This window comes from Oncorhynchus mykiss, chromosome 5 (assembly GCF_057628025.1).
Source record: "Oncorhynchus mykiss isolate SJ-2025 chromosome 5, ASM5762802v1, whole genome shotgun sequence".
Classification (NCBI taxonomy): domain Eukaryota; kingdom Metazoa; phylum Chordata; class Actinopteri; order Salmoniformes; family Salmonidae; genus Oncorhynchus; species Oncorhynchus mykiss.
This window is the reverse complement of record NC_143026.1, coordinates 52,987,329-53,275,686: the sequence shown is the minus strand read 5'-3', so window position 1 is coordinate 53,275,686 and position 288,358 is coordinate 52,987,329. Positions and strand designations below refer to the sequence as shown.

General features: G+C 24.9%; 1 long non-coding RNA gene across 1 annotated transcript; it reads left to right on the top strand.

The window, feature by feature from the left end:
• Positions 1–279,611: 279,611 nt before the first annotated feature.
• LOC149983510 (uncharacterized) lies at positions 279,612–285,482 on the top strand. The gene is made up of 3 exons (XR_016496436.1): positions 279,612–279,816; positions 280,186–280,247; positions 285,120–285,482. It is a non-coding gene; the product is annotated as an uncharacterized LOC149983510 (long non-coding RNA).
• Positions 285,483–288,358: the final 2,876 nt, after the last annotated feature.

Sequence of the window (288,358 nt, the reverse complement as noted above, 5' to 3'; positions counted from 1 at the left end):
ATCCATAAAAACTAGTGGAAGAGTCCAGTGCTACTCGTTAATTTTTTGTAGCTGTCAATTCCCATTAATGAAATGGATTGTCAGTAATATTACCAGTATGTTTTTGGCCCAGATATTGAGTCATGGATGTCTTCATAATAGCCTTTTATTGAGAGTGAGAGTTCCTCATTCCTAAATCTTTACTCATGTGAATCCGGTCTCTATTCTTTTTGAGGTACAGTTGCTATCATCATTCACCATCTTGGAATACACAACTAATGAGATTGTAGATGCCTCCCTTAAATAATGGACTATCGAAAGCCTGTTCTGATTATAGACTGAGCTAGTTACATGGGCCAAATTGTGGGTTTGAGGGGTATACCTAACCTCAAACAACACAGGACTCTATAACACCCTGTACTCCCCAACTGTCAGGAGGAACTGTTTAGTCACACTATGAGCCTGCCTTCTCTCCACCCGGTTTCCCAAAGATGAGCGGACTGCCAACGTTTCACTTCCCGTATGTCTGTGCTATGCGGGTGGGATATTGTAGATTTATGGGAAAAAAAGTGGAAAATCATCTCAATTCCTGAAAGAAACTCATACAGTTTAAATAGTTAACATTGACTTTGATGTTTATTTCAGCTTTGCTTCTTGTTTTCTTCTGCCACAACATCCTGTACTTGGCGCTCACTTGTCTGACCAAGTAATTGAACAGAGTAATGACGTGCGCACAAAAACCCTCTCCATCATCACTTAAGTAATCAACCTTTTTATGACCCCAGTATTGCCACATGGAATAATTCTATAGGTTCTATAATTCTATATCAACTCTAACCATGACCTTGTTCTGTGACTTCATGAACTCTTCCTGTAATCTTAACAAGTTCTAAACAAGTTCTAAACTTGTCTTTATGAATCAATATCCAGAGCAACAATCGGCCTTTTCTAAAATTGGTTGGTTATGGGGCCAAAATCACAACCATCACAATCACAACCATCACACCATAACAAGGCGAAAAAAAATAATTCTGAGGTTGTGTCCAGCCAGGCCAAGCTGTGAACCCTGGGGAGAAGTTATGGGCAGGCAGTAGACCGGTGCATCCAGTGCCTGTCAGCAAACTGACAAACAAATGAGGGCAGGGGAGGAGAAATCGAAGGAAGAGTAGCAATGTGCATACCTTCGCCCATGTAGTCACCGTCTGCTGGAACATTGGTGAGTAGTAAGTGTCGATGAAAGGATGGCGGCTCAACAGCATACTCATGTTGTTTAGGCAAACGAGCAGACCCACCAGATCAGTATGGGCCAGTAGTCTTCGGAGAGGAGGGTTGTGAAATTGAGTGTGTGGCTATTCACTTGACTTATGGGCCAGCAAGTGACGTGTAGGTGGTTCATGGGACTCTGGACAGGGCAGACTGTTTTGACTCCTCTTGACGATGTGACCTGGTTGATGACTTGAGATGGGGTGGGATGTTGTGGATCTTGGCTGATGTGGCCTGGTATCTCTGATAACTAGAGGGCAGAGTACATCGGACATCATCAAGAAAAACATGAGAAGATGACACATCATGAAGTGATGATAGCACGAAACGGCATGTTCATCATGCTGAGGTTTGTTTGCATGCCTGCATCATCATTTCTTCTGAAGGACTTGGCTTGTGTTCTTCACATGAAAACAAAATCGAGCCACTTTATCCCCAGTTACAATAAAGTGCAACTGAGTTCAGTGCTCTTCTTTAACCTGCAGCTTTTTCACTGGAGGTTACGGCCTAGTCACAAGAGTGGCTGTGCTCACGCGAGCTAGCTTTCCCTTGTTTATGAAGGTCATTTTCTGGTGTTTTGTGGTGGAAAACTGAGTGTGTCGAGCCAGTCTCTGCCCAGATAGCTGTAATCCCTGGCAGGCTCAGTGTACCGAGGAGACCCTTGGATGTTGTGACTGGGTGAGTGACATTAATGGAGCTTGGCCTCTTTGCGTTTGTGCACATTTCTCTTTTATGGAGAGGAAACGTCTCCAGCAGCGGCCCTCTGCCTCTCTGCAGGGGAGTCGAGCGCAGACTTCTCCAAAAAAAGCCTAGGATCTAGGACCAGTGGCTGGGTACAGACTGGAAAGATGGCCTTTACCACCACAAACTTTGTCTAGAGCTCGACAGGTACATCTATACAGGCTGAGTCTGCATTATGGTATCATGCTCTTAAATAACAGTTCCCCCAGGCTCATAAATTCAGGTTTTGTTTTTTCAAAATGTGATTTATTCTTTATTTGAAACTTTTTTTTTTTTTTTTTACATACAGTACCAAAGAATGAACTATGAGTAACAGGCCTACACAGCAGATGTAATTCCATTGCCAATAGCACATACATGTGACCAGGATAGCAGTACATATTGTGATGTGTTCCAGGACAATGGTTTTGGAACAGACTAAACACACTCATCAGAGGAATAGAGGACTGGATGACTTACATTTTTGCACAAGGTGAAATAAACAAAGTAATTATTTAAGTGGTTAAGCCATCAGGGATGTACTGCCAAAGTAAAGGAAATCTCAACCGGAAGTGTCTTTAAAATGGCATTGGGCCACCACGAGCCACCCGAACAGCTTCAATGAGCCTTGGCGTAGATCAACAGGTGTCAAACTCATTCCACTGAGGACCGAGTGTGTGTGAGTTTTTGCTCCTCCCTTTTACTTGATTGATGAATTAAGGTCACTAATTAGTAAAGAGCTCCCCACACCTGGTTGTCTAGGGCTTAATTGAAAGTAAACACCTGCAGACACGAGACCCTCCATGGAATGAGTTTGACACCCCAGGCATAGGTTCTACAAGTGTCTGGAACTCTATTGAAGGGATGCGACACCATTCTTCCACGAGAAATTCCATTATTTGGTGTTTTGTTGACGGTGGTGGAAAAGGCTATCTCAGGTGCCGCTCCCATTACATGCTGACCACATAAAATAAATGTGCACGTTATTCAATAATTTCATCCAAATTGCTTGTGTGTCCTCTAAGCCTGGCGCTAAAATAGAACTTGGTTCTATTTTTGACGAGTGACACGCTGCAAGTCCCACCTTTTTAGGAGAATATACCCACGTGGGTAGATGAATTGAGACCCACACTCCAGTCCAATTGGTAGTGATAATACAACTTAAAGTTGGTTGCCAACCGCCATATAAAGTCCACAGAAGAAGACTGAAGGAGGAGAGATTACTAGAAACGAACTACGTTTCCTGTTTTATCTTTGCATTAATTGTCAGAGTAGAGAAAACTAAATGGTTAAAAAATCTACAAATGACCTTGTGGATTTCAGGTAAAATAACAACCCAATGTTTATATCCCAGGACAAATTGGCTAGCTAATTGGCCATGAATGTTTCATGTGTTTCGACCTGTCCCCAAATTAATATAGGTGGTTCAAAGTTTGTTTTGATATTTCAACCTGCGTGTCCTAGTTGCGTCTGGTGTTAATAGACAAAATCAACAAGCGCGGGATGGCAAACGTGTGCCCGGTCTAGTCAGGCATGACTCCAAACACCCAGAAAAGGCTACTCTTCTTGATGTTATCCTCACAAATAATCCTGATAAGGTATCAGTCTGGTGTTTTCTGTAATTGTTACGCCCCTGAAAACAGGGGATAAATAATCACGAGTGTGATACGGTGTTGTATTCTCAATTCAACGTTTAGTGTAATGAGAAAAGACCACGATTTTCCCCAGGAATATGGGTCTCTGGCTCATAGATTAAGAGCATTTCGTAGATCACAGATGAACATTTTTAGGCACCACAAAATAAAGTAATCAATATAACGTTTACACATTACTCTCACAATTCGTACCCTTTGACAGATTTTAACTTTAACACAATTATATGAATGTTATCAATCTCTATCAACTAATACTGAATGCATATTTTTAACCTTAGATGTTTTAAGATCCTCACATACTATAAACTTACTAATACTTTTTAATGTATAACAGGCTATGAATATTCCCTTTAACCTGTCACATAATGACCTTAGTGATCAGTTTTACAGCCTGTGTTCGTAATGGCTGCTCAGTGAAACGACCTGTCCTGATTTGTCATAGATGCTTGCTAAGAAACTTTAATGAGCAAGCCTTCCTTCATGAACTGGCCTCTGTCGAAGACGCTTGGACCTTCTTTTTTGATATTTTCAGTGTTATTGTCAAACACACCCCCAAAAAGAAAATGAGAATTAAAAACAGGTTCAGCCTCTGGTTCGCCCGTGATCTTGCAGAGTTACTCCACCTCAAGAATTGCATTTGGTGAAAGGCTCGGCACACGCATATTCAGGCTGACTGGCTTTCGTTCAGGCAAATGACAAATAAGTGCACTCGGGCTATCTGGAAGGCCAAAGTTAGTTACTTTAAGAAGCAGATCTCTCCACAAAGGTAATGTGGTTCAGTAGAATGCCCCTCTCCCCATGGTCTGATTACTATCTCTGAGGGTTTAAAGCTTGAGGTAGTCAACTCATACAAGTTGGGAGTATGGCTAGATTGTACACTGTCCTTCTCAGCACATATCAAAGCTGCAGGCTAAAGCTAAATCTAGACTTGGTTTCCTCTATTGTAATCACCCCTCTTTCACTGCCAAACAAACCCCGATTCTGTAACGATTCTCTTCTTGTGAAGTAGAGGCGGACCAAAGCGCAGCGTGGTGGTTGTTCATTGTATTTATTGACGACACTATACATGAACAAACTAACGGAAAAAAACAAGAAACGTGAGAACTCAAAACAGCCCTGTCTGGTGCAAACACAAAAACAGGAACAATCACCCACAAACACACAGTGAAACCCAGGCTACCTAAATATGGTTCCCAATCAGAGACAATGACGAACACCTGCCTCTGATTGAGAACCATATCAGGCCGAACATAGAACTAGACCAAAACATAGAAAAACAAACATAGACTGCCCACCCAACTCACGCCCTGACCATACTAAATAAATACAAAAACAAAGGAAATAGAGGTCAGAACGTGACAGTACCCCCCCCCCAAAGGTGCGGACTCCGGCCGCAAAACCTTGACCTATAGGGGAGGGTCTGGGTGGGCGTCTGTCCGCGGTGGCGGCTCTGGCGCGGGACGCGGACCCCACTTCGCCATTGTCTCAGTCCGCCTTATTGTCCGCCTCCGTGGCTTACTCACCATGCCCACCCCTCTCAATGACCCCACTGGACAGAGGGGCTGCTTGGGACAGAGGGGCAGCTTCTCGGGACAGAGGGACAGCTGCTCGGGACAGAGGGACAGCTGCTCGGGACAGAGGGACAGCTGCTCGGGACAGAGGGACAGCTGCTCGGGACAGAGGGACAGCTGCTCGGGACAGAGGGACAGCTGCTCCGGGCGGAGGGGCTCTAGCGGCCCCTGGCTGACTGGCGGCCCCTGGCTGACTGGCGGCACTGGCGGCCCCTGGTTGACTGGCGGCGCTGGCGCTGGGCTGACTGGCGGCACTGGTGGCCCCTGGTTGACTGGCGGCACTGGCGGCCCCTGGCTGACTGGCGGCACTGGCGGCCCCTGGCTGACTGGCGGCACTGGCGGCCCCTGGCTGACGGGCGGCATTGGCGGCTCCTGGCAGACGGGCGGCACTGGCGGTGCTGGGCAGACGGGCGGCACTGGCGGCGCTGGGCAGACGGGCGGCACTGGCGGCGCTGGGCAGACGGGCGGCACTGGCGGCGCTGGGCAGACGGGCGGCGCTGGGCAGACGGGAAGCTCCGATGGCGCCGGGCAGACGCGAAGCTCTGGCAGAGGCGCCGGGCAGACGGGAAGCTCCGGCAGAGGCGCCGGACAGGCGGGAGGCTCCGGCAGAGGCGCCGGACAGGCGGGAGGCTCCGGCAGCGGCGCCGGACAGGCGGGAGGCTCCGGCAGCGGCGCCGGACAGGCGGGAGGCTCCGGCAGAGGCGCCGGACAGGCGGGAGGCTCCGGCAGAGGCGCCGGACAGACGGGAGGCTCCGGCAGAGGCGCCGGACAGGCGGGAGGCTCCGGCAGCGCTGGAGAGGAGGAAGGCTCTGGACGGATGGGCCGGAGAGACAGCCTGGTACGGGGAGCTGCCACCGGAGGGCTGGGGTGTGGAGGTGGTGACGGATAGACCGGGCCGTGCAGGCGCACTGGAGCTCTTGAGCACCGAGCCTGCCCAACCTTACCCGGTTGAATGGTCCCGGTCGCCCTGCCAGTGCGGCGAGGTGGAATAGCCCGCACTGGGCTATGCAGGCGAACCGGGGACACCGTGCGCAAGGCTGGTGCCATGTAAGCCGGCCCAAGGAGACGCACTGGAGACCAGATGCGTAGAGCCGGCTTCATGGCACTTGGCTCGATGCCCACTCTAGCCCGGCCGATACGCGGAGCTGGAATGTACCGCACCGGGCTGTGCACCCGCACTGGGGACACCGTGCGCTCCACAGCATAACACGGTGCCTGCCCGGTCTCTCTAGCCCACCGGTAACCACAGGAAGTTGGCTCAGGTCTCCTACCTGGCGTAGCCATACTCCCTGTTAGCCCCCCCCCAATAAATTTTTGGGGCTGACTCCCGGGCTTCCATCCACGACGCCGCGCTGCCTCCTCATACCAGCGCCTCTCCGCTTTCGCCGCCTCCCGTTCTTCCTTGGGGCGGCGATACTCTCCTGGCTGAGCCCAAGGTCCTTTACCGTCTAATTCGTCCTCCCATGTCCATACCTCCTCGCGCTGCTCCTGCTGCTGCTTTCTCCTTTGCCCATTACCACACCGCTTGGTCCTGTTGTTTCCATGGGTGGTGCGGGATTCTGTCACGATTCTCTTCTTGTGAAGTAGAGGCGGACCAAAGCGCAGCGTGGTGGTTGTTCATTGTATTTATTGACGACACTATACATGAACAAACTAACGGAAAAAAACAAGAACCGTGAGAACTCAAAACAGCCCTGTCTGGTGCAAACACAAAAACAGGAACAATCACCCACAAACACACAGTGAAACCCAGGCTACCTAAATATGGTTCCCAATCAGAGACAATGACGAACACCTGCCGCTGATTGAGAACCATATCAGGCCGAACATAGAACTAGACCAAAACATAGAAAAACAAACATAGACTGCCCACCCAACTCACGCCCTGACCATACTAAATAAATACAAAAACAAAGGAAATAGAGGTCAGAACGTGACAGATTCAGATGACCATGCTAGATGACGGAAACGTAATTTATAGATCGGCTAGATGTTCTTTACCATTCGGGCATCAGAATTGCCACCAAGGCTCCTTATAGGACACATCACTGCACTCTATACTCCTCTGTAAACTGGTCATCTCTGTATCCCCGTCGCAAGACCCACTGGTTGATGCTTCCGTATTACACCCTTAGCCCTCACTCCCCCGAGATATCTATTGCAGCCATCATCCTCCACATACAACACCCGTTCTGCCAGTCACATTTTGTTAAAGGTCCCCAAAGCGCACACATCCCTGGGTCGCTCCTCTTTTCAGTTCGCTGCAGCTAGTGACTGGAAACGGATGCGACACTCAAACTGGTCAGTTTTATGCAATCTCTTTAATCATGGACACTCTGACAGTTGTGGCTGCTTTGCGCGATTTATTGTCGCTACCTTCTTGCCCTTTGTGTTGTCTGTGCCCAATGTTTGTACCATGTCGTTGTCTTTAGGTCTCTCTTTATGGTTTTGTCCTATTTATAATCCCTGATCCCGTCCCCGCAGGAGGCCTTTTGGTAGGCATCATTTTAAATAAGAATGTGTTCTTGACTGACTTGCCTAGTTAGTTTAATAACAAATTAATTAATTGTAGGTTTTCAATTAGGTTGAGAGCTGGATACTGACACACCCCCTATATGCTCCTCTTTCAAAGTCAGCTCTTTTTATAGCCATTCTCAGCAAAAAATAATGGGCAACTGGGCATTTTTATACATGACAAAGCATGATGGGATGTTAATTGATTAATTAACTCAGGAAACACTTGTGTGGGAGCACCTGCTTTCAATATACTTTGTATCCCTAATTTACTCTATTATTTCCTTTATTTTGGCAGTTACCAAAATGTGTTCACTATGTTGCTGACTGTAAGGACGGCTGGTGAGGATGCGACGCATGCAATTGTTTGTATTCGCCCGCCTTCCATGGAGGAACATAAATCCTTCATGAGGTAAGGACTCTGCTTGGAAGAGAGTGGGTGACATTTCTCAGAAGGATCCGATAACATCAATGTATCAGAGATAAAATGAGGACAGGACATTTAATATGGAAGCCAAACTCAATTTTGTGTATAATAAAGTCCTTAATTATTGCTGTAATTGATGTTGAAATTCATTAAGACAAAATCGCAACGGAAAATGCATTTATAAAATCAAACAAACAATCCAACATTCAGCAATACGTTTTCAGTCCACTATTTGCAGTTAATATAATATAGTCCTTAATTACATGGATAGTATACATATGAGTTGTATAGGGAGAGAAAATATAAAAAGACAATTTCAGAAAATGAACAGCTATATGTTGTATTTAAGTATAGTCCCGTTTATACCTGCACATAACATGTCAAGACCTTATCTTGTCCACATTCTGATTGTGCTCACATTTTTAGACAGGTATAGACAATTTAAAGAACAGATCTTCCTGACCACCTCCAGACAGTCAGGGATGAATTGATTGGTTGGATGAAAGCTCAGTGGGCGCGTTTTTACAGGTGAGAGTCAAAGCAATGTTACATCCAGAGGTAAAAAAATTTGATCACACTCCGTTATTTTAATCGTTTTGGCAGGTATAATTAGGTATAAGGTATAATTAGAATGAGGATCTGTGTCCGATCTGATACAGACACAGAAAGCATGTTAGCACCAGGTATAATGGGCTGAAGAGCTCTTCGTATTGTAAATGCAATTCCGAAAAGATTGACAGAATATTGAGTTGCCCTCAGAAAAGACTCAATTTTTCGGGGCATGGACTCTACAAGTTGTCGAAAGCATTCTACAGGGATACTGGCCCATGTTGACTCCACTGCTTCCCACAGTGGTTGGTTGGTGGACGATTCCTGATACACACTGGACATTTGTGTGTGAAAAACCCATCAGCATTGCAGGTCTTGACACACTCAATCCGGTGCGCCTGGCACCTACAGTACTACCATACCCCATTCAAAGGCACTTAAATCTTTTGTCTTGTCCATTCACCCTCAATGGCTCCTTGTCTCAAGGCATAGAAATCCTTCTGTGGCACTTTCCTGCAGTCTATGACCAAAATAACCTTTGGCCTCATGGGTGGAATGTTAATTATTTTCATAATTCGAAACAAAAATCTGGTGTATCTCAAACAGTTATATTCAAAGTCTTCTGTGATGTGTATATAAAGTTAAATATTGGGATACAAACACAATTTAATACTTTTAAACTCTGACATGGTACAGGTGTATTTTTTTAAAGTCCATAACCATGAGGTGTATACTCTTGTTTAAGGTGACCATGATTTTGCCCAGTACAGTAAAAGGTTACCGGTCTCCTCCTCTTCATCTACCTACACTGATTGTTTGTAGGTGTTGTTTTTTGCTATCCAATGAGCAGGAGTCAAAAATACTTGAGCTTGAAATATAATAGTGAGCATTTCAGAAACAGCGGGTACTTTAACTCAAACATGAACATACAGAAACGGACAAACACAGGGCCTCCCAAGTGGCGCAGCGGTCTAAGGCAGTGCTAGATGCGTCACTACAGACCTGGGTGGCAGCCGGTTGCGACTGAGATGCGGCGCACAATTGGCCCAGCATCGTCCGGGTTAGTGGAGGGTTTGGCCGGCCGGGATGTCCATGTCCCATCGCACTCTAGCAACTCGTGTGGCGGACCGGGCGCATGCACGCTGACTTGTTTCCTCCGACACATTGGTGCGGCTGGCTTCCAGGTTCAATCCCAACATGAGATTGAATATGAAATGATACTCTTAAACAACATACGGCTTGTTTTCCCCTACAAAACAAAAACACTACTGACTACCCCCCAATCCCCTCACAAACAGATAACTAGTCTGGTGTCAAACATGGAGAATCTGACAATACATTTTTACCCCTAAATATAGAAAGTTGTCCATACCTGTTAGTGTCACTGTGGCTCAGTAGAGAGAAAGCAGTGACAGAATGAAAGAAAGAAGCAGCACCACAATGTTTGAGCAGTGTGAAGGCCTGAAGCAATACCAAGATAAGGAGCCCTCTCTTTGCAGTGAATTGTGATGCGGGAAAAAATTATCACAAGATTAGTTTTTGTTAGCAACTGTATTGTATTTAAAGTGCAGGGTTTATGTACAAAAATACAGCTGTGTTGGCCTCAGCACACAAAAGAAACAAGAGAACAGAAGAAAGGCACAAACTCCGGGGAGGAGAGAGGAAAAAACAGAACAGTACAGAACAAAGAAAAGTGAAGTTAAAGAAAGACTAAGTAACAAGACAGCCTCGTTCCACACTTCAATTGGATCCCTTCCCTACAACACTTCAGGTTCCTTCACTAACAAAGTGTAAAGCATTGTCTTTGTAATCAACACTACTGTATTTGCTCTTGACCTTAAGTTAAGGATATGGCAGACATATGCCCCCTTTGGAGAGATTGGGTACCCCTAGTAAACTGAAAAAAAAATCTGTCAAAAATTGCTAATATATGCAAATAAAAATTATTATTGGATAGAAAACACTCTAAAGATTCTAAAACCGTTGGAATTATGTCTGTAAGTATAGCAGAACTCACAGGGCAGGCATTCTTCCAAACTAGTTTTTGTGGCCATGAAAGTTGGAGCAACTTTGACGTCATGGCCCCCACCCTTCCCAACCAGTTCTATCTCTTCCGCTAGATGTCCTCTTTCAGTAGAGCTTTGAATCGTTCAAATCCCGCGAGAATTGACCCTATGGGAGTGAAATTAGTGCGTGCCACGAGAAAATAGGCTGTGCGTAGGGGCGCGAATTGGTCCCAGCCATTCCTTTGTTCCAGCACTCAAGAGAAGGGCAGACGATGGCCGATTGAATTGAAGTTTGTTTTGCGTGTCTAAAACATCATAAAGCTTGCTTCTGCACGTAGTTTGACCTGTTTAGTCGACATATAATATGTAATTTTGAAGTTTTGATGCGCAACTTTTCCGGACCAGAGGATGTGCATTTCAGCTGATGTTATTAGCAGTAGCTAATACAAAGACGCAAGACTTGAAACCAAACGATGTATTGGGTAAGTATGAAGCCTTCCAGAACATTCTGAACGAAGACCATCGAAGGTAAGGGAATATTTATGCTTAAATCTGTGTTTCTGTTGACTCCAACATTACGGAGAAATGTAGCTTGGAACTGAGCGCCGTCTCAGCATATTGAATAGTGTGCGATTTCTGTAACGTTAAAAATAAATCTAACAAAGCGGTTGCATAAAGAAGCAGTGTATCTTTCTAACTATATGTAGAACATGTATATTTAGTCAAAGTTTATGATGTCTATTTACGTTATCTTGCCGCGCTACCTAGATTTCCTGCGGGCATTTTTGAGTAATTTCTGAACGTGAACTCACTGTAAATGGACATTTATGGATATAAATGGCATATTATTGAAAAAAAAAAATGTACTGTGTAACATGTCATATTACTGTCATCTGATGAAGATTTTCAAAAGGTTAGTGAGCGATTTATTTTTTAATCCTGCGTTTGTTGATTGCATGTTTTGGCTATTCAAATGAGCTGTGTCTGGTGGTGGTTTTACATATATATGTGCTATGTTTTCGCCGTAAAACATTTTAGAAATCTGACTTGCTGTCTAGATGAACAAGGTGTTTATCTTTCATTTGAGCTATTGGACTTGTTAATGTGTGGAGGTTAAATATTTTTAAGAATATTTTTGCGTTCCATGCGCCGCCGTTTCAGCTGAACGTGGGAGGGTAGGTTCCCAGCTGGGAACCAATATCGTAGACAGGTTAAATTAAGGCAATAATAATCACTCACATCGCATTTTTAAAGCATGACAGAAGTTATATTGAAGAAAACGGTACGTGGACAGTCGTATTCAATCAAGTATCCTTGTTACAGGTCCAATCTATGGTCATTGACTGAATCTACATAGTGAGAAATTGCCAAACACATTTGAAATGGAGGAACAATATCCAGTAGCCTACATTACATCAAGTCCAAAGAGCAACATGCTGTCACCTAGGCTGCTTTTCAAACGCAACTGTTAGCCCTCAGTATATTCCACTCATTCAGAGAATAATTTCTAAATGCAGCACTCTTGAGGCCACCAGAGTTATTTGCACAAGTTGTTTCCTTACCCTGTCAGACTCACACTGCAAACTCTGCACAAACACTGCACACTTTAAGGCCTTTCCAGACAGTACGATTTTACTCATCTTATGTCATGATTTTGTCGGGAAAAGGGGAGATTTTAACAAAAGTTAAGAGATTGATATGGGGAAAGAACAGTCACTGAATTCTTTCATCTTTTGCCAACCTGTGTACAATACAATTTTAATGATGCAAACACTTTTATTTAAAGGTTACAGGTATCCATTATACCATTTAAAAAGAAATGCACTATCTACTGTATATATTCTATTAAAAAAGGCCAACAGGCACAACACTCACAATGTGACAATGTCTGCATTGGCAGCGTCCACTGCCATGGATAGTGGCGTTTTCTCTTCAATGTCTGCCGCTTTCTGATTGGCTCCTCGTTTCAGGAATAAACATTGGAGAAAGAAATTCAAAAGGAACCAGTCAATTTTACCCTAACATTAACTAAGACTGTCAACTTGGGTCACCACAATTAACCTCAAATACTACCCTGGTCTATTATGGTCAAATATTTTACAAACCGCCTTAGCGGAGGCTCGACACAATGGCTAAACCAAAACACAAAAAAAAGGTCAGATGATTGAGATGGAGTCAAAGAAGCAGTATAATTGTATTAAGCCAAGTGAAATCGTCTAGGAATAACAGACTTTTAATGCTAGAGCTGTTGTTTTTGTACAGGCCTGTATAAGAGCAGTCATTGTATGGGTCTTTAACGGGCCTAGTAAAAAAGATTTCAGATTTTTTCACGATTTTTTTCAGATTTTTTTTCCGAATTTTTTCAGATTGTTTTTTTTCAGATTGTTTTTTTTCAGATTTTTTTTTCAGATTTTTTTTCAGATTTTTATTCCGATTTTTTTCCCCTATTTTTCTTCCCTATTTTTTTTTCCGACTTTTTTTCGATTTTTTTTCCGATTTTTTCCCGATTTTTTCCGATTTTTTTTCCGATTTTTTTCCGATTTTTTTTCCCGATTTTTTTCAGATTGTTTTTTTTCAGATTTTTTTTTCAGATTTTTTTTCCAGATTTTTTTTCAGATTTTTATTCCGATTTTTTTTCCCTATTTTTCTTCCCTATTTTTTTTTCCGATTTTTTTTCCGATTTTTTTTCCCGATTTTTCTCCGATTTTTTTTTTTCAGATTTTGTTCTAGATTTTTTTTCTAGATTTTTTTTCTAGATTTTTTTTCTAGATTTTTTTCTAGATTTTTTTTCTAGATTTTTTTCTAGATTTTTTTTCTAGATTTTTTTTCTAGATTTTTTTCTAGATTTTTTATCTAGATTTTTTTTCTAGATTTTTTTTCTAGATTTTTTTTCTAGATTTTTTTCTAGATTTTTTTTCTAGATTTTTTTCTAGATTTTTTTTCTAGATGTTTTTTCTAGATTTTTTTCTAGATTTTTTTTCTAGATTTTTTTTCTAGATTTTTTTCTAGATTTTTTTTCTAGATTTTTTTTCTAGATTTTTTTTCTAGATTTTTTTCTAGATTTTTTTTCTAGATTTTTTTCTAGATTTTTTTCTAGATTTTTTTTCTAGATTTTTTTTCTAGATTTTTTTCTAGATTTTTTTTCTAGATTTTTTTTTCTAGATTTTTTTCTAGATTTTTTTTCTAGATTTTTTTTCTAGATTTTTTTTCTAGATTTTTTTCTAGATTTTTTTTCTAGATTTTTTTCTAGATTTTTTTTCTAGATTTTTTTCTAGATTTCTTTCTAGATTTTTTTTCTAGATTTTTTTCTAGATTTTTTTTCTAGATTTTTTTTCTAGATTTTTTTTCTAGATTTTTTTTCTAGATTTTTTTTCTAGATTTTTTTTCTAGATTTTTTTCTAGATTTTTTTTCTAGATTTTTTTTCTAGATTTTTATTCCGATTTTTTTTCCCTATTTTTCTTCCCTATTTTTTTTTCCGATTTTTTTTCCGATTTTTTTTCCCGATTTTTCTCCGATTTTTTTTTTCAGATTTTGTTCTAGATTTTTTTTGTAGATTTTTTTTCTAGATTTTTTTTCTAGATTTTTTTTCTAGATTTTTTTTCTAGATTTTTTTCTAGATTTTTTTTCTAGATTTTTTTTCTAGATTTTTTTCTAGATTTTTTTTCTAGATTTTTTTTCTAGATTTTTTTCTAGATTTTTTTTCTAGATTTTTTTCTAGATTTTTTTCTAGATTTTTTTTCTAGATTTTTTTTCTAGATTTTTTTTCTAGATTTTTTTTCTAGATTTTTTTTTCTAGATTTTTTTCTAGATTTTTTTTCTAGATTTTTTTTCTAGATTTTTTTCTAGATTTTTTTTCTAGATTTTTTTTCTAGATTTTTTTTCTAGATTTTTTTCTAGATTTTTTTTCTAGATTTTTTTCTAGATTTCTTTCTAGATTTTTTTTCTAGATTTTTTTCTAGATTTTTTTCTAGATTTTTTTTCTAGATTTTTTTTCTAGATTTTTTTTCTAGATTTTTTTTCTAGATTTTTTTTCTAGATTTTTTTTCTAGATTTTTTTCTAGATTTTTTTTCTAGATTTTTTTTCTAGATTTTTATTCCGATTTTTTTTCCCTATTTTTCTTCCCTATTTTTTTTTCCGATTTTTTTTCCGATTTTTTTTCCCGATTTTTCTCCGATTTTTTTTTTTCAGATTTTGTTCTAGATTTTTTTTCTAGATTTTTTTTCTAGATTTTTTTTCTAGATTTTTTTTCTAGATTTTTTTCTAGATTTTTTTTCTAGATTTTTTTTCTAGATTTTTTTTCTAGATTTTTTTTCTAGATTTTTTTCTAGATTTTTTTTCTAGATTTTTTTTCTAGATTTTTTTCTAGATTTTTTTTCTCGATTTTTTTTCTAGATTTCTTTCTCGATTTTTTTCTAGATTTTTTTTCTAGATTTTTTTTCTAGATTTTTTTCTAGATTTTTTTTCTAGATTTTTTTCTAGATTTTTTTTCTAGATTTTTTTTCTAGATTTTTTTCTAGATTTTTTTTCTAGATTTTTTTTCTAGATTTTTTTCTAGATTTTTTTTCTCGATTTTTTTTCTCGATTTCTTTCTAGATTTTTTTCTAGATTTTTTTTCTAGATTTTTTTTCTAGATTTTTTTCTAGATTTTTTTTCTAGATTTTTTTTTCTAGATTTTTTTCTAGATTTTTTTTCTAGATTTTTTTTCTAGATTTTTTTCTAGATTTTTTTTCTAGATTTTTTTTCTAGATTTTTTTTCTAGATTTTTTTCTAGATTTTTTTTCTAGATTTTTTTCTAGATTTTTTTTCTAGATTTTTTTCTAGATTTCTTTCTAGATTTTTTTTCTAGATTTTTTTCTAGATTTTTTTCTAGATTTTTTTTCTAGATTTTTTTTCTAGATTTTTTTCTAGATTTTTTTTCTAGATTTTTTTTCTAGATTTTTTTCTAGATTTTTTTTCTAGATTTTTATTCCGATTTTTTTTCCCTATTTTTCTTCCCTATTTTTTTTTCCGATTTTTTTTCCGATTTTTTTTCCCGATTTTTCTCCGATTTTTTTTTTTCAGATTTTGTTCTAGATTTTTTTTCTAGATTTTTTTTCTAGATTTTTTTTCTAGATTTTTTTCTAGATTTTTTTTCTAGATTTTTTTTCTAGATTTTTTTTCTAGATTTTTTTCTAGATTTTTTTTCTAGATTTTTTTCTAGATTTTTTTCTAGATTTTTTTTCTAGATTTTTTTTCTCGATTTCTTTCTAGATTTTTTTCTAGATTTTTTTCTAGATTTCTTTCTAGATTTTTTTTCTAGATTTTTTTCTAGATTTTTTTCTAGATTTTTTTTCTAGATTTTTTTTCTAGATTTTTTTCTAGATTTTTTTTCTAGATTTTTTTTCTAGATTTTTTTCTAGATTTTTTTTCTAGATTTTTTTTCTAGATTTTTATTCCGATTTTTTTTCCCTATTTTTCTTCCCTATTTTTTTTTCCGATTTTTTTTCTAGATTTTTTTTCCCGATTTTTCTCCGATTTTTTTTCTAGATTTTTTTTTCTAGATTTTTTTCTAGATTTTTTTTCTAGATTTTTTTTCTAGATTTTTTTCTAGATTTTTTTTCTAGATTTTTTTTCTAGATTTTTTTTCTAGATTTTTTTCTAGATTTTTTTTCTAGATTTTTTTCTAGATTTTTTTTCTAGATTTTTTTCTAGATTTCTTTCTAGATTTTTTTTCTAGATTTTTTTCTAGATTTTTTTTCTAGATTTTTTTTCTAGATTTTTTTTCTAGATTTTTTAACTAGATTTTTTTCTAGATTTTTTTTCTAGATTTTTTTTCTAGATTTTTTTCTAGATTTTTTTTCTAGATTTTTTTTCTAGATTTTTTTTCTAGATTTTTTTCTAGATTTTTTTTCTAGATTTTTTTCTAGATTTTTTTTCTAGATTTTTTTTCTAGATTTTTTTCTAGATTTTTTTTCTAGATTTTTTTTCTAGATTTTTTTCTAGATTTTTTTTCTAGATTTTTTTCTAGATTTTTTTTCTAGATTTTTTTTCTAGATTTTTTTTCTAGATTTTTTTCTAGATTTTTTTTCTAGATTTTTTTTCTAGATTTCTTTCTAGATTTTTTTTCTAGATTTTTTTCTAGATTTTTTTTCTAGATTTTTTTTCAAGATTTTTTTTCTAGATTTTTTTTCTAGATTTTTTTTCTAGATTTTTTTTCTAGATTTTTTTTCTAGATTTTTTTCTAGATTTTTTTTCTAGATTTTTTTCTAGATTTTTTTTCTAGATTTTTTTTCTAGATTTTTTTTCTAGATTTTTTTTCTAGATTTTTTTCTAGATTTTTTTTCTAGATTTTTTTCTAGATTTTTTTCTAGATTTTTTTTCTCGATTTTTTTTCTCGATTTCTTTCTAGATTTTTTTCTAGATTTTTTTCTAGATTTCTTTCTAGATTTTTTTTCTAGATTTTTTTCTAGATTTTTTTCTAGATTTTTTTTCTAGATTTTTTTTCTAGATTTTTTTCTAGATTTTTTTTCTAGATTTTTTTTCTAGATTTTTTTCTAGATTTTTTTTCTAGATTTTTTTTCTAGATTTTTATTCCGATTTTTTTTCCCTATTTTTCTTCCCTATTTTTTTTTCCGATTTTTTTTCTAGATTTTTTTTCCCGATTTTTCTCCGATTTTTTTTCTAGATTTTTTTTTCTAGATTTTTTTCTAGATTTTTTTTCTAGATTTTTTTTCTAGATTTTTTTCTAGATTTTTTTTCTAGATTTTTTTCTAGATTTTTTTTCTAGATTTTTTTCTAGATTTTTTTCTAGATTTTTTTTCTAGATTTTTTTTCTAGATTTTTTTTCTAGATTTTTTAACTAGATTTTTTTCTAGATTTTTTTTCTAGATTTTTTTTCTAGATTTTTTTCTAGATTTTTTTTCTAGATTTTTTTTCTAGATTTTTTTTCTAGATTTTTTTCTAGATTTTTTTTCTAGATTTTTTTCTAGATTTTTTTTCTAGATTTTTTTTCTAGATTTTTTTTCTAGATTTTTTTTCTAGATTTTTTTTCTAGATTTTTTTCTAGATTTTTTTTCTAGATTTTTTTTCTAGATTTTTTTTCTAGATTTTTTTCTAGATTTTTTTTCTAGATTTTTTTTTAGATTTTTTTTCTAGATTTTTTTTCTAGATTTTTTTTCTAGATTTTTTTCTAGATTTTTTTTCTAGATTTTTTTTCTAGATTTCTTTCTAGATTTTTTTTCTAGATTTTTATCTACATTTTTTTTCTACATTTTTTTTCTAGATTTTTTTTCTACATTTTTTTTCTAGATTTATTTTCTAGATTTTTTTCTAGATTTTTTTTTCTAGATTTTTTTTCTAGATTTCTTTCTAGATTTTTTTTCTAGATTTTTTTCTAGATTTTTTTCTAGATTTTTTTTCTAGATTTTTTTTCTAGATTTATTTTCTAGATTTTTTTTCTAGATTTTTTTTCTAGATTTTTTTCTAGATGTTTTTTCTAGATTTCTTTCTAGATTTTTTTCTAGATTTTTTTCTAGATTTTGTTCTAGATTTTTTTTCTAGATTTTTTTTCTAGATTTATTTTCTAGATTTCTTTTCTAGATTTCTTTCTAGATTTTTTTTCTAGATTTTTTTTCTAGATTTTTTTTCTAGATTTTTTTCTAGATTTTTTTTCTAGATTTTTTTTCTAGATTTTTTTCTAGATTTTCTTTCTAGATTTTTTTCTAGATTTTTTTTCTAGATTTTTTTTCTAGATTTTCTTTCTAGATTTTTTTCTAGATTTTTTTTCTAGATTTTTTTCTAGATTTTTTTTCTAGATTTTTTTCTAGATTTTTTTTTCTAGATTTTTTTTCTAGATTTTTTTTCTAGATTTTTTTTCTAGATTTTTTTCTAGATTTTTTTTCTAGATTTCTTTCTAGATTTTTTTTCTAGATTTTTTTTCTAGATTTCTTTCTAGATTTTTTTTTTTTGATTTTTTTCTAGATTTTTTTTCTAGATTTTTTTTCTAGATTTTTTTCTAGATTTTTTTCTAGATTTTTTTTCTAGATTTTTTTTCTAACTTTATTTCTAGATTTTTTTTCTACATTTTTTTTCTACATTTTTTCCTATATATTTTTTTTAATTTTTTTCTAGATTTTTATTCTAGATTTTTTTTCTAGATGTTTTTCTAGATGTTTTTCTAGATTTTTTTTCTACATGTTTTTCTAGATGTTTTTCTAGATTTTCTTCTAGATTTTTTTTCTAGATTTTTTTTCTAACTTTATTTCTAGATTTTTTTTCTACATTTTTTTTCTACATTTTTTCCTATATATTTTTTTTAGATTTTTTTCTAGATTTTTTTCTAGATTTTTTTTCTAGATTTTTTTTCTAGATTTTTTTTCTAGATTTTTTTCTAGATTTCTTTCTAGATTTTTTTCTAGATTTTTTTCTACATTTTTTTCTAGATTTTTTTCTAGATTTTTTTTCTAGATTTTTTTTCTAGATTTTTTTTTTTTGATTTTTTTCTAGATTTTTTTTCTAGATTTTTTTTCTAGATGTTTTTCTAGATGTTTTTCTAGATTTTTTTTCTACATGTTTTTCTAGATGTTTTTCTAGATTTTCTTCTAGATTTTTTTTCTAGATTTTTTTTCTAACTTTTTTTCTAGATTTTTTTTCTACATTTTTTTTCTACATTTTTTCCTATATATTTTTTTTAGATTTTTTTCTAGATTTTTTTCTAGATTTTTTTTCTAGATTTTTTTTCTAGATTTTTTTTCTAGATTTTTTTCTAGATTTCTTTCTAGATTTTTTTTCTAGATTTTTTTTTTAGATTTTTTTCTAGATTTTTTTTCTAGATTTTTTTTCTAGATGTTTTTCTAGATGTTTTTCTAGATTTTTTTCTAGATTTTTTTTCTAGATTTTTTTTCTAACTTTTTTTCTAGATTTTTTTTCTACATTTTTTTTCTACATTTTTTTCTAGATTTTTTTTTTAGATTTTTGTCTAGATTTTTTTTTTAGATTTTTTTCTAGATTTTTTTTTTAGATTTTTTTCTAGATTTTTATTCTAGATTTTTTTTCTAGATGTTTTTCTAGATTTTTTTCTAGATTTTTTTTCTAGATTTTTTTTCTAGATGTTTTTCTAGATGTTTTTCTAGATTTTTTTCTAGATTTTTTTTCTAGATTTTTTTTCTAACTTTTTTTCTACATTTTTTTTCTACATTTTTTTTCTACATTTTTTTCTATATTTTTTTTTTAGATTTTTTTCTAGATTTTTTTTTTAGATTTTTTTCTAGATTTTTATTCTAGATTTTTTTTCTAGATTTTTTTTTTAGATTTTTTTCTAGATTTTTTTTCTAGATTATTTTCTAGATTTTTTTCTAGATTTTTTTTCTAGATTTTTTTTCTAGATTTTTTTCTAGATTTTTTTTCTAGATTTTTTTTTAGATTTTTTTTCTAGATTTTTTTTCTAGATTTTTTTTCTAGATTTTTTTCTAGATTTTTTTTCTAGATTTTTTTTCTAGATTTCTTTCTAGATTTTTTTTCTAGATTTTTATCTACATTTTTTTTCTACATTTTTTTTCTAGATTTTTTTTCTACATTTTTTTTCTACATTTTTTTTCTAGATTTATTTTCTAGATTTTTTTTCTAGATTTTTTTTCTAGATTTTTTTCTAGATTCTTTTTCTAGATTTTTTTTCTAGATTTTTTTCTAGATTTTTTTTCTAGATTTTTTTCTAGATTTTTTTTTCTAGATTTTTTTTCTAGATTTTTTTTCTAGATTTTTTTTCTATATTTTTTTCTAGATTTTTTTTCTAGATTTCTTTCTAGATTTTTTTTCTAGATTTTTTTCTAGATTTTTTTCTAGATTTTTTTTCTAGATTTTTTTTCTAGATTTATTTTCTAGATTTTTTTTCTAGATTTTTTTTCTAGATTTTTTTCTAGATGTTTTTTCTAGATTTCTTTCTAGATTTTTTTCTAGATTTTTTTCTAGATTTTTTTCTAGATTTTTTTTCTAGATTTTTTTTCTAGATTTATTTTCTAGATTTCTTTTCTAGATTTCTTTCTAGATTTTTTTTCTAGATTTTTTTTCTAGATTTTTTTTCTAGATTTTTTTCTAGATTTTTTTTCTAGATTTTTTTTCTAGATTTTTTTCTAGATTTTCTTTCTAGATTTTTTTCTAGATTTTTTTTCTAGATTTTTTTTCTAGATTTTCTTTCTAGATTTTTTTCTAGATTTTTTTTCTAGATTTTTTTCTAGATTTTTTTTCTAGATTTTTTTCTAGATTTTTTTTTCTAGATTTTTTTTCTAGATTTTTTTTCTAGATTTTTTTTCTAGATTTTTTTCTAGATTTTTTTTCTAGATTTCTTTCTAGATTTTTTTTCTAGATTTTTTTTCTAGATTTCTTTCTAGATTTTTTTTTTTTTATTTTTTTCTAGATTTTTTTTCTAGATTTTTTTTCTAGATTTTTTTCTAGATTTTTTTCTAGATTTTTTTTCTAGATTTTTTTTCTAACTTTATTTCTAGATTTTTTTTCTACATTTTTTTTCTACATTTTTTCCTATATATTTTTTTTAATTTTTTTCTAGATTTTTATTCTAGATTTTTTTTCTAGATGTTTTTCTAGATGTTTTTCTAGATTTTTTTTCTACATGTTTTTCTAGATGTTTTTCTAGATTTTCTTCTAGATTTTTTTTCTAGATTTTTTTTCTAACTTTATTTCTAGATTTTTTTTCTACATTTTTTTTCTACATTTTTTCCTATATATTTTTTTTAGATTTTTTTCTAGATTTTTTTCTAGATTTTTTTTCTAGATTTTTTTTCTAGATTTTTTTTCTAGATTTTTTTCTAGATTTCTTTCTAGATTTTTTTCTAGATTTTTTTCTACATTTTTTTCTAGATTTTTTTCTAGATTTTTTTTCTAGATTTTTTTTCTAGATTTTTTTCTAGATGTTTTTTTCTAGATTTTTTTCTAGATTTTTTTCTAGATTTTTTTCTAGATTTTTTTTCTAGATTTTTTTTCTAGATTTATTTTCTAGATTTCTTTTCTAGATTTCTTTCTAGATTTTTTTTCTAGATTTTTTTTCTAGATTTTTTTTCTAGATTTTTTTCTAGATTTTTTTTCTAGATTTTTTTTCTAGATTTTTTTCTAGATTTTCTTTCTAGATTTTTTTCTAGATTTTTTTTCTAGATTTTTTTTCTAGATTTTCTTTCTAGATTTTTTTCTAGATTTTTTTTCTAGATTTTTTTCTAGATTTTTTTTCTAGATTTTTTTCTAGATTTTTTTTTCTAGATTTTTTTTCTAGATTTTTTTTCTAGATTTTTTTTCTAGATTTTTTTCTAGATTTTTTTTCTAGATTTCTTTCTAGATTTTTTTTCTAGATTTTTTTTCTAGATTTCTTTCTAGATTTTTTTTTTTTGATTTTTTTCTAGATTTTTTTTCTAGATTTTTTTTCTAGATTTTTTTCTAGATTTTTTTCTAGATTTTTTTTCTAGATTTTTTTTCTAACTTTATTTCTAGATTTTTTTTCTACATTTTTTTTCTACATTTTTTCCTATATATTTTTTTTAATTTTTTTCTAGATTTTTATTCTAGATTTTTTTTCTAGATGTTTTTCTAGATGTTTTTCTAGATTTTTTTTCTACATGTTTTTCTAGATGTTTTTCTAGATTTTCTTCTAGATTTTTTTTCTAGATTTTTTTTCTAACTTTATTTCTAGATTTTTTTTCTACATTTTTTTTCTACATTTTTTCCTATATATTTTTTTTAGATTTTTTTCTAGATTTTTTTCTAGATTTTTTTTCTAGATTTTTTTTCTAGATTTTTTTTCTAGATTTTTTTCTAGATTTCTTTCTAGATTTTTTTCTAGATTTTTTTCTACATTTTTTTCTAGATTTTTTTCTAGATTTTTTTTCTAGATTTTTTTTCTAGATTTTTTTTTTTTGATTTTTTTCTAGATTTTTATTCTAGATTTTTTTTCTAGATGTTTTTCTAGATGTTTTTCTAGATTTTTTTTCTACATGTTTTTCTAGATGTTTTTCTAGATTTTCTTCTAGATTTTTTTTCTAGATTTTTTTTCTAACTTTTTTTCTAGATTTTTTTTCTACATTTTTTTTCTACATTTTTTCCTATATATTTGTTTTAGATTTTTTTCTAGATTTTTTTCTAGATTTTTTTTCTAGATTTTTTTTCTAGATTTTTTTTCTAGATTTTTTTCTAGATTTCTTTCTAGATTTTTTTTCTAGATTTTTTTTTTAGATTTTTTTCTAGATTTTTTTTCTAGATTTTTTTTCTAGATTTTTTTTTTTTGATTTTTTTCTAGATTTTTATTCTAGATTTTTTTTCTAGATGTTTTTCTAGATGTTTTTCTAGATTTTTTTTCTACATGTTTTTCTAGATGTTTTTCTAGATTTTCTTCTAGATTTTTTTTCTAGATTTTTTTTCTAACTTTTTTTCTAGATTTTTTTTCTACATTTTTTTTCTACATTTTTTCCTATATATTTTTTTTAGATTTTTTTCTAGATTTTTTTCTAGATTTTTTTTCTAGATTTTTTTTCTAGATTTTTTTTCTAGATTTTTTTCTAGATTTCTTTCTAGATTTTTTTTCTAGATTTTTTTTTTAGATTTTTTTCTAGATTTTTTTTCTAGATTTTTTTTCTAGATGTTTTTCTAGATGTTTTTCTAGATTTTTTTCTAGATTTTTTTTCTAGATTTTTTTTCTAACTTTTTTTCTAGATTTTTTTTCTACATTTTTTTTCTACATTTTTTTCTAGATTTTTTTTTTAGATTTTTGTCTAGATTTTTTTTTTAGATTTTTTTCTAGATTTTTTTTTTAGATTTTTTTCTAGATTTTTATTCTAGATTTTTTTTCTAGATGTTCTTCTAGATTTTTTTCTAGATTTTTTTTCTAGATTTTTTTTCTAGATGTTTTTCTAGATGTTTTTCTAGATTTTTTTCTAGATTTTTTTTCTAGATTTTTTTTCTAACTTTTTTTCTACATTTTTTTTCTACATTTTTTTTCTACATTTTTTTCTATATTTTTTTTTTAGATTTTTTTCTAGATTTTTTTTTTAGATTTTTTTCTAGATTTTTATTCTAGATTTTTTTTCTAGATTTTTTTTTTAGATTTTTTTCTAGATTTTTTTTCTAGATTATTTTCTAGATTTTTTTCTAGATTTTTTTTCTAGATTTTTTTTCTAGATGTTTTTCTAGATTTTTTTCTAGATTTTTTTTTTAGATTTTTTTCTAGATTTTTTTTCTAGATTTTTTTCTAGATTTTTTTTCTAGATTTTTTTTCTAGCTTTTTTTTTTAGATTTTTTTCTAGATTTTTTTTCTAGATTTTTTTCTAGATTTTTTTCTAGATTTTTTTTCTAGATTTTTTTTCTAGATTTTTTTTCTAGATTTTTTTCTAGATTTTTTTCTAGATTTTTTTTCTAGATTTTTTTTTTTGATTTTTTTCTAGATTTTTTTTCTAGATTTTTTTTCTAGATGTTTTTCTAGATGTTTTTCTAGATTTTTTTCTAGATTTTTTTTCTAGATTTTTTTTCTAACTTTTTTTCTAGATTTTTTTCTACATTTTTTTCTAGATTTTTTTCTACATTTTTTTCTAGATTTTTTTCTAGATTTTTTTCTAGATTTTTTTCTAGATTTTTTTTCTAGATTTTTTTTTGTGATTTTTTTCTAGATTTTTTTTCTAGATTTTTTTTCTAGATGTTTTTCTAGATGTTTTTCTAGATTTTTTTCTAGATTTTTTTTCTAGATTTTTTTTCTAACTTTTTTTCTAGATTTTTTTCTACATTTTTTTCTAGATTTTTTTCTAGATTTTTTTTCTAGATTTTTTTTTTTTGATTTTTTTCTAGATTTTTATTCTAGATTTTTTTTCTAGATGTTTTTCTAGATGTTTTTCTAGATTTTTTTTCTACATGTTTTTCTAGATGTTTTTCTAGATTTTCTTCTAGATTTTTTTTCTAGATTTTTTTTCTAACTTTTTTTCTAGATTTTTTTTCTACATTTTTTTTCTACATTTTTTCCTATATATTTTTTTTAGATTTTTTTCTAGATTTTTTTCTAGATTTTTTTTCTAGATTTTTTTTCTAGATTTTTTTTCTAGATTTTTTTTCTAACTTTTTTTCTAGATTTTTTTTCTACATTTTTTTTCTACATTTTTTTCTATATTTTTTTTTTAGATTTTTTTCTAGATTTTTTTTTTAGATTTTTTTCTAGATTTTTATTCTAGATTTTTTTTCTAGATGTTTTTCTAGATTTTTTTCTAGATTTTTTTTCTAGATTTTTTTTCTAGATTTTTTTTTTAGATTTTTTTCTAGATTTTTTTTCTAGATTATTTTCTAGATTTTTTTCTAGATTTTTTTTCTAGATTTTTTTTCTAGATGTTTTTCTAGATTTTTTTCTAGATTTTTTTTTTAGATTTTTTTCTAGATTTTTTTTCTAGATTTTTTTCTAGATTTTTTTTCTAGATTTTTTTTCTAGATTTTTTTTTTAGATTTTTTTCTAGATTTTTTTTCTAGATTTTTTTCTACATTTTTTTCTAGATTTTTTTCTACATTTTTTTCTAGATTTTTTTCTAGATTTTTTTCTAGATTTTTTTCTAGATTTTTTTTCTAGATTTTTTTTTTTTATTTTTTTCTAGATTTTTTTTCTAGATTTTTTTTCTAGATGTTTTTCTAGATGTTTTTCTAGATTTTTTTCTAGATTTTTTTTCTAGATTTTTTTTCTAACTTTTTTTCTAGATTTTTTTCTACATTTTTTTCTAGATTTTTTTATAGATTTTTTTATAGATTTTTTTTCTAGATTTTTTTTCTAGATTTTCTTTCTAGATTTTTTTCTAGATTTTTTTCTAGATTTTTTTTCTAGATTTTTTTTCTAGAATTTTTTTTTAGATTTTTTTCTAGATTTTTTTTCTAGATTTTTTTCTAGATTTTTTTCTAGATTTTTTTTCTAGATTTTTTTTCTAGATTTTTTTTCTAGATTTTTTCCTAGATTTTTTTCTAGATTTTTTTTCTAGATTTTTTTTTTTGATTTTTTTCTAGATTTTTTTTCTAGATTTTTTTTCTAGATGTTTTTCTAGATGTTTTTCTAGATTTTTTTCTAGATTTTTTTTCTAGATTTTTTTCTAGATTTTTTTTCTAGATTTTTTTTCTAGATTTTTTTCTAGATTTTTTTTCTAGATTTTTTTTTTTGATTTTTTTCTAGATTTTTTTTCTAGATTTTTTTTCTAGATGTTTTTCTAGATGTTTTTCTAGATTTTTTTCTAGATTTTTTTTCTAGATTTTTTTCTAGATTTTTTTTCTAGATTTTTTTTCTAGATTTTTTTTCTAGATTTTTTTCTAGATTTTTTTCTAGATTTTTTTTTTTGATTTTTTTCTAGATTTTTTTTCTAGATTTTTTTTCTAGATGTTTTTCTAGATGTTTTTCTAGATGTTTTTCTAGATTTTTTTTCTAGATGTTTTTCTAGATGTTTTTCTAGATTTTTTTCTAGATTTTTTTTCTAGATTTTTTTTCTAACTTTTTTTCTAGATTTTTTTCTACATTTTTTTCTAGATTTTTTTCTAGATTTTTTTCTAGATTTTTTTCTAGATTTTTTTCTAGATTTTTTTTCTAGATTTTTTTTCTAGATTTTTTTTCTAGATGTTTTTCTAAGATGTTTTTCTAGATTTTTTTCTAGATTTTTTTTCTAGAATTTTTTTCTAACTTTTTTTCTAGATTTTTTTCTACATTTTTTTCTAGATTCTTTTATAGATTTTTTTCTAGATTTTTTTTCTAGATTTTTTTTCTAGATTTTTTTTCTAGATTTTTTTCTAGATTTTTTTCTAGATTTTTTTTCTAGATTTTTTTTCTAGATTTTTTTTCTAGATTTTTTTCTAGATTTTTTTCTAGATTTTTTTTCTAGATTTTTTTTCTAGATTTTTTTTCTAGATTTTTTTCTAGATTTTTTTCTAGATTTTTTTTCTAGATTTTGTTTCTAGATTTTTTTTTATTTTTTTTTTCTAGATTTTTATTCTAGATTTTTTTCTACATGTTTTTCTAGATGTTTTTCTAGATTTTCTTCTAGATTTTTTTTCTAGATTTTTTTTCTAACTTTTTTTCTAGATTTTTTTTCTACATTTTTTTTCTACATTTTTTCCTATATTTTTTTTTTAGATTTTTTTCTAGATTTTTTTCTAGATTTTTTTTCTAGATTTTTTTTCTAGATTTTTTTTCTAGATTTTTTTTCTACATTTTTTTCTAGATTTTTTTCTAGATTTTTTTCTAGATTTTTTTCTAGATTTTTTTTCTAGATTTTTTTTTTTGATTTTTTTCTAGATTTTTTTTCTAGATTTTTTTTCTAGATGTTTTTCTAGATGTTTTTCTAGATTTTTTTCTAGATTTTTTTTCTAGATTTTTTTTCTAACTTTTTTTCTAGATTTTTTTCTACATTTTTTTCTACATTTTTTTATAGATTTTTTTATAGATTTTTTTTCTAGATTTTTTTTCTAGATTTTTTTTCTAGAATTTTTTTTTAGATTTTTTTCTAGATTTTTTTTCTAGATTTTTTTCTAGATTTTTTTCTAGATTTTTTTTCTAGATTTTTTTTCTAGATTTTTTTCTAGATTTTTTTTCTAGATTTTTTTTTTTGATTTTTTTCTAGATTTTTTTTCTAGATTTTTTTTCTAGATGTTTTTCTAGATGTTTTTCTAGATGTTTTTCTAGATGTTTTTCTAGATTTTTTTTCTAGATGTTTTTCTAGATGTTTTTCTAGATTTTTTTCTAGATTTTTTTTCTAGATTTTTTTCTAGATTTTTTTTCTAGATTTTTTTTTTTGATTTTTTTCTAGATTTTTTTTCTAGATTTTTTTTCTAGATGTTTTTCTAGATGTTTTTCTAGATGTTTTTCTAGATGTTTTTCTAGATTTTTTTTCTAGATGTTTTTCTAGATGTTTTTCTAGATTTTTTTCTAGATTTTTTTTCTAGATTTTTTTTCTAACTTTTTTTCTAGATTTTTTTCTACATTTTTTTCTAGATTTTTTTCTAGATTTTTTTCTAGATTTTTTTCTAGATTTTTTTCTAGATTTTTTTCTAGATTTTTTTTCTAGATTTTTTTTTTTGATTTTTTTCTAGATTTTTTTTCTAGATTTTTTTTCTAGATGTTTTTCTAAGATGTTTTTCTAGATTTTTTTCTAGATTTTTTTTCTAGATTTTTTTTCTAACTTTTTTTCTAGATTTTTTTCTACATTTTTTTCTAGATTCTTTTATAGATTTTTTTCTAGATTTTTTTTCTAGATTTTTTTTCTAGATTTTTTTTCTAGATTTTTTTCTAGATTTTTTTCTAGATTTTTTTTCTAGATTTTTTTTCTAGATTTTTTTTCTAGATTTTTTTCTAGATTTTTTTCTAGATTTTTTTTCTAGATTTTTTTTCTAGATTTTTTTTCTAGATTTTTTTCTAGATTTTTTTCTAGATTTTTTTTCTAGATTTTGTTTCTAGATTTTTTTTTATTTTTTTTTTCTAGATTTTTATTCTAGATTTTTTTCTACATGTTTTTCTAGATGTTTTTCTAGATTTTCTTCTAGATTTTTTTTCTAGATTTTTTTTCTAACTTTTTTTCTAGATTTTTTTTCTACATTTTTTTTCTACATTTTTTCCTATATTTTTTTTTTAGATTTTTTTCTAGATTTTTTTCTAGATTTTTTTTCTAGATTTTTTTTCTAGATTTTTTTTCTACATTTTTTTCTAGATTTTTTTCTAGATTTTTTTCTAGATTTTTTTCTAGATTTTTTTTCTAGATTTTTTTTTTTGATTTTTTTCTAGATTGTTTTTCTAGATTTTTTTTCTAGATGTTTTTCTAGATGTTTTTCTAGATTTTTTTCTAGATTTTTTTTCTAGATTTTTTTTCTAACTTTTTTTCTAGATTTTTTTCTACATTTTTTTATAGATTTTTTTCTAGATTTTTTTATAGATTTTTTTTCTAGATTTTTTTTCTAGATTTTCTTTCTAGATTTTTTTCTAGATTTTTTTCTAGATTTTTTTTCTAGATTTTTTTTCTAGATTTTTTTTTTAGATTTTTTTCTAGATTTTTTTTCTAGATTTTTTTTTTTGATTTTTTTCTAGATTTTTTTTTTTGATTTTTTTCTAGATTTTTTTTCTAGATTTTTTTTCTAGATGTTTTTCTAGATGTTTTTCTAGATGTTTTTCTAGATTTTTTTTCTAGATGTTTTTCTAGATGTTTTTCTAGATTTTTTTCTAGATTTTTTTTCTAGATTTTTTTTCTAACTTTTTTTCTAGATTTTTTTCTACATTTTTTTCTAGATTTTTTTCTAGATTTTTTTCTAGATTTTTTTCTAGATTTTTTTCTAGATTTTTTTCTAGATTTTTTTTCTAGATTTTTTTTTTTGATTTTTTTCTAGATTTTTTTTCTAGATTTTTTTTCTAGATGTTTTTCTAAGATGTTTTTCTAGATTTTTTTCTAGATTTTTTTTCTAGATTTTTTTTCTAACTTTTTTTCTAGATTTTTTTCTACATTTTTTTCTAGATTCTTTTATAGATTTTTTTCTAGATTTTTTTTCTAGATTTTTTTTCTAGATTTTTTTTCTAGATTTTTTTCTAGATTTTTTTCTAGATTTTTTTTCTAGATTTTTTTTCTTGATTTTTTTTCTAGATTTTTTTTCTAGATTTTTTTCTAGATTTTTTTCTAGATTTTTTTTCTAGATTTTGTTTCTAGATTTTTTTTTATTTTTTTTTTCTAGATTTTTATTCTAGATTTTTTTCTACATGTTTTTCTAGATGTTTTTCTAGATTTTTTTCTAGATTTTTTTTCTAGATTTTTTTCTAGATTTTTTTCTAGATTTTTTTTCTAGATTTTTTTTCTAGATTTTTTTTCTAGATTTTTTCCTAGATTTTTTTCTAGATTTTTTTTCTAGATTTTTTTTTTTGATTTTTTTCTAGATTTTTTTTCTAGATTTTTTTTCTAGATGTTTTTCTAGATGTTTTTCTAGATGTTTTTCTAGATGTTTTTCTAGATTTTTTTTCTAGATGTTTTTCTAGATGTTTTTCTAGATTTTTTTCTAGATTTTTTTTCTAGATTTTTTTTCTAACTTTTTTTCTAGATTTTTTTCTACATTTTTTTCTAGATTTTTTTCTAGATTTTTTTCTAGATTTTTTTCTAGATTTTTTTCTAGATTTTTTTCTAGATTTTTTTTCTAGATTTTTTTTTTTGATTTTTTTCTAGATTTTTTTTCTAGATTTTTTTTCTAGATGTTTTTCTAAGATGTTTTTCTAGATTTTTTTCTAGATTTTTTTTCTAGATTTTTTTTCTAACTTTTTTTCTAGATTTTTTTCTACATTTTTTTCTAGATTCTTTTATAGATTTTTTTCTAGATTTTTTTTCTAGATTTTTTTTCTAGATTTTTTTTCTAGATTTTTTTCTAGATTTTTTTCTAGATTTTTTTTCTAGATTTTTTTTCTAGATTTTTTTTCTAGATTTTTTTCTAGATTTTTTTCTAGATTTTTTTTCTAGATTTTTTTTCTAGATTTTTTTTCTAGATTTTTTTCTAGATTTTTTTCTAGATTTTTTTTCTAGATTTTGTTTCTAGATTTTTTTTTATTTTTTTTTTCTAGATTTTTATTCTAGATTTTTTTCTACATGTTTTTCTAGATGTTTTTCTAGATTTTCTTCTAGATTTTTTTTCTAGATTTTTTTTCTAACTTTTTTTCTAGATTTTTTTTCTACATTTTTTTTCTACATTTTTTCCTATATTTTTTTTTTAGATTTTTTTCTAGATTTTTTTCTAGATTTTTTTTCTAGATTTTTTTTCTAGATTTTTTTTCTACATTTTTTTCTAGATTTTTTTCTAGATTTTTTTCTAGATTTTTTTCTAGATTTTTTTTCTAGATTTTTTTTTTTGATTTTTTTCTAGATTGTTTTTCTAGATTTTTTTTCTAGATGTTTTTCTAGATGTTTTTCTAGATTTTTTTCTAGATTTTTTTTCTAGATTTTTTTTCTAACTTTTTTTCTAGATTTTTTTCTACATTTTTTTATAGATTTTTTTCTAGATTTTTTTATAGATTTTTTTTCTAGATTTTTTTTCTAGATTTTCTTTCTAGATTTTTTTCTAGATTTTTTTCTAGATTTTTTTTCTAGATTTTTTTTCTAGATTTTTTTTTTAGATTTTTTTCTAGATTTTTTTTCTAGATTTTTTTTTTTGATTTTTTTCTAGTTTTTTTTTCTAGATTTTTTTTCTAGATGTTTTTCTAGATGTTTTTCTAGATTTTTTTCTAGATTTTTTTTCTACATTTTTTTCTAGATTTTTTTTCTAGATTTTTTTCTAGATTTTTTTTCTAGATTTTTTTCTAGATTTTTTTCTAGATTTTTTTTTTTGATTTTTTTCTAGATTTTTTTTCTAGATTTTTTTTCTAGATGTTTTTCTAGATGTTTTTCTAGATGTTTTTCTAGATTTTTTTTCTAGATGTTTTTCTAGATGTTTTTCTAGATTTTTTTCTAGATTTTTTTTCTAGATTTTTTTTCTAACTTTTTTTCTAGATTTTTTTCTACATTTTTTTCTAGATTTTTTTCTAGATTTTTTTCTAGATTTTTTTCTAGATTTTTTTCTAGATTTTTTTCTAGATTTTTTTTCTAGATTTTTTTTTTTGATTTTTTTCTAGATTTTTTTTCTAGATTTTTTTTCTAGATGTTTTTCTAAGATGTTTTTCTAGATTTTTTTCTAGATTTTTTTTCTAGATTTTTTTTCTAACTTTTTTTCTAGATTTTTTTCTACATTTTTTTCTAGATTCTTTTATAGATTTTTTTCTAGATTTTTTTTCTAGATTTTTTTTCTAGATTTTTTTTCTAGATTTTTTTCTAGATTTTTTTCTAGATTTTTTTTCTAGATTTTTTTTCTAGATTTTTTTTCTAGATTTTTTTTCTAGATTTTTTTCTAGATTTTTTTCTAGATTTTTTTTCTAGATTTTGTTTCTAGATTTTTTTTTATTTTTTTTTTCTAGATTTTTATTCTAGATTTTTTTCTACATGTTTTTCTAGATGTTTTTCTAGATTTTCTTCTAGATTTTTTTTCTAGATTTTTTTTCTAACTTTTTTTCTAGATTTTTTTTCTACATTTTTTTTCTACATTTTTTCCTATATTTTTTTTTTAGATTTTTTTCTAGATTTTTTTCTAGATTTTTTTTCTAGATTTTTTTTCTAGATTTTTTTTCTACATTTTTTTCTAGATTTTTTTCTAGATTTTTTTCTAGATTTTTTTCTAGATTTTTTTTCTAGATTTTTTTTTTTGATTTTTTTCTAGATTTTTTTTCTAGATTTTTTTTCTAGATGTTTTTCTAGATGTTTTTCTAGATTTTTTTCTAGATTTTTTTTCTAGATTTTTTTTCTAACTTTTTTTCTAGATTTTTTTCTACATTTTTTTATAGATTTTTTTATAGATTTTTTTATAGATTTTTTTTCTAGATTTTTTTTCTAGATTTTTTTCTAGATTTTTTTTCTAGATTTTTTTTCTAACTTTTTTTCTACATTTTTTTCTACATTTTTTTCTAGATTTTTTTCTACATTTTTTTCTAGATTTTTTTCTAGATTTTTTTCTAGATTTTTTTTCTAGATTTTTTTTTTTGATTTTTTTCTAGATTTTTTTTCTAGATTTTTTTTCTAGATGTTTTTCTAGATGTTTTTCTAGATTTTTTTCTAGATTTTTTTTCTAGATTTTTTTTCTAACTTTTTTTCTAGATTTTTTTCTACATTTTTTTCTAGATTTTTTTATAGATTTTTTTATAGATTTTTTTTCTAGATTTTTTTTCTAGATTTTCTTTCTAGATTTTTTTCTAGATTTTTTTCTAGATTTTTTTTCTAGATTTTTTTTCTAGATTTTTTTTTTAGATTTTTTTCTAGATTTTTTTTCTAGATTTTTTTCTAGATTTTTTTCTAGATTTTTTTTCTAGATTTTTTTCTAGATTTTTTTTCTAGATTTTTTTTTTTGATTTTTTTCTAGATTTTTTTTCTAGATTTTTTTTCTAGATGTTTTTCTAGATGTTTTTCTAGATTTTTTTCTAGATTTTTTTTCTAGATTTTTTTCTAGATTTTTTTTCTAGATTTTTTTCTAGATTTTTTTTCTAGATTTTTTTCTAGATTTTTTTCTAGATTTTTTTTTTGGATTTTTTTCTAGATTTTTTTTCTAGATTTTTTTTCTAGATGTTTTTCTAGATGTTTTTCTAGATGTTTTTCTAGATTTTTTTTCTAGATGTTTTTCTAGATGTTTTTCTAGATTTTTTTCTAGATTTTTTTTCTAGATTTTTTTTCTAACTTTTTTTCTAGATTTTTTTCTACATTTTTTTCTAGATTTTTTTCTAGATTTTTTTCTAGATTTTTTTCTAGATTTTTTTCTAGATTTTTTTCTAGATTTTTTTTCTAGATTTTTTTTTTTGATTTTTTTCTAGATTTTTTTTCTAGATTTTTTTTCTAGATGTTTTTCTAAGATGTTTTTCTAGATTTTTTTCTAGATTTTTTTTCTAGATTTTTTTTCTAACTTTTTTTCTAGATTTTTTTCTACATTTTTTTCTAGATTCTTTTATAGATTTTTTTCTAGATTTTTTTTCTAGATTTTTTTTCTAGATTTTTTTTCTAGATTTTTTTTCTAGATTTTTTTCTAGATTTTTTTCTAGATTTTTTTTCTAGATTTTGTTTCTAGATTTTTTTTAATTTTTTTTTTCTAGATTTTTTTTCTAGATTTTTTTTCTAGATTTTTTTCTAGATTTTTTTCTAGATTTTTTTTCTAGATTTTTTTTCTAGATTTTTTTTCTAGATTTTTTTCTAGATTTTTTTCTAGATTTTTTTTCTAGATTTTGTTTCTAGATTTTTTTTAATTTTTTTTTTCTAGATTTTTATTCTAGATTTTTTTCTACATGTTTTTCTAGATGTTTTTCTAGATTTTCTTCTAGATTTTTTTTCTAGATTTTTTTTCTAACTTTTTTTCTAGATTTTTTTTCTACATTTTTTTTCTACATTTTTTCCTATATTTTTTTTTTAGATTTTTTTCTAGATTTTTTTCTAGATTTTTTTTCTAGATTTTTTTTCTAGATTTTTTTTCTACATTTTTTTCTAGATTTTTTTCTAGATTTTTTTCTAGATTTTTTTCTAGATTTTTTTTCTAGATTTTTTTTTTTGATTTTTTTCTAGATTGTTTTTCTAGATTTTTTTTCTAGATGTTTTTCTAGATGTTTTTCTAGATTTTTTTCTAGATTTTTTTTCTAGATTTTTTTTCTAACTTTTTTTCTAGATTTTTTTCTACATTTTTTTATAGATTTTTTTATAGATTTTTTTATAGATTTTTTTTCTAGATTTTTTTTCTAGATTTTCTTTCTAGATTTTTTTCTAGATTTTTTTCTAGATTTTTTTTCTAGATTTTTTTTCTAGATTTTTTTTTTAGATTTTTTTCTAGATTTTTTTTCTAGATTTTTTTTTTTGATTTTTTTCTAGTTTTTTTTTCTAGATTTTTTTTCTAGATGTTTTTCTAGATGTTTTTCTAGATTTTTTTCTAGATTTTTTTTCTACATTTTTTTCTAGATTTTTTTTCTAGATTTTTTTCTAGATTTTTTTTCTAGATTTTTTTCTAGATTTTTTTCTAGATTTTTTTTTTTGATTTTTTTCTAGATTTTTTTTCTAGATTTTTTTTCTAGATGTTTTTCTAGATGTTTTTCTAGATGTTTTTCTAGATTTTTTTTCTAGATGTTTTTCTAGATGTTTTTCTAGATTTTTTTCTAGATTTTTTTTCTAGATTTTTTTTCTAACTTTTTTTCTAGATTTTTTTCTACATTTTTTTCTAGATTTTTTTCTAGATTTTTTTCTAGATTTTTTTCTAGATTTTTTTCTAGATTTTTTTCTAGATTTTTTTTCTAGATTTTTTTTTTTGATTTTTTTCTAGATTTTTTTTCTAGATTTTTTTTCTAGATGTTTTTCTAAGATGTTTTTCTAGATTTTTTTCTAGATTTTTTTTCTAGATTTTTTTTCTAACTTTTTTTCTAGATTTTTTTCTACATTTTTTTCTAGATTCTTTTATAGATTTTTTTCTAGATTTTTTTTCTAGATTTTTTTTCTAGATTTTTTTTCTAGATTTTTTTCTAGATTTTTTTCTAGATTTTTTTTCTAGATTTTTTTTCTAGATTTTTTTTCTAGATTTTTTTTCTAGATTTTTTTCTAGATTTTTTTCTAGATTTTTTTTCTAGATTTTGTTTCTAGATTTTTTTTTATTTTTTTTTTCTAGATTTTTATTCTAGATTTTTTTCTACATGTTTTTCTAGATGTTTTTCTAGATTTTCTTCTAGATTTTTTTTCTAGATTTTTTTTCTAACTTTTTTTCTAGATTTTTTTTCTACATTTTTTTTCTACATTTTTTCCTATATTTTTTTTTTAGATTTTTTTCTAGATTTTTTTCTAGATTTTTTTTCTAGATTTTTTTTCTAGATTTTTTTTCTACATTTTTTTCTAGATTTTTTTCTAGATTTTTTTCTAGATTTTTTTCTAGATTTTTTTTCTAGATTTTTTTTTTTGATTTTTTTCTAGATTTTTTTTCTAGATTTTTTTTCTAGATGTTTTTCTAGATGTTTTTCTAGATTTTTTTCTAGATTTTTTTTCTAGATTTTTTTTCTAACTTTTTTTCTAGATTTTTTTCTACATTTTTTTATAGATTTTTTTATAGATTTTTTTATAGATTTTTTTTCTAGATTTTTTTTCTAGATTTTTTTCTAGATTTTTTTTCTAGATTTTTTTTCTAACTTTTTTTCTACATTTTTTTCTACATTTTTTTCTAGATTTTTTTCTACATTTTTTTCTAGATTTTTTTCTAGATTTTTTTCTAGATTTTTTTTCTAGATTTTTTTTTTTGATTTTTTTCTAGATTTTTTTTCTAGATTTTTTTTCTAGATGTTTTTCTAGATGTTTTTCTAGATTTTTTTCTAGATTTTTTTTCTAGATTTTTTTTCTAACTTTTTTTCTAGATTTTTTTCTACATTTTTTTCTAGATTTTTTTATAGATTTTTTTATAGATTTTTTTTCTAGATTTTTTTTCTAGATTTTCTTTCTAGATTTTTTTCTAGATTTTTTTCTAGATTTTTTTTCTAGATTTTTTTTCTAGATTTTTTTTTTAGATTTTTTTCTAGATTTTTTTTCTAGATTTTTTTCTAGATTTTTTTCTAGATTTTTTTTCTAGATTTTTTTCTAGATTTTTTTTCTAGATTTTTTTTTTTGATTTTTTTCTAGATTTTTTTTCTAGATTTTTTTTCTAGATGTTTTTCTAGATGTTTTTCTAGATTTTTTTCTAGATTTTTTTTCTAGATTTTTTTCTAGATTTTTTTTCTAGATTTTTTTCTAGATTTTTTTTCTAGATTTTTTTCTAGATTTTTTTCTAGATTTTTTTTTTGGATTTTTTTCTAGATTTTTTTTCTAGATTTTTTTTCTAGATGTTTTTCTAGATGTTTTTCTAGATGTTTTTCTAGATTTTTTTTCTAGATGTTTTTCTAGATGTTTTTCTAGATTTTTTTCTAGATTTTTTTTCTAGATTTTTTTTCTAACTTTTTTTCTAGATTTTTTTCTACATTTTTTTCTAGATTTTTTTCTAGATTTTTTTCTAGATTTTTTTCTAGATTTTTTTCTAGATTTTTTTCTAGATTTTTTTTCTAGATTTTTTTTTTTGATTTTTTTCTAGATTTTTTTTCTAGATTTTTTTTCTAGATGTTTTTCTAAGATGTTTTTCTAGATTTTTTTCTAGATTTTTTTTCTAGATTTTTTTTCTAACTTTTTTTCTAGATTTTTTTCTACATTTTTTTCTAGATTCTTTTATAGATTTTTTTCTAGATTTTTTTTCTAGATTTTTTTTCTAGATTTTTTTTCTAGATTTTTTTTCTAGATTTTTTTCTAGATTTTTTTCTAGATTTTTTTTCTAGATTTTGTTTCTAGATTTTTTTTAATTTTTTTTTTCTAGATTTTTTTTCTAGATTTTTTTTCTAGATTTTTTTCTAGATTTTTTTCTAGATTTTTTTTCTAGATTTTTTTTCTAGATTTTTTTTCTAGATTTTTTTCTAGATTTTTTTCTAGATTTTTTTTCTAGATTTTGTTTCTAGATTTTTTTTAATTTTTTTTTTCTAGATTTTTATTCTAGATTTTTTTCTACATGTTTTTCTAGATGTTTTTCTAGATTTTCTTCTAGATTTTTTTTCTAGATTTTTTTTCTAACTTTTTTTCTAGATTTTTTTTCTACATTTTTTTTCTACATTTTTTCCTATATTTTTTTTTTAGATTTTTTTCTAGATTTTTTTCTAGATTTTTTTTCTAGATTTTTTTTCTAGATTTTTTTTCTACATTTTTTTCTAGATTTTTTTCTAGATTTTTTTCTAGATTTTTTTCTAGATTTTTTTTCTAGATTTTTTTTTTTGATTTTTTTCTAGATTTTTTTTCTAGATTTTTTTTCTAGATGTTTTTCTAGATGTTTTTCTAGATTTTTTTCTAGATTTTTTTTCTAGATTTTTTTTCTAACTTTTTTTCTAGATTTTTTTCTACATTTTTTTATAGATTTTTTTATAGATTTTTTTATAGATTTTTTTTCTAGATTTTTTTTCTAGATTTTTTTCTAGATTTTTTTTCTAGATTTTTTTTCTAACTTTTTTTCTAGATTTTTTTCTACATTTTTTTCTAGATTTTTTTCTACATTTTTTTCTAGATTTTTTTCTAGATTTTTTTCTAGATTTTTTTTCTAGATTTTTTTTTTTGATTTTTTTCTAGATTTTTTTTCTAGATTTTTTTTCTAGATGTTTTTCTAGATGTTTTTCTAGATTTTTTTCTAGATTTTTTTTCTAGATTTTTTTTCTAACTTTTTTTCTAGATTTTTTTCTACATTTTTTTCTAGATTTTTTTCTAGATTTTTTTATAGATTTTTTTTCTAGATTTTTTTTCTAGATTTTCTTTCTAGATTTTTTTCTAGATTTTTTTCTAGATTTTTTTTCTAGATTTTTTTTCTAGATTTTTTTTTTAGATTTTTTTCTAGATTTTTTTTCTAGATTTTTTTCTAGATTTTTTTCTAGATTTTTTTTCTAGATTTTTTTCTAGATTTTTTTTCTAGATTTTTTTTTTTGATTTTTTTCTAGATTTTTTTTCTAGATTTTTTTTCTAGATGTTTTTCTAGATGTTTTTCTAGATTTTTTTCTAGATTTTTTTTCTAGATTTATTTCTAGATTTTTTTTCTAGATTTTTTTTCTAGATTTTTTTTCTAGATTTTTTTCTAGATTTTTTTCTAGATTTTTTTTTTTGATTTTTTTCTAGATTTTTTTTCTAGATTTTTTTTCTAGATGTTTTTCTAGATGTTTTTCTAGATGTTTTTCTAGATTTTTTTTCTAGATGTTTTTCTAGATGTTTTTCTAGATGTTTTTCTAGATTTTTTTCTAGATTTTTTTTCTACATTTTTTTCTAGATTTTTTTTCTAGATTTTTTTCTAGATTTTTTTTCTAGATTTTTTTCTAGATTTTTTTCTAGATTTTTTTTTTTGATTTTTTTCTAGATTTTTTTTCTAGATTTTTTTTCTAGATGTTTTTCTAGATGTTTTTCTAGATGTTTTTCTAGATTTTTTTTCTAGATGTTTTTCTAGATGTTTTTCTAGATTTTTTTCTAGATTTTTTTTCTAGATTTTTTTTCTAACTTTTTTTCTAGATTTTTTTCTACATTTTTTTCTAGATTTTTTTCTAGATTTTTTTCTAGATTTTTTTCTAGATTTTTTTCTAGATTTTTTTCTAGATTTTTTTTCTAGATTTTTTTTTTTGATTTTTTTCTAGATTTTTTTTCTAGATTTTTTTTCTAGATGTTTTTCTAAGATGTTTTTCTAGATTTTTTTCTAGATTTTTTTTCTAGATTTTTTTTCTAACTTTTTTTCTAGATTTTTTTCTACATTTTTTTCTAGATTCTTTTATAGATTTTTTTCTAGATTTTTTTTCTAGATTTTTTTTCTAGATTTTTTTTCTAGATTTTTTTCTAGATTTTTTTCTAGATTTTTTTTCTAGATTTTTTTTCTAGATTTTTTTTCTAGATTTTTTTTCTAGATTTTTTTCTAGATTTTTTTCTAGATTTTTTTTCTAGATTTTGTTTCTAGATTTTTTTTTATTTTTTTTTTCTAGATTTTTATTCTAGATTTTTTTCTACATGTTTTTCTAGATGTTTTTCTAGATTTTCTTCTAGATTTTTTTTCTAGATTTTTTTTCTAACTTTTTTTCTAGATTTTTTTTCTACATTTTTTTTCTACATTTTTTCCTATATTTTTTTTTTAGATTTTTTTCTAGATTTTTTTCTAGATTTTTTTTCTAGATTTTTTTTCTAGATTTTTTTTCTACATTTTTTTCTAGATTTTTTTCTAGATTTTTTTCTAGATTTTTTTCTAGATTTTTTTTCTAGATTTTTTTTTTTGATTTTTTTCTAGATTTTTTTTCTAGATTTTTTTTCTAGATGTTTTTCTAGATGTTTTTCTAGATTTTTTTCTAGATTTTTTTTCTAGATTTTTTTTCTAACTTTTTTTCTAGATTTTTTTCTACATTTTTTTATAGATTTTTTTATAGATTTTTTTATAGATTTTTTTTCTAGATTTTTTTTCTAGATTTTTTTCTAGATTTTTTTTCTAGATTTTTTTTCTAACTTTTTTTCTACATTTTTTTCTACATTTTTTTCTAGATTTTTTTCTACATTTTTTTCTAGATTTTTTTCTAGATTTTTTTCTAGATTTTTTTTCTAGATTTTTTTTTTTGATTTTTTTCTAGATTTTTTTTCTAGATTTTTTTTCTAGATGTTTTTCTAGATGTTTTTCTAGATTTTTTTCTAGATTTTTTTTCTAGATTTTTTTTCTAACTTTTTTTCTAGATTTTTTTCTACATTTTTTTCTAGATTTTTTTATAGATTTTTTTATAGATTTTTTTTCTAGATTTTTTTTCTAGATTTTCTTTCTAGATTTTTTTCTAGATTTTTTTCTAGATTTTTTTTCTAGATTTTTTTTCTAGATTTTTTTTTTAGATTTTTTTCTAGATTTTTTTTCTAGATTTTTTTCTAGATTTTTTTCTAGATTTTTTTTCTAGATTTTTTTCTAGATTTTTTTTCTAGATTTTTTTTTTTGATTTTTTTCTAGATTTTTTTTCTAGATTTTTTTTCTAGATGTTTTTCTAGATGTTTTTCTAGATTTTTTTCTAGATTTTTTTTCTAGATTTTTTTCTAGATTTTTTTTCTAGATTTTTTTCTAGATTTTTTTTCTAGATTTTTTTCTAGATTTTTTTCTAGATTTTTTTTTTGGATTTTTTTCTAGATTTTTTTTCTAGATTTTTTTTCTAGATGTTTTTCTAGATGTTTTTCTAGATGTTTTTCTAGATTTTTTTTCTAGATGTTTTTCTAGATGTTTTTCTAGATTTTTTTCTAGATTTTTTTTCTAGATTTTTTTTCTAACTTTTTTTCTAGATTTTTTTCTACATTTTTTTCTAGATTTTTTTCTAGATTTTTTTCTAGATTTTTTTCTAGATTTTTTTCTAGATTTTTTTCTAGATTTTTTTTCTAGATTTTTTTTTTTGATTTTTTTCTAGATTTTTTTTCTAGATTTTTTTTCTAGATGTTTTTCTAAGATGTTTTTCTAGATTTTTTTCTAGATTTTTTTTCTAGATTTTTTTTCTAACTTTTTTTCTAGATTTTTTTCTACATTTTTTTCTAGATTCTTTTATAGATTTTTTTCTAGATTTTTTTTCTAGATTTTTTTTCTAGATTTTTTTTCTAGATTTTTTTTCTAGATTTTTTTCTAGATTTTTTTCTAGATTTTTTTTCTAGATTTTGTTTCTAGATTTTTTTTAATTTTTTTTTTCTAGATTTTTTTTCTAGATTTTTTTTCTAGATTTTTTTCTAGATTTTTTTCTAGATTTTTTTTCTAGATTTTTTTTCTAGATTTTTTTTCTAGATTTTTTTCTAGATTTTTTTCTAGATTTTTTTTCTAGATTTTGTTTCTAGATTTTTTTTAATTTTTTTTTTCTAGATTTTTATTCTAGATTTTTTTCTACATGTTTTTCTAGATGTTTTTCTAGATTTTCTTCTAGATTTTTTTTCTAGATTTTTTTTCTAACTTTTTTTCTAGATTTTTTTTCTACATTTTTTTTCTACATTTTTTCCTATATTTTTTTTTTAGATTTTTTTCTAGATTTTTTTCTAGATTTTTTTTCTAGATTTTTTTTCTAGATTTTTTTTCTACATTTTTTTCTAGATTTTTTTCTAGATTTTTTTCTAGATTTTTTTCTAGATTTTTTTTCTAGATTTTTTTTTTTGATTTTTTTCTAGATTTTTTTTCTAGATTTTTTTTCTAGATGTTTTTCTAGATGTTTTTCTAGATTTTTTTCTAGATTTTTTTTCTAGATTTTTTTTCTAACTTTTTTTCTAGATTTTTTTCTACATTTTTTTATAGATTTTTTTATAGATTTTTTTATAGATTTTTTTTCTAGATTTTTTTTCTAGATTTTTTTCTAGATTTTTTTTCTAGATTTTTTTTCTAACTTTTTTTCTAGATTTTTTTCTACATTTTTTTCTAGATTTTTTTCTACATTTTTTTCTAGATTTTTTTCTAGATTTTTTTCTAGATTTTTTTTCTAGATTTTTTTTTTTGATTTTTTTCTAGATTTTTTTTCTAGATTTTTTTTCTAGATGTTTTTCTAGATGTTTTTCTAGATTTTTTTCTAGATTTTTTTTCTAGATTTTTTTTCTAACTTTTTTTCTAGATTTTTTTCTACATTTTTTTCTAGATTTTTTTCTAGATTTTTTTATAGATTTTTTTTCTAGATTTTTTTTCTAGATTTTCTTTCTAGATTTTTTTCTAGATTTTTTTCTAGATTTTTTTTCTAGATTTTTTTTCTAGATTTTTTTTTTAGATTTTTTTCTAGATTTTTTTTCTAGATTTTTTTCTAGATTTTTTTCTAGATTTTTTTTCTAGATTTTTTTCTAGATTTTTTTTCTAGATTTTTTTTTTTGATTTTTTTCTAGATTTTTTTTCTAGATTTTTTTTCTAGATGTTTTTCTAGATGTTTTTCTAGATTTTTTTCTAGATTTTTTTTCTAGATTTATTTCTAGATTTTTTTTCTAGATTTTTTTTCTAGATTTTTTTTCTAGATTTTTTTCTAGATTTTTTTCTAGATTTTTTTTTTGGATTTTTTTCTAGATTTTTTTTCTAGATTTTTTTTCTAGATGTTTTTCTAGATGTTTTTCTAGATGTTTTTCTAGATTTTTTTTCTAGATGTTTTTCTAGATGTTTTTCTAGATTTTTTTCTAGATTTTTTTTCTAGATTTTTTTTCTAACTTTTTTTCTAGATTTTTTTCTACATTTTTTTCTAGATTTTTTTCTAGATTTTTTTCTAGATTTTTTTCTAGATGTTTTTCTAGATTTTTTTCTAGATTTTTTTTCTAGATTTTTTTTCTAACTTTTTTTCTAGATTTTTTTCTACATTTTTTTCTAGATTCTTTTATAGATTTTTTTCTAGATTTTTTTTCTAGATTTTTTTTCTAGATTTTTTTTCTAGATTTTTTTCTAGATTTTTTTCTAGATTTTTTTTCTAGATTTTTTTTCTAGATTTTTTTTCTAGATTTTTTTCTAGATTTTTTTTCTAGATTTTTTTTCTAGATTTTTTTTCTAGATTTTTTTCTAGATTTTTTCTAGATTTTTTTTCTAGATTTTGTTTCTAGATTTTTTTTTATTTTTTTTTTCTAGATTTTTATTCTAGATTTTTTTCTACATGTTTTTCTAGATGTTTTTCTAGATTTTCTTCTAGATTTTTTTTCTAGATTTTTTTTCTAACTTTTTTTCTAGATTTTTTTTCTACATTTTTTTTCTACATTTTTTCCTATATTTTTTTTTTAGATTTTTTTCTAGATTTTTTTCTACATTTTTTTTCTAGATTTTTTTTCTAGATTTTTTTTCTAGATTTTTTTCTAGATTTTTTTCTAGATTTTTTTTCTAGATTTTTTTTCTAGATTTTTTTTCTAGATTTTTTTCTAGATTTTTTTCTAGATTTTTTTTCTAGATTTTTTTTTTAGATTTTTTTCTAGATTTTTTTTCTAGATTTTTTTCTAGATTTTTTTCTAGATTTTTTTTCTAGATTTTTTTCTAGATTTTTTTTCTAGATTTTTTTTTTTGATTTTTTTCTAGATTTTTTTTCTAGATTTTTTTTCTAGATGTTTTTCTAGATGTTTTTCTAGATTTTTTTCTAGATTTTTTTTCTAGATTTTTTTCTAGATTTTTTTTCTAGATTTTTTTCTAGATTTTTTTTCTAGATTTTTTTCTAGATTTTTTTCTAGATTTTTTTTTTGGATTTTTTTCTAGATTTTTTTTCTAGATTTTTTTTCTAGATGTTTTTCTAGATGTTTTTCTAGATGTTTTTCTAGATTTTTTTTCTAGATGTTTTTCTAGATGTTTTTCTAGATTTTTTTCTAGATTTTTTTTCTAGATTTTTTTTCTAACTTTTTTTCTAGATTTTTTTCTACATTTTTTTCTAGATTTTTTTCTAGATTTTTTTCTAGATTTTTTTCTAGATTTTTTTCTAGATTTTTTTCTAGATTTTTTTTCTAGATTTTTTTTTTTGATTTTTTTCTAGATTTTTTTTCTAGATTTTTTTTCTAGATGTTTTTCTAAGATGTTTTTCTAGATTTTTTTCTAGATTTTTTTTCTAGATTTTTTTTCTAACTTTTTTTCTAGATTTTTTTCTACATTTTTTTCTAGATTCTTTTATAGATTTTTTTCTAGATTTTTTTTCTAGATTTTTTTTCTAGATTTTTTTTCTAGATTTTTTTTCTAGATTTTTTTCTAGATTTTTTTCTAGATTTTTTTTCTAGATTTTGTTTCTAGATTTTTTTTAATTTTTTTTTTCTAGATTTTTTTTCTAGATTTTTTTTCTAGATTTTTTTCTAGATTTTTTTCTAGATTTTTTTTCTAGATTTTTTTTCTAGATTTTTTTTCTAGATTTTTTTCTAGATTTTTTTCTAGATTTTTTTTCTAGATTTTGTTTCTAGATTTTTTTTAATTTTTTTTTTCTAGATTTTTATTCTAGATTTTTTTCTACATGTTTTTCTAGATGTTTTTCTAGATTTTCTTCTAGATTTTTTTTCTAGATTTTTTTTCTAACTTTTTTTCTAGATTTTTTTTCTACATTTTTTTTCTACATTTTTTCCTATATTTTTTTTTTAGATTTTTTTCTAGATTTTTTTCTAGATTTTTTTTCTAGATTTTTTTTCTAGATTTTTTTTCTACATTTTTTTCTAGATTTTTTTCTAGATTTTTTTCTAGATTTTTTTCTAGATTTTTTTTCTAGATTTTTTTTTTTGATTTTTTTCTAGATTTTTTTTCTAGATTTTTTTTCTAGATGTTTTTCTAGATGTTTTTCTAGATTTTTTTCTAGATTTTTTTTCTAGATTTTTTTTCTAACTTTTTTTCTAGATTTTTTTCTACATTTTTTTATAGATTTTTTTATAGATTTTTTTATAGATTTTTTTTCTAGATTTTTTTTCTAGATTTTTTTCTAGATTTTTTTTCTAGATTTTTTTTCTAACTTTTTTTCTAGATTTTTTTCTACATTTTTTTCTAGATTTTTTTCTACATTTTTTTCTAGATTTTTTTCTAGATTTTTTTCTAGATTTTTTTTCTAGATTTTTTTTTTTGATTTTTTTCTAGATTTTTTTTCTAGATTTTTTTTCTAGATGTTTTTCTAGATGTTTTTCTAGATTTTTTTCTAGATTTTTTTTCTAGATTTTTTTTCTAACTTTTTTTCTAGATTTTTTTCTACATTTTTTTCTAGATTTTTTTCTAGATTTTTTTATAGATTTTTTTTCTAGATTTTTTTTCTAGATTTTCTTTCTAGATTTTTTTCTAGATTTTTTTCTAGATTTTTTTTCTAGATTTTTTTTCTAGATTTTTTTTTTAGATTTTTTTCTAGATTTTTTTTCTAGATTTTTTTCTAGATTTTTTTCTAGATTTTTTTTCTAGATTTTTTTCTAGATTTTTTTTCTAGATTTTTTTTTTTGATTTTTTTCTAGATTTTTTTTCTAGATTTTTTTTCTAGATGTTTTTCTAGATGTTTTTCTAGATTTTTTTCTAGATTTTTTTTCTAGATTTATTTCTAGATTTTTTTTCTAGATTTTTTTTCTAGATTTTTTTTCTAGATTTTTTTCTAGATTTTTTTCTAGATTTTTTTTTTTGATTTTTTTCTAGATTTTTTTTCTAGATTTTTTTTCTAGATGTTTTTCTAGATGTTTTTCTAGATGTTTTTCTAGATTTTTTTTCTAGATGTTTTTCTAGATGTTTTTCTAGATTTTTTTCTAGATTTTTTTTCTAGATTTTTTTTCTAACTTTTTTTCTAGATTTTTTTCTACATTTTTTTCTAGATTTTTTTCTAGATTTTTTTCTAGATTTTTTTCTAGATGTTTTTCTAGATTTTTTTCTAGATTTTTTTTCTAGATTTTTTTTCTAACTTTTTTTCTAGATTTTTTTCTACATTTTTTTCTAGATTCTTTTATAGATTTTTTTCTAGATTTTTTTTCTAGATTTTTTTTCTAGATTTTTTTTCTAGATTTTTTTCTAGATTTTTTTCTAGATTTTTTTTCTAGATTTTTTTTCTAGATTTTTTTTCTAGATTTTTTTCTAGATTTTTTTTCTAGATTTTTTTTCTAGATTTTTTTTCTAGATTTTTTTCTAGATTTTTTCTAGATTTTTTTTCTAGATTTTGTTTCTAGATTTTTTTTTATTTTTTTTTTCTAGATTTTTATTCTAGATTTTTTTCTACATGTTTTTCTAGATGTTTTTCTAGATTTTCTTCTAGATTTTTTTTCTAGATTTTTTTTCTAACTTTTTTTCTAGATTTTTTTTCTACATTTTTTTTCTACATTTTTTCCTATATTTTTTTTTTAGATTTTTTTCTAGATTTTTTTCTACATTTTTTTTCTAGATTTTTTTTCTAGATTTTTTTTCTAGATTTTTTTCTAGATTTTTTTCTAGATTTTTTTTCTAGATTTTTTTTCTAGATTTTTTTTCTAGATTTTTTTCTAGATTTTTTTCTAGATTTTTTTTCTAGATTTTGTTTCTAGATTTTTTTTTATTTTTTTTTTCTAGATTTTTATTCTAGATTTTTTTTCTACATGTTTTTCTAGATGTTTTTCTAGATTTTCTTCTAGATTTTTTTTCTAGATTTTTTTTCTAACTTTTTTTCTAGATTTTTTTTCTACATTTTTTTTCTACATTTTTTCCTATATTTTTTTTTTAGATTTTTTTCTAGATTTTTTTCTAGATTTTTTTTCTAGATTTTTTTTCTAGATTTTTTTTCTAGATTTTTTTCTAGATTTTTTTCTAGATTTTTTTTCTAGATTTTTTTTCTAGATTTTTTTTCTAGATTTTTTTCTAGATTTTTTTCTAGATTTTTTTTCTAGATTTTGTTTCTAGATTTTTTTTTATTTTTTTTTTCTAGATTTTTATTCTAGATTTTTTTTCTACATGTTTTTCTAGATGTTTTTCTAGATTTTCTTCTAGATTTTTTTTCTAGATTTTTTTTCTAACTTTTTTTCTAGATTTTTTTTCTACATTTTTTTTCTACATTTTTTCCTATATTTTTTTTTACATTTTTTTCTAGATTTTTTTCTAGATTTTTTTTCTAGATTTTTTTTCTAGATTTTTTTTCTAGATTTTTTTCTAGATTTTTTTCTAGATTTTTTTTCTAGATTTTTTTTTTTGATTTTTTTCTAGATTTTTTTCTAGATTTTTTTCTAGATTTTTTTTCTAGATTTTGTTTCTAGATTTTTTTTAATTTTTTTTTTCTAGATTTTTATTCTAGATTTTTTTCTACATGTTTTTCTAGATGTTTTTCTAGATTTTCTTCTAGATTTTTTTTCTAGATTTTTTTTCTAACTTTTTTTCTAGATTTTTTTTCTACATTTTTTTTCTACATTTTTTCCTATATTTTTTTTTACATTTTTTTCTAGATTTTTTTCTAGATTTTTTTTCTAGATTTTTTTTCTAGATTTTTTTTCTAGATTTTTTTCTAGATTTTTTTCTAGATTTTTTTTCTAGATTTTTTTTTTTGATTTTTTTCTAGATTTTTTTCTAGATTTTTTTCTAGATTTTTTTTCTAGATTTTGTTTCTAGATTTTTTTTAATTTTTTTTTTCTAGATTTTTATTCTAGATTTTTTTCTACATGTTTTTCTAGATGTTTTTCTAGATTTTCTTCTAGATTTTTTTTCTAGATTTTTTTTCTAACTTTTTTTCTAGATTTTTTTTCTACATTTTTTTTCTACATTTTTTCCTATATTTTTTTTTTAGATTTTTTTCTAGATTTTTTTCTAGATTTTTTTTCTAGATTTTTTTTCTAGATTTTTTTTCTACATTTTTTTCTAGATTTTTTTCTAGATTTTTTTCTAGATTTTTTTCTAGATTTTTTTTCTAGATTTTTTTTTTTGATTTTTTTCTAGATTTTTTTTCTAGATTTTTTTTCTAGATGTTTTTCTAGATGTTTTTCTAGATTTTTTTCTAGATTTTTTTTCTAGATTTTTTTTCTAACTTTTTTTCTAGATTTTTTTCTACATTTTTTTATAGATTTTTTTATAGATTTTTTTATAGATTTTTTTTCTAGATTTTTTTTCTAGATTTTTTTCTAGATTTTTTTTCTAGATTTTTTTTCTAACTTTTTTTCTAGATTTTTTTCTACATTTTTTTCTAGATTTTTTTCTACATTTTTTTCTAGATTTTTTTCTAGATTGTTTTCTAGATTTTTTTTCTAGATTTTTTTTTTTGATTTTTTTCTAGATTTTTTTTCTAGATTTTTTTTCTAGATGTTTTTCTAGATGTTTTTCTAGATTTTTTTCTAGATTTTTTTTCTAGATTTTTTTTCTAACTTTTTTTCTAGATTTTTTTCTACATTTTTTTCTAGATTTTTTTCTAGATTTTTTTATAGATTTTTTTTCTAGATTTTTTTTCTAGATTTTCTTTCTAGATTTTTTTCTAGATTTTTTTCTAGATTTTTTTTCTAGATTTTTTTTCTAGATTTTTTTTTTAGATTTTTTTCTAGATTTTTTTTCTAGATTTTTTTCTAGATTTTTTTCTAGATTTTTTTTCTAGATTTTTTTTCTAGATTTTTTTCTAGATTTTTTTTCTAGATTTTTTTTTTTGATTTTTTTCTAGATTTTTTTTCTAGATTTTTTTTCTAGATGTTTTTCTAGATGTTTTTCTAGATTTTTTTCTAGATTTTTTTTCTAGATTTATTTCTAGATTTTTTTTCTAGATTTTTTTTCTAGATTTTTTTTCTAGATTTTTTTCTAGATTTTTTTCTAGATTTTTTTTTTTGATTTTTTTCTAGATTTTTTTTCTAGATTTTTTTTCTAGATGTTTTTCTAGATGTTTTTCTAGATGTTTTTCTAGATTTTTTTTCTAGATGTTTTTCTAGATGTTTTTCTAGATTTTTTTCTAGATTTTTTTTCTAGATTTTTTTTCTAACTTTTTTTCTAGATTTTTTTCTACATTTTTTTCTAGATTTTTTTCTAGATTTTTTTCTAGATTTTTTTCTAGATTTTTTTCTAGATTTTTTTCTAGATTTTTTTTCTAGATTTTTTTTTTTGATTTTTTTCTAGATTTTTTTTCTAGATTTTTTTTCTAGATGTTTTTCTAAGATGTTTTTCTAGATTTTTTTCTAGATTTTTTTTCTAGATTTTTTTTCTAACTTTTTTTCTAGATTTTTTTCTACATTTTTTTCTAGATTCTTTTATATATTTTTTTCTAGATTTTTTTTCTAGATTTTTTTTCTAGATTTTTTTTCTAGATTTTTTTCTAGATTTTTTTCTAGATTTTTTTTCTAGATTTTTTTTCTAGATTTTTTTTCTAGATTTTTTTCTAGATTTTTTTCTAGATTTTTTTTCTAGATTTTTTTTCTAGATTTTTTTTCTAGATTTTTTTCTAGATTTTTTTCTAGATTTTTTTTCTAGATTTTGTTTCTAGATTTTTTTTTATTTTTTTTTTTCTAGATTTTTATTCTAGATTTTTTTCTACATGTTTTTCTAGATGTTTTTCTAGATTTTCTTCTAGATTTTTTTTCTAGATTTTTTTTCTAACTTTTTTTCTAGATTTTTTTTCTACATTTTTTTTCTACATTTTTTCCTATATTTTTTTTTTAGATTTTTTTCTAGATTTTTTTCTAGATTTTTTTTCTAGATTTTTTTTCTAGATTTTTTTTCTAGATTTTTTTCTAGATTTTTTTCTAGATTTTTTTTCTAGATTTTTTTTCTAGATTTTTTTTCTAGATTTTTTTCTAGATTTTTTTCTAGATTTTTTTTCTAGATTTTGTTTCTAGATTTTTTTTTATTTTTTTTTTCTAGATTTTTATTCTAGATTTTTTTTCTACATGTTTTTCTAGATGTTTTTCTAGATTTTCTTCTAGATTTTTTTTCTAACTTTTTTTCTAGATTTTTTTTCTACATTTTTTTTCTACATTTTTTCCTATATTTTTTTTTTAGATTTTTTTCTAGATTTTTTTCTAGATTTTTTTTCTAGATTTTTTTTCTAGATTTTTTTTCTAGATTTTTTTCTAGATTTTTTTCTAGATTTTTTTTCTAGATTTTTTTTCTAGATTTTTTTTCTAGATTTTTTTCTAGATTTTTTTCTAGATTTTTTTTCTAGATTTTGTTTCTAGATTTTTTTTTATTTTTTTTTTCTAGATTTTTATTCTAGATTTTTTTTCTACATGTTTTTCTAGATGTTTTTCTAGATTTTCTTCTAGATTTTTTTTCTAGATTTTTTTTCTAACTTTTTTTCTAGATTTTTTTTCTACATTTTTTTTCTACATTTTTTCCTATATTTTTTTTTACATTTTTTTCTAGATTTTTTTCTAGATTTTTTTTCTAGATTTTTTTTCTAGATTTTTTTTCTAGATTTTTTTCTAGATTTTTTTCTAGATTTTTTTTCTAGATTTTTTTTTTTGATTTTTTTCTAGATTTTTTTCTAGATTTTTTTTCTAGATGTTTTTCTAGATGTTTTTCTAGATGTTTTTCTAGATTTTTTTTCTAGATGTTTTTCTAGATGTTTTTCTAGATTTTTTTCTAGATTTTTTTTCTAGATTTTTTTTCTAGATGTTTTTCTAGATGTTTTTCTAGATTTTTTTCTAGATTTTTTTTCTAGATTTTTTTCTAGATTTTTTTCTAGATTTTTTTTCTAGATTTTTTTTCTAGATGTTTTTCTAGATTTTTTTCTAGATTTTTTTTCTAGATTTTTTTTCTAGATTTTCTTTCTAGATTTTTTTTGTAGATTTTTTTTGTAGATTTTTTTTTTAGATTTTTTTCTAGATTTTTTTTCTAGATTTTTTTCTAGATTTTTTTCTAGATTTTTTTTCTAGATTTTTTTTCTAGATTTTTTTTCTAGATTTTTTTCTAGATTTTTTTCTAGATTTTTTTTCTAGAATTTTTTTTTTGATTTTTTTCTAGATTTTTTTTCTAGATTTTTTTTCTAGATGTTTTTCTAGATGTTTTTCTAGATTTTTTTCTAGATTTTTTTCTAGATTTTTTTTCTAGATTTTTTTTCTAGATTTCTTTTCTAGATTTTTTTCTAGATTTTTTTCCAGATTTTTTTTCTAGATTTTTTTTTTTGATTTTTTTCTAGATTTTTTTTCTAGATTTTTTTTCTAGATGTTTTTCTATATGTTTTTCTAGATTTTTTTCTAGATTTTTTTTCTAGATTTTTTTTCTAACTTTTTTTCTAGATTTTTTTCTACATTTTTTTCTAGATTTTTTTCTAGATTTTTTTCTAGATTTTTTTTCTAGATTTTTTTTTTTTGATTTTTTTCTAGATTTTTATTCTAGATTTTTTTCTAGATTTTTTTCTAGATTTTTTTTCTAGATTTTTTTTCTAGATGTTTTTCTAGATTTTTTTCTAGATTTTTTTTCTAGATTTTTTTTTTTGATTTTTTTCTAGATTTTTTTTCTAGATGTTTTTCTACATGTTTTTCTAGATGTTTTTCTAGATTTTCTTCTAGATTTTTTTTCTAGATTTTTTTTCTAACTTTTTTTCTAGATTTTTTTTCTACATTTTTTTTCTACATTTTTTCCTATATTTTTTTTTTAGATTTTTTTCTAGATTTTTTTCTAGATTTTTTTTCTAGATTTTTTTTCTAGATTTTTTTCTAGATTTTTTTCTAGATTTTTTTTCTAGATTTTTTTTCTAGATTTTTTTTCTAGATTTTTTTCTAGATTTTTTTCTAGATTTTTTTCTAGATTTTGTTTCTAGATTTTTTTTTATTTTTTTTTTCTAGATTTTTATTCTAGATTTTTTTTCTACATGTTTTTCTAGATGTTTTTCTAGATTTTCTTCTAGATTTTTTTTCTAGATTTTTTTTCTAGATTTTTTTTTTAGATTTTTTTCTAGATTTTTTTTCTAGATTTTTTTCTAGATTTTTTTCTAGATTTTTTTTCTAGATTTTTTTTCTAGATGTTTTTCTAGATTTTTTTCTAGATTTTTTTTCTAGATTTTTTTTCTAGATTTTCTTTCTAGATTTTTTTTGTAGATTTTTTTTCTAGATTTTTTTTCTAGATTTTTTTTCTAGATTTTTTTTCTAGATTTTTTTCTAGATTTTTTTCTAGATTTTTTTTCTAGATTTTTTTTTTTGATTTTTTTCTAGATTTTTTTTCTAGATGTTTTTCTAGATGTTTTTCTAGATTTTTTTCTAGATTTTTTTTCTAGATTTTTTTTCTAGATTTTTTTTCTAACTTTTTTTCTAGATTTTTTTCTACATTTTTTTCTAGATTTTTTTCTAGATTTTTTTCTAGATTTTTTTTCTAGATTTTTTTTTGTTGATTTTTTTCTAGATTTTTATTCTAGATTTTTTTCTAGATTTTTTTCTAGATTTTTTTTCTAGATTTTTTTTCTAGATGTTTTTCTAGATTTTTTTCTAGATGTTTTTCTACATGTTTTTCTAGATGTTTTTCTAGATTTTCTTCTAGATTTTTTTTCTAGATTTTTTTTCTAACTTTTTTTCTAGATTTTTTTTCTACATTTTTTTTCTACATTTTTTCCTATATTTTTTTTTTAGATTTTTTTCTAGATTTTTTTCTAGATTTTTTTTCTAGATTTTTTTTCTAGATTTTTTTTCTAGATTTTTTTCTAGATTTTTTTCTAGATTTTTTTTCTAGATTTTTTTTTTATATTTTTTTCTTGATTTTTTTTCTAGATTTTTTTTCTGGATGTTTTTCTAGATGTTTTTCTAGATGTTTTTCTAGATTTTTTTTCTAGATGTTTTTCTAGATGTTTTTCTAGATGTTTTTCTAGATTTTTTTCTAGATTTTTTTTCTAGATTTTTTTTCTAGATGTTTTTCTAGATGTTTTTCTAGATTTTTTTCTAGATTTTTTTTCTAGATTTTTTTTCTAGATGTTTTTCTAGATTTTTTTCTAGATTTTTTTTCTAGATTTTTTTTCTAGATTTTTTTTTTAGATTTTTTTCTAGATTTTTTTCTAGATTTTTTTCTAGATTTTTTTTCTAGATTTTTTTTCTAGATGTTTTTCTAGATTTTTTTCTAGATTTTTTTTCTAGATTTTTTTTCTAGATTTTTTTTCTAGATTTTTTTTCTAGATTTTTTTTATTTATTTTTTTCTAGATGTTTTTCTAGATGTTTTTCTAGATTTTTTTTCTAGATGTTTTTCTAGATGTTTTTCTAGATGTTTTTCTAGATGTTTTTCTAGATGTTTTTCTAGATGTTTTTCTAGATGTTTTTCTAGATTTTTTTCTAGATTTTTTTTCTAGATGTTTTTCTAGATGTTTTTCTACATGTTTTTCTAGATTTTTTTTCTAGATGTTTTTCTAGATGTTTTTCTAGATTTTTTTCTAGATTTTTTTTCTAGATTTTTTTTCTAGATGTTTTTCTAGATGTTTTTCTAGATTTTTTTCTAGATTTTTTTTCTAGATTTTTTTTCTAGATGTTTTTCTAGATGTTTTTCTAGATTTTTTTCTAGATTTTTTTTCTAGATGTTTTTCTAGATGTTTTTCTAGATGTTTTTCTAGATTTTTTTTCTAGATGTTTTTCTAGATGTTTTTCTAGATTTTTTTCTAGATTTTTTTTCTAGATTTTTTTTCTAGATGTTTTTCTAGATGTTTTTCTAGATGTTTTTCTAGATTTTTTTTCTAGATGTTTTTCTAGATGTTTTTCTAGATTTTTTTCTAGATTTTTTTTCTAGATTTTTTTTCTAGATGTTTTTCTAGATGTTTTTCTAGATTTTTTTCTAGATTTTTTTCTAGATTTTTTTTCTAGATTTTTTTTCTAGATGTTTTTCTAGATGTTTTTCTAGATTTTTTTCTAGATTTTTTTTCTAGATGTTTTTCTAGATGTTTTTCTAGATGTTTTTCTAGATTTTTTTTCTAGATGTTTTTCTAGATGTTTTTCTAGATTTTTTTCTAGATTTTTTTTTGATTTTTTTCTAGATTTTTATTCTAGATTTTTTTCTAGATTTTTTTCTAGATTTTTTTTCTAGATTTTTTTTCTAGATGTTTTTCTAGATTTTTTTCTAGATGTTTTTCTACATGTTTTTCTAGATGTTTTTCTAGATTTTCTTCTAGATTTTTTTTCTAGATTTTTTTTCTAACTTTTTTTCTAGATTTTTTTTCTACATTTTTTTTCTACATTTTTTCCTATATTTTTTTTTTAGATTTTTTTCTAGATTTTTTTTTTATATTTTTTTCTTGATTTTTTTTCTAGATTTTTTTTCTGGATGTTTTTCTAGATGTTTTTCTAGATGTTTTTCTAGATTTTTTTTCTAGATGTTTTTCTAGATGTTTTTCTAGATTTTTTTCTAGATTTTTTTTCTAGATTTTTTTTCTAGATGTTTTTCTAGATGTTTTTCTAGATTTTTTTCTAGATTTTTTTCTAGATTTTTTTTCTAGATTTTTTTTCTAGATGTTTTTCTAGATGTTTTTCTAGATTTTTTTCTAGATTTTTTTTCTAGATGTTTTTCTAGATGTTTTTCTAGATGTTTTTCTAGATTTTTTTTCTAGATGTTTTTCTAGATGTTTTTCTAGATTTTTTTCTAGATTTTTTTTTGATTTTTTTCTAGATTTTTATTCTAGATTTTTTTCTAGATTTTTTTCTAGATTTTTTTTCTAGATTTTTTTTCTAGATGTTTTTCTAGATTTTTTTCTAGATGTTTTTCTACATGTTTTTCTAGATGTTTTTCTAGATTTTCTTCTAGATTTTTTTTCTAGATTTTTTTTCTAACTTTTTTTCTAGATTTTTTTTCTACATTTTTTTTCTACATTTTTTCCTATATTTTTTTTTTAGATTTTTTTCTAGATTTTTTTCTAGATTTTTTTTCTAGATTTTTTTTCTAGATTTTTTTTCTAGATTTTTTTCTAGATTTTTTTCTAGATTTTTTTTCTAGATTTTTTTTTTATATTTTTTTCTTGATTTTTTTTCTAGATTTTTTTTCTGGATGTTTTTCTAGATGTTTTTCTAGATGTTTTTCTAGATTTTTTTTCTAGATGTTTTTCTAGATGTTTTTCTAGATTTTTTTCTAGATTTTTTTTCTAGATTTTTTTTCTAGATGTTTTTCTAGATGTTTTTCTAGATTTTTTTCTAGATTTTTTTTCTAGATTTTTTTTCTAGATGTTTTTCTAGATTTTTTTCTAGATTTTTTTTCTAGATTTTTTTTCTAGATTTTTTTTTTAGATTTTTTTCTAGATTTTTTTCTAGATTTTTTTCTAGATTTTTTTTCTAGATTTTTTTTCTAGATTTTTTTTATTTATTTTTTTCTAGATTTTTTTTCTAGATTTTTTTTATTTATTTTTTTCTAGATTTTTTTTCTAGATTTTTTTTCTAGATGTTTTTCTAGATGTTTTTCTAGATGTTTTTCTAGATTTTTTTTCTAGATGTTTTTCTAGATGTTTTTCTAGATGTTTTTCTAGATGTTTTTCTAGATTTTTTTTCTAGATGTTTTTCTAGATGTTTTTCTAGATGTTTTTCTAGATTTTTTTCTAGATGTTTTTCTAGATGTTTTTCTAGATTTTTTTCTAGATTTTTTTTCTAGATTTTTTTTCTAGATGTTTTTCTAGATGTTTTTCTAGATTTTTTTCTAGATTTTTTTTCTAGATTTTTTTTCTAGATGTTTTTCTAGATGTTTTTCTAGATTTTTTTCTAGATTTTTTTTCTAGATGTTTTTCTAGATGTTTTTCTAGATGTTTTTCTAGATTTTTTTTCTAGATGTTTTTCTAGATGTTTTTCTAGATTTTTTTCTAGATTTTTTTTCTAGATTTTTTTTCTAGATGTTTTTCTAGATGTTTTTCTAGATTTTTTTCTAGATTTTTTTTCTAGATTTTTTTTCTAGATGTTTTTCTAGATGTTTTTCTAGATTTTTTTCTAGATTTTTTCCTATATTTTTTTTTTAGATTTTTTTCTAGATTTTTTTCTAGATTTTTTTTCTAGATTTTTTTTCTAGATTTTTTTCTAGATTTTTTTCTAGATTTTTTTCTAGATTGTTTTCTAGATTTTTTTTCTAGATTTTTTTCTAGATTTTTTTCTAGATTTTTTTTCTAGATTTTTTTCTAGATTTTTTTCTAGATTTTTTTTCTAGATTTTTTTCTAGATTTTTATTTTAGATTTTTTTTCTAGATGTTTTTCTAGATTTTTTTTCTAGATTTTTATTCTAGATTTTTTTTCTAGATTTTTTCTAGATTTTTTTTCTAGATTTTTTTTCTAGATTTTTTTCTAGATTTTTTTCTAACTTTTTTTTCTAGATTTTTTTTCTAGATTTTTTTTTTGATTTTTTTCTAGATTTTTATTCTAGATTTTTTTTCTACATTTTTTTCTACATTTTTTTCTACATTTTTTTTCTAGATTTTTTTTCTACATTTTTTTTTCTAGATTTTTTTCTAGATTGTTTTCTAGATTTTTTTTCTAGATTTTTTTCTAGATTGTTTTCTAGATTTTTTTTTCTAGATTTTTTTCTAGATTTTTTCTAGATTTTTTTTCTAGATTTTTTTTCTAACTTTTTTTCTAGATTTTTTTTCTAGATTTTTTTTCTACATTTTTTTCTATATATTTTTTTTAGATTTTTGTCTAGATTTTTTTTTTAGATTTTTTTCTAGATTTTTTTTCTAGATTTTTTTCTAGATTTTTTTTTCTAGATTTTTTTCTAGATTTTTTTTCTAGATTTTTTTTCTAGATTTTTTTCTAGATTTTTTTTCTAGATTTGTTTCTAGATTTTTTTCTAGATTTTTTTTTCTAGATTTTTTTCTAGATTGTTTTCTAGATTTTTTTCTAGATTGTTTTCTAGATTTTTTTTCTAGATTTTTTTCTAGATTTTTTTCTAGAATTTTTTTCTAGATTTTTTTCTAGATTTTTTTCTAGATTTTTTTTCTAGATTTTTTTTTTTGATTTTTTTCTAGATTTTTATTCTAGATTTTTTTTCTAGATGTTTTTCTAGATGTTTTTCTAGATTTTTTTCTAGATTTTTTTTCTAGATTTTTTTTCTAGATTTTTTTTCTAGATTTTTTTTTTAGATTTTTTTCTAGATTTTTTTTCTAGATTTTTTTCTAGATTTTTTTCTAGATTTTTTCCTATATTTTTTTTTTAGATTTTTTTCTAGATTTTTTTCTAGATTTTTTTTCTAGATTTTTTTTCTAGATTTTTTTCTAGATTTTTTTCTAGATGTTTTTCTAGATGTTTTTCTAGATTTTTTTCTAGATTTTTTTTCTAGATTTTTTTTCTAGATGTTTTTCTAGATGTTTTTCTAGATTTTTTTCTAGATTTTTTTTCTAGATTTTTTTTCTAGATGTTTTTCTAGATGTTTTTCTAGATTTTTTTCTAGATTTTTTTTCTAGATGTTTTTCTAGATGTTTTTCTAGATGTTTTTCTAGATTTTTTTTCTAGATGTTTTTCTAGATGTTTTTCTAGATTTTTTTCTAGATTTTTTTTCTAGATTTTTTTTCTAGATGTTTTTCTAGATGTTTTTCTAGATTTTTTTCTAGATTTTTTTTCTAGATTTTTTTTCTAGATGTTTTTCTAGATGTTTTTCTAGATTTTTTTCTAGATTTTTTCCTATATTTTTTTTTTAGATTTTTTTCTAGATTTTTTTCTAGATTTTTTTTCTAGATTTTTTTTCTAGATTTTTTTCTAGATTTTTTTCTAGATTTTTTTCTAGATTGTTTTCTAGATTTTTTTTCTAGATTTTTTTCTAGATTTTTTTCTAGATTTTTTTTCTAGATTTTTTTCTAGATTTTTTTCTAGATTTTTTTTCTAGATTTTTTTCTAGATTTTTATTTTAGATTTTTTTTCTAGATGTTTTTCTAGATTTTTTTTCTAGATTTTTATTCTAGATTTTTTTTCTAGATTTTTTCTAGATTTTTTTTCTAGATTTTTTTTCTAGATTTTTTTCTAGATTTTTTTCTAACTTTTTTTTCTAGATTTTTTTTCTAGATTTTTTTTTTGATTTTTTTCTAGATTTTTATTCTAGATTTTTTTTCTACATTTTTTTCTACATTTTTTTCTACATTTTTTTTCTAGATTTTTTTTCTACATTTTTTTTTCTAGATTTTTTTCTAGATTGTTTTCTAGATTTTTTTTCTAGATTTTTTTCTAGATTGTTTTCTAGATTTTTTTTTCTAGATTTTTTTCTAGATTTTTTCTAGATTTTTTTTCTAGATTTTTTTTCTAACTTTTTTTCTAGATTTTTTTTCTAGATTTTTTTTCTACATTTTTTTCTATATATTTTTTTTAGATTTTTGTCTAGATTTTTTTTTTAGATTTTTTTCTAGATTTTTTTTCTAGATTTTTTTCTAGATTTTTTTTTCTAGATTTTTTTCTAGATTTTTTTTCTAGATTTTTTTTCTAGATTTTTTTCTAGATTTTTTTTCTAGATTTGTTTCTAGATTTTTTTCTAGATTTTTTTTTCTAGATTTTTTTCTAGATTGTTTTCTAGATTTTTTTCTAGATTGTTTTCTAGATTTTTTTTCTAGATTTTTTTCTAGATTTTTTTCTAGAATTTTTTTCTAGATTTTTTTCTAGATTTTTTTCTAGATTTTTTTTCTAGATTTTTTTTTTTGATTTTTTTCTAGATTTTTATTCTAGATTTTTTTTCTAGATGTTTTTCTAGATGTTTTTCTAGATTTTTTTCTAGATTTTTTTTCTAGATTTTTTTTCTAGATTTTTTTTCTAGATTTTTTTTTTAGATTTTTTTCTAGATTTTTTTTCTAGATTTTTTTCTAGATTTTTTTCTAGATTTTTTCCTATATTTTTTTTTTAGATTTTTTTCTAGATTTTTTTCTAGATTTTTTTTCTAGATTTTTTTTCTAGATTTTTTTCTAGATTTTTTTCTAGATTTTTTTCTAGATTGTTTTCTAGATTTTTTTTCTAGATTTTTTTCTAGATTTTTTTCTAGATTTTTCTTCTAGATTTTTTTCTAGATTTTTTTCTAGATTTTTTTTCTAGATTTTTTTCTAGATTTTTATTTTAGATTTTTTTTCTAGATGTTTTTCTAGATTTTTTTTCTAGATTTTTATTCTAGATTTTTTTTCTAGATTTTTTCTAGATTTTTTTTCTAGATTTTTTTTCTAGATTTTTTTCTAGATTTTTTTCTAACTTTTTTTTCTAGATTTTTTTTCTAGATTTTTTTTTTGATTTTTTTCTAGATTTTTATTCTAGATTTTTTTTCTACATTTTTTTCTACATTTTTTTCTACATTTTTTTTCTAGATTTTTTTTCTAGATTTTTTTTTCTAGATTTTTTTCTAGATTGTTTTCTAGATTTTTTTTTCTAGATTTTTTTCTAGATTGTTTTCTAGATTTTTTTTTCTAGATTTTTTTCTAGATTTTTTCTAGATTTTTTTTCTAGATTTTTTTTCTAACTTTTTTTCTAGATTTTTTTTCTAGATTTTTTTTCTACATTTTTTTCTATATATTTTTTTTAGATTTTTGTCTAGATTTTTTTTTTAGATTTTTTTCTAGATTTTTTTTCTAGATTTTTTTCTAGATTTTTTTTTCTAGATTTTTTTCTAGATTTTTTTTCTAGATTTTTTTTCTAGATTTTTTTCTAGATTTTTTTTCTAGATTTGTTTCTAGATTTTTTTCTAGATTTTTTTTTCTAGATTTTTTTCTAGATTGTTTTCTAGATTTTTTTTCTAGATTTTTTTCTAGATTTTTTTCTAGATTGTTTTCTAGATTTTTTTTCTAGATTTTTTTCTAGATTTTTTTCTAGAATTTTTTTCTAGATTTTTTTCTAGATTTTTTTCTAGATTTTTTTTCTAGATTTTTTTTTTTGATTTTTTTCTAGATTTTTATTCTAGATTTTTTTTCTAGATGTTTTTCTAGATGTTTTTCTAGATTTTTTTCTAGATTTTTTTTCTAGATTTTTTTTCTAGATTTTTTTTCTAGATTTTTTTTTTAGATTTTTTTCTAGATTTTTTTTCTAGATTTTTTTCTAGATTTTTTTCTAGATTGTTTTCTAGATTGTTTTCTAGATTTTTTTTCTAGATTTTTTTCTAGATTTTTTTCTAGATTTTTTTTCTAGATTTTTTTCTAGATTTTTTTCTAGATTTTTTTTCTAGATTTTTTTTTTTTGATTTTTTTCTAGATTTTTATTCTAGATTTTTTTTCTACATTTTTTTCTAGATTTTTTTCTAGATTTTTTTCTAGATTTTTTTTCTAGATTTTTTTTTTTTGATTTTTTTCTAGATGTTTTTCTAGATTTTTTTCTAGATTTTTTTTCTAGATTTTTTTTCTAGATTTTTTTTTTAGATTTTTTTCTAGATTTTTTTTCTAGATTTTTTTCTAGATTTTTTTCTAGATTTTTTTTCTAGATTTTTTTTCTAGATTTTTTTTTTGATTTTTTTCTAGATTTTTATTCTAGATTTTTTTTCTACATTTTTTTCTACATTTTTTTCTACATTTTTTTTCTAGATTTTTTTTCTAGATTTTTTTTTCTAGATTTTTTTCTAGATTGTTTTCTAGATTTTTTTTTCTAGATTTTTTTCTAGATTGTTTTCTAGATTTTTTTTTCTAGATTTTTTTCTAGATTTTTTCTAGATGTTTTTTCTAGATTTTTTTTCTAACTTTTTTTCTAGATTTTTTTTCTAGATTTTTTTTCTACATTTTTTTCTATATATTTTTTTTAGATTTTTGTCTAGATTTTTTTTTTAGATTTTTTTCTAGATTGTTTTCTAGATTTTTTTTCTAGATTTTTTTCTAGATTTTTTTCTAGATTGTTTTCTAGATTTTTTTTCTAGATTTTTTCTAGATTTTTTTCTAGATTTTTTTTCTAGATTTTTTTCTAGATTTTTTTCTAGATTTTTTTTCTAGATTTTTTTTTTTGATTTTTTTCTAGATTTTTATTCTAGATTTTTTTTTCTAGATGTTTTTCTAGATGTTTTTCTAGATTTTTTTCTAGATTTTTTTTCTAGATTTTTTTTCTAGATTTTTTTTCTAGATTTTTTTTTTAGATTTTTTTCTAGATTTTTTTTCTAGATTTTTTTCTAGATTTTTTTCTAGATTGTTTTCTAGATTGTTTTCTAGATTTTTTTTCTAGATTTTTTTCTAGATTTTTTTCTAGATTTTTTTTCTAGATTTTTTTCTAGATTTTTTTCTAGATTTTTTTTCTAGATTTTTTTTTTTGATTTTTTTCTAGATTTTTATTCTAGATTTTTTTTATAGATGTTTTTCTAGATGTTTTTCTAGATTTTTTTCTAGATTTTTTTTCTAGATTTTTTTTCTAGATGTTTTTCTAGATTTTTTTCTAGATTTTTTTTCTAGATTTTTTTTCTAGATTTTTTTTTTAGATTTTTTTCTAGATTTTTTTTCTAGATTTTTTTCTAGATTTTTTTCTAGATTTTTTTTCTAGATTTTTTTTCTAGATGTTTTTCTAGATTTTTTTCTAGATTTTTTTTCTAGATTTTTTTTCTAGATTTTTTTTTAAGATTTTTTTTCTAGATTTTTTTTCTAGATTTTTTTTTTAGATTTTTTTCTAGATTTTTTTTCTAGATTTTTTTCTAGATTTTTTTTTTAGATTTTTTTCTAGATTTTTTTTCTAGATTTTGTTTCTAGATTTTTTTCTAGATTTTTTTTCTAGATTTGTTTCTAGATTTTTTTCTAGATTTTTTTTTCTAGATTTTTTTCTAGATTGTTTTCTAGATTTTTTTTCTAGATTTTTTTCTAGATTTTTTTCTAGATTGTTTTCTAGATTTTTTTTCTAGATTTTTTCTAGATTTTTTTCTAGATTTTTTTTCTAGATTTTTTTCTAGATTTTTTTCTAGATTTTTTTTCTAGATTTTTTTTTTTGATTTTTTTCTAGATTTTTATTCTAGATTTTTTTTTCTAGATGTTTTTCTAGATGTTTTTCTAGATTTTTTTCTAGATTTTTTTTCTAGATTTTTTTTCTAGATTTTTTTCTAGATTTTTTTCTAGATTTTTTTTCTAGATTTTTTTTTTTGATTTTTTTCTAGATTTTTATTCTAGATTTTTTTTTCTAGATGTTTTTCTAGATGTTTTTCTAGATTTTTTTCTAGATTTTTTTTCTAGATTTTTTTTCTAGATTTTTTTTCTAGATTTTTTTTTTAGATTTTTTTCTAGATTTTTTTTCTAGATTTTTTTCTAGATTTTTTTCTAGATTGTTTTCTAGATTGTTTTCTAGATTTTTTTTCTAGATTTTTTTCTAGATTGTTTTCTAGATTGTTTTCTAGATTTTTTTTCTAGATTTTTTTCTAGATTTTTTTCTAGATTTTTTTTCTAGATTTTTTTCTAGATTTTTTTCTAGATGTTTTTCTAGATTTTTTTCTAGATTTTTTTTCTAGATTTTTTTTCTAGATGTTTTTCTAGATTTTTTTCTAGATTTTTTTTCTAGATTTTTTTTCTAGATTTTTTTTTTAGATTTTTTTCTAGATTTTTTTTCTAGATTTTTTTCTAGATTTTTTTCTAGATTTTTTTTCTAGATTTTTTTTCTAGATGTTTTTCTAGATTTTTTTCTAGATTTTTTTTCTAGATTTTTTTTCTAGATTTTTTTTTAAGATTTTTTTTCTAGATTTTTTTTCTAGATTTTTTTTTTAGATTTTTTTCTAGATTTTTTTTCTAGATTTTTTTCTAGATTTTTTTTTTAGATTTTTTTCTAGATTTTTTTTCTAGATTTTTTTTCTAGATTTTTTTCTAGATTTTTTTTCTAGATTTGTTTCTAGATTTTTTTCTAGATTTTTTTTTCTAGATTTTTTTCTAGATTTTTTTTCTAGATTTTTTTCTAGATTTTTTTCTAGATTGTTTTCTAGATTTTTTTTCTAGATTTTTTCTAGATTTTTTTCTAGATTTTTTTTCTAGATTTTTTTCTAGATTTTTTTCTAGATTTTTTTTCTAGATTTTTTTTTTTGATTTTTTTCTAGATTTTTATTCTAGATTTTTTTTTCTAGATGTTTTTCTAGATGTTTTTCTAGATTTTTTTCTAGATTTTTTTTCTAGATTTTTTTTCTAGATTTTTTTTCTAGATTTTTTTTCTAGATTTTTTTCTAGATTGTTTTCTAGATTTTTTTTCTAGATTTTTTTCTAGATTTTTTTCTAGATTGTTTTCTAGATTTTTTTTCTAGATTTTTTTCTAGATTTTTTTCTAGAATTTTTTTCTAGATTTTTTTCTAGATTTTTTTCTAGATTTTTTTTCTAGATTTTTTTTTTTGATTTTTTTCTAGATTTTTATTCTAGATTTTTTTTCTAGATGTTTTTCTAGATGTTTTTCTAGATTTTTTTCTAGATTTTTTTTCTAGATTTTTTTTCTAGATTTTTTTTCTAGATTTTTTTTTTAGATTTTTTTCTAGATTTTTTTTCTAGATTTTTTTCTAGATTTTTTTCTAGATTGTTTTCTAGATTGTTTTCTAGATTTTTTTTCTAGATTTTTTTCTAGATTTTTTTCTAGATTTTTTTTCTAGATTTTTTTCTAGATTTTTTTCTAGATTTTTTTTCTAGATTTTTTTTTGTTGATTTTTTTCTAGATTTTTATTCTAGATTTTTTTTATAGATGTTTTTCTAGATGTTTTTCTAGATTTTTTTCTAGATTTTTTTTCTAGATTTTTTTTCTAGATGTTTTTCTAGATTTTTTTCTAGATTTTTTTTCTAGATTTTTTTTCTAGATTTTTTTTTTAGATTTTTTTCTAGATTTTTTTTCTAGATTTTTTTCTAGATTTTTTTCTAGATTTTTTTTCTAGATTTTTTTTCTAGATTTTTTTTTTGATTTTTTTCTAGATTTTTATTCTAGATATTTTTTCTACATTTTTTTCTACATTTTTTTCTACATTTTTTTTCTAGATTTTTTTTCTAGATTTTTTTTTCTAGATTTTTTTCTAGATTGTTTTCTAGATTTTTTTTTCTAGATTTTTTTCTAGATTGTTTTCTAGATTTTTTTTTCTAGATTTTTTTCTAGATTTTTTCTAGATGTATTTTCTAGATTTTTTTTCTAACTTTTTTTCTAGATTTTTTTTCTAGATTTTTTTTCTACATTTTTTTCTATATATTTTTTTTAGATTTTTGTCTAGATTTTTTTTTTAGATTTTTTTCTAGATTTTTTTTCTAGATTTTTTTTCTAGATTTTTTTTCTAGATTTTTTCTAGATTTTTTTCTAGATTTTTTCTAGATTTTTTTTCTAGATTTTTTTTCTAGATTTTTTTTCTAGATTTTTTTTTTAGATTTTTTTCTAGATTTTTTTTCTAGATTTTTTTCTAGATTTTTTTCTAGATTGTTTTCTAGATTGTTTTCTAGATTTTTTTTCTAGATTTTTTTCTAGATTTTTTTCTAGATTTTTTTTCTAGATTTTTTTTTTTGATTTTTTTCTAGATTTTTATTCTAGATTTTTTTTATAGATGTTTTTCTAGATGTTTTTCTAGATTTTTTTCTAGATTTTTTTTCTAGATTTTTTTTCTAGATGTTTTTCTAGATTTTTTTCTAGATTTTTTTTCTAGATTTTTTTTCTAGATTTTTTTTTTAGATTTTTTTCTAGATTTTTTTTCTAGATTTTTTTCTAGATTTTTTTCTAGATTTTTTTTCTAGATTTTTTTCTAGATTTTTTTTCTAGATTTTTTTTCTAGATTTTTTTTTTAGATTTTTTTCTAGATTTTTTTTCTAGATTTTTTTCTAGATTTTTTTCTAGATTGTTTTCTAGATTGTTTTCTAGATTTTTTTTCTAGATTTTTTTCTAGATTTTTTTCTAGATTTTTTTTCTAGATTTTTTTTTTTGATTTTTTTCTAGATTTTTATTCTAGATTTTTTTTATAGATGTTTTTCTAGATGTTTTTCTAGATTTTTTTCTAGATTTTTTTTCTAGATTTTTTTTCTAGATGTTTTTCTAGATTTTTTTCTAGATTTTTTTTCTAGATTTTTTTTCTAGATTTTTTTTTTAGATTTTTTTCTAGATTTTTTTTCTAGATGTTTTTCTAGATTTTTTTCTAGATTTTTTTTCTAGATTTTTTTTCTAGATTTTTTTTTTAGATTTTTTTTCTAGATTTTTTTTCTAGATTTTTTTTTTAGATTTTTTTCTAGATTTTTTTTCTAGATTTTTTTCTAGATTTTTTTCTAGATTTTTTTTCTAGATTTTTTTTCTAGATTTTTTTTCTAGATTTTTTTCTAGATTTTTTTCTAGATTTTTATTCTAGATGTTTTTCTAGATGTTTTTCTAGATTTTTTTATAGATTTTTTTTCTAGATTTTTTTTTCTAGATGTTTTTCTAGATGTTTTTCTAGATTTTTTTCTAGATTTTATTTCTAGATTTTTTTTCTAGATGTTTTTCTAGATTTTTTTCTAGATTTTTTTCTAGATTTTTTTTCTAGATTTTTTTTCTAGATGTTTTTCTAGATTTTTTTCTAGATTTTTTTCTAGATTTTTTTTCTAGATTTTTTTTTTTAGATTTTTTTCTAGATTTTTATTCTAGATATTTTTTCTACATTTTTTTCTACATTTTTTTCTACATTTTTTTTCTAGATTTTTTTTCTAGATTTTTTTTTCTAGATTTTTTTCTAGATTGTTTTCTAGATTTTTTTTTCTAGATTTTTTTCTAGATTGTTTTCTAGATTTTTTTTTCTAGATTTTTTTCTAGATTTTTTCTAGATGTATTTTCTAGATTTTTTTTCTAACTTTTTTTCTAGATTTTTTTTCTAGATTTTTTTTCTACATTTTTTTCTATATATTTTTTTTAGATTTTTGTCTAGATTTTTTTTTTAGATTTTTTTCTAGATTTTTTTTCTAGATTTTTTTTCTAGATTTTTTTTCTAGATTTTTTCTAGATTTTTTTCTAGATTTTTTTCTAGATTTTTTTTCTAGATTTTTTTTCTAGATTTTTTTTCTAGATTTTTTTTTTAGATTTTTTTCTAGATTTTTTTTCTAGATTTTTTTCTAGATTTTTTTCTAGATTGTTTTCTAGATTGTTTTCTAGATTTTTTTTCTAGATTTTTTTCTAGATTTTTTTCTAGATTTTTTTTCTAGATTTTTTTTTTTGATTTTTTTCTAGATTTTTATTCTAGATTTTTTTTATAGATGTTTTTCTAGATGTTTTTCTAGATTTTTTTCTAGATTTTTTTTCTAGATTTTTTTTCTAGATGTTTTTCTAGATTTTTTTCTAGATTTTTTTTCTAGATTTTTTTTCTAGATTTTTTTTTTAGATTTTTTTCTAGATTTTTTTTCTAGATTTTTTTCTAGATTTTTTTCTAGATTTTTTTTCTAGATTTTTTTCTAGATTTTTTTCTAGATTTTTTTTCTAGATTTTTTTTCTAGATTTTTTTTCTAGATTTTTTTTTTAGATTTTTTTCTAGATTTTTTTTCTAGATTTTTTTCTAGATTTTTTTCTAGATTGTTTTCTAGATTGTTTTCTAGATTTTTTTTCTAGATTTTTTTCTAGATTTTTTTCTAGATTTTTTTTCTAGATTTTTTTTTTTGATTTTTTTCTAGATTTTTATTCTAGATTTTTTTTATAGATGTTTTTCTAGATGTTTTTCTAGATTTTTTTCTAGATTTTTTTTCTAGATTTTTTTTCTAGATGTTTTTCTAGATTTTTTTCTAGATTTTTTTTCTAGATTTTTTTTCTAGATTTTTTTTTTAGATTTTTTTCTAGATTTTTTTTCTAGATGTTTTTCTAGATTTTTTTCTAGATTTTTTTTCTAGATTTTTTTTCTAGATTTTTTTTTTAGATTTTTTTTCTAGATTTTTTTTCTAGATTTTTTTTTTAGATTTTTTTCTAGATTTTTTTTCTAGATTTTTTTCTAGATTTTTTTCTAGATTTTTTTTCTAGATTTTTTTTCTAGATTTTTTTTCTAGATTTTTTTCTAGATTTTTTTCTAGATTTTTATTCTAGATGTTTTTCTAGATGTTTTTCTAGATTTTTTTATAGATTTTTTTTCTAGATTTTTTTTTCTAGATGTTTTTCTAGATGTTTTTCTAGATTTTTTTCTAGATTTTATTTCTAGATTTTTTTTCTAGATGTTTTTCTAGATTTTTTTCTAGATTTTTTTCTAGATTTTTTTTCTAGATTTTTTTTTTTAGATTTTTTTCTAGATTTTTATTCTAGATTTTTTTCTAGATGTTTTTCTAGATGTTTTTCTAGATTTTTTTCTAGATTTTTTTTCTAGATTTTTTTTCTAGATGTTTTTCTAGATTTTTTTCTAGATTTTTTTTCTAGATTTTTTTTCTAGATTTTATTTTTAGATTTTTTTCTAGATTTTTTTTCTAGATTATTTTCTAGATTTTTTTCTAGATTTTTTTTCTAGATTTTTTTTCTAGATGTTTTTCTAGATTTTTTTCTAGATTTTTTTTCTAGATTTTTTTTCTAGATTTTTTTTCTAGATTTTTTTTTTAGATTTTTTTCTAGATTTTTTTTCTAGATTTTTTTCTAGATTTTTTTCTAGATTTTTTTTCTAGATTTTTTTTCTAGATTTTCTTTCTAGATTTTTTTTCTAGATTTTTTTTTTAGATTTTTTTCTAGATTTTTTTTCTAGATTTTTTTCTAGATTTTTTTCTAGATTTTTTTTCTAGATTTTTTTTTTTGATTTTTTTCTAGATTTTTTTTCTAGATTTTTTTCTAGATTTTTTTCTAGATTTTTTTTCTAGATTTTTTTTCTAGATTTTTTTTCTAGATTTTTTTTTAAGATTTTTTTCTAGATTTTTTTTCTAGATTTTTTTCTAGATTTTTTTTCTAGATTTTTTTTCTAGATGTTTTTCTAGATGTTTTTCTAGATTTTTTTATAGATTTTTTTTCTAGATTTTTTTTTTAGATTTTTTTCTAGATTTTTTTTCTAGATTTTTTTCTAGATTTTTTTCTAGATTTCTTTTCTAGATTTTTTTTCTAGATTTTTTTTCTAGATTTTTTTCTAGATTTTTTTCTAGATTTTTTTTCTAGATTTTTTTTTTTGATTTTTTTCTAGATTTTTTTTCTAGATTTTTTTTCTAGATGTTTTTCTAGATGTTTTTCTCGATTTTTTTCTAGATTTTTTTTCTAGATTTTTTTTCTAACTTTTTTTCTAGATTTTTTTCTACATTTTTTTCTAGATTTTTTTCTAGATTTTTTTTCTAGATTTTTTTTTTTTGATTTTTTTCTAGATTTTTATTCTAGATTTTTTTTCTAGATGTTTTTCTAGATGTTTTTCTAGATTTTTTTTCTACATGTTTTTCTAGATGTTTTTCTAGATTTTCTTCTAGATTTTTTTTCTAGATTTTTTTTCTAACTTTTTTTCTAGATTTTTTTTCTACATTTTTTTTCTACATTTTTTCCTATATATTTTTTTTAGATTTTTTTCTAGATTTTTTTCTAGATTTTTTTTCTAGATTTTTTTTCTAGATTTTTTTTCTAGATTTTTTTCTAGATTTCTTTCTAGATTTTTTTTCTAGATTTTTTTTTTAGATTTTTTTCTAGATTTTTTTCTAGATTTTTTTTCTAGATGTTTTTCTAGATGTTTTTCTAGAGTTTTTTCTAGATTTTTTTCTAGATTTTTATTCTAGATTTTTTTTCTAGATGTTTTTCTAGATGTTTTTCTAGATGTTTTTCTAGATTTTTTTTCTAGATGTTTTTCTAGATGTTTTTCTAGATTTTTTTCTAGATTTTTTTTCTAGATTTTTTTTCTAGATTTTTATTCTAGATTTTTTTCTAGATGTTTTTCTAGATGTTTTTCTAGATTTTTTTCTAGATTTTTTTTCTAGATTTTTTTTCTAGATGTTTTTCTAGATTTTTTTCTAGATTTTTTTTCTAGATTTTTTTTCTAGATTTTATTTTTAGATTTTTTTCTAGATTTTTTTTCTAGATTATTTTCTAGATTTTTTTCTAGATTTTTTTTCTAGATTTTTTTTCTAGATGTTTTTCTAGATTTTTTTCTAGATTTTTTTTCTAGATTTTTTTTCTAGATTTTTTTTCTAGATTTTTTTTTTAGATTTTTTTCTAGATTTTTTTTCTAGATTTTTTTCTAGATTTTTTTCTAGATTTTTTTTCTAGATGTTTTTCTAGATTTTTTTCTAGATTTTTTTTCTAGATTTTTTTTCTAGATTTTTTTTCTAGATTTTTTTTTTAGATTTTTTTCTAGATTTTTTTTCTAGATTTTTTTCTAGATTTTTTTCTAGATTTTTTTTCTAGATTTTTTTTCTAGATTTTCTTTCTAGATTTTTTTTTTAGATTTTTTTCTAGATTTTTTTTCTAGATTTTTTTCTAGATTTTTTTCTAGATTTTTTTTCTAGATTTTTTTCTAGATTTTTTTCTAGATTTTTTTTCTAGATTTTTTTTCTAGATTTTTTTTTTAGATTTTTTTCTAGATTTTTTTTCTAGATTTTTTTCTAGATTTTTTTCTAGATTTTTTTTCTAGATGTTTTTTTCTAGATTTTTTTCTAGATTTTTTCTAGATTTTTTTTCTAGATTTTTTTCTAGATTTTTTTTCTAGATTTTTTTTCTAGATGTTTTTCTAGATGTTTTTCTAGATTTTTTTCTAGATTTTTTTCTAGATTTTTTTCTAGATTTTTTTCTAGATTTTTTTCTAGATTTTTTTCTAGATTTTTTTTCTAGATTTTTTTTTTTGATTTTTTTCTAGATTTTTTTTCTAGATTTTTTTTCTAGATGTTTTTCTAAGATGTTTTTCTAGATTTTTTTCTAGATTTTTTTTCTAGATTTTTTTTCTAACTTTTTTTCTACATTTTTTTCTACATTTTTTTCTAGATTTTTTTATAGATTTTTTTCTAGATTTTTTTTCTAGATTTTTTTTCTAGATTTTTTTTCTAGATTTTTTTTCTAGATTTTTTTCTAGATTTTTTTCTAGATTTTTTTTCTAGATTTTTTTTTTTTATTTTTTTCTAGATTTTTTTTCTAGATTTTTTTTCTAGATGTTTTTCTAGATGTTTTTCTAGATTTTTTTCTAGATTTTTTTTCTAGATTTTTTTCTAGATTTTTTTTCTAGATTTTTTTTCTAGATTTTTTTTCTAGATTTTTTTCTAGATTTTTTTCTAGATTTTTTTTCTAGATGTTTTTCTAGATGTTTTTCTAGATTTTTTTCTAGATTTTTTTTCTAGATTTTTTTCTAGATTTTTTTTCTAGATTTTTTTTCTAGATTTTTTTTCTAGATTTTTTTCTAGATTTTTTTCTAGATTTTTTTTCTAGATTTTTTTTCTAGATTTTTTTTTTAGATTTTTTTCTAGATTTTTTTTCTAGATTTTTTTCTAGATTTTTTTCTAGATTTCTTTTCTAGATTTTTTTTCTAGATTTTTTTTCTAGATTTTTTTCTAGATTTTTTTCTAGATTTTTTTTCTAGATTTTTTTTTTTGATTTTTTTCTAGATTTTTTTTCTAGATTTTTTTTCTAGATGTTTTTCTAGATGTTTTTCTCGATTTTTTTCTAGATTTTTTTTCTAGATTTTTTTTCTAACTTTTTTTCTAGATTTTTTTCTACATTTTTTTCTAGATTTTTTTCTAGATTTTTTTTCTAGATTTTTTTTTTTTGATTTTTTTCTAGATTTTTATTCTAGATTTTTTTTCTAGATGTTTTTCTAGATGTTTTTCTAGATTTTTTTTCTACATGTTTTTCTAGATGTTTTTCTAGATTTTCTTCTAGATTTTTTTTCTAGATTTTTTTTCTAACTTTTTTTCTACGTTTTTTTTCTACATTTTTTTTCTACATTTTTTCCTATATATTTTTTTTAGATTTTTTTCTAGATTATTTTCTAGATTTTTTTTCTAGATTTTTTTTCTAGATTTTTTTTCTAGATTTTTTTCTAGATTTCTTTCTAGATTTTTTTTCTAGATTTTTTTTTTAGATTTTTTTCTAGATTTTTTTCTAGATTTTTTTTCTAGATGTTTTTCTAGATGTTTTTCTAGAGTTTTTTCTAGATTTTTTTCTAGATTTTTATTCTAGATTTTTTTTCTAGATGTTTTTCTAGATGTTTTTCTAGATGTTTTTCTAGATTTTTTTTCTAGATGTTTTTCTAGATGTTTTTCTAGATTTTTTTCTAGATTTTTTTTCTAGATTTTTTTTCTAGATTTTTTTTCTAGATTTTTTTTCTAGATGTTTTTCTAGATGTTTTTCTAGATTTTTTTCTAGATTTTTTTCTAGATTTTTTTTCTAGATGTTTTTCTAGATTTTTTTCTAGATTTTTTTTCTAGATTTTTTTTCTAGATTTTTTTTTTAGATTTTTTTCTAGATTTTTTTTCTAGATTTTTTTCTAGATTTTTTTTTTAGATTTTTTTCTAGATTTTTTTTCTAGATTTTTTTCTAGATTTTTTTCTAGATTTCTTTTCTAGATTTTTTTTCTAGATTTTTTTTCTAGATTTTTTTCTAGATTTTTTTCTAGATTTTTTTTCTAGATTTTTTTTTTTGATTTTTTTCTAGATTTTTTTTCTAGATTTTTTTTCTAGATGTTTTTCTAGATGTTTTTCTCGATTTTTTTCTAGATTTTTTTTCTAGATTTTTTTTCTAACTTTTTTTCTAGATTTTTTTCTACATTTTTTTCTAGATTTTTTTCTAGATTTTTTTTCTAGATTTTTTTTTTTTGATTTTTTTCTAGATTTTTATTCTAGATTTTTTTTCTAGATGTTTTTCTAGATGTTTTTCTAGATTTTTTTTCTACATGTTTTTCTAGATGTTTTTCTAGATTTTCTTCTAGATTTTTTTTCTAGATTTTTTTTCTAACTTTTTTTCTAGATTTTTTTTCTACATTTTTTTTCTACATTTTTTCCAATATATTTTTTTTAGATTTTTTTCTAGATTTTTTTCTAGATTTTTTTTCTAGATTTTTTTTCTAGATTTTTTTTCTAGATTTTTTTCTAGATTTCTTTCTAGATTATTTTTCTAGATTTTTTTTTTAGATTTTTTTCTAGATTTTTTTCTAGATTTTTTTTCTAGATGTTTTTCTAGATGTTTTTCTAGAGTTTTTTCTAGATTTTTTTCTAGATTTTTATTCTAGATTTTTTTTCTAGATGTTTTTCTAGATGTTTTTCTAGATGTTTTTCTAGATTTTTTTTCTAGATGTTTTTCTAGATGTTTTTCTAGATTTTTTTCTAGATTTTTTTTCTAGATTTTTTTTCTAGATTTTTTTTCTAGATTTTTTTTCTAGATGTTTTTCTAGATGTTTTTCTAGATTTTTTTCTAGATTTTTTTCTAGATTTTTTTTCTAGATTTTTTTTCTAGATTTTTTTTCTAGATTTTTTTTTTAGATTTGTTTCTAGATTTTTTTTCTAGATTTTTTTCTAGATTTTTTTTCTAGATTTTTTTTCTAGATGTTTTTCTAGATTTTTTTTCTAGATTTTTTTCTAGATTGTTTTCTAGATTTTTTTTTCTAGATTTTTTTCTAGATTGTTTTCTAGATTTTTTTTCTAGATTTTTTTCTAGATTTTTTCTAGATTTTTTTTCTAGATTTTTTTTCTAACTTTTTTTCTAGATTTTTTTCTACATTTTTTTCTAGATTTTTTTATAGATTTTTTTCTAGATTTTTTTTCTAGATTTTTTTTTCTAGATTTTTTTCTAGATTTTTTCTAGATTTTTTTTCTAGATTTTTTTTCTAACTTTTTTTCTAGATTTTTTTCTACATTTTTTTCTAGATGTTTTTCTAGATGTTTTTCTAGATTTTTTTCTAGATTTTTTTTCTAGATTTTTTTTTTAGATTTTTTTCTAGATTTTTTTTCTAGATTTTTTTTCTAGATTTTTTTTCTAGATTTTTTTTTTAGATTTTTTTCTAGATTTTTTTTCTAGATTTTTTTCTAGATTTTTTTCTAGATTTTTTTTCTAGATTTTTTTTCTAGATGTTTTTCTAGATTTTTTTCTAGATTTTTTTTCTAGATTTTTTTTCTAGATTTTCTTTCTAGATTTTTTTTGTAGATTTTTTTTCTAGATTTTTTTTTTAGATTTTTTTCTAGATTTTTTTTCTAGATTTTTTTCTAGATTTTTTTCTAGATTTTTTTTCTAGATTTTTTTTCTAGATTTTTTTTCTAGATTTTTTTCTAGATTTTTTTCTAGATTTTTTTTCTAGATTTTTTTTTGTTGATTTTTTTCTAGATTTTTTTTCTAGATTTTTTTTCTAGATTTTTTTTTTAGATTTTTTTCTAGATTTTTTTTCTAGATTTTTTTTCTAGATTTTCTTTCTAGATTTTTTTTCTAGATTTTTTTTTTAGATTTTTTTCTAGATTTTTTTTCTAGATTTTTTTCTAGATTTTTTTCTAGATTTTTTTTCTAGATTTTTTTCTAGATTTTTTTCTAGATTTTTTTTCTAGATTTTTTTTCTAGATTTTATTTTTTGATTTTTTTCTAGATTTTTTTTCTAGATTTTTTTCTAGATTTTTTTTCTAGATTTTTTTTCTAGATGTTTTTCTAGATGTTTTTCTAGATTTTTTTCTAGATTTTTTTTCTAGATTTTTTTTCTAACTTTTTTTCTAGATTTTTTTCTAGATTTTTTTCTAGATTTTTTTCTAGATTTTTTTCTAGATTTTTTTCTAGATTTTTTTCTAGATTTTTTTCTAGATTTTTTTTCTAGATTTTTTTTTTTGATTTTTTTCTAGATTTTTTTTCTAGATTTTTTTTCTAGATGTTTTTCTAAGATGTTTTTCTAGATTTTTTTCTAGATTTTTTTTCTAGATTTTTTTTCTAACTTTTTTTCTACATTTTTTTCTACATTTTTTTCTACATTTTTTTCTAGATTTTTTTATAGATTTTTTTTCTAGATTTTTTTTCTAGATTTTTTTTCTAGATTTTTTTCTAGATTTTTTTCTAGATTTTTTTTATAGATTTTTTTCTAGATTTTTTTTCTAGATTTTTTTTTCTAGATTTTTTTCTAGATTTTTTCTAGATTTTTTTTCTAGATTTTTTTTCTAACTTTTTTTCTAGATTTTTTTCTACATTTTTTTCTAGATGTTTTTCTAGATGTTTTTCTAGATTTTTTTCTAGATTTTTTTCTAGATTTTTTTTCTAGATGTTTTTCTAGATTTTTTTCTAGATTTTTTTTCTAGATTTTTTTTCTAGATTTTTTTTTTAGATTTTTTTCTAGATTTTTTTTCTAGATTTTTTTCTAGATTTTTTTCTAGATTTTTTTTCTAGATTTTTTTTCTAGATGTTTTTCTAGATTTTTTTCTAGATTTTTTTTCTAGATTTTTTTTCTAGATTTTCTTTCTAGATTTTTTTTTTAGATTTTTTTTCTAGATTTTTTTTTTAGATTTTTTTCTAGATTTTTTTTCTAGATTTTTTTCTAGATTTTTTTCTAGATTTTTTTTCTAGATTTTTTTTCTAGATTTTTTTTCTAGATTTTTTTCTAGATTTTTTTCTAGATTTTTTTTCTAGATTTTTTTTTTTGATTTTTTTCTAGATGTTTTTCTAGATGTTTTTCTAGATTTTTTTCTAGATTTTTTTCTAGATTTTTTTTCTAGATGTTTTTCTAGATTTTTTTCTAGATTTTTTTTCTAGATTTTTTTTCTAGATTTTTTTTTTAGATTTTTTTCTAGATTTTTTTTCTAGATTTTTTTCTAGATTTTTTTCTAGATTTTTTTTCTAGATTTTTTTTCTAGATGTTTTTCAAGATTTTTTTCTAGATTTTTTTTCTAGATTTTTTTTCTAGATTTTCTTTCTAGATTTTTTTTTTAGATTTTTTTTCTAGATTTTTTTTTTAGATTTTTTTCTAGATTTTTTTTCTAGATTTTTTTCTAGATTTTTTTCTAGATTTTTTTTCTAGATTTTTTTTCTAGATTTTTTTTCTAGATTTTTTTCTAGATTTTTTTCTAGATTTTTTTTCTAGATTTTTTTTTTTGATTTTTTTCTAGATTTTTTTTCTAGATTTTTTTTCTAGATTTTCTTTTTAGATTTTTTTTTAGATTTTTTTTCTAGATTTTTTTCTAGATTTTTTTCTAGATTTTTTTTCTAGATTTTTTTTCTAGATTTTCTTTCTAGATTTTTTTTCTAGATTTTTTTTTTAGATTTTTTTCTAGATTTTTTTTCTAGATTTTTTTCTAGATTTTTTTCTAGATTTTTTTTCTAGATTTTTTTCTAGATTTTTTTCTAGATTTTTTTTCTAGATTTTTTTTCTAGATTTTTTTTTTAGATTTTTTTCTAGATTTTTTTTCTAGATTTTTTTCTAGATTTTTTTCTAGATTTTTTTTCTAGATTTTTTTCTAGATTTTTTTCTAGATTTTTTTATAGATTTTTTTTCTAGATTTTTTTTCTAGATTTTTTTTCTAGATTTTTTTCTAGATTTTTTTCTAGATTTTTTTTATAGATTTTTTTCTAGATTTTTTTTCTAGATTTTTTTTTCTAGATTTTTTTCTAGATTTTTTCTAGATTTTTTTTCTAGATTTTTTTTCTAACTTTTTTTCTAGATTTTTTTCTACATTTTTTTCTAGATGTTTTTCTAGATGTTTTTCTAGATTTTTTTCTAGATTTTTTTCTAGATTTTTTTTCTAGATGTTTTTCTAGATTTTTTTCTAGATTTTTTTTCTAGATTTTTTTTCTAGATTTTTTTTTAAGATTTTTTTCTAGATTTTTTTTCTAGATTTTTTTCTAGATTTTTTTCTAGATTTTTTTTCTAGATTTTTTTTCTAGATGTTTTTCTAGATTTTTTTCTAGATTTTTTTTCTAGATTTTTTTTCTAGATTTTCTTTCTAGATTTTTTTTTTAGATTTTTTTTCTAGATTTTTTTTTTAGATTTTTTTCTAGATTTTTTTTCTAGATTTTTTTCTAGATTTTTTTCTAGATTTTTTTTCTAGATTTTTTTTCTAGATTTTTTTTCTAGATTTTTTTCTAGATTTTTTTCTAGATTTTTTTTCTAGATTTTTTTTTTTGATTTTTTTCTAGATGTTTTTCTAGATGTTTTTCTAGATTTTTTTCTAGATTTTTTTCTAGATTTTTTTTCTAGATGTTTTTCTAGATTTTTTTCTAGATTTTTTTTCTAGATTTTTTTTCTAGATTTTTTTTTTAGATTTTTTTCTAGATTTTTTTTCTAGATTTTTTTCTAGATTTTTTTCTAGATTTTTTTTCTAGATTTTTTTTCTAGATGTTTTTCTAGATTTTTTTCTAGATTTTTTTTCTAGATTTTTTTTCTAGATTTTCTTTCTAGATTTTTTTTTTAGATTTTTTTTCTAGATTTTTTTTTTAGATTTTTTTCTAGATTTTTTTTCTAGATTTTTTTCTAGATTTTTTTCTAGATTTTTTTTCTAGATTTTTTTTCTAGATTTTTTTTCTAGATTTTTTTCTAGATTTTTTTCTAGATTTTTTTTCTAGATTTTTTTTTTTGATTTTTTTCTAGATTTTTTTTCTAGATTTTTTTTCTAGATTTTTTTTTTAGATTTTTTTTTAGATTTTTTTTCTAGATTTTTTTCTAGATTTTTTTCTAGATTTTTTTTCTAGATTTTTTTTCTAGATTTTCTTTCTAGATTTTTTTTCTAGATTTTTTTTTTAGATTTTTTTCTAGATTTTTTTTCTAGATTTTTTTCTAGATTTTTTTCTAGATTTTTTTTCTAGATTTTTTTCTAGATTTTTTTCTAGATTTTTTTTCTAGATTTTTTTTCTAGATTTTTTTTTTAGATTTTTTTCTAGATTTTTTTTCTAGATTTTTTTCTAGATTTTTTTCTAGATTTTTTTCTAGATTTTTTTTCTAGATTTTTTTTCTAGATTTTTTTTTTAGATTTTTTTCTAGATTTTTTTTCTAGATTTTTTTCTAGATTTTTTTTCTAGATTTTTTTTCTAGATGTTTTTCTAGATGTTTTTCTAGATTTTTTTCTAGATTTTTTTTCTAGATTTTTTTTCTAACTTTTTTTCTAGATTTTTTTCTAGATTTTTTTCTAGATTTTTTTCTAGATTTTTTTCTAGATTTTTTTCTAGATTTTTTTCTAGATTTTTTTTCTAGATTTTTTTTTTTGATTTTTTTCTAGATTTTTTTTCTAGATTTTTTTTCTAGATGTTTTTCTAAGATGTTTTTCTAGATTTTTTTCTAGATTTTTTTTCTAGATTTTTTTTCTAACTTTTTTTCTACATTTTTTTCTACATTTTTTTCTACATTTTTTTCTAGATTTTTTTATAGATTTTTTTTCTAGATTTTTTTTCTAGATTTTTTTTCTAGATTTTTTTTCTAGATTTTTTTTTTAGATTTTTTTCTAGATTTTTTTTCTAGATTTTTTTCTAGATTTTTTTCTAGATTTTTTTTCTAGATTTTTTTTCTAGATTTTTTTTCTAGATTTTTTTCTAGATTTTTTTCTAGATTTTTTTTCTAGATTTTTTTTTTTGATTTTTTTCTAGATTTTTTTTCTAGATTTTTTTTCTAGATGTTTTTCTAGATGTTTTTCTAGATTTTTTTCTAGATTTTTTTTCTAGATTTTTTTCTAGATTTTTTTTCTAGATTTTTTTTCTAGATTTTTTTTCTAGATTTTTTTCTAGATTTTTTTCTAGATTTTTTTTCTAGATTTTTTTTAAAGATTTTTTTCTAGATTTTTTTTCTAGATTTTTTTCTAGATTTTTTTCTAGATTTCTTTTCTAGATTTTTTTTCTAGATTTTTTTTCTAGATTTTTTTCTAGATTTTTTTCTAGATGTTTTTTCTAGATTTTTTTTTTTGATTTTTTTCTAGATTTTTTTTCTAGATTTTTTTTCTAGATGTTTTTCTAGATGTTTTTCTCGATTTTTTTCTAGATTTTTTTTCTAGATTTTTTTTCTAACTTTTTTTCTAGATTTTTTTCTACATTTTTTTCTAGATTTTTTTCTAGATTTTTTTTCTAGATTTTTTTTATTTTATTTTTTTCTAGATTTTTATTCTAGATTTTTTTTCTAGATGTTTTTCTAGATGTTTTTCTAGATTTTTTTCTACATGTTTTTCTAGATGTTTTTCTAGATTTTCTTCTAGATTTTTTTTCTAGATTTTTTTTCTAACTTTTTTTCTAGATTTTTTTTCTACATTTTTTTTCTACATTTTTTCCTATATATTTTTTTTAGATTTTTTTCTAGATTTTTTTCTAGATTTTTTTTCTAGATTTTTTTTCTAGATTTTTTTTCTAGATTTTTTTCTAGATTTCTTTCTAGATTTTTTTTCTAGATTTTTTTTTTAGATTTTTTTCTAGATTTTTTTCTAGATTTTTTTTCTAGATGTTTTTCTAGATGTTTTTCTAGAGTTTTTTCTAGATTTTTTTCTAGATTTTTTTTCTAACTTTTTTTCTAGATTTTTTTTCTACATTTTTTTTCTACATTTTTTTCTATATTTTTTTTTTAGATTTTTGTCTAGATTTTTTTTTTAGATTTTTTTCTAGATTTTTTTTTTAGATTTTTTTCTAGATTTTTATTCTAGATTTTTTTTCTAGATGTTTTTCTAGATGTTTTTCTAGATGTTTTTCTAGATTTTTTTTCTAGATGTTTTTCTAGATGTTTTTCTAGATTTTTTTCTAGATTTTTTTTCTAGATTTTTTTTCTAGATGTTTTTCTAGATGTTTTTCTAGATTTTTTTCTAGATTTTTTTCTAGATTTTTTTTCTAGATGTTTTTCTAGATTTTTTTCTAGATTTTTTTTCTAGATTTTTTTTCTAGATTTTTTTTTTAGATTTTTTTCTAGATTTTTTTTCTAGATTTTTTTCTAGATTTTTTTCTAGATTTTTTTTCTAGATTTTTTTTCTAGATGTTTTTCTAGATTTTTTTCTAGATTTTTTTTCTAGATTTTTTTTCTAGATTTTCTTTCTAGATTTTTTTTGTAGATTTTTTTTCTAGATTTTTTTTTTAGATTTTTTTCTAGATTTTTTTTCTAGATTTTTTTCTAGATTTTTTTCTAGATTTTTTTTCTAGATTTTTTTTCTAGATTTTTTTTCTAGATTTTTTTCTAGATTTTTTTCTAGATTTTTTTTCTAGATTTTTTTTTGTGATTTTTTTCTAGATTTTTTTTCTAGATTTTTTTTCTAGATGTTTTTCTAGATGTTTTTCTAGATTTTTTTCTAGATTTTTTTTCTAGATTTTTTTTCTAGATTTTTTTTCTAACTTTTTTTCTAGATTTTTTTCTACATTTTTTTCTAGATTTTTTTCTAGATTTTTTTCTAGATTTTTTTTCTAGATTTTTTTTCTAGATTTTTTTTTTTTGATTTTTTTCTAGATTTTTATTCTAGATTTTTTTCTAGATTTTTTTTTTAGATTTTTTTTCTAGATTTTTTTTCTAGATTTTTTTTTTAGATTTTTTTCTAGATTTTTTTTCTAGATATTTTTTCTAGATTTTTTTCTAGATTTTTTTTCTAGATTTGTTTCTAGATTTTTTTCTAGATTTTTATTCTAGATTTTTTTTCTAGATGTTTTTCTAGATGTTTTTCTAGATTTTTTTCTAGATTTTTTTTCTAGATTTTTTTTCTAGATTTTTTTTCTAGATTTTTTTTTTAGATTTTTTTCTAGATTTTTTTTCTAGATTTTTTTCTAGATTTTTTTCTAGATTGTTTTCTAGATTGTTTTCTAGATTTTTTTTCTAGATTTTTTTCTAGATTTTTTTCTAGATTTTTTTTCTAGATTTTTTTCTAGATTTTTTTCTAGATTTTTTTTCTAGATTTTTTTTTTTTGATTTTTTTCTAGATTTTTATTCTAGATTTTTTTTATAGATGTTTTTCTAGATGTTTTTCTAGATTTTTTTCTAGATTTTTTTTCTAGATTTTTTTTCTAGATGTTTTTCTAGATTTTTTTCTAGATTTTTTTTCTAGATTTTTTTTCTAGATTTTTTTTTTAGATTTTTTTCTAGATTTTTTTTCTAGATTTTTTTCTAGATTTTTTTCTAGATTTTTTTTCTAGATTTTTTTTCTAGATGTTTTTCTAGATTTTTTTCTAGATTTTTTTTCTAGATTTTTTTTTTAGATTTTTTTCTAGATTTTTTTCTAGATTTTTTTCTAGATTTTTTTCTAGATTTTTTTTCTAGATTTTTTTTCTAGATTTTTTTTCTAGATTTTTTTCTAGATTTTTTTCTAGATTTTTTTTCTAGATTTTTTTTTTTGATTTTTTTCTAGATTTTTTTTCTAGATTTTTTTTCTAGATGTTTTTCTAGATGTTTTTCTAGATTTTTTTCTAGATTTTTTTTCTAGATTTTTTTCCAACTTTTTTTCTAGATTTTTTTCTACATTTTTTTCTAGATTTTTTTCTACATTTTTTTCTAGATTTTTTTTCTAGATTTTTTTTTTTTGATTTTTTTCTAGATTTTTATTCTAGATTTTTTTCTAGATTTTTTTCTAGATTTTTTTTCTAGATTTTTTTAATTAATTTTTTTCTAGATTTTTATTCTAGATTTTTTTTCTAGATGTTTTTCTAGATGTTTTTCTAGATTTTTTTCTAGATTTTTTTTCTAGATTTTTTTTCTAGATGTTTTTCTAGATGTTTTTCTAGATTTTTTTCTAGATTTTATTTCTAGATTTTTTTTCTAGATTTTTTTTTTTTGATTTTTTTCTAGATTTTTATTCTAGATTTTTTTCTAGATTTTTTTCTAGATTTTTTTTCTAGATTTTTTTAATTAATTTTTTTCTAGATTTTTATTCTAGATTTTTTTTCTAGATGTTTTTCTAGATGTTTTTCTAGATTTTTTTCTAGATTTTTTTTCTAGATTTTTTTTCTAGATGTTTTTCTAGATGTTTTTCTAGATTTTTTTCTAGATTTTTTTCTAGATTTTTTTTCTAGATTTTTTTCTAGATTTTTTTCTAGATTTTTTTTCTAGATTTTTTTTTTTTGATTTTTTTCTAGATTTTTATTCTAGATTTTTTTCTAGATTTTTTTTTTAGATTTTTTTTCTAGATTTTTTTTCTAGATTTTTTTTTTAGATTTTTTTCTAGATTTTTTTTCTAGATATTTTTTCTAGATTTTTTTCTAGATTTTTTTTCTAGATTTGTTTCTAGATTTTTTTCTAGATTTTTATTCTAGATTTTTTTTCTAGATGTTTTTCTAGATGTTTTTCTAGATTTTTTTCTAGATTTTTTTTCTAGATTTTTTTTCTAGATTTTTTTTCTAGATTTTTTTTTTAGATTTTTTTCTAGATTTTTTTTCTAGATTTTTTTCTAGATTTTTTTCTAGATTGTTTTCTAGATTGTTTTCTAGATTTTTTTTCTAGATTTTTTTCTAGATTTTTTTCTAGATTTTTTTTCTAGATTTTTTTCTAGATTTTTTTCTAGATTTTTTTTCTAGATTTTTTTTTTTTGATTTTTTTCTAGATTTTTATTCTAGATTTTTTTTATAGATGTTTTTCTAGATGTTTTTCTAGATTTTTTTCTAGATTTTTTTTCTAGATTTTTTTTCTAGATGTTTTTCTAGATTTTTTTCTAGATTTTTTTTCTAGATTTTTTTTCTAGATTTTTTTTTTAGATTTTTTTCTAGATTTTTTTTCTAGATTTTTTTCTAGATTTTTTTCTAGATTTTTTTTCTAGATTTTTTTTCTAGATGTTTTTCTAGATTTTTTTCTAGATTTTTTTTCTAGATTTTTTTTTTAGATTTTTTTCTAGATTTTTTTCTAGATTTTTTTCTAGATTTTTTTCTAGATTTTTTTTCTAGATTTTTTTTCTAGATTTTTTTTCTAGATTTTTTTCTAGATTTTTTTCTAGATTTTTTTTCTAGATTTTTTTTTTTGATTTTTTTCTAGATTTTTTTTCTAGATTTTTTTTCTAGATGTTTTTCTAGATGTTTTTCTAGATTTTTTTCTAGATTTTTTTTCTAGATTTTTTTCCAACTTTTTTTCTAGATTTTTTTCTACATTTTTTTCTAGATTTTTTTCTACATTTTTTTCTAGATTTTTTTTCTAGATTTTTTTTTTTTGATTTTTTTCTAGATTTTTATTCTAGATTTTTTTCTAGATTTTTTTCTAGATTTTTTTTCTAGATTTTTTTAATTAATTTTTTTCTAGATTTTTATTCTAGATTTTTTTTCTAGATGTTTTTCTAGATGTTTTTCTAGATTTTTTTCTAGATTTTTTTTCTAGATTTTTTTTCTAGATGTTTTTCTAGATGTTTTTCTAGATTTTTTTCTAGATTTTATTTCTAGATTTTTTTTCTAGATGTTTTTCTAGATTTTTTTCTAGATTTTTTTCTAGATTTTTTTTCTAGATTTTTTTTCTAGATGTTTTTCTAGATTTTTTTCTAGATTTTTTTCTAGATTTTTTTTCTAGATTTTTTTTTTTAGATTTTTTTCTAGATTTTTATTCTAGATTTTTTTTCTAGATGTTTTTCTAGATGTTTTTCTAGATTTTTTTCTAGATTTTTTTTCTAGATTTTTTTTCTAGATGTTTTTCTAGATTTTTTTCTAGATTTTTTTTCTAGATTTTTTTTCTAGATTTTTTTTTTAGATTTTTTTCTAGATTTTTTTTCTAGATTATTTTCTAGATTTTTTTCTAGATTTTTTTTCTAGATTTTTTTTCTAGATGTTTTTCTAGATTTTTTTCTAGATTTTTTTCTAGATTTTTTTCTAGATTTTTTTCTAGATTTTTTTCTAGATTTTTTTCTAGATTTTTTTTCTAGATTTTTTTTCTAGATTTTTTTTTTAGATTTTTTTCTAGATTTTTTTTCTAGATTTTTTTCTAGATTTTTTTCTAGATTTTTTTTCTAGATTTTTTTTCTAGATTTTTTTTCTAGATTTTTTTTTTAGATTTTTTTCTAGATTTTTTTTCTAGATTTTTTTCTAGATTTTTTTTCTAGATTTTTTTTCTAGATGTTTTTCTAGATGTTTTTCTAGATTTTTTTCTAGATTTTTTTTCTAGATTTTTTTTCTAACTTTTTTTCTAGATTTTTTTCTACATTTTTTTCTAGATTTTTTTCTAGATTTTTTTCTAGATTTTTTTCTAGATTTTTTTCTAGATTTTTTTCTAGATTTTTTTTCTAGATTTTTTTTTTTTATTTTTTTCTAGATTTTTTTTCTAGATTTTTTTTCTAGATGTTTTTCTAAGATGTTTTTCTAGATTTTTTTCTAGATTTTTTTTCTAGATTTTTTTTCTAACTTTTTTTCTAGATTTTTTTCTACATTTTTTTCTAGATTTTTTTCTAGATTTTTTTATAGATTTTTTTTCTAGATTTTTTTTCTAGATTTTTTTTCTAGATTTTTTTCTAGATTTTTTTCTAGATTTTTTTTCTAGATTTTTTTTCTAGATTTTTTTTTTAGATTTTTTTCTAGATTTTTTTTCTAGATTTTTTTCTAGATTTTTTTCTAGATTTCTTTTCTAGATTTTTTTTCTAGATTTTTTTTCTAGATTTTTTTCTAGATTTTTTTCTAGATTTTTTTTCTAGATTTTTTTTTTTGATTTTTTTCTAGATTTTTTTTCTAGATTTTTTTTCTAGATGTTTTTCTAGATGTTTTTCTAGATTTTTTTTCTAGATTTTTTTTCTAGATGTTTTTCTAGATGTTTTTCTCGATTTTTTTCTAGATTTTTTTTCTAGATTTTTTTTCTAACTTTTTTTCTAGATTTTTTTCTACATTTTTTTCTAGATTTTTTTCTAGATTTTTTTTCTAGATTTTTTTTTTTTGATTTTTTTCTAGATTTTTTTTCTAACTTTTTTTCTAGATTTTTTTCTACATTTTTTTCTACATTTTTTTCTAGATTTTTTTCTAGATTTTTTTTCTAGATTTTTTTTTTTTGATTTTTTTCTAGATTTTTATTCTAGATTTTTTTCTAGATTTTTTTCTAGATTTTTTTTCTAGATTTTTTTTCTAGATGTTTTTCTATATTTTTTTCTAGATTTTTTTTCTAGATTTTTTTTTTTGATTTTTTTCTAGATTTTTTTTCTAGATGTTTTTCTACATGTTTTTCTAGATGTTTTTCTAGATTTTTTTTCTAGATTTTTTTTCTAGATGTTTTTCTAGATGTTTTTCTAGATTTTTTTCTAGATTTTTTTCTAGATTTTTTTTCTAGATTTTTTTTCTAGATTTTTTTTCTAGATTTTTTTCTAGATTTCTTTCTAGATTTTTTTTCTAGATTTTTTTTTTAGATTTTTTTCTAGATTTTTTTCTAGATTTTTTTTCTAGATGTTTTTCTAGATGTTTTTCTAGAGTTTTTTCTAGATTTTTTTCTAGATTTTTTTTCTAACTTTTTTTCTAGATTTTTTTTCTACATTTTTTTTCTACATTTTTTTCTATATTTTTTTTTTAGATTTTTGTCTAGATTTTTTTTTTAGATTTTTTTCTAGATTTTTTTTTTAGATTTTTTTCTAGATTTTTATTCTAGATTTTTTTTCTAGATGTTTTTCTAGATGTTTTTCTAGATGTTTTTCTAGATTTTTTTTCTAGATGTTTTTCTAGATGTTTTTCTAGATTTTTTTCTAGATTTTTTTTCTAGATTTTTTTTCTAGATGTTTTTCTAGATGTTTTTCTAGATTTTTTTCTAGATTTTTTTCTAGATTTTTTTTCTAGATGTTTTTCTAGATTTTTTTCTAGATTTTTTTTGTAGATTTTTTTTCTAGATTTTTTTTTTAGATTTTTTTCTAGATTTTTTTTCTAGATTTTTTTCTAGATTTTTTTCTAGATTTTTTTTCTAGATTTTTTTTCTAGATTTTTTTTCTAGATTTTTTTTTTTGATTTTTTTCTAGATTTTTTTTCTAGATTTTTTTTCTAGATGTTTTTCTAGATGTTTTTCTAGATTTTTTTCTAGATTTTTTTTCTAGATTTTTTTTCTAGATTTTTTTTCTAGATGTTTTTCTAGATTTTTTTCTAGATTTTTTTTCTAGATTTTTTTTCTAGATTTTTTTCTAGATTTTTTTCCTAGATGTTTTTTCTAGATTTTTTTCTAGATTTTTTTTCTAGATTTTTTTCTAGATTTTTTTTCTAGATTTTTTTTCTAGATTTTTTTCTAGATTTTTTTCTAGATTTTTTTTCTAGATGTTTTTCTAGATGTTTTTCTAGATGTTTTTCTAGATTTTTTTTCTAGATGTTTTTCTAGATGTTTTTCTAGATTTTTTTCTAGATTTTTTTTCTAGATTTTTTTCTAGATTTTTTTTCTAGATTTTTTTTCTAGATTTTTTTCTAGATTTTTTTCTAGATTTTTTTCTAGATTGTTTTCTAGATTTTTTTTCTAGATTTTTTTCTAGATTTTTTTCTAGATTTTTTTTCTAGATTTTTTTCTAGATTTTTTTCTAGATTTTTTTCTAGATTTTTTTCTAGATTTTATTTCTAGATTTTTTTTTTTTGATTTTTTTCTAGATTTTTATTCTAGATTTTTTTCTAGATTTTTTTCTAGATTTTTTTTCTAGATGTTTTTCTAGATGTTTTTCTAGATGTTTTTCTAGATTTTTTTTCTAGATGTTTTTCTAGATGTTTTTTCTAGATTTTTTTCTAGATTTTTTTTCTAGATTTTTTTCTAGATTTTTTTTCTAGATTTTTTTTCTAGATTTTTTTCTAGATTTTTTTCTAGATTTTTTTTCTAGATGTTTTTCTAGATGTTTTTCTAGATGTTTTTCTAGATTTTTTTTCTAGATGTTTTTCTAGATGTTTTTCTAGATTTTTTTCTAGATTTTTTTTCTAGATTTTTTTCTAGATTTTTTTTCTAGATTTTTTTTCTAGATTTTTTTCTAGATTTTTTTCTAGATTTTTTTTCTAGATTTTTTTCTAGATTTTTATTTTAGATTTTTTTTCTAGATGTTTTTCTAGATTTTTTTTCTAGATTTTTATTCTAGATTTTTTTTCTAGATTTTTTCTAGATTTTTTTTCTAGATTTTTTTTCTAGATTTTTTTCTAGATTTTTTTCTAACTTTTTTTTCTAGATTTTTTTTCTAGATTTTTTTTTTGATTTTTTTCTAGATTTTTATTCTAGATTTTTTTTCTACATTTTTTTCTACATTTTTTTCTACATTTTTTTTCTAGATTTTTTTTCTAGATTTTTTTTTCTAGATTTTTTTCTAGATTGTTTTCTAGATTTTTTTTTCTAGATTTTTTTCTAGATTGTTTTCTAGATTTTTTTTTCTAGATTTTTTTCTAGATTTTTTCTAGATTTTTTTTCTAGATTTTTTTTCTAACTTTTTTTCTAGATTTTTTTTCTAGATTTTTTTTCTAGATTTTTTTTCTAACTTTTTTTCTAGATTTTTTTTCTAGATTTTTTTTCTACATTTTTTTCTAGATTTTTTTCTAGATTTTTTTCTGGATTGTTTTCTAGATTTTTTTTCTAGATTTTTTTCTAGATTTTTTTCTACATTTTTTTCTATATATTTTTTTTCTAGATTTTTTTTCTAACTTTTTTTCTAGATTTTTTTCTACATTTTTTTCTAGATTTTTTTCTAGATTTTTTTTCTAGATTTTTTTTTTTTGATTTTTTTCTAGATTTTTATTCTAGATTTTTTTTCTAGATGTTTTTCTAGATGTTTTTCTAGATTTTTTTTCTACATGTTTTTCTAGATGTTTTTCTAGATTTTCTTCTAGATTTTTTTTCTAGATTTTTTTTCTAACTTTTTTTCTACATTTTTTTTCTACATTTTTTCCTATATATTTTTTTTAGATTTTTTTCTAGATTTTTTTCTAGATTTTTTTTCTACATGTTTTTCTAGATGTTTTTCTAGATTTTCTTCTAGATTTTTTTTCTAGATTTTTTTTCTAACTTTTTTTCTACATTTTTTTTCTACATTTTTTCCTATATATTTTTTTTAGATTTTTTTCTAGATTTTTTTCTAGATTTTTTTTCTAGATTTTTTTTCTAGATTTTTTTTCTAGATTTTTTTCTAGATTTCTTTCTAGATTTTTTTTCTAGATTTTTTTTTTAGATTTTTTTCTAGATTTTTTTCTAGATTTTTTTTCTAGATGTTTTTCTAGATGTTTTTCTAGATGTTTTTCTAGATTTTTTTTCTAGATGTTTTTCTAGATGTTTTTCTAGATTTTTTTCTAGATTTTTTTTCTAGATTTTTTTTCTAGATGTTTTTCTAGATTTTTTTCTAGATTTTTTTTCTAGATTTTTTTCTAGATTTTTTTCTAGATTTTTTTTCTAGATTTTTTTTCTAGATTTTTTTTCTAGATTTTTTTTTTTGATTTTTTTCTAGATTTTTTTTCTAGATTTTTTTTCTAGATGTTTTTCTAGATGTTTTTCTAGATTTTTTTCTAGATTTTTTTTCTAGATTTTTTTTCTAGATTTTTTTTCTAGATGTTTTTCTAGATGTTTTTCTAGATTTTTTTCTAGATTTTTTTTCTAGATTTTTTTTCTAGATTTTTTTCTAGATTTTTTTCCTAGATGTTTTTTCTAGATTTTTTTCTAGATTTTTTTTCTAGATTTTTTTCTAGATTTTTTTTCTAGATTTTTTTCTAGATTTTTTTTCTAGATGTTTTTCTAGATGTTTTTCTAGATGTTTTTCTAGATTTTTTTTCTAGATGTTTTTCTAGATGTTTTTCTAGATTTTTTTCTAGATTTTTTTTCTAGATTTTTTTCTAGATTTTTTTTCTAGATTTTTTTTCTAGATTTTTTTCTAGATTTTTTTCTAGATTTTTTTCTAGATTGTTTTCTAGATTTTTTTTCTAGATTTTTTTCTAGATTTTTTTCTAGATTTTTTTTCTAGATTTTTTTCTAGATTTTTTTCTAGATTTTTTTCTAGATTTTTTTCTAGATTTTTTTTCTAGATTTTTTTTTTTTGATTTTTTTCTAGATTTTTATTCTAGATTTTTTTCTAGATTTTTTTCTAGATTTTTTTCTAGATTTTTTTTCTAGATGTTTTTCTAGATGTTTTTCTAGATGTTTTTCTAGATTTTTTTTCTAGATGTTTTTCTAGATGTTTTTTCTAGATTTTTTTCTAGATTTTTTTTCTAGATTTTTTTCTAGATTTTTTTTCTAGATTTTTTTTCTAGATTTTTTTCTAGATTTTTTTCTAGATTTTTTTTCTAGATGTTTTTCTAGATGTTTTTCTAGATGTTTTTCTAGATTTTTTTTCTAGATGTTTTTCTAGATGTTTTTCTAGATTTTTTTCTAGATTTTTTTTCTAGATTTTTTTCTAGATTTTTTTTCTAGATTTTTTTTCTAGATTTTTTTCTAGATTTTTTTCTAGATTTTTTTTCTAGATTTTTTTCTAGATTTTTATTTTAGATTTTTTTTCTAGATGTTTTTCTAGATTATTTTTCTAGATTTTTATTCTAGATTTTTTTTCTAGATTTTTTCTAGATTTTTTTTCTAGATTTTTTTTCTAGATTTTTTTCTAGATTTTTTTCTAACTTTTTTTTCTAGATTTTTTTTCTAGATTTTTTTTTTGATTTTTTTCTAGATTTTTATTCTAGATTTTTTTTCTACATTTTTTTCTACATTTTTTTCTACATTTTTTTTCTAGATTTTTTTTCTAGATTTTTTTTTCTAGATTTTTTTCTAGATTGTTTTCTAGATTTTTTTTTCTAGATTTTTTTCTAGATTGTTTTCTAGATTTTTTTTTCTAGATTTTTTTCTAGATTTTTTCTAGATTTTTTTTCTAGATTTTTTTTCTAACTTTTTTTCTAGATTTTTTTTCTAGATTTTTTTTCTAGATTTTTTTTCTAACTTTTTTTCTAGATTTTTTTTCTAGATTTTTTTTCTACATTTTTTTCTAGATTTTTTTCTAGATTTTTTTCTGGATTGTTTTCTAGATTTTTTTTCTAGATTTTTTTCTAGATTTTTTTCTACATTTTTTTCTATATATTTTTTTTAGATTTTTGTCTAGATTTTTTTTCTAGATGTTTTTCTAGATGTTTTTCTAGATTTTTTTTCTAGATTTTTTTTTTTGATTTTTTTCTAGATTTTTTTTCTAGATTTTTTTTCTAGATGTTTTTCTAGATGTTTTTCTCGATTTTTTTCTAGATTTTTTTTCTAGATTTTTTTTCTAACTTTTTTTCTAGATTTTTTTCTACATTTTTTTCTAGATTTTTTTCTAGATTTTTTTTCTAGATTTTTTTTTTTTGATTTTTTTCTAGATTTTTATTCTAGATTTTTTTTCTAGATGTTTTTCTAGATGTTTTTCTAGATTTTTTTTCTACATGTTTTTCTAGATGTTTTTCTAGATTTTCTTCTAGATTTTTTTTCTAGATTTTTTTTCTAACTTTTTTTCTACATTTTTTTTCTACATTTTTTCCTATATATTTTTTTTAGATTTTTTTCTAGATTTTTTTCTAGATTTTTTTTCTAGATTTTTTTTCTAGATTTTTTTTCTAGATTTTTTTCTAGATTTCTTTCTAGATTTTTTTTCTAGATTTTTTTTTTAGATTTTTTTCTAGATTTTTTTCTAGATTTTTTTTCTAGATGTTTTTCTAGATGTTTTTCTAGATGTTTTTCTAGATTTTTTTTCTAGATGTTTTTCTAGATGTTTTTCTAGATTTTTTTCTAGATTTTTTTTCTAGATTTTTTTTCTAGATGTTTTTCTAGATGTTTTTCTAGATTTTTTTCTAGATTTTTTTCTAGATTTTTTTTCTAGATGTTTTTCTAGATTTTTTTCTAGATTTTTTTTCTAGATTTTTTTTCTAGATTTTTTTTAAAGATTTTTTTCTAGATTTTTTTTCTAGATTTTTTTCTAGATTTTTTTCTAGATTTTTTTTCTAGATTTTTTTTCTAGATGTTTTTCTAGATTTTTTTCTAGATTTTTTTTCTAGATTTTTTTTCTAGATTTTTTTCTAGATTTTTTTTCTAGATTTTTTTTTTAGATTTTTTTCTAGATTTTTTTTCTAGATTTTTTTCTAGATTTTTTTCTAGATTTTTTTTCTAGATTTTTTTTCTAGATTTTTTTCTAGATTTCTTTCTAGATTTTTTTTCTAGATTTTTTTTTTAGATTTTTTTCTAGATTTTTTTCTAGATTTTTTTTCTAGATGTTTTTCTAGATGTTTTTCTAGATGTTTTTCTAGATTTTTTTTCTAGATGTTTTTCTAGATGTTTTTCTAGATTTTTTTCTAGATTTTTTTTCTAGATTTTTTTTCTAGATGTTTTTCTAGATGTTTTTCTAGATTTTTTTCTAGATTTTTTTCTAGATTTTTTTTCTAGATGTTTTTCTAGATTTTTTTCTAGATTTTTTTTCTAGATTTTTTTCTAGATTTTTTTCTAGATTTTTTTCTAGATTTTTTTCTAGATTTTATTTCTAGATTTTTTTTTTTTGATTTTTTTCTAGATTTTTATTCTAGATTTTTTTCTAGATTTTTTTCTAGATTTTTTTCTAGATTTTTTTTCTAGATGTTTTTCTAGATGTTTTTCTAGATGTTTTTCTAGATTTTTTTTCTAGATGTTTTTCTAGATGTTTTTTCTAGATTTTTTTCTAGATTTTTTTTCTAGATTTTTTTCTAGATTTTTTTTCTAGATTTTTTTTCTAGATTTTTTTCTAGATTTTTTTCTAGATTTTTTTTCTAGATGTTTTTCTAGATGTTTTTCTAGATGTTTTTCTAGATTTTTTTTCTAGATGTTTTTCTAGATGTTTTTCTAGATTTTTTTCTAGATTTTTTTTCTAGATTTTTTTCTAGATTTTTTTTCTAGATTTTTTTTCTAGATTTTTTTCTAGATTTTTTTCTAGATTTTTTTTCTAGATTTTTTTCTAGATTTTTATTTTAGATTTTTTTTCTAGATGTTTTTCTAGATTTTTTTTCTAGATTTTTTTTCTAGATTTTTTCTAGATTTTTTTTCTAGATTTTTTTTCTAGATTTTTTTCTAGATTTTTTTCTAACTTTTTTTTCTAGATTTTTTTTCTAGATTTTTTTTTTGATTTTTTTCTAGATTTTTATTCTAGATTTTTTTTCTACATTTTTTTCTACATTTTTTTCTACATTTTTTTTCTAGATTTTTTTTCTAGATTTTTTTTTCTAGATTTTTTTCTAGATTGTTTTCTAGATTTTTTTTTCTAGATTTTTTTCTAGATTGTTTTCTAGATTTTTTTTTCTAGATTTTTTTCTAGATTTTTTCTAGATTTTTTTTCTAGATTTTTTTTCTAACTTTTTTTCTAGATTTTTTTTCTAGATTTTTTTTCTAGATTTTTTTTCTAACTTTTTTTCTAGATTTTTTTTCTAGATTTTTTTTCTACATTTTTTTCTAGATTTTTTTCTAGATTTTTTTCTGGATTGTTTTCTAGATTTTTTTTCTAGATTTTTTTCTAGATTTTTTTCTACATTTTTTTCTATATATTTTTTTTCTAGATTTTTTTTCTAACTTTTTTTCTAGATTTTTTTCTACATTTTTTTCTAGATTTTTTTCTAGATTTTTTTTCTAGATTTTTTTTTTTTGATTTTTTTCTAGATTTTTATTCTAGATTTTTTTTCTAGATGTTTTTCTAGATGTTTTTCTAGATTTTTTTTCTACATGTTTTTCTAGATGTTTTTCTAGATTTTCTTCTAGATTTTTTTTCTAGATTTTTTTTCTAACTTTTTTTCTACATTTTTTTTCTACATTTTTTCCTATATATTTTTTTTAGATTTTTTTCTAGATTTTTTTCTAGATTTTTTTTCTACATGTTTTTCTAGATGTTTTTCTAGATTTTCTTCTAGATTTTTTTTCTAGATTTTTTTTCTAACTTTTTTTCTACATTTTTTTTCTACATTTTTTCCTATATATTTTTTTTAGATTTTTTTCTAGATTTTTTTCTAGATTTTTTTTCTAGATTTTTTTTCTAGATTTTTTTTCTAGATTTTTTTCTAGATTTCTTTCTAGATTTTTTTTCTAGATTTTTTTTTTAGATTTTTTTCTAGATTTTTTTCTAGATTTTTTTTCTAGATGTTTTTCTAGATGTTTTTCTAGATGTTTTTCTAGATTTTTTTTCTAGATGTTTTTCTAGATGTTTTTCTAGATTTTTTTCTAGATTTTTTTTCTAGATTTTTTTTCTAGATGTTTTTCTAGATTTTTTTCTAGATTTTTTTTCTAGATTTTTTTCTAGATTTTTTTCTAGATTTTTTTTCTAGATTTTTTTTCTAGATTTTTTTTCTAGATTTTTTTTTTTGATTTTTTTCTAGATTTTTTTTCTAGATTTTTTTTCTAGATGTTTTTCTAGATGTTTTTCTAGATTTTTTTCTAGATTTTTTTTCTAGATTTTTTTTCTAGATTTTTTTTCTAGATGTTTTTCTAGATGTTTTTCTAGATTTTTTTCTAGATTTTTTTTCTAGATTTTTTTTCTAGATTTTTTTCTAGATTTTTTTCCTAGATGTTTTTTCTAGATTTTTTTCTAGATTTTTTTTCTAGATTTTTTTCTAGATTTTTTTTCTAGATTTTTTTTCTAGATTTTTTTCTAGATTTTTTTCTAGATTTTTTTTCTAGATGTTTTTCTAGATGTTTTTCTAGATGTTTTTCTAGATTTTTTTTCTAGATGTTTTTCTAGATGTTTTTCTAGATTTTTTTCTAGATTTTTTTTCTAGATTTTTTTCTAGATTTTTTTTCTAGATTTTTTTTCTAGATTTTTTTCTAGATTTTTTTCTAGATTTTTTTCTAGATTGTTTTCTAGATTTTTTTTCTAGATTTTTTTCTAGATTGTTTTCTAGATTTTTTTTCTAGATTTTTTTCTAGATTTTTTTCTAGATTTTTTTTCTAGATTTTTTTCTAGATTTTTTTCTAGATTTTTTTCTAGATTTTTTTCTAGATTTTTTTTCTAGATTTTTTTTTTTTGATTTTTTTCTAGATTTTTATTCTAGATTTTTTTCTAGATTTTTTTCTAGATTTTTTTCTAGATTTTTTTTCTAGATGTTTTTCTAGATGTTTTTCTAGATGTTTTTCTAGATTTTTTTTCTAGATGTTTTTCTAGATGTTTTTTCTAGATTTTTTTCTAGATTTTTTTTCTAGATTTTTTTCTAGATTTTTTTTCTAGATTTTTTTTCTAGATTTTTTTCTAGATTTTTTTCTAGATTTTTTTTCTAGATGTTTTTCTAGATGTTTTTCTAGATGTTTTTCTAGATTTTTTTTCTAGATGTTTTTCTAGATGTTTTTCTAGATTTTTTTCTAGATTTTTTTTCTAGATTTTTTTCTAGATTTTTTTTCTAGATTTTTTTTCTAGATTTTTTTCTAGATTTTTTTCTAGATTTTTTTTCTAGATTTTTTTCTAGATTTTTATTTTAGATTTTTTTTCTAGATGTTTTTCTAGATTATTTTTCTAGATTTTTATTCTAGATTTTTTTTCTAGATTTTTTCTAGATTTTTTTTCTAGATTTTTTTTCTAGATTTTTTTCTAGATTTTTTTCTAACTTTTTTTTCTAGATTTTTTTTCTAGATTTTTTTTTTGATTTTTTTCTAGATTTTTATTCTAGATTTTTTTTCTACATTTTTTTCTACATTTTTTTCTACATTTTTTTTCTAGATTTTTTTTCTAGATTTTTTTTTCTAGATTTTTTTCTAGATTGTTTTCTAGATTTTTTTTTCTAGATTTTTTTCTAGATTGTTTTCTAGATTTTTTTTTCTAGATTTTTTTCTAGATTTTTTTCTAGATTTTTTTCTAGATTTTTTTCTAGATTTTTTTTCTAGATTTTTTTTTTTTGATTTTTTTCTAGATTTTTATTCTAGATTTTTTTCTAGATTTTTTTCTAGATTTTTTTCTAGATTTTTTTTCTAGATGTTTTTCTAGATGTTTTTCTAGATGTTTTTCTAGATTTTTTTTCTAGATGTTTTTCTAGATGTTTTTTCTAGATTTTTTTCTAGATTTTTTTTCTAGATTTTTTTCTAGATTTTTTTTCTAGATTTTTTTTCTAGATTTTTTTCTAGATTTTTTTCTAGATTTTTTTTCTAGATGTTTTTCTAGATGTTTTTCTAGATGTTTTTCTAGATTTTTTTTCTAGATGTTTTTCTAGATGTTTTTCTAGATTTTTTTCTAGATTTTTTTTCTAGATTTTTTTCTAGATTTTTTTTCTAGATTTTTTTTCTAGATTTTTTTCTAGATTTTTTTCTAGATTTTTTTTCTAGATTTTTTTCTAGATTTTTATTTTAGATTTTTTTTCTAGATGTTTTTCTAGATTATTTTTCTAGATTTTTATTCTAGATTTTTTTTCTAGATTTTTTCTAGATTTTTTTTCTAGATTTTTTTTCTAGATTTTTTTCTAGATTTTTTTCTAACTTTTTTTTCTAGATTTTTTTTCTAGATTTTTTTTTTGATTTTTTTCTAGATTTTTATTCTAGATTTTTTTTCTACATTTTTTTCTACATTTTTTTCTACATTTTTTTTCTAGATTTTTTTTCTAGATTTTTTTTTCTAGATTTTTTTCTAGATTGTTTTCTAGATTTTTTTTTCTAGATTTTTTTCTAGATTGTTTTCTAGATTTTTTTTTCTAGATTTTTTTCTAGATTTTTTCTAGATTTTTTTTCTAGATTTTTTTTCTAACTTTTTTTCTAGATTTTTTTTCTAGATTTTTTTTCTAGATTTTTTTTCTAACTTTTTTTCTAGATTTTTTTTCTAGATTTTTTTTCTACATTTTTTTCTAGATTTTTTTCTAGATTTTTTTCTGGATTGTTTTCTAGATTTTTTTTCTAGATTTTTTTCTAGATTTTTTTCTACATTTTTTTCTATATATTTTTTTTAGATTTTTGTCTAGATTTTTTTTCTAGATGTTTTTCTAGATGTTTTTCTAGATTTTTTTTCTAGATTTTTTTTTTTGATTTTTTTCTAGATTTTTTTTCTAGATTTTTTTTCTAGATGTTTTTCTAGATGTTTTTCTCGATTTTTTTCTAGATTTTTTTTCTAGATTTTTTTTCTAACTTTTTTTCTAGATTTTTTTCTACATTTTTTTCTAGATTTTTTTCTAGATTTTTTTTCTAGATTTTTTTTTTTTGATTTTTTTCTAGATTTTTATTCTAGATTTTTTTTCTAGATGTTTTTCTAGATGTTTTTCTAGATTTTTTTTCTACATGTTTTTCTAGATGTTTTTCTAGATTTTCTTCTAGATTTTTTTTCTAGATTTTTTTTCTAACTTTTTTTCTACATTTTTTTTCTACATTTTTTCCTATATATTTTTTTTAGATTTTTTTCTAGATTTTTTTCTAGATTTTTTTTCTAGATTTTTTTTCTAGATTTTTTTTCTAGATTTTTTTCTAGATTTCTTTCTAGATTTTTTTTCTAGATTTTTTTTTTAGATTTTTTTCTAGATTTTTTTCTAGATTTTTTTTCTAGATGTTTTTCTAGATGTTTTTCTAGATGTTTTTCTAGATTTTTTTTCTAGATGTTTTTCTAGATGTTTTTCTAGATTTTTTTCTAGATTTTTTTTCTAGATTTTTTTTCTAGATGTTTTTCTAGATGTTTTTCTAGATTTTTTTCTAGATTTTTTTCTAGATTTTTTTTCTAGATGTTTTTCTAGATTTTTTTCTAGATTTTTTTTCTAGATTTTTTTTCTAGATTTTTTTTAAAGATTTTTTTCTAGATTTTTTTTCTAGATTTTTTTCTAGATTTTTTTCTAGATTTTTTTTCTAGATTTTTTTTCTAGATGTTTTTCTAGATTTTTTTCTAGATTTTTTTTCTAGATTTTTTTTCTAGATTTTTTTCTAGATTTTTTTTCTAGATTTTTTTTTTAGATTTTTTTCTAGATTTTTTTTCTAGATTTTTTTCTAGATTTTTTTCTAGATTTTTTTTCTAGATTTTTTTTCTAGATTTTTTTCTAGATTTCTTTCTAGATTTTTTTTCTAGATTTTTTTTTTAGATTTTTTTCTAGATTTTTTTCTAGATTTTTTTTCTAGATGTTTTTCTAGATGTTTTTCTAGATGTTTTTCTAGATTTTTTTTCTAGATGTTTTTCTAGATGTTTTTCTAGATTTTTTTCTAGATTTTTTTTCTAGATTTTTTTTCTAGATGTTTTTCTAGATGTTTTTCTAGATTTTTTTCTAGATTTTTTTCTAGATTTTTTTTCTAGATGTTTTTCTAGATTTTTTTCTAGATTTTTTTTCTAGATTTTTTTCTAGATTTTTTTCTAGATTTTTTTCTAGATTTTTTTCTAGATTTTATTTCTAGATTTTTTTTTTTTGATTTTTTTCTAGATTTTTATTCTAGATTTTTTTCTAGATTTTTTTCTAGATTTTTTTCTAGATTTTTTTTCTAGATGTTTTTCTAGATGTTTTTCTAGATGTTTTTCTAGATTTTTTTTCTAGATGTTTTTCTAGATGTTTTTTCTAGATTTTTTTCTAGATTTTTTTTCTAGATTTTTTTCTAGATTTTTTTTCTAGATTTTTTTTCTAGATTTTTTTCTAGATTTTTTTCTAGATTTTTTTTCTAGATGTTTTTCTAGATGTTTTTCTAGATTTTTTCTAGATTTTTTTTCTAGATGTTTTTCTAGATGTTTTTCTAGATTTTTTTCTAGATTTTTTTTCTAGATTTTTTTCTAGATTTTTTTTCTAGATTTTTTTTCTAGATTTTTTTCTAGATTTTTTTCTAGATTTTTTTTCTAGATTTTTTTCTAGATTTTTATTTTAGATTTTTTTTCTAGATGTTTTTCTAGATTTTTTTTCTAGATTTTTTTTCTAGATTTTTTCTAGATTTTTTTTCTAGATTTTTTTTCTAGATTTTTTTCTAGATTTTTTTCTAACTTTTTTTTCTAGATTTTTTTTCTAGATTTTTTTTTTGATTTTTTTCTAGATTTTTATTCTAGATTTTTTTTCTACATTTTTTTCTACATTTTTTTCTACATTTTTTTTCTAGATTTTTTTTCTAGATTTTTTTTTCTAGATTTTTTTCTAGATTGTTTTCTAGATTTTTTTTTCTAGATTTTTTTCTAGATTGTTTTCTAGATTTTTTTTTCTAGATTTTTTTCTAGATTTTTTCTAGATTTTTTTTCTAGATTTTTTTTCTAACTTTTTTTCTAGATTTTTTTTCTAGATTTTTTTTCTAGATTTTTTTTCTAACTTTTTTTCTAGATTTTTTTTCTAGATTTTTTTTCTACATTTTTTTCTAGATTTTTTTCTAGATTTTTTTCTGGATTGTTTTCTAGATTTTTTTTCTAGATTTTTTTCTAGATTTTTTTCTACATTTTTTTCTATATATTTTTTTTCTAGATTTTTTTTCTAACTTTTTTTCTAGATTTTTTTCTACATTTTTTTCTAGATTTTTTTCTAGATTTTTTTTCTAGATTTTTTTTTTTTGATTTTTTTCTAGATTTTTATTCTAGATTTTTTTTCTAGATGTTTTTCTAGATGTTTTTCTAGATTTTTTTTCTACATGTTTTTCTAGATGTTTTTCTAGATTTTCTTCTAGATTTTTTTTCTAGATTTTTTTTCTAACTTTTTTTCTACATTTTTTTTCTACATTTTTTCCTATATATTTTTTTTAGATTTTTTTCTAGATTTTTTTCTAGATTTTTTTTCTACATGTTTTTCTAGATGTTTTTCTAGATTTTCTTCTAGATTTTTTTTCTAGATTTTTTTTCTAACTTTTTTTCTACATTTTTTTTCTACATTTTTTCCTATATATTTTTTTTAGATTTTTTTCTAGATTTTTTTCTAGATTTTTTTTCTAGATTTTTTTTCTAGATTTTTTTTCTAGATTTTTTTCTAGATTTCTTTCTAGATTTTTTTTCTAGATTTTTTTTTTAGATTTTTTTCTAGATTTTTTTCTAGATTTTTTTTCTAGATGTTTTTCTAGATGTTTTTCTAGATGTTTTTCTAGATTTTTTTTCTAGATGTTTTTCTAGATGTTTTTCTAGATTTTTTTCTAGATTTTTTTTCTAGATTTTTTTTCTAGATGTTTTTCTAGATTTTTTTCTAGATTTTTTTTCTAGATTTTTTTCTAGATTTTTTTCTAGATTTTTTTTCTAGATTTTTTTTCTAGATTTTTTTTCTAGATTTTTTTTTTTGATTTTTTTCTAGATTTTTTTTCTAGATTTTTTTTCTAGATGTTTTTCTAGATGTTTTTCTAGATTTTTTTCTAGATTTTTTTTCTAGATTTTTTTTCTAGATTTTTTTTCTAGATGTTTTTCTAGATGTTTTTCTAGATTTTTTTCTAGATTTTTTTTCTAGATTTTTTTTCTAGATTTTTTTCTAGATTTTTTTCCTAGATGTTTTTTCTAGATTTTTTTCTAGATTTTTTTTCTAGATTTTTTTCTAGATTTTTTTTCTAGATTTTTTTTCTAGATTTTTTTCTAGATTTTTTTCTAGATTTTTTTTCTAGATGTTTTTCTAGATGTTTTTCTAGATGTTTTTCTAGATTTTTTTTCTAGATGTTTTTCTAGATGTTTTTCTAGATTTTTTTCTAGATTTTTTTTCTAGATTTTTTTCTAGATTTTTTTTCTAGATTTTTTTTCTAGATTTTTTTCTAGATTTTTTTCTAGATTTTTTTCTAGATTGTTTTCTAGATTTTTTTTCTAGATTTTTTTCTAGATTTTTTTCTAGATTTTTTTTCTAGATTTTTTTCTAGATTTTTTTCTAGATTTTTTTCTAGATTTTTTTCTAGATTTTTTTTCTAGATTTTTTTTTTTTGATTTTTTTCTAGATTTTTATTCTAGATTTTTTTCTAGATTTTTTTCTAGATTTTTTTCTAGATTTTTTTTCTAGATGTTTTTCTAGATGTTTTTCTAGATGTTTTTCTAGATTTTTTTTCTAGATGTTTTTCTAGATGTTTTTTCTAGATTTTTTTCTAGATTTTTTTTCTAGATTTTTTTCTAGATTTTTTTTCTAGATTTTTTTTCTAGATTTTTTTCTAGATTTTTTTCTAGATTTTTTTTCTAGATGTTTTTCTAGATGTTTTTCTAGATGTTTTTCTAGATTTTTTTTCTAGATGTTTTTCTAGATGTTTTTCTAGATTTTTTTCTAGATTTTTTTTCTAGATTTTTTTCTAGATTTTTTTTCTAGATTTTTTTTCTAGATTTTTTTCTAGATTTTTTTCTAGATTTTTTTTCTAGATTTTTTTCTAGATTTTTATTTTAGATTTTTTTTCTAGATGTTTTTCTAGATTATTTTTCTAGATTTTTATTCTAGATTTTTTTTCTAGATTTTTTCTAGATTTTTTTTCTAGATTTTTTTTCTAGATTTTTTTCTAGATTTTTTTCTAACTTTTTTTTCTAGATTTTTTTTCTAGATTTTTTTTTTGATTTTTTTCTAGATTTTTATTCTAGATTTTTTTTCTACATTTTTTTCTACATTTTTTTCTACATTTTTTTTCTAGATTTTTTTTCTAGATTTTTTTTTCTAGATTTTTTTCTAGATTGTTTTCTAGATTTTTTTTTCTAGATTTTTTTCTAGATTGTTTTCTAGATTTTTTTTTCTAGATTTTTTTCTAGATTTTTTCTAGATTTTTTTTCTAGATTTTTTTTCTAACTTTTTTTCTAGATTTTTTTTCTAGATTTTTTTTCTAGATTTTTTTTCTAACTTTTTTTCTAGATTTTTTTTCTAGATTTTTTTTCTACATTTTTTTCTAGATTTTTTTCTAGATTTTTTTCTGGATTGTTTTCTAGATTTTTTTTCTAGATTTTTTTCTAGATTTTTTTCTACATTTTTTTCTATATATTTTTTTTAGATTTTTGTCTAGATTTTTTTTCTAGATGTTTTTCTAGATGTTTTTCTAGATTTTTTTTCTAGATTTTTTTTTTTGATTTTTTTCTAGATTTTTTTTCTAGATTTTTTTTCTAGATGTTTTTCTAGATGTTTTTCTCGATTTTTTTCTAGATTTTTTTTCTAGATTTTTTTTCTAACTTTTTTTCTAGATTTTTTTCTACATTTTTTTCTAGATTTTTTTCTAGATTTTTTTTCTAGATTTTTTTTTTTTGATTTTTTTCTAGATTTTTATTCTAGATTTTTTTTCTAGATGTTTTTCTAGATGTTTTTCTAGATTTTTTTTCTACATGTTTTTCTAGATGTTTTTCTAGATTTTCTTCTAGATTTTTTTTCTAGATTTTTTTTCTAACTTTTTTTCTACATTTTTTTTCTACATTTTTTCCTATATATTTTTTTTAGATTTTTTTCTAGATTTTTTTCTAGATTTTTTTTCTAGATTTTTTTTCTAGATTTTTTTTCTAGATTTTTTTCTAGATTTCTTTCTAGATTTTTTTTCTAGATTTTTTTTTTAGATTTTTTTCTAGATTTTTTTCTAGATTTTTTTTCTAGATGTTTTTCTAGATGTTTTTCTAGATGTTTTTCTAGATTTTTTTTCTAGATGTTTTTCTAGATGTTTTTCTAGATTTTTTTCTAGATTTTTTTTCTAGATTTTTTTTCTAGATGTTTTTCTAGATGTTTTTCTAGATTTTTTTCTAGATTTTTTTCTAGATTTTTTTTCTAGATGTTTTTCTAGATTTTTTTCTAGATTTTTTTTCTAGATTTTTTTTCTAGATTTTTTTTTAAGATTTTTTTCTAGATTTTTTTTCTAGATTTTTTTCTAGATTTTTTTCTAGATTTTTTTTCTAGATTTTTTTTCTAGATGTTTTTCTAGATTTTTTTCTAGATTTTTTTTCTAGATTTTTTTTCTAGATTTTTTTCTAGATTTTTTTTCTAGATTTTTTTTTTAGATTTTTTTCTAGATTTTTTTTCTAGATTTTTTTCTAGATTTTTTTCTAGATTTTTTTTCTAGATTTTTTTTCTAGATTTTTTTCTAGATTTCTTTCTAGATTTTTTTTCTAGATTTTTTTTTTAGATTTTTTTCTAGATTTTTTTCTAGATTTTTTTTCTAGATGTTTTTCTAGATGTTTTTCTAGATGTTTTTCTAGATTTTTTTTCTAGATGTTTTTCTAGATGTTTTTCTAGATTTTTTTCTAGATTTTTTTTCTAGATTTTTTTTCTAGATGTTTTTCTAGATGTTTTTCTAGATTTTTTTCTAGATTTTTTTCTAGATTTTTTTTCTAGATGTTTTTCTAGATTTTTTTCTAGATTTTTTTTCTAGATTTTTTTTCTAGATTTTTTTTTAAGATTTTTTTCTAGATTTTTTTTCTAGATTTTTTTCTAGATTTTTTTCTAGATTTTTTTTCTAGATTTTTTTTCTAGATGTTTTTCTAGATTTTTTTCTAGATTTTTTTTCTAGATTTTTTTTCTAGATTTTTTTCTAGATTTTTTTTCTAGATTTTTTTTTTAGATTTTTTTCTAGATTTTTTTTCTAGATTTTTTTCTAGATTTTTTTCTAGATTTTTTTTCTAGATTTTTTTCTAGATTTTTTTTCTAGATTTTTTTTCTAGATGTTTTTCTAGATGTTTTTCTAGATTTTTTTCTAGATTTTTTTTCTAGATTTTTTTTCTAGATTTTTTTTCTAGATGTTTTTCTAGATGTTTTTCTAGATTTTTTTCTAGATTTTTTTTCTAGATTTTTTTTCTAGATTTTTTTTCTAGATTTTTTTCTAGATTTTTTTCTAGATTTTTTTTCTAGATTTTTTTTTTTTGATTTTTTTCTAGATTTTTATTCTAGATTTTTTTCTAGATTTTTTTCTAGATTTTTTTCTAGATTTTTTTTCTAGATGTTTTTCTAGATGTTTTTCTAGATGTTTTTCTAGATTTTTTTTCTAGATGTTTTTCTAGATGTTTTTCTAGATTTTTTTCTAGATTTTTTTTCTAGATTTTTTTCTACATTTTTTTCTACATTTTTTTCTATATATTTTTTTTAGATTTTTGTCTAGATTTTTTTTCTAGATGTTTTTCTAGATGTTTTTCTAGATTTTTTTTCTAGATTTTTTTTTTTGATTTTTTTCTAGATTTTTTTTCTAGATTTTTTTTCTAGATGTTTTTCTAGATGTTTTTCTAGATTTTTTTCTAGATTTTTTTCTAGATTTTTTTTCTAGATGTTTTTCTAGATTTTTTTCTAGATTTCTTTTCTAGATTTTTTTTCTAGATTTTTTTTTTAGATTTTTTTCTAGATTTTTTTCTAGATTGTTTTCTAGATTTTTTTTCTAGATTTTTTTCTAGATTTTTTTCTAGATTTTTATTCTAGATTTTTTTCTAGATTTTTTTCTAGATTTTTTTTCTAGATTTTTTTCTAGATTTTTATTTTAGATTTTTTTTCTAGATGTTTTTCTAGATTTTTTTTCTAGATTTTTATTCTAGATTTTTTTTCTAGATTTTTTCTAGATTTTTTTTCTAGATTTTTTTTCTAGATTTTTTTCTAGATTTTTTTCTAACTTTTTTTTCTAGATTTTTTTTCTAGATTTTTTTTTTGATTTTTTTCTAGATTTTTATTCTAGATTTTTTTTCTACATTTTTTTCTACATTTTTTTCTACATTTTTTTTCTACATTTTTTTTCTAGATTTTTTTTTCTAGATTTTTTTCTAGATTGTTTTCTAGATTTTTTTTTCTAGATTTTTTTCTAGATTGTTTTCTAGATTTTTTTTTCTAGATTTTTTTCTAGATTTTTTCTAGATTTTTTTTCTAGATTTTTTTTCTAACTTTTTTTCTAGATTTTTTTCTAGATTTTTTTCTAGATTGTTTTCTAGATTTTTTTTCTAGATTTTTTTCTACATTTTTTTCTACATTTTTTTCTATATATTTTTTTTAGATTTTTGTCTAGATTTTTTTTCTAGATGTTTTTCTAGATGTTTTTCTAGATTTTTTTTCTAGATTTTTTTTTTTGATTTTTTTCTAGATTTTTTTTCTAGATTTTTTTTCTAGATGTTTTTCTAGATGTTTTTCTCGATTTTTTTCTAGATTTTTTTTCTAGATTTTTTTTCTAACTTTTTTTCTAGATTTTTTTCTACATTTTTTTCTAGATTTTTTTCTAGATTTTTTTTCTAGATTTTTTTTTTTTGATTTTTTTCTAGATTTTTATTCTAGATTTTTTTTCTAGATGTTTTTCTAGATGTTTTTCTAGATTTTTTTTCTACATGTTTTTCTAGATGTTTTTCTAGATTTTCTTCTAGATTTTTTTTCTAGATTTTTTTTCTACATGTTTTTCTAGATTTTTTTCTAGATTTTTTTCTAGATTTTTTTCTAGATTGTTTTCTAGATTTTTTTTCTAGATTTTTTTCTAGATTTTTTTCTAGATTTTTATTCTAGATTTTTTTCTAGATTTTTTTCTAGATTGTTTTTCTAGATTTTTTTCTAGATTTTTATTTTAGATTTTTTTTCTAGATGTTTTTCTAGATTTTTTTTCTAGATTTTTATTCTAGATTTTTTTTCTAGATTTTTTCTAGATTTTTTTTCTAGATTTTTTTTCTAGATTTTTTTCTAGATTTTTTTCTAACTTTTTTTTCTAGATTTTTTTTCTAGATTTTTTTTTTGATTTTTTTCTAGATTTTTATTCTAGATTTTTTTTCTACATTTTTTTCTACATTTTTTTCTACATTTTTTTTCTACATTTTTTTTCTAGATTTTTTTTTCTAGATTTTTTTCTAGATTGTTTTCTAGATTTTTTTTTCTAGATTTTTTTCTAGATTGTTTTCTAGATTTTTTTTTCTAGATTTTTTTCTAGATTTTTTCTAGATTTTTTTTCTAGATTTTTTTTCTAACTTTTTTTCTAGATTTTTTTTCTAGATTTTTTTTCTACATTTTTTTCTAGATTTTTTTCTAGATTTTTTTCTAGATTGTTTTCTAGATTTTTTTTCTAGATTTTTTTCTACATTTTTTTCTACATTTTTTTCTATATATTTTTTTTAGATTTTTGTCTAGATTTTTTTTCTAGATGTTTTTCTAGATGTTTTTCTAGATTTTTTTTCTAGATTTTTTTTTTTGATTTTTTTCTAGATTTTTTTTCTAGATTTTTTTTCTAGATGTTTTTCTAGATGTTTTTCTCGATTTTTTTCTAGATTTTTTTTCTAGATTTTTTTTCTAACTTTTTTTCTAGATTTTTTTCTACATTTTTTTCTAGATTTTTTTCTAGATTTTTTTTCTAGATTTTTTTTTTTTGATTTTTTTCTAGATTTTTATTCTAGATTTTTTTTCTAGATGTTTTTCTAGATGTTTTTCTAGATTTTTTTTCTACATGTTTTTCTAGATGTTTTTCTAGATTTTCTTCTAGATTTTTTTTCTAGATTTTTTTTCTAACTTTTTTTCTACATTTTTTTTCTACATTTTTTCCTATATATATTTTTTAGATTTCTTTCTAGATTTTTTTCTAGATTTTTTTTCTAGATTTTTTTTCTAGATTTTTTTCTAGATTTCTTTCTAGATTTTTTTTCTAGATTTTTTTTTTAGATTTTTTTCTAGATTTTTTTCTAGATTTTTTTTCTAGATGTTTTTCTAGATGTTTTTCTAGAGTTTTTTCTAGATTTTTTTTCTAGATTTTTTTTCTAACTTTTTTTCTAGATTTTTTTTCTACATTTTTTTTCTACATTTTTTTCTATATTTTTTTTTTAGATTTTTGTCTAGATTTTTTTTTTAGATTTTTTTCTAGATTTTTTTTTTAGATTTTTTTCTAGATTTTTATTCTAGATTTTTTTTCTAGATGTTTTTCTAGATGTTTTTCTAGATGTTTTTCTAGATTTTTTTTCTAGATGTTTTTCTAGATGTTTTTCTAGATTTTTTTCTAGATTTTTTTTCTAGATTTTTTTTCTAGATGTTTTTCTAGATGTTTTTCTAGATTTTTTTCTAGATTTTTTTCTAGATTTTTTTTCTAGATGTTTTTCTAGATTTTTTTCTAGATTTTTTTTCTAGATTTTTTTTCTAGATTTTTTTTTTAGATTTTTTTCTAGATTTTTTTTCTAGATTTTTTTCTAGATTTTTTTCTAGATTTTTTTTCTAGATTTTTTTTCTAGATGTTTTTCTAGATTTTTTTCTAGATTTTTTTTCTAGATTTTTTTTCTAGATTTTCTTTCTAGATTTTTTTTTTAGATTTTTTTTCTAGATTTTTTTTTTAGATTTTTTTCTAGATTTTTTTTCTAGATTTTTTTCTAGATTTTTTTCTAGATTTTTTTTCTAGATTTTTTTTCTAGATTTTTTTTCTAGATTTTTTTTTTTGATTTTTTTCTAGATTTTTTTTCTATATTTTTTTTTTTGATTTTTTTCTAGATTTTTATTCTAGATTTTTTTTCTAGATGTTTTTCTAGATTTTTTTCTAGATTTTTTTTCTAGATTTTTTTTCTAGATTTTCTTTCTAGATTTTTTTTGTAGATTTTTTTTCTAGATTTTTTTTTTAGATTTTTTTCTAGATTTTTTTTCTAGATGTTTTTCTAGATGTTTTTCTCGATTTTTTTCTAGATTTTTTTTCTAGATTTTTTTTCTAACTTTTTTTCTAGATTTTTTTCTACATTTTTTTCTAGATTTTTTTCTAGATTTTTTTTCTAGATTTTTTTTTTTTGATTTTTTTCTAGATTTTTATTCTAGATTTTTTTTCTAGATGTTTTTCTAGATTTTTTTTCTACATGTTTTTCTAGATGTTTTTCTAGATTTTCTTCTAGATTTTTTTTCTAGATTTTTTTTCTAACTTTTTTTCTACATTTTTTTTCTACATTTTTTCCTATATATTTTTTTTAGATTTTTTTCTAGATTTTTTTCTAGATTTTTTTTCTAGATTTTTTTTCTAGATTTTTTTTCTAGATTTTTTTCTAGATTTCTTTCTAGATTTTTTTTCTAGATTTTTTTTTTAGATTTTTTTCTAGATTTTTTTCTAGATTTTTTTTCTAGATGTTTTTCTAGATGTTTTTCTAGAGTTTTTTCTAAAAAAAATTTCTAGATTTTTTTTCTAACTTTTTTTCTAGATTTTTTTTCTACATTTTTTTTCTACATTTTTTTCTATATTTTTTTTTTAGATTTTTGTCTAGATTTTTTTTTTAGATTTTTTTCTAGATTTTTTTTTTAGATTTTTTTCTAGATTTTTATTCTAGATTTTTTTTCTAGATGTTTTTCTAGATGTTTTTCTAGATGTTTTTCTAGATTTTTTTTCTAGATGTTTTTCTAGATGTTTTTCTAGATTTTTTTCTAGATTTTTTTTCTAGATTTTTTTTCTAGATGTTTTTCTAGATGTTTTTCTAGATTTTTTTCTAGATTTCTTTCTAGATTTTTTTTCTAGATGTTTTTCTAGATTTTTTTCTAGATTTTTTTTCTAGATTTTTTTTCTAGATTTTTTTTTTAGATTTTTTTCTAGATTTTTTTTCTAGATTTTTTTCTAGATTTTTTTCTAGATTTTTTTTCTAGATTTTTTTTCTAGATGTTTTTCTAGATTTTTTTCTAGATTTTTTTTCTAGATTTTTTTTCTAGATTTTCTTTCTAGATTTTTTTTCTAGATTTTTTTTCTAGATTTTTTTTTTAGATTTTTTTCTAGATTTTTTTTCTAGATTTTTTTCTAGATTTTTTTCTAGATTTTTTTTCTAGATTTTTTTTCTAGATTTTTTTTCTAGATTTTTTTTTTTGATTTTTTTCTAGATTTTTTTTCTAGATTTTTTTTCTAGATGTTTTTCTAGATGTTTTTCTAGATTTTTTTCTAGATGTTTTTCTAGATGTTTTTTCTAGATGTTTTTCTAGATGTTTTTTCTAGATTTTTTTCTAGATTTTTTTTCTAGATTTTTTTCTAGATTTTTTTTCTAGATTTTTTTTCTAGATTTTTTTCTAGATTTTTTTCTAGATTTTTTTTCTAGATGTTTTTCTAGATGTTTTTCTAGATGTTTTTCTAGATTTTTTTTCTAGATGTTTTTCTAGATGTTTTTCTAGATTTTTTTCTAGATTTTTTTTCTAGATTTTTTTCTAGATTTTTTTTCTAGATTTTTTTTCTAGATTTTTTTCTAGATTTTTTTCTAGATTTTTTTCTAGATTGTTTTCTAGATTTTTTTTCTAGATTTTTTTCTAGATTTTTTTCTAGATTTTTTTTCTAGATTTTTTTCTAGATTTTTTTCTAGATTTTTTTTCTAGATTTTTTTCTAGATTTTTATTTTAGATTTTTTTTCTAGATGTTTTTCTAGATTTTTTTTCTAGATTTTTATTCTAGATTTTTTTTCTAGATTTTTTCTAGATTTTTTTTCTAGATTTTTTTTCTAGATTTTTTTCTAGATTTTTTTCTAACTTTTTTTTCTAGATTTTTTTTCTAGATTTTTTTTTTGATTTTTTTCTAGATTTTTATTCTAGATTTTTTTTCTACATTTTTTTCTACATTTTTTTCTAGATTGTTTTTCTAGATTTTTTTTCTACATTTTTTTCTATATATTTTTTTTAGATTTTTGTCTAGATTTTTTTTCTAGATGTTTTTCTAGATGTTTTTCTAGATTTTTTTCTAGATTTTTTCCTATATTTTTTTTTTAGATTTTTTTCTAGATTTTTTTCTAGATTTTTTTTCTAGATTTTTTTTCTAGATTTTTTTCTAGATTTTTTTCTAGATTTTTTTCTAGATTGTTTTCTAGATTTTTTTTCTAGATTTTTTTCTAGATTTTTTTCTACATTTTTTTCTATATATTTTTTTTAGATTTTTGTCTAGATTTTTTTTCTAGATGTTTTTCTAGATGTTTTTCTAGATTTTTTTCTAGATTTTTTCCTATATTTTTTTTTTAGATTTTTTTCTAGATTTTTTTCTAGATTTTTTTTCTAGATTTTTTTTCTAGATTTTTTTCTAGATTTTTTTCTAGATTGTTTTCTAGATTTTTTTTCTAGATTTTTTTCTAGATTTTTTTCTAGATTTTTTTTCTAGATTTTTTTCTAGATTTTTTTCTAGATTTTTTTTCTAGATTTTTTTCTAGATTTTTATTTTAGATTTTTTTTCTAGATGTTTTTCTAGATTTTTTTTCTAGATTTTTATTCTAGATTTTTTTTCTAGATTTTTTCTAGATTTTTTTTCTAGATTTTTTTTCTAGATTTTTTTCTAGATTTTTTTCTAACTTTTTTTTCTAGATTTTTTTTCTAGATTTTTTTTTTGATTTTTTTCTAGATTTTTATTCTAGATTTTTTTTCTACATTTTTTTCTACATTTTTTTCTACATTTTTTTTCTAGATTTTTTTTCTAGATTTTTTTTTCTAGATTTTTTTCTAGATTGTTTTCTAGATTTTTTTTCTAGATTTTTTTCTAGATTGTTTTCTAGATTTTTTTTTCTAGATTTTTTTCTAGATTTTTTTTAGATTTTTTTTCTAGATTTTTTTTCTAACTTTTTTTCTAGATTTTTTTTCTAGATTTTTTTTCTACATTTTTTTCTATATATTTTTTTTAGATTTTTGTCTAGATTTTTTTTTTAGATTTTTTTCTAGATTTTTTTTCTAGATTTTTTTCTAGATTTTTTTTTTAGATTTTTTTCTAGATTTTTTTTCTAGATTTTTTTTCTAGATTTTTTTCTAGATTTTTTTTCTAGATTTGTTTCTAGATTTTTTTCTAGATTTTTTTCTAGATTTTTTTTCTAGATTTTTTTTTTAGATTTTTTTCTAGATTTTTTTTCTAGATTTTTTTCTAGATTTTTTTCTAGATTGTTTTCTAGATTGTTTTCTAGATTTTTTTTCTAGATTTTTTTCTAGATTTTTTTCTAGATTTTTTTTCTAGATTTTTTTCTAGATTTTTTTCTAGATTTTTTTTCTAGATTTTTTTTTGTTGATTTTTTTCTAGATTTTTATTCTAGATTTTTTTTATAGATGTTTTTCTAGATGTTTTTCTAGATTTTTTTCTAGATTTTTTTTCTAGATTTTTTTTCTAGATGTTTTTCTAGATTTTTTTCTAGATTTTTTTTCTAGATTTTTTTTCTAGATTTTTTTTTTAGATTTATTTCTAGATTTTTTTTCTAGATTTTTTCTAGATTTTTTTCTAGATTTTTTTTCTAGATTTTTTTTCTAGATTTTTTTTTTGATTTTTTTCTAGATTTTTATTCTAGATTTTTTTTCTACATTTTTTTCTACATTTTTTTCTACATTTTTTTTCTAGATTTTTTTTCTAGATTTTTTTTTCTAGATTTTTTTCTAGATTGTTTTCTAGATTTTTTTTTCTAGATTTTTTTCTAGATTGTTTTCTAGATTTTTTTTTCTAGATTTTTTTCTAGATTTTTTCTAGATTTTTTTTCTAGATTTTTTTTCTAACTTTTTTTCTAGATTTTTTTTCTAGATTTTTTTTCTACATTTTTTTCTATATATTTTTTTTAGATTTTTGTCTAGATTTTTTTTTTAGATTTTTTTCTAGATTTTTTTTCTAGATTTTTTTCTAGATTTTTTTTTTAGATTTTTTTCTAGATTTTTTTTCTAGATTTTTTTTCTAGATTTTTTTCTAGATTTTTTTTCTAGATTTGTTTCTAGATTTTTTTCTAGATTTTTTTTTCTAGATTTTTTTCTAGATTGTTTTCTAGATTTTTTTTCTAGATTTTTTTCTAGATTTTTTTTCTAGATTTTTTTTTGTTGATTTTTTTCTAGATTTTTATTCTAGATTTTTTTTCTAGATGTTTTTCTAGAGGTTTTTCTAGATTTTTTTCTAGATTTTTTTTCTAGATTTTTTTTCTAGATTTTTTTTCTAGATTTTTTTTTTAGATTTTTTTCTAGATTTTTTTTCTAGATTTTTTTCTAGATTTTTTTCTAGATTGTTTTCTAGATTGTTTTCTAGATTTTTTTTCTAGATTTTTTTCTAGATTTTTTTCTAGATTTTTTTTCTAGATTTTTTTCTAGATTTTTTTTCTAGATTTTTTTTTTAGATTTTTTTCTAGATTTTTTTTCTAGATTTTTTTCTAGATTTTTTTCTAGATTGTTTTTTTAGATTTTTTTCTAGATTTTTTTTCTAGATTTTTTTCTAGATTTTTTTTTTAGATTTTTTTCTAGATTTTTTTTCTAGATTTTTTTTCTAGATTTTTTTCTAGATTTTTTTTCTAGATTTGTTTCTAGATTTTTTTCTAGATTTTTTTTTCTAGATTTTTTTCTAGATTGTTTTCTAGATTTTTTTTCTAGATTTTTTTCTAGATTTTTTTTCTAGATTTTTTTTTTTGATTTTTTTCTAGATTTTTATTCTAGATTTTTTTTCTAGATGTTTTTCTAGATGTTTTTCTAGATTTTTTTCTAGATTTTTTTTCTAGATTTTTTTTCTAGATTTTTTTTCTAGATTTTTTTTTTAGATTTTTTTCTAGATTTTTTTTCTAGATTTTTTTCTAGATTTTTTTCTAGATTGTTTTCTAGATTGTTTTCTAGATTTTTTTTCTAGATTTTTTTCTAGATTTTTTTCTAGATTTTTTTTCTAGATTTTTTTCTAGATTTTTTTTCTAGATTTTTTTTTTTTGATTTTTTTCTAGATTTTTATTCTAGATTTTTTTTATAGATGTTTTTCTAGATGTTTTTCTAGATTTTTTTCTAGATTTTTTTTCTAGATTTTTTTTCTAGATGTTTTTCTAGATTTTTTTCTAGATTTTTTTTCTAGATTTTTTTTCTAGATTTTTTTTTTAGATTTTTTTCTAGATTTTTTTTCTAGATTTTTTTCTAGATTTTTTTCTAGATTTTTTTTCTAGATTTTTTTTCTAGATTTTTTTTCTAGATTTTTTTTTTAGATTTTTTTTCTAGATTTTTTTTCTAGATTTTTTTTTTAGATTTTTTTCTAGATTTTTTTTCTAGATTTTTTTCTAGATTTCTTTCTAGATTTTTTTTCTAGATTTTTTTTCTAGATTTTTTTTCTAGATTTTTTTCTAGATTTTTTTCTAGATTTTTTTTCTAGATTTTTTTTTGTGATTTTTTTCTAGATTTTTTTTCTAGATTTTTTTTCTAGATGTTTTTCTAGATGTTTTTCTAGATTTTTTTCTAGATTTTTTTTCTAGATTTTTTTTTTTTGATTTTTTTCTAGATTTTTATTCTAGATTTTTTTTATAGATGTTTTTCTAGATGTTTTTCTAGATTTTTTTCTAGATTTTTTTTCTAGATTTTTTTCTAGATGTTTTTCTAGATTTTTTTCTAGATTTTTTTTCTAGATTTTTTTTCTAGATTTTTTTTTTAGATTTTTTTCTAGATTTTTTTTCTAGATTTTTTTCTAGATTTCTTTCTAGATTTTTTTTCTAGATTTTTTTTCTAGATTTTTTTTTTGATTTTTTTCTAGATTTTTATTCTAGATTTTTTTTCTACATTTTTTTCTACATTTTTTTCTACATTTTTTTTCTAGATTTTTTTTCTAGATTTTTTTTTCTAGATTTTTTTCTAGATTGTTTTCTAGATTTTTTTTTCTAGATTTTTTTCTAGATTGTTTTCTAGATTTTTTTTTCTAGATTTTTTTCTAGATTTTTTCTAGATTTTTTTTCTAGATTTTTTTTCTAACTTTTTTTCTAGATTTTTTTTCTAGATTTTTTTTCTACATTTTTTTCTATATATTTTTTTTAGATTTTTGTCTAGATTTTTTTTTTAGATTTTTTTCTAGATTTTTTTTCTAGATTTTTTTCTAGATTTTTTTTTTAGATTTTTTTCTAGATTTTTTTTCTAGATTTTTTTTCTAGATTTTTTTCTAGATTTTTTTTCTAGATTTGTTTCTAGATTTTTTTCTAGATTTTTTTTTCTAGATTTTTTTCTAGATTGTTTTCTAGATTTTTTTTCTAGATTTTTTTCTAGATTTTTTTTCTAGATTTTTTTTTTTGATTTTTTTCTAGATTTTTATTCTAGATTTTTTTTCTAGATGTTTTTCTAGATGTTTTTCTAGATTTTTTTCTAGATTTTTTTTCTAGATTTTTTTTCTAGATTTTTTTTCTAGATTTTTTTTTTAGATTTTTTTCTAGATTTTTTTTCTAGATTTTTTTCTAGATTTTTTTCTAGATTGTTTTCTAGATTGTTTTCTAGATTTTTTTTCTAGATTTTTTTCTAGATTTTTTTCTAGATTTTTTTTCTAGATTTTTTTCTAGATTTTTTTCTAGATTTTTTTTCTAGATTTTTTTTTTTTGATTTTTTTCTAGATTTTTATTCTAGATTTTTTTTATAGATGTTTTTCTAGATGTTTTTCTAGATTTTTTTCTAGATTTTTTTTCTAGATTTTTTTTCTAGATGTTTTTCTAGATTTTTTTCTAGATTTTTTTTCTAGATTTTTTTTCTAGATTTTTTTTTTAGATTTTTTTCTAGATTTTTTTTCTAGATTTTTTTCTAGATTTTTTTCTAGATTTTTTTTCTAGATTTTTTTTCTAGATGTTTTTCTAGATTTTTTTCTAGATTTTTTTTCTAGATTTTTTTTCTAGATTTTTTTTTTAGATTTTTTTTCTAGATTTTTTTTCTAGATTTTTTTTTTAGATTTTTTTCTAGATTTTTTTTCTAGATTTTTTTCTAGATTTCTTTCTAGATTTTTTTTCTAGATTTTTTTTCTAGATTTTTTTTCTAGATTTTTTTCTAGATTTTTTTCTAGATTTTTTTTCTAGATTTTTTTTTGTGATTTTTTTCTAGATTTTTTTTCTAGATTTTTTTTCTAGATGTTTTTCTAGATGTTTTTCTAGATTTTTTTCTAGATTTTTTTTTTGATTTTTTTCTATATTTTTTTTCTAGATGTTTTTTTTTGATTTTTTTCTAGATTTTTATTCTAGATTTTTTTTCTACATTTTTTTCTACATTTTTTTCTACATTTTTTTTCTAGATTTTTTTTCTAGATTTTTTTTCTAGATTTTTTTCTAGATTGTTTTCTAGATTTTTTTTTCTAGATTTTTTTCTAGATTGTTTTCTAGATTTTTTTTTCTAGATTTTTTTCTAGATTTTTTCTAGATTTTTTTTCTAGATTTTTTTTCTAACTCTTTTTCTAGATTTTTTTTCTAGATTTTTTTTCTACATTTTTTTCTATATATTTTTTTTAGATTTTTGTCTAGATTTTTTTTTTAGATTTTTTTCTAGATTTTTTTTCTAGATTTTTTTCTAGATTTTTTTTTAAGATTTTTTTCTAGATTTTTTTTCTAGATTTTTTTTCTAGATTTTTTTCTAGATTTTTTTTCTAGATTTGTTTCTAGATTTTTTTCTAAATTTTTTTTTCTAGATTTTTTTCTAGATTGTTTTCTAGATTTTTTTCTAGATTTTTTTTCTAGATTTTTTTTCTACATTTTTTTCTACATTTTTTTCTACATTTTTTTTCTAGATTTTTTTTCTAGATTTTTTTTTCTAGATTTTTTTCTAGATTGTTTTCTAGATTTTTTTTTCTAGATTTTTTTCTAGATTGTTTTCTAGATTTTTTTTTCTAGATTTTTTTCTAGATTTTTTCTAGATTTTTTTTCTAGATTTTTTTTCTAGATTTTTTTTCTAGATTTTTTTTCTACATTTTTTTCTATATATTTTTTTTAGATTTTTGTCTAGATTTTTTTTTTAGATTTTTTTCTAGATTTTTTTTCTAGATTTTTTTCTAGATTTTTTTTTTAGATTTTTTTCTAGATTTTTTTTCTAGATTTTTTTTCTAGATTTTTTTCTAGATTTTTTTTCTAGATTTGTTTCTAGATTTTTTTCTAGATTTTTTTTTCTAGATTTTTTTCTAGATTGTTTTCTAGATTTTTTTTCTAGATTTTTTTCTAGATTTTTTTTCTAGATTTTTTTTGTGATTTTTTTCTAGATTTTTTTTCTAGATTTTTTTTCTAGATGTTTTTCTAGATGTTTTTCTAGATTTTTTTCTAGATTTTTTTTTTTGATTTTTTTCTAGATTTTTTTTCTAGATGTTTTTTTTTGATTTTTTTCTAGATTTTTATTCTAGATTTTTTTTCTACATTTTTTTCTACATTTTTTTCTACATTTTTTTTCTAGATTTTTTTTCTAGATTTTTTTTTCTAGATTTTTTTCTAGATTGTTTTCTAGATTTTTTTTTCTAGATTTTTTTCTAGATTGTTTTCTAGATTTTTTTTTCTAGATTTTTTTCTAGATTTTTTCTAGATTTTTTTTCTAGATTTTTTTTCTAACTCTTTTTCTAGATTTTTTTTCTAGATTTTTTTTCTACATTTTTTTCTATATATTTTTTTTAGATTTTTGTCTAGATTTTTTTTTTTTATTTTTTTCTAGATTTTTTTTCTAGATTTTTTTCTAGATTTTTTTTTTAGATTTTTTTCTAGATTTTTTTTCTAGATTTTTTTTCTAGATTTTTTTTCTACATTTTTTTTCTACATTTTTTTCTACATTTTTTTCTACATTTTTTTTCTAGATTTTTTTTCTAGATTTTTTTTTCTAGATTTTTTTCTAGATTGTTTTCTAGATTTTTTTTTCTAGATTTTTTTCTAGATTGTTTTCTAGATTTTTTTTTCTAGATTTTTTTCTAGATTTTTTCTAGATTTTTTTTCTAGATTTTTTTTCTAACTTTTTTTCTAGATTTTTTTTCTAGATTTTTTTTCTACATTTTTTTCTATATATTTTTTTTAGATTTTTGTCTAGATTTTTTTTTTAGATTTTTTTCTAGATTTTTTTTCTAGATTTTTTTCTAGATTTTTTTTTTAGATTTTTTTCTAGATTTTTTTTCTAGATTTTTTTTCTAGATTTTTTTCTAGATTTTTTTTCTAGATTTGTTTCTAGATTTTTTTCTAGATTTTTTTTTCTAGATTTTTTTCTAGATTGTTTTCTAGATTTTTTTTCTAGATTTTTTTCTAGATTTTTTTTCTAGATTTTTTTTTGTGATTTTTTTCTAGATTTTTTTTCTAGATTTTTTTTCTAGATTTTTTTCTAGATTTTTTTTCTAGATTTGTTTCTAGATTTTTTTCTAAATTTTTTTTTCTAGATTTTTTTCTAGATTGTTTTCTAGATTTTTTTCTAGATTTTTTTTCTAGATTTTTTTTCTACATTTTTTTCTACATTTTTTTCTACATTTTTTTTCTAGATTTTTTTTCTAGATTTTTTTTTCTAGATTTTTTTCTAGATTGTTTTCTAGATTTTTTTTTCTAGATTTTTTTCTAGATTGTTTTCTAGATTTTTTTTTCTAGATTTTTTTCTAGATTTTTTCTAGATTTTTTTTCTAGATTTTTTTTCTAGATTTTTTTTCTAGATTTTTTTTCTACATTTTTTTCTATATATTTTTTTTAGATTTTTGTCTAGATTTTTTTTTTAGATTTTTTTCTAGATTTTTTTTCTAGATTTTTTTCTAGATTTTTTTTTTAGATTTTTTTCTAGATTTTTTTTCTAGATTTTTTTTCTAGATTTTTTTCTAGATTTTTTTTCTAGATTTGTTTCTAGATTTTTTTCTAGATTTTTTTTTCTAGATTTTTTTCTAGATTGTTTTCTAGATTTTTTTTCTAGATTTTTTTCTAGATTTTTTTTCTAGATTTTTTTTGTGATTTTTTTCTAGATTTTTTTTCTAGATTTTTTTTCTAGATGTTTTTCTAGATGTTTTTCTAGATTTTTTTCTAGATTTTTTTTTTTGATTTTTTTCTAGATTTTTTTTCTAGATGTTTTTTTTTGATTTTTTTCTAGATTTTTATTCTAGATTTTTTTTCTACATTTTTTTCTACATTTTTTTCTACATTTTTTTTCTAGATTTTTTTTCTAGATTTTTTTTTCTAGATTTTTTTCTAGATTGTTTTCTAGATTTTTTTTTCTAGATTTTTTTCTAGATTGTTTTCTAGATTTTTTTTTCTAGATTTTTTTCTAGATTTTTTCTAGATTTTTTTTCTAGATTTTTTTTCTAACTCTTTTTCTAGATTTTTTTTCTAGATTTTTTTTCTACATTTTTTTCTATATATTTTTTTTAGATTTTTGTCTAGATTTTTTTTTTTTATTTTTTTCTAGATTTTTTTTCTAGATTTTTTTCTAGATTTTTTTTTTAGATTTTTTTCTAGATTTTTTTTCTAGATTTTTTTTCTAGATTTTTTTTCTACATTTTTTTTCTACATTTTTTTCTACATTTTTTTCTACATTTTTTTTCTAGATTTTTTTTCTAGATTTTTTTTTCTAGATTTTTTTCTAGATTGTTTTCTAGATTTTTTTTTCTAGATTTTTTTCTAGATTGTTTTCTAGATTTTTTTTTCTAGATTTTTTTCTAGATTTTTTCTAGATTTTTTTTCTAGATTTTTTTTCTAACTTTTTTTCTAGATTTTTTTTCTAGATTTTTTTTCTACATTTTTTTCTATATATTTTTTTTAGATTTTTGTCTAGATTTTTTTTTTAGATTTTTTTCTAGATTTTTTTTCTAGATTTTTTTCTAGATTTTTTTTTTAGATTTTTTTCTAGATTTTTTTTCTAGATTTTTTTTCTAGATTTTTTTCTAGATTTTTTTTCTAGATTTGTTTCTAGATTTTTTTCTAGATTTTTTTTTCTAGATTTTTTTCTAGATTGTTTTCTAGATTTTTTTTCTAGATTTTTTTCTAGATTTTTTTTCTAGATTTTTTTTTGTGATTTTTTTCTAGATTTTTTTTCTAGATTTTTTTTCTAGATGTTTTTCTAGATGTTTTTCTAGATTTTTTTCTAGATTTTTTTTTTTGATTTTTTTCTATATTTTTTTTCTAGATGTTTTTTTTTGATTTTTTTCTAGATTTTTATTCTAGATTTTTTTTCTACATTTTTTTCTACATTTTTTTCTACATTTTTTTTCTAGATTTTTTTTCTAGATTTTTTTTTCTAGATTTTTTTTCTACATTTTTTTCTACATTTTTTTCTACATTTTTTTTCTAGATTTTTTTTCTAGATTTTTTTTTCTAGATTTTTTTCTAGATTGTTTTCTAGATTTTTTTTTCTAGATTTTTTTCTAGATTGTTTTCTAGATTTTTTTTTCTAGATTTTTTTCTAGATTTTTTCTAGATTTTTTTTCTAGATTTTTTTTCTAACTTTTTTTCTAGATTTTTTTTCTAGATTTTTTTTCTACATTTTTTTCTATATATTTTTTTTAGATTTTTGTCTAGATTTTTTTTTTAGATTTTTTTCTAGATTTTTTTTCTAGATTTTTTTCTAGATTTTTTTTTTAGATTTTTTTCTAGATTTTTTTTCTAGATTTTTTTTCTAGATTTTTTTCTAGATTTTTTTTCTAGATTTGTTTCTAGATTTTTTTCTAGATTTTTTTTTCTAGATTTTTTTCTAGATTGTTTTCTAGATTTTTTTTCTAGATTTTTTTCTAGATTTTTTTTCTAGATTTTTTTTGTGATTTTTTTCTAGATTTTTTTTCTAGATTTTTTTTCTAGATGTTTTTCTAGATGTTTTTCTAGATTTTTTTCTAGATTTTTTTTTTTGATTTTTTTCTAGATTTTTTTTCTAGATGTTTTTTTTTGATTTTTTTCTAGATTTTTATTCTAGATTTTTTTTCTACATTTTTTTCTACATTTTTTTCTACATTTTTTTTCTAGATTTTTTTTCTAGATTTTTTTTTCTAGATTTTTTTCTAGATTGTTTTCTAGATTTTTTTTTCTAGATTTTTTTCTAGATTGTTTTCTAGATTTTTTTTTCTAGATTTTTTTCTAGATTTTTTCTAGATTTTTTTTCTAGATTTTTTTTCTAACTCTTTTTCTAGATTTTTTTTCTAGATTTTTTTTCTACATTTTTTTCTATATATTTTTTTTAGATTTTTGTCTAGATTTTTTTTTTTGATTTTTTTCTAGATTTTTTTTCTAGATTTTTTTCTAGATTTTTTTTTTAGATTTTTTTCTAGATTTTTTTTCTAGATTTTTTTTCTAGATTTTTTTCTAGATTTTTTTCTAGATTTTTTTTCTAGATTTTTTTTCTACATTTTTTTCTACATTTTTTTCTACATTTTTTTTCTAGATTTTTTTTCTAGATTTTTTTTTCTAGATTTTTTTCTAGATTGTTTTCTAGATTTTTTTTTCTAGATTTTTTTCTAGATTGTTTTCTCGATTTTTTTTTCTAGATTTTTTTCTAGATTTTTTCTAGATTTTTTTTCTAGATTTTTTTTCTAACTTTTTTTCTAGATTTTTTTTCTAGATTTTTTTTCTACATTTTTTTCTATATATTTTTTTTAGATTTTTGTCTAGATTTTTTTTTTAGATTTTTTTCTAGATTTTTTTTCTAGATTTTTTTCTAGATTTTTTTTTTAGATTTTTTTCTAGATTTTTTTTCTAGATTTTTTTTCTAGATTTTTTTCTAGATTTTTTTTCTAGATTTGTTTCTAGATTTTTTTCTAGATTTTTTTTTCTAGATTTTTTTCTAGATTGTTTTCTAGATTTTTTTTCTAGATTTTTTTCTAGATTTTTTTTCTAGATTTTTTTTGTGATTTTTTTCTAGATTTTTTTTCTAGATTTTTTTTCTAGATGTTTTTCTAGATGTTTTTCTAGATTTTTTTCTAGATTTTTTTTTTTGATTTTTTTCTATATTTTTTTTCTAGATGTTTTTTTTTGATTTTTTTCTAGATTTTTATTCTAGATTTTTTTTCTACATTTTTTTCTACATTTTTTTCTACATTTTTTTTCTAGATTTTTTTTCTAGATTTTTTTTTCTAGATTTTTTTTCTACATTTTTTTCTACATTTTTTTCTACATTTTTTTTCTAGATTTTTTTTCTAGATTTTTTTTTCTAGATTTTTTTCTAGATTGTTTTCTAGATTTTTTTTTCTAGATTTTTTTCTAGATTGTTTTCTAGATTTTTTTTTCTAGATTTTTTTCTAGATTTTTTCTAGATTTTTTTTCTAGATTTTTTTTCTAACTTTTTTTCTAGATTTTTTTTCTAGATTTTTTTTCTACATTTTTTTCTATATATTTTTTTTAGATTTTTGTCTAGATTTTTTTTTTAGATTTTTTTCTAGATTTTTTTTCTAGATTTTTTTCTAGATTTTTTTTTTAGATTTTTTTCTAGATTTTTTTTCTAGATTTTTTTTCTAGATTTTTTTCTAGATTTTTTTTCTAGATTTGTTTCTAGATTTTTTTCTAGATTTTTTTTTCTAGATTTTTTTCTAGATTGTTTTCTAGATTTTTTTTCTAGATTTTTTTCTAGATTTTTTTTCTAGATTTTTTTTGTGATTTTTTTCTAGATTTTTTTTCTAGATTTTTTTTCTAGATGTTTTTCTAGATGTTTTTCTAGATTTTTTTCTAGATTTTTTTTTTTGATTTTTTTCTAGATTTTTTTTCTAGATGTTTTTTTTTGATTTTTTTCTAGATTTTTATTCTAGATTTTTTTTCTACATTTTTTTCTACATTTTTTTCTACATTTTTTTTCTAGATTTTTTTTCTAGATTTTTTTTTCTAGATTTTTTTCTAGATTGTTTTCTAGATTTTTTTTTCTAGATTTTTTTCTAGATTGTTTTCTAGATTTTTTTTTCTAGATTTTTTTCTAGATTTTTTCTAGATTTTTTTTCTAGATTTTTTTTCTAACTCTTTTTCTAGATTTTTTTTCTAGATTTTTTTTCTACATTTTTTTCTATATATTTTTTTTAGATTTTTGTCTAGATTTTTTTTTTTGATTTTTTTCTAGATTTTTTTTCTAGATTTTTTTCTAGATTTTTTTTTTAGATTTTTTTCTAGATTTTTTTTCTAGATTTTTTTTCTAGATTTTTTTCTAGATTTTTTTCTAGATTTTTTTTCTAGATTTTTTTTCTACATTTTTTTCTACATTTTTTTCTACATTTTTTTTCTAGATTTTTTTTCTAGATTTTTTTTTCTAGATTTTTTTCTAGATTGTTTTCTAGATTTTTTTTTCTAGATTTTTTTCTAGATTGTTTTCTCGATTTTTTTTTCTAGATTTTTTTCTAGATTTTTTCTAGATTTTTTTTCTAGATTTTTTTTCTAACTTTTTTTCTAGATTTTTTTTCTAGATTTTTTTTCTACATTTTTTTCTATATATTTTTTTTAGATTTTTGTCTAGATTTTTTTTTTAGATTTTTTTCTAGATTTTTTTTCTAGATTTTTTTCTAGATTTTTTTTTTAGATTTTTTTCTAGATTTTTTTTCTAGATTTTTTTTCTAGATTTTTTTCTAGATTTTTTTTCTAGATTTGTTTCTAGATTTTTTTCTAGATTTTTTTTTCTAGATTTTTTTCTAGATTGTTTTCTAGATTTTTTTTCTAGATTTTTTTCTAGATTTTTTTTCTAGATTTTTTTTTGTGATTTTTTTCTAGATTTTTTTTCTAGATTTTTTTTCTAGATGTTTTTCTAGATGTTTTTCTAGATTTTTTTCTAGATTTTTTTTTTTGATTTTTTTCTATATTTTTTTTCTAGATGTTTTTTTTTGATTTTTTTCTAGATTTTTATTCTAGATTTTTTTTCTACATTTTTTTCTACATTTTTTTCTACATTTTTTTTCTAGATTTTTTTTCTAGATTTTTTTTTCTAGATTTTTTTCTAGATTGTTTTCTAGATTTTTTTTTCTAGATTTTTTTCTAGATTGTTTTCTAGATTTTTTTTTCTAGATTTTTTTCTAGATTTTTTCTAGATTTTTTTTCTAGAATTTTTTTCTAACTCTTTTTCTAGATTTTTTTTCTAGATTTTTTTTCTACATTTTTTTCTATATATTTTTTTTAGATTTTTGTCTAGATTTTTTTTTTAGATTTTTTTCTAGATTTTTTTTCTAGATTTTTTTCTAGATTTTTTTTTTAGATTTTTTTCTAGATTTTTTTTCTAGATTTTTTTCTAGATTTTTTTTCTAGATTTTTTTTCTACATTTTTTTCTACATTTTTTTCTACATTTTTTTTCTAGAATTTTTTTCTAGATTTTTTTTTCTAGATTTTTTTCTAGATTGTTTTCTAGATTTTTTTTTCTAGATTTTTTTCTAGATTGTTTTCTAGATTTTTTTTTCTAGATTTTTTTCTAGATTTTTTCTAGATTTTTTTTCTAGATTTTTTTTCTAACTTTTTTTCTAGATTTTTTTTCTACATTTTTTTCTATATATTTTTTTTAGATTTTTGTCTAGATTTTTTTTTTAGATTTTTTTCTAGATTTTTTTTCTAGATTTTTTTCTAGATTTTTTTTTTAGATTTTTTTCTAGATTTTTTTTCTAGATTTTTTTCTAGATTTTTATTTTAGATTTTTTTTCTAGATGTTTTTCTAGATTTTTTTTCTAGATTTTTATTCTAGATTTTTTTTCTAGATTTTTTCTAGATTTTTTTTCTAGATTTTTTTTCTAGATTTTTTTCTAGATTTTTTTCTAACTTTTTTTTCTAGATTTTTTTTCTAGATTTTTTTTTTGATTTTTTTCTAGATTTTTATTCTAGATTTTTTTTCTACATTTTTTTCTACATTTTTTTCTACATTTTTTTTCTAGATTTTTTTTCTACATTTTTTTTTCTAGATTTTTTTCTAGATTGTTTTCTAGATTTTTTTTTCTAGATTTTTTTCTAGATTGTTTTCTAGATTTTTTTTTCTAGATTTTTTTCTAACTTTTTTTCTAGATTTTTTTTCTAGAATTTTTTTCTACATTTTTTTCTATATATTTTTTTTAGATTTTTGTCTAGATTTTTTTTTTAGATTTTTTTCTAGATTTTTTTTCTAGATTTTTTTCTAGATGTTTTTTTTAGATTTTTTTCTAGATTTTTTTTCTAGATTTTTTTTCTAGATTTTTTTCTAGATTTTTTTTCTAGATTTGTTTCTAGATTTTTTTCTAGATTTTTTTTTCTAGATTTTTTTCTAGATTGTTTTCTAGATTTTTTTTCTAGATTTTTTTCTAGATTTTTTTTCTAGATTTTTTTTTGTGATTTTTTTCTAGATTTTTTTTCTAGATTTTTTTTCTAGATGTTTTTCTAGATGTTTTTCTAGATTTTTTTCTAGATTTTTTTTTTTGATTTTTTTCTAGATTTTTTTTCTAGATGTTTTTTTTTTATTTTTTTCTAGATTTTTATTCTAGATTTTTTTTCTACATTTTTTTCTACATTTTTTTCTACATTTTTTTTCTAGATTTTTTTTCTAGATTTTTTTTTCTAGATTTTTTTCTAGATTGTTTTCTAGATTTTTTTTTCTAGATTTTTTTCTAGATTGTTTTCTAGATTTTTTTTTCTAGATTTTTTTCTAGATTTTTTCTAGATTTTTTTTCTAGATTTTTTTTCTAACTCTTTTTCTAGATTTTTTTTCTAGATTTTTTTTCTACATTTTTTTCTATATATTTTTTTTAGATTTTTGTCTAGATTTTTTTTTTAGATTTTTTTCTAGATTTTTTTTCTAGATTTTTTTCTAGATTTTTTTTTTAGATTTTTTTCTAGATTTTTTTTCTAGATTTTTTTTCTAGATTTTTTTCTAGATTTTTTTTCTAGATTTGTTTCTAGATTTTTTTCTAGATTTTTTTTTCTAGATTTTTTTCTAGATTGTTTTCTAGATTTTTTTCTAGATTTTTTTTCTAGATTTTTTTTCTACATTTTTTTCTACATTTTTTTCTACATTTTTTTTCTAGATTTTTTTTCTAGATTTTTTTTTCTAGATTTTTTTCTAGATTGTTTTCTAGATTTTTTTTTCTAGATTTTTTTCTAGATTGTTTTCTAGATTTTTTTTTCTAGATTTTTTTCTAGATTTTTTCTAGATTTTTTTTCTAGATTTTTTTTCTAACTTTTTTTCTAGATTTTTTTTCTAGATTTTTTTTCTACATTTTTTTCTATATATTTTTTTTAGATTTTTGTCTAGATTTTTTTTTTAGATTTTTTTCTAGATTTTTTTTCTAGATTTTTTTCTAGATTTTTTTTTTAGATTTTTTTCTAGATTTTTTTTCTAGATTTTTTTTCTAGATTTTTTTCTAGATTTTTTTTCTAGATTTGTTTCTAGATTTTTTTCTAGATTTTTTTTTCTAGATTTTTTTCTAGATTGTTTTCTAGATTTTTTTTCTAGATTTTTTTCTAGATTTTTTTTCTAGATTTTTTTTTTTGATTTTTTTCTAGATTTTTATTCTAGATTTTTTTTCTAGATGTTTTTCTAGATGTTTTTCTAGATTTTTTTCTAGATTTTTTTTCTAGATTTTTTTTCTAGATTTTTTTTCTAGATTTTTTTTTTAGATTTTTTTCTAGATTTTTTTTCTAGATTTTTTTCTAGATTTTTTTCTAGATTGTTTTCTAGATTGTTTTCTAGATTTTTTTTCTAGATTTTTTTCTAGATTTTTTTCTAGATTTTTTTTCTAGATTTTTTTCTAGATTTTTTTCTAGATTTTTTTTCTAGATTTTTTTTTTTTGATTTTTTTCTAGATTTTTATTCTAGATTTTTTTTATAGATGTTTTTCTAGATGTTTTTCTAGATTTTTTTCTAGATTTTTTTTCTAGATTTTTTTTCTAGATGTTTTTCTAGATTTTTTTCTAGATTTTTTTTCTAGATTTTTTTTCTAGATTTTTTTTTTAGATTTTTTTCTAGATTTTTTTTCTAGATTTTTTTCTAGATTTTTTTCTAGATTTTTTTTCTAGATTTTTTTTCTAGATGTTTTTCTAGATTTTTTTCTAGATTTTTTTTCTAGATTTTTTTTCTAGATTTTTTTTTTAGATTTTTTTTCTAGATTTTTTTTCTAGATTTTTTTTTTAGATTTTTTTCTAGATTTTTTTTCTAGATTTTTTTCTAGATTTTTTTCTAGATTTTTTTTCTAGATTTTTTTTCTAGATTTTTTTTCTAGATTTTTTTCTAGATTTTTTTCTAGATTTTTTTTCTAGATTTTTTTTTCTAGATTTTTTTCTAGATTGTTTTCTAGATTTTTTTTTCTAGATTTTTTTCTAGATTGTTTTCTAGATTTTTTTTTCTAGATTTTTTTCTAGATTTTTTCTAGATTTTTTTTCTAGATTTTTTTTCTAACTCTTTTTCTAGATTTTTTTTCTAGATTTTTTTTCTAGATTTTTTTCTATATATTTTTTTTAGATTTTTGTCTAGATTTTTTTTTTAGATTTTTTTCTAGATTTTTTTTCTAGATTTTTTTCTAGATTTTTTTTTTAGATTTTTTTCTAGATTTTTTTTCTAGATTTTTTTTCTAGATTTTTTTCTAGATTTTTTTTCTAGATTTGTTTCTAGATTTTTTTCTAGATTTTTTTTTCTAGATTTTTTTCTAGATTGTTTTCTAGATTTTTTTCTAGATTTTTTTTCTAGATTTTTTTCTAGATTTTTTTTCTAGATTTGTTTCTAGATTTTTTTCTAGATTTTTTTTTCTAGATTTTTTTCTAGATTGTTTTCTAGATTTTTTTCTAGATTTTTTTTCTAGATTTTTTTTCTAGATTTTTTTTCTAGATTTTTTTTTTAGATTTTTTTCTAGATTTTTTTTCTAGATTTTTTTCTAGATTTTTTTCTAGATTTTTTTTCTAGATTTTTTTTTTTTGATTTTTTTCTAGATTTTTATTCTAGATTTTTTTTATAGATGTTTTTCTAGATGTTTTTCTAGATTTTTTTCTAGATTTTTTTTCTAGATTTTTTTTCTAGATGTTTTTCTAGATTTTTTTCTAGATTTTTTTTCTAGATTTTTTTTCTAGATTTTTTTTTTAGATTTTTTTCTAGATTTTTTTTCTAGATTTTTTTCTAGATTTTTTTCTAGATTTTTTTTCTAGATTTTTTTTCTAGATTTTTTTTTTGATTTTTTTCTAGATTTTTATTCTAGATTTTTTTTCTACATTTTTTTCTACATTTTTTTCTACATTTTTTTTCTAGATTTTTTTTCTAGATTTTTTTTTCTAGATTTTTTTTCTAGATTTTTTTTCTAGATTTTTTTTCTAGATTTTTTTCTAGATTTTTTTCTAGATTTTTTTTCTAGATTTTTTTTTCTAGATTTTTTTCTAGATTGTTTTCTAGATTTTTTTTTCTAGATTTTTTTCTAGATTGTTTTCTAGATTTTTTTTTCTAGATTTTTTTCTAGATTTTTTCTAGATTTTTTTTCTAGATTTTTTTTCTAACTCTTTTTCTAGATTTTTTTTCTAGATTTTTTTTCTACATTTTTTTCTATATATTTTTTTTAGATTTTTGTCTAGATTTTTTTTTTAGATTTTTTTCTAGATTTTTTTTCTAGATTTTTTTCTAGATTTTTTTTTTAGATTTTTTTCTAGATTTTTTTTCTAGATTTTTTTTCTAGATTTTTTTCTAGATTTTTTTTCTAGATTTGTTTCTAGATTTTTTTCTAGATTTTTTTTTCTAGATTTTTTTCTAGATTGTTTTCTAGATTTTTTTCTAGATTTTTTTTCTAGATTTTTTTTCTAGATTTTTTTTCTAGATTTTTTTTTTAGATTTTTTTCTAGATTTTTTTTCTAGATTTTTTTCTAGATTTTTTTCTAGATTTTTTTTCTAGATTTTTTTTTTTTTTATTTTTTTCTAGATTTTTATTCTAGATTTTTTTTATAGATGTTTTTCTAGATGTTTTTCTAGATTTTTTTCTAGATTTTTTTTCTAGATTTTTTTTCTAGATGTTTTTCTAGATTTTTTTCTAGATTTTTTTTCTAGATTTTTTTTCTAGATTTTTTTTTTAGATTTTTTTCTAGATTTTTTTTCTAGATTTTTTTCTAGATTTTTTTCTAGATTTTTTTTCTAGATTTTTTTTCTAGATTTTTTTTCTAGATTTTTTTTTTGATTTTTTTCTAGATTTTTATTCTAGATTTTTTTTCTACATTTTTTTCTACATTTTTTTCTACATTTTTTTTCTAGATTTTTTTTCTAGATTTTTTTTTCTAGATTTTTTTCTAGATTGTTTTCTAGATTTTTTTTTCTAGATTTTTTTCTAGATTGTTTTCTAGATTTTTTTTTCTAGATTTTTTTCTAGATTTTTTCTAGATTTTTTTTCTAGATTTTTTTTCTAACTTTTTTTCTAGATTTTTTTTCTAGATTTTTTTTCTACATTTTTTTCTATATATTTTTTTTAGATTTTTGTCTAGATTTTTTTTTTAGATTTTTTTCTAGATTTTTTTTCTAGATTTTTTTCTAGATTTTTTTTTTAGATTTTTTTCTAGATTTTTTTTCTAGATTTTTTTTCTAGATTTTTTTCTAGATTTTTTTTCTAGATTTGTTTCTAGATTTTTTTCTAGATTTTCTTTTCTAGATTTTTTTCTAGATTGTTTTCTAGATTTTTTTTCTAGATTTTTTTCTAGATTTTTTTTCTAGATTTTTTTTTTTGATTTTTTTCTAGATTTTTATTCTAGATTTTTTTTCTAGATGTTTTTCTAGATGTTTTTCTAGATTTTTTTCTAGATTTTTTTTCTAGATTTTTTTTCTAGATTTTTTTTCTAGATTTTTTTTTTAGATTTTTTTCTAGATTTTTTTTCTAGATTTTTTTCTAGATTTTTTTCTAGATTGTTTTCTAGATTGTTTTCTAGATTTTTTTTCTAGATTTTTTTCTAGATTTTTTTCTAGATTTTTTTTCTAGATTTTTTTCTAGATTTTTTTCTAGATTTTTTTTCTAGATTTTTTTTTTTTGATTTTTTTCTAGATTTTTATTCTAGATTTTTTTTATAGATGTTTTTCTAGATGTTTTTCTAGATTTTTTTCTAGATTTTTTTTCTAGATTTTTTTTCTAGATGTTTTTCTAGATTTTTTTCTAGATTTTTTTTCTAGATTTTTTTTCTAGATTTTTTTTTTAGATTTTTTTCTAGATTTTTTTTCTAGATTTTTTTTTTAGATTTTTTTCTAGATTTTTTTTCTAGATTTTTTTCTAGATTTTTTTCTAGATTTTTTTTCTAGATTTTTTTTCTAGATTTTTTTTTTGATTTTTTTCTAGATTTTTATTCTAGATTTTTTTTCTACATTTTTTTCTACATTTTTTTCTACATTTTTTTTCTAGATTTTTTTTCTAGATTTTTTTTTCTAGATTTTTTTCTAGATTGTTTTCTAGATTTTTTTTTCTAGATTTTTTTCTAGATTGTTTTCTAGATTTTTTTTTCTAGATTTTTTTCTAGATTTTTTCTAGATTTTTTTTCTAGATTTTTTTTCTAACTTTTTTTCTAGATTTTTTTTCTAGATTTTTTTTCTACATTTTTTTCTATGTATTTTTTTTAGATTTTTGTCTAGATTTTTTTTTTAGATTTTTTTCTAGATTTTTTTTCTAGATTTTTTTCTAGATTTTTTTTTTAGATTTTTTTCTAGATTTTTTTTCTAGATTTTTTTTCTAGATTTTTTTCTAGATTTTTTTTCTAGATTTGTTTCTAGATTTTTTTCTAGATTTTTTTTTCTAGATTTTTTTCTAGATTGTTTTCTAGATTTTTTTTCTAGATTTTTTTCTAGATTTTTTTTCTAGATTTTTTTTTTTGATTTTTTTCTAGATTTTTATTCTAGATTTTTTTTCTAGATGTTTTTCTAGATGTTTTTCTAGATTTTTTTCTAGATTTTTTTTCTAGATTTTTTTTCTAGATTTTTTTTCTAGATTTTTTTTTTAGATTTTTTTCTAGATTTTTTTTCTAGATTTTTTTCTAGATTTTTTTCTAGATTGTTTTCTAGATTGTTTTCTAGATTTTTTTTCTAGATTTTTTTCTAGATTTTTTTCTAGATTTTTTTCTAGATTTTTTTTCTAGATTTTTTTTTTTTGATTTTTTTCTAGATTTTTATTCTAGATTTTTTTTATAGATGTTTTTCTAGATGTTTTTCTAGATTTTTTTCTAGATTTTTTTTCTAGATTTTTTTTCTAGATGTTTTTCTAGATTTTTTTCTAGATTTTTTTTCTAGATTTTTTTTCTAGATTTTTTTTTTAGATTTTTTTCTAGATTTTTTTTCTAGATTTTTTTCTAGATTTTTTTCTAGATTTTTTTTCTAGATTTTTTTTCTAGATTTTTTTTTTGATTTTTTTCTAGATTTTTATTCTACATTTTTTTTCTACATTTTTTTCTACATTTTTTTCTACATTTTTTTTCTAGATTTTTTTTCTAGATTTTTTTTTCTAGATTTTTTTCTAGATTGTTTTCTAGATTTTTTTTTCTAGATTTTTTTCTAGATTGTTTTCTAGATTTTTTTTCTAGATTTTTTTTCTAACTTTTTTTCTAGATTTTTTTTCTAGATTTTTTTTCTACATTTTTTTCTATATATTTTTTTTAGATTTTTGTCTAGATTTTTTTTTTAGATTTTTTTCTAGATTTTTTTTCTAGATTTTTTTCTAGATTTTTTTTTTAGATTTTTTTCTAGATTTTTTTTCTAGATTTTTTTTCTAGATTTTTTTCTAGATTTTTTTTTCTAGATTTTTTTCTAGATTGTTTTCTAGATTTTTTTTCTAGATTTTTTTCTAGATTTTTTTTCTAGATTTTTTTTTTTGATTTTTTTCTAGATTTTTATTCTAGATTTTTTTTCTAGATGTTTTTCTAGATGTTTTTCTAGATTTTTTTCTAGATTTTTTTTCTAGATTTTTTTTCTAGATTTTTTTTCTAGATTTTTTTTTTAGATTTTTTTCTAGATTTTTTTTCTAGATTTTTTTCTAGATTTTTTTCTAGATTGTTTTCTAGATTGTTTTCTAGATTTTTTTTCTAGATTTTTTTCTAGATTTTTTTCTAGATTTTTTTTCTAGATTTTTTTCTAGATTTTTTTCTAGATTTTTTTTCTAGATTTTTTTTTTTTGATTTTTTTCTAGATTTTTATTCTAGATTTTTTTTATAGATGTTTTTCTAGATGTTTTTCTAGATTTTTTTCTAGAATTTTTTTCTAGATTTTTTTTCTAGATGTTTTTCTAGATTTTTTTCTAGATTTTTTTTCTAGATTTTTTTTCTAGATTTTTTTTTTAGATTTTTTTCTAGATTTTTTTTCTAGATTTTTTTCTAGATTTTTTTCTAGATTTTTTTTCTAGATTTTTTTTCTAGATGTTTTTCTAGATTTTTTTCTAGATTTTTTTTCTAGATTTTTTTTCTAGATTTTTTTTTTAGATTTTTTTTCTAGATTTCTTTTCTAGATTTTTTTTTTAGATTTTTTTCTAGATTTTTTTTCTAGATTTTTTTCTAGATTTTTTTCTAGATTTTTTTTCTAGATTTTTTTTCTAGATTTTTTTTCTAGATTTTTTTCTAGATTTTTTTCTAGATTTTTTTTCTAGATTTTTTTCTAGATTTTTTTCTAGATTTTTTTTCTAGATTTTTTTTCTAGATGTTTTTCTAGATGTTTTTCTAGATTTTTTTCTAGATTTTTTTTCTAGATTTTTTTCCAACTTTTTTTCTAGATTTTTTTCTACATTTTTTTCTAGATTTTTTTTCTAGATTTTTTTTTTTTGATTTTTTTCTAGATTTTTATTCTAGATTTTTTTCTAGATTTTTTTCTAGATTTTTTTTCTAGATTTTTTTTCTAGATGTTTTTTCTAGATTTTTTTCTAGATTTTTTTTCTAGATTTTTTTTTTTGATTTTTTTCTAGATTTTTATTCTAGATTTTTTTTCTAGATGTTTTTCTAGATGTTTTTCTAGATTTTTTTCTAGATTTTTTTTCTAGATTTTTTTTCTAGATGTTTTTCTAGATGTTTTTCTAGATTTTTTTCAAGATTTTATTTCTAGATTTTTTTTCTAGATGTTTTTCTAGATTTTTTTCTAGATTTTTTTCTAGATTTTTTTTCTAGATTTTTTTTCTAGATGTTTTTCTAGATTTTTTTCTAGATTTTTTTCTAGATTTTTTTTCTAGATTTTTTTTTTTAGATTTTTTTCTAGATTTTTATTCTAGATTTTTTTTCTAGATGTTTTTCTAGATGTTTTTCTAGATTTTTTTCTAGATTTTTTTTCTAGATTTTTTTTCTAGATGTTTTTCTAGATTTTTTTCTAGATTTTTTTTCTACATTTTTTTTCTAGATTTTTTTTTTAGATTTTTTTCTAGATTTTTTTTCTAGATTATTTTCTAGATTTTTTTCTAGATTTTTTTTCTAGATTTTTTTTCTAGATGTTTTTCTAGATTTTTTTCTAGATTTTTTTTCTAGATTTTTTTTCTAGATTTTTTTTCTAGATTTTTTTTTTAGATTTTTTTCTAGATTTTTTTTCTAGATTTTTTTCTAGATTTTTTTCTAGATTTTTTTTCTAGATTTTTTTTCTAGATTTTCTTTCTAGATTTTTTTTCTAGATTTTTTTTTTAGATTTTTTTCTAGATTTTTTTTCTAGATTTTTTTCTAGATTTTTTTTCTAGATTTTTTTTTTTGATTTTTTTCTAGATTTTTTTTCTAGATTTTTTTTCTAGATGTTTTTCTAAGATGTTTTTCTAGATTTTTTTCTAGATTTTTTTTCTAGATTTTTTTTCTAACTTTTTTTCTAGATTTTTTTCTACATTTTTTTCTAGATTTTTTTATAGATTTTTTTCTAGATTTTTTTTCTAGATTTTTTTCTAGATTTTTTTCTAGATTTTTTTTCTAGATTTTTTTTCTAGATTTTTTTTTTAGATTTTTTTCTAGATTTTTTTTCTAGATTTTTTTCTAGATTTTTTTCTAGATTTTTTTTCTAGATTTTTTTTCTAGATTTTTTTTCTAGATTTTTTTCTAGATTTTTTTCTAGATTTTTTTTCTAGATTTTTTTTTTTGATTTTTTTCTAGATTTTTTTTCTAGATTTTTTTTCTAGATGTTTTTCTAGATGTTTTTCTAGATTTTTTTCTAGATTTTTTTTCTAGATTTTTTTCTAGATTTTTTTTCTAGATTTTTTTTCTAGATTTTTTTTCTAGATTTTTTTCTAGATTTTTTTCTAGATTTTTTTTCTAGATTTTTTTCCTAGATTTTTTTTCTAGATTTTTTTTTTAGATTTTTTTCTAGATTTTTTTTCTAGATTTTTTTCTAGATTTTTTTCTAGATTTTTTTTCTAGATTTTTTTTCTAGATGTTTTTCTAGATTTTTTTCTAGATTTTTTTTCTAGATTTTTTTTCTAGATTTTTTTTTTCGATTTTTTTTCTAGAGATCTTTTCTAGATTTTTTTTTTAGATTTTTTTCTAGATTTTTTTTCTAGATTTTTTTCTAGATTTTTTTCTAGATTTTTTTTCTAGATTTTTTTTCTAGATTTTTTTTCTAGATTTTTTTCTAGATTTTTTTCTAGATTTTTTTTCTAGATTTTTTTCTAGATTTTTTTCTAGATTTTTTTTCTAGATTTTTTTTCTAGATGTTTTTCTAGATGTTTTTCTAGATTTTTTTCTAGATTTTTTTTCTAGATTTTTTTCCAACTTTTTTTCTAGATTTTTTTCTACATTTTTTTCTAGATTTTTTTTCTAGATTTTTTTTTTTTGATTTTTTTCTAGATTTTTATTCTAGATTTTTTTCTAGATTTTTTTCTAGATTTTTTTTCTAGATTTTTTTTCTAGATGTTTTTCTAGATTTTTTTCTAGATTTTTTTTCTAGATTTTTTTTTTTGATTTTTTTCTAGATTTTTATTCTAGATTTTTTTTCTAGATGTTTTTCTAGATGTTTTTCTAGATTTTTTTCTAGATTTTTTTTCTAGATTTTTTTTCTAGATGTTTTTCTAGATGTTTTTCTAGATTTTTTTCAAGATTTTATTTCTAGATTTTTTTTCTAGATGTTTTTCTAGATTTTTTTCTAGATTTTTTTCTAGATTTTTTTTCTAGATTTTTTTTCTAGATGTTTTTCTAGATTTTTTTCTAGATTTTTTTCTAGATTTTTTTTCTAGATTTTTTTTTTTAGATTTTTTTCTAGATTTTTATTCTAGATTTTTTTTCTAGATGTTTTTCTAGATGTTTTTCTAGATTTTTTTCTAGATTTTTTTTCTAGATTTTTTTTCTAGATGTTTTTCTAGATTTTTTTCTAGATTTTTTTTCTACATTTTTTTTCTAGATTTTTTTTTTAGATTTTTTTCTAGATTTTTTTTCTAGATTATTTTCTAGATTTTTTTCTAGATTTTTTTTCTAGATTTTTTTTCTAGATGTTTTTCTAGATTTTTTTCTAGATTTTTTTTCTAGATTTTTTTTCTAGATTTTTTTTCTAGATTTTTTTTTTAGATTTTTTTCTAGATTTTTTTTCTAGATTTTTTTCTAGATTTTTTTCTAGATTTTTTTTCTAGATTTTTTTTCTAGATTTTTTTCTAGATTTTTTTTCTAGATTTTTTTTTTTGATTTTTTTCTAGATTTTTTTTCTAGATTTTTTTTCTAGATGTTTTTCTAAGATGTTTTTCTAGATTTTTTTCTAGATTTTTTTTCTAGATTTTTTTTCTAACTTTTTTTCTAGATTTTTTTCTACATTTTTTTCTAGATTTTTTTATAGATTTTTTTCTAGATTTTTTTTCTAGATTTTTTTCTAGATTTTTTTCTAGATTTTTTTTCTAGATTTTTTTTCAAGATTTTTTTTTTAGATTTTTTTCTAGATTTTTTTTCTAGATTTTTTTCTAGATTTTTTTCTAGATTTTTTTTCTAGATTTTTTTTCTAGATTTTTTTTCTAGATTTTTTTCTAGATTTTTTTCTAGATTTTTTTTCTAGATTTTTTTTTTTGATTTTTTTCTAGATTTTTTTTCTAGATTTTTTTTCTAGATGTTTTTCTAGATGTTTTTCTAGATTTTTTTCTAGATTTTTTTTCTAGATTTTTTTCTAGATTTTTTTTCTAGATTTTTTTTCTAGATTTTTTTTCTAGATTTTTTTCTAGATTTTTTTCTAGATTTTTTTTCTAGATTTTTTTCTAGATTTCTTTTCTAGATTTTTTTTCTAGATTTTTTTTCTAGATTTTTTTCTAGATTTTTTTCTAGATTTTTTTTCTAACTTTTTTTCTAGATTTTTTTCTACATTTTTTTCTAGATTTTTTTCTAGATTTTTTTTCTAGATTTTTTTTTTTTGATTTTTTTCTAGATTTTTATTCTAGATTTTTTTTCTAGATGTTTTTCTAGATGTTTTTCTAGATTTTTTTTCTACATGTTTTTCTACATGTTTTTCTAGATTTTCTTCTAGATTTTTTTTCTAGATTTTTTTTCTAACTTTTTTTCTAGATTTTTTTTCTACATTTTTTTTCTACATTTTTTCCTATATATTTTTTTTAGATTTTTTTCTAGATTTTTTTCTAGATTTTTTTTCTAGATTTTTTTTTTTTGATTTTTTTCTAGATTTTTATTCTAGATTTTTATTCTAGATTTTTTTTCTAGATGTTTTTCTAGATGTTTTTCTAGATTTTTTTTCTAGATGTTTTTCTAGATGTTTTTCTAGAGTTTTTTCTAGATTTTTTTTCTAGATTTTTTTTTCTAACTTTCTTTCTAGATTTTTTTTCTACATTTTTTTTCTACATTTTTTTCTATATTTTTTTTTTAGATTTTTGCCTAGATTTTTTTTTTAGATTTTTTTCTAGATTTTTTTTTTAGATTTTTTTCTAGATTTTTATTCTAGATTTTTTTTCTATATGTTTTTCTAGATTTTTTTCTAGATTTTTTTTCTAGATTTTTTTTCTAGATGTTTTTCTAGATTTTTTTCTAGATTTTTTTTCTAGATTTTTTTTCTAGATTTTTTTTCTAGATTTTTTTCTAGATTTTTTTCTAGATTTTTTTTCTAGATTTTTTTTCTAGATTTTTTTTAATTTTTTTTTTCTAGATTTTTATTCTAGATTTTTTTTCTACATGTTTTTCTAGATGTTTTTCTAGATTTTCTTCTAGATTTTTTTTCTAGATTTTTTTTCTAACTTTTTTTCTAGATTTTTTTTCTACATTTTTTTTCTACATTTTTTCCTATATTTTTTTTTTAGATTTTTTTCTAGATTTTTTTCTAGATTTTTTTTCTAGATTTTTTTTCTAGATTTTTTTTCTAGATTTTTTTCTAGATTTTTTTCTAGATTTTTTTTCTAGATTTTTTTTGTTGATTTTTTTCTAGATTTTTTTTCTAGATTTTTTTTCTAGATGTTTTTCTAGATGTTTTTCTAGATGTTTTTCTAGATTTTTTTTCTAGATGTTTTTCTAGATTTTTTTCTAGATTTTTTTTCTAGATTTTTTTTCTAGATTTTTTTTTTAGATCTTTTTCTAGATTTTTTTCTAGATTTTTTTCTAGATTTTTTTTCTAGATTTTTTTTAAAGATTTTTTTCTAGATTTTTTTTCTAGATTTTTTTTCTAGATTTTTTTTCTAGATGTTTTTCTAGATTTTTTTCTAGATTTTTTTTCTAGATTTTTCCGATTTTTTTTCCCGATTTTTTTTCCGATTTTTTTCGATTTTTTCCGAATTTTTTTTCCGATTTTTCCCGATTTTTTTCCGATTTTTTTTCCGATTTTTTCCGATTTTTTTTCCGATTTTTCCCGATTTTTTTCCGATTTTTTTCCGATTTTTTATCCGTTTTTTTTTCCGATTTTTCCTATTTTTTTCCGATTTTTTTGCCGATTTTTTCCAATTTTTCCGATTTTTTTCCGATTTTTTCCGATTTTTTTTCGATTTTTTCCGATTTTTTTTCCGATTTTTTCCGAATTTATTTTCCGATTTTTCCCGATTTTTTTCCGATTTTTTTTCTCCAATTTTTCCCGATTTTCTTCCGATTTTTTTTTCGATTTTTCCCGATTTTTTCCGATTTCTTCCGATTTTTTTTCTGATTTTTTCCGATTTTTTTTCCGATTTTTCCCGAATTTTCCCGAATTTTTTCCGATTTTTCCCGATTTTTCCCGATTTTTTTCCGATTTTTTTCGATTTTTTCCGATTTTTTTTTTCCGATTTTTCCAGATTTTTTTCCGATTTTTTTCCGATTTTTTATCCGATTTTTTTCCCGATTTTTTCCGATTTTTTTTCCGATTTTTCTCGATTTTTTTTCCGATTTTTCCAGATTTTTTTCCGATTTTTTTCCGATTTTTTATCCGATTTTTTTTCCGATTTTTTCCGATTTTTTTCCGATTATTTTCCCGATTTTTCCCGATTTTTTTTCCCGATTTTTCCAGATTTTTTTCCGATTTTTTTCCGATTTTTTATCCGATTTTTTTTCCGATTTTTTCCGATTTTTTTCCGATTATTTTCCCGATTTTTCCCGATTTTTTCCGATTTTTTTCTCCAATTTTTCCCGATTTTCTTCCGATTTTTTTTTCGATTTTTCCCGATTTTTTCCAATTTTTTCCGATTTTTTTTTCTGATTTTTTCCGATTTTTTTTCCCGATTTTTCCCGAATTTTCCCGAATTTTTTCCGATTTTTCCCGATTTTTCCCGATTTTTTTCCGATTTTTTTCGATTTTTTATCCGATTTTTTTTCCGATTTTTTCCGATTTTTTTCCGATTATTTTCCCGATTTTTCCCGATTTTTTTTCCCGATTTTTCCAGATTTTCTTCCGATTTTTTTCCGATTTTTTATCCGATTTTTTTTCCGATTTTTTCCGATTTTTTTCCGATTATTTTCCCGATTTTTCCCGATTTTTTTTCCCGATTTTTCCAGATTTTTTTCCGATTTTTTTCCGATTTTTTATCCGATTTTTTTCCGATTTTTTCCGATTTTTTTCCGATTATTTTCCCGATTTTTCCCGATTTTTTTTCCCGATTTTTCCAGATTTTTTTCCGATCTTTTTCCGATTTTTTATCCGATTTTTTTTACTATTTTTTCCGATTTTTTTCCGATTTTTTATCCGATTTTTTTCCCGATTTTTTCCGATTTTTTTTTCCGATTTTTCTCGATTTTTTTTTCCGATTTTTCCAGATTTTTTTCCGATTTTTTTCCGATTTTTTATCCGATTTTTTTTCCGATTTTTTCCGATTTTTTTCCGATTATTTTCCCGATTTTTCCCGATTTTTTCCGATTTTTTTCTCCAATTTTTCCCGATTTTCTTCCGATTTTTTTTTCGATTTTTCCCGATTTTTTCCAATTTTTTCCGATTTTTTTTTCTGATTTTTTCCGATTTTTTTCCCCGATATTTCCCGAATTTTCCCGAATTTTTTCCGATTTTTCCCGATTTTTCCCGATTTTTTTCCGATTTTTTTCGATTTTTTCCGAATTTTTTTTCCGATTTTTCCTGATTTTTTTCCGATTTTTTTCCGATTATTTTCCCGATTTTTCCCGATTTTTTCCGATTTTTTTTTTCCAATTTTTCCCGATTTTTTTCCGATTTTTTTCCCGATTTTTCCCGATTTTTTCCGATTTTTTTTTCTCCAATTTTTCCCGATTTTTTTCCAATTTTTCCCGATTTTCTTCCGATTTTTTTTCGATTTTTTCCGATTTTTTCCCGATTGTTTCCGATTTTTTCCGATTTTTTCCGATTTTTCCCGATTTTTCCCGATTTTTTTCCGATTTTTTATCCGATTTTTCCCGATTTTTTTTCCGATTTTTTTCGATTTTTTCCGAATTTTTTTTCCGATTTTTCCCGATTTTTTTCCGATTTTTTTTCCGATTTTTTCCGATTTTTTTTCCGATTTTTCCCGATTTTTTTCCGATTTTTTTCCAATTTTTTATCCGATTTTTTTTCCGATTTTTTTTCCGATTTTTTCCAATTTTTTCCGATTTTTTTCCGATTTTTTCCGATTTTTTTTCGATTTTTTCCGATTTTTTTTCCGATTTTTTCCGAATTTATTTTCCGATTTTTCCCGATTTTTTTCCGATTTTTTTTCTCCAATTTTTCCCGATTTTCTTCCGATTTTTTTTTCGATTTTTCCCGATTTTTTCCGATTTTTTCCGATTTTTTTTCTGATTTTTTCCGATTTTTTTTCCGATTTTTCCCGAATTTTCCCGAATTTTTTCCGATTTTTCCCGATTTTTTCCGATTTTTTTTTCCGATTTTTCCAGATTTTTTTCCGATTTTTTTCCGATTTTTTATCCGATTTTTTTCCCGATTTTTTCCGATTTTTTTTTCCGATTTTTCTCGAATTTTTTTTCCGATTTTTCCAGATTTTTTTCCGATTTTTTTCCGATTTTTTATCCGATTTTTTTCCGATTTTTTCCGATTTTTTTCCGATTATTTTCCCGATTTTTCCCGATTTTTTTTTACCGATTTTTCCAGATTTTTTTCCGATTTTTTTCTGATTTTTTATCCGATTTTTTTTCAGATTTTTTCCGATTTTTTTCCGATTATTTTCCCGATTTTTCCCGATTTTTTCCGATTTTTTTCTCCAATTTTTCCCGATTTTCTTCCGATTTTTTTTTCGATTTTTCCCGATTTTTTCCAATTTTTTCCGATTTTTTTTTCTGATTTTTTCCGATTTTTTTTCCCGATTTTTCCCGAATTTTCCCGAATTTTTTCCGATTTTTCCCGATTTTTCCCGATTTTTTTCCGATTTTTTTCGATTTTTTCCGAATTTTTTTTCCGATTTTTCCAGATTTTTTTCCGATTTTTTTCCGATTATTTTCCCGATTTTTCCCGATTTTTTCCGATTTTTTTTTTCCAATTTTTCCCGATTTTTTTCCAATTTTTCCCGATTTTCTTCCGATTTTTTTTCGATTTTTTCCGATTTTTTCCCGATTTTTTCCAATTTTTTCCGATTTTTCCCGATTTTTTCCGATTTTTTATCCGATTTTTCCCGATTTTTTTTCCGATTTTTTTCGATTTTTTCCGAATTTTTTTTCCGATTTTTCCCGAATTTTTTCCGATTTTTTTTCCGATTTTTTCCGTTTTTTTTCCGATTTTTCCCGATTTTTTTCCGATTTTTTTCCAATTTTTTATCCGATTTTTTTTCCGATTTTTCCTATTTTTTTCCGATTTTTTTTCCGATTTTTTCCAATTTTTTCCGATTTTTTTCCGATTTTTTTCGATTTTTTCCGATTTTTTTTTCCGATTTTTTCCGATTTTTTTCCATTTTTTTTCCGATTTTTTATCCGATTTTTTTCCCGATTTTTTCCGATTTTTTTTCTCCAATTTTTCCCGATTTTTCCGATTTTTTTTCGATTTTTCCCGATTTTTTTTCCGATTTTTTTTCCGATTTTTTTTCCGATTTTTTCCGATTTTTTTCCGATTTTTTTCGATTTTTTCCTAATTTTTTTTCCGATTTTTCCCGAATTTCTTCCGATTTTTTTTCCGATTTTTTCTGATTTTTTTTCCCAATTTTTCCCGATTTTCTTCCGATTTTTTTTCGATTTTTTCCGATTTTTTTTTTCCAATTTTTCCCGATTTTTTTCCAATTTTTCCCGATTTTCTGCCGATTTTTTTTCGATTTTTTCCGATTTTTTCCCGATTTTTTCCGATTTTTTCCTATTTTTCCCTATTTTTCCCGATTTTTTCCGATTTTTTTTCTCCAATTTTTCACGATTTTTTCCGATTTTTTTTCGATTTTTCCCGATTTTTTTTCCGATTTTTTTTCCGAATTTTTTTCCGATTTTTTCCGATTTTTTTCCGATTTTTTTCGATTTTTTCCTAATTTTTTTTCCGATTTTTCCCGAATTTCTTCCGATTTTTTTTCCGATTTTTTCTGATTTTTTTCCCAATTTTTCCCGATTTTTTTCCGATTTTTTTTCGATTTTTCCCGATTTTTTTTCCGATTTTTTTTCCGATTTTTTTTCCGATTTTTTCCGATTTTTTTCCGATTTTTTTTCCGATTTTTCCTATTTTTTTCCGATTTTTTTTCCGATTTTTTCCAATTTTTTCCGATTTTTTCCGATTTTTTATCCGATTTTTCCCGATTTTTTTTCCGATTTTTTTCGATTTTTTCCTAATTTTTTTTCCGATTTTTCCCGAATTTCTTCCGATTTTTTTTCCGATTTTTTCTGATTTTTTTTCCCAATTTTTCCCGATTTTCTTCCGATTTTTTTTCGATTTTTTCCGATTTTTTTTCCCGATTTTTTTCTTCCGATTTTTCCAGATTTTTTTCCGATTTTTTTCCGATTTTTTATCCGATTTTATTTCCGATTTTTCCGATTTTTTCCGATTTTTTTTTCCGATTTTTCCAGATTTTTTTCCGATTATTTTCCCGATTTTTCCCGATTTTTTCCGATTTTTTTTTCTCCAATTTTTCCCGATTTTTTTCCAATTTTTCCCGATTTTCTGCCGATTTTTTTTCGATTTTTTCCGATTTTTTCCCGATTTTTTCCGATTTTTTCCTATTTTTCCCGATTTTTCCCGATTTTTTCCGATTTTTTTTCTCCAATTTTTCCCGATTTTTTCCGATTTTTTTTCGATTTTTCCCGATTTTTTTTCCGATTTTTTTTCCGATTTTTTTTCCGATTTTTTCCGATTTTTTTCCGATTTTTTTCGATTTTTTCCTAATTTTTTTTCCGATTTTTCCCGATTTTTTTTTCCGATTTTTCCCGATTTTTTTTTCCGATTTTTCCAGATTTTTTTCCGATTTTTTTCCGATTTTTCCCGATTTTTTCCGATTTTTTTTTTCCAATTTTTCCCGATTTTTTTCCAATTTTTCCCGATTTTTTCCGATTTTTTTTTTCCAATTTTTTCCGATTTTTTCCCGATTTTTTCCGATTTTTTTTCGATTTTTTCCGATTTTTTTTCCGATTTTTTCCGAATTTATTTTCCGATTTTTCCCGATTTTTTTCCGATTTTTTTTCCGATTTTTCCTATTTTTTTCCGATTTTTTTGCCGATTTTTTCCAATTTTTCCGATTTTTTTCCGATTTTTTCCGATTTTTTTTCGATTTTTTCCGATTTTTTTTCCGATTTTTTCCGAATTTATTTTCCGATTTTTCCCGATTTTTTTCCGATTTTTTTTCTCCAATTTTTCCCGATTTTCTTCCGATTTTTTTTTCGATTTTTCCCGATTTTTTCCGATTTCTTCCGATTTTTTTTCTGATTTTTTCCGATTTTTTTTCCGATTTTTCCCGAATTTTCCCGAATTTTTTCCGATTTTTCCCGATTTTTCCCGATTTTTTTCCGATTTTTTTCGATTTTTTCCGATTTTTTTTTTCCGATTTTTCCAGATTTTTTTCCGATTTTTTTCCGATTTTTTATCCGATTTTTTTCCCGATTTTTTCCGATTTTTTTTCCGATTTTTCTCGATTTTTTTTCCGATTTTTCCAGATTTTTTTCCGATTTTTTTCCGATTTTTTATCCGATTTTTTTTCCGATTTTTTCCGATTTTTTTCCGATTATTTTCCCGATTTTTCCCGATTTTTTTTCCCGATTTTTCCAGATTTTTTTCCGATTTTTTTCCGATTTTTTATCCGATTTTTTTTCCGATTTTTTCCGATTTTTTTCCGATTATTTTCCCGATTTTTCCCGATTTTTTCCGATTTTTTTCTCCAATTTTTCCCGATTTTCTTCCGATTTTTTTTTCGATTTTTCCCGATTTTTTCCAATTTTTTCCGATTTTTTTTTCTGATTTTTTCCGATTTTTTTTCCCGATTTTTCCCGAATTTTCCCGAATTTTTTCCGATTTTTCCCGATTTTTCCCGATTTTTTTCCGATTTTTTTCGATTTTTTATCCGATTTTTTTTCCGATTTTTTCCGATTTTTTTCCGATTATTTTCCCGATTTTTCCCGATTTTTTTTCCCGATTTTTCCAGATTTTCTTCCGATTTTTTTCCGATTTTTTATCCGATTTTTTTTCCGATTTTTTCCGATTTTTTTCCGATTATTTTCCCGATTTTTCCCGATTTTTTTTCCCGATTTTTCCAGATTTTTTTCCGATTTTTTTCCGATTTTTTATCCGATTTTTTTCCGATTTTTTCCGATTTTTTTCCGATTATTTTCCCGATTTTTCCCGATTTTTTTTCCCGATTTTTCCAGATTTTTTTCCGATCTTTTTCCGATTTTTTATCCGATTTTTTTTACTATTTTTTCCGATTTTTTTCCGATTTTTTATCCGATTTTTTTCCCGATTTTTTCCGATTTTTTTTTCCGATTTTTCTCGATTTTTTTTTCCGATTTTTCCAGATTTTTTTCCGATTTTTTTCCGATTTTTTATCCGATTTTTTTTCCGATTTTTTCCGATTTTTTTCCGATTATTTTCCCGATTTTTCCCGATTTTTTCCGATTTTTTTCTCCAATTTTTCCCGATTTTCTTCCGATTTTTTTTTCGATTTTTCCCGATTTTTTCCAATTTTTTCCGATTTTTTTTTCTGATTTTTTCCGATTTTTTTCCCCGATATTTCCCGAATTTTCCCGAATTTTTTCCGATTTTTCCCGATTTTTCCCGATTTTTTTCCGATTTTTTTCGATTTTTTCCGAATTTTTTTTCCGATTTTTCCTGATTTTTTTCCGATTTTTTTCCGATTATTTTCCCGATTTTTCCCGATTTTTTCCGATTTTTTTTTTCCAATTTTTCCCGATTTTTTTCCGATTTTTTTCCCGATTTTTCCCGATTTTTTCCGATTTTTTTTTCTCCAATTTTTCCCGATTTTTTTCCAATTTTTCCCGATTTTCTTCCGATTTTTTTTCGATTTTTTCCGATTTTTTCCCGATTGTTTCCGATTTTTTCCGATTTTTTCCGATTTTTCCCGATTTTTCCCGATTTTTTCCGATTTTTTATCCGATTTTTCCCGATTTTTTTTCCGATTTTTTTCGATTTTTTCCGAATTTTTTTTCCGATTTTTCCCGATTTTTTTCCGATGTTTTTTCCGATTTTTTCCGATTTTTTTTCCGATTTTTCCCGATTTTTTTCCGATTTTTTTCCAATTTTTTATCCGATTTTTTTTCCGATTTTTTTTCCGATTTTTTCCAATTTTTTCCGATTTTTTTCCGATTTTTTCCGATTTTTTTTCGATTTTTTCCGATTTTTTTTCCGATTTTTTCCGAATTTATTTTCCGATTTTTCCCGATTTTTTTCCGATTTTTTTTCTCCAATTTTTCCCGATTTTCTTCCGATTTTTTTTTCGATTTTTCCCGATTTTTTCCGATTTTTTCCGATTTTTTTTCTGATTTTTTCCGATTTTTTTTCCGATTTTTCCCGAATTTTCCCGAATTTTTTCCGATTTTTCCCGATTTTTTCCGATTTTTTTTTCCGATTTTTCCAGATTTTTTTCCGATTTTTTTCCGATTTTTTATCCGATTTTTTTCCCGATTTTTTCCGATTTTTTTTTCCGATTTTTCTCGAATTTTTTTTCCGATTTTTCCAGATTTTTTTCCGATTTTTTTCCGATTTTTTATCCGATTTTTTTCCGATTTTTTCCGATTTTTTTCCGATTATTTTCCCGATTTTTCCCGATTTTTTTTTACCGATTTTTCCAGATTTTTTTCCGATTTTTTTCTGATTTTTTATCCGATTTTTTTTCAGATTTTTTCCGATTTTTTTCCGATTATTTTCCCGATTTTTCCCGATTTTTTCCGATTTTTTTCTCCAATTTTTCCCGATTTTCTTCCGATTTTTTTTTCGATTTTTCCCGATTTTTTCCAATTTTTTCCGATTTTTTTTTCTGATTTTTTCCGATTTTTTTTCCCGATTTTTCCCGAATTTTCCCGAATTTTTTCCGATTTTTCCCGATTTTTCCCGATTTTTTTCCGATTTTTTTCGATTTTTTCCGAATTTTTTTTCCGATTTTTCCAGATTTTTTTCCGATTTTTTTCCGATTATTTTCCCGATTTTTCCCGATTTTTTCCGATTTTTTTTTTCCAATTTTTCCCGATTTTTTTCCAATTTTTCCCGATTTTCTTCCGATTTTTTTTCGATTTTTTCCGATTTTTTCCCGATTTTTTCCAATTTTTTCCGATTTTTCCCGATTTTTTCCGATTTTTTATCCGATTTTTCCCGATTTTTTTTCCGATTTTTTTCGATTTTTTCCGAATTTTTTTTCCGATTTTTCCCGAATTTTTTCCGATTTTTTTTCCGATTTTTTCCGTTTTTTTTCCGATTTTTCCCGATTTTTTTCCGATTTTTTTCCAATTTTTTATCCGATTTTTTTTCCGATTTTTCCTATTTTTTTCCGATTTTTTTTCCGATTTTTTCCAATTTTTTCCGATTTTTTTCCGATTTTTTTCGATTTTTTCCGATTTTTTTTTCCGATTTTTTCCGATTTTTTTCCATTTTTTTTCCGATTTTTTATCCGATTTTTTTCCCGATTTTTTCCGATTTTTTTTCTCCAATTTTTCCCGATTTTTTCCGATTTTTTTTCGATTTTTCCCGATTTTTTTTCCGATTTTTTTTCCGATTTTTTTTCCGATTTTTTCCGATTTTTTTCCGATTTTTTTCGATTTTTTCCTAATTTTTTTTCCGATTTTTCCCGAATTTCTTCCGATTTTTTTTCCGATTTTTTCTGATTTTTTTTCCCAATTTTTCCCGATTTTCTTCCGATTTTTTTTCGATTTTTTCCGATTTTTTTTTTCCAATTTTTCCCGATTTTTTTCCAATTTTTCCCGATTTTCTGCCGATTTTTTTTCGATTTTTTCCGATTTTTTCCCGATTTTTTCCGATTTTTTCCTATTTTTCCCTATTTTTCCCGATTTTTTCCGATTTTTTTTCTCCAATTTTTCACGATTTTTTCCGATTTTTTTTCGATTTTTCCCGATTTTTTTTCCGATTTTTTTTCCGAATTTTTTTCCGATTTTTTCCGATTTTTTTCCGATTTTTTTCGATTTTTTCCTAATTTTTTTTCCGATTTTTCCCGAATTTCTTCCGATTTTTTTTCCGATTTTTTCTGATTTTTTTCCCAATTTTTCCCGATTTTTTTCCGATTTTTTTTCGATTTTTCCCGATTTTTTTTCCGATTTTTTTTCCGATTTTTTTTCCGATTTTTTCCGATTTTTTTCCGATTTTTTTTCCGATTTTTCCTATTTTTTTCCGATTTTTTTTCCGATTTTTTCCAATTTTTTCCGATTTTTTCCGATTTTTTATCCGATTTTTCCCGATTTTTTTTCCGATTTTTTTCGATTTTTTCCTAATTTTTTTTCCGATTTTTCCCGAATTTCTTCCGATTTTTTTTCCGATTTTTTCTGATTTTTTTTCCCAATTTTTCCCGATTTTCTTCCGATTTTTTTTCGATTTTTTCCGATTTTTTTTCCCGATTTTTTTCTTCCGATTTTTCCAGATTTTTTTCCGATTTTTTTCCGATTTTTTATCCGATTTTATTTCCGATTTTTCCGATTTTTTCCGATTTTTTTTTCCGATTTTTCCAGATTTTTTTCCGATTATTTTCCCGATTTTTCCCGATTTTTTCCGATTTTTTTTTCTCCAATTTTTCCCGATTTTTTTCCAATTTTTCCCGATTTTCTGCCGATTTTTTTTCGATTTTTTCCGATTTTTTCCCGATTTTTTCCGATTTTTTCCTATTTTTCCCGATTTTTCCCGATTTTTTCCGATTTTTTTTCTCCAATTTTTCCCGATTTTTTCCGATTTTTTTTCGATTTTTCCCGATTTTTTTTCCGATTTTTTTTCCGATTTTTTTTCCGATTTTTTCCGATTTTTTTCCGATTTTTTTCGATTTTTTCCTAATTTTTTTTCCGATTTTTCCCGATTTTTTTTTCCGATTTTTCCCGATTTTTTTTTCCGATTTTTCCAGATTTTTTTCCGATTTTTTTCCGATTTTTCCCGATTTTTTCCGATTTTTTTTTTCCAATTTTTCCCGATTTTTTTCCAATTTTTCCCGATTTTTTCCGATTTTTTTTTTCCAATTTTTTCCGATTTTTTCCCGATTTTTTCCGATTTTTTCCTATTTTTCCCGATTTTTCCCGATTTTTTCCGATTTTTTTTCTCCAATTTTTCCCGATTTTTTCCGATTTTTTTTCGATTTTTCCCGATTTTTTTTCCGATTTTTTTTCCGATTTTTTTTCCGATTTTTTCCGATTTTTTTCCGATTTTTTTCGATTTTTTCCTAATTTTTTTTCTGATTTTTCCCGATTTTTTTTTCCGATTTTTCCCGATTTTTTTTCCCGATTTTTCCAGATTTTTTTCCGATTTTTTTCCGATTTTTTATCCGATTTTTTTTCCGATTTTTTCCGATTTTTTTCCGATTTTTTTGCCGATTTTTCCCGATTTTTCCCGATTTTTTTCCGATTTTTTCCAATTTTTTCCGATTCTTTTCCGATTTTTCCCGATTTTTTTTCCGATTTTTTTCCGATTTTTTATCCGATTTTTCCCGATTTTTTTCCGATTATTTTCCCGATTTTTCCCGATTTTTTTTCCCGATTTTTCCAGATTTTTTTCCGATTTTTTTCTGATTTTTTATCCGATTTTTTTTCCGATTTTTTCCGATTTTTTTCCGATTATTTTCCCGATTTTTCCCGATTTTTTCCGATTTTTTTCTCCAATTTTTCCCGATTTTCTTCCGATTTTTTTTTCGATTTTTCCCGATTTTTTCCAATTTTTTCCGATTTTTTTTTCTGATTTTTTCCGATTTTTTTTCCCGATTTTTCCCGAATTTTCCCGAATTTTTTCCGATTTTTCCCGATTTTTCCCGATTTTTTTCCGATTTTTTTCGATTTTTTCCGAATTTTTTTTCCGATTTTTCCAGATTTTTTTCCGATTTTTTTCCGATTATTTTCCCGATTTTTCCCGATTTTTTCCGATTTTTTTTTTCCAATTTTTCCCGATTTTTTTCAAATTTTTCCCGATTTTCTTCCGATTTTTTTTCGATTTTTTCCGATTTTTTCCCGATTTTTTCCAATTTTTTCCGATTTTTCCCGATTTTTTCCGATTTTTTATCCGATTTTTCCCGATTTTTTTTCCGATTTTTTTCGATTTTTTCCGATTTTTTTTTCCGATTTTTCCCGAATTTTTTCCGATTTTTTTTCCGATTTTTTCCGTTTTTTTTCCGATTTTTCCCGATTTTTTTCCAATTTTTCCCGATTTTCTTCCGATTTTTTTTCGATTTTTTCCGATTTTTTCCCGATTTTTTCCAATTTTTTCCGATTTTTCCCGATTTTTTCCGATTTTTTATCCGATTTTTCCCGATTTTTTTTCCGATTTTTTCCGAATTTTTTTTCCGATTTTTCCCGAATTTTTTCCGATTTTTTTTCCGATTTTTTCCGTTTTTTTTCCGATTTTTCCCGATTTTTTTCCGATTTTTTTCCAATTTTTTATCCGATTTTTTTTCCGATTTTTCCTATTTTTTTCCGATTTTTTTTCCGATTTTTTCCAATTTTTTCCGATTTTTTTCCGATTTTTTTCGATTTTTTCCGATTTTTTTTTCCGATTTTTCCAGATTTTTTTCCATTTTTTTTCCGATTTTTTATCCGATTTTTTTCCCGATTTTTTCCGATTTTTTTTCTCCAATTTTTCCCGATTTTTTCCGATTTTTTTTCGATTTTTCCCGATTTTTTTTCCGATTTTTTTTCCGATTTTTTCCGATTTTTTTCCGATTTTTTTCGATTTTTTCCTAATTTTTTTTCCGATTTTTCCCGAATTTCTTCCGATTTTTTTTCCGATTTTTTCTGATTTTTTTTCCCAATTTTTCCCGATTTTCTTCCGATTTTTTCCGATTTTTTTTCCCGATTTTTTCCGATTTTTTTTTCCGATTTTTCCCGATTTTTTTTTTCGATTTTTCCAGATTTTTTTCCGATTTTTTTCCGATTTTTTATCCGAATTTTTTTCCGATTTTTTCCGATTTTTTCCGAATTTTTTTTCCGATTTTTCCAGATTTTTTTCCGATTTTTTTCCGATTATTTTCCCGATTTTTCCCGATTTTTTCCGATTTTTTTTTTCCAATTTTTCCCGATTTTTTCCAATTTTTCCCGATTTTCTGCCGATTTTTTTTCGATTTTTTTCGATTTTTTCCCGATTTTTTCCGATTTTTTCCTATTTTTCCCTATTTTTCCCGATTTTTTCCGATTTTTTTTCTCCAATTTTTCCCGATTTTTTCCGATTTTTTTTCCGATTTTTTCCGATTTTTTTCCGATTTTTTTCGATTTTTTCCTAATTTTTTTTCTGATTTTTCCCGATTTTTTTTTCCGATTTTTCCCGATTTTTTTTCCCGATTTTTCCGATTTTTCCCGATTTTTTTTCCCGATTTTTCCAGATTTTTTTCCGATTTTTTTCCGATTTTTTTCCGATTTTTTTGCCGATTTTTCCCGATTTTTCCCGATTTTTTTCCGATTTTTTCCAATTTTTTCCGATTCTTTTCCGATTTTTCCCGATTTTTTTTCCGATTTTTTTCCGATTTTTTATCCGATTTTTCCCGATTTTTTTCCGATTATTTTCCCGATTTTTCCCGATTTTTTTTCCCGATTTTTCCAGATTTTTTTCCGATTTTTTTCTGATTTTTTATCCGATTTTTTTTCCGATTTTTTCCGATTTTTTTCCGATTATTTTCCCGATTTTTCCCGATTTTTTCCGATTTTTTTCTCCAATTTTTCCCGATTTTCTTCCGATTTTTTTCGATTTTTTCCGAATTTTTTTTCCGATTTTTCCAGATTTTTTTCCGATTTTTTTCCGATTATTTTCCCGATTTTTCCCGATTTTTTCCGATTTTTTTTTTCCAATTTTTCCCGATTTTTTTCCAATTTTTCCCGATTTTCTTCCGATTTTTTTTTCGATTTTTTCCGATTTTTTCCCGATTTTTTCCAATTTTTTCCGATTTTTCCCGATTTTTTCCGATTTTTTATCCGATTTTTTTCCCGATTTTTTTTCCGATTTTTTTCGATTTTTTCCGAATTTTTTTTCCGATTTTTCCCGAATTTTTTCCGATTTTTTTTCCGATTTTTTCCGTTTTTTTTCCGATTTTTCCCGATTTTTTTCCAATTTTTCCCGATTTTCTTCCGATTTTTTTTCGATTTTTTCCGATTTTTTCCCGATTTTTTCCAATTTTTTCCGATTTTTCCCGATTTTTTCCGATTTTTTATCCGATTTTTCCCGATTTTTTTTCCGATTTTTTTCGATTTTTTCCGAATTTTTTTTCCGATTTTTCCCGAATTTTTTCCGATTTTTTTTCCGATTTTTTCCGTTTTTTTTCCGATTTTTCCCGATTTTTTTCCGATTTTTTTCCAATTTTTTATCCGATTTTTTTTCCGATTTTTCCTATTTTTTTCCGATTTTTTTTCCGATTTTTTCCAATTTTTTCCGATTTTTTTCCGATTTTTTTCGATTTTTTCCGATTTTTTTTTCCGATTTTTCCAGATTTTTTTCCATTTTTTTTCCGATTTTTTATCCGATTTTTTTCCCGATTTTTTCCGATTTTTTTTCTCCAATTTTTCCCGATTTTTTCCGATTTTTTTTCGATTTTTCCCGATTTTTTTTCCGATTTTTTTTCCGATTTTTTCCGATTTTTTTCCGATTTTTTTCGATTTTTTCCTAATTTTTTTTCCGATTTTTCCCGAATTTCTTCCGATTTTTTTTCCGATTTTTTCTGATTTTTTTTCCCAATTTTTCCCGATTTTCTTCCGATTTTTTCCGATTTTTTTTCCCGATTTTTTCCGATTTTTTTTTCCGATTTTTCCCGATTTTTTTTTTCGATTTTTCCAGATTTTTTTCCGATTTTTTTCCGATTTTTTATCCGAATTTTTTTCCGATTTTTTCCGATTTTTTCCGAATTTTTTTTCCGATTTTTCCAGATTTTTTTCCGATTTTTTTCCGATTATTTTCCCGATTTTTCCCGATTTTTTCCGATTTTTTTTTTCCAATTTTTCCCGATTTTTTCCAATTTTTCCCGATTTTCTGCCGATTTTTTTTCGATTTTTTTCGATTTTTTCCCGATTTTTTCCGATTTTTTCCTATTTTTCCCTATTTTTCCCGATTTTTTCCGATTTTTTTTCTCCAATTTTTCCCGATTTTTTCCGATTTTTTTTCGATTTTTCCCGATTTTTTTTCCGATTTTTTTTCCGATTTTTTTTCCGATTTTTTCCGATTTTTTTCGATTTTTTCCTAATTTTTTTTCCGATTTTTCCCGAATTTCTTCCGATTTTTTTTCCGATTTTTTCTGATTTTTTTCCCAATTTTTCCCGATTTTCTTCCGATTTTTTTTCGATTTTTTCCGATTTTTTTTCCCGATTTTTTCCGATTTTTTTTTCCGATTTTTCCCGATTTTTTTCTTCCGATTTTTCCAGATTTTTTTCCGATTTTTTTTCCGATTTTTTCCGATTTTTTTCCGATTTTTTTCGATTTTTTCCTAATTTTTTTTCCGATTTTTCCCGAATTTCTTCCGATTTTTTTTCCGATTTTTTCTGATTTTTTTCCCAATTTTTCCCGATTTTCTTCCGATTTTTTTTCGATTTTTTCCGATTTTTTTTCCCGATTTTTTCCGATTTTTTTTTCGATTTTTCCCGATTTTTTTTCCCGATTTTTTCCGATTTTTTTTTCCGATTTTTTCTGATTTTTTTCCCAATTTTTCCCGATTTTCTTCCGATTTTTTTTCGATTTTTTCCGATTTTTTTTCCCGATTTTTTCCGATTTTTTTTTCGATTTTTTCCGATTTTTTTTCCCGATTTTTTCCGATTTTTTTTTCCGATTTTTCCCGATTTTTTTCTTCCGATTTTTCCAGATTTTTTTCCGATTTTTTTCCGATTTTTTATCCGATTTTTTTTCCGATTTTTCCGATTTTTTCCGATTTTTTTTTCCGATTTTTCCAGATTTTTTTCCGATTATTTTCCCGATTTTTCCCGATTTTTTCCGATTTTTTTTTCTCCAATTTTTCCCGATTTTTTTCCAATTTTTCCCGATTTTCTGCCGATTTTTTTTCGATTTTTTCCGATTTTTTCCCGATTTTTTCCGATTTTTTCCTATTTTTCCCGATTTTTCCCGATTTTTTCCGATTTTTTTTCTCCAATTTTTCCCGATTTTTTCCGATTTTTTTTCGATTTTTCCCGATTTTTTTTCCGATTTTTTTTCCGATTTTTTCCGATTTTTTTCCGATTTTTTTCGATTTTTTCCTAATTTTTTTTCCGATTTTTCCCGATTTTTTTTTCCGATTTTTCCCGATTTTTTTTTCCGATTTTTCCAGATTTTTTTCCGATTTTTTTCCGATTTTTTTCCGATTTTTCCCGATTTTTTCCGATTTTTTTTTCTCCAATTTTTCCCGATTTTTTTCCAATTTTTCCCGATTTTCTTCAGATTTTTTTTCGATTTTTTCCGATTTTTTCCCGATTTTTTCCAATTTTTTCCGATTTTTCCCGATTTTTTCCGATTTTTTATCCGATTTTTCCCGATTTTTTTTCCGATTTTTTTCGATTTTTTCCGAATTTTTTTTCCGATTTTTCCCGAATTTTTTCCGATTTTTTTTCCGATTTTTTCCGTTTTTTTTCCGATTTTTCCCGATTTTTTTCCGATTTTTTTCCAATTTTTTATCCGATTTTTTTTCCGATTTTTCCTATTTTTTTCCGATTTTTTTTCCGATTTTTTCCAATTTTTTCCGATTTTTTTCCGATTTTTTTCGATTTTTTCCGATTTTTTTTTCCGATTTTTCCAGATTTTTTTCCATTTTTTTTCCGATTTTTTATCCGATTTTTTTCCCGATTTTTTCCGATTTTTTTTCTCCAATTTTTCCCGATTTTTTCCGATTTTTTTTCGATTTTTCCCGATTTTTTTCCGATTTTTTTTCCGATTTTTTTTCCGATTTTTTCCGATTTTTTTCCGATTTTTTTCGATTTTTTCCTAATTTTTTTTCCGATTTTTCCCGAATTTCTTCCGATTTTTTTTCCGATTTTTTCTGATTTTTTTTCCCAATTTTTCCCGATTTTCTTCCGATTTTTTCCGATTTTTTTTCCCGATTTTTTCCGATTTTTTTTTCCGATTTTTCCCGATTTTTTTTTTCGATTTTTCCAGATTTTTTTCCGATTTTTTTCCGATTTTTTATCCGATTTTTTTTCCGATTTTTTCCGATTTTTTCCGAATTTTTTTTCCGATTTTTCCAGATTTTTTTCCGATTTTTTTCCGATTATTTTCCCGATTTTTCCCGATTTTTTCCGATTTTTTTTTTCCAATTTTTCCCGATTTTTTCCAATTTTTCCCGATTTTCTGCCGATTTTTTTTCGATTTTTTTCGATTTTTTCCCGATTTTTTCCGATTTTTTCCTATTTTTCCCTATTTTTCCCGATTTTTTCCGATTTTTTTTCTCCAATTTTTCCCGATTTTTTCCGATTTTTTTTCGATTTTTCCCGATTTTTTTTCCGATTTTTTTTCCGATTTTTTTTCCGATTTTTTCCGATTTTTTTCCGATTTTTTTCGATTTTTTCCTAATTTTTTTTCCGATTTTTCCCGAATTTCTTCCGATTTTTTTTCCGATTTTTTCTGATTTTTTTCCCAATTTTTCCCGATTTTCTTCCGATTTTTTTTCGATTTTTTCCGATTTTTTTTCCCGATTTTTTCCGATTTTTTTTTCCGATTTTTCCCGATTTTTTTCTTCCGATTTTTCCAGATTTTTTTCCGATTTTTTTTCCGATTTTTTCCGATTTTTTTCCGATTTTTTTCGATTTTTTCCTAATTTTTTTTCCGATTTTTCCCGATTTTTTTTCCCGATTTTTCCCGATTTTTTTTCCCGATTTTTCCAGATTTTTTTCCGATTTTTTTCCGATTTTTTATCCGATTTTTTTCCGATTTTTTCCGATTTTTTTCCGATTTTTTTGCCGATTTTTCCCGATTTTTCCCGATTTTTTTCCGATTTTTTCCAATTTTTTCCGATTCTTTTCCGATTTTTCCCGATTTTTTTTCCGATTTTTTTCCGATTTTTTATCCGATTTTTCCCGATTTTTTTCCGATTATTTTCCCGATTTTTCCCGATTTTTTTTCCCGATTTTTCCAGATTTTTTTCCGATTTTTTTCTGATTTTTTATCCGATTTTTTTTCCGATTTTTTCCGATTTTTTTCCGATTATTTTCCCGATTTTTCCCGATTTTTTCCGATTTTTTTCTCCAATTTTTCCCGATTTTCTTCCGATTTTTTTTTCGATTTTTCCCGATTTTTTCCAATTTTTTCCGATTTTTTTTTCTGATTTTTTCCGATTTTTTTTCCCGATTTTTCCCGAATTTTCCCGAATTTTTTCCGATTTTTCCCGATTTTTCCCGATTTTTTTCCGATTTTTTTCGATTTTTTCCGAATTTTTTTTCCGATTTTTCCAGATTTTTTTCGGATTTTTTTCCGATTATTTTCCCGATTTTTCCCGATTTTTTCCGATTTTTTTTTTCCAATTTTTCCCGATTTTTTTCCAATTTTTCCCGATTTTCTTCCGATTTTTTTTCGATTTTTTCCGATTTTTTCCCGATTTTTTCCAATTTTTTCCGATTTTTCCCGATTTTTTCCGATTTTTTATCCGATTTTTCCCGATTTTTTTTCCGATTTTTTTCGATTTTTTCCGAATTTTTTTTCCGATTTTTCCCGAATTTTTTCCGATTTTTTTTCCGATTTTTTCCGTTTTTTTTCCGATTTTTCCCGATTTTTTTCCGATTTTTTTCCAATTTTTTATCCGATTTTTTTTCCGATTTTTCCTATTTTTTTCCGATTTTTTTTCCGATTTTTTCCAATTTTTTCCGATTTTTTTCCGATTTTTTTCGATTTTTTCCGATTTTTTTTTCCGATTTTTCCAGATTTTTTTCCATTTTTTTCCGATTTTTTATCCGATTTTTTTCCCGATTTTTTCCGATTTTTTTCTCCAATTTTTCCCGATTTTTTCCGATTTTTTTTCGATTTTTCCCGATTTTTTTTCCGATTTTTTTTCCGATTTTTTTTCCGATTTTTTCCGATTTTTTTCCGATTTTTTTCGATTTTTTCCTAATTTTTTTTCCGATTTTTCCCGAATTTCTTCCGATTTTTTTTCCGATTTTTTCTGATTTTTTTTCCCAATTTTTCCCGATTTTCTTCCGATTTTTTTTCGATTTTTTCCGATTTTTTTTCCCGATTTTTTCCGATTTTTTTTTCCGATTTTTCCCGATTTTTTCCGAATTTTTTTTCCGATTTTTCCAGATTTTTTTCCGATTTTTTTCCGATTATTTTCCCGATTTTTCCCGATTTTTTCCGATTTTTTTTTTCCAATTTTTCCCGATTTTTTCCATTTTTTCCCGATTTTTTCCGATTTTTTTTCGATTTTTCCCGATTTTTTTTCCGATTTTTTTTCGATTTTTCCCGATTTTTTTTCCGATTTTTTTTCCGATTTTTTTTCCGATTTTTTCCGATTTTTTTCAGATTTTTTTCGATTTTTTCCTAATTTTTTTTCCGATTTTTCCCGAATTTCTTCCGATTTTTTTTCCGATTTTTTCTGATTTTTTTCCCAATTTTTCCCGATTTTCTTCCGATTTTTTTTCGATTTTTTCCGATTTTTTTCCCGATTTTTTCCGATTTTTTTTTCCGATTTTTCCCGATTTTTTTCTTCCGATTTTTCCAGATTTTTTCCCGATTTTTTTCCGATTTTTTATCCGATTTTTTTTCCAATTTTTCCGATTTTTTCCGATTTTTTTTTCCGATTTTTCCAGATTTTTTTCCGATTATTTTCCCGATTTTTCCCGATTTTTTCCGATTTTTTTTTTCCAATTTTTCCCGATTTTTTTCCAATTTTTCCCGATTTTCTGCCGATTTTTTTTCGATTTTTTCCGATTTTTTCCCGATTTTTTCCGATGTTTTCCTATTTTTCCCGATTTTTCCCGATTTTTTCCGATTTTTTTTCTCCAATTTTTCCCGATTTTTTCCGATTTTTTTTCGATTTTTCCCGATTTTTTTTCAGATTTTTTTTCCGATTTTTTTTCCGATTTTTTCCGATTTTTTTCCGATTTTTTTCGATTTTTTCCTAATTTTTTTTCCGATTTTTCCCGATTTTTTTTTCCGATTTTTCCCGATTTTTTTTCCCGATTTTTCCAGATTTTTTCCGATTTTTTTCCGATTTTTTTCCGATTTTTCCCGATTTTTTCCGATTTTTTTTTTCCAATTTTTCCCGATTTTCTGCCGATTTTTTTTCGATTTTTTCCGATTTTTTCCCGATTTTTTCCGATTTTTTCCTATTTTTCCCGATTTTTCCCGATTTTTTCCGATTTTTTTTCTCCAATTTTTCCCGATTTTTTCCGATTTTTTTTCGATTTTTCCCGATTTTTTTTCCGATTTTTTTTCCGATTTTTTTTCCGATTTTTTCCGATTTTTTTCCGATTTTTTTCGATTTTTTCCTAATTTTTTTTCCGATTTTTCCCGATTTTTTTTTCCGATTTTTCCCGATTTTTTTTTCCGATTTTTCCAGATTTTTTTCCGATTTTTTTCCGATTTTTTATCCGATTTTTTTCCGATTTTTTCCGATTTTTTTCCGATTTTTTTGCCGATTTTTCCCGATTTTTCCCGATTTTTTTCCGATTTTTTCCAATTTTTTCCGATTCTTTTCCGATTTTTCCCGATTTTTTTTCCGATTTTTTTCCGATTTTTTATCCGATTTTTCCCGATTTTTTTTCCGATTATTTTCCCGATTTTTCCCGATTTTTTCCGATTTTCTTTTTCCAATTTTTCCCGATTTTTTTCCGATTATTTTCCCGATTTTTCCCGATTTTTTTTCCCGATTTTTCCAGATTTTTTCCCGATTTTTTTCCGATTTTTCCCGATTTTTTTCCGATTTTTTAGCCGATTTTTCCCGATTTTTTCCGATTTTTTTGCCGATTTTTCCCGATTTTTCCCGTTTTTTTTCCGATTTTTTTCGATTTTTTCCGAATTTTTTTTCCGATTTTTTCCAATTTTTTCCGATTTTTTTCCGATTTTTTCCGATTTTTTTTCGATTTTTTCCGATTTTTTTTCCGATTTTTCCCGATTTTTTTCCGATTTTTTTTCCGATTTTCTCCGAATTTATTTTCCGATTTTTCCCGATTTTTTTCCGATTTTTTTTCCGATTTTTTCCGAATTTATTTTCCGATTTTTCCCGATTTTTTTCCGATTTTTTTTCCGATTTTTTCCAATTTTTTCCGATTTTTTTCCGATTATTTTCCCGATTTTTCCCGATTTTTTATCCAATTTTTTCCGATTTTTTTCCGATTTTTTCCGATTTTTTTTCCGATTTTTTCCGATTTTTTTTCCGATTTTTCCCGAATTTTTTATCCGATTTTTTTCCCGATTTTTTTTCCGATTTTTTCCAATTTTTTCCGATTCTTTTCCGATTTTTTCCGATTTTTTTTCCGATTTTTTTCCGATTTTTTATCCGATTTTTCCCGATTTTTTTTCCGATTATTTTCCCGATTTTTCCCGATTTTTTCCGATTTTTTTCTCCAATTTTTCCCGATTTTCTTCCGATTTTTTTTTCGATTTTTCCCGATTTTTTCCGATTTTTTCCGATTTTTTTTCCTGATTTTTTCCGATTTTTTTTCCCGAATTTTCCCGATTTTTTTCCGATTTTTCCCGATTTTTCCCGATTTTTTTCCGATTTTTTTCGATTTTTTCCGAATTTTTTTTCCGATTTTTCCAGATTTTTTTCCGATTTTTTTCCGATTTTTTTCTCCAATTTTTCCCGATTTTCTTCCGATTTTTTTTTCGATTTTTCCCGATTTTTTCCAATTTTTTCCGATTTTTTTTTCCGATTTTTTCCGATTTTTTTTCCCGATTTTTCCCGAATTTTCCCGAATTTTTTCCGATTTTTCCCGATTTTTCCCGATTTTTTTCCGATTTTTTTCGATTTTTTCCGAATTTTTTTTCCGATTTTTCCAGATTTTTTTCCGATTTTTTTCCGATTATTTTCCCGATTTTTCCCGATTTTTTCCGATTTTTTTTTTCCAATTTTTCCCGATTTTTTTCCAATTTTTCCCGATTTTCTGCCGATTTTTTTTCGATTTTTTCCGATTTTTTCCCAATTTTTTCCGACTTTTTCCTATTTTTCCCGATTTTTCCCGATTTTTTCCGATTTTTTTCTCCAATTTTTCCCGATTTTTCCCGATTTTTCCCGATTTTTTTTCCGATTTTTTTCGATTTTTTCCGAATTTTTTTTCCGATTTTTTCCAATTTTTTCCGATTTTTTTCCGATTTTTTCCGATTTTTTTCGATTTTTTCCTAATTTTTTTTCCGATTTTTCCCGAATTTCTTCCGATTTTTTTTCGATTTTTTCCGATTTTTTTTCCCGATTTTTTCCGATTTTTTTTTCCAATTTTTCCCGATTTTTTTTCCGATTTTTCCCGAATTTCTTCCGATTTTTTTTCGATTTTTTCCGATTTTTTTTCCCGATTTTTTCCGATTTTTTTTTCAAATTTTTCCCGATTTTCTTCCGATTTTTTTTCGATTTTTTCCGATTTTTTTTCCGATTTTTCCCGATTTTTTTTCCGATTTTTTCCAATTTTTTCCGATTCTTTTCCGATTTTTTCCGATTTTTTTTCCGATTTTTTTCCGATTTTTTATCCGATTTTTCCCGATTTTTTTTCCGATTATTTTCCCGATTTTTCCCGATTTTTTCCGATTTTTTTCCGATTTTTTATCCGATTTTTCCCGATTTTTTTTCCGATTATTTTCCCGATTTTTCCCGATTTTTTCCGATTTTTTTCTCCAATTTTTCCCGATTTTCTTCCGATTTTTTTTCCGATTTTTTCCGATTTTTTTCGATTTTTTCCGAATTTTTTTTCCGATTTTTTCCAATTTTTTCCGATTTTTTTCCGATTTTTTCCGATTTTTTTCGATTTTTTCCTAATTTTTTTTCCGATTTTTCCCGAATTTCTTCCGATTTTTTTTCCGATTTTTTCTGATTTTTTTTTCCAATTTTTCCCGATTTTCTTCCGATTTTTTTTCGATTTTTTCCGATTTTTTTTCCCGATTTTTTCCGATTTTTTTTTCCAATTTTTCCCGATTTTCTTCCGATTTTTTTTCGATTTTTCCCGATTTTTTTTCCGATTTTTTCCGATTTTTCCCGATTTTTTTTCCGATTTTTTCCAATTTTTTCCGATTCTTTTCCGATTTTTTCCGATTTTTTTTCCGATTTTTTTCCGATTTTTTATCCGATTTTTCCCGATTTTTTTTCCGATTATTTTCCCGATTTTTCCCGATTTTTTCCGATTTTTTTCTCCAATTTTTCCCGATTTTCTTCCGATTTTTTTTTCGATTTTTCCCGATTTTTTCCAATTTTTTCCGATTTTTTTTTCTGATTTTTTCCGATTTTTTTTCCCGATTTTTCCCGAATTTTCCCGAATTTTTTCCGATTTTTCCCGATTTTTCCCGATTTTTTTCCGATTTTTTCCGATTTTTTCCGAATTTTTTTTCCGATTTTTCCAGATTTTTTTCCGATTTTTTTCCGATTTTTTTCGATTTTTTTTTCTAATTTTTTTTCCGATTTTTCCCGAATTTCTTCCGATTTTTTTTCCGATTTTTTCTGATTTTTTTTCCCAATTTTTCCCGATTTTCTTCCGATTTTTTTTCGATTTTTTCCGATTTTTTTTCCCGATTTTTTCCGATTTTTTTTTCCGATTTTTCCCGATTTTTTTTTCCGATTTTTCCAGATTTTTTTCCGATTTTTTTCCGATTTTTTATCCGATTTTTTTTCCGATTTTTTCCGATTTTTTTCCGATTTTTTTGCCGATTTTTCCCGATTTTTCCCGATTTTTTATCCGATTTTTCCCGATTTTTTTTCCGATTATTTTCCCGATTTTTCCCGATTTTTTCCGATTATCTTTTTCCAATTTTTCCCGATTTTCTTCCGATTTTTTTTTTCGATTTTTCCCGATTTTTTTCCGATTTTTCCCGATTTTTTTCCGATTTTTTAGCCGATTTTTCCCCTATTTTTCCGATTTTTTTGCCGATTTTTCCCGATTTTTCCCGTTTTTTTTCCGATTTTTTTCGATTTTTTCCGAATTTTTTTTCCGATTTTTTCCAATTTTTTCCGATTTTTTTCCGATTTTTTCCGATTTTTTTTCGATTTTTTCCGATTTTTTTTCCGATTTTTCCCGATTTTTTTCCGATTTTTTTTCCGATTTTTTCCGAATTTATTTTCCGATTTTTCCCGATTTTTTTCCGATTTTTTTTCCGATTTTTTCCAATTTTTTCCGATTTTTTTCCGATTATTTTCCCGATTTTTCCCGATTTTTTATCCAATTTTTTCCGATTTTTTTCCGATTTTTTCCGATTTTTTTTCCGATTTTTTCCGATTTTTTTTTCCGATTTTTCCCGAATTTTTTCCGATTTTTTTTCCCATTTTTCCCGATTTTTTTTCCGATTTTTTTCGATTTTTTTTCCGATTTTTTTTCCGATTTTTTCCGATTTTTTTCCGATTTTTTTGCCGATTTTTCCCGATTTTTCCCGATTTTTTTTCCGATTTTTTTCGATTTTTTCCGAATTTTTTTTCCGATTTTTTCCGATTTTTTCCGATTTTTTTCCGATTTTTTTGCCGATTTTTCCCGATTTTTCCCGATTTTTTTCCGATTTTTTCCAATTTTTTCCGATTCTTTTCCGATTTTTCCCGATTTTTTTTCCGATTTTTTTCCGATTTTTTATCCGATTTTTCCCGATTTTTTTCCGATTATTTTCCCGATTTTTCCCGATTTTTTTTCCCGATTTTTCCAGATTTTTTTCCGATTTTTTTCTGATTTTTTATCCGATTTTTTTTCCGATTTTTTCCGATTTTTTTCCGATTATTTTCCCGATTTTTCCCGATTTTTTCCGATTTTTTTCTCCAATTTTTCCCGATTTTCTTCCGATTTTTTTTTCGATTTTTCCCGATTTTTTCCAATTTTTTCCGATTTTTTTTTCTGATTTTTTCCGATTTTTTTTCCCGATTTTTCCCGAATTTTCCCGAATTTTTTCCGATTTTTCCCGATTTTTCCCGATTTTTTTCCGATTTTTTTCGATTTTTTCCGAATTTTTTTTCCGATTTTTCCAGATTTTTTTCCGATTTTTTTCCGATTATTTTCCCGATTTTTCCCGATTTTTTCCGATTTTTTTTTCTCCAATTTTTCCCGATTTTTTTCCAATTTTTCCAGATTTTCTTCCGATTTTTTTTCGATTTTTTCCGATTTTTTCCCGATTTTTTCCAATTTTTTCCGATTTTTCCCGATTTTTTTTCCGATTTTTTTCGATTTTTTCCGAATTTTTTTTCCGATTTTTCCCGAATTTTTTCCGATTTTTTTCCGATTTTTTCCGTTTTTTTTCCGATTTTTCCCGATTTTTTTCCGATTTTTTTCCAATTTTTTATCCGATTTTTTTTCCGATTTTTCCTATTTTTTTCCGATTTTTTTTCCGATTTTTTCCAATTTTTTCCGATTTTTTTCCGATTTTTTTCGATTTTTTCCGATTTTTTTTTCCGATTTTTCCAGATTTTTTTCCATTTTTTTTCCGATTTTTTATCCGATTTTTTTCCCGATTTTTTCCGATTTTTTTTCTCCAATTTTTCCCGATTTTTTCCGATTTTTTTTCGATTTTTCCCGATTTTTTTTCCGATTTTTTTTCCGATTTTTTTTCCGATTTTTTCCGATTTTTTTCCGATTTTTTTCGATTTTTTCCTAATTTTTTTTCCGATTTTTCCCGAATTTCTTCCGATTTTTTTTCCGATTTTTTCTGATTTTTTTTCCCAATTTTTCCCGATTTTCTTCCGATTTTTTTTCGATTTTTTCCGATTTTTTTTCCCGATTTTTTCCGATTTTTTTTTCCGATTTTTCCCGATTTTTTCCGAATTTTTTTTCCGATTTTTCCAGATTTTTTTCCGATTTTTTTCCGATTATTTTCCCGATTTTTCCCGATTTTTTCCGATTTTTTTTTTCCAATTTTTCCCGATTTTTTCCAATTTTTCCCGATTTTCTGCCGATTTTTTTTCGATTTTTTCCGATTTTTTCCCGATTTTTTCCGATTTTTTCCTATTTTTCCCTATTTTTCCCGATTTTTTCCGATTTTTTTTCTCCAATTTTTCCCGATTTTTTCCGATTTTTTTTCGATTTTTCCCGATTTTTTTTCCGATTTTTTTTCCGATTTTTTCCGATTTTTTTCCGATTTTTTTCGATTTTTTCCTAATTTTTTTTCCGATTTTTCCCGAATTTCTTCCGATTTTTTTTCCGATTTTTTCTGATTTTTTTCCCAATTTTTCCCGATTTTCTTCCGATTTTTTTTCGATTTTTTCCGATTTTTTTTCCCGATTTTTTCCGATTTTTTTTTCCGATTTTTCCCGATTTTTTTCTTCCGATTTTTCCAGATTTTTTTCCGATTTTTTTCCGATTTTTTATCCGATTTTTTTTCCGATTTTTCCGATTTTTTCCGATTTTTTTTTCCGATTTTTCCAGATTTTTTTCCGATTATTTTCCCGATTTTTCCCGATTTTTTCCGAATTTTTTTTTCCAATTTTTCCCGATTTTTTTCCAATTTTTCCCGATTTTCTGCCGATTTTTTTTCGATTTTTTCCGATTTTTTCCCGATTTTTTCCTATTTTTTCCTATTTTTCCCGATTTTTCCCGATTTTTTCCGATTTTTTTTCTCCAATTTTTCCCGATTTTTTCCGATTTTTTTTCGATTTTTCCCGATTTTTTTTCAGATTTTTTTTCCGATTTTTTTTCCGATTTTTTCCGATTTTTTTCCGATTTTTTTCGATTTTTTCCTAATTTTTTTTCCGATTTTTCCCGATTTTTTTTTCCGATTTTTCCCGATTTTTTTTCCCGATTTTTCCAGATTTTTTTCCGATTTTTTTCCGATTTTTTTCCGATTTTTCCCGATTTTTTCCGATTTTTTTTTCTCCAATTTTTCCCGATTTTTTTCCAATTTTTCCCGATTTTCTGCCGATTTTTTTTCGATTTTTTCCGATTTTTTCCCGATTTTTTCCGATTTTTTCCTATTTTTCCCGATTTTTCCCGATTTTTTCCGATTTTTTTTCTCCAATTTTTCCCGATTTTTCCAGATTTTTTTCCGATTTTTTTCCGATTTTTTATCCGATTTTTTTTCCGATTTTTCCGATTTTTTCCGATTTTTTTTTCCGATTTTTCCAGATTTTTTTCCGATTATTTTCCCGATTTTTCCCGATTTTTTCCGATTTTTTTTTTCCAATTTTTCCCGATTTTTTTCCAATTTTTCCCGATTTTCTGCCGATTTTTTTTCGATTTTTTCCGATTTTTTCCCGATTTTTTCCGATTTTTTCCTATTTTTCCCGATTTTTCCCGATTTTTTCCGATTTTTTTTCTCCAATTTTTCCCGATTTTTTCCGATTTTTTTTCGATTTTTCCCGATTTTTTTTCAGATTTTTTTTCCGATTTTTTTTCCGATTTTTTCCGATTTTTTTCCGATTTTTTTCGATTTTTTCCTAATTTTTTTTCCGATTTTTCCCGATTTTTTTTTCCGATTTTTCCCGATTTTTTTTCCCGATTTTTCCAGATTTTTTTCCGATTTTTTTCCGATTTTTTTCCGATTTTTCCCGATTTTTTCCGATTTTTTTTTCTCCAATTTTTCCCGATTTTTTTCCAATTTTTCCCGATTTTCTGCCGATTTTTTTTCGATTTTTTCCGATTTTTTCCCGATTTTTTCCGATTTTTTCCTATTTTTCCCGATTTTTCCCGATTTTTTCCGATTTTTTTTCTCCAATTTTTCCCGATTTTTCCAGATTTTTTTCCGATTTTTTTCCGATTTTTTATCCGATTTTTTTTCCGATTTTTCCGATTTTTTCCGATTTTTTTTTCCGATTTTTCCAGATTTTTTTCCGATTATTTTCCCGATTTTTCCCGATTTTTTCCAATTTTTTTTTTCCAATTTTTCCCGATTTTTTTCCAATTTTTCCCGATTTTCTGCCGATTTTTTTTCGATTTTTTCCGATTTTTTCCCGATTTTTTCCGATTTTTTCCTATTTTTCCCGATTTTTCCCGATTTTTTCCGATTTTTTTTCTCCAATTTTTCCCGATTTTTTCCGATTTTTTTTCGATTTTTCCCGATTTTTTTTCAGATTTTTTTTCCGATTTTTTTTCCGATTTTTTCCGATTTTTTTCCGATTTTTTTCGATTTTTTCCTAATTTTTTTTCCGATTTTTCCCGATTTTTTTTTCCGATTTTTCCCGATTTTTTTTCCCGATTTTTCCAGATTTTTTTCCGATTTTTTTCCGATTTTTTCCGATTTTTCCCGATTTTTTCCGATTTTTTTTTCTCCAATTTTTCCCGAATTTTTTCCAATTTTTCCCGATTTTCTGCCGATTTTTTTTCGATTTTTTCCGATTTTTTCCCGATTTTTTCCGATTTTTTCCTATTTTTCCCGATTTTTCCCGATTTTTTCCGATTTTTTTTCTCCAATTTTTCCCGATTTTTTCCGATTTTTTTTCGATTTTTCCCGATTTTTTTTCCGATTTTTTTTCCGATTTTTTTTCCGATTTTTTCCGATTTTTTTCCGATTTTTTTCGATTTTTTCCTAATTTTTTTTCCGATTTTTCCCGATTTTTTTTTCCGATTTTTCCCGAATTTTTTTTCCGATTTTTCCAGATTTTTTTCCGATTTTTTTCCGATTTTTTATCCGATTTTTTTTCCGATTTTTTCCGATTTTTTTCCGATTTTTTTGCCGATTTTTCCCGATTTTTTTCGATTTTTTAGCCGATTTTTCCCGATTTTTTCCGATTTTTTTGCCGATTTTTCCCGATTTTTCCCGATTTTTCCCGATTTTTTTTCCGATTTTTTTCGTTTTTTTCCGAATTTTTTTTCCGATTTTTTCCAATTTTTTCCGATTTTTTTCCGATTTTTTCCGATTTTTTTCGATTTTTTCCTAATTTTTTTTCCGATTTTTCCCGAATTTCTTCCGATTTTTTTTCGATTTTTTCCGATTTTTTTTCCCGATTTTTTCCGATTTTTTTTTCCAATTTTTCCCGATTTTTTTTCCGATTTTTCCCGAATTTCTTCCGATTTTTTTTCGATTTTTTCCGATTTTTTTTCCCGATTTTTTCCGATTTTTTTTTCAAATTTTTCCCGATTTTCTTCCGATTTTTTTTCGATTTTTTCCGATTTTTTTTCCGATTTTTCCCGATTTTTTTTCCGATTTTTTCCAATTTTTTCCGATTCTTTTCCGATTTTTTCCGATTTTTTTTCCGATTTTTTTCCGATTTTTTATCCGATTTTTCCCGATTTTTTTTCCGATTATTTTCCCGATTTTTCCCGATTTTTTCCGATTTTTTTCTCCAATTTTTCCCGATTTTCTTCCGATTTTTTTTCCGATTTTTTCCGATTTTTTTCCGATTTTTTTGCCGATTTTTCCCGATTTTTCCCGATTTTTTTTCCGATTTTTTTCGATTTTTTCCGAATTTTTTTTCCGATTTTTTCCAATTTTTTCCGATTTTTTTCCGATTTTTTCCGATTTTTTTCGATTTTTTCCTAATTTTTTTTCCGATTTTTCCCGAATTTCTTCCGATTTTTTTTCCGATTTTTTCTGATTTTTTTTTCCAATTTTTCCCGATTTTCTTCCGATTTTTTTTCGATTTTTTCCGATTTTTTTTCCCGATTTTTTCCGATTTTTTTTTCCAATTTTTCCCGATTTTCTTCCGATTTTTTTTCGATTTTTTCCGATTTTTTTTCCGATTTTTTCCGATTTTTCCCGATTTTTTTTCCGATTTTTTCCAATTTTTTCCGATTCTTTTCCGATTTTTTCCGATTTTTTTTCCGATTTTTTTCCGATTTTTTATCCGATTTTTCCCGATTTTTTTTCCGATTATTTTCCCGATTTTTCCCGATTTTTTCCGATTTTTTTCTCCAATTTTTCCCGATTTTCTTCCGATTTTTTTTCGATTTTTCCCGATTTTTTCCAATTTTTTCCGATTTTTTTTTCCGATTTTTCCAGATTTTTTTCCGATTATTTTCCCGATTTTTCCCGATTTTTTCCGAATTTTTTTTTCCAATTTTTCCCGATTTTTTTCCAATTTTTCCCGATTTTCTGCCGATTTTTTTTCGATTTTTTCCGATTTTTTCCCGATTTTTTCCTATTTTTTCCTATTTTTCCCGATTTTTCCCGATTTTTTCCGATTTTTTTTCTCCAATTTTTCCCGATTTTTTCCGATTTTTTTTCGATTTTTCCCGATTTTTTTTCAGATTTTTTTTCCGATTTTTTTTCCGATTTTTTCCGATTTTTTTCCGATTTTTTTCGATTTTTTCCTAATTTTTTTTCCGATTTTTCCCGATTTTTTTTTCCGATTTTTCCCGATTTTTTTTCCCGATTTTTCCAGATTTTTTTCCGATTTTTTTCCGATTTTTTTCCGATTTTTCCCGATTTTTTCCGATTTTTTTTTCTCCAATTTTTCCCGATTTTTTTCCAATTTTTCCCGATTTTCTGCCGATTTTTTTTCGATTTTTTCCGATTTTTTCCCGATTTTTTCCGATTTTTTCCTATTTTTCCCGATTTTTCCCGATTTTTTCCGATTTTTTTTCTCCAATTTTTCCCGATTTTTCCAGATTTTTTTCCGATTTTTTTCCGATTTTTTATCCGATTTTTTTTCCGATTTTTCCGATTTTTTCCGATTTTTTTTTCCGATTTTTCCAGATTTTTTTCCGATTATTTTCCCGATTTTTCCCGATTTTTTCCGATTTTTTTTTTCCAATTTTTCCCGATTTTTTTCCAATTTTTCCCGATTTTCTGCCGATTTTTTTTCGATTTTTTCCGATTTTTTCCCGATTTTTTCCGATTTTTTCCTATTTTTCCCGATTTTTCCCGATTTTTTCCGATTTTTTTTCTCCAATTTTTCCCGATTTTTTCCGATTTTTTTTCGATTTTTCCCGATTTTTTTTCAGATTTTTTTTCCGATTTTTTTTCCGATTTTTTCCGATTTTTTTCCGATTTTTTTCGATTTTTTCCTAATTTTTTTTCCGATTTTTCCCGATTTTTTTTTCCGATTTTTCCCGATTTTTTTTCCCGATTTTTCCAGATTTTTTTCCGATTTTTTTCCGATTTTTTTCCGATTTTTCCCGATTTTTTCCGATTTTTTTTTCTCCAATTTTTCCCGATTTTTTTCCAATTTTTCCCGATTTTCTGCCGATTTTTTTTCGATTTTTTCCGATTTTTTCCCGATTTTTTCCGATTTTTTCCTATTTTTCCCGATTTTTCCCGATTTTTTCCGATTTTTTTTCTCCAATTTTTCCCGATTTTTCCAGATTTTTTTCCGATTTTTTTCCGATTTTTTATCCGATTTTTTTTCCGATTTTTCCGATTTTTTCCGATTTTTTTTTCCGATTTTTCCAGATTTTTTTCCGATTATTTTCCCGATTTTTCCCGATTTTTTCCAATTTTTTTTTTCCAATTTTTCCCGATTTTTTTCCAATTTTTCCCGATTTTCTGCCGATTTTTTTTCGATTTTTTCCGATTTTTTCCCGATTTTTTCCGATTTTTTCCTATTTTTCCCGATTTTTCCCGATTTTTTCCGATTTTTTTTCTCCAATTTTTCCCGATTTTTTCCGATTTTTTTTCGATTTTTCCCGATTTTTTTTCAGATTTTTTTTCCGATTTTTTTTCCGATTTTTTCCGATTTTTTTCCGATTTTTTTCGATTTTTTCCTAATTTTTTTTCCGATTTTTCCCGATTTTTTTTTCCGATTTTTCCCGATTTTTTTTCCCGATTTTTCCAGATTTTTTTCCGATTTTTTTCCGATTTTTTCCGATTTTTCCCGATTTTTTCCGATTTTTTTTTCTCCAATTTTTCCCGAATTTTTTCCAATTTTTCCCGATTTTCTGCCGATTTTTTTTCGATTTTTTCCGATTTTTTCCCGATTTTTTCCGATTTTTTCCTATTTTTCCCGATTTTTCCCGATTTTTTCCGATTTTTTTTCTCCAATTTTTCCCGATTTTTTCCGATTTTTTTTCGATTTTTCCCGATTTTTTTTCCGATTTTTTTTCCGATTTTTTTTCCGATTTTTTCCGATTTTTTTCCGATTTTTTTCGATTTTTTCCTAATTTTTTTTCCGATTTTTCCCGATTTTTTTTTCCGATTTTTCCCGAATTTTTTTTCCGATTTTTCCAGATTTTTTTCCGATTTTTTTCCGATTTTTTATCCGATTTTTTTTCCGATTTTTTCCGATTTTTTTCCGATTTTTTTGCCGATTTTTCCCGATTTTTTTCGATTTTTTAGCCGATTTTTCCCGATTTTTTCCGATTTTTTTGCCGATTTTTCCCGATTTTTCCCGATTTTTCCCGATTTTTTTTCCGATTTTTTTCGTTTTTTTCCGAATTTTTTTTCCGATTTTTTCCAATTTTTTCCGATTTTTTTCCGATTTTTTCCGATTTTTTTCGATTTTTTCCTAATTTTTTTTCCGATTTTTCCCGAATTTCTTCCGATTTTTTTTCGATTTTTTCCGATTTTTTTTCCCGATTTTTTCCGATTTTTTTTTCCAATTTTTCCCGATTTTTTTTCCGATTTTTCCCGAATTTCTTCCGATTTTTTTTCGATTTTTTCCGATTTTTTTTCCCGATTTTTTCCGATTTTTTTTTCAAATTTTTCCCGATTTTCTTCCGATTTTTTTTCGATTTTTTCCGATTTTTTTTCCGATTTTTCCCGATTTTTTTTCCGATTTTTTCCAATTTTTTCCGATTCTTTTCCGATTTTTTCCGATTTTTTTTCCGATTTTTTTCCGATTTTTTATCCGATTTTTCCCGATTTTTTTTCCGATTATTTTCCCGATTTTTCCCGATTTTTTCCGATTTTTTTCTCCAATTTTTCCCGATTTTCTTCCGATTTTTTTTCCGATTTTTTCCGATTTTTTTCCGATTTTTTTGCCGATTTTTCCCGATTTTTCCCGATTTTTTTTCCGATTTTTTTCGATTTTTTCCGAATTTTTTTTCCGATTTTTTCCAATTTTTTCCGATTTTTTTCCGATTTTTTCCGATTTTTTTCGATTTTTTCCTAATTTTTTTTCCGATTTTTCCCGAATTTCTTCCGATTTTTTTTCCGATTTTTTCTGATTTTTTTTTCCAATTTTTCCCGATTTTCTTCCGATTTTTTTTCGATTTTTTCCGATTTTTTTTCCCGATTTTTTCCGATTTTTTTTTCCAATTTTTCCCGATTTTCTTCCGATTTTTTTTCGATTTTTTCCGATTTTTTTTCCGATTTTTTCCGATTTTTCCCGATTTTTTTTCCGATTTTTTCCAATTTTTTCCGATTCTTTTCCGATTTTTTCCGATTTTTTTTCCGATTTTTTTCCGATTTTTTATCCGATTTTTCCCGATTTTTTTTCCGATTATTTTCCCGATTTTTCCCGATTTTTTCCGATTTTTTTCTCCAATTTTTCCCGATTTTCTTCCGATTTTTTTTCGATTTTTCCCGATTTTTTCCAATTTTTTCCGATTTTTTTTTCTGATTTTTTCCGATTTTTTTTCCCGATTTTTCCCGAATTTTCCCGAATTTTTTCCGATTTTTCCCGATTTTTCCCGATTTTTTTCAGATTTTTTCCGATTTTTTCCGAATTTTTTTTCCGATTTTTCCAGATTTTTTTCCGATTTTTTTCCGATTTTTTTCGATTTTTTTTTCTAATTTTTTTTCCGATTTTTCCCGAATTTCTTCCGATTTTTTTTCCGATTTTTTCTGATTTTTTTTCCCAATTTTTCCCGATTTTCTTCCGATTTTTTTTCGATTTTTTCCGATTTTTTTTCCCGATTTTTCCCGATTTTTTTTTCCGATTTTTCCCGATTTTTTTTCCGATTTTTCCAGATTTTTTTCCGATTTTTTTCCGATTTTTTATCCGATTTTTTTTCCGATTTTTTCCGATTTTTTTCCGATTTTTTTGCCGATTTTTCCCGATTTTTCCCGATTTTTTATCCGATTTTTCCCGATTTTTTTTCCGATTATTTTCCCGATTTTTCCCGATTTTTTCCGATTATCTTTTTCCAATTTTTCCCGATTTTTTTCCGATTTTTTATCCGATTTTTCCCCTATTTTTCCGATTTTTTTGCCGATTTTTCCCGATTTTTCCCGTTTTTTTTCCGATTTTTTTCGATTTTTTCCGAATTTTTTTTCCGATTTTTTCCAATTTTTTCCGATTTTTTTCCGATTTTTTCCGATTTTTTTTCGATTTTTTCCGATTTTTTTTCCGATTTTTCCCGATTTTTTTCCGATTTTTTTTCGATTTTTTTCGATTTTTTCCTAATTTTTTTTCCGATTTTTCCCGAATTTCTTCCGATTTTTTTTCCGATTTTTTCTGATTTTTTTTCCCAATTTTTCCCGATTTTCTTCCGATTTTTTTTCGATTTTTTCCGATTTTTTTTCCCGATTTTTTCCGATTTTTTTTTCCGATTTTTCCCGATTTTTTCCGAATTTTTTTTCCGATTTTTCCAGATTTTTTTCCGATTTTTTTCCGATTATTTTCCCGATTTTTCCCGATTTTTTCCGATTTTTTTTTTCCAATTTTTCCCGATTTTTTCCAATTTTTCCCGATTTTCTGCCGATTTTTTTTCGATTTTTTCCGATTTTTTCCCGATTTTTTCCGATTTTTTCCTATTTTTCCCTATTTTTCCCGATTTTTTCCGATTTTTTTTCTCCAATTTTTCCCGATTTTTTCCGATTTTTTTTCGATTTTTCCCGATTTTTTTTCCGATTTTTTTTCCGATTTTTTCCGATTTTTTTCCGATTTTTTTCGATTTTTTCCTAATTTTTTTTCCGATTTTTCCCGAATTTCTTCCGATTTTTTTTCCGATTTTTTCTGATTTTTTTCCCAATTTTTCCCGATTTTCTTCCGATTTTTTTTCGATTTTTTCCGATTTTTTTTCCCGATTTTTTCCGATTTTTTTTTCCGATTTTTCCCGATTTTTTTCTTCCGATTTTTCCAGATTTTTTTCCGATTTTTTTCCGATTTTTTATCCGATTTTTTTTCCGATTTTTCCGATTTTTTCCGATTTTTTTTTCCGATTTTTCCAGATTTTTTTCCGATTATTTTCCCGATTTTTCCCGATTTTTTCCGATTTTTTTTTTCCAATTTTTCCCGATTTTTTTCCAATTTTTCCCGATTTTCTGCCGATTTTTTTTCGATTTTTTCCGATTTTTTCCCGATTTTTTCCGATTTTTTCCTATTTTTCCCGATTTTTCCCGATTTTTTCCGATTTTTTTTCTCCAATTTTTCCCGATTTTTTCCGATTTTTTTTCGATTTTTCCCGATTTTTTTTCAGATTTTTTTTCCGATTTTTTTTCCGATTTTTTCCGATTTTTTTCCGATTTTTTTCGATTTTTTCCTAATTTTTTTTCCGATTTTTCCCGATTTTTTTTTCCGATTTTTCCCGATTTTTTTTCCCGATTTTTCCAGATTTTTTTCCGATTTTTTTCCGATTTTTTTCCGATTTTTCCCGATTTTTTCCGATTTTTTTTTCTCCAATTTTTCCCGATTTTTTTCCAATTTTTCCCGATTTTCTGCCGATTTTTTTTCGATTTTTTCCGATTTTTTCCCGATTTTTTCCGATTTTTTCCTATTTTTCCCGATTTTTCCCGATTTTTTCCGATTTTTTTTCTCCAATTTTTCCCGATTTTTCCAGATTTTTTTCCGATTTTTTTCCGATTTTTTATCCGATTTTTTTTCCGATTTTTCCGATTTTTTCCGATTTTTTTTTCCGATTTTTCCAGATTTTTTTCCGATTATTTTCCCGATTTTTCCCGATTTTTTCCGATTTTTTTTTTCCAATTTTTCCCGATTTTTTTCCAATTTTTCCCGATTTTCTGCCGATTTTTTTTCGATTTTTTCCGATTTTTTCCCGATTTTTTCCGATTTTTTCCTATTTTTCCCGATTTTTCCCGATTTTTTCCGATTTTTTTTCTCCAATTTTTCCCGATTTTTTCCGATTTTTTTTCGATTTTTCCCGATTTTTTTTCAGATTTTTTTTCCGATTTTTTTTCCGATTTTTTCCGATTTTTTTCCGATTTTTTTCGATTTTTTCCTAATTTTTTTTCCGATTTTTCCCGATTTTTTTTTCCGATTTTTCCCGATTTTTTTTCCCGATTTTTCCAGATTTTTTTCCGATTTTTTTCCGATTTTTTTCCGATTTTTCCCGATTTTTTCCGATTTTTTTTTCTCCAATTTTTCCCGATTTTTTTCCAATTTTTCCCGATTTTCTGCCGATTTTTTTTCGATTTTTTCCGATTTTTTCCCGATTTTTTCCGATTTTTTCCTATTTTTCCCGATTTTTCCCGATTTTTTCCGATTTTTTTTCTCCAATTTTTCCCGATTTTTTCCGATTTTTTTTCGATTTTTCCCGATTTTTTTTCCGATTTTTTTTCCGATTTTTTTTCCGATTTTTTCCGATTTTTTTCCGATTTTTTTCGATTTTTTCCTAATTTTTTTTCCGATTTTTCCCGATTTTTTTTTCCGATTTTTCCCGAATTTTTTTTCCGATTTTTCCAGATTTTTTTCCGATTTTTTTCCGATTTTTTATCCGATTTTTTTTCCGATTTTTTCCGATTTTTTTCCGATTTTTTTGCCGATTTTTCCCGATTTTTCCCGATTTTTTTCCGATTTTTTCCAATTTTTTCCGATTCTTTTCCGATTTTTCCCGATTTTTTTTCCGATTTTTTTCCGATTTTTTATCCGATTTTTCCCGATTTTTTTTCCGATTATTTTCCCGATTTTTCCCGATTTTTTCCGATTTTCTTTTTCCAATTTTTCCCGATTTTTTTCCGATTATTTTCCCGATTTTTCCCGATTTTTTTTCCCGATTTTTCCAGATTTTTTCCCGATTTTTTTCCGATTTTTCCCGATTTTTTTCCGATTTTTTAGCCGATTTTTCCCGATTTTTTCCGATTTTTTTGCCGATTTTTCCCGATTTTTCCCGATTTTTCCCGATTTTTTTTCCGATTTTTTTCGATTTTTTCCGAATTTTTTTTCCGATTTTTTCCAATTTTTTCCGATTTTTTTCCGATTTTTTCCGATTTTTTTCGATTTTTTCCTAATTTTTTTTCAGATTTTTCCCGAATTTCTTCCGATTTTTTTTCGATTTTTTCCGATTTTTTTTCCCGATTTTTTCCGATTTTTTTTTCCAATTTTTCCCGATTTTTTTTCCGATTTTTCCCGAATTTCTTCCGATTTTTTTTCGATTTTTTCCGATTTTTTTTCCCGATTTTTTCCGATTTTTTTTTCAAATTTTTCCCGATTTTCTTCCGATTTTTTTTCGATTTTTTCCGATTTTTTTTCCGATTTTTCCCGATTTTTTTTCCGATTTTTTCCAATTTTTTCCGATTCTTTTCCGATTTTTTCCGATTTTTTTTCCGATTTTTTTCCGATTTTTTATCCGATTTTTCCCGATTTTTTTTCCGATTATTTTCCCGATTTTTCCCGATTTTTTCCGATTTTTTTCTCCAATTTTTCCCGATTTTCTTCCGATTTTTTTTCCGATTTTTTCCGATTTTTTTCCGATTTTTTTGCCGATTTTTCCCGATTTTTCCCGATTTTTTTTCCGATTTTTTTCGATTTTTTCCGAATTTTTTTTCCGATTTTTTCCAATTTTTTCCGATTTTTTTCCGATTTTTTCCGATTTTTTTCGATTTTTTCCTAATTTTTTTTCCGATTTTTCCCGAATTTCTTCCGATTTTTTTTCCGATTTTTTCTGATTTTTTTTTCCAATTTTTCCCGATTTTCTTCCGATTTTTTTTCGATTTTTTCCGATTTTTTTTCCCGATTTTTTCCGATTTTTTTTTCCAATTTTTCCCGATTTTCTTCCGATTTTTTTTCGATTTTTTCCGATTTTTTTTCCGATTTTTTCCGATTTTTCCCGATTTTTTTTCCGATTTTTTCCAATTTTTTCCGATTCTTTTCCGATTTTTTCCGATTTTTTTTCCGATTTTTTTCCGATTTTTTATCCGATTTTTCCCGATTTTTTTTCCGATTATTTTCCCGATTTTTCCCGATTTTTTCCGATTTTTTTCTCCAATTTTTCCCGATTTTCTTCCGATTTTTTTTTCGATTTTTCCCGATTTTTTCCAATTTTTTCCGATTTTTTTTTCTGATTTTTTCCGATTTTTTTTCCCGATTTTTCCCGAATTTTCCCGAATTTTTTCCGATTTTTCCCGATTTTTCCCGATTTTTTTCAGATTTTTTCCGATTTTTTCCGAATTTTTTTTCCGATTTTTCCAGATTTTTTTCCGATTTTTTTCCGATTTTTTTCGATTTTTTTTTCTAATTTTTTTTCCGATTTTTCCCGAATTTCTTCCGATTTTTTTTCCGATTTTTTCTGATTTTTTTTCCCAATTTTTCCCGATTTTCTTCCGATTTTTTTTCGATTTTTTCCGATTTTTTTTCCCGATTTTTCCCGATTTTTTTTTCCGATTTTTCCCGATTTTTTTTCCGATTTTTCCAGATTTTTTTCCGATTTTTTTCCGATTTTTTATCCGATTTTTTTTCCGATTTTTTCCGATTTTTTTCCGATTTTTTTGCCGATTTTTCCCGATTATTTTCCCGATTTTTCCCGATTTTTTCCGATTATCTTTTTCCAATTTTTCCCGATTTTTTTCCGATTTTTTATCCGATTTTTCCCCTATTTTTCCGATTTTTTTGCCGATTTTTCCCGATTTTTCCCGTTTTTTTTCCGATTTTTTTCGATTTTTTCCGAATTTTTTTTCCGATTTTTTCCAATTTTTTCCGATTTTTTTCCGATTTTTTCCGATTTTTTTTCGATTTTTTCCGATTTTTTTTCCGATTTTTTCCGATTTTTTTTTCCGATTTTTCCCGAATTTTTTCCGATTTTTTTTCCCATTTTTCCCGATTTTTTTTCCGATTTTTTTCGATTTTTTTTCCGATTTTTTTTCCGATTTTTTCCGATTTTTTTCCGATTTTTTTGCCGATTTTTCCCGATTTTTCCCGATTTTTTTTCCGATTTTTTTCGATTATTTCCGAATTTTTTTTCCGATTTTTTCCAATTTTTTCCGATTTTTTTACGATTTTTTCCGATTTTTTTCGATTTTTTCCTAATTTTTTTTCCGATTTTTCCCGAATTTCTTCCGATTTTTTTTCCGATTTTTTCCGATTTTTTTTTCCAATTTTTCCCGATTTTCTTCCGATTTTTTTTCGATTTTTTCCGATTTTTTTTCCCGATTTTTTCCGATTTTTTTTTCCAATTTTTCCCGATTTTCTTCCGATTTTTTTTCGATTTTTTCCGATTTTTTTTCCGATTTTTTCCGATTTTTCCCGATTTTTTTTCCGATTTTTTCCAATTTTTTCCGATTCTTTTCCGATTTTTTCCGATTTTTTTTCCGATTTTTTTCCGATTTTTTATCCGATTTTTCCCGATTTTTTTTCCGATTATTTTCCCGATTTTTCCCGATTTTTTCCGATTTTTTTCTCCAATTTTTCCCGATTTTCTTCCGATTTTTTTTTCGATTTTTCCCGATTTTTTCCGATTTTTTCCGATTTTTTTTTCTGATTTTTTCCGATTTTTTTTCCCGATTTTTCCCGAATTTTCCCGAATTTTTTCCGATTTTTCCCGATTTTTCCCGATTTTTTTCCGAATTTTTTCGATTTTTTCCGAATTTTTTTTCCGATTTTTCCAGATTTTTTTCCGATTTTTTTCCGATTTTTTTCTCCAATTTTTCCCGATTTTCTTCCGATTTTTTTTTCGATTTTTCCCGATTTTTTCCAATTTTTTCCGATTTTTTTTTCTGATTTTTTCCGATTTTTTTTCCCGATTTTTCCCGAATTTTCCCGAATTTTTTCCAATTTTTCCCGATTTTTCCCGATTTTTTTCCGATTTTTTTCGATTTTTTCCGAATTTTTTTTCCGATTTTTCCAGATTTTTTTCCGATTTTTTTCCGATTATTTTCCCGATTTTTCCCGATTTTTTCCGATTTTTTTTTTCCAATTTTTCCCGATTTTTTTCCAATTTTTCCCGATTTTCTGCCGATTTTTTTTCGATTTTTTCCGATTTTTTCCCGATTTTTTCCGACTTTTTCCTATTTTTCCCGATTTTTCCCGATTTTTTCCGATTTTTTTCTCCAATTTTTCCCGATTTTTCCCGATTTTTCCCGATTTTTTTTCCGATTTTTTTCGATTTTTTCCGAATTTTTTTTCCGATTTTTTCCATTTTTTTCCGATTTTTTTCCGATTTTTTCCGATTTTTTTCGATTTTTTCCTAATTTTTTTTCCGATTTTTCCCGAATTTCTTCCGATTTTTTTTCGATTTTTTCCGATTTTTTTTCCCGATTTTTTCCGATTTTTTTTTCCAATTTTTCCCGATTTTTTTTCCGATTTTTCCCGAATTTCTTCCGATTTTTTTTCGATTTTTTCCGATTTTTTTTCCCGATTTTTTCCGATTTTTTTTTCCAATTTTTCCCGATTTTCTTCCGATTTTCTTTCGATTTTTTCCGATTTTTTTTTCCGATTTTTTCCGATTTTTCCCGATTTTTTTTCCGATTTTTTCCAATTTTTTCCGATTCTTTTCCGATTTTTTCCGATTTTTTTTCCGATTTTTTTCCGATTTTTTATCCGATTTTTCCCGATTTTTTTTCCGATTATTTTCCCGATTTTTCCCGATTTTTTCCGATTTTTTTCTCCAATTTTTCCCGATTTTCTTCCGATTTTTTTTTCGATTTTTCCCGATTTTTTCCAATTTTTTCCGATTTTTTTTTCTGATTTTTTCCGATTTTTTTCCCGATTTTTCCCGAATTTTCCCGAATTTTTTCCGATTTTCCCGATTTTTCCCGATTTTTTTCCGATTTTTTTCGATTTTTTCCGAATTTTTTTTCCGATTTTTCCAGATTTTTTTCCGATTTTTTTCCGATTATTTTCCCGATTTTTCCCGATTTTTTCCGATTTTTTTTTTCCAATTTTTCCCGATTTTTTTCCAATTTTTCCCGATTTTCTGCCGATTTTTTTTCGATTTTTTCCGATTTTTTCCCGATTTTTTCCGACTTTTTCCTATTTTTCCCGATTTTTCCCGATTTTTTCCGATTTTTTTCTCCAATTTTTCCCGATTTTTCCCGATTTTTCCCGATTTTTTTTCCGATTTTTTTCGATTTTTTCCGAATTTTTTTTCCGATTTTTTCCAATTTTTTCCGATTTTTTTCCGATTTTTTCCGATTTTTTTCGATTTTTTCCTAATTTTTTTTCCGATTTTTCCCGAATTTCTTCCGATTTTTTTTCCGATTTTTTCTGATTTTTTTTTCCAATTTTTCCCGATTTTCTTCCGATTTTTTTTCGATTTTTTCCGATTTTTTTTCCCGATTTTTTCCGATTTTTTTTTCCAATTTTTCCCGATTTTCTTCCGATTTTTTTCGATTTTTTCCGATTTTTTTTCCGATTTTTTCCGATTTTTCCCGATTTTTTTTCCGATTTTTTCCAATTTTTTCCGATTCTTTTCCGATTTTTTCCGATTTTTTTCCGATTTTTTTCAGATTTTTTATCCGATTTTTCCCGATTTTTTTTCCGATTATTTTCCCGATTTTTCCCGATTTTTTCCGATTTTTTTCTCCAATTTTTCCCGATTTTCTTCCGATTTTTTTTTCGATTTTTCCCGATTTTTCCCAATTTTTTCCGATTTTTTTTTCTGATTTTTTCCGATTTTTTTTCCCGATTTTTCCCGAATTTTCCCGAATTTTTTCCGATTTTTCCCGATTTTTCCCGATTTTTTTCCGATTTTTTTCGATTTTTTCCGAATTTTTTTTCCGATTTTTCCAGATTTTTTTCCGATTTTTTTCCGATTATTTTCCCGATTTTTCCCGATTTTTTCCGATTTTTTTTCTCCAATTTTTCCCGATTTTTTTCCAATTTTTCCCGATTTTCTCCCGATTTTTTTTCCGAATTTTTTTCCGATTTTTTTTCCGATTTTTTCCGATTTTTTTCCGATTTTTTTCGATTTTTCCTAATTTTTTTTCCGATTTTTCCCGAATTTCTTCCGATTTTTTTTCCGATTTTTTCTGATTTTTTTTCCCAATTTTTCCCGATTTTCTTCCGATTTTTTTTCGATTTTTTCCGATTTTTTTTCCCGATTTTTTCCGATTTTTTTTTCCGATTTTTCCAGATTTTTTTCCGATTTTTTTCCGATTTTTTATCCGATTTTTTTCCCGATTTTTTCCGATTTTTTTTTCCGATTTTTCTCGATTTTTTTTTCCGATTTTTCCAGATTTTTTTCCGATTTTTTTCCGATTTTTTATCCGATTTTTTTTCCGATTTTTTCCGATTTTTTTCCGATTATTTTCCCGATTTTTCCCGATTTTTTTTCCCGATTTTTCCAGATTTTTTTCCGATTTTTTTCCGATTTTTTATCCGATTTTTTTTCCGATTTTTTTCCGATTTTTTATCCGATTTTTTCCCCGATTTTTTCCGATTTTTTTTTCCGATTTTTCCCGATTTTTCCCGATTTTTTCCGATTTTTTTTCTCCAATTTTTCCCGATCTTTTCCGATTTTTTTTCGATTTTTCCCGATTTTTTTTCCGAATTTTTTTCCGAATTTTTTTCCGATTTTTTCAGATTTTTTTCCGATTTTTTTCGATTTTTTCCTAATTTTTTTTCCGATTTTTCCCGAATTTCTTCCGATTTTTTTTCCGATTTTTTCCGATTTTTTTCCGATTTTTTTGCCGATTTTTCCCGATTTTTCCCGATTTTTTTTCGATTTTTTCCAATTTTTTCCGATTCTTTTCCGATTTTTCCCGATTTTTTTTCCGATTTTTTTCCGATTTTTTATCCGATTTTTCCCGATTTTTTTTCCGATTATTTTCCCGATTTTTCCCGATTTTTTCCGATTTTCTTTTTCCAATTTTTCCCGATTTTTTTCCGATTTTTTCCGATTTTTTTCCGATTATTTTCCCGATTTTTCCCGATTTTTTTTCCCGATTTTTCCAGATTTTTTTCCGATTTTTTTCCGATTTTTTATCCGATTTTTTTTCCGATTTTTTCCGATTTTTTTCCGATTATTTTCCCGATTTTTCCCGATTTTTTCCGATTTTTTTCCGATTTTTTTCGATTTTTTCCTAATTTTTTTTCCGATTTTTCCCGAATTTCTTCCGATTTTTTTTCCGATTTTTTCTGATTTTTTTTCCCAATTTTTCCCGATTTTCTTCCGATTTTTTTCCGATTTTTTTCCGATTTTTTATCCGATTTTTTTTCCGATTTTTTCCGATTTTTTTCCGATTTTTTTGCCGATTTTTCCCGATTTTTCCCGATTTTTTATCCGATTTTTCCCGATTTTTTTTCCGATTATTTTCCCGATTTTTCCCGATTTTTTCCGATTATCTTTTTCCAATTTTTCCCGATTTTCTTCCGATTTTTTTTTTCGATTTTTCCCGATTTTTTTCCGATTTTTCCCGATTTTTTTCCGATTTTTTTGCCGATTTTTCCCGATTTTTTCCGATTATTTTCCCGATTTTTCCCGATTTTTTCCGATTTTCTTTTTCCAATTTTTCCCGATTTCCTTCCGATTTTTTTTTCGATTTTTCCCGATTTTTTTTCCGATTTTTTCCGATTTTTTTCCGATTTTTTTGCCGATTTTTCCCGATTTTTCCCGTTTTTTTCCGATTTTTTTCGATTTTTTCCGAATTTTTTTTCCGATTTTTTCCAATTTTTTCAGATTTTTTTCCGATTTTTTCCGATTTTTTTTTCCGATTTTTCCCGATTTTTTTTTCCGATTTTTCCAGATTTTTTTCCGATTTTTTTCCGATTTTTTATCCGATTTTTTTTCCGATTTTTTCCGATTTTTTTCCGATTTTTTTGCCGATTTTTCCCGATTTTTCCCGATTTTTTATCCGATTTTTCCCGATTTTTTTTCCGATTATTTTCCCGATTTTTCCCGATTTTTTCCGATTATCTTTTTCCAATTTTTCCCGATTTTCTTCCGATTTTTTTTTTCGATTTTTCCCGATTTTTTTCCGATTTTTCCCGATTTTTTTCCGATTTTTTAGCCGATTTTTCCCCTATTTTTCCGATTTTTTTGCCGATTTTTCCCGATTTTTCCCGTTTTTTTTCCGATTTTTTTCGATTTTTTCCGAATTTTTTTTCCGATTTTTTCCAATTTTTTCCGATTTTTTTCCGATTTTTTCCGATTTTTTTTCGATTTTTTCCGATTTTTTTTCCGATTTTTCCCGATTTTTTTCCGATTTTTTTTCCGATTTTTTCCGAATTTATTTTCCGATTTTTCCCGATTTTTTTCCGATTTTTTTTCCGATTTTTTCCAATTTTTTCCGATTTTTTTCCGATTATTTTCCCGATTTTTCCCGATTTTTTATCCAATTTTTTCCGATTTTTTTCCGATTTTTTCCGATTTTTTTTCCGATTTTTTCCGATTTTTTTTTCCGATTTTTCCCGAATTTTTTCCGATTTTTTTTCCCATTTTTCCCGATTTTTTTTCCGATTTTTTTCGATTTTTTTTCCGATTTTTTTTCCGATTTTTTCCGATTTTTTTCCGATTTTTTTGCCGATTTTTCCCGATTTTTCCCGATTTTTTTTCCGATTTTTTTCGATTTTTTCCGAATTTTTTTCCCGATTTTTTCCAATTTTTTCCGATTTTTTTCCGATTTTTTCCGATTTTTTTCGATTTTTTCCTAATTTTTTTTCCGATTTTTCCCGAATTTCTTCCGATTTTTTTTCCGATTTTTTCTGATTTTTTTTTCCAATTTTTCCCGATTTTCTTCCGATTTTTTTTCGATTTTTTCCGATTTTTTTTCCCGATTTTTTCCGATTTTTTTTTCCAATTTTTCCCGATTTTCTTCCGATTTTTTTTCGATTTTTTCCGATTTTTTTTCCGATTTTTTCCGATTTTTCCCGATTTTTTTTCCGATTTTTTCCAATTTTTTCCGATTCTTTTCCGATTTTTTCCGATTTTTTTTCCGATTTTTTTCCGATTTTTTATCCGATTTTTCCCGATTTTTTTTCCGATTATTTTCCCGATTTTTCCCGATTTTTTCCGATTTTTTTCTCCAATTTTTCCCGATTTTCTTCCGATTTTTTTTTCGATTTTTCCCGATTTTTTCCGATTTTTTCCGATTTTTTTTTCTGATTTTTTCCGATTTTTTTTCCCGATTTTTCCCGAATTTTCCCGAATTTTTTCCGATTTTTCCCGATTTTTCCCGATTTTTTTCCGAATTTTTTCGATTTTTTCCGAATTTTTTTTCCGATTTTTCCAGATTTTTTTCAGATTTTTTTCCGATTTTTTTCTCCAATTTTTCCCGATTTTCTTCCGATTTTTTTTTCGATTTTTCCCGATTTTTTCCAATTTTTTCCGATTTTTTTTTCTGATTTTTTCCGATTTTTTTTCCCGATTTTTCCCGAATTTTCCCGAATTTTTTCCAATTTTTCCCGATTTTTCCCGATTTTTTTCCGATTTTTTTCGATTTTTTCCGAATTTTTTTTCCGATTTTTCCAGATTTTTTTTCCGATTTTTTTCCGATTATTTTCCCGATTTTTCCCGATTTTTTCCGATTTTTTTTTTCCAATTTTTCCCGATTTTTTTCCAATTTTTCCCGATTTTCTGCCGATTTTTTTTCGATTTTTTCCGATTTTTTCCCGATTTTTTCCGACTTTTTCCTATTTTTCCCGATTTTTCCCGATTTTTTCCGATTTTTTTCTCCAATTTTTCCCGATTTTTCCCGATTTTTCCCGATTTTTTTTCCGATTTTTTTCGATTGTTTCCGAATTTTTTTTCCGATTTTTTCCAATTTTTTCCGATTTTTTTCCGATTTTTTCCGATTTTTTTCGATTTTTTCCTAATTTTTTTTCCGATTTTTCCCGAATTTCTTCCGATTTTTTTTCGATTTTTTCCGATTTTTTTTCCCGATTTTTTCCGATTTTTTTTTCCAATTTTTCCCGATTTTTTTTCCGATTTTTCCCGAATTTCTTCCGATTTTTTTTCGATTTTTTCCGATTTTTTTTCCCGATTTTTTCCGATTTTTTTTTCCAATTTTTCCCGATTTTCTTCCGATTTTCTTTCGATTTTTTCCGATTTTTTTTCCGATTTTTTCCGATTTTTCCCGATTTTTTTTCCGATTTTTTCCAATTTTTTCCGATTCTTTTCCGATTTTTTCCGATTTTTTTTCCGATTTTTTTCCGATTTTTTTTCCGATTTTTCCCGATTTTTTTTCCGATTATTTTCCCGATTTTTCCCGATTTTTTCCGATTTTTTTCTCCAATTTTTCCCGATTTTCTTCCGATTTTTTTTTCGATTTTTCCCGATTTTTTCCAATTTTTTCCGATTTTTTTTTCTGATTTTTTCCGATTTTTTTTCCCGATTTTTCCCGAATTTTCCCGATTTTTTTCCGATTATTTTCCCGATTTTTCCCGATTTTTTTCCCCGATTTTTCCAGATTTTTTTCCGATTTTTTTCAGATTTTTTATCCGATTTTTTTTCCGATTTTTTCCGATTTTTTTTTCCGATTTTTCTCGATTTTTTTTTCCGATTTTTCCAGATTTTTTTCCGATTTTTTTCCGATTTTTTATCCGATTTTTTTTCCGATTTTTTCCGATTTTTTTCCGATTATTTTCCCGATTTTTCCCGATTTTTTTTCCCGATTTTTCCAGATTTTTTTCCGATTTTTTTCCGATTTTTTATCCGATTTTTTTCCGATTTTTTCCGATTTTTTTCCGATTTTTTTCGATTTTTTCGAATTTTTTTTCCGATTTTTCCAGATTTTTTTCCGATTTTTTTCCGATTATTTTCCCGATTTTTCCCGATTTTTTCCGATTTTTTTTCTTCCAATTTTTCCCGATTTTTTTCCAATTTTTCCCGATTTTCTGCCGACTTTTTTTCGTTTTTTTCCGATTTTTTCCCGATTTTTTCCGATTTTTTCCTATTTTTCCCGATTTTTCCCGATTTTTTCCGATTTTTTTTCTCCAATTTTTCCCGATTTTTTCCGATTTTTTTTCGATTTTTCCCGATTTTTTTTCCGATTTTTTTTCCGATTTTTTTTCCGATTTTTTCCGATTTTTTTCCGATTTTTTTCGATTTTTTCCTATTTTTTTTTCCGATTTTTCCCGAATTTCTTCCGATTTTTTTTTCCGATTTTTTCTGATTTTTTTTCCCAATTTTTCCCGATTTTCTGCCGATTTTTTTTCGATTTTTTTTCGATTTTTTCCCGATTTTTTCCGATTTTTTCCTATTTTTCCCGATTTTTCCCGATTTTTTCCGATTTTTTTTCTCCAATTTTTCCCGATTTTTTCCGATTTTTTTTCGATTTTTCCCGATTTTTTTTCGATTTTTTTTCCGATTTTTTTTCCGATTTTTTCCGATTTTTTTCCGATTTTTTTTGGTTTTTTCCTAATTTTTTTTCCGATTTTCCCGAATTTCTTCCGATTTTTTTTCCGATTTTTTCTGATTTTTTTTCCCAATTTTTCCCGATTTTCTTCCGATTTTTTTTCGATTTTTTCCGATTTTTTTTCCCGATTTTTTCCGATTTTTTTACCGATTTTTCCCGATTTTTTTTTCCGATTTTTCCAGATTTTTTTCCGATTTTTTTCCGATTTTTTATCCGATTTTTTTTCCGATTTTTTCCGATTTTTTTCCGATTTTTTTGCCGATTTTTCCCGATTTTTCCCGATTTTTTTTCCGATTTTTTCCAATTTTTTCCGATTCTTTTCCGATTTTTCCCGATTTTTTTTCCGATTTTTTTCCCGATTTTTCCCGATTTTTTCCGATTTTCTTTTTCCAATTTTTCCCGATTTTTTTCCGATTTTTTCCGATTTTTTTCCGATTATTTTCCCGATTTTTCCCGATTTTTTTTCCCGATTTTTCCCGATTTTTTTCCGATTTTTTTCCGATTTTTTATCCGATTTTTTTTCCGATTTTTTCCGATTATTTTCCCGATTTTTCCCGATTTTTTCCGATTTTTTTCTCCAATTTTTCCCGATTTTCTTCCGATTTTTTTTTCGATTTTTCCCGATTTTTTCCAATTTTTTCCGATTTTTTTTTCTGATTTTTTCCGATTTTTTTTCCCGATTTTTCCCGAATTTTCCCGATTTTTTTCCGATTTTTCCCGATTTTTCCCGATTTTTTTCCGATTTTTTTCGATTTTTTCCGAATTTTTTTTCCGATTTTTCCAGATTTTTTTCCGATTTTTTTCCGATTATTTTCCCGATTTTTCCCGATTTTTTCCGATTTTTTTTTTCCGATTTTTCCAGATTTTTTTCCGATTTTTTTCCGATTATTTTCCCGATTTTCCCCGATTTTTTCCGATTTTTTTTTTCCAATTTTTCCCGATTTTTTTCCAATTTTTCCCGATTTTCTGCCGATTTTTTTTCGATTTTTTCCGATTTTTTTCTCTCCAATTTTTCCCGATTTTTTCCGATTTTTTTTCGATTTTTCCCGATTTTTTTTCCGATTTTTTTCCGATTTTTTTCGATTTTTTCCTAATTTTTTTTCCGATTTTTCCCGAATTTCTTCCGATTTTTTTTCCGATTTTTTCTGATTTTTTTTCCCAATTTTTCCCGATTTTCTTCCGATTTTTTTTCGATTTTTTCCGATTTTTTTTCCCGATTTTTTCCGATTTTTTTTTCCGATTTTTCCCGATTTTTTTTTCCGATTTTTCCAGATTTTTTTCCGATTTTTTTCCGATTTTTTTTCCGATTTTTTCCGATTTTTTTCCGATTTTTTTGCCGATTTTTCCCGATTTTTCCCGATTTTTTATCCGATTTTTCCCGATTTTTTTTCCGATTATTTTCCCGATTTTTCCCGATTTTTTCCGATTATCTTTTTCCAATTTTTCCCGATTTTCTTCCGATTTTTTTTTTCGATTTTTCCCGATTTTTTTCCGATTTTTCCCGATTTTTTTCCGATTTTTTTGCCGATTTTTCCCGATTTTTTCCGATTATTTTCCCGATTTTTCCCGATTTTTTCCGATTTTCTTTTTCCAATTTTTCCCGATTTCCTTCCGATTTTTTTTTCGATTTTTCCCGATTTTTTTCCGATTTTTTCTAATTTTTTTTCGATTTTTTCCGATTTTTTTTCCGATTTTTCCCGATTTTTTTCGATTTTTTTTCGATTTTTCCCGATTTTTTTTCCGATTTTTTTTCCGATTTTTTTTCCGATTTTTTCCGATTTTTTTCCGATTTTTTTCGATTTTTTCCTAATTTTTTTTCCGATTTTTCCCGAATTTCTTCCGATTTTTTTCCGATTTTTTCTGAATTTTTTTCCCAATTTTTCCCGATTTTCTTCCGATTTTTTTTCGATTTTTTCCGATTTTTTTTCCCGATTTTTTCCGATTTTTTTTCCGATTTTTCCCGATTTTTTTTTCCGATTTTTCCAGATTTTTTTCCGATTTTTTCCGATTTTTTCCGAATTTTTTTTCCGATTTTTCCAGATTTTTTTCCGATTTTTTTCCGATTATTTTCCCGATTTTTCCCGATTTTTTCCGATTTTTTTCTTCCAATTTTTCCCGATTTTTTTTCCAATTTTTCCCGATTTTTCCCGATTTTTTCCGATTTTTTTTCTCCAATTTTTCCCGATTTTTTCCGATTTTTTTTCGATTTTTCCCGATTTTTTTTCCGATTTTTTTTCCGATTTTTTCCGATTTTTTTCCGATTTTTTTCGATTTTTTCCTAATTTTTTTTCCGATTTTTCCCGAATTTCTTCCGATTTTTTTTCCGATTTTTTCTGATTTTTTTTCCCAATTTTTCCCGATTTTCTTCCGATTTTTTTTCGATTTTTTCCGATTTTTTTTCCCGATTTTTCCGATTTTTTTTTCCGATTTTTCCCGATTTTTTTTTCCGATTTTTCCAGATTTTTTTCCGATTTTTTTCCGATTTTTTATCCGATTTTTTTTCCGATTTTTTCCGATTTTTTTGCCGATTTTTCCCGATTTTTCCCGATTTTTTCCGATTTTTTTTCCGATTTTTTCAAAAAAAAATTCCGATTCTTTTCCGATTTTTCCCGATTTTTTTTCCGATTTTTTTCCCGATTTTTCCCGATTTTTTCCGATTTTCTTTTTCCAATTTTTCCCGATTTTTTTCCGATTTTTTCCGATTTTTTTCCGATTATTTTCCCGATTTTTCCCGATTTTTTTTCCCGATTTTTCCCGATTTTTTTCCGATTTTTTTCCGATTTTTTATCCGATTTTTTTTCCGATTTTTTCCGATTATTTTCCCGATTTTTCCCGATTTTCTTCCGATCTTTTTTCGATTTTTTCCGATTTTTTTTCCCGATTTTTTCCGATTTTTTTTTCCGATTTTTCCCGATTTTTTTTTCCGATTTTTCCAGATTTTTTTCCGATTTTTTTCCGATTTTTTATCCGATTTTTTTTCCGATTTTTTCCGATTTTTTTCCGATTTTTTTGCCGATTTTTCCCGATTTTTCCCGATTTTTTATCCGATTTTTCCCGATTTTTTCCGATTATTTTCCCGATTTTTCCCGATTTTTTCCGATTTTCTTTTTCCAATTTTTCCCGATTTCCTTCCGATTTTTTTTTCGATTTTTCCCGATTTTTTTTCCGATTTTTTCCGATTTTTTTCCGATTTTTTTGCCGATTTTTCCCGATTTTTCCCGTTTTTTTCCCGATTTTTTTTCCGATTTTTCCCGATTTTTTTTCCGATTTTTTCCGATTTTTTTCCGATTTTTTTGCCGATTTTTTTCCGATTTTTTATCCGATTTTTCCCGATTTTTTTTCCGATTATTTTCCCGATTTTTCCCGATTTTTTTCCGATTTTTCCCGATTTTTTTCCGATTTTTTTGCCGATTTTTCCCGATTTTTTCCGATTATTTTCCCGATTTTTCCCGATTTTTTCCGATTTTCTTTTTCCAATTTTTCCCGATTTCCTTCCGATTTTTTTCCGATTTTTTATCCGATTTTTTTTCCGATTTTTTCCGATTTTTTTCAGATTTTTTTGCCGATTTTTTTCCGATTTTTTATCCGATTTTTCCCGATTTTTTTTCCGATTATTTTCCCGATTTTTCCCGATTTTTTTCCGATTTTTCCCGATTTTTTTCCGATTTTTTTGCCGATTTTTCCCGATTTTTTCCGATTTTCTTTTTCCAATTTTTCCCGATTTCCTTCCGATTTTTTTTTCGATTTTTCCCGATTTTTTTTCCGATTTTTTCCGATTTTTTTCCGATTTTTTTCCCGATTTTTCCCGATTTTTTCCGATTTTCTTTTTCCAATTTTTCCCGATTTTCTTCCGATTTTTTTTTTCGATTTTTCCCGATTTTTTTCCGATTTTTCCCGATTTTTTTCCGATTTTTTTTTTCGATTTTTCCCGATTTTTTTCCGATTTTTCCCGATTTTTTTCCGATTTTTTTGCCGATTTTTTCCGAATTTATTTTCCGATTTTTCCCGATTTTTTTCCGATTTTTTTTCCGATTTTTTCCAATTTTTTCCGATTTTTTTCCGATTATTTTCCCGATTTTTCCCGATTTTTTATCCGATTTTTTCCAATTTTTTCAGATTTTTTCAGATTTTTTCAGATTTTTTTCCGATTTTTTCCGATTTTTTTTCCGATTTTTCCCGATTTTTTTCCGATTTTTTTTCCGATTTTTTCCGAATTTATTTTCCGATTTTTCCCGATTTTTTTCCGATTTTTTTTCCGATTTTTTCCAATTTTTTCCGATTTTTTTCCGATTATTTTCCCGATTTTTCCCGATTTTTTATCCGATTTTTTTTTCCGATTTTTCCCGATTTTTCCCGATTTTTTTCCCGATTTTTTTCGATTTTTTTGCCGATTTTTCCCGATTTTTTTTCCAATTTTTTCCGATTTTTTTCCGATTTTTTCCGATTTTTTTCCGATTTTTTTTCCGATTTTTCCCGATTTTTCCCGATTTTTTTTCCGATTTTTTTCGATTTTTTCCGAATTTTTTTTCCGATTTTTCCAATTTTTTCCGATTTTTTTCCGATTTTTCCCGATTTTTTTCCGATTTTTTTGCCGATTTTTCCCGATTTTTTCCGATTATTTTCCCGATTTTTCCCGATTTTTTCCGATTTTCTTTTTCCAATTTTTCCCGATTTCCTTCCGATTTTTTTTTCGATTTTTCCCGATTTTTTTTCCGATTTTTTCCGATTTTTTTCCGATTTTTTTCCGATTTTTCCCGATTTTTTTTCCCGATTTTTTTCGATTTTTTCCGAATTTTTTTTCCGATTTTTTCCAATTTTTTCAGATTTTTTTTCAGATTTTTTCAGATTTTTTTCCGATTTTTTCCGATTTTTTTTCCGATTTTTCCCGATTTTTTTCCGATTTTTTTTCCGATTTTTTCCGAATTTATTTTCCGATTTTTCCCGATTTTTTTCCGATTTTTTTTCCGATTTTTTCCGATTTTTCCCGATTTTTTTCCCGATTTTTTTCGATTTTTTTGCCGATTTTTCCCGATTTTTTTTTCAATTTTTTCCGATTTTTTTCCGATTTTTTCCGATTTTTTTCCGATTTTTTTTCCGATTTTTCCCGATTTTTCCCGATTTTTTTTCCGATTTTTCCAATTTTTTCCGATTTTTTTCCGATTTTTTCCGATTTTTTTTCGATTTTTTCCGATTTTTTTTCCGATTTTTTCCGAATTTATTTTCCGATTTTTCCCGATTTTTTCCGATTTTTTTTCTGATTTTTTCCGATTTTTTTTTTCGATTTTTCCCGATTTTTTTCCGATTTTTCCCGATTTTTTTCCGATTTTTTTTCCGATTTTTTCCAATTTTTTCCGATTTTTTTCCGATTATTTTCCCGATTTTTCCCGATTTTTTATCCGATTTTTTTTCCGATTTTTCCCGATTTTTCCCGATTTTTTTCCCGATTTTTTTCGATTTTTTTGCCGATTTTTCCCGATTTTTTTTCCAATTTTTTCCGATTTTTTTCCGATTTTTTCCGATTTTTTTCCGATTTTTTTTCCGATTTTTCCCGATTTTTCCCGATTTTTTTTCCGATTTTTTTCGATTTTTTCCGAATTTTTTTTCCGATTTTTCCAATTTTTTCCGATTTTTTTCCGATTTTTCCGATTTTTTTTCGATTTTTTCCGATTTTTTTTCCGATTTTTTCCGAATTTATTTTCCGATTTTTCCCGATTTTTTCCGATTTTTTTTCTGATTTTTTCCGATTTTTTTTTTCGATTTTTCCCGATTTTTTTCCGATTTTTTCCGATTTTTCCCGATTTTTTTCCGATTTTTCCCGATTTTTTCCGATTATTTTCCCGATTTTTCCCGATTTTTTCCGATTTTTCCAATTTTTTCCGATTTTTTTCAGATTTTTTCCGATTTTTTTTCGATTTTTTCCGATTTTTTTTCCGATTTTTTCCGAATTTATTTTCCGATTTTTCCCGATTTTTTCCGATTTTTTTTCTGATTTTTTCCGATTTTTTTTTTCGATTTTTCCCGATTTTTTTCCGATTTTTCCCGATTTTTTTCCGATTTTTTTTCCGATTTTTTCCAATTTTTTCCGATTTTTTCCGATTATTTTCCCGATTTTTCCCGATTTTTTATCCGATTTTTTTTCCGATTTTTCCCGATTTTTCCCGATTTTTTTCCCGATTTTTTTCGATTTTTTTTCCGATTTTTCCCGATTTTTTTTCCAATTTTTTCCGATTTTTTTCCGATTTTTTCCGATTTTTTTCCGATTTTTTTTCCGATTTTTCCCGATTTTTCCCGATTTTTTTTCCGATTTTTTCGATTTTTTCCGAATTTTTTTTCCGATTTTTCCAATTTTTTCCGATTTTTTTCCGATTTTTTCCGATTTTTTTTCGATTTTTTCCGATTTTTTTTCCGATTTTTTCCGAATTTATTTTCCGATTTTTCCCGATTTTTCCGATTTTTTTTCTGATTTTTTTCCGATTTTTTTTTTCGATTTTTCCCGATTTTTTTCCGATTTTTCCCGATTTTTTTCCGATTTTTTTGCCGATTTTTCCCGATTTTTTCCGATTATTTTCCCGATTTTTCCCGATTTTTTCCGATTTTCTTTTTCCAATTTTTCCCGATTTCCTTCCGATTTTTTTTTCGATTTTCCGATTTTTTCCGATTTTTTTCCGATTTTTTAGCCGATTTTTCCCGATTTTTCCCGTTTTTTTTCCGATTTTTTTCGATTTTTCCGATTTTTTTTCCGATTTTTTCCGAATTTATTTTCCGATTTTTTCCGATTTTTTCCGATTTTTTTTCCGATTTTTACCGATTTTTCCCGATTTTTTTTCCGATTTTTTTCGATTTTTTCCGAATTTTTTTCCGATTTTTCCAATTTTTTCAGATTTTTTTCAGATTTTTTCCGAATTTTTTCCGATTTTTTTCTCCGATTTTTCCCGAATTTTCCCGAATTTTTTCCGATTTTTCCCGATTTTTCACGATTTTTTTCCGATTTTTTTCGATTTTTTCCGAATTTTTTTTCCGATTTTTCCCGAATTTTTTCCGATTTTTTTCCCGATTTTTCCGATTTTTTTTCCCGATTTTTTTTCGATTTTTTTTTCCGATTTTTCCCGATTTTTTTCCGATTTTTTTTCCGATTTTTTCCAATTTTTTCCGATTTTTTTCCGATTATTTTCCCGATTTTTCCCGATTTTTTATCCGATTTTTTTTTCCGATTTTTCCCGATTTTTCCCGATTTTTTTCCCGATTTTTTTCGATTTTTTTGCCGATTTTTCCCGATTTTTTTTCCAATTTTTTCCGATTTTTTTCCGATTTTTTCCGATTTTTTTCCGATTTTTTTTCCGATTTTTCCCGATTTTTCCCGATTTTTTTTTCCGATTTTTTTCGATTTTTTCCGAATTTTTTTTCCGATTTTTCCAATTTTTTCCGATTTTTTTCCGATTTTTCCCGATTTTTTTCCGATTTTTTTGCCGATTTTCCCGATTTTTTCCGATTATTTCCCGATTTTTCCGATTTTTTCCGATTTTCTTTTTCCAATTTTTCCCGATTTCCTTCCGATTTTTTTTTCGATTTTTCCCGATTTTTTTTCCGATTTTTTCCGATTTTTTTCCGATTTTTTTCCGATTTTTCCCGATTTTTTTTCCCGATTTTTTTCGATTTTTTCCGAATTTTTTTTCCGATTTTTTCCAATTTTTTCAGATTTTTTTCAGATTTTTTCAGATTTTTTTCCGATTTTTTCCGATTTTTTTCCGATTTTTTCCGAATTTATTTTCCGATTTTTCCCGATTTTTTTCCGATTTTTTTTCCGATTTTTTCCGAATTTATTTTCCGATTTTTCCCGATTTTTTTCCGATTTTTTTTCCGATTTTTTCCGATTTTTCCCGATTTTTTTCCCGATTTTTTTTCGATTTTTTTGCCGATTTTTCCCGATTTTTTTTCCAATTTTTTCCGATTTTTTTCCGATTTTTTCCGATTTTTTTCCGATTTTTTTTCCGATTTTTCCCGATTTTTCCCGATTTTTTTTCCGATTTTTTTCGATTTTTTCCGAATTTTTTTTCCGATTTTTCCAATTTTTTCCGATTTTTTTCCGATTTTTTTTCCGATTTTTCCCGATTTTTCCCGATTTTTTTCCGATTTTTTTCGATTTTTTCCGAATTTTTTTTCCGATTTTTCCAATTTTTTCCGATTTTTTTCCGATTTTTTCCGATTTTTTTTCGATTTTTTCCGATTTTTTTTCCGATTTTTTCCGAATTTATTTTCCGATTTTTCCCGATTTTTTCCGATTTTTTTTCTGATTTTTTCCGATTTTTTTTTTCGATTTTTCCCGATTTTTTTCCGATTTTTCCCGATTTTTTTCCGATTTTTTTTCCGATTTTTTCCAATTTTTTCCGATTTTTTTCCGATTATTTTCCCGATTTTTCCCGATTTTTTATCCGATTTTTTTTCCGATTTTTCCCGATTTTTCCCGATTTTTTTCCCGATTTTTTTCGATTTTTTTGCCGATTTTTCCCGATTTTTTTTCCAATTTTTTCCGATTTTTTTCCGATTTTTTCCGATTTTTTTCCGATTTTTTTTCCGATTTTTCCCGATTTTTCCCGATTTTTTTTCCGATTTTTTTCGATTTTTTCCGAATTTTTTTTCCGATTTTTCCAATTTTTTCCGATTTTTTTCCGATTTTTTCCGATTTTTTTTCGATTTTTTCCGATTTTTTTTCCGATTTTTTCCGAATTTATTTTCCGATTTTTCCCGATTTTTTCCGATTTTTTTTCTGATTTTTTCCGATTTTTTTTTTCGATTTTTCCCGATTTTTTTCCGATTTTTCCCGATTTTTTTCCGATTTTTTTGCCGATTTTTCCCGATTTTTTCCGATTATTTTCCCGATTTTTCCCGATTTTTTCCGATTTTTCCAATTTTTTCCGATTTTTTTCCGATTTTTTCCGATTTTTTTTCGATTTTTTCCGATTTTTTTTCCGATTTTTTCCGAATTTATTTTCCGATTTTTCCCGATTTTTTCCGATTTTTTTTCTGATTTTTTCCGATTTTTTTTTTCGATTTTTCCCGATTTTTTTCCGATTTTTCCCGATTTTTTTCCGATTTTTTTTCCGATTTTTTCCAATTTTTTCCGATTTTTTTCCGATTATTTTCCCGATTTTTCCCGATTTTTTATCCGATTTTTTTTCCGATTTTTCCCGATTTTTCCCGATTTTTTTCCCGATTTTTTTCGATTTTTTTTCCGATTTTTCCCGATTTTTTTTCCAATTTTTTCCGATTTTTTTCCGATTTTTTCCGATTTTTTTCCGATTTTTTTTCCGATTTTTCCCGATTTTTCCCGATTTTTTTTCCGATTTTTTTCGATTTTTTCCGAATTTTTTTTCCGATTTTTCCAATTTTTTCCGATTTTTTTCCGATTTTTTCCGATTTTTTTTCGATTTTTTCCGATTTTTTTTCCGATTTTTTCCGAATTTATTTTCCGATTTTTCCCGATTTTTTCCGATTTTTTTTCTGATTTTTTCCGATTTTTTTTTTCGATTTTTCCCGATTTTTTTCCGATTTTTCCCGATTTTTTTTCCGATTTTTTTGCCGATTTTTCCCGATTTTTTCCGATTATTTTCCCGATTTTTCCCGATTTTTTCCGATTTTCTTTTTCCAATTTTTCCCGATTTCCTTCCGATTTTTTTTTCGATTTTTCCCGATTTTTTCCGATTTTTTTCCGATTTTTTAGCCGATTTTTCCCGATTTTTCCCGTTTTTTTTCCGATTTTTTTCGATTTTTTCCGATTTTTTTTCCGATTTTTTCCGAATTTATTTTCCGATTTTTTCCGATTTTTTTCCGATTTTTTTTCCGATTTTTCCCGATTTTTCCCGATTTTTTTTCCGATTTTTTTCGATTTTTTCCGAATTTTTTTTCCGATTTTTCCAATTTTTTCAGATTTTTTTCAGATTTTTTCCGAATTTTTTCCGATTTTTTTTCTCCGATTTTTTCCAATTTTTTCCGATTTTTTTCCGATTATTTTCCCGATTTTTCCCGATTTTTTATCCGATTTTTTTTTCCGATTTTTCCCGATTTTTCCCGATTTTTTTCCCGATTTTTTTCGATTTTTTTGCCGATTTTTCCCGATTTTTTTTCCAATTTTTTCCGATTTTTTTCCGATTTTTTCCGATTTTTTTCCGATTTTTTTTCCGATTTTTCCCGATTTTTCCCGATTTTTTTCCGATTTTTTTCGATTTTTTCCGAATTTTTTTTCCGATTTTTCCAATTTTTTCCGATTTTTTTCCGATTTTTCCCGATTTTTTTCCGATTTTTTTGCCGATTTTTCCCGATTTTTTCCGATTATTTTCCCGATTTTTCCCGATTTTTTCCGATTTTCTTTTTCCAATTTTTCCCGATTTCCTTCCGATTTTTTTTTCGATTTTTCCCGATTTTTTTTCCGATTTTTTCCGATTTTTTTCCGATTTTTTTCCGATTTTTCCCGATTTTTTTTCCCGATTTTTTTCGATTTTTTCCGAATTTTTTTTCCGATTTTTTCCAATTTTTTCAGATTTTTTTCAGATTTTTTCCGATTTTTTTCCGATTTTTTCCGATTTTTTTTCCGATTTTTCCCGATTTTTTTCCGATTTTTTTTCCGATTTTTTCCGAATTTATTTTCCGATTTTTCCCGATTTTTTTCCGATTTTTTTTCCGATTTTTTCCGATTTTTCCCGATTTTTTTCCCGATTTTTTTCGATTTTTTTGCCGATTTTTCCCGATTTTTTTTCCAATTTTTTCCGATTTTTTTCCGATTTTTTCCGATTTTTTTCCGATTTTTTTTCCGATTTTTCCCGATTTTTCCCGATTTTTTTTCCGATTTTTTTCGATTTTTTCCGAATTTTTTTTCCGATTTTTCCAATTTTTTCCGATTTTTTTCCGATTTTTTTTCCGATTTTTCCCGATTTTTCCCGATTTTTTTTCCGATTTTTTTCGATTTTTTCCGAATTTTTTTTCCGATTTTTCCAATTTTTTCCGATTTTTTTCCGATTTTTTCCGATTTTTTTTCGATTTTTTCCGATTTTTTTTCCGATTTTTTCCGAATTTATTTTCCGATTTTTCCCGATTTTTTCCGATTTTTTTTCTGATTTTTTCCGATTTTTTTTTTCGATTTTTCCCGATTTTTTTCCGATTTTTCCCGATTTTTTTCCGATTTTTTTTCCGATTTTTTCCAATTTTTTCCGATTTTTTTCCGATTATTTTCCCGATTTTTCCCGATTTTTTATCCGATTTTTTTTCCGATTTTTCCCGATTTTTCCCGATTTTTTTCCCGATTTTTTTCGATTTTTTTGCCGATTTTTCCCGATTTTTTTTCCAATTTTTTCCGATTTTTTTCCGATTTTTTCCGATTTTTTTCCGATTTTTTTTCCGATTTTTCCCGATTTTTCCCGATTTTTTTTCCGATTTTTTTCGATTTTTTCCGAATTTTTTTTCCGATTTTTCCAATTTTTTCCGATTTTTTTCCGATTTTTTCCGATTTTTTTTCGATTTTTTCCGATTTTTTTTCCGATTTTTTCCGAATTTATTTTCCGATTTTTCCCGATTTTTTCCGATTTTTTTTCTGATTTTTTCCGATTTTTTTTTTCGATTTTTCCCGATTTTTTTCCGATTTTTCCCGATTTTTTTCCGATTTTTTTGCCGATTTTTCCCGATTTTTTCCGATTATTTTCCCGATTTTTCCCGATTTTTTCCGATTTTCTTTTTCCAATTTTTCCCGATTTCCTTCTGATTTTTTTTTCGATTTTTCCCGATTTTTTCCGATTTTTTTCCGATTTTTTAGCCGATTTTTCCCGATTTTTCCCGTTTTTTTTCCGATTTTTTTCGATTTTTTCCGATTTTTTTTCCGATTTTTTCCGAATTTATTTTCCGATTTTTTCCGATTTTTTTCCGATTTTTTTTCCGATTTTTCCCGATTTTTCCCGATTTTTTTTCCGATTTTTTTCGATTTTTTCCGAATTTTTTTTCCGATTTTTCCAATTTTTTCCAATTTTTTTCAGATTTTTTCCGAATTTTTTCCGATTTTTTTTCTCCGATTTTTCCCGAATTTTCCCGAATTTTTTCCGATTTTTCCCGATTTTTCACGATTTTTTTCCGATTTTTTTCGATTTTTTCCGAATTTTTTTTCCGATTTTTCCCGAATTTTTTCCGATTTTTTTCCCGATTTTTTCCGATTTTTTTTCCCGATTTTTTTCGATTTTTTTTTCCGATTTTTCCCGATTTTTTTCCGATTTTTTTTCCGATTTTTTCCAATTTTTTCCGATTTTTTTCCGATTTTTTTCCGATTTTTCCCGATTTTTCCCGATTTTTTTTCCGATTTTTTTCGATTTTTTCCGAATTTTTTTTCCGATTTTTCCAATTTTTTCCGATTTTTTTCCGATTTTTCCCGATTTTTTTCCGATTTTTTTGCCGATTTTTCCCGATTTTTTCCGATTATTTTCCCGATTTTTCCCGATTTTTTCCGATTTTCTTTTTCCAATTTTTCCCGATTTCCTTCCGATTTTTTTTTCGATTTTTCCCGATTTTTTTTCCGATTTTTTCCGATTTTTTTCCGATTTTTTTCCGATTTTTCCCGATTTTTTTTCCCGATTTTTTTCGATTTTTTCCGAATTTTTTTTCCGATTTTTTCCAATTTTTTCAGATTTTTTTCAGATTTTTTCAGATTTTTTTCCGATTTTTTCCGATTTTTTTTCCGATTTTTCCCGATTTTTTTCCGATTTTTTTTCCGATTTTTTCCGAATTTATTTTCCGATTTTTCCCGATTTTTTTCCGATTTTTTTTCCGATTTTTTCCGATTTTTCCCGATTTTTTTCCCGATTTTTTTCGATTTTTTTGCCGATTTTTCCCGATTTTTTTTCCAATTTTTTCCGATTTTTTTCCGATTTTTTCCGATTTTTTTCCGATTTTTTTTCCGATTTTTCCCGATTTTTCCCGATTTTTTTTCCGATTTTTTTCGATTTTTTCCGAATTTTTTTTCCGATTTTTCCAATTTTTTCCGATTTTTTTCCGATTTTTTTTCCGATTTTTCCCGATTTTTCCCGATTTTTTTTCCGATTTTTTTCGATTTTTTCCGAATTTTTTTTCCGATTTTTCCAATTTTTTCCGATTTTTTTTCGATTTTTTCCGATTTTTTTTCCGATTTTTTCCGAATTTATTTTCCGATTTTTCCCGATTTTTTCCGATTTTTTTTCTGATTTTTTCCGATTTTTTTTTTCGATTTTTCCCGATTTTTTTCCGATTTTTCCCGATTTTTTTCCGATTTTTTTTCCGATTTTTTCCAATTTTTTCCGATTTTTTTCCGATTATTTTCCCGATTTTTCCCGATTTTTTATCCGATTTTTTTTCCGATTTTTCCCGATTTTTCCCGATTTTTTTCCCGATTTTTTTCGATTTTTTTGCCGATTTTTCCCGATTTTTTTTCCAATTTTTTCCGATTTTTTTCCGATTTTTTCCGATTTTTTTCCGATTTTTTTTCCGATTTTTCCCGATTTTTCCCGATTTTTTTTCCGATTTTTTTCGATTTTTTCCGAATTTTTTTTCCGATTTTTCCAATTTTTTCCGATTTTTTTCCGATTTTTTCCGATTTTTTTTCGATTTTTTCCGATTTTTTTTCCGATTTTTTCCGAATTTATTTTCCGATTTTTCCCGATTTTTTCCGATTTTTTTTCTGATTTTTTCCGATTTTTTTTTTCGATTTTTCCCGATTTTTTTCCGATTTTTCCCGATTTTTTTCCGATTTTTTTGCCGATTTTTCCCGATTTTTTCCGATTATTTTCCCGATTTTTCCCGATTTTTTCCGATTTTCTTTTTCCAATTTTTCCCGATTTCCTTCCGATTTTTTTTTCGATTTTTCCCGATTTTTTCCGATTTTTTTCCGATTTTTTAGCCGATTTTTCCCGATTTTTCCCGTTTTTTTTCCGATTTTTTTCGATTTTTTCCGATTTTTTTTCCGATTTTTTCCGAATTTATTTTCCGATTTTTTCCGATTTTTTTCCGATTTTTTTTCCGATTTTTCCCGATTTTTCCCGATTTTTTTTCCGATTTTTTTCGATTTTTTCCGAATTTTTTTTCCGATTTTTCCAATTTTTTCCGATTTTTTTCAGATTTTTTCCGAATTTTTTCCGATTTTTTTTCTCCGATTTTTCCCGAATTTTCCCGAATTTTTTCCGATTTTTCCCGATTTTTCACGATTTTTTTCCGATTTTTTTCGATTTTTTCCGAATTTTTTTCCGATTTTTCCCGAATTTTTTCCGATTTTTTTCCCGATTTTTTCCGATTTTTTTTCCCGATTTTTTCCGATTTTTTTCCGATTTTTGATCCGATTTTTTTTCCAATTTTTTCAGATTTTTTTCCGATTTTTTCCGATTTTTTTTCGATTTTTTCCGATTTTTTTTTCTCCAATTTTTCCCGATTTTCTTCCGATTTTTTCCGATTTTTTTTTCCGATTTTTTTCGATTTTTTTTTCCGATTTTTTCCGATTTTTTTTTCGATTTTTCCCGATTTTTTTTTCGATTTTTCCCGATTTTTCCCGATTTTCTTCCGATTTTTTTTCGATTTCTTCCGATTTTTTCCGATTTTTTCCGATTTTTTTTTCTGATTTTTTCCGATTTTTTTTTCCGATTTTTCCCGAATTTTTTCCGATTTTTTTTCCGATTTTTTCCGATTTTTTCCGATTTTTTTCCGATTTTTTTTCCGATTTTCCCGATTTTTCCCGATTTTTTTCGATTTTTTCCGAATTTTTTTTCCGATTTTTTCCAATTTTTTCCGATTTTTTTCCGATTTTTTCCGATTTTTTTTCGATTTTTTCCGATTTTTTTTCCGATTTTTTCCGAATTTATTTTCCGATTTTTCCCGATTTTTTTCCGATTTTTTTCTCCAATTTTTCCCGATTTTCTTCCGATTTTTTTTTCGATTTCTCCCGATTTTTTCCAATTTTTTCCGATTTTTTCCGATTTTTTTTCCGATTTTTCCCGATTTTTTTCCGATTTTTTTTCCGATTTTTTCCGAATTTATTTTCCGATTTTTCCCGATTTTTTTCCGATTTTTTTTCCGATTTTTTCCGATTTTTCCCGATTTTTTTCCCGATTTTTTTCGATTTTTTTGCCGATTTTTCCCGATTTTTTTTCCAATTTTTTCCGATTTTTTTCCGATTTTTTCCGATTTTTTTCCGATTTTTTTTCCGATTTTTCCCGATTTTTCCCGATTTTTTTTCCGATTTTTTTCGATTTTTTCCGAATTTTTTTTCCGATTTTTCCAATTTTTTCCGATTTTTTTCCGATTTTTTTTCCGATTTTTCCCGATTTTTCCCGATTTTTTTTCCGATTTTTTTCGATTTTTTCCGAATTTTTTTTCCGATTTTTCCAATTTTTTCCGATTTTTTTCCGATTTTTTCCGATTTTTTTTCGATTTTTTCCGATTTTTTTTCCGATTTTTTCCGAATTTATTTTCCGATTTTTCCCGATTTTTTCCGATTTTTTTTCTGATTTTTTCCGATTTTTTTTTTCGATTTTTCCCGATTTTTTCCGATTTTTCCCGATTTTTTTCCGATTTTTTTTCCGATTTTTTCCAATTTTTTCCGATTTTTTTCCGATTATTTTCCCGATTTTTCCCGATTTTTTATCCGATTTTTTTTCCGATTTTTCCCGATTTTTCCCGATTTTTTTCCCGATTTTTTTCGATTTTTTTGCCGATTTTTCCCGATTTTTTTTCCAATTTTTTCCGATTTTTTTCCGATTTTTTCCGATTTTTTTCCGATTTTTTTTCCGATTTTTCCCGATTTTTCCCGATTTTTTTTCCGATTTTTTTCGATTTTTTCCGAATTTTTTTTCCGATTTTTCCAATTTTTTCCGATTTTTTTCCGATTTTTTCCGATTTTTTTTCGATTTTTTCCGATTTTTTTTCCGATTTTTTCCGAATTTATTTTCCGATTTTTCCCGATTTTTTCCGATTTTTTTTCTGATTTTTTCCGATTTTTTTTTTCGATTTTTCCCGATTTTTTTCCGATTTTTCCCGATTTTTTTCCGATTTTTTTGCCGATTTTTCCCGATTTTTTCCGATTATTTTCCCGATTTTTCCCGATTTTTTCCGATTTTCTTTTTCCAATTTTTCCCGATTTCCTTCCGATTTTTTTTTCGATTTTTCCCGATTTTTTCCGATTTTTTTCCGATTTTTTAGCCGATTTTTCCCGATTTTTCCCGTTTTTTTTCCGATTTTTTTCGATTTTTTCCGATTTTTTTTCCGATTTTTTCCGAATTTATTTTCCGATTTTTTCCGATTTTTTTCCGATTTTTTTTCCGATTTTTCCCGATTTTTCCCGATTTTTTTTCCGATTTTTTTCGATTTTTTCCGAATTTTTTTTCCGATTTTTCCAATTTTTTCCGATTTTTTTCAGATTTTTTCCGAATTTTTTCCGATTTTTTTTCTCCGATTTTTCCCGAATTTTCCCGAATTTTTTCCGATTTTTCCCGATTTTTCACGATTTTTTTCCGATTTTTTTCGATTTTTTCCGAATTTTTTTTCCGATTTTTCCCGAATTTTTTCCGATTTTTTTCCCGATTTTTTCCGATTTTTTTTCCCGATTTTTTTCGATTTTTTTTTCCGATTTTTTCCGATTTTTTTTTCCAATTTTTCCCGATTTTCTTCCGATTTTTTTTCGATTTTTTCCGATTTTTTTTCCCGATCTTTTCCGATTTTTTTTCTCCGATTTTTCCAGATTTTTTTCCGATTTTTTTTCCGATTTTTGATCCGATTTTTTTTCCGATTTTTTCCGATTTTTTTCCGATTTTTTTCCGATTTTTGATCCGATTTTTTTTCCAATTTTTTCAGATTTTTTTCCGATTTTTTCCGATTTTTTTTCGATTTTTTCCGATTTTTTTTTCTCCAATTTTTCCCGATTTTCTTCCGATTTTTTCCGATTTTTTTTTCCGATTTTTTTCGATTTTTTTTTCCGATTTTTTCCGATTTTTTTTTCGATTTTTCCCGATTTTTTTTTCGATTTTTCCCGATTTTTCCCGATTTTTTTCCGATTTTTTTGCCGATTTTTCCCGATTTTTTCCGATTATTTTCCCGATTTTTCCCGATTTTTTCCGATTTTCTTTTTCCAATTTTTCCCGATTTCCTTCCGATTTTTTTTTCGATTTTTCCCGATTTTTTCCGATTTTTTTCCGATTTTTTAGCCGATTTTTCCCGATTTTTCCCGTTTTTTTTCCGATTTTTTTCGATTTTTTCCGATTTTTTTTCCGATTTTTTCCGAATTTATTTTCCGATTTTTTCCGATTTTTTTCCGATTTTTTTTCCGATTTTTCCCGATTTTTCCCGATTTTTTTTCCGATTTTTTTCGATTTTTTCCGAATTTTTTTTCCGATTTTTCCAATTTTTTCCGATTTTTTTCAGATTTTTTCCGAATTTTTTCCGATTTTTTTTCTCCGATTTTTCCCGAATTTTCCCGAATTTTTTCCGATTTTTCCCGATTTTTCACGATTTTTTTCCGATTTTTTTCGATTTTTTCCGAATTTTTTTTCCGATTTTTCCCGAATTTTTTCCGATTTTTTTCCCGATTTTTTCCGATTTTTTTTCCCGATTTTTTTCGATTTTTTTTTCCGATTTTTTCCGATTTTTTTTTCCAATTTTTCCCGATTTTCTTCCGATTTTTTTTCGATTTTTTCCGATTTTTTTTCCCGATCTTTTCCGATTTTTTTTCTCCGATTTTTCCCGATTTTTTTCCGATTTTTTTTCCGATTTTTGATCCGATTTTTTTTCCGATTTTTTCCGATTTTTTTCCGATTTTTTTCCGATTTTTGATCCGATTTTTTTTCCAATTTTTTCAGATTTTTTTCCGATTTTTTCCGATTTTTTTTCGATTTTTTCCGATTTTTTTTTCTCCAATTTTTCCCGATTTTCTTCCGATTTTTTCCGATTTTTTTTTCCGATTTTTTTCGATTTTTTTTTCCGATTTTTTCCGATTTTTTTTTCGATTTTTCCCGATTTTTTTTTCGATTTTTCCCGATTTTTCCCGATTTTCTTCCGATTTTTTTTTCGATTTTCTTCCGATTTTTCCGATTTTTTCCGATTTTTTTTTCTGATTTTTTCCGATTTTTTTTTCCGATTTTTCCCGAATTTTTTCCGATTTTTTTTCCGATTTTTTCCGATTTTTTCCGATTTTTTTCCGATTTTTTTTCCGATTTTCCCGATTTTTCCCGATTTTTTTCCGATTTTTTTCGATTTTTTCCGAATTTTTTTTCCGATTTTTTCCAATTTTTTCCGATTTTTTCCGATTTTTTTTCGATTTTTTCCGATTTTTTTTCCGATTTTTTCCGAATTTATTTTCCGATTTTTCCCGATTTTTTTCCGATTTTTTTCTCCAATTTTTCCCGATTTTCTTCCGATTTTTTTTTCGATTTCTCCCGATTTTTTCCAATTTTTTCCGATTTTTTTTTCTGATTTTTTCCGATTTTTTTTCCCGATTTTTCCCGAATTTTCCCGAATTTTTTCCGATTTTTCCCGATTTTTCCCGATTTTTTTCCGATTTTTTTCGATTTTTTCCGAATTTTTTTTCAGATTTTTCCCGAATTTTTTCCGATTTTTCCCGATTTTTCCCGATTTTTTCCCGATTTTTTTCGATTTTTTCCGAATTTTTTTTCCGATTTTTCCCGAATTTTTTCCGATTTTTTTTCCGATTTTTTCCGATTTTTTTTTCCGATTTTTTTCGATTTTTTTTTCCGATTTTTTCCGATTTTTTTTTCGATTTTTCCCGATTTTTTTTTCGATTTTTCCCGATTTTTTCCGATTTTTTCCGATTTTTTTTTCTGATTTTTTCCGATTTTTTTTCTCCGATTTTTCCCGAATTTTCCCGAATTTTTTCCGATTTTTCCCGATTTTCTTCCGATTTTTTTTTCGATTTTTCCCGATTTTTTCCAATTTTTTCCGATTTTTTTTTCTGATTTTTTCCGATTTTTTTTCCCGATTTTTCCCGAATTTTCCCGAATTTTTTCCGATTTTTCCAGATTTTTTTCCGATTTTTTTCCGATTATTTTCCCGATTTTTCCCGATTTTTTCCGATTTTTTTTCCCCAATTTTTCCCGATTTTTTTCCATTTTTTCCCGATTTTCTGCCGATTTTTTTTCGATTTTTTCCGATTTTTTCCCGATTTTTTCCGATTTTTCCTATTTTTCCCGATTTTTCCCGATTTTTTCCGATTTTTTTTCTCCAATTTTTCCCGATTTTTTCCGATTTTTTTTCGATTTTTCCCGATTTTTTTTCCGATTTTTTTTCGGATTTTTTTTCCGATTTTTTCCGATTCTTTTCCGATTTTTTTCGATTTTTTTTCCGATTTTTTTCCGATTTTTTATCCGATTTTTCCCGATTTTTTTTCCGATTATTTTCCCGATTTTTCCCGATTTTTTCCGATTTCCTTTTTCCAATTTTTCCCGATTTTCTTCCGATTTTTTTTTTCGATTTTTCCCGATTTTTTTCCGATTTTTCCCGATTTTTTTCCGATTTTTTTGCCGATTTTTCCAGATTTTTCCCGTTTTTTTTCCGATTTTTTTCGATTTTTTCCGAATTTTTTTTCCGATTTTTTCCGATTTTTTCAGATTTTTTTCCGATTTTTCCCGATTTTTTTTCCGATTTTTTTCGATTTTTTCCGAATTTTTTTTCCGATTTTTTCCAATTTTTTCAGATTTTTTTCAGATTTTTTCCGATTTTTTTTCGATTTTTTCCGATTTTTTTTCCGATTTTTCCCGATTTTTTTCCGATTTTTTTTCCGATTTTTTCCGAATTTATTTTCCGATTTTTCCCGATTTTTTTCCGATTTTTTTTCCGATTTTTCCCGATTTTTTATCCGATTTTTTTTCCGATTTTTCCCGATTTTTTTTCCGATTTTTTTCGATTTTTTTGCCGATTTTTCCCGATTTTTCCCGATTTTTTTTCCAATTTTTTCCGATTTTTTTCCGATTTTTTCCGATTTTTTTCCGATTTTTTTTTCGAGTTTTCCCGATTTTTCCCGATTTTTTTTCCGATTTTTTTCGATTTTTTCCGAATTTTTTTTCCGATTTTTCCAATTTTTCCCGATTTTTTTTCCGATTTTTTTCGATTTTTTTGCCGATTTTTCCCGATTTTTCCCGATTTTTTTTCCAATTTTTTCCGATTTTTTTCCGATTTTTTCCGATTTTTTTCCGATTTTTTTTTCGATTTTTCCCGAATTTCTTTTCCGATTTTTGCAATTTTTTCCGATTTTTATCCGATTTTTTCCGATTTTTTTCGATTTTTTCCTAATTTTTTTTCCGATTTTTCCCGAATTTCTTCCGATTTTTTTTCCGATTTTTTCTGATTTTTTTTTCCAATTTTTCCCGATTTTCTTCCGATTTTTTTTCGATTTTTTCCGATTTTTTTTCCCGAATTTTTCCGATTTTTTTTTCCGATTTTTCCCGATTTTTTTTTCCGATTTTTCCAGATTTTTTTCCGATTTTTTTCCGATTTTTTATCCGATTTTTTTCCGATTTTTTCCGATTTTTTTACGATTTTTTTTCCGATTTTTCCCGATTTTTCCCTATTTTTTTTCCGATTTTTTCCAATTTTTTCCGATTCTTTTCCGATTTTTTCCGATTTTTTTTCCGATTTTTTTCCGATTTTTTATCCGATTTTTCCCGATTTTTTTTCGGATTATTTTCCCGATTTTTCCCGATTTTTTCCGATTTTCTTTTTCCAATTTTTCCCGATTTTCTTCCGATTTTTTTTTTCGATTTTTCCCGATTTTTTTCCGATTTTTCCCGATTTTTTTCCGATTTTTTTGCCGATTTTTCCCGATTTTTTCCGATTATTTTCCCGATTTTTCCCGATTTTTTCCGATTTTCTTTTTCCAATTTTTCCCGATTTCCTTCCGATTTTTTTTTCGATTTTTCCCGATTTTTTTTCCGATTTTTTCCGATTTTTTTCCGATTTTTTTGCCGATTTTTCCCGATTTTTTTTCCGATTTTTTTCGATTTTTTCCGAATTTTTTTTCCGATTTTTTCCAATTTTTTCAGATTTTTTTCCGATTTTTTCCGATTTTTTTTCGATTTTTCCCGATTTTTTTTCCGATTTTTTTCGATTTTTTCCGAATTTTTTTTCCGATTTTTCCAATTTTTCCCGATTTTTTTTCCGATTTTTTTCGATTTTTTTGCCGATTTTTCCCGATTTTTCCCGATTTTTTTTCCAATTTTTTCCGATTTTTTTCCGATTTTTTCCGATTTTTTTCCGATTTTTTTTTCGATTTTTCCCGAATTTCTTTTCCGATTTTTGCAATTTTTTCCGATTTTTATCCGATTTTTTCCGATTTTTTTCGATTTTTTCCTAATTTTTTTTCCGATTTTTCCCGAATTTCTTCCGATTTTTTTTCCGATTTTTTCTGATTTTTTTTCTCCAATTTTTCCCGATTTTCTTCCGATTTTTTTTCGATTTTTTCCGATTTTTTTTCCCGAATTTTTCCGATTTTTTTTTCCGATTTTTCCCGATTTTTTTTTCCGATTTTTCCAGATTTTTTTCCGATTTTTTTCCGATTTTTTATCCGATTTTTTTCCGATTTTTTCCGATTTTTTTACGATTTTTTTGCCGATTTTTCCCGATTTTTCCCTATTTTTTTTCCGATTTTTTCCAATTTTTTCCGATTCTTTTCCGATTTTTTCCGATTTTTTTTCCGATTTTTTTCCGATTTTTTATCCGATTTTTCCCGATTTTTTTTCGGATTATTTTCCCGATTTTTCCCGATTTTTTCCGATTTTCTTTTTCCAATTTTTCCCGATTTTCTTCCGATTTTTTTTTTCGATTTTTCCCGATTTTTTTCCGATTTTTCCCGATTTTTTTCCGATTTTTTTGCCGATTTTTCCCGATTTTTTCCGATTATTTTCCCGATTTTTCCCGATTTTTTCCGATTTTCTTTTTCCAATTTTTCCCGATTTCCTTCCGATTTTTTTTTCGATTTTTCCCGATTTTTTTTCCGATTTTTTCCGATTTTTTTCCGATTTTTTTGCCGATTTTTCCCGATTTTTTTTCCGATTTTTTTCGATTTTTTCCGAATTTTTTTTCCGATTTTTTCCAATTTTTTCAGATTTTTTTCCGATTTTTTCCGATTTTTTTTCGATTTTTTCCGATTTTTTTTCCGATTTTTCCCGATTTTTTTCCGATTTTTTTTCCGATTTTTTCCGAATTTATTTTCCGATTTTTCCCGATTTTTTTCCGATTTTTTTTCCGATTTTTTCCAATTTTTTCCGATTTTTTTCCGATTATTTTCCCGATTTTTCCCGATTTTTTATCCGATTTTTTTTCCGATTTTTCCCGATTTTTTTTCCGATTTTTTTCGATTTTTTTGCCGATTTTTCCCGATTTTTCCCGATTTTTTTTCCAATTTTTTCCGATTTTTTTTTCCGATTTTTCCAATTTTTTCCGATTTTTATCCGATTTTTTCCGATTTTTTTCGATTTTTTCCTAATTTTTTTTCCGATTTTTCCCGAATTTCTTCCGATTTTTTTTCCGATTTTTTCTGATTTTTTTTTCCAATTTTTCCCGATTTTCTTCCGATTTTTTTTCGATTTTTTCCGATTTTTTTTCCCGAATTTTTCCGATTTTTTTCCGATTTTTTATCCGATTTTTTTCCGATTTTTTCCGATTTTTTTCCGATTTTTTTGCCGATTTTTCCCGATTTTTCCCTATTTTTTTTCCGATTTTTTCCAATTTTTTCCGATTCTTTTCCGATTTTTTCCGATTTTTTTTTCCGATTTTTTTCCGATTTTTTATCCGATTTTTCCCGATTTTTTTTCGGATTATTTTCCCGATTTTTCCCGATTTTTTCCGATTTTCTTTTTCCAATTTTTCCCGATTTTCTTCCGATTTTTTTTTTCGATTTTTCCCGATTTTTTTCCGATTTTTCCCGATTTTTTTCCGATTTTTTTGCCGATTTTTCCCGATTTTTTCCGATTATTTTCCCGATTTTTCCCGATTTTTTCCGATTTTCTTTTTCCAATTTTTCCCGATTTCCTTCCGATTTTTTTTTCGATTTTTCCCGATTTTTTTTCCGATTTTTTCCGATTTTTTTCCGATTTTTTTGCCGATTTTTCCCGATTTTTTTTCCGATTTTTTTCGATTTTTTCCGAATTTTTTTTCCGATTTTTTCCAATTTTTTCAGATTTTTTTCAGATTTTTTCCGATTTTTTTTCGATTTTTTCCGATTTTTTTTCCGATTTTTCCCGATTTTTTTCCGATTTTTTTTCCGATTTTTTCCGAATTTATTTTCCGATTTTCCCCGATTTTTTTCCGATTTTTTTTCCGATTTTTTCCAATTTTTTCCGATTTTTTTCCGATTATTTTCCCGATTTTTCCCGATTTTTTATCCGATTTTTTTTCCGATTTTTCCCGATTTTTTTTCCGATTTTTTTCGATTTTTTTGCCGATTTTTCCCGATTTTTCCCGATTTTTTTTCCAATTTTTTCCGAATTTTTTTTCCGATTTTTCCAATTTTTTCCGATTTTTATCCGATTTTTTCCGATTTTTTTCGATTTTTTCCTAATTTTTTTTCCGATTTTTCCCGAATTTCTTCCGATTTTTTTTCCGATTTTTTCTGATTTTTTTTTCCAATTTTTCCCGATTTTCTTCCGATTTTTTTTCGATTTTTTCCGATTTTTTTTCCCGAATTTTTCCGATTTTTTTTTCCGATTTTTCCCGATTTTTTTTTCCGATTTTTCCAGATTTTTTTCCGATTTTTTTCCGATTTTTTATCCGATTTTTTTCCGATTTTTTCCGATTTTTTTACGATTTTTTTGCCGATTTTTCCCGATTTTTCCCTATTTTTTTCCGATTTTTTCCAATTTTTTCCGATTCTTTTCCGATTTTTTCCGATTTTTTTTCCGATTTTTTTCCGATTTTTTATCCGATTTTTCCCGATTTTTTTTCGGATTATTTTCCCGATTTTTCCCGATTTTTTCCGATTTTCTTTTTCCAATTTTTCCCGATTTTCTTCCGATTTTTTTTTTCGATTTTTCCCGATTTTTTTCCGATTTTTCCCGATTTTTTTCCGATTTTTTTGCCGATTTTTCCCGATTTTTTCCGATTATTTTCCCGATTTTTCCCGATTTTTTCCGATTTTCTTTTTCCAATTTTTCCCGATTTCCTTCCGATTTTTTTTTCGATTTTTCCCGATTTTTTTTCCGATTTTTTCCGATTTTTTTCCGATTTTTTTGCCGATTTTTCCCGATTTTTTTTCCGATTTTTTTCGATTTTTTCCGATTTTTTTTTCCGATTTTTTCCAATTTTTTCAGATTTTTTTCCGATTTTTTCCGATTTTTTTTCGATTTTTTCCGATTTTTTTTCCGATTTTTCCCGATTTTTTCCGATTTTTTTTCAGATTTTTTCCGAATTTATTTTCCGATTTTTCCCGATTTTTTTCCCGATTTTTTTCCGATTTTTTTTCCGATTTTTTCCGAATTTATTTTCCGATTTTTCCCGATTTTTTTCCGATTTTTTTTCCGATTTTTTCCAATTTTTTCCGATTTTTTTCCGATTATTTTCCCGATTTTTCCCGATTTTTTTTCCGATTTTTTTCGATTTTTTTGCCGATTTTTCCAAATTTTTCCGATTTTTTTCCGATTTTTTCCGATTTTTTTTCGATTTTTCCCAATTTTTCCCGATTTTCTTCCGATTTTTTTTTCGATTTTTCCCGATTTTTTCCCGATTTTTCCCGATTTTTTCCCGATTTTTTCCGATTTTTTCCGATTTTTTTTTTCCAATTTTTCCCGATTTTCTTCCGATTTTTTTTTCGATTTTTCGCGATTTTTTTCCGATTTTTCCCGATTCTTCCCGATTTTTTCCAGTTTTTTTCCGATTTTTCCCGATTTTTTTTTCCGATTTTTCCCGATTTTTTTCCGATTTTTTTGCCGATTTCTCCCGATTTTTTTCTCCAATTTTTCCCGTTTTTCTTCCGATTTTGTTTTCCGATTTTTCCCGATTTTTTTCCGATTTTTTTTCGATTTTTTCCGATTTTTTTTCCCGATTTTTTCCGATTTTTCCAGATTTTTTTCCGATTTTTTCCGATTTTTTTTTCTCCAATTTTTCCCGATTTTCTTCCGATTTTTTTTTCGATTTTTCCCGATTTTTTACCGATTTTTCCCGATTTTTTCCCGATTTTTTCCGATTTTTTATCCGATTTTTTTCCGATTTTTTCCGATTTTTTTACGATTTTTTTGCCGATTTTTCCCGATTTTTCCCTATTTTTTTCCGATTTTTTCCAATTTTTTCCGATTCTTTTCCGATTTTTTCCGATTTTTTTTCCGATTTTTTTCCGATTTTTTATCCGATTTTTCCCGATTTTTTTTCGGATTATTTTCCCGATTTTTCCCGATTTTTTCCGATTTTCTTTTTCCAATTTTTCCCGATTTTCTTCCGATTTTTTTTTTCGATTTTTCCCGATTTTTTTCCGATTTTTCCCGATTTTTTTCCGATTTTTTTGCCGATTTTTCCCGATTTTTTTTCCGATTTTTTTCGATTTTTTCCGAATTTTTTTTTCGATTTTTTCCAATTTTTTCAGATTTTTTTCCGATTTTTTCCGATTTTTTTTCGATTTTTTCCGTTTTTTTTTCCGATTTTTCCCGATTTTTTTCCGATTTTTTTTCCGATTTTTTCCGAATTTATTTTCCGATTTTTCCCGATTTTTTTCCGATTTTTTTTCCGATTTTTTCCAATTTTTTCCGATTTTTTTCCGATTATTTTCCCGATTTTTCCCGATTTTTTATCCGATTTTTTTCCGATTTTTCCCGATTTTTTTTCCGATTTTTTTCGATTTTTTTGCCGATTTTTCCCGATTTTTCCCGATTTTTTTTCCAATTTTTTCCGAATTTTTTTTCCGATTTTTCCAATTTTTTCCGATTTTTTTCGATTTTTTCCTAATTTTTTTTCCGATTTTCCCCGAATTTTTCAATTTTTTTTTCCGATTTTTTCCGAATTTTTTTTCCGATTTTTCCCGAATTTTTTCCGATTTTTTTTCCGATTTTTCCCGAATTTTTTTTCGATTTTTTTCGATTTTTTCCGAATTTTTTTTCCGATTTTTCCCGATTTTTTTCCGATTTTTTTTCCGATTTTTTCCGAATTTTTTTCCGATTTTTCCCGATTTTTTTTTCCGATTTTTTATCCGATTTTTCCCGAATTTTTTCCGATTTTTTTTCCGATTTTTTCCGATTTTTTTTCAGATTTTTTCCAATTTTTTCCGATTTTTTTTGCCGATTTTTTTCCGATTTTTTATCCGATTTTTTTCCGATTTTTTCCGATTTTTTTCTGATTTTTTTCCGATTTTTTCCGATTTTTTTTCCGATTTTTTTTCCCGATTTTTTTCCGATTTTTTATCCCATTTTTTTTCCCGATTTTTTCCGATTTTTTCCGATTTTTTTTTCCGATTTTTTCCAATTTTTTCAGATTTTTTTCCGATTTTTTCCGATTTTTTTTCGATTTTTTCCGATTTTTTTTCCGATTTTTCCCGATTTTTTCCGATTTTTTTTCAGATTTTTTCCGAATTTATTTTCCGATTTTTCCCGATTTTTTTCCCGATTTTTTTCCGATTTTTTTTCCGATTTTTTCCGAATTTATTTTCCGATTTTTCCCGATTTTTTTCCGATTTTTTTTCCGATTTTTTCCAATTTTTTCCGATTTTTTTCCGATTATTTTCCCGATTTTTCCCGATTTTTTTTCCGATTTTTTTCGATTTTTTTGCCGATTTTTCCAAATTTTTCCGATTTTTTTCCGATTTTTTCCGATTTTTTTTCGATTTTTCCCAATTTTTCCCGATTTTCTTCCGATTTTTTTTTCGATTTTTCCCGATTTTTTCCCGATTTTTCCCGATTTTTTCCCGATTTTTTCCGATTTTTTCCGATTTTTTTTTTCCAATTTTTCCCGATTTTCTTCCGATTTTTTTTTCGATTTTTCGCGATTTTTTTCCGATTTTTCCCGATTCTTCCCGATTTTTTCCAGTTTTTTTCCGATTTTTCCCGATTTTTTTTTCCGATTTTTCCCGATTTTTTTCCGATTTTTTTGCCGATTTCTCCCGATTTTTTTCTCCAATTTTTCCCGTTTTTCTTCCGATTTTGTTTTCCGATTTTTCCCGATTTTTTTCCGATTTTTTTTCGATTTTTTCCGATTTTTTTTCCCGATTTTTTCCGATTTTTCCAGATTTTTTTCCGATTTTTTCCGATTTTTTTTTCTCCAATTTTTCCCGATTTTCTTCCGATTTTTTTTTCGATTTTTCCCGATTTTTTACCGATTTTTCCCGATTTTTTCCCGATTTTTTCCGATTTTTTATCCGATTTTTTTCCGATTTTTTCCGATTTTTTTACGATTTTTTTGCCGATTTTTCCCGATTTTTCCCTATTTTTTTCCGATTTTTTCCAATTTTTTCCGATTCTTTTCCGATTTTTTCCGATTTTTTTTCCGATTTTTTTCCGATTTTTTATCCGATTTTTCCCGATTTTTTTTCGGATTATTTTCCCGATTTTTCCCGATTTTTTCCGATTTTCTTTTTCCAATTTTTCCCGATTTTCTTCCGATTTTTTTTTTCGATTTTTCCCGATTTTTTTCCGATTTTTCCCGATTTTTTTCCGATTTTTTTGCCGATTTTTCCCGATTTTTTTTCCGATTTTTTTCGATTTTTTCCGAATTTTTTTTTCGATTTTTTCCAATTTTTTCAGATTTTTTTCCGATTTTTTCCGATTTTTTTTCGATTTTTTCCGTTTTTTTTTCCGATTTTTCCCGATTTTTTTCCGATTTTTTTTCCGATTTTTTCCGAATTTATTTTCCGATTTTTCCCGATTTTTTTCCGATTTTTTTTCCGATTTTTTCCAATTTTTTCCGATTTTTTTCCGATTATTTTCCCGATTTTTCCCGATTTTTTATCCGATTTTTTTTCCGATTTTTCCCGATTTTTTTTCCGATTTTTTTCGATTTTTTTGCCGATTTTTCCCGATTTTTCCCGATTTTTTTTCCAATTTTTTCCGAATTTTTTTTCCGATTTTTCCAATTTTTTCCGATTTTTTTCGATTTTTTCCTAATTTTTTTTCCGATTTTTCCCGAATTTCTTCCGATTTTTTTTCCGATTTTTTCTGATTTTTTTTTCCAATTTTTCCCGATTTTCTTCCGATTTTTTTTCGATTTTTTCCGATTTTTTTTCCCGAATTTTTCCGATTTTTTTTTCCGATTTTTCCCGATTTTTTTTCCGATTTTTCCAGATTTTTTTCCGATTTTTTTCCGATTTTTTATCGGATTTTTTTCCGATTTTTTCCGATTTTTTTACGATTTTTTGCCGATTTTTCCCGATTTTTCCCTATTTTTTTTCCGATTTTTTCCAATTTTTTCCGATTCTTTTCCGATTTTTTCCGATTTTTTTTCCGATTTTTTTCCGATTTTTTATCCGATTTTTCCCGATTTTTTTTCGGATTATTTTCCCGATTTTTCCCGATTTTTTCCGATTTTCTTTTTCCAATTTTTCCCGATTTTCTTCCGATTTTTTTTTTCGATTTTTCCCGATTTTTTTCCGATTTTTCCCGATTTTTTTCCGATTTTTTTTCCGATTTTTCCCGATTTTTTCCGATTATTTTCCGATTTTTTTTCCGATTTTTCCCGATTTTTTTTCCGATTTTTTTCGATTTTTTTGCCGATTTTTCCCGATTTTTCCCGATTTTTTTTCCAATTTTTTCCGAATTTTTTTTCCGATTTTTCCAATTTTTTCCGATTTTTTTCGATTTTTTCCTAATTTTTTTTCCGATTTTTCCCGAATTTCTTCCGATTTTTTTTCCGATTTTTTCTGATTTTTTTTTCCAATTTTTCCCGATTTTCTTCCGATTTTTTTTCGATTTTTTCCGATTTTTTTTCCCGAATTTTTCCGATTTTTTTTTCCGATTTTTCCCGATTTTTTTTCCGATTTTTCCAGATTTTTTTCCGATTTTTTTCCGATTTTTTATCGGATTTTTTTCCGATTTTTTCCGATTTTTTTACGATTTTTTGCCGATTTTTCCCGATTTTTCCCTATTTTTTTTCCGATTTTTTCCAATTTTTTCCGATTCTTTTCCGATTTTTTCCGATTTTTTTTCCGATTTTTTTCCGATTTTTTATCCGATTTTTCCCGATTTTTTTTCGGATTATTTTCCCGATTTTTCCCGATTTTTTCCGATTTTCTTTTTCCAATTTTTCCCGATTTTCTTCCGATTTTTTTTTTCGATTTTTCCCGATTTTTTTCCGATTTTTCCCGATTTTTTTCCGATTTTTTTTCCGATTTTTCCCGATTTTTTCCGATTATTTTCCCGATTTTTCCCGATTTTTTCCTTTTCTTTTTCCAATTTTTCCCGATTTCCTTCCGATTTTTTTTTCGATTTTTCCCGATTTTTTTTCCGATTTTTTCCGATTTTTTTCCGATTTTTTTGCCGATTTTTCCCGATTTTTTTCCGATTTTTTTCGATTTTTTCCGAATTTTTTTCCGATTTTTTCCAATTTTTTCCGATTTTTTTCCGATTTTTTCCGATTTTTTTTCGATTTTTTCCGATTTTTTTTCCGATTTTTCCCGATTTTTTTCCGATTTTTTTTCCGATTTTTTCCGAATTTATTTTCCGATTTTTCCCGATTTTTTTCCCGATTTTTTTCCGATTTTTTTTCCGATTTTTTCCGAATTTATTTTCCGATTTTTCCCGATTTTTTTCCGATTTTTTTTCCGAATTTTTCCAATTTTTTCCGATTTTTTTCCGATTATTTTCCCGATTTTTCCCGATTTTTTATCCGATTTTTTTTCCGATTTTTCCCGATTTTTCCCGATTTTTTTTCCGATTTTTTTCGATTTTTTTGCCGATTTTTCCAAATTTTTCCGATTTTTTTCCGATTTTTTCCGATTTTTTTTCGATTTTTCCCAATTTTTCCCGATTTTCTTCCGATTTTTTTTTCGATTTTTCCCGATTTTTTCCCGATTTTTCCCGATTTTTTCCCGATTTTTTCCGATTTTTTCCGATTTTTTTTTTCCAATTTTTCCCGATTTTCTTCCGATTTTTTTTTCGATTTTTCCCGATTTTTTTCAGATTTTTCCCGATTTTCCCCGATTTTTTCCAGTTTTTTTCCGATTTTTCCCGATTTTTCCCGATTTTTTTCTCCAATTTTTCCCGATTTTCTTCCGATTTTTTTTTCGATTTTTCCCGATTTTTTCCGATTTTTCCCGATTTTTTTTTCCGATTTTTCCCGATTTTTTTCCGATTTTTTTGCCGATTTCTCCCGATTTTTTTCTCCAATTTTTCCCGTTTTTCTTCCGATTTTGTTTTCCGATTTTTCCCGATTTTTTTCCGATTTTTTTTCGATTTTTTCCGATTTTTTTTCCCGATTTTTTCCGATTTTTCCAGATTTTTTTCCGATTTTTTCCGATTTTTTTTTCTCCAATTTTTCCCGATTTTCTTCCGATTTTTTTTTCGATTTTTCCCGATTTTTTACCGATTTTTTCCCGATTTTTTCCGATTTTTCCCGATTTTTCCCGATTTTTTCCCGATTTTTTCCGATTTTTTCCGATTTTTCCCGATTTTTTCCGATTTTTTTTTTCCAATTTTTCCCGATTTTCTTCCGATTTTTTTTCCGATTTTTTCCGATTTTTTTTCCCGATTTTTTCCGATTTTTTTCTTCCGATTTTTCCAGATTTTTTTCCGATTTTTTCCGATTTTTTTTTTCCAATTTTTCCCGATTTTCTTCCGATTTTTTTTTCGATTTTTCCCGATTTTTTACCGATTTTTCCCGATTTTTTCCCGATTTTTTCCGATTTTTTATCCGATTTTTTTCCGATTTTTTCCGATTTTTTTACGATTTTTTTTCCGATTTTTCCCGATTTTTCCCTATTTTTTTTCCGATTTTTTCCAATTTTTTCCGATTCTTTTCCGATTTTTTCCGATTTTTTTTCCGATTTTTTTCCGATTTTTTATCCGATTTTTCCCGATTTTTTTTCGGATTATTTTCCCGATTTTTCCCGATTTTTTCCGATTTTCTTTTTCCAATTTTTCCCGATTTTCTTCCGATTTTTTTTTTCGATTTTTCCCGATTTTTTTCCGATTTTTTTTCGATTTTTTCCGATTTTTTTTCCCGATTTTTTCCGATTTTTCCAGATTTTTTTCCGATTTTTTCCGATTTTTTTTTCTCCAATTTTTCCCGATTTTCTTCCGATTTTTTTTTCGATTTTTCCCGATTTTTTACCGATTTTTCCCGATTTTTTCCCGATTTTTTCCGATTTTTTATCCGATTTTTTTCCGATTTTTTCCGATTTTTTTACGATTTTTTTGCCGATTTTTCCCGATTTTTCCCTATTTTTTTCCGATTTTTTCCAATTTTTTCCGATTCTTTTCCGATTTTTTCCGATTTTTTTTCCGATTTTTTTCCGATTTTTTATCCGATTTTTCCCGATTTTTTTTCGGATTATTTTCCCGATTTTTCCCGATTTTTTCCGATTTTCTTTTTCCAATTTTTCCCGATTTTCTTCCGATTTTTTTTTTCGATTTTTCCCGATTTTTTTCCGATGTTTCCCGATTTTTTTCCGATTTTTTTGCCGATTTTTCCCGATTTTTTTTCCGATTTTTTTCGATTTTTTCCGAATTTTTTTTTCGATTTTTTCCAATTTTTTCAGATTTTTTTCCGATTTTTTCCGATTTTTTTTCGATTTTTTCCGTTTTTTTTTCCGATTTTTCCCGATTTTTTTCCGATTTTTTTTCCGATTTTTTCCGAATTTATTTTCCGATTTTTCCCGATTTTTTTCCGATTTTTTTTCCGATTTTTTCCAATTTTTTCCGATTTTTTTCCGATTATTTTCCCGATTTTTCCCGATTTTTTATCCGATTTTTTTTCCGATTTTTCCCGATTTTTTTTCCGATTTTTTTCGATTTTTTTGCCGATTTTTCCCGATTTTTCCCGATTTTTTTTCCAATTTTTTCCGAATTTTTTTTCCGATTTTTCCAATTTTTTCCGATTTTTTTCGATTTTTTCCTAATTTTTTTTCCGATTTTTCCCGAATTTCTTCCGATTTTTTTTCCGATTTTTTCTGATTTTTTTTTCCAATTTTTCCCGATTTTCTTCCGATTTTTTTTCGATTTTTTCCGATTTTTTTTCCCGAATTTTTCCGATTTTTTTTTCCGATTTTTCCCGATTTTTTTTCCGATTTTTCCAGATTTTTTTCCGATTTTTTTCCGATTTTTTATCCGATTTTTTTCCGATTTTTTCCGATTTTTTTACGATTTTTTGCCGATTTTTCCCGATTTTTCCCTATTTTTTTTCCGATTTTTTCCAATTTTTTCCGATTCTTTTCCGATTTTTTTTCCGATTTTTTTCCGATTTTTTATCCGATTTTTCCCGATTTTTTTTCGGATTATTTTCCCGATTTTTCCCGATTTTTTCCGATTTTCTTTTTCCAATTTTTCCCGATTTTCTTCCGATTTTTTTTTTCGATTTTTCCCGATTTTTTTCCGATTTTTCCCGATTTTTTTCCGATTTTTTTTCCGATTTTTCCCGATTTTTTCCGATTATTTTCCCGATTTTTCCCGATTTTTTCCTTTTCTTTTTCCAATTTTTCCCGATTTCCTTCCGATTTTTTTTTCGATTTTTCCCGATTTTTTTTCCGATTTTTTCCGATTTTTTTCCGATTTTTTTGCCGATTTTTCCCGATTTTTTTTCCGATTTTTTTCGATTTTTTCCGAATTTTTTTTCCGATTTTTTCCAATTTTTTCCGATTTTTTTCCGATTTTTTCCGATTTTTTTTCGATTTTTTCCGATTTTTTTTCCGATTTTTCCCGATTTTTTTCCGATTTTTTTTCCGATTTTTTCCGAATTTATTTTCCGATTTTTCCCGATTTTTTTCCCGATTTTTTTCCGATTTTTTTTCCGATTTTTTCCGAATTTATTTTCCGATTTTTCCCGATTTTTTTCCGATTTTTTTTCCGAATTTTTCCAATTTTTTCCGATTTTTTTCCGATTATTTTCCCGATTTTTCCCGATTTTTTATCCGATTTTTTTTCCGATTTTTCCCGATTTTTCCCGATTTTTTTTCCGATTTTTTTCGATTTTTTTGCCGATTTTTCCAAATTTTTCCGATTTTTTTCCGATTTTTTCCGATTTTTTTTCGATTTTTCCCAATTTTTCCCGATTTTCTTCCGATTTTTTTTTCGATTTTTCCCGATTTTTTCCCGATTTTTCCCGATTTTTTCCCGATTTTTTCCGATTTTTTCCGATTTTTTTTTTCCAATTTTTCCCGATTTTCTTCCGATTTTTTTTTCGATTTTTCCCGATTTTTTTCCGATTTTTCCCGATTTTCCCCGATTTTTTCCAGTTTTTTTCCGATTTTTCCCGATTTTTCCCGATTTTTTTCTCCAATTTTTCCCGATTTTCTTCCGATTTTTTTTTCGATTTTTCCCGATTTTTTCCGATTTTTCCCGATTTTTTTTTCCGATTTTTCCCGATTTTTTTCCGATTTTTTTGCCGATTTCTCCCGATTTTTTTCTCCAATTTTTCCCGTTTTTCTTCCGATTTTGTTTTCCGATTTTTCCCGATTTTTTTCCGATTTTTTTTCGATTTTTTCCGATTTTTTTTCCCGATTTTTTCCGATTTTTCCAGATTTTTTTCCGATTTTTTCCGATTTTTTTTTCTCCAATTTTTCCCGATTTTCTTCCGATTTTTTTTTCGATTTTTCCCGATTTTTTACCGATTTTTTCCCGATTTTTTCCGATTTTTTCCGATTTTTCCCGATTTTTTCCGATTTTTTTTTTCCAATTTTTCCCGATTTTCTTCCGATTTTTTTTCCGATTTTTTCCGATTTTTTTTCCCGATTTTTTCCGATTTTTTTCTTCCGATTTTTCCAGATTTTTTTCCGATTTTTTCCGATTTTTTTTTTCCAATTTTTCCCGATTTTCTTCCGATTTTTTTTTCGATTTTTCCCGATTTTTTACCGATTTTTCCCGATTTTTTCCCGATTTTTTCCGATTTTTTATCCGATTTTTTTCCGATTTTTTCCGATTTTTTTACGATTTTTTTGCCGATTTTTCCCGATTTTTCCCTATTTTTTTTCCGATTTTTTCCAATTTTTTCCGATTCTTTTCCGATTTTTTCCGATTTTTTTTCCGATTTTTTTCCGATTTTTTATCCGATTTTTCCCGATTTTTTTTCGGATTATTTTCCCGATTTTTCCCGATTTTTTCCGATTTTTTCCCGATTTTTTCCGATTTTTTATCCGATTTTTTTCCGATTTTTTCCGATTTTTTTACGATTTTTTTGCCGATTTTTCCCGATTTTTCCCTATTTTTTTCCGATTTTTTCCAATTTTTTCCGATTCTTTTCCGATTTTTTCCGATTTTTTTTCCGATTTTTTTCCAATTTTTTATCCGATTTTTCCCGATTTTTTTTCGGATTATTTTCCCGATTTTTCCCGATTTTTTCCGATTTTCTTTTTCCAATTTTTCCCGATTTTCTTCCGATTTTTTTTTTCGATTTTTCCCGATTTTTTTCCGATTTTTCCCGATTTTTTTCAGATTTTTTTGCCGATTTTTCCCGATTTTTTTTCCGATTTATTTCGATTTTTTCCGAATTTTTTTTCCGATTTTTTCCAATTTTTTCAGATTTTTTTCCGATTTTTTCCGATTTTTTTTCGATTTTTTCCGTTTTTTTTTTCGATTTTTCCCGATTTTTTTCCGATTTTTTTTCCGATTTTTTCCGAATTTATTTTCCGATTTTTCCCGATTTTTTCCCGATTTTTTTTCCGATTTTTTCCAATTTTTTCCGATTTTTTTCCGATTATTTTCCCGATTTTTCCCGATTTTTTACCGATTTTTTCCCGATTTTTTCCGATTTTTCCCGATTTTTCCCGATTTTTTCCCGATTTTTTCCGATTTTTTCCGATTTTTCCCGATTTTTTCCGATTTTTTTTTGAAATTTTTCCCGATTTTCTTCCGATTTTTTTTCCGATTTTTTCCGATTTTTTTTCCCGATTTTTTCCGATTTTTTTCTTCCGATTTTTCCAGATTTTTTTCCGATTTTTTCCGATTTTTTTTTTCCAATTTTTCCCGATTTTCTTCCGATTTTTTTTTCGATTTTTCCCGATTTTTTACCGATTTTTCCCGATTTTTTCCCGATTTTTTCCGATTTTTTATCCGATTTTTTTCCGATTTTTTCCGATTTTTTTACGATTTTTTTGCCGATTTTTCCCGATTTTTCCCTATTTTTTTTCCGATTTTTTCCAATTTTTTCCGATTCTTTTCCGATTTTTTCCGATTTTTTTTCCGATTTTTTTCCGATTTTTTATCCGATTTTTCCCGATTTTTTTTCGGATTATTTTCCCGATTTTTCCCGATTTTTTCCGATTTTCTTTTTCCAATTTTTCCCGATTTTCTTCCGATTTTTTTTTTCGATTTTTCCCGATTTTTTTCCGATTTTTCCCGATTTTTTTCAGATTTTTTTGCCGATTTTTCCCGATTTTTTTTCCGATTTATTTCGATTTTTTCCGAATTTTTTTTCCGATTTTTTCCAATTTTTTCAGATTTTTTTCCGATTTTTTCCGATTTTTTTTCGATTTTTTCCGTTTTTTTTTTCGATTTTTCCCGATTTTTTTCCGATTTTTTTTCCGATTTTTTCCGAATTTATTTTCCGATTTTTCCCGATTTTTTCCCGATTTTTTTTCCGATTTTTTCCAATTTTTTCCGATTTTTTTCCGATTATTTTCCCGATTTTTCCCGATTTTTTATCCGATTTTTTTTCCGATTTTTCCCGATTTTTTTTCCGATTTTTTTCGATTTTTTTGCCGATTTTTCCCGATTTTTCCCGATTTTTTTTCCAATTTTTTCCGAATTTTTTTTCCGATTTTTCCAATTTTTTCCGATTTTTATCCGATTTTTTCCGATTTTTTTCGATTTTTTCCTAATTTTTTTTCCGATTTTTCCCGAATTTCTTCCGATTTTTTTTCGATTTTTTCCGATTTTTTTTCCCGAATTTTTCCGATTTTTTTTTCCGATTTTTCCCGATTTTTTTTTCCGATTTTTCCAGATTTTTTTCCGATTTTTTTCCGATTTTTTATCCGATTTTTTTCCGATTTTTTCCGATTTTTTTACGATTTTTTGCCGATTTTTCCCGATTTTTTCCTATTTTTTTTCCGATTTTTTCCAATTTTTTCCGATTCTTTTCCGATTTTTTCCGATTTTTTTTCCGATTTTTTTCCGATTTTTTATCCGATTTTTCCCGATTTTTTTTCGGATTATTTTCCCGATTTTTCCCGATTTTTTCCGATTTTCTTTTTCCAATTTTTCCCGATTTTCTTCCGATTTTTTTTTCCGATTTTTCCCGATTTTTTTCCGATTTTTCCCGATTTTTTTCCGATTTTTTTTCCGATTTTTCCCGATTTTTCCCGATTATTTTCCCGATTTTTCCCGATTTTTTCCGATTTTCTTTTTCCAATTTTTCCCGATTTCCTTCCGATTTTTTTTTCGATTTTTCCCGATTTTTTTTCCGATTTTTTCCGATTTTTTCCGATTTTTTCCGATTTTTCCCGATTTTTTTTCCGATTTTTTTCGATTTTTTCCGAATTTTTTTTCCGATTTTTTCCAATTTTTTCCGATTTTTTTCCGATTTTTCCCGATTTTTTTTCCGATTTTTTTCGATTTTTTTTGCCGATTTTTCCCGATTTTTCCCTATTTTTTTTCCGATTTTTTCAAATTTTTTCCGATTCTTTTCCGATTTTTTCCGATTTTTTTTCCGATTTTTTTCCGATTTTTTATCCGATTTTTCCCGATTTTTTTTCGGATTATTTTCCCGATTTTTCCCGATTTTTTCCGATTTTCTTTTTCCAATTTTTCCCGATTTTCTTCCGATTTTTTTTTTCGATTTTTCCCGATTTTTTTCCGATTTTTCCCGATTTTTTTCCGATTTTTTTGCCGATTTTTCCCGATTTTTTTCCGATTTTTTTCGATTTTTTCCGAATTTTTTTTCCGATTTTTTCCAATTTTTTCAGATTTTTTTCCGATTTTTTCCGATTTTTTTTCGATTTTTTCCGATTTTTTTTCCGATTTTTCCCGATTTTTTTCCGATTTTTTTTCCGATTTTTTCCGAATTTATTTTCCGATTTTTCCCGATTTTTTTCCAATTTTTTCCGATTTTTTTCCGATTATTTTCCCGATTTTTCCCGATTTTTTATCCGATTTTTTTTCCGATTTTTCCCGATTTTTTTTCCGATTTTTTTGATTTTTTTGCCGATTTTTTCCAATTTTTTCCGAATTTTTTTCCAATTTTTTCCGAATTTTTTTTCCGATTTTTTCCGAATTTTTTTTCCGATTTTTCCAATTTTTTCCGATTTTTTTCGATTTTTTCCTAATTTTTTTTCCGATATTTCCCGAATTTCTTCCGAATTTTTTTCCGATTTTTTCTGATTTTTTTTTCCAATTTTTCCTGATTTTTTTCCGATTTTTTTCCGATTTTTTATCCGATTTTTTTCCGATTTTTTCCGATTTTTTTACGATTTTTTGCCGATTTTTCCCGATTTTTCCCTATTTTTTTTCCGATTTTTTCCAATTTTTTCCGATTCTTTTCCGATTTTTTCCGATTTTTTTTCCGATTTTTTTCCAATTTTTTATCCGATTTTTCCCGATTTTTTTTCGGATTATTTTCCCGATTTTTCCCGATTTTTTCCGATTTTCTTTTTCCAATTTTTCCCGATTTTCTTCCGATTTTTTTTTTCGATTTTTCCCGATTTTTTTCCGATTTTTCCCGATTTTTTTCCGATTTTTTTTCCGATTTTTCCCGATTTTTTCCGATTATTTTCCCGATTTTTCCCGATTTTTTCCGATTTTCTTTTTCCGATTTTTCCCGATTTTTTTCCGATTTTTTTTCCGATTTTTTCCGAATTTATTTTCCGATTTTTCCCGATTTTTTTCCCGATTTTTTTCCGATTTTTTTTCCGATTTTTTCCGAATTTATTTTCCGATTTTTCCCGATTTTTTCCGATTTTTTTTCCGATTTTTTCAAATTTTTTCCGATTTTTTTCCGATTATTTTCCCGATTTTTCCCGATTTTTTATCCGATTTTTTTCCGATTATTTTCCCGATTTTTCCCGATTTTTTATCCGATTTTTTTCCGATTTTTTCCGATTTTTTTACGATTTTTTTGCCGATTTTTCCCGATTTTTCCCTATTTTTTTTCCGATTTTTTCAAATTTTTTCCGATTCTTTTCCGATTTTTTCCGATTTTTTTTCCGATTTTTTTCCGATTTTTTATCCGATTTTTCCCGATTTTTTTTCGGATTATTTTCCCGATTTTTCCCGATTTTTTCCGATTTTCTTTTTCCAATTTTTCCCGATTTTCTTCCGATTTTTTTTTTCGATTTTTCCCGATTTTTTATCCGATTTTTTTCCGATTTTTTCCGATTTTTTTACGATTTTTTTGCCGATTTTTCCCGATTTTTCCCTATTTTTTTTCCGATTTTTTCCAATTTTTTCCGATTCTTTTCCGATTTTTTCCGATTTTTTTTCCGATTTTTTTCCGATTTTTTTTCCGATTATTTTCCCGATTTTTCCCGATTTTTTCCGATTTTCTTTTTCCAATTTTTCCCGATTTCCTTCCGATTTTTTTTTCGATTTTTTCCGAATATTTTTTCCGATTTTTACCAATTTTTTCAGATTTTTTTCCGATTTTTTCCGATTTTTTTTCGATTTTTTCCGATTTTTTTTCCGATTTTTCCCGATTTTTTTCCGATTTTTTTTCCGATTTTTTCCGAATTTATTTTCCGATTTTTCCCGATTTTTTTCCCGATTTTTTTCCGATTTTTTTCCGATTTTTTCCGAATTTATTTTCCGATTTTTCCCGATTTTTTCCCGATTTTTTTTCCGATTTTTTCCAATTTTTTCCGATTTTTTTCCGATTATTTTCCCGATTTTTCCCGATTTTTTATCCGATTTTTTTTCCGATTTTTCCCGATTTTTCCCGATTTTTTTTCCGATTTTTTTCGATTTTTTTTGCCGATTTTTCCAATTTTTTCCGAATTTTTTCCGATTTTTTCCGAATTTTTTTCGATTTTTCCCGATTTTTCCCGATTTTTCCCGATTTTTTTTCCGATTTTTTTTCGATTTTTTCCGATTTTTTTTCCGATTTTTTCCAATTTTTTCCGATTTTTTTCCGATTTTTTCCGATTTTTTTTCGATTTTTTCCGATTTTTTTTCCGATTTTTCCCGATTTTTTTCCGATTTTTTTTCCGATTTTTTCCGAATTTATTTTCCGATTTTTCCCGATTTTTTTCCCGATTTTTTTCCGATTTTTTTTCCGATTTTTTCCGAATTTATTTTCCGATTTTTCCCGATTTTTTTCCGATTTTTTTTCCGATTTTTTCCAATTTTTTCCGATTTTTTTCCGATTATTTTCCCGATTTTTCCCGATTTTTTATCCGATTTTTTTTCCGATTTTTCCCGATTTTTCCCGATTTTTTTTCCGATTTTTTTCGATTTTTTTTGCCGATTTTTCCAAATTTTTCCGATTTTTTTCCGATTATTTTCCCGATTTTTCCCGATTTTTTATCCGATTTTTTTCCGATTTTTTCCGATTTTTTTACGATTTTTTTGCCGATTTTTCCCGATTTTTCCCTATTTTTTTTCCGATTTTTTCCGAATTTTTTTTCCGATTTTTTCCGATTTTTTTTGATTTTTTTGCCGATTTTTTCCAATTTTTTCCGAATTTTTTTTCCAATTTTTTCCGAATTTTTTTTCCGATTTTTTCCGAATTTTTTTTCCGATTTTTCCAATTTTTTCCGATTTTTTTCGATTTTTTCCTAATTTTTTTTCCGATATTTCCCGAATTTCTTCCGAATTTTTTTCCGATTTTTTCTGATTTTTTTTCTCCAATTTTTCCAGATTTTTTTCCGATTTTTTTCCGATTTTTTATCCGATTTTTTTCCGATTTTTTCCGATTTTTTTACGATTTTTTGCCGATTTTTCCCGATTTTTTTCCGATTTTTTTTCCGATTTTTCCCGATTTTTTCCGATTATTTTCCCGATTTTTCCCGATTTTTTCCGATTTTCTTTTTCCAATTTTTCCCGATTTCCTTCCGATTTTTTTTTCGATTTTTCCCGATTTTTTTTCCGATTTTTTCCGATTTTTTTCCGATTTTTTTGCCGATTTTTCCCGATTTTTTTTCCGATTTTTTTCGATTTTTTCCGAATTTTTTTTCCGATTTTTTCCAATTTTTTCCGATTTTTTTCCGATTTTTTCCGATTTTTTTTCGATTTTTTCCGATTTTTTTTCCGATTTTTCCCGATTTTTTTCCGATTTTTTTTCCGATTTTTTCCGAATTTATTTTCCGATTTTTCCCGATTTTTTTCCCGATTTTTTTCCGATTTTTTTTCCGATTTTTTCCGAATTTATTTTCCGATTTTTCCCGATTTTTTTCCGATTTTTTTCCGATTTTTTCAAATTTTTTCCGATTTTTTTCCGATTATTTTCCCGATTTTTCCCGATTTTTTATCCGATTTTTTTTCCGATTTTTCCCGATTTTTCCCGATTTTTTTTCCGATTTTTTTCGATTTTTTTTGCCGATTTTTCCAAATTTTTCCGATTTTTTTCCGATTATTTTCCCGATTTTTCCCGATTTTTTATCCGATTTTTTTCCGATTTTTTCCGATTTTTTTCCGATTTTTTTGCCGATTTTTCCCGATTTTTCCCTATTTTTTTTCCGATTTTTTCAAATTTTTTCCGATTCTTTTCCGATTTTTTCCGATTTTTTTTCCGATTTTTTTCCGATTTTTTATCCGATTTTTCCCGATTTTTTTTCGGATTATTTTCCCGATTTTTCCCGATTTTTTCCGATTTTCTTTTTCCAATTTTTCCCGATTTTCTTCCGATTTTTTTTTTCGATTTTTCCCGATTTTTTATCCGATTTTTTTCCGATTTTTTCCGATTTTTTTACGATTTTTTTGCCGATTTTTCCCGATTTTTCCCAATTTTTTTCCGATTTTTTCCAATTTTTTCCGATTCTTTTCCGATTTTTTTTCCGATTTTTTTCCGATTTTTTTTCCGATTATTTTCCCGATTTTTCCCGATTTTTTCCGATTTTCTTTTTCCAATTTTTCCCGATTTCCTTCCGATTTTTTTTTCGATTTTTTCCGAATTTTTTTTCCGATTTTTTCCAATTTTTTCAGATTTTTTTCCGATTTTTTCAGATTTTTTTTCGATTTTTTCCGATTTTTTTTCCGATTTTTCCCGATTTTTTTCCGATTTTTTTTCCGATTTTTTCCGAATTTATTTTCCGATTTTTCCCGATTTTTTTCCCGATTTTTTTCCGATTTTTTTCCGATTTTTTCCGAATTTATTTTCCGATTTTTCCCGATTTTTTTCCGATTTTTTTTCAGATTTTTTCCAATTTTTTCCGATTTTTTTCCGATTATTTTCCCGATTTTTCCCGATTTTTTATCCGATTTTTTTTCCGATTTTTCCCGATTTTTTTTCCGATTTTTTTCGATTTTTTTTGCCGATTTTTCCAAATTTTTCCGATTTTTTTCCGATTTTTTCCGATTTTTTTTCGATTTTTCCCGATTTTTCCCGATTTTTCCCGATTTTTTTTCCGATTTTTTTTCGATTTTTTCCGATTTTTTTTCCGATTTTTTCCAATTTTTTCCGATTTTTTTCCGATTTTTTCCGATTTTTTTTCGATTTTTTCCGATTTTTTTTCCGATTTTTCCCGATTTTTTTCCGATTTTTTTTCCGATTTTTTCCGAATTTATTTTCCGATTTTTCCCGATTTTTTTCCCGATTTTTTTCCGATTTTTTTTCCGATTTTTTCCGATTTTATTTTCCGATTTTTCCCGATTTTTTTCCGATTTTTCCCGATTTTTTTCCGATTTTTTTTCCGATTTTTCCCGATTTTTTCCGATTATTTTCCCGATTTTTCCCGATTTTTTCCGATTTTCTTTTTCCAATTTTTCCCGATTTCCTTCCGATTTTTTTTTCGATTTTTCCCGATTTTTTTTCCGATTTTTTCCGATTTTTTTCCGATTTTTTTGCCGATTTTTCCCGATTTTTTTTCCGATTTTTTTCGATTTTTTCCGAATTTTTTTTCCGATTTTTTCCAATTTTTTCCGATTTTTTTCCGATTTTTTCCGATTTTTTTTCGATTTTTTCCGATTTTTTTTCCGATTTTTCCCGATTTTTTTCCGATTTTTTTTCCGATTTTTTCCGAATTTATTTTCCGATTTTTCCCGATTTTTTTCCCGATTTTTTTCCGATTTTTTTTTCCGATTTTTTCCGAATTTATTTTCCGATTTTTCCCGATTTTTTTCCGATTTTTTTCCGATTTTTTCAAATTTTTTCCGATTTTTTTCCGATTATTTTCCCGATTTTTCCCGATTTTTTATCCGATTTTTTTTCCGATTTTTCCCGATTTTTCCCGATTTTTTTTCCGATTTTTTTCGATTTTTTTTGCCGATTTTTCCAAATTTTTCCGATTTTTTTCCGATTATTTTCCCGATTTTTCCCGATTTTTTATCCGATTTTTTTCCGATTTTTTCCGATTTTTTTACGATTTTTTTGCCGATTTTTCCCGATTTTTCCCTATTTTTTTTCCGATTTTTTCAAATTTTTTCCGATTCTTTTCCGATTTTTTCCGATTTTTTTTCCGATTTTTTTCCGATTTTTTATCCGATTTTTCCCGATTTTTTTTCGGATTATTTTCCCGATTTTTCCCGATTTTTTCCGATTTTCTTTTTCCAATTTTTCCCGATTTTCTTCCGATTTTTTTTTTCGATTTTTCCCGATTTTTTATCCGATTTTTTTCCGATTTTTTCCGATTTTTTTACGATTTTTTTTCCGATTTTTTCCGATTTTATTTTCCGATTTTTCCCGATTTTTTTCCGATTTTTCCCGATTTTTTTCCGATTTTTTTTCCGATTTTTCCCGATTTTTTCCGATTATTTTCCCGATTTTTCCCGATTTTTTCCGATTTTCTTTTTCCAATTTTTCCCGATTTCCTTCCGATTTTTTTTTCGATTTTTCCCGATTTTTTTTCCGATTTTTTCCGATTTTTTTCCGATTTTTTTGCCGATTTTTCCCGATTTTTTTTCCGATTTTTTTCGATTTTTTCCGAATTTTTTTTCCGATTTTTCCAATTTTTTCCGATTTTTTTCCGATTTTTTCCGATTTTTTTTCGATTTTTTCCGATTTTTTTTCCGATTTTTCCCGATTTTTTTCCGATTTTTTTTCCGATTTTTTCCGAATTTATTTTCCGATTTTTCCCGATTTTTTTCCCGATTTTTTTCCGATTTTTTTTCCGATTTTTTCCGAATTTATTTTCCGATTTTTCCCGATTTTTTTCCGATTTTTTTCCGATTTTTTCAAATTTTTTCCGATTTTTTTCCGATTATTTTCCCGATTTTTCCCGATTTTTTATCCGATTTTTTTTCCGATTTTTCCCGATTTTTCCCGATTTTTTTTCCGATTTTTTTCGATTTTTTTTGCCGATTTTTCCAAATTTTTCCGATTTTTTTCCGATTATTTTCCCGATTTTTCCCGATTTTTTATCCGATTTTTTTCCGATTTTTTCCGATTTTTTTACGATTTTTTTGCCGATTTTTCCCGATTTTTCCCTATTTTTTTTCCGATTTTTTCAAATTTTTTCCGATTCTTTTCCGATTTTTTCCGATTTTTTTCCGATTTTTTTCCGATTTTTTATCCGATTTTTCCCGATTTTTTTTCGGATTATTTTCCCGATTTTTCCCGATTTTTTCCGATTTTCTTTTTCCAATTTTTCCCGATTTTCTTCCGATTTTTTTTTTCGATTTTTCCCGATTTTTTATCCGATTTTTTTCCGATTTTTTCCGATTTTTTTACGATTTTTTTGCCGATTTTTCCCGATTTTTCCCTATTTTTTTTCCGATTTTTTCCAATTTTTTCCGATTCTTTTCCGATTTTTTTTCCGATTTTTTTCCGATTTTTTTTTCGATTATTTTCCCGATTTTTCCCGATTTTTTCCGATTTTCTTTTTCCAATTTTTCCCGATTTCCTTCCGAATTTTTTTTCGATTTTTTCCGAATTTTTTTTCCGATTTTTTCCAATTTTTTCAGATTTTTTTCCGATTTTTTCCGATTTTTTTTCGATTTTTTCCGATTTTTTTTCCGATTTTTCCCGATTTTTTCCGATTTTTTTTCCGATTTTTCCCGATTTTTTTCCGATTTTTTTCCGATTTTTTCCGAATTTATTTTCCGATTTTTCCCGATTTTTCCCGATTTTTTTTCCGATTTTTTTCGATTTTTTTTGCCGATTTTTCCAAATTTTTCCGATTTTTTTCCGATTTTTTCCGATTTTTTTTCGATTTTTCCCGATTTTTCCCGATTTTTCCCGATTTTTTTTCCGATTTTTTTTCGATTTTTTCCGATTTTTTTTCCGATTTTTTCCAATTTTTTCCTATTTTTTTCCGATTTTTTCCGATTTTTTTTCGATTTTTTCCGATTTTTTTTCCGATTTTTCCCGATTTTTTTCCGATTTTTTTTCCGATTTTTTCCGAATTTATTTTCCGATTTTTCCCGATTTTTTTCCCGATTTTTTTCCGATTTTTTTTCCGATTTTTTCCGAATTTATTTTCCGATTTTTCCCGATTTTTTTCCGATTTTTTTTCCGATTTTTTCCAATTTTTTCCGATTTTTTTCCGATTATTTTCCCGATTTTTCCCGATTTTTTATCCGATTTTTTTTCCGATTTTTCCCGATTTTTCCCGATTTTTTTTCCGATTTTTTTCGATTTTTTTTGCCGATTTTTCCAAATTTTTCCGATTTTTTTCCGATTATTTTCCCGATTTTTCCCGATTTTTTATCCGATTTTTTTCCGATTTTTTCCGATTTTTTTACGATTTTTTTGCCGATTTTTCCCGATTTTTCCCGATTTTTTTTCCGATTTTTCAAATTTTTTCCGATTCTTTTCCGATTTTTTCCGATTTTTTTTCCGATTTTTTTCCGATTTTTTATCCGATTTTTCCCGATTTTTTTTCGGATTATTTTCCCGATTTTTCCCGATTTTTTCCGATTTTCTTTTTCCAATTTTTCCCGATTTTCTTCCGATTTTTTTTTTCGATTTTTCCCGATTTTTTTCAGATTTTTCCCGATTTTTTTCCGATTTTTTTGCCGATTTTTCCCGATTTTTTTTCCGATTTTTTTCGATTTTTTCCGAATTTTTTTTCCGATTTTTTCCAATTTTTTCAGATTTTTTTCCGATTTTTTCCGATTTTTTTTCGATTTTTTCCGATTTTTTTTCCGATTTTTCCCGATTTTTTTCCGATTTTTTTTCCGATTTTTTCCGAATTTATTTTCCGATTTTTCCCGATTTTTTTCCAATTTTTTCCGATTTTTTTCCGATTATTTTCCCGATTTTTCCCGATTTTTTATCCGATTTTTTTTCCGATTTTTCCCGATTTTTTTTCCGATTTTTTTTGATTTTTTTGCCGATTTTTTCCAATTTTTTCCGAATTTTTTTTCCGATTTTTTCCGATTTTTTTTTCCGATTTTTCCAATTTTTTCCGATTTTTATCCGATTTTTTCCGATTTTTTTCGATTTTTTCCTAATTTTTTTTCCGATATTTCCCGAATTTCTTCCGAATTTTTTTCCGATTTTTTCTGATTTTTTTTTCCAATTTTTCCTGATTTTTTTCCGATTTTTTTCCGATTTTTTATCCGATTTTTTTCCGATTTTTTCCGATTTTTTTACGATTTTTTGCCGATTTTTCCCGATTTTTCACTATTTTTTTTCCGATTTTTTCCAATTTTTTCCGATTCTTTTCCGATTTTTTCCGATTTTTTTTCCGATTTTTTTCCAATTTTTTATCCGATTTTTCCCGATTTTTTTTCGGATTATTTTCCCGATTTTTCCCGATTTTTTCCGATTTTCTTTTTCCAATTTTTCCCGATTTTCTTCCGATTTTTTTTTTCGATTTTTCCCGATTTTTTTCCGATTTTTCCCGATTTTTTTCCGATTTTTTTTCCGATTTTTCCCGATTTTTTCCGATTATTTTCCCGATTTTTCCCGATTTTTTCCGATTTTCTTTTTCCAATTTTTCCCGATTTCCTTCCGATTTTTTTTTCGATTTTTCCCGATTTTTTTTCCGATTTTTTCCGATTTTTTTCCGATTTTTTTGCCGATTTTTCCCGATTTTTTTTCCGATTTTTTTCGATTTTTTCCGAATTTTTTTTCCGATTTTTTCCAATTTTTTCCGATTTTTTTCCGATTTTTTCCGATTTTTTTTCGATTTTTTCCGATTTTTTTTCCGATTTTTCCCGATTTTTTTCCGATTTTTTTTCCGATTTTTTCCGAATTTATTTTCCGATTTTTCCCGATTTTTTTCCCGATTTTTTTCCGATTTTTTTTCCGATTTTTTCCGAATTTATTTTCCGATTTTTCCCGATTTTTTTCCGATTTTTTTTCCGATTTTTTCCAATTTTTTCCGATTTTTTTCCGATTATTTTCCCGATTTTTTATCCGATTTTTTTTCCGATTTTTCCCGATTTTTCCCGATTTTTTTTCCGATTTTTTTCGATTTTTTTTGCCGATTTTTCCAAATTTTTCCGATTTTTTTCCGATTATTTTCCCGATTTTTCCCGATTTTTTATCCGATTTTTTTCCGATTTTTTCCGATTTTTTTACGATTTTTTTGCCGATTTTTCCCGATTTTTCCCTATTTTTTTTCCGATTTTTTCAAATTTTTATTTTCCGATTTTTCCCGATTTTTTTCCCGATTTTTTTCCGATTTTTTTCCGATTTTTTCCGAATTTATTTTCCGATTTTTCCCGATTTTTTTCCGATTTTTTTTCCGATTTTTTCTAATTTATTTTCCGATTTTTCCCGATTTTTTTCCGATTTTTTTTCCGATTTTTTCCAATTTTTTCCGATTTTTCCCGATTTTTTTTCCGATTTTTTTCGATTTTTTTTGCCGATTTTTCCAAATTTTTCCGATTTTTTATCCGATTTTTCCCGATTTTTTTTCCGATTTTTTTCGATTTTTTTTGCCGATTTTTCCAAATTTTTCCGATTTTTTATCCGATTTTTCCCGATTTTTTTTCGGATTATTTTCCCGATTTTTCCCGATTTTTTCCGATTTTCTTTTTCCAATTTTTCCCGATTTTCTTCCGATTTTTTTTTTCGATTTTTCCCGATTTTTTTCCGATTTTTCCCGATTTTTTTCCGATTTTTTTGCCGATTTTTCCCGATTTTTTTTCCGATTTTTTTCGATTTTTTCCGAATTTTTTTTCCGATTTTTTCCAATTTTTTCAGATTTTTTTCCGATTTTTTCCGATTTTTTTTCGATTTTTTCAGATTTTTTTTCCGATTTTTCCCGATTTTTTTCCGATTTTTTTTCCGATTTTTTCCGAATTTATTTTCCGATTTTTCCCGATTTTTTTCCGATTTTTTTTCCGATTTTTTCCAATTTTTTCCGATTTTTTTCCGATTATTTTCCCGATTTTTCCCGATTTTTTATTCGATTTTTTTTCCGATTTTTCCCGATTTTTTTTCCGATTTTTTTCGATTTTTTTGCCGATTTTTTCCAATTTTTTCCGAATTTTTTTCCGATTTTTTCCGAATTTTTTTTCCGATTTTTCCAATTTTTTCCGATTTTTATCCGATTTTTTCCGATTTTTTTCGATTTTTTCCTAATTTTTTTTCCGATATTTCCCGAATTTCTTCCGATTTTTTTTCCGATTTTTTCTGATTTTTTTTTCCAATTTTTCCCGATTTTCTTCCGATTTTTTTTCGATTTTTTCCGATTTTTTTTCCCGAATTTTTCCGATTTTTTTTTCCGATTTTTCCCGATTTTTTTTTCCGATTTTTCCAGATTTTTTTCCGATTTTTTTCCGATTTTTTATCCGATTTTTTTCCGATTTTTTCCGATTTTTTTACGATTTTTTGCCGATTTTTCCCGATTTTTCCCTATTTTTTTTCCGATTTTTTCCAATTTTTTCCGATTCTTTTCCGATTTTTTCCGATTTTTTTTCCGATTTTTTTCCAATTTTTTATCCGATTTTTCCCGATTTTTTTTCGGATTATTTTCCCGATTTTTCCCGATTTTTTCCGATATTCTTTTTCCAATTTTTCCCGATTTTCTTCCGATTTTCTTTTTCGATTTTTCCCGATTTTTTTCCGATTTTTCCCGATTTTTTTCCGATTTTTTTTCCGATTTTTCCCGATTTTTTCCGATTATTTTCCCGATTTTTCCCGATTTTTTCCGATTTTCTTTTTCCAATTTTTCCCGATTTCCTTCCGATTTTTTTTTCGATTTTTCCCGATTTTTTTTCCGATTTTTTCCGATTTTTTTCCGATTTTTTTGCCGATTTTTCCAGATTTTTTTCCGATTTTTTCCGATTTTTTTTCCGATTTTTTCCGATTTTTTTTTCCGATTTTTCCCGAATTTTTTCCGATTTTTTTTCCGATTTTTCCCGATTTTTTTTCCGATTTTTTTGCCGATTTTTCCCGATTTTCCCCGATTTTTTTTCCGATTTTTTTCGATTTTTTCCGAATTTTTTTCCCGATTTTTTCCAATTTTTTCCGATTTTTTTCCGATTTTTTCCGATTTTTTTCGATTTTTTCCTAATTTTTTTTCCGATTTTTCCCGAATTTCTTCCGATTTTTTTTCCGATTTTTTCTGATTTTTTTTTCCAATTTTTCCCGATTTTCTTCCGATTTTTTTTCGATTTTTTCCGATTTTTTTTCCCGAATTTTTCCGATTTTTTTTTCCGATTTTTCCCGATTTTTTTTTCCGATTTTTCCAGATTTTTTTCCGATTTTTTTCCGATTTTTTATCCGATTTTTTTCCGATTTTTTCCGATTTTTTAACGATTTTTTTGCCGATTTTTCCCGATTTTTCCCTATTTTTTTTCCGATTTTTTCAAATTTTTTCCGATTCTTTTCCGATTTTTTCCGATTTTTTTTCCGATTTTTTTCCGATTTTTTATCCGATTTTTCCCGATTTTTTTTCGGATTATTTTCCCGATTTTTCCCGATTTTTTCCGATTTTCTTTTTCCAATTTTTCCCGATTTTCTTCCGATTTTTTTTTTCGATTTTTCCCGATTTTTTTCCGATTTTTCCCGATTTTTTTCCGATTTTTTTGCCGATTTTTCCCGATTTTTTTTCCGATTTTTTTCGATTTTTTCCGAATTTTTTTTCCGATTTTTTCCAATTTTTTCAGATTTTTTTCCGATTTTTTCCGATTTTTTTTCGATTTTTTCCGATTTTTTTTCCGATTTTTCCCGATTTTTTTCCGATTTTTTTTCCGATTTTTTCCGAATTTATTTTCCGATTTTTCCCGATTTTTTTCCGATTTTTTTTCCGATTTTTTCCAAGTTTTTCCGATTTTTTTCCGATTATTTTCCCGATTTTTCCCGATTTTTTATCCGATTTTTTTTCCGATTTTTCCCGATTTTTTTTCCGATTTTTTTCGATTTTTTTGCCGATTTTTTCCAATTTTTTCCGAATTTTTTTTCCGATTTTTTCCGAATTTTTTTTCCGATTTTTCCAATTTTTTCCGATTTTTATCCGATTTTTTCCGATTTTTTTCGATTTTTTCCTAATTTTTTTTCCGATATTTCCCGAATTTCTTCCGATTTTTTTTCCGATTTTTTCTGATTTTTTTTTCCAATTTTTCCCGATTTTCTTCCGATTTTTTTTCGATTTTTTCCGATTTTTTTTCCCGAATTTTTCCGATTTTTTTTTCCGATTTTTCCCGATTTTTTTTTCCGATTTTTCCAGATTTTTTTCCGATTTTTTTCCGATTTTTTATCCGATTTTTTTCCGATTTTTTCCGATTTTTTTACGATTTTTTGCCGATTTTTCCCGATTTTTCCCTATTTTTTTTCCGATTTTTTCCAATTTTTTCCGATTCTTTTCCGATTTTTTCCGATTTTTTTTCCGATTTTTTTCCAATTTTTTATCCGATTTTTCCCGATTTTTTTTCGGATTATTTTCCCGATTTTTCCCGATTTTTTCCGATTTTCTTTTTCCAATTTTTCCCGATTTTCTTCCGATTTTTTTTTTCGATTTTTCCCGATTTTTTTCCGATTTTTCCCGATTTTTTTCCGATTTTTTTTCCGATTTTTCCCGATTTTTTCCGATTATTTTCCCGATTTTTCCCGATTTTTTCCGATTTTCTTTTTCCAATTTTTCCCGATTTCCTTCCGATTTTTTTTTCGATTTTTCCCGATTTTTTTTCCGATTTTTTCCGATTTTTTTCCGATTTTTTTGCCGATTTTTCCCGATTTTTTTCCGATTTTTTTCGATTTTTTCCGAATTTTTTTTCCGATTTTTTCCAATTTTTTCCGATTTTTTTCCGATTTTTTCCGATTTTTTTTCGATTTTTTCCGATTTTTTTTCCGATTTTTCCCGATTTTTTTCCGATTTTTTTTCCGATTTTTTCCGAATTTATTTTCCGATTTTTCCCGATTTTTTTCCCGATTTTTTTCCGATTTTTTTTCCGATTTTTTCCGAATTTATTTTCCGATTTTTCCCGATTTTTTTCCGATTTTTTTTCCGATTTTTTCCAATTTTTTCCGATTTTTTTCCGATTATTTTCCCGATTTTTCCCGATTTTTTATCCGATTTTTTTTCCGATTTTTCCCGATTTTTCCCGATTTTTTTTCCGATTTTTTTCGATTTTTTTTGCCGATTTTTCCAAATTTTTCCGATTTTTTTCCGATTATTTTCCCGATTTTTCCCGATTTTTTATCCGATTTTTTTCCGATTTTTTCCGATTTTTTTACGATTTTTTTGCCGATTTTTCCCGATTTTTCCCTATTTTTTTTCCGATTTTTTCAAATTTTTTCCGATTCTTTTCCGATTTTTTCCGATTTTTTTCCGATTTTTTTCCGATTTTTTATCCGATTTTTCCCGATTTTTTTTCGGATTATTTTCCCGATTTTTCCCGATTTTTTCCGATTTTCTTTTTCCAATTTTTCCCGATTTTCTTCCGATTTTTTTTTTCGATTTTTCCCGATTTTTTTCCGATTTTTCCCGATTTTTTTCCGATTTTTTTGCCGATTTTTCCCGATTTTTTTTCCGATTTTTTTCGATTTTTTCCGAATTTTTTTTCCGATTTTTTCCAATTTTTTCAGATTTTTTTCCGATTTTTTCCGATTTTTTTTCGATTTTTTCCGATTTTTTTTCCGATTTTTCCCGATTTTTTTCCGATTTTTTTTCCGATTTTTTCCGAATTTATTTTCCGATTTTTCCCGATTTTTTTCCGATTTTTTTTCCGATTTTTTCCAATTTTTTCCGATTTTTTTCCGATTATTTTCCCGATTTTTCCCGATTTTTTATCCGATTTTTTTTCCGATTTTTCCCGATTTTTTTTCCGATTTTTTTCGATTTTTTTGCCGATTTTTTCCAATTTTTTCCGAATTTTTTTTCCGATTTTTCCAATTTTTATCCGATTTTTTCCGATTTTTTTCGATTTTTTCCTAATTTTTTTTTCCGATATTTCCCGAATTTCTTCCGATTTTTTTTCCGATTTTTTCTGATTTTTTTTTCCAATTTTTCCCGATTTTCTTCCGATTTTTTTTCGATTTTTTCCGATTTTTTTTCCCGAATTTTTCCGATTTTTTTTTCCGATTTTTCCCGATTTTTTTTTCCGATTTTTCCAGATTTTTTTCCGATTTTTTTCCGATTTTTTATCCGATTTTTTTCCGATTTTTTCCGATTTTTTTACGATTTTTTGCCGATTTTTCCCGATTTTTCCCTATTTTTTTCCGATTTTTTCCAATTTTTTCCGATTCTTTTCCGATTTTTTCCGATTTTTTTTCCGATTTTTTTCCAATTTTTTATCCGATTTTTCCCGATTTTTTTTCGGATTATTTTCCCGATTTTTCCCGATTTTTTCCGATTTTCTTTTTCCAATTTTTCCCGATTTTCTTCCGATTTTTTTTTTCGATTTTTCCCGATTTTTTTCCGATTTTTCCCGATTTTTTTCCGATTTTTTTTCCGATTTTTCCCGATTTTTTCCGATTATTTTCCCGATTTTTCCCGATTTTTTCCGATTTTCTTTTTCCAATTTTTCCCGATTTCCTTCCGATTTTTTTTTCGATTTTTCCCGATTTTTTTTCCGATTTTTTCCGATTTTTTTCCGATTTTTTTGCCGATTTTTCCCGATTTTTTTTCCGATTTTTTTCGATTTTTTCCGAATTTTTTTTCCGATTTTTTCCAATTTTTTCCGATTTTTTTCCGATTTTTTCCGATTTTTTTTCGATTTTTTCCGATTTTTTTTCCGATTTTTCCCGATTTTTTTCCGATTTTTTTTCCGATTTTTTCCGAATTTATTTTCCGATTTTTCCCGATTTTTTTCCCGATTTTTTTCCGATTTTTTTTCCGATTTTTTCCGAATTTATTTTCCGATTTTTCCCGATTTTTTTCCGATTTTTTTTCCGATTTTTTCCAATTTTTTCCGATTTTTTTCCGATTATTTTCCCGATTTTTCCCGATTTTTTATCCGATTTTTTTTCCGATTTTTCCCGATTTTTCCCGATTTTTTTTCCGATTTTTTTCGATTTTTTTTTGCCGATTTTTCCAAATTTTTCCGATTTTTTTCCGATTATTTTCCCGATTTTTCCCGATTTTTTATCCGATTTTTTTCCGATTTTTTCCGATTTTTTTACGATTTTTTTGCCGATTTTTCCCGATTTTTCCCTATTTTTTTTCCGATTTTTTCAAATTTTTTCCGATTCTTTTCCGATTTTTTCCGATTTTTTTTCCGATTTTTTTCCGATTTTTTATCCGATTTTTCCCGATTTTTTTTCGGATTATTTTCCCGATTTTTCCCGATTTTTTCCGATTTTCTTTTTCCAATTTTTCCCGATTTTCTTCCGATTTTTTTTTTCGATTTTTCCCGATTTTTTTCCGATTTTTCCAGAATTTTTTCCGATTTTTTTCCGATTTTTTATCCGATTTTTTTCCGATTTTTTCCGATTTTTTTACGATTTTTTTGCCGATTTTTCCCGATTTTTCCCTATTTTTTTTCCGATTTTTTCCAATTTTTTCCGATTCTTTTCCGATTTTTTCCGATTTTTTTTCCGATTTTTTTCCGATTTTTTTTCCGATTATTTTCCCGATTTTTCCCGATTTTTTCCGATTTTCTTTTTCCAATTTTTCCCGATTTCCTTCCGATTTTTTTTTCGATTTTTTCCGAATTTTTTTTCCGATTTTTTCCAATTTTTTCAGATTTTTTCCGATTTTTTCCGATTTTTTTTCGATTTTTTCCGATTTTTTTTCCGATTTTTCCCGATTTTTTTCCGATTTTTTTTCCGATTTTTTCCGAATTTATTTTCCGATTTTTCCCGATTTTTTTCCCGATTTTTTTCCGATTTTTTTCCGATTTTTTCCGAATTTATTTTCCGATTTTTCCCGATTTTTTTCCGATTTTTTTTCCGATTTTTCCCGATTTTTTTCCGATTTTTTTTCCGATTTTTTCCTAATTTTTTTTCCGATTTTTCCCGAATTTCTTCCGATTTTTTTTCCGATTTTTTCTGATTTTTTTTTCCAATTTTTCCCGATTTTCTTCCGATTTTTTTTCGATTTTTTCCGATTTTTTTTCCCGAATTTTTCCGATTTTTTTTTCCGATTTTTCCCGATTTTTTTTTCCGATTTTTCCCGATTTTTTTCCGATTTTTTTCCGATTTTTTATCCGATTTTTTTACGATTTTTTCCGATTTTTTTACGATTTTTTTGCCGATTTTTCCCGATTTTTCCCTATTTTTTTCCGATTTTTTCCAATTTTTTCCGATTCTTTTTCGATTTTTTCCGATTTTTTTTCCCGAATTTTTCCGATTTTTTTTTCCGATTTTTCCCGATTTTTTTTTCCGATTTTTCCAGATTTTTTTCCGATTTTTTTCCGATTTTTTATCCGATTTTTTTCCGATTTTTTCCGATTTTTTTACGATTTTTTTGCCGATTTTTCCCGATTTTTCCATATTTTTTTTCCGATTTTTTCCAATTTTTTCCGATTCTTTTCCGATTTTTTCCGATTTTTTTTCCGATTTTTTTCCGATTTTTTATCCGATTTTTCCCGATTTTTTTTCGGATTATTTTCCCGATTTTTCCCGATTTTTTCCGATTTTCTTTTTCCAATTTTTCCCGATTTTCTTCCGATTTTTTTTTTCGATTTTTCCCGATTTTTTATCCGATTTTTTTCCGATTTTTTCCGATTTTTTTACGATTTTTTTTCCGATTTTTTCCGATTTTATTTTCCGATTTTTCCCGATTTTTTTCCGATTTTTCCCGATTTTTTTCCGATTTTTTTTCCGATTTTTCCCGATTTTTTCCGATTATTTTCCCGATTTTTCCCGATTTTTTCCGATTTTCTTTTTCCAATTTTTCCCGATTTCCTTCCGATTTTTTTTTCGATTTTTCCCGATTTTTTTTCCGATTTTTTCCGATTTTTTTCCGATTTTTTTGCCGATTTTTCCCGATTTTTTTTCCGATTTTTTTCGATTTTTTCCGAATTTTTTTTCCGATTTTTTCCAATTTTTTCCGATTTTTTTCCGATTTTTTCCGATTTTTTTTCGATTTTTTCCGATTTTTTTTCCGATTTTTCCCGATTTTTTTCCGATTTTTTTTCCGATTTTTTCCGAATTTATTTTCCGATTTTTCCCGATTTTTTTCCCGATTTTTTTCCGATTTTTTTTCCGATTTTTTCCGAATTTATTTTCCGATTTTTCCCGATTTTTTTCCGATTTTTTTCCGATTTTTTCAAATTTTTTCCGATTTTTTTCCGATTATTTTCCCGATTTTTCCCGATTTTTTATCCGATTTTTTTTCCGATTTTTCCCGATTTTTCCCGATTTTTTTTCCGATTTTTTTCGATTTTTTTTGCCGATTTTTCCAAATTTTTCCGATTTTTTTCCGATTATTTTCCCGATTTTTCCCGATTTTTTATCCGATTTTTTTCCGATTTTTTCCGATTTTTTTACGATTTTTTTGCCGATTTTTCCCGATTTTTCCCTATTTTTTTTCCGATTTTTTCAAATTTTTTCCGATTCTTTTCCGATTTTTTCCGATTTTTTTTCCGATTTTTTTCCGATTTTTTATCCGATTTTTCCCGATTTTTTTTCGGATTATTTTCCCGATTTTTCCCGATTTTTTCCGATTTTCTTTTTCCAATTTTTCCCGATTTTCTTCCGATTTTTTTTTTCGATTTTTCCCGATTTTTTTCCGATTTTTCCCGATTTTTTTCCGATTTTTTTGCCGATTTTTCCCGATTTTTTTTCCGATTTTTTTCGATTTTTTCCGAATTTTTTTTCCGATTTTTTCCAATTTTTTCAGATTTTTTTCCGATTTTTTCCGATTTTTTTTCGATTTTTTCCGATTTTTTTTCCGATTTTTCCCGATTTTTTTCCGATTTTTTTTCCGATTTTTTCCGAATTTATTTTCCGATTTTTCCCGATTTTTTTCCGATTTTTTTTCCGATTTTTTCCAATTTTTTCCGATTTTTTTCCGATTATTTTCCCGATTTTTCCCGATTTTTTATCCGATTTTTTTTCCGATTTTTCCCGATTTTTTTTCCGATTTTTTTCGATTTTTTTGCCGATTTTTTCCAATTTTTTCCGAATTTTTTTTCCGATTTTTCCAATTTTTATCCGATTTTTTCCGATTTTTTTCGATTTTTTCCTAATTTTTTTTCCGATATTTCCCGAATTTCTTCCGATTTTTTTTCCGATTTTTTCTGATTTTTTTTTCCAATTTTTCCCGATTTTCTTCCGATTTTTTTTCGATTTTTTCCGATTTTTTTTCCCGAATTTTTCCGATTTTTTTTTCCGATTTTTCCCGATTTTTTTTTCCGATTTTTCCAGATTTTTTTCCGATTTTTTTCCGATTTTTTATCCGATTTTTTTCCGATTTTTTCCGATTTTTTTACGATTTTTTGCCGATTTTTCCCGATTTTTCCCTATTTTTTTCCGATTTTTTCCAATTTTTTCCGATTCTTTTCCGATTTTTTCCGATTTTTTTTCCGATTTTTTTCCAATTTTTTATCCGATTTTTCCCGATTTTTTTTCGGATTATTTTCCCGATTTTTCCCGATTTTTTCCGATTTTCTTTTTCCAATTTTTCCCGATTTTCTTCCGATTTTTTTTTTCGATTTTTCCCGATTTTTTTCCGATTTTTCCCGATTTTTTTCCGATTTTTTTTCCGATTTTTCCCGATTTTTTCCGATTATTTTCCCGATTTTTCCCGATTTTTTCCGATTTTCTTTTTCCAATTTTTCCCGATTTCCTTCCGATTTTTTTTTCGATTTTTCCCGATTTTTTTTCCGATTTTTTCCGATTTTTTTCCGATTTTTTTGCCGATTTTTCCCGATTTTTTTTCCGATTTTTTTCGATTTTTTCCGAATTTTTTTTCCGATTTTTTCCAATTTTTTCCGATTTTTTTCCGATTTTTTCCGATTTTTTTTCGATTTTTTCCGATTTTTTTTCCGATTTTTCCCGATTTTTTTCCGATTTTTTTTCCGATTTTTTCCGAATTTATTTTCCGATTTTTCCCGATTTTTTTCCCGATTTTTTTCCGATTTTTTTTCCGATTTTTTCCGAATTTATTTTCCGATTTTTCCCGATTTTTTTCCGATTTTTTTTCCGATTTTTTCCAATTTTTTCCGATTTTTTTCCGATTATTTTCCCGATTTTTCCCGATTTTTTATCCGATTTTTTTTCCGATTTTTCCCGATTTTTCCCGATTTTTTTTCCGATTTTTTTCGATTTTTTTTTGCCGATTTTTCCAAATTTTTCCGATTTTTTTCCGATTATTTTCCCGATTTTTCCCGATTTTTTATCCGATTTTTTTCCGATTTTTTCCGATTTTTTTACGATTTTTTTGCCGATTTTTCCCGATTTTTCCCTATTTTTTTTCCGATTTTTTCAAATTTTTTCCGATTCTTTTCCGATTTTTTCCGATTTTTTTTCCGATTTTTTTCCGATTTTTTATCCGATTTTTCCCGATTTTTTTTCGGATTATTTTCCCGATTTTTCCCGATTTTTTCCGATTTTCTTTTTCCAATTTTTCCCGATTTTCTTCCGATTTTTTTTTTCGATTTTTCCCGATTTTTTTCCGATTTTTCCAGAATTTTTTCCGATTTTTTTCCGATTTTTTATCCGATTTTTTTCCGATTTTTTCCGATTTTTTTACGATTTTTTTGCCGATTTTTCCCGATTTTTCCCTATTTTTTTTCCGATTTTTTCCAATTTTTTCCGATTCTTTTCCGATTTTTTCCGATTTTTTTTCCGATTTTTTTCCGATTTTTTTTCCGATTATTTTCCCGATTTTTCCCGATTTTTTCCGATTTTCTTTTTCCAATTTTTCCCGATTTCCTTCCGATTTTTTTTTCGATTTTTTCCGAATTTTTTTTCCGATTTTTTCCAATTTTTTCAGATTTTTTCCGATTTTTTCCGATTTTTTTTCGATTTTTTCCGATTTTTTTTCCGATTTTTCCCGATTTTTTTCCGATTTTTTTTCCGATTTTTTCCGAATTTATTTTCCGATTTTTCCCGATTTTTTTCCCGATTTTTTTCCGATTTTTTTCCGATTTTTTCCGAATTTATTTTCCGATTTTTCCCGATTTTTTTCCGATTTTTTTTCCGATTTTTTCCAATTTTTTCCGATTTTTTTCCGATTATTTTCCCGATTTTTCCCGATTTTTTATCCGATTTTTTTTCCGATTTTTCCCGATTTTTCCCGATTTTTTTTCCGATTTTTTTCGATTTTTTTTGCCGATTTTTCCAAATTTTTCCGATTTTTTTCCGATTTTTTCCGATTTTTTTTCGATTTTTCCCGATTTTTCCCGATTTTTCCCGATTTTTTTTCCGATTTTTTTTCGATTTTTTCCGATTTTTTTTCCGATATTTTCCGAATTTATTTTCCGATTTTTCCCGATTTTTTTTTTCAGATTTTTTTCCGATTTTTATCCCGATTTTTTCCGATTTTTTTTTCCGATTTTTCCCGATTTTTCCCGATTTTTTATCCGATTTTTTTCCCAATTTTTCCCGATTTTCTTCCGATTTTTTTTCGATTTTTTCCGATTTTTTACCGATTTTTCCCGATTTTTTCCCGATTTTTTCCTTTTTTTTCCGATTTTTCCCGATTTTTCCCGATTTTTTCCGATTTTTTTTTTCCAATTTTTCCCGATTTTCTTCCGATTTTTTTTCCGATTTTTTCCGATTTTTTTTCCCGATTTTTTCCGATTTTTTTTTCCGATTTTTCCAGATTTTTTTCCGATTTTTTCCGATTTTTTTTCCTATTTTTTCCGATTTTTTTTTCCGATTTTTCCCGAATTTTTTCCGATTTTTTTTCCGATTTTTCCCGATTTTTTTTCCGATTTTTTTGCCGATTTTTCCCGATTTTCCCCGATTTTTTTTCCGATTTTTTTCGATTTTTTCCGAATTTTTTTCCCGATTTTTTCCAATTTTTTCCGATTTTTTTCCGATTTTTTCCGATTTTTTTCGATTTTTTCCTAATTTTTTTTCCGATTTTTCCCGAATTTCTTCCGATTTTTTTTCCGATTTTTTCTGATTTTTTTTTCCAATTTTTCCCGATTTTCTTCCGATTTTTTTTCGATTTTTTCCGATTTTTTTTCCCGAATTTTTCCGATTTTTTTTTCCGATTTTTCCCGATTTTTTTTTCCGATTTTTCCCGATTTTTTTCCGATTTTTTTCCGATTTTTTATCCGATTTTTTTCCGATTTTTTCCGATTTTTTTACGATTTTTTTGCCGATTTTTCCCGATTTTTCCCTATTTTTTTCCGATTTTTTCCAATTTTTTCCGATTCTTTTTCGATTTTTTCCGATTTTTTTTCCCGAATTTTTCCGATTTTTTTTTCCGATTTTTCCCGATTTTTTTTTCCGATTTTTCCAGATTTTTTTCCGATTTTTTTCCGATTTTTTATCCGATTTTTTTCCGATTTTTTCCGATTTTTTTACGATTTTTTTGCCGATTTTTCCCGATTTTTCCATATTTTTTTTCCGATTTTTTCCAATTTTTTCCGATTCTTTTCCGATTTTTTCCGATTTTTTTTCCGATTTTTTTCCGATTTTTTATCCGATTTTTCCCGATTTTTTTTCGGATTATTTTCCCGATTTTTCCCGATTTTTTTCCGATTTTCTTTTTCCAATTTTTCCCGATTTTCTTCCGATTTTTTTTTTCGATTTTTCCCGATTTTTTTCCGATTTTTCCCGATTTTTTTCCGATTTTTTTGCCGATTTTTCCCGATTTTTTCCGATTATTTTCCCGATTTTTCCCGATTTTTTCCGATTTTCTTTTTCCAATTTTTCCCGATTTCCTTCCGATTTTTTTTTCGATTTTTCCCGATTTTTTTTCTGATTTTTTCCGATTTTTTTCCGATTTTTTTGCCGATTTTTCCCGATTTTTTTTCCGATTTTTTTCGATTTTTTCCGAATTTTTTTTCCGATTTTTTCCAATTTTTTCAGATTTTTTTCCGATTTTTTCCGATTTTTTTTCGATTATTTCCGAATTTTTTTCCGATTTTTCCCGATTTTTTTCCGATTTTTTTTCCGATTTTTTCCAATTTTTTCCGATTTTTTTCCGATTATTTTCCCGATTTTTCCCGATTTTTTATCCGATTTTTTTGCCGATTTTTCCCGATTTTTCCCGATTTTTTTTCCGATTTTTTTCGATTTTTTTTGCCGATTTTTCCAAATTTTTCCGATTTTTTTCCAGATTTTTTTCCGATTTTTTCCGATTTTTTTTCCCGAATTTTTCCGATTTTTTTTCCGATTTTTCCCGATTTTTCCCGATTTTTTTTCCGATTTTTTTCGATTTTTTTTGCCGATTTTTCCAAATTTTTCCGATTTTTTTCCAGATTTTTTTCCGATTTTTTCCGATTTTTTTTCCCGAATTTTTCCGATTTTTTTTTCCGATTTTTCCCGATTTTTTTTTCCGATTTTTCCCGATTTTTTTCCGATTTTTTTCCGATTTTTTATCCGATTTTTTTCCGATTTTTTCCGATTTTTTTACGATTTTTTTGCCGATTTTTCCCGATTTTTCCCTATTTTTTTTCCGATTTTTTCCAATTTTTTCCGATTCTTTTTCGATTTTTTCCGATTTTTTTTCCCGAATTTTTCCGATTTTTTTTTCCGATTTTTCCCGATTTTTTTTCGGATTATTTTCCCGATTTTTCCCGATTTTTTCCGATTTTCTTTTTCCAATTTTTCCCGATTTTCTTCCGATTTTTTTTTTCGATTTTTCCCGATTTTTTTCCGATTTTTCCCGATTTTTTTCCGATTTTTTTGCCGATTTTTCCCGATTTTTTTTCCGATTTTTTTCGATTTTTTCCGAATTTTTTTTCCGATTTTTTCCAATTTTTTCCGATTTTTTTCCGATTTTTTCCGATTTTTTTCCGATTTTTTTTCCGATTTTTTCCGAATTTATTTTCCGATTTTTCCCGATTTTTTTCCGATTTTTTTTCCGATTTTTTCCAATTTTTTCCGATTTTTTTCCGATTATTTTCCCGATTTTTCCCGATTTTTTATCCGATTTTTTTTCCGATTTTTCCCGATTTTTTTTCCGATTTTTTTCGATTTTTTTGCCGATTTTTCCCGATTTTTCCCGATTTTTTTTCCAATTTTTTCCGATTTTTTTCCGATTTTTTCCGATTTTTTTCCGATTTTTTTTTCGATTTTTCCCGATTTTTCCCGATTTTTTTTCCGATTTTTTTCGATTTTTTTGCCGATTTTTCCCGATTTTTCCCGATTTTTTTTCCATTTTTTTCCGATTTTTTCCGATGTTTTCCGATTTTTTTCCGATTTTTTTTTCGATTTTTCCCGATTTTTTCCGATTTTTTCCGATTTTTCCCGATTTTTCCCGATTTTTTCCGATTTTTTTTTTCCAATTTTTCCCGATTTTCTTCCGATTTTTTTTTCGATTTCCTTCCGATTTTTTTTTCGATTTTTTCCGAATTTTTTTTCCGATTTTTTCCAATTTTTTCAGATTTTTTCCGATTTTTTCCGATTTTTTTTCGATTTTTTCCGATTTTTTTTCCGATTTTTCCCGATTTTTTTCCGATTTTTTTTCCGATTTTTTCCGAATTTATTTTCCGATTTTTCCCGATTTTTTTCCCGATTTTTTTCCGATTTTTTTCCGATTTTTTCCGAATTTATTTTCCGATTTTTCCCGATTTTTTTCCGATTTTTTTTCCGATTTTTTCCAATTTTTTCCGATTTTTTTCCGATTATTTTCCCGATTTTTCCCGATTTTTTATCCGATTTTTTTTCCGATTTTTCCCGATTTTTCCCGATTTTTTTTCCGATTTTTTTCGATTTTTTTTGCCGATTTTTCCAAATTTTTCCGATTTTTTTCCGATTTTTTCCGATTTTTTTTCGATTTTTCCCGATTTTTCCCGATTTTTCCCGATTTTTTTTCCGATTTTTTTTCGATTTTTTCCGATTTTTTTTCCGATATTTTCCGAATTTATTTTCCGATTTTTCCCGATTTTTTTTTTCAGATTTTTTTCCGATTTTTATCCCGATTTTTTCCGATTTTTTTTTCCGATTTTTCCCGATTTTTCCCGATTTTTTATCCGATTTTTTTCCCAATTTTTCCCGATTTTCTTCCGATTTTTTTTCGATTTTTTCCGATTTTTTACCGATTTTTCCCGATTTTTTCCCGATTTTTTCCTTTTTTTTCCGATTTTTCCCGATTTTTCCCGATTTTTTCCGATTTTTTTTTTCCAATTTTTCCCGATTTTCTTCCGATTTTTTTTCCGATTTTTTCCGATTTTTTTTCCCGATTTTTTCCGATTTTTTTTTCCGATTTTTCCAGATTTTTTTCCGATTTTTTCCGATTTTTTTTCCTATTTTTTCCGATTTTTTTTTCCGATTTTTCCCGAATTTTTTCCGATTTTTTTTCCGATTTTTCCCGATTTTTTTTCCGATTTTTTTGCCGATTTTTCCCGATTTTCCCCGATTTTTTTTCCGATTTTTTTCGATTTTTTCCGAATTTTTTTCCCGATTTTTTCCAATTTTTTCCGATTTTTTTCCGATTTTTTCCGATTTTTTTCGATTTTTTCCTAATTTTTTTTCCGATTTTTCCCGAATTTCTTCCGATTTTTTTTCCGATTTTTTCTGATTTTTTTTTCCAATTTTTCCCGATTTTCTTCCGATTTTTTTTCGATTTTTTCCGATTTTTTTTCCCGAATTTTTCCGATTTTTTTTTCCGATTTTTCCCGATTTTTTTTTCCGATTTTTCCCGATTTTTTTCCGATTTTTTTCCGATTTTTTATCCGATTTTTTTCCGATTTTTTCCGATTTTTTTACGATTTTTTTGCCGATTTTTCCCGATTTTTCCCTATTTTTTTCCGATTTTTTCCAATTTTTTCCGATTCTTTTTCGATTTTTTCCGATTTTTTTTCCCGAATTTTTCCGATTTTTTTTTCCGATTTTTCCCGATTTTTTTTTCCGATTTTTCCAGATTTTTTTCCGATTTTTTTCCGATTTTTTATCCGATTTTTTTCCGATTTTTTCCGATTTTTTTACGATTTTTTTGCCGATTTTTCCCGATTTTTCCATATTTTTTTTCCGATTTTTTCCAATTTTTTCCGATTCTTTTCCGATTTTTTCCGATTTTTTTTCCGATTTTTTTCCGATTTTTTATCCGATTTTTCCCGATTTTTTTTCGGATTATTTTCCCGATTTTTCCCGATTTTTTTCCGATTTTCTTTTTCCAATTTTTCCCGATTTTCTTCCGATTTTTTTTTTCGATTTTTCCCGATTTTTTTCCGATTTTTCCCGATTTTTTTCCGATTTTTTTGCCGATTTTTCCCGATTTTTTCCGATTATTTTCCCGATTTTTCCCGATTTTTTCCGATTTTCTTTTTCCAATTTTTCCCGATTTCCTTCCGATTTTTTTTTCGATTTTTCCCGATTTTTTTTCCGATTTTTTCCGATTTTTTTCCGATTTTTTTGCCGATTTTTCCCGATTTTTTTTCCGATTTTTTTCGATTTTTTCCGAATTTTTTTTCCGATTTTTTCCAATTTTTTCAGATTTTTTTCCGATTTTTTCCGATTTTTTTTCGATTATTTCCGAATTTTTTTCCGATTTTTCCCGATTTTTTTCCGATTTTTTTTCCGATTTTTTCCAATTTTTTCCGATTTTTTTCCGATTATTTTCCCGATTTTTCCCGATTTTTTATCCGATTTTTTTGCCGATTTTTCCCGATTTTTCCCGATTTTTTTTCCGATTTTTTTCGATTTTTTTTGCCGATTTTTCCAAATTTTTCCGATTTTTTTCCAGATTTTTTTCCGATTTTTTCCGATTTTTTTTCCCGAATTTTTCCGATTTTTTTTCCGATTTTTCCCGATTTTTCCCGATTTTTTTTCCGATTTTTTTCGATTTTTTTTGCCGATTTTTCCAAATTTTTCCGATTTTTTTCCAGATTTTTTTCCGATTTTTTCCGATTTTTTTTCCCGAATTTTTCCGATTTTTTTTTCCGATTTTTCCCGATTTTTTTTTCCGATTTTTCCCGATTTTTTTCCGATTTTTTTCCGATTTTTTATCCGATTTTTTTCCGATTTTTTCCGATTTTTTTACGATTTTTTTGCCGATTTTTCCCGATTTTTCCCTATTTTTTTTCCGATTTTTTCCAATTTTTTCCGATTCTTTTTCGATTTTTTCCGATTTTTTTTCCCGAATTTTTCCGATTTTTTTTTCCGATTTTTCCCGATTTTTTTTCGGATTATTTTCCCGATTTTTCCCGATTTTTTCCGATTTTCTTTTTCCAATTTTTCCCGATTTTCTTCCGATTTTTTTTTTCGATTTTTCCCGATTTTTTTCCGATTTTTCCCGATTTTTTTCCGATTTTTTTGCCGATTTTTCCCGATTTTTTTTCCGATTTTTTTCGATTTTTTCCGAATTTTTTTTCCGATTTTTTCCAATTTTTTCCGATTTTTTTCCGATTTTTTCCGATTTTTTTCCGATTTTTTTTCCGATTTTTTCCGAATTTATTTTCCGATTTTTCCCGATTTTTTTCCGATTTTTTTTCCGATTTTTTCCAATTTTTTCCGATTTTTTTCCGATTATTTTCCCGATTTTTCCCGATTTTTTATCCGATTTTTTTTCCGATTTTTCCCGATTTTTTTTCCGATTTTTTTCGATTTTTTTGCCGATTTTTCCCGATTTTTCCCGATTTTTTTTCCAATTTTTTCCGATTTTTTTCCGATTTTTTCCGATTTTTTTCCGATTTTTTTTTCGATTTTTCCCGATTTTTCCCGATTTTTTTTCCGATTTTTTTCGATTTTTTTGCCGATTTTTCCCGATTTTTCCCGATTTTTTTTCCATTTTTTTCCGATTTTTTCCGATGTTTTCCGATTTTTTTCCGATTTTTTTTTCGATTTTTCCCGATTTTTTCCGATTTTTTCCGATTTTTCCCGATTTTTCCCGATTTTTTCCGATTTTTTTTTTCCAATTTTTCCCGATTTTCTTCCGATTTTTTTTTCGATTTTTCCCGATTTTTTTCCGATTTTTCCCGATTTTTTCCCGATTTTTTCCAGTTTTTTTCCGATTTTTCCCGATTTTTCCCAATTTTTTTTTCTCCAATTTTTCCCGATTTTCTTCCGATTTTTTTTCCGATTTTTTCCGATTTTTTCAGATTTTTTTCCGATTATTTTCCCGATTTTTCCCGATTTTTTCCGAATTTTTTTTTCCGAATTTTCCCGAATTTTTTCCGATTTTTCCCGATTTTTCCCGATTTTTTTCCGATTTTTTTCGATTTTTTCCGAATTTTTTTTCCGATTTTTCCCGAATTTTTTCCGATTTTTTTTCCGATTTTTTCCGAATTTTTTTCCGATTTTTCCCAAATTTTTTCCGATTTTTTTTCCGATTTTTTCCGATTTTTTTCCGATTTTTTTTCCGATTTTTTCCGAATTTATTTTCCGATTTTTCCCGATTTTTTCCCGATTTTTTTTCCGATTTTTTCCAATTTTTTCCGATTTTTTTCCGATTATTTTCCCGATTTTTCCCGATTTTTTTTCCAATTTTTTCCGATTTTTTTCCGATTTTTTCCGATTTTTTTTCCGATTTTTCCCGATTTTTTCCCGATTTTTCCCGATTTTTTCCCGATTTTATCCGATTTTTCCCGATTTTTCCCGATTTTTTTCCGATTTTTTTCGATTTTTTCCGAATTTTTTTTCCGATTTTTCCCGAATTTTTTCCGATTTTTTTTCCGATTTTTTCCGAATTTTTTTCCGATTTTTCCCAAATTTTTTCCGATTTTTTTTCCGATTTTTTCCGATTTTTTTTCGATTTTTTCGATTTTTTTTCCGATTTTTCCCGATTTTTTTCCGATTTTTTTTCCGATTTTTTCCGAATTTATTTTCCGATTTTTCCCGATTTTTTCCCGATTTTTTTTCCGATTTTTTCCAATTTTTTCCGATTTTTTTCCGATTATTTTCCCGATTTTTCCCGATTTTTTATCCGATTTTTTTTCCGATTTTTCCCGATTTTTCCCGATTTTTTTTCCGATTTTTTTCGATTTTTTTGCCGATTTTTCCCGATTTTTCCCGATTTTTTTTCCAATTTTTTCCGAATTTTTTCCGATTTTTTCCGATTTTTTTTCCGATTTTTCCCGATTTTTTCCCGATTTTTCCCGATTTTTTCCCGATTTTATCCGATTTTTCCCGATTTTTTCCCGATTTTTTCCGATTTTTTCCGATTTTTCCCGATTTTTTCCGATTTTTTTTTTCCATTTTTTCCGATTTTTTTTTCCGATTTTTCCAGATTTTTTTCCGATTTTTTCCGATTTTTTTTCTTCCAATTTTTCCCGATTTTCTTCCGATTTTTTTTTCGATTTTTCCCGATTTTTTACCGATTTTTCCCGATTTTTTCCCGATTTTTTCCGATTTTTTCCGATTTTTCCCGATTTTTTCCGATTTTTTTTTTCCAATTTTTCCCGATTTTCTTCCGATTTTTTTTCCCGATTTTTTCCGATTTTTTTTTCTCCAATTTTTCCCGATTTTCTTCCGATTTTTTTTTCGATTTTTCCCGATTTTTTCCGATTTTTTTGCCGATTTTTCCCGATTTTTTTCTCCAATTTTTCCCGATTTTCTTCCGATTTTTTTTCCCGATTTTTTCCGATTTTTTTTTCTCCAATTTTTCCCGATTTTCTACCGATTTTTTTTTCGATTTTTTCCGATTTTTTTTCCGATTTTTTCCGATTTTTTTTCCGATTTTTCCCAAATTTTTTCCGATTTTTTTTTCGATTTTTTCCGATTTTTTTTCCCGATTTTTTCCGATTTTTCCAGATTTTTTTCCGACCCTCGCAGGTGTCGTCTCCTTCAGACATGAGCTCGTCGTCAGAGCAGATGTTGAGCAGTCAGTACTTTTTAATTGTCTTAGTTTTAATGAAATGAAGTATATACACTGAGTGTACAAAACATTATGTTCAATTTAAAAAAATTTAATCCAGAGTGGAATCAAAACATGATTTATAACTTTGTTAATGGAAAAGTGTAATATTATTTTTCCGTAATGCAACTTGCAAAAATTCATCGATTCATCGATTCATGAATGAAACAGAACAGCAAAAAAATGTAATCCAGAGTGAGTGAATCACAACATGATTTAGAACTTTGTTAATGGAAAAGTGTAATATTATTTCCGTATTACAATGCAACTTGCAAAAATTCATCGATTCATCGATTCATGAATGAAACAGACAGCAAAAAAATGTAATCCAGAGTGGAATCACAACAGGATTTAGAACTTTGTTAATGGAAAAGTGTAATATTATTTTTCCGTAATGCAACTTGCAAAAAATTCATCGATTCATCGATTCATGAATGAAACAGACAGCAAAAAAATTTAATCCAGAGTGGAATCAAAACATGATTTATAACTTTGTTAATGGAAAAGTGTAATATTATTTCCTTATTGCAATGCAACTTGCAAAAATTCATCGATTCATCGATTCATGAATGAAACAGACAGCAAAAAAATGTAATCCAGAGTGGAATCACAACAGGATTTAGAACTTTGTTAATGGAAAAGTGTAATATTATTTTTCCGTAATGCAACTTGCAAAAAATTCATCGATTCATCGATTCATGAATGAAACAGACAGCAAAAAAATGTAATCCAGAGTGGAATCACAACAGGATTTAGAACTTTGTTAATGGAAAAGTGTAATATTATTTTTCCGTAATGCAACTTGCAAAAATTCATCGATTCAGCGATTCATGAATGAAACAGTGAAAGTCAATATATATAAAAACATATTTTAAAAAATAAAAAGAGTTCTTAACAGGGCGTGTTTTTTTTTTACCCTCGCAGGTGTCGTCTCCTTCAGACATGAGCTCGTCGTCAGAGCAGATGTTGAGCAGTCAGTACTTTTTAATTGTCTTAGTTTTAATGAAATGAAGTATATACACTGAGTGTACAAAACATTATGTTCATGGAACATTTTGTTAATGGAAAAGTGTAATATTATTTTTCCGTAATGCAACTTGCAAAAATTCATCGATTCATCGATTCATGAATGAAACAGTGAAAGTCAATATATATAAAAACATATTTTAAAAAATAAAAAGAGTTCTTAACAGGGCGTGTTTTTTTTTTTACCCTCGCAGGTGTCGTCTCCTTCAGACATGAGCTCGTCGTCAGAGCAGATGTTGAGCAGTCAGTACTTTTTAATTGTCTTAGTTTTAATGAAATGAAGTATATACACTGAGTGTACAAAACATTATGTTCAATTTAAAAAAAAATTAATCCAGAGGAATCAAAACATGATTTAGAACTTTGTTAATGGAAAATTGTAATATTATTTTTCCGTAATGCAACTTGCAAAAATTCATCGATTCATCGATTCATGAATGAAACAGTGAAAGTCAATATATATAAAAACATATTTTAAAAAATAAAAAGAGTTCTTAACAGGGCGTGTTTTTTTTTTTACCCTCGCAGGTGTCGTCTCCTTCAGACATGAGCTCGTCGTCAGAGCAGATGTTGAGCAGTCAGTACTTTTTAATTGTCTTAGTTTTAATGAAATGAAGTATATACACTGAGTGTACAAAACATTATGTTCATGGAACATTTTGTTAATGGAAAAGTGTAATATTATTTTTCCGTAATGCAACTTGCAAAAATTCATCGATTCATCGATTCATGAATGAAACAGTGAAAGTCAATATATATAAAAACATATTTAAAAAATAAAAAGAGTTCTTAACAGGGCGTGTTTTTTTTTTACCCTCGCAGGTGTCGTCTCCTTCAGACATGAGCTCGTCGTCAGAGCAGATGTTGAGCAGTCAGTACTTTTTAATTGTCTTAGTTTTAATGAAATGAAGTATATACACTGAGTGTACAAAACATTATGTTCAATTTAAAAAAAATTAATCCAATCAAAACATGATTTATAACTTTGTTAATGGAAAAGTGTAATATTATTTCCTTATTGCAATGCAACTTGCAAAAATTCATCCAGAGTGAGTGAATCACAACATGATTTAGAACTTTGTTAATGGAAAAGTGTAATATTATTTTTCCGTAATGCAACTTGCAAAAATTCATCGATTCATCGATTCATGAATGAAACAGTACAGCAAAAAAATTTAATCCAGAGTGGAATCAAAACATGATTTATAACTTTGTTAATGGAAAAGTGTAATATTATTTTTCCGTAATGCAACTTGCAAAAATTCATCGATTCATCGATTCATGAATGAAACAGAACAGCAAAAAAATGTAATCCAGAGTCAAAACATGATTTAGAACTTTGTTAATGGAAAAGTGTAATATTATTTCCGTATTGCAATGCAACTTGCAAAAATTCATCCAGAGTGAGTGAATCACAACATGATTTAGAACTTTGTTAATGGAAAAGTGTAATATTATTTTTCCGTAATGCAACTTGCAAAAATTCATCGATTCATCGATTCATGAATGAAACAGTGAAAGTCAATATATATAAAAACATATTTTAAAAAATAAAAAGAGTTCTTAACAGGGCGTGTTTTTTTTTTTACCCTCGCAGGTGTCGTCTCCTTTAGACATGAGCTCGTCGTCAGAGCAGATGTTGAGCAGTCAGTACTTTTTAATTGTCTTAGTTTTAATGAAATGAAGTATATACACTGAGTGTACAAAACATTATGTTCATGGAACATTTTGTTAATGGAAAAGTGTAATATTATTTTTCCGTAATGCAACTTGCAAAAATTCATCGATTCATCGATTCATGAATGAAACAGTGAAAGTCAATATATATAAAAACATATTTTAAAAAATAAAAAGAGTTCTTAACAGGGCGTGTTTTTTTTTTTACCCTCGCAGGTGTCGTCTCCTTCAGACATGAGCTCGTCGTCAGAGCAGATGTTGAGCAGTCAGTACTTTTTAATTGTCTTAGTTTTAATGAAATGAAGTATATACACTGAGTGTACAAAACATTATGTTCAATATAAAAAAATTTAATCCAATCAAAACATGATTTATAACTTTGTTAATGGAAAAGTGTAATATTATTTCCTTATTGCAATGCAACTTGCAAAAATTCATCCAGAGTGAGTGAATCACAACATGATTTAGAACTTTGTTAATGGAAAAGTGTAATATTATTTTTCCGTAATGCAACTTGCAAAAATTCATCGATTCATCGATTCATGAATGAAACAGTACAGCAAAAAAATTTAATCCAGAGTGGAATCAAAACATGATTTATAACTTTGTTAATGGAAAAGTGTAATATTATTTCCGTATTGCAATGCAACTTGCAAAAATTCATCCAGAGTGAGTGAATCACAACATGATTTAGAACTTTGTTAATGGAAAAGTGTAATATTATTTTTCCGTAATGCAACTTGCAAAAATTCATCGATTCAGCGATTCATGAATGAAACAGAACAGCAAAAAAATGTAATCCAGAGTGAGTGAATCAAAACATGATTTAGAACTTTGTTAATGGAAAAGTGTAATATTATTTTTCCGTAATGCAACTTGCAAAAATTCATCGATTCATCGATTCATGAATGAAACAGTGAAAGTCAATATATATAAAAACATATTTTAAAAAATAAAAAGAGTTCTTAAAAGGGCGTGTTTTTTTTTTTACCCTCGCAGGTGTCGTCTCCTTCAGACATGAGCTCGTCGTCAGAGCAGATGTTGAGCAGTCAGTACTTTTTAATTGTCTTAGTTTTAATGAAATGAAGTATATACACTGAGTGTACAAAACATTATGTTCATGGAACATTTTGTTAATGGAAAAGTGTAATATTATTTTTCCGTAATGCAACTTGCAAAAATTCATCGATTCATCGATTCATGAATGAAACAGTGAAAGTCAATATATATAAAAACATATTTTAAAAAATAAAAAGAGTTCTTAACAGGGCGTGTTTTTTTTTTTACCCTCGCAGGTGTCGTCTCCTTCAGACATGAGCTCGTCGTCAGAGCAGATGTTGAGCAGTCAGTACTTTTTAATTGTCTTAGTTTTAATGAAATGAAGTATATACACTGAGTGTACAAAACATTATGTTCAATTTAAAAAAATTTAATCCAATCAAAACATGATTTATAACTTTGTTAATGGAAAAGTGTAATATTATTTCCGTATTGCAATGCAACTTGCAAAAATTCATCCAGAGTGAGTGAATCACAACATGATTTAGAACTTTGTTAATGGAAAAGTGTAATATTATTTTTCCGTAATGCAACTTGCAAAAATTCATCGATTCAGCGATTCATGAATGAAACAGAACAGCAAAAAAATGTAATCCAGAGTGAGTGAATCAAAACATGATTTAGAACTTTGTTAATGGAAAAGTGTAATATTATTTTTCCGTAATGCAACTTGCAAAAATTCATCGATTCAGCGATTCATGAATGAAACAGTACAGCAAAAAAATGTAATCCAGAGTGAGTGAATCAAAACATGATTTAGAACTTTGTTAATGGAAAAGTGTAATATTATTTTTCCGTAATGCAACTTGCAAAAATTCATCGATTCATCGATTCATGAATGAAACAGTGAAAGTCAATATATATAAAAACATATTTTAAAAAATAAAAAGAGTTCTTAACAGGGCGTGTTTTTTTTTTTACCCTCGCAGGTGTCGTCTCCTTCAGACATGAGCTCGTCGTCAGAGCAGATGTTGAGCAGTCAGTACTTTTTAATTGTCTTAGTTTTAATGAAATGAAGTATATACACTGAGTGTACAAAACATTTATGTTCAATTTAAAAAAATTTAATCCAGAGTGGAATCAAAACATGATTTATAACTTTGTTAATGGAAAAGTGTAATATTATTTCCTTATTGCAATGCAACTTGCAAAAATTCATCCAGAGTGAGTGAATCACAACATGATTTAGAACTTTATTAATGGAAAAGTGTAATATTATTTTTCCGTAATGCAACTTGCAAAAATTCATCGATTCATCGATTCATGAATGAAAACAGTACAGCAAAAAATTCTAATCCAGAGTGGAATCAAAACATGATTTATAACTTTGTTAATGGAAAAGTGTAATATTATTTCCGTATTACAATGCAACTTGCAAAAATTCATCGATTCATCGATTCATGAATGAAACAGTACAGCAAAAAAATGTAATCTAGAGTGGAATCAAAACATGATTTATAACTTTGTTAATGGAAAAGTGTAATATTATTTTTCCGTAATGCAACTTGCAAAAAATTCATTGATTCATCGATTCATGAATGAAACAGACAGCAAAAAAATGTAATCCAGAGTGGAATCACAACAGGATTTAGAACTTTGTTAATGGAAAAGTGTAATATTATTTTTCCGTAATGCAACTTGCAAAAATTCATCGATTCATCGATTCATGAATGAAACAGTACAGCAAAAAAATTTAATCCAGAGTGGAATCAAAACATGATTTATAACTTTGTTAATGGAAAAGTGTAATATTATTTCCTTATTGCAATGCAACTTGCAAAAATTCATCCAGAGTGAGTGAATCACAACATGATTTAGAACTTTGTTAATGGAAAAGTGTAATATTATTTTTCCGTAATGCAACTTGCAAAAATTCATCGATTCATCGATTCATGAATGAAACAGTGAAAGTCAATATATATAAAAACATATTTTAAAAAATAAAAAGAGTTCTTAACAGGGCGTGTTTTTTTTTTTACCCTCGCAGGTGTCGTCTCCTTCAGACATGAGCTCGTCGTCAGAGCAGATGTTGAGCAGTCAGTACTTTTTAATTGTCTTAGTTTTAATGAAATGAAGTATATACACTGAGTGTACAAAACATTATGTTCAATATAAAAAAATTTAATCCAATCAAAACATGATTTATAACTTTGTTAATGGAAAAGTGTAATATTATTTCCTTATTGCAATGCAACTTGCAAAAATTCATCCAGAGTGAGTGAATCACAACATGATTTAGAACTTTGTTAATGGAAAAGTGTAATATTATTTTTCCGTAATGCAACTTGCAAAAATTCATCGATTCATCGATTCATGAATGAAACAGTACAGCAAAAAATTCTAATCCAGAGTGGAATCAAAACATGATTTATAACTTTGTTAATGGAAAAGTGTAATATTATTTCCGTATTGCAATGCAACTTGCAAAAATTCATCCAGAGTGAGTGAATCACAACATGATTTAGAACTTTGTTAATGGAAAAGTGTAATATTATTTTTCCGTAATGCAACTTGCAAAAATTCATCGATTCAGCGATTCATGAATGAAACAGAACAGCAAAAAAATGTAATCCAGAGTGAGTGAATCAAAACATGATTTAGAACTTTGTTAATGGAAAAGTGTAATATTATTTTTCCGTAATGCAACTTGCAAAAATTCATCGATTCATCGATTCATGAATGAAACAGTGAAAGTCAATATATATAAAAACATATTTTAAAAAATAAAAAGAGTTCTTAACAGGGCGTGTTTTTTTTTTTACCCTCGCAGGTGTCGTCTCCTTCAGACATGAGCTCGTCGTCAGAGCAGATGTTGAGCAGTCAGTACTTTTTAATTGTCTTAGTTTTAATGAAATGAAGTATATACACTGAGTGTACAAAACATTATGTTCATGGAACATTTTGTTAATGGAAAAGTGTAATATTATTTTTCCGTAATGCAACTTGCAAAAATTCATCGATTCATCGATTCATGAATGAAACAGTGAAAGTCAATATATATAAAAACATATTTTAAAAAATAAAAAGAGTTCTTAACAGGGCGTGTTTTTTTTTTTACCCTCGCAGGTGTCGTCTCCTTCAGACATGAGCTCGTCGTCAGAGCAGATGTTGAGCAGTCAGTACTTTTTAATTGTCTTAGTTTTAATGAAATGAAGTATATACACTGAGTGTACAAAACATTATGTTCAATTTAAAAAAATTTAATCCAATCAAAACATGATTTATAACTTTGTTAATGGAAAAGTGTAATATTATTTCCGTATTGCAATGCAACTTGCAAAAATTCATCCAGAGTGAGTGAATCACAACATGATTTAGAACTTTGTTAATGGAAAAGTGTAATATTATTTTTCCGTAATGCAACTTGCAAAAATTCATCGATTCAGCGATTCATGAATGAAACAGAACAGCAAAAAAATGTAATCCAGAGTGAGTGAATCAAAACATGATTTAGAACTTTGTTAATGGAAAAGTGTAATATTATTTTTCCGTAATGCAACTTGCAAAAATTCATCGATTCAGCGATTCATGAATGAAACAGTACAGCAAAAAAATTTAATCCAGAGTGAGTGAATCAAAACATGATTTAGAACTTTGTTAATGGAAAAGTGTAATATTATTTTTCCGTAATGCAACTTGCAAAAATTCATCGATTCATCGATTCATGAATGAAACAGTGAAAGTCAATATATATAAAAACATATTTTAAAAAATAAAAAGAGTTCTTAACAGGGCGTGTTTTTTTTTTTACCCTCGCAGGTGTCGTCTCCTTCAGACATGAGCTCGTCGTCAGAGCAGATGTTGAGCAGTCAGTACTTTTTAATTGTCTTAGTTTTAATGAAATGAAGTATATACACTGAGTGTACAAAACATTTATGTTCAATTTAAAAAAATTTAATCCAGAGTGGAATCAAAACATGATTTATAACTTTGTTAATGGAAAAGTGTAATATTATTTCCTTATTGCAATGCAACTTGCAAAAATTCATCCAGAGTGAGTGAATCACAACATGATTTAGAACTTTATTAATGGAAAAGTGTAATATTATTTTTCCGTAATGCAACTTGCAAAAATTCATCGATTCATCGATTCATGAATGAAAACAGTACAGCAAAAAATTCTAATCCAGAGTGGAATCAAAACATGATTTATAACTTTGTTAATGGAAAAGTGTAATATTATTTCCGTATTACAATGCAACTTGCAAAAATTCATCGATTCATCGATTCATGAATGAAACAGTACAGCAAAAAAATGTAATCTAGAGTGGAATCAAAACATGATTTATAACTTTGTTAATGGAAAAGTGTAATATTATTTTTCCGTAATGCAACTTGCAAAAAATTCATTGATTCATCGATTCATGAATGAAACAGACAGCAAAAAAATGTAATCCAGAGTGGAATCACAACAGGATTTAGAACTTTGTTAATGGAAAAGTGTAATATTATTTTTCCGTAATGCAACTTGCAAAAATTCATCGATTCATCGATTCATGAATGAAACAGTACAGCAAAAAAATTTAATCCAGAGTGGAATCAAAACATGATTTATAACTTTGTTAATGGAAAAGTGTAATATTATTTCCTTATTGCAATGCAACTTGCAAAAATTCATCCAGAGTGAGTGAATCACAACATGATTTAGAACTTTGTTAATGGAAAAGTGTAATATTATTTTTCCGTAATGCAACTTGCAAAAATTCATCGATTCATCGATTCATGAATGAAACAGAACAGCAAAAAAATTTAATCCAGAGGGGAATAAAAACATGATTTAGAACTTTGTTAATGGAAAAGTGTAATATTATTTCCTTATTGCAATGCAACTTGCAAAAATTCATCCAGAGTGAGTGAATCACAACATGATTTAGAACTTTATTAATGGAAAAGTGTAATATTATTTTTCCGTAATGCAACTTGCAAAAATTCATCGATTCATCGATTCATGAATGAAAACAGTACAGCAAAAAATTCTAATCCAGAGTGGAATCAAAACATGATTTATAACTTTGTTAATGGAAAAGTGTAATATTATTTCCGTATTACAATGCAACTTGCAAAAATTCATCGATTCATCGATTCATGAATGAAACAGTACAGCAAAAAAATGTAATCTAGAGTGGAATCAAAACATGATTTATAACTTTGTTAATGGAAAAGTGTAATATTGTTTTTCCGTAATGCAACTAGCAAAAAATTCATCGATTCATCGATTCATGAATGAAACAGACAGCAAAAAAATGTAATCCAGAGTGGAATCACAACAGGATTTAGAACTTTGTTAATGGAAAAGTGTAATATTATTTTTCCGTAATGCAACTTGCAAAAATTCATCGATTCATCGATTCATGAATGAAACAGTACAGCAAAAAAATTTAATCCAGAGTGGAATCAAAACATGATTTATAACTTTGTTAATGGAAAAGTGTAATATTATTTCCTTATTGCAATGCAACTTGCAAAAATTCATCCAGAGTGAGTGAATCACAACATGATTTAGAACTTTGTTAATGGAAAAGTGTAATATTATTTTTCCGTAATGCAACTTGCAAAAATTCATCGATTCATCGATTCATGAATGAAACAGAACAGCAAAAAAATTTAATCCAGAGGGGAATAAAAACATGATTTAGAACTTTGTTAATGGAAAAGTGTAATATTATTTCCTTATTGCAATGCAACTTGCAAAAATTCATCCAGAGTGAGTGAATCACAACATGATTTAGAACTTTGTTAATGGAAAAGTGTAATATTATTTTTCCGTAATGCAACTTGCAAAAATTCATCGATTCATCGATTCATGAATGAAAACAGTACAGCAAAATTTTTTAATCCAGAGTGGAATCAAAACATGATTTATAACTTTGTTAATGGAAAAGTGTAATATTATTTCCGTATTACAATGCAACTTGCAAAAATTCATCGATTCATCGATTCATGAATGAAACAGTACAGCAAAAAAATGTAATCTAGACTGGAATCAAAACATGATTTATAACTTTGTTAATGGAAAAGTGTAATATTATTTTTCCGTAATGCAACTTGCAAAAAATTCATCGATTCATCGATTCATGAATGAAACAGACAGCAAAAAAATGTAATCCAGAGTGGAATCACAACAGGATTTAGAACTTTGTTAATGGAAAAGTGTAATATTATTTTTCCGTAATGCAACTTGCAAAAATTCATCGATTCATCGATTCATGAATGAAACAGTACAGCAAAAAAATTTAATCCAGAGTGGAATCAAAACATGATTTATAACTTTGTTAATGGAAAAGTGTAATATTATTTCCTTATTGCAATGCAACTTGCAAAAATTCATCCAGAGTGAGTGAATCACAACATGATTTAGAACTTTGTTAATGGAAAAGTGTAATATTATTTTTCCGTAATGCAACTTGCAAAAATTCATCGATTCATCGATTCATGAATGAAACAGAACAGCAAAAAAATTTAATCCAGAGGGGAATAAAAACATGATTTAGAACTTTGTTAATGGAAAAGTGTAATATTATTTCCGTATTGCAATGCAACTTGCAAAAATTCATCCAGAGTGAGTGAATCACAACATGATTTAGAACTTTGTTAATGGAAAAGTGTAATATTATTTTTCCGTAATGCAACTTGCAAAAATTCATCGATTCATCGATTCATGAATGAAACAGAACAGCAAAAAAATGTAGTCCAGAGTGAGTGAATCACAACATGATTTAGAACTTTGTTAATGGAAAAGTGTAATATTATTTTTCCGTAATGCAACTTGCAAAAATTCATCGATTCAGCGATTCATGAATGAAACAGAACAGCAAAAAAATGTAATCCAGAGTGAGTGAATCAAAACATGATTTAGAACTTTGTTAATGGAAAAGTGTAATATTATTTTTCCGTAATGCAACTTGCAAAAATTCATCGATTCAGCGATTCATGAATGAAACAGAACAGCAAAAAAATGTAATTCAGAGTGAGTGAATCAAAACATGATTTAGAACTTTGTTAATGGAAAAGTGTAATATTATTTTTCCGTAATGCAACTTGCAAAAATTCATCGATTCATCGATTCATGAATGAAACAGTGAAAGTCAATATATATAAAAACATATTTTAAAAAATAAAAAGAGTTCTTAACAGGGCGTGTTTTTTTTTTTACCCTCGCAGGTGTCGTCTCCTTCAGACATGAGCTCGTCGTCAGAGCAGATGTTGAGCAGTCAGTACTTTTTAATTGTCTTAGTTTTAATGAAATGAAGTATATACACTGAGTGTACAAAACATTATGTTCAATTTAAAAAAATTTAATCCAGAGTGGAATCAAAACATGATTTATAACTTTGTTAATGGAAAAGTGTAATATTATTTCCGTATTGCGATGCAACTTGCAAAAATTCATCCAGAGTGAGTGAATCACAACATGATTTAGAACTTTGTTAATGGAAAAGTGTAATATTATTTTTCCGTAATGCAACTTGCAAAAATTCATCGATTCAGCGATTCATGAATGAAACAGAACAGCAAAAAAATGTAATCCAGAGTGAGTGAATCAAAACATGATTTAGAACTTTGTTAATGGAAAAGTGTAATATTATTTTTCCGTAATGCAACTTGCAAAAATTCATCGATTCATCGATTCATGAATGAAACAGTGAAAGTCAATATATATAAAAACATATTTTAAAAAATAAAAAGAGTTCTTAACAGGGCGTGTTTTTTTTTTTACCCTCGCAGGTGTCGTCTCCTTCAGACATGAGCTCGTCGTCAGAGCAGATGTTGAGCAGTCAGTACTTTTTAATTGTCTTAGTTTTAATGAAATGAAGTATATACACTGAGTGTACAAAACATTATGTTCATGGAACATTTTGTTAATGGAAAAGTGTAATATTATTTTTCCGTAATGCAACTTGCAAAAATTCATCGATTCATCGATTCATGAATGAAACAGTGAAAGTCAATATATATAAAAACATATTTTAAAAAATAAAAAGAGTTCTTAACAGGGCGTGTTTTTTTTTTTACCCTCGCAGGTGTCGTCTCCTTCAGACATGAGCTCGTCGTCAGAGCAGATGTTGAGCAGTCAGTACTTTTTAATTGTCTTAGTTTTAATGAAATGAAGTATATACACTGAGTGTACAAAACATTTATGTTCAATTTAAAAAAATTTAATCCAGAGTGGAATCAAAACATGATTTATAACTTTGTTAATGGAAAAGTGTAATATTATTTTTCCGTAATGCAACTTGCAAAAATTCATCGATTCATCGATTCATGAATGAAAACAGTACAGCAAAAAATTTTAATCCAGAGTGGAATCAAAACATGATTTATAACTTTGTTAATGGAAAAGTGTAATATTATTTCCGTATTACAATGCAACTTGCAAAAATTCATCGATTCATCGATTCATGAATGAAACAGTACAGCAAAAAAATGTAATCTAGAGTGGAATCAATACATGATTTATAACTTTGTTAATGGAAAAGTGTAATATTATTTTTCCGTAATGCAACTTGCAAAAAATTCATCGATTCATCGATTCATGAATGAAACAGACAGCAAAAAAATGTAATCCAGAGTGGAATCACAACAGGATTTAGAACTTTGTTAATGGAAAAGTGTAATATTATTTTTCCGTAATGCAACTTGCAAAAATTCATCGATTCATCGATTCATGAATGAAACAGTACAGCAAAAAAATTTAATCCAGAGTGGAATCAAAACATGATTTATAACTTTGTTAATGGAAAAGTGTAATATTATTTCCTTATTGCAATGCAACTTGCAAAAATTCATCCAGAGTGAGTGAATCACAACATGATTTAGAACTTTGTTAATGGAAAAGTGTAATATTATTTTTCCGTAATGCAACTTGCAAAAATTCATCGATTCATCGATTCATGAATGAAACAGAACAGCAAAAAAATTTAATCCAGAGGGGAATAAAAACATGATTTAGAACTTTGTTAATGGAAAAGTGTAATATTATTTCCTTATTGCAATGCAACTTGCAAAAATTCATCCAGAGTGAGTGAATCACAACATGATTTAGAACTTTGTTAATGGAAAAGTGTAATATTATTTTTCCGTAATGCAACTTGCAAAAATTCATCGATTCATCGATTCATGAATGAAAACAGTACAGCAAAAAATTCTAATCCAGAGTGGAATCAAAACATGATTTATAACTTTGTTAATGGAAAAGTGTAATATTATTTCCGTATTACAATGCAACTTGCAAAAATTCATCGATTCATCGATTCATGAATGAAACAGTACAGCAAAAAAATGTAATCTAGAGTGGAATCAAAACATGATTTATAACTTTGTTAATGGAAAAGTGTAATATTGTTTTTCCGTAATGCAACTTGCAAAAAATTCATCGATTCATCGATTTATGAATGAAACAGACAGCAAAAAAATGTAATCCAGAGTGGAATCACAACAGGATTTAGAACTTTGTTAATGGAAAAGTGTAATATTATTTTTCCGTAATGCAACTTGCAAAAATTCATCGATTCATCGATTCATGAATGAAACAGTACAGCAAAAAAATTTAATCCAGAGTGGAATCAAAACATGATTTATAACTTTGTTAATGGAAAAGTGTAATATTATTTCCTTATTGCAATGCAACTTGCAAAAATTCATCCAGAGTGAGTGAATCACAACATGATTTAGAACTTTGTTAATGGAAAAGTGTAATATTATTTTTCCGTAATGCAACTTGCAAAAATTCATCGATTCATCGATTCATGAATGAAACAGAACAGCAAAAAAATTTAATCCAGAGGGGAATAAAAACATGATTTAGAACTTTGTTAATGGAAAAGTGTAATATTATTTCCGTATTGCAATGCAACTTGCAAAAATTCATCCAGAGTGAGTGAATCACAACATGATTTAGAACTTTGTTAATGGAAAAGTGTAATATTATTTTTCCGTAATGCAACTTGCAAAAATTCATCGATTCATCGATTCATGAATGAAAACAGTACAGCAAAATTTTTTAATCCAGAGTGGAATCAAAACATGATTTATAACTTTGTTAATGGAAAAGTGTAATATTATTTCCGTATTACAATGCAACTTGCAAAAATTCATCGATTCATCGATTCATGAATGAAACAGTACAGCAAAAAAATGTAATCTAGAGTGGAATCAAAACATGATTTATAACTTTGTTAATGGAAAAGTGTAATATTATTTTTCCGTAATGCAACTTGCAAAAAATTCATCGATTCATCGATTCATGAATGAAACAGACAGCAAAAAAATGTAATCCAGAGTGGAATCACAACAGGATTTAGAACTTTGTTAATGGAAAAGTGTAATATTATTTTTCCGTAATGCAACTTGCAAAAATTCATCGATTCATCGATTCATGAATGAAACAGTACAGCAAAAAAATTTAATCCAGAGTGGAATCAAAACATGATTTATAACTTTGTTAATGGAAAAGTGTAATATTATTTCCTTATTGCAATGCAACTTGCAAAAATTCATCCAGAGTGAGTGAATCACAACATGATTTAGAACTTTGTTAATGGAAAAGTGTAATATTATTTTTCCGTAATGCAACTTGCAAAAATTCATCGATTCATCGATTCATGAATGAAACAGAACAGCAAAAAAATTTAATCCAGAGGGGAATAAAAACATGATTTAGAACTTTGTTAATGGAAAAGTGTAATATTATTTCCGTATTGCAATGCAACTTGCAAAAATTCATCCAGAGTGAGTGAATCACAACATGATTTAGAACTTTGTTAATGGAAAAGTGTAATATTATTTTTCCGTAATGCAACTTGCAAAAATTCATCGATTCATCGATTCATGAATGAAACAGAACAGCAAAAAAATGTAGTCCAGAGTGAGTGAATCACAACATGATTTAGAACTTTGTTAATGGAAAAGTGTAATATTATTTTTCCGTAATGCAACTTGCAAAAATTCATCGATTCAGCGATTCATGAATGAAACAGAACAGCAAAAAAATGTAATCCAGAGTGAGTGAATCAAAACATGATTTAGAACTTTGTTAATGGAAAAGTGTAATATTATTTTTCCGTAATGCAACTTGCAAAAATTCATCGATTCAGCGATTCATGAATGAAACAGAACAGCAAAAAAATGTAATCCAGAGTGAGTGAATCAAAACATGATTTAGAACTTTGTTAATGGAAAAGTGTAATATTATTTTTCCGTAATGCAACTTGCAAAAATTCATCGATTCATCGATTCATGAATGAAACAGTGAAAGTCAATATATATAAAAACATATTTTAAAAAATAAAAAGAGTTCTTAACAGGGCGTGTTTTTTTTTTACCCTCGCAGGTGTCGTCTCCTTCAGACATGAGCTCGTCGTCAGAGCAGATGTTGAGCAGTCAGTACTTTTTAATTGTCTTAGTTTTAATGAAATGAAGTATATACACTGAGTGTACAAAACATTTATGTTCAATTTAAAAAAATTTAATCCAGAGTGGAATCAAAACATGATTTATAACTTTGTTAATGGAAAAGTGTAATATTATTTCCTTATTGCAATGCAACTTGCAAAAATTCATCCAGAGTGAGTGAATCACAACATGATTTAGAACTTTATTAATGGAAAAGTGTAATATTATTTTTCCGTAATGCAACTTGCAAAAATTCATCGATTCATCGATTCATGAATGAAAACAGTACAGCAAAAAATTCTAATCCAGAGTGGAATCAAAACATGATTTATAACTTTGTTAATGGAAAAGTGTAATATTATTTCCGTATTACAATGCAACTTGCAAAAATTCATTGATTCATCGATTCATGAATGAAACAGTACAGCAAAAAAATGTAATCTAGAGTGGAATCAAAACATGATTTATAACTTTGTTAATGGAAAAGTGTAATATTGTTTTTCCGTAATGCAACTTGCAAAAAATTCATCGATTCATCGATTCATGAATGAAACAGACAGCAAAAAAATGTAATCCAGAGTGGAATCACAACAGGATTTAGAACTTTGTTAATGGAAAAGTGTAATATTATTTTTCCGTAATGCAACTTGCAAAAATTCATCGATTCATCGATTCATGAATGAAACAGTACAGCAAAAAAATTTAATCCAGAGTGGAATCAAAACATGATTTATAACTTTGTTAATGGAAAAGTGTAATATTATTTCCTTATTGCAATGCAACTTGCAAAAATTCATCCAGAGTGAGTGAATCACAACATGATTTAGAACTTTGTTAATGGAAAAGTGTAATATTATTTTTCCGTAATGCAACTTGCAAAAATTCATCGATTCATCGATTCATGAATGAAACAGAACAGCAAAAAAATTTAATCCAGAGGGGAATAAAAACATGATTTAGAACTTTGTTAATGGAAAAGTGTAATATTATTTCCGTATTGCAATGCAACTTGCAAAAATTCATCCAGAGTGAGTGAATCAAAACATGATTTAGAACTTTGTTAATGGAAAAGTGTAATATTATTTTTCCGTAATGCAACTTGCAAAAATTCATCGATTCATCGATTCATGAATGAAACAGTGAAAGTCAATATATATAAAAACATATTTTAAAAAATAAAAAGAGTTCTTAACAGGGCGTGTTTTTTTTTTTACCCTCGCAGGTGTCGTCTCCTTCAGACATGAGCTCGTCGTCAGAGCAGATGTTGAGCAGTCAGTACTTTTTAATTGTCTTAGTTTTAATGAAATGAAGTATATACACTGAGTGTACAAAACATTATGTTCAATTTAAAAAAATTTAATCCAGAGTGGAATCAAAACATGATTTATAACTTTGTTAATGGAAAAGTGTAATATTATTTCCGTATTGCAATGCAACTTGCAAAAATTCATCCAGAGTGAGTGAATCACAACATGATTTAGAACTTTGTTAATGGAAAAGTGTAATATTATTTTTCCGTAATGCAACTTGCAAAAATTCATCGATTCAGCGATTCATGAATGAAACAGAACAGCAAAAAAATGTAATCCAGAGTGAGTGAATCAAAACATGATTTAGAACTTTGTTAATGGAAAAGTGTAATATTATTTTTCCGTAATGCAACTTGCAAAAATTCATCGATTCATCGATTCATGAATGAAACAGTGAAAGTCAATATATATAAAAACATATTTTAAAAAATAAAAAGAGTTCTTAACAGGGCGTGTTTTTTTTTTGACCCTCGCAGGTGTCGTCTCCTTCAGACATGAGCTCGTCGTCAGAGCAGATGTTGAGCAGTCAGTACTTTTTAATTGTCTTAGTTTTAATGAAATGAAGTATATACACTGAGTGTACAAAACATTATGTTCATGGAACATTTTGTTAATGGAAAAGTGTAATATTATTTTTCCGTAATGCAACTTATAAAAATTCATCGATTCATCGATTCATGAATGAAACAGTGAAAGTCAATATATATAAAAACATATTTTAAAAAATAAAAAGAGTTCTTAACAGGGCGTGTTTTTTTTTTTACCCTCGCAGGTGTCGTCTCCTTCAGACATGAGCTCGTCGTCAGAGCAGATGTTGAGCAGTCAGTACTTTTTAATTGTCTTAGTTTTAATGAAATGAAGTATATACACTGAGTGTACAAAACATTATGTTCAATTTAAAAAAATTTAATCCAGAGTGGAATCAAAACATGATTTATAACTTTGTTAATGGAAAAGTGTAATATTATTTCCGTATTGCAATGCAACTTGCAAAAATTCATCCAGAGTGAGTGAATCACAACATGATTTAGAACTTTGTTAATGGAAAAGTGTAATATTATTTCCGTATTACAATGCAACTTGCAAAAATTCATCGATTCATCGATTCATGAATGAAACAGTACAGCAAAAATTTTTAATCCAGAGTGGAATCAAAACATGATTTAGAACTTTGTTAATGGAAAAGTGTAATATTATTTTTCCGTAATGCAACTTGCAAAAATTCATCGATTCATCGATTCATGAATGAAACAGTGAAAGTCAATATATATAAAAACATATTTTAAAAAATAAAAAGAGTTCTTAACAGGGCGTGTTTTTTTTTTTACCCTCGCAGGTGTCGTCTCCTTCAGACATGAGCTCGTCGTCAGAGCAGATGTTGAGCAGTCAGTACTTTTTAATTGTCTTAGTTTTAATGAAATGAAGTATATACACTGAGTGTACAAAACATTATGTTCAATTTAAAAACATTTAATCCAGAGTGGAATCAAAACATGATTTATAACTTTGTTAATGGAAAAGTGTAATATTATTTCCGTATTGCAATGCAACTTGCAAAAATTCATCCAGAGTGAGTGAATCACAACATGATTTAGAACTTTGTTAATGGAAAAGTGTAATATTATTTTTCCGTAATGCAACTTGCAAAAATTCATCGATTCAGCGATTCATGAATGAAACAGAACAGCAAAAAAATGTAATCCAGAGTGAGTGAATCAAAACATGATTTAGAACTTTGTTAATGGAAAAGTGTAATATTATTTTTCCGTAATGCAACTTGCAAAAATTCCTCGATTCATCGATTCATGAATGAAACAGTGAAAGTCAATATATATAAAAACATATTTTAAAAAATAAAAAGAGTTCTTAACAGGGCGTGTTTTTTTTTTTACCCTCGCAGGTGTCGTCTCCTTCAGACATGAGCTCGTCGTCAGAGCAGATGTTGAGCAGTCAGTACTTTTTAATTGTCTTAGTTTTAATGAAATGAAGTATATACACTGAGTGTACAAAACATTATGTTCATGGAACATTTTGTTAATGGAAAAGTGTAATATTATTTTTCCGTAATGCAACTTGCAAAAATTCATCGATTCATCGATTCATGAATGAAACAGTGAAAGTCAATATATATAAAAACATATTTTAAAAAATAAAAAGAGTTCTTAACAGGGCGTGTTTTTTTTTTTACTTTGTTAATGGAAAAGTGTAATATTATTTCCGTATTGCAATGCAACTTGCAAAAATTCATCCAGAGTGAGTGAATCAAAACATGATTTAGAACTTTGTTAATGGAAAAGTGTAATATTATTTTTCCGTAATGCAACTTGCAAAAATTCATCGATTCATCGATTCATGAATGAAACAGTACAGCAAAAAAATTTAATCCAGAGTGGAATCAAAACATGATTTAGAACTTTGTTAATGGAAAAGTGTAATATTATTTTTCCGTAATGCAACTTGCAAAAATTCATCGATTCATCGATTCATGAATGAAACAGTGAAAGTCAATATATATAAAAACATATTTTAAAAAATAAAAAGAGTTCTTAACAGGGCGTGTTTTTTTTTTTACCCTCGCAGGTGTCGTCTCCTTCAGACATGAGCTCGTCGTCAGAGCAGATGTTGAGCAGTCAGTACTTTTTAATTGTCTTAGTTTTAATGAAATGAAGTATATACACTGAGTGTACAAAACATTATGTTCAATTTAAAAACATTTAATCCAGAGTGGAATCAAAACATGATTTATAACTTTGTTAATGGAAAAGTGTAATATTATTTCCGTATTGCAATGCAACTTGCAAAAATTCATCCAGAGTGAGTGAATCACAACATGATTTAGAACTTTGTTAATGGAAAAGTGTAATATTATTTTTCCGTAATGCAACTTGCAAAAATTCATCGATTCAGCGATTCATGAATGAAACAGAACAGCAAAAAAATGTAATCCAGAGTGAGTGAATCAAAACATGATTTAGAACTTTGTTAATGGAAAAGTGTAATATTATTTTTCCGTAATGCAACTTGCAAAAATTCCTCGATTCATCGATTCATGAATGAAACAGTGAAAGTCAATATATATAAAAACATATTTTAAAAAATAAAAAGAGTTCTTAACAGGGCGTGTTTTTTTTTTTACCCTCGCAGGTGTCGTCTCCTTCAGACATGAGCTCGTCGTCAGAGCAGATGTTGAGCAGTCAGTACTTTTTAATTGTCTTAGTTTTAATGAAATGAAGTATATACACTGAGTGTACAAAACATTATGTTCATGGAACATTTTGTTAATGGAAAAGTGTAATATTATTTTTCCGTAATGCAACTTGCAAAAATTCATCGATTCATCGATTCATGAATGAAACAGTGAAAGTCAATATATATAAAAACATATTTTAAAAAATAAAAAGAGTTCTTAACAGGGCGTGTTTTTTTTTTTACTTTGTTAATGGAAAAGTGTAATATTATTTCCGTATTGCAATGCAACTTGCAAAAATTCATCCAGAGTGAGTGAATCAAAACATGATTTAGAACTTTGTTAATGGAAAAGTGTAATATTATTTTTCCGTAATGCAACTTGCAAAAATTCATCGATTCATCGATTCATGAATGAAACAGTGAAAGTCAATATATATAAAAACATATTTTAAAAAATAAAAAGAGTTCTTAACAGGGCGTGTTTTTTTTTTTACTTTGTTAATGGAAAAGTGTAATATTATTTCCGTATTGCAATGCAACTTGCAAAAATTCATCCAGAGTGAGTGAATCACAACATGATTTAGAACTTTGTTAATGGAAAAGTGTAATATTATTTTTCCGTAATGCAACTTGCAAAAATTCATCGATTCAGCGATTCATGAATGAAACAGAACAGCAAAAAAATGTAATCCAGAGTGAGTGAATCAAAACATGATATAGAACTTTGTTAATGGAAAAGTGTAATATTATTTTTCCGTAATGCAACTTGCAAAAATTCATCGATTCATCGATTCATGAATGAAACAGTGAAAGTCAATATATATAAAAACATATTTTAAAAAATAAAAAGAGTTCTTAACAGGGCGTGTTTTTTTTTTTACCCTCGCAGGTGTCGTCTCCTTCAGACATGAGCTCGTCGTCAGAGCAGATGTTGAGCAGTCAGTACTTTTTAATTGTCTTAGTTTTAATGAAATGAAGTATATACACTGAGTGGACAAAACATTATGTTCATGGAACATTTTGTTAATGGAAAAGTGTAATATTATTTTTCCGTAATGCAACTTGCAAAAATTCATCGATTCATCGATTCATGAATGAAACAGTGAAAGTCAATATATATAAAAACATATTTTAAAAAATAAAAAGAGTTCTTAACAGGGCGTGTTTTTTTTTTTACTTTGTTAATGGAAAAGTGTAATATTATTTCCGTATTGCAATGCAACTTGCAAAAATTCATCCAGAGTGAGTGAATCAAAACATGATTTATAACTTTGTTAATGGAAAAGTGTAATATTATTTTTCCGTAATGCAACTTGCAAAAATTCATCGATTCATCGATTCATGAATGAAACAGTGAAAGTCAATATATATAAAAACATATTTTAAAAAATAAAAAGAGTTCTTAACAGGGCGTGTTTTTTTTTTTACCCTCGCAGGTGTCGTCTCCTTCAGACATGAGCTCGTCGTCAGAGCAGATGTTGAGCAGTCAGTACTTTTTAATTGTCTTAGTTTTAATGAAATGAAGTATATACACTGAGTGTACAAAACATTATGTTCAATTTAAAAAAATGTAATCCAATCAAAACATGATTTATAACTTTGTTAATGGAAAAGTGTAATATTATTTCCTTATTGCAATGCAACTTGCAAAAATTCATCCAGAGTGAGTGAATCACAACATGATTTAGAACTTTGTTAATGGAAAAGTGTAATATTATTTTTCCGTAATGCAACTTGCAAAAATTCATCGATTCATCCGTATTACAATGCAACTTGCAAAAATTCATCGATTCATCGATTCATGAATGAAACAGTACAGCAAAAAAATGTAATCTAGAGTGGAATCAAAACATGATTTATAACTTTGTTAATGGAAAAGTGTAATATTATTTTTCCGTAATGCAACTTGCAAAAATTCATCGATTCATCGATTCATGAATGAAACAGTACAGCAAAAAAATTTAATCCAGAGTGGAATCAAAACATGATTTATAACTTTGTTAATGGAAAAGTGTAATATTATTTTTCCGTAATGCAACTTGCAAAAATTCATCGATTCATCGATTCATGAATGAAACAGAACAGCAAAAAAATGTAATCCAGAGTGGAATCAAAACATGATTTAGAACTTTGTTAATGGAAAAGTGTAATATTATTTCCGTATTGCAATGCAACTTGCAAAAATTCATCCAGAGTGAGTGAATCACAACATGATTTAGAACTTTGTTAATGGAAAAGTGTAATATTATTTTTCCGTAATGCAACTTGCAAAAATTCATCGATTCAGCGATTCATGAATGAAACAGAACAGCAAAAAAATGTAATCCAGAGTGAGTGAATCAAAACATGATTTAGAACTTTGTTAATGGAAAAGTGTAATATTATTTTTCCGTAATGCAACTTGCAAAAATTCATCGATTCATGGATTCATGAATGAAACAGTGAAAGTCAATATATATAAAAACATATTTTAAAAAATAAAAAGAGTTCTTAACAGGGCGTGTTTTTTTTTTTACCCTCGCAGGTGTCGTCTCCTTCAGACATGAGCTCGTCGTCAGAGCAGATGTTGAGCAGTCAGTACTTTTTAATTGTCTTAGTTTTAATGAAATGAAGTATATACACTGAGTGTACAAAACATTATGTTCATGGAACATTTTGTTAATGGAAAAGTGTAATATTATTTTTCCGTAATGCAACTTGCAAAAATTCATCGATTCATCGATTCATGAATGAAACAGTGAAAGTCAATATATATAAAAACATATTTTAAAAAATAAAAAGAGTTCTTAACAGGGCGTGTTTTTTTTTTTACCCTCGCAGGTGTCGTCTCCTTCAGACATGAGCTCGTCGTCAGAGCAGATGTTGAGCAGTCAGTACTTTTTAATTGTCTTAGTTTTAATGAAATGAAGTATATACACTGAGTGTACAAAACATTATGTTCAATTTAAAAAAATTTAATCCAGAGTGGAATCAAAACATGATTTAGAACTTTGTTAATGGAAAAGTGTAATATTATTTTTCCGTAATGCAACTTGCAAAAATTCATCGATTCAGCGATTCATGAATGAAACAGAACAGCAAAAAAATGTAATCCAGAGTGAGTGAATCAAAACATGATTTAGAACTTTGTTAATGGAAAAGTGTAATATTATTTTTCCGTAATGCAACTTGCAAAAATTCATCGATTCATCGATTCATGAATGAAACAGTGAAAGTCAATATATATAAAAACATATTTTAAAAAATAAAAAGAGTTCTTAACAGGGCGTGTTTTTTTTTTTACCCTCGCAGGTGTCGTCTCCTTCAGACATGAGCTCGTCGTCAGAGCAGATGTTGAGCAGTCAGTACTTTTTAATTGTCTTAGTTTTAATGAAATGAAGTATATACACTGAGTGGACAAAACATTATGTTCATGGAACATTTTGTTAATGGAAAAGTGTAATATTATTTTTCCGTAATGCAACTTGCAAAAATTCATCGATTCATCGATTCATGAATGAAACAGTGAAAGTCAATATATATAAAAACATATTTTAAAAAATAAAAAGAGTTCTTAACAGGGCGTGTTTTTTTTTTTACTTTGTTAATGGAAAAGTGTAATATTATTTCCGTATTGCAATGCAACTTGCAAAAATTCATCCAGAGTGAGTGAATCAAAACATGATTTAGAACTTTGTTAATGGAAAAGTGTAATATTATTTTTCCGTAATGCAACTTGCAAAAATTCATCGATTCAGCGATTCATGAATGAAACAGTGAAAGTCAATATATATAAAAACATATTTTAAAAAATAAAAAGAGTTCTTAACAGGGCGTGTTTTTTTTTTTACCCTCGCAGGTGTCGTCTCCTTCAGACATGAGCTCGTCGTCAGAGCAGATGTTGAGCAGTCAGTACTTTTTAATTGTCTTAGTTTTAATGAAATGAAGTATATACACTGAGTGTACAAAACATTATGTTCAATTTAAAAAAATTTAATCCAGAGTGGAATCAAAACATGATTTATAACTTTGTTAATGGAAAAGTGTAATATTATTTTTCCGTAATGCAACTTGCAAAAATTCATCGATTCATCGATTCATGAATGAAACAGTGAAAGTCAATATATATAAAAACATATTTTAAAAAATAAAAAGAGTTCTTAACAGGGCGTGTTTTTTTTTTTACCCTCGCAGGTGTCGTCTCCTTCAGACATGAGCTCGTCGTCAGAGCAGATGTTGAGCAGTCAGTACTTTTTAATTGTCTTAGTTTTAATGAAATGAAGTATATACACTGAGTGTACAAAACATTATGTTCAATTTAAAAAAATTTAATCCAGAGTGGAATCAAAACATGATTTATAACTTTGTTAATGGAAAAGTGTAATATTATTTCCGTATTGCAATGCAACTTGCAAAAATTCATCCAGAGTGAGTGAATCACAACATGATTTAGAACTTTGTTAATGGAAAAGTGTAATATTATTTCCGTATTACAATGCAACTTGCAAAAATTCATCCAGAGTGAGTGAATCACAACATGATTTAGAACTTTGTTAACCTCTTAGAGCTCTAGGGGCGCTATTTCATTTTTGGATAAAAAACGTTCCCGTTTTAAGCGCGATATTTTGTCACGAAAAGATGCTCGACTATGCATATTCTTGACAGTTTTGGAAAGAAAACACTCTGAAGTTTCAGAATCTGCAAAGATTTTGTCTGTAAGTGCCCCAGAACTCATTCTACAGGCGAAACCAAGATGATGCATCACCCAGGAATTAGCAGAATTTCTGAAGCTCTGTTTTCCATTCTCTCCTTATATGGCTGTGATTGCGCAAGGAATGAGCCTACACTTTCTGTCGTTCGCCCAAGGTCTTAGCAGCATTGTGACGTATTTGTAGGCATATCATTGGAAGATTGGCCATAAGAGACTACATTTTCCAGAGGTCCGCCCGGTGTCCTTTGTCTAAATTTGTGCGTAATCTTCAGGTGCAGGCATTTTCTCCTGGGATTCAGGAGAGAAAGCATGTTTCCAAGAACGATGTATCAATGAAGAGATATGTGAAAAACACCTTGAGGATTGATTCTAAACAACGTTTGCCATGTTTTCAGTCGATATTATGGAGTTAATTTGGAAAAAAGTTTGCGTTTTGAGGACTGAATTTATGGATTTTTTTTGGTAGCCAAATGTGATGTATAAAACGGAGCTATTTCTAATACACAAGGAATCTTTTTGGAAAAACTGAGCATCTGCTATCTAACTGAGAGTATCCTCATTGAAAACATCAGAAGTTCTTCAAAGGTAAATGATTTTATTTGAAGGCTTTTATGTTTTTGTTAATGTTGCGTGCTGGATGCTAACGCTAATGCTAACGCTAAATGCTAACGCGAAATGCTAACTCTAGCTAGCTACTTTTACACAAATGATTGTTTTCCTATGGTTGAGAAGCATATTTTGAAAATCTGAGATGACAGTGTTGTTTACAAAAGGCTAAGCTTGAGAGATGGCATATTTATTTCATTTCATTTGCGATTTTCATAAATAGTTAACGTTGTGTTATGCTAATGAGCTTGCTGATAGATTTACACAATCCTGGATACAGGGGTTTTTTCATAGCTAAACGTGACGCAGAAAACGGAGCGATTTGTCCTAAACAAATAATCTTTCAGGAAAAACTGAACATTTGCTATCTGAGAGTCTCCTCATTGAAAACATCTGAAGTTCTTCAAAGGTAAATGATTTTTTTGAATGCTTTTCTGTTTTTTTGTGTAAATGTTGCCAGCTGAATGCTAATGCTAAATGCTACGTTAGCCATCAATACTGTTACACAAATGCTTGTTTTGCAATGGTTGAGAAGCATATTTTGAAAATCTGAGATGACAGTGTTGTTAACAAAAGGCTAAGCTTGAGAGCTAGCATATTTATTTCATTTCATTTGCGATTTTCATGAATAGTTAACGTTGCGTTATGGTAATGAGCTTGAGTCTGTATTCACGAACCCGGATCCGGGATGGGGAGATCAGAAAGGTTAATGGAAAAGTGTAATATTATTTCCGTATTGCAATGCAACTTGCAAAAATTCATCCAGAGTGAGTGAATCACAACATGATTTAGAACTTTGTTAATGGAAAAGTGTAATATTATTTTTCCGTAATGCAACTTGCAAAAAATTAATCGATTCATCGATTCATGAATGAAACAGAACAGCAAAAAAATGTAATCCAGAGTGGAATCACAACAGGATTTAGAACTTTGTTAATGGAAAAGTGTAATATTATTTTTCCGTAATGCAACTTGCAAAAATTCATCGATTCATCGATTCATGAATGAAACAGTACAGCAAAAAAATTTAATCCAGAGTGGAATCAAAACATGATTTATAACTTTGTTAATGGAAAAGTGTAATATTATTTCCTTTATTGCAATGCAGCTTGCAAAAATTCATCCAGAGTGAGTGAATCACAACATGATTTAGAACTTTGTTAATGGAAAAGTGTAATATTATTCCGTATTGCAATGCAACTTGCAAAAATTCATCCAGAGTGAGTGAATCACAACATGATTTAGAACTTTGTTAATGGAAAAGTGTAATATTATTTCCGTATTACAATGCAACTTGCAAAAATTCATCGATTCATCGATTCATGAATGAAACAGTACAGCAAAAATTTTTAATCCAGAGTGGAATCAAAACATGATTTATAACTTTGTTAATGGAAAAGTGTAATATTATTTCCTTATTGCAATGCAACTTGCAAAAATTTTTAATCCAGAGTGAGTGAATCACAACATGATTTATAACTTTGTTAATGGAAAAGTGTAATATTATTTCCTTATTGGAATGCAACTTGCAAAAATTCATCCAGAGTGAGTGAATCACAACATGATTTAGAACTTTGTTAATGGAAAAGTGTAATATTATTTCTCCGTAATGCAACTTGCAAAAATTCATCCAGAGTGAGTGAATCACAACATGATTTAGAACTTTGTTAATGGAAAAGTGTAATATTATTTTTCCGTAATGCAACTTGCAAAAAATTCATCGATTCATCGATTCATGAATGAAACAGAACAGCAAAAAAATGTAATCCAGAGTGGAATCACAACAGGATTTAGAACTTTGTTAATGGAAAAGTGTAATATTATTTTTCCGTAATGCAACTTGCAAAAATTCATCGATTCATCGATTCATGAATGAAAACAGTACAGCAAAAAAATTTAATCCAGAGTGGAATCAAAACATGATTAATAACTTTGTTAATGGAAAAGTGTAATATTATTTCCGTATTACAATGCAACTTGCAAAAATTCATCGATTCATCGATTCATGAATGAAACAGTACAGCAAAAAAATTTAATCCAGAGTGGAATCAAAACATGATTTATAACTTTGTTAATGGAAAAGTGTAATATTATTTCCGTATTGCAATGCAACTTGCAAAAATTCATCCAGAGTGAGTGAATCACAACATGATTTAGAACTTTGTTAATGGAAAAGTGTAATATTATTTTTCCGTAATGCAACTTGCAAAAAATTCATCGATTCATCGATTCATGAATGAAACAGAACAGCAAAAAAATGTAATCCAGAGTGGAATCACAACAGGATTTAGAACTTTGTTAATGGAAAAGTGTAATATTATTTTTCCGTAATGCAACTTGCAAAAATTCATCGATTCATCGATTCATGAATGAAAACAGTACAGCAAAAAAATTTAATCCAGAGTGGAATCAAAACATGATTAATAACTTTGTTAATGGAAAAGTGTAATATTATTTCCGTATTACAATGCAACTTGCAAAAATTCATCGATTCATCGATTCATGAATGAAACAGTACAGCAAAAAAATTTAATCCAGAGTGGAATCAAAACATGATTTATAACTTTGTTAATGGAAAAGTGTAATATTATTTCCGTATTGCAATGCAACTTGCAAAAATTCATCCAGAGTGAGTGAATCACAACATGATTTAGAACTTTGTTAATGGAAAAGTGTAATATTATTTCCGTATTACAATGCAACTTGCAAAAATTCATCCAGAGTGAGTGAATCACAACATGATTTAGAACTTTGTTAACCTCTTAGAGCTCTAGGGGCGCTATTTCATTTTTGGATAAAAAACGTTCCCGTTTTAAGCGCGATATTTTGTCACGAAAAGATGCTCGACTATGCATATTCTTGACAGTTTTGGAAAGAAAACACTCTGAAGTTTCAGAATCTGCAAAGATTTTGTCTGTAAGTGCCCCAGAACTCATTCTACAGGCGAAACCAAGATGATGCATCACCCAGGAATTAGCAGAATTTCTGAAGCTCTGTTTTCCATTCTCTCCTTATATGGCTGTGATTGCGCAAGGAATGAGCCTACACTTTCTGTCGTTCGCCCAAGGTCTTAGCAGCATTGTGACGTATTTGTAGGCATATCATTGGAAGATTGGCCATAAGAGACTACATTTTCCAGAGGTCCGCCCGGTGTCCTTTGTCTAAATTTGTGCGTAATCTTCAGGTGCAGGCATTTTCTCCTGGGATTCAGGAGAGAAAGCATGTTTCCAAGAACGATGTATCAATGAAGAGATATGTGAAAAACACCTTGAGGATTGATTCTAAACAACGTTTGCCATGTTTTCAGTCGATATTATGGAGTTAATTTGGAAAAAAGTTTGCGTTTTGAGGACTGAATTTATGGATTTTTTTTGGTAGCCAAATGTGATGTATAAAACGGAGCTATTTCTAATACACAAGGAATCTTTTTGGAAAAACTGAGCATCTGCTATCTAACTGAGAGTATCCTCATTGAAAACATCAGAAGTTCTTCAAAGGTAAATGATTTTATTTGAAGGCTTTTATGTTTTTGTTAATGTTGCGTGCTGGATGCTAACGCTAATGCTAACGCTAAATGCTAACGCGAAATGCTAACTCTAGCTAGCTACTTTTACACAAATGATTGTTTTCCTATGGTTGAGAAGCATATTTTGAAAATCTGAGATGACAGTGTTGTTTACAAAAGGCTAAGCTTGAGAGATGGCATATTTATTTCATTTCATTTGCGATTTTCATAAATAGTTAACGTTGTGTTATGCTAATGAGCTTGCTGATAGATTTACACAATCCTGGATACAGGGGTTTTTTCATAGCTAAACGTGACGCAGAAAACGGAGCGATTTGTCCTAAACAAATAATCTTTCAGGAAAAACTGAACATTTGCTATCTGAGAGTCTCCTCATTGAAAACATCTGAAGTTCTTCAAAGGTAAATGATTTTTTTGAATGCTTTTCTGTTTTTTTGTGTAAATGTTGCCAGCTGAATGCTAATGCTAAATGCTACGTTAGCCATCAATACTGTTACACAAATGCTTGTTTTGCAATGGTTGAGAAGCATATTTTGAAAATCTGAGATGACAGTGTTGTTAACAAAAGGCTAAGCTTGAGAGCTAGCATATTTATTTCATTTCATTTGCGATTTTCATGAATAGTTAACGTTGCGTTATGGTAATGAGCTTGAGTCTGTATTCACGAACCCGGATCCGGGATGGGGAGATCAGAAAGGTTAATGGAAAAGTGTAATATTATTTCCGTATTGCAATGCAACTTGCAAAAATTCATCCAGAGTGAGTGAATCACAACATGATTTAGAACTTTGTTAATGGAAAAGTGTAATATTATTTTTCCGTAATGCAACTTGCAAAAAATTAATCGATTCATCGATTCATGAATGAAACAGAACAGCAAAAAAATGTAATCCAGAGTGGAATCACAACAGGATTTAGAACTTTGTTAATGGAAAAGTGTAATATTATTTTTCCGTAATGCAACTTGCAAAAATTCATCGATTCATCGATTCATGAATGAAACAGTACAGCAAAAAAATTTAATCCAGAGTGGAATCAAAACATGATTTATAACTTTGTTAATGGAAAAGTGTAATATTATTTCCTTTATTGCAATGCAGCTTGCAAAAATTCATCCAGAGTGAGTGAATCACAACATGATTTAGAACTTTGTTAATGGAAAAGTGTAATATTATTCCGTATTGCAATGCAACTTGCAAAAATTCATCCAGAGTGAGTGAATCACAACATGATTTAGAACTTTGTTAATGGAAAAGTGTAATATTATTTCCGTATTACAATGCAACTTGCAAAAATTCATCGATTCATCGATTCATGAATGAAACAGTACAGCAAAAAATTTTAATCCAGAGTGGAATCAAAACATGATTTATAACTTTGTTAATGGAAAAGTGTAATATTATTTCCTTATTGCAATGCAACTTGCAAAAATTCATCCAGAGTGAGTGAATCACAACATGATTTATAACTTTGTTAATGGAAAAGTGTAATATTATTTCCGTATTGCAATGCAACTTGCAAAAAATCATCCAGAGTGAGTGAATCACAACATGATTTAGAACTTTGTTAATGGAAAAGTGTAATATTATTTTTCCGTAATGCAACTTGCAAAAAATTCATCGATTCATCGATTCATGAATGAAACAGAACAGCAAAAAAATGTAATCCAGAGTGGAATCACAACAGGATTTAGAACTTTGTTAATGGAAAAGTGTAATATTATTTTTCCGTAATGCAACTTGCAAAAATTCATCGATTCATCGATTCATGAATGAAACAGTACAGCAAAAAATTTTAATCCAGAGTGGAATCAAAACATGATTTATAACTTTGTTAATGGAAAAGTGTAATATTATTTCCTTATTGGAATGCAACTTGCAAAAATTCATCCAGAGTGAGTGAATCACAACATGATTTAGAACTTTGTTAATGGAAAAGTGTAATATTATTTCTCCGTAATGCAACTTGCAAAAATTCATCCAGAGTGAGTGAATCACAACATGATTTAGAACTTTGTTAATGGAAAAGTGTAATATTATTTTTCCGTAATGCAACTTGCAAAAAATTCATCGATTCATCGATTCATGAATGAAACAGAACAGCAAAAAAATGTAATCCAGAGTGGAATCACAACAGGATTTAGAACTTTGTTAATGGAAAAGTGTAATATTATTTTTCCGTAATGCAACTTGCAAAAATTCATCAATTCATCGATTCATGAATGAAACAGTACAGCAAAAAAATGTAATCCAGAGTGAGTGAATCAAAACATGATTTATAACTTTGTTAATGGAAAAGTGTAATATTATTTCCTTTATTGCAATGCAACTTGCAAAAATTCATCCAGAGTGAGTGAATCACAACATGATTTAGAACTTTGTTAATGGAAAAGTGTAATATTATTTCCGTATTACAATGCAACTTGCAAAAATTCATCGATTCATCGATTCATGAATGAAACAGTACAGCAAAAAATTTTAATCCAGAGTGGAATCAAAACATGATTTATAACTTTGTTAATGGAAAAGTGTAATATTATTTCCTTATTGGAATGCAACTTGCAAAAATTCATCCAGAGTGAGTGAATCACAACATGATTTAGAACTTTGTTAATGGAAAAGTGTAATATTATTTCCGTATTGCAATGCAACTTGCAAAAATTCATCCAGAGTGAGTGAATCACAACATGATTTAGAACTTTGTTAATGGAAAAGTGTAATATTATTTTTCCGTAATGCAACTTGCAAAAAATTCATCGATTCATCGATTCATGAATGAAACAGAACAGCAAAAAAATGTAATCCAGAGTGGAATCACAACAGGATTTAGAACTTTGTTAATGGAAAAGTGTAATATTATTTTTCCGTAATGCAACTTGCAAAAATTCATCGATTCATCGATTCATGAATGAAACAGTAGGGCAAAAAAATTTAATCCAGAGTGGAATCAAAACATGATTTATAACTTTGTTAATGGAAAAGTGTAATATTATTTCCTTATTGCAATGCAACTTGCAAAAATTCATCCAGAGTGAGTGAATCACAACATGATTTAGAACTTTGTTAATGGAAAAGTGTAATATTATTTCCGTATTGCAATGCAACTTGCAAAAATTCATCCAGAGTGAGTGAATCACAACATGATTTAGAACTTTGTTAATGGAAAAGTGTAATATTATTTCCTTATTGGAATGCAACTTGCAAAAATTCATCCAGAGTGAGTGAATCACAACATGATTTAGAACTTTGTTAATGGAAAAGTGTAATATTATTTCTCCGTAATGCAACTTGCAAAAATTCATCCAGAGTGAGTGAATCACAACATGATTTAGAACTTTGTTAATGGAAAAGTGTAATATTATTTTTCCGTAATGCAACTTGCAAAAAATTCATCGATTCATCGATTCATGAATGAAACAGAACAGCAAAAAAATGTAATCCAGAGTGGAATCACAACAGGATTTAGAACTTTGTTAATGGAAAAGTGTAATATTATTTTTCCGTAATGCAACTTGCAAAAATTCATCGATTCATCGATTCATGAATGAAACAGTACAGCAAAAAAATTTAATCCAGAGTGGAATCAAAACATGATTTATAACTTTGTTAATGGAAAAGTGTAATATTATTTCCTTATTGCAATGCAACTTGCAAAAATTCATCCAGAGTGAGTGAATCACAACATGATTTATAACTTTGTTAATGGAAAAGTGTAATATTATTTCCTTTATTGCAATGCAACTTGCAAAAATTCATCCAGAGTGCGTGAATCACAACATGATTTATAACTTTGTTAATGGAAAAGTGTAATATTATTTCCGTATTGCAATGCAACTTGCAAAAATTCATCCAGAGTGAGTGAATCACAACATGATTTAGAACTTTGTTAATGGAAAAGTGTAATATTATTTTTCCGTAATGCAACTTGCAAAAAATTCATCGATTCATCGATTCATGAATGAAACAGTACAGCAAAAATTTTTAATCCAGAGTGGAATCAAAACATGATTTATAACTTTGTTAATGGAAAAGTGTAATATTATTTCCTTATTGCAATGCAACTTGCAAAAATTCATCCAGAGTGAGTGAATCACAACATGATTTATAACTTTGTTAATGGAAAAGTGTAATATTATTTCCGTATTGCAATGCAACTTGCAAAAAATCATCCAGAGTGAGTGAATCACAACATGATTTAGAACTTTGTTAATGGAAAAGTGTAATATTATTTTTCCGTAATGCAACTTGCAAAAAATTCATCGATTCATCGATTCATGAATGAAACAGAACAGCAAAAAAATGTAATCCAGAGTGGAATCACAACAGGATTTAGAACTTTGTTAATGGAAAAGTGTAATATTATTTTTCCGTAATGCAACTTGCAAAAATTCATCAATTCATCGATTCATGAATGAAACAGTACAGCAAAAAATTTTAATCCAGAGTGGAATCAAAACATGATTTATAACTTTGTTAATGGAAAAGTGTAATATTATTTCCTTATTGGAATGCAACTTGCAAAAATTCATCCAGAGTGAGTGAATCACAACATGATTTAGAACTTTGTTAATGGAAAATTGTAATATTATTTCTCCGTAATGCAACTTGCAAAAATTCATCCAGAGTGAGTGAATCACAACATGATTTAGAACTTTGTTAATGGAAAATTGTAATATTATTTTTCCGTAATGCAACTTGCAAAAAATTCATCGATTCATCGATTCATGAATGAAACAGAACAGCAAAAAAATGTAATCCAGAGTGGAATCACAACAGGATTTAGAACTTTGTTAATGGAAAAGTGTAATATTATTTTTCCGTAATGCAACTTGCAAAAATTCATCGATTCATCGATTCATGAATGAAACAGTACAGCAAAAAAATGTAATCCAGAGTGAGTGAATCAAAACATGATTTATAACTTTGTTAATGGAAAAGTGTAATATTATTTCCTTTATTGCAATGCAACTTGCAAAAATTCATCCAGAGTGAGTGAATCACAACATGATTTAGAACTTTGTTAATGGAAAAGTGTAATATTATTTCCGTATTACAATGCAACTTGCAAAAATTCATCGATTCATCGATTCATGAATGAAACAGTACAGCAAAAAATTTTAATCCAGAGTGGAATCAAAACATGATTTATAACTTTGTTAATGGAAAAGTGTAATATTATTTCCTTATTGGAATGCAACTTGCAAAAATTCATCCAGAGTGAGTGAATCACAACATGATTTAGAACTTTGTTAATGGAAAAGTGTAATATTATTTCCGTATTACAATGCAACTTGCAAAAATTCATCCAGAGTGAGTGAATCACAACATGATTTAGAACTTTGTTAAAACCTCTTAGAGCTCTAGGGGCGCTATTTCATTTTTGGATAAAAAACGTTCCCGTTTTAAGCGCGATATTTTGTCACGAAAAGATGCTCGACTATGCATATTCTTGACAGTTTTGGAAAGAAAACACTCTGAAGTTTCAGAATCTGCAAAGATTTTGTCTGTAAGTGCCCCAGAACTCATTCTACAGGTGAAACCAAGATGATGCATCACCCAGGAATTAGCAGAATTTCTGAAGCTCTGTTTTCCATTCTCTCCTTATATGGCTGTGATTGCGCAAGGAATGAGCCTACACTTTCTGTCGTTCGCCCAAGGTCTTAGCAGCATTGTGACGTATTTGTAGGCATATCATTGGAAGATTGGCCATAAGAGACTACATTTTCCAGAGGTCCGCCCGGTGTCCTTTGTCTAAATTTGTGCGTAATCTTCAGGTGCAGGCATTTTCTCCTGGGAAAAAAGTTTGCGTTTTGAGGACTGAATTTATGGATTTTTTTTGGTAGCCAAATGTGATGTATAAAACGGAGCTATTTCTAATACACAAGGAATCTTTTTGGAAAAACTGAGCATCTGCTATCTAACTGAGAGTATCCTCATTGAAAACATCAGAAGTTCTTCAAAGGTAAATTATTTTATTTGAAGGCTTTTATGTTTTTGTTAATGTTGCGTGCTGGATGCTAACGCTAATGCTAACGCTAAATGCTAACGCGAAATGCTAACTCTAGCTAGCTACTTTTACACAAATGATTGTTTTCCTATGGTTGAGAAGCATATTTTGAAAATCTGAGATGACAGTGTTGTTTACAAAAGGCTAAGCTTGAGAGATGGCATATTTATTTCATTTCATTTGCGATTTTCATAAATAGTTAACGTTGTGTTATGCTAATGAGCTTGCTGATAGATTTACACAATCCTGGATACAGGGTTTTTTTTCATAGCTAAACGTGACGCAGAAAACGGAGCGATTTGTCCTAAACAAATAATCTTTCAGGAAAAACTGAACATTTGCTATCTGAGAGTCTCCTCATTGAAAACATCTGAAGTTCTTCAAAGGTAAATGATTTTTTTGAATGCTTTTCTGTTTTTTTGTGTAAATGTTGCCAGCTGAATGCTAATGCTAAATGCTACGTTAGCCATCAATACTGTTACACAAATGCTTGTTTTGCAATGGTTGAGAAGCATATTTTGAAAATCTGAGATGACAGTGTTGTTAACAAAAGGCTAAGCTTGAGAGCTAGCATATTTATTTCATTTCATTTGCGATTTTCATGAATAGTTAACGTTGCGTTATGGTAATGAGCTTGAGTCTGTATTCACGAACCCGGATCCGGGATGGGGAGATCAGAAAGGTTAATGGAAAAGTGTAATATTATTTCCGTATTGCAATGCAACTTGCAAAAATTCATCCAGAGTGAGTGAATCACAACATGATTTAGAACTTTGTTAATGGAAAAGTGTAATATTATTTTTCCGTAATGCAACTTGCAAAAAATTCATCGATTCATCGATTCATGAATGAAACAGAACAGCAAAAAAATGTAATCCAGAGTGGAATCACAACAGGATTTAGAACTTTGTTAATGGAAAAGTGTAATATTATTTTTCCGTAATGCAACTTGCAAAAATTCATCGATTCATCGATTCATGAATGAAACAGTACAGCAAAAAAATTTAATCCAGAGTGGAATCAAAACATGATTTATAACTTTGTTAATGGAAAAGTGTAATATTATTTCCTTATTGCAATGCAACTTGCAAAAATTCATCCAGAGTGAGTGAATCACAACATGATTTAGAACTTTGTTAATGGAAAAGTGTAATATTATTTCTCCGTAATGCAACTTGCAAAAATTCATCCAGAGTGAGTGAATCACAACATGATTTAGAACTTTGTTAATGGAAAAGTGTAATATTATTTTTCCGTAATGCAACTTGCAAAAAATTCATCGATTCATCGATTCATGAATGAAACAGAACAGCAAAAAAATGTAATCCAGAGTGGAATCACAACAGGATTTAGAACTTTGTTAATGGAAAAGTGTAATATTATTTTTCCGTAATGCAACTTGCAAAAATTCATCGATTCATCGATTCATGAATGAAACAGTACAGCAAAAAAATGTAATCCAGAGTGAGTGAATCAAAACATGATTTATAACTTTGTTTATGGAAAAGTGTAATATTATTTCCTTTATTGCAATGCAACTTGCAAAAATTCATCCAGAGTGAGTGAATCACAACATGATTTAGAACTTTGTTAATGGAAAAGTGTAATATTATTTCCGTATTACAATGCAACTTGCAAAAATTCATCGATTCATCGATTCATGAATGAAACAGTACAGCAAAATTTTTTAATCCAGAGTGGAATCAAAACATGATTTATAACTTTGTTAATGGAAAAGTGTAATATTATTTCCTTATTGGAATGCAACTTGCAAAAATTCATCCAGAGTGAGTGAATCACAACATGATTTAGAACTTTGTTAATGGAAAAGTGTAATATTATTTCCGTATTGCAATGCAACTTGCAAAAATTCATCCAGAGTGAGTGAATCACAACATGATTTAGAACTTTGTTAATGGAAAAGTGTAATATTATTTCCGTATTACAATGCAACTTGCAAAAATTCATCCAGAGTGAGTGAATCACAACATGATTTAGAACTTTGTTAACCTCTTAGAGCTCTAGGGGCGCTATTTCATTTTTGGATAAAAAACGTTCCCGTTTTAAGCGCGATATTTTGTCACGAAAAGATGCTCGACTATGCATTTTTGTGTAAATGTTGCCAGCTGAATGCTAATGCTAAATGCTACGTTAGCCATCAATACTGTTACACAAATGCTTGTTTTGCAATGGTTGAGAAGCATATTTTGAAAATCTGAGATGACAGTGTTGTTAACAAAAGGCTAAGCTTGAGAGCTAGCATATTTATTTCATTTCATTTGCGATTTTCATGAATAGTTAACGTTGCGTTATGGTAATGAGCTTGAGTCTGTATTCACGAACCCGGATCCGGGATGGGGAGATCAGAAAGGTTAATGGAAAAGTGTAATATTATTTGCGTATTGCAATGCAACTTGCAAAAAATCATCCAGAGTGAGTGAATCACAACATGATTTAGAACTTTGTTAATGGAAAAGTGTAATATTATTTTTCCGTAATGCAACTTGCAAAAAATTCATTGATTCATCGATTCATGAATGAAACAGAACAGCAAAAAAATGTAATCCAGAGTGGAATCACAACAGGATTTAGAACTTTGTTAATGGAAAAGTGTAATATTATTTTTCCGTAATGCAACTTGCAAAAATTCATCGATTCATCGATTCATGAATGAAACAGTACAGCAAAAAATTTTAATCCAGAGTGGAATCAAAACATGATTTATAACTTTGTTAATGGAAAAGTGTAATATTATTTCCTTATTGGAATGCAACTTGCAAAAATTCATCCAGAGTGAGTGAATCACAACATGATTTAGAACTTTGTTAATGGAAAAGTGTAATATTATTTCTCCGTAATGCAACTTGCAAAAATTCATCCAGAGTGAGTGAATCACAACATGATTTAGAACTTTGTTAATGGAAAAGTGTAATATTATTTTTCCGTAATGCAACTTGCAAAAAATTCATCGATTCATCGATTCATGAATGAAACAGAACAGCAAAAAAATGTAATCCAGAGTGGAATCACAACAGGATTTAGAACTTTGTTAATGGAAAAGTGTAATATTATTTTTCCGTAATGCAACTTGCAAAAATTCATCGATTCATCGATTCATGAATGAAACAGTACAGCAAAAAAATGTAATCCAGAGTGAGTGAATCAAAACATGATTTATAACTTTGTTTATGGAAAAGTGTAATATTATTTCCTTTATTGCAATGCAACTTGCAAAAATTCATCCAGAGTGAGTGAATCACAACATGATTTAGAACTTTGTTAATGGAAAAGTGTAATATTATTTCCGTATTACAATGCAACTTGCAAAAATTCATCGATTCATCGATTCATGAATGAAACAGTACAGCAAAATTTTTTAATCCAGAGTGGAATCAAAACATGATTTATAACTTTGTTAATGGAAAAGTGTAATATTATTTCCTTATTGGAATGCAACTTGCAAAAATTCATCCAGAGTGAGTGAATCACAACATGATTTAGAACTTTGTTAATGGAAAAGTGTAATATTATTTCCGTATTGCAATGCAACTTGCAAAAATTCATCCAGAGTGAGTGAATCACAACATGATTTAGAAATTTGTTAATGGAAAAGTGTAATATTATTTTTCCGTAATGCAACTTGCAAAAAATTCATCGATTCATCGATTCATGAATGAAACAGAACAGCAAAAAAATATAATCCAGAGTGGAATCACAACAGGATTTAGAACTTTGTTAATGGAAAAGTGTAATATTATTTTTCCGTAATGCAACTTGCAAAAATTCATCGATTCATCGATTCATGAATGAAACAGTACAGCAAAAAAATTTAATCCAGAGTGGAATCAAAACATGATTTATAACTTTGTTAATGGAAAAGTGTAATATTATTTCCTTATTGCAATGCAACTTGCAAAAATTCATCCAGAGTGAGTGAATCACAACATGATTTAGAACTTTGTTAATGGAAAAGTGTAATATTATTTCCGTATTGCAATGCAACTTGCAAAAATTCATCCAGAGTGAGTGAATCACAACATGATTTAGAACTTTGTTAATGGAAAAGTGTAATATTATTTCCGTATTACAATGCAACTTGCAAAAATTCATCCAGAGTGAGTGAATCACAACATGATTTAGAACTTTGTTAACCTCTTAGAGCTCTAGGGGCGCTATTTCATTTTTGGATAAAAAACGTTCCCGTTTTAAGCGCGATATTTTGTCACGAAAAGATGCTCGACTATGCATATTCTTGACAGTTTTGGAAAGAAAACACTCTGAAGTTTCAGAATCTGCAAAGATTTTGTCTGTAAGTGCCCCAGAACTCATTCTACAGGCGAAACCAAGATGATGCATCACCCAGGAATTAGCAGAATTTCTGAAGCTCTGTTTTCCATTCTCTCCTTATATGGCTGTGATTGCGCAAGGAATGAGCCTACACTTTCTGTCGTTCGCCCAAGGTCTTAGCAGCATTGTGACGTATTTGTAGGCATATCATTGGAAGATTGGCCATAAGAGACTACATTTTCCAGAGGTCCGCCCGGTGTCCTTTGTCTAAATTTGTGCGTAATCTTCAGGTGCAGGCATTTTCTCCTGGGATTCAGGAGAGAAAGCATGTTTCCAAGAACGATGTATCAATGAAGAGATATGTGAAAAACACCTTGAGGATTGATTCTAAACAACGTTTGCCATGTTTTCAGTCGATATTATGGAGTTAATTTGGAAAAAAGTTTGCGTTTTGAGGACTGAATTTATGGATTTTTTTTGGTAGCCAAATGTGATGTATAAAACGGAGCTATTTCTAATACACAAGGAATCTTTTTGGAAAAACTGAGCATCTGCTATCTAACTGAGAGTATCCTCATTGAAAACATCAGAAGTTCTTCAAAGGTAAATGATTTTATTTGAAGGCTTTTATGTTTTTGTTAATGTTGCGTGCTGGATGCTAACGCTAATGCTAACGCTAAATGCTAACGCGAAATGCTAACTCTAGCTAGCTACTTTTACACAAATGATTGTTTTCCTATGGTTGAGAAGCATATTTTGAAAATCTGAGATGACAGTGTTGTTTACAAAAGGCTAAGCTTGAGAGATGGCATATTTATTTCATTTCATTTGCGATTTTCATAAATAGTTAACGTTGTGTTATGCTAATGAGCTTGCTGATAGATTTACACAATCCTGGATACAGGGGTTTTTTCATAGCTAAACGTGACGCAGAAAACGGAGCGATTTGTCCTAAACAAATAATCTTTCAGGAAAAACTGAACATTTGCTATCTGAGAGTCTCCTCATTGAAAACATCTGAAGTTCTTCAAAGGTAAATGATTTTTTTGAATGCTTTTCTGTTTTTTTTGTGTAAATGTTGCCAGCTGAATGCTAATGCTAAATGCTACGTTAGCCATCAATACTGTTACACAAATGCTTGTTTTGCAATGGTTGAGAAGCATATTTTGAAAATCTGAGATGACAGTGTTGTTAACAAAAGGCTAAGCTTGAGAGCTAGCATATTTATTTCATTTCATTTGCGATTTTCATGAATAGTTAACGTTGCGTTATGGTAATGAGCTTGAGTCTGTATTCACGAACCCGGATCCGGGATGGGGAGATCAGAAAGGTTAATGGAAAAGTGTAATATTATTTCCGTATTACAATGCAACTTGCAAAAATTCATCGATTCATCGATTCAGGAATGAAACAGTACAGCAAAAATTTTTAATCCAGAGTGGAATCAAAACATGATTTATAACTTTGTTAATGGAAAAGTGTAATATTATTTCCTTATTGCAATGCAACTTGCAAAAATTCATCCAGAGTGAGTGAATCACAACATGATTTATAACTTTGTTAATGGAAAAGTGTAATATTATTTCCGTATTGCAATGCAACTTGCAAAAATTCATCCAGAGTGAGTGAATCACAACATGATTTAGAACTTTGTTAATGGAAAAGTGTAATATTATTTTTCCGTAATGCAACTTGCAAAAAATTAATTGATTCATCGATTCATGAATGAAACAGAACAGCAAAAAAATGTAATCCAGAGTGGAATCACAACAGGATTTAGAACTTTGTTAATGGAAAAGTGTAATATTATTTTTCCGTAATGCAACTTGCAAAAATTCATCGATTCATCGATTCATGAATGAAACAGTACAGCAAAAAAATTTAATCCAGAGTGGAATCAAAACATGATTTATAACTTTGTTAATGGAAAAGTGTAATATTATTTCCTTTATTGCAATGCAACTTGCAAAAATTCATCCAGAGTGAGTGAATCACAACATGATTTAGAACTTTGTTAATGGAAAAGTGTAATATTATTTCCGTATTGCAATGCAACTTGCAAAAATTCATCCAGAGTGAGTGAATCACAACATGATTTAGAACTTTGTTAATGGAAAAGTGTAATATTATTTCCGTATTACAATGCAACTTGCAAAAATTCATCGATTCATCGATTCATGAATGAAACAGTACAGCAAAAAATTTTAATCCAGAGTGGAATCAAAACATGATTTATAACTTTGTTAATGGAAAAGTGTAATATTATTTCCTTATTGCAATGCAACTTGCAAAAATTCATCCAGAGTGAGTGAATCACAACATGATTTATAACTTTGTTAATGGAAAAGTGTAATATTATTTCCGTATTGCAATGCAACTTGCAAAAAATCATCCAGAGTGAGTGAATCACAACATGATTTAGAACTTTGTTAATGGAAAAGTGTAATATTATTTTTCCGTAATGCAACTTGCAAAAAATTCATCGATTCATCGATTCATGAATGAAACAGAACAGCAAAAAAATGTAATCCAGAGTGGAATCACAACAGGATTTAGAACTTTGTTAATGGAAAAATGTAATATTATTTTTCCGTAATGCAACTTGCAAAAATTCATCGATTCATCGATTCATGAATGAAACAGTACAGCAAAAAATTTTAATCCAGAGTGGAATCAAAACATGATTTATAACTTTGTTAATGGAAAAGTGTAATATTATTTCCTTATTGGAATGCAACTTGCAAAAATTCATCCAGAGTGAGTGAATCACAACATGATTTAGAACTTTGTTAATGGAAAAGTGTAATATTATTTCTCCGTAATGCAACTTGCAAAAATTCATCCAGAGTGAGTGAATCACAACATGATTTAGAACTTTGTTAATGGAAAAGTGTAATATTATTTTTCCGTAATGCAACTTGCAAAAAATTCATCGATTCATCGATTCATGAATGAAACAGAACAGCAAAAAAATGTAATCCAGAGTGGAATCACAACAGGATTTAGAACTTTGTTAATGGAAAAGTGTAATATTATTTTTCCGTAATGCAACTTGCAAAAATTCATCGATTCATCGATTCATGAATGAAACAGTACAGCAAAAAAATTTAATCCAGAGTGGAATCAAAACATGATTTATAACTTTGTTAATGGAAAAGTGTAATATTATTTCCTTATTGCAATGCAACTTGCAAAAATTCATCCAGAGTGAGTGAATCACAACATGATTTATAACTTTGTTAATGGAAAAGTGTAATATTATTTCCTTTATTGCAATGCAACTTGCAAAAATTCATCCAGAGTGCGTGAATCACAACATGATTTAGAACTTTGTTAATGGAAAAGTGTAATATTATTTCCGTATTGCAATGCAACTTGCAAAAATTCATCCAGAGTGAGTGAATCACAACATGATTTAGAACTTTGTTAATGGAAAAGTGTAATATTATTTCCGTATTACAATGCAACTTGCAAAAATTCATCGATTCATCGATTCATGAATGAAACAGTACAGCAAAAAATTTTAATCCAGAGTGGAATCAAAACATGATTTATAACTTTGTTAATGGAAAAGTGTAATATTATTTCCTTATTGCAATGCAACTTGCAAAAATTCATCCAGAGTGAGTGAATCACAACATGATTTATAACTTTGTTAATGGAAAAGTGTAATATTATTTCCGTATTGCAATGCAACTTGCAAAAATTCATCCAGAGTGAGTGAATCACAACATGATTTAGAACTTTGTTAATGGAAAAGTGTAATATTATTTTTCCGTAATGCAACTTGCAAAAAATTCATCGATTCATCGATTCATGAATGAAACAGAACAGCAAAAAAATGTAATCCAGAGTGGAATCACAACAGGATTTAGAACTTTGTTAATGGAAAAGTGTAATATTATTTTTCCGTAATGCAACTTGCAAAAATTCATCGATTCATCGATTCATGAATGAAACAGTACAGCAAAATTTTTTAATCCAGAGTGGAATCAAAACATGATTTATAACTTTGTTAATGGAAAAGTGTAATATTATTTCCTTATTGGAATGCAACTTGCAAAAATTCATCCAGAGTGAGTGAATCACAACATGATTTAGAACTTTGTTAATGGAAAAGTGTAATATTATTTCTCCGTAATGCAACTTGCAAAAATTCATCCAGAGTGAGTGAATCACAACATGATTTAGAACTTTGTTAATGGAAAAG